This window comes from Anguilla rostrata, chromosome 18 (assembly GCF_018555375.3).
Source record: "Anguilla rostrata isolate EN2019 chromosome 18, ASM1855537v3, whole genome shotgun sequence".
Classification (NCBI taxonomy): Eukaryota; Metazoa; Chordata; class Actinopteri; order Anguilliformes; family Anguillidae; genus Anguilla; species Anguilla rostrata.
In genome coordinates, this window is record NC_057950.1 from 11,474,019 (window position 1) to 11,762,222 (window position 288,204).

Sequence of the window (288,204 nt, forward strand, 5' to 3'; positions counted from 1 at the left end):
AGAGTAACCCGCCTCGTCTCCCCCATTTCCTGACCACCAAATAACAGAAACATACTGTGGTGTACTGCACGCCCAGCTGCAGCTCCTCTGGATGAAATACAGTCACCAGGGCCGAATGCAATATTTGCCAAGCACCATATGAATGGCAGCGGGGCCAACAATTTGCCAACACCGTGGCAGCATTGATCTCTGGTGTGAGGGATGACCAGAGGGTAGGGCCAGCTTGTCGGTGCTGGAGAAGTGCAGGCCTATCTGATGTTGTTTCATGTGAAGGGAGATTGTGAGCGGATCCGACTTTTAGTTGTGATATACTGAGCCTGCTGGCTTTGTGGACGGCCTGGATCTGGTTCGCAGCTCTTTTGAAGTATGCTGTACTCATCTGTTTTGCTTCCACAACAATGACCAAAACCATAAAATCACTGTTTCTAAAAACAATGCTCATCATTGTGTCCCAGAGTAGGCCAAATCAATTTTGCACAAGCACAGAACATTGCATTCAAGAAAGAGTGCATTCATTAAATATCAAGAGCCAGGAAGGACAGCATTGAGATGACAGAAAAAATGTTTGTGTTCATAAACTATATGAATTCCACTTGTACAATGCTTTGTGAATGATTTTAATTTTATCATTCTAAAAGGGAACACCAAAATCCTCCAGTAACCATGGTTACATGTTGTCCAACAATAAAGAAAGTTTCACTTTATGGCCAGTGACCCCGTTTTGTTGGGAGTTTGATTGGATTGATTGCCAAATGGGGGTGAACCGCATTACTATGCTGACACCTGAAGAGTAGCCAATCTTGATAATTTAAGATTACTTAACAGGTTTCCAATAAATAAATAAAAAACCTTGCCTTGAAATGACTTCTCCAGTCATATTTTGTGTGGCATCATGCCCTGAAAAGCTGTTGTTTTGTATTTAGTAGTTGGATGACACGCAGGTATTTATGTTCCAGGTGCGCGTCACTTCATGCCAAACTTTAGTCCATTTCTCACTCTTTACAATTTCTTAGAATCTCCAGAACAGAACAAAGCCAAACGTATTTTATCATCAGTTAAAAATGCAACATTTATTTATGTATTTTTATCTTGCAGCATTGCGATCGGTTATTGTCGAAAAGTAAAAGACGTGATTAAATATTTAATACCCATGGACGAAAGACAATCAGAAAAACCAGGTCTTTCAAAAAACTAATGAACACAAAGTGCAAGATCCAGTTAGACTTCAAAACATTCTTCTCACCACAGGCAAGCTAACAGGGGATAGTAACCAAAGGAAACTGTCTGAATCAATTATTCACTTCTCTGCTAATCAAGATCATATGTCACGAAAGCTGAACTAGCTCAAATTGATTTCAGGATCAGTAGAGAGTGCTTAATGATAACACCTACTTTGCGCTCTTGTTCTATTGGGCCAAGACGCTGCAGTTCTCAGTGCTTTGAAAATAACTTATTCAAACAGAGAGGGGATTTACTTTAAATAAACATGTACATGTAAACACATTTCGGAAATGACCAGCCTGGTTTCGATCAAAATTTGTCCTTAACATTTGCAAACTTGCAAACAAACGCAAATTACTGTTTTTTTCCGCAGAGTTTAGCGAGTTCAGCGACCGCTAAGATGAACGTGCCAAGTGATGTTTGTAAGGAAATATAGTAGGCCCCATAACACTCGCTATCCTTTATGAGTGTAAGTTAAAGAAACATCTGAATGTGCAAGCTGAATGCAAGCCAATGTTTCGAAAAAAGCCACAAAATATCTATAAATAGGTCAAACAAATGCATGTTTTTAGTCATGCCAGAGCTCTTTCAAGTGCAAGGAACAGGTTCCCAGTGGAGCCTCTTCTCTGTTCACTCTCAGCTGTGAAACCCACAACCTCTAGTTTGTTTTAGCCCACAGGTTGTTTGTAACACTGGACTCGCTTCCCTTGCACTTCACTAATCCGTGAGTCATCTCAGCTCAGCAGCTGGTGACACAAACAGATATTTCCGAAGGACTTTTTTTTTAATCGCCGTTGTCTGCTTGATTACCATTATCTGCGCTGACACGTCGACTAGCAACACCTCAGGAAGCTTCTCAGATCTCACATCAGATGAATTAGGACACCTTGAAGTGCATGTTTCCTTTAACCAGTACAGAAACATTGGACGGGAAAGCTGCATACTTTTTCATTTACCCTCAATAATTGTTATTTTTTTGTTTGTTTGTATAAGTTGACCCATCATACACAATTATGTCACAATTTGTCCTGAGGTTCAGTTAATTGCTGGTCACTATTTTTGGCTGGACCGCAACAGCGGGGCCAGCCCTACAAACGTGAATGTCTGTGACTGAGTGACTGAGTGAGTGATGAAGTTACACCATTGGTCGGCCGGATCACGTGTGTTAGGTCCAACCATATACTAGGTTTTAACCTGGTCTTGTTACTCCAAAATGTTGCTGGGTTCTGTCACGCTTTTAGTATCCTTTGAAACAGGGGTGGGTAATCCTGGTCCTGGAGGGCTGGTGTGTACGCAGGTTTTTGTTTTCACTGACTACATTGTGTAGTTTAGATTACAGTAAATGTTTCATACAGGGACAGAAGAACAGTCTTCGGCTGTTATTCATGCTCATCATGCGTAGCTAAAATGTCAGATGTCGTTAATGTAGTGCTAATTAAAAAATTAAGACCAGAAGTTGGTACAAAATGGATGCAGCCCTCGTTGCTCACTTATGCCTAAAACTGTGGAACCAAATCTGTTTTCACTGTCATGGTGACAGTCACAGCTGCAAACAGTTGAATCTTGGGCTTTGGTTGGCGTTGATAGGTTTGGCATATGACAGTATTCCGAGATTCACTTAGGCCTCTTCACAATGAATTTGTTTGATGGTTGAAATGCTTTTAAATGTCTTAAGGGACCATGCCTTCTGCTTAACCATTCTGTTATACTTCCAGTTTTAACAATTCCGTTGTAATTCCTGCCTTAAACTGCTAATAATCTCTGGAGCTGTGAATGAGTAAGGTCAGTTGCACACCTGCTGGTGATTGCAATTAATATGTAAAGAGCTGATTTGTTTTTTTATGTGAAAAAACGGCTGTTTCCCTTTGTGGTTTTGAAAATTACTTTTTTGTAATGCTCCTAACAGCTTTGTCCATGATATATCACTATATATATTGGAAAACTTGCTTTTTTGATAAACGGTCTTTTTTCTGTATGTACCAATCCATTTATTTGTTTTTGCCATATTTATGGTTCCAGTTAGCAGTTTTAATATTCAACAAAAGTGCCTTCGGACAACTTTTATCTACTGCTCGATACGCTTAAAGTTCTGCAAAAGCTCTCTGACTATCTCCCAGCCTAAAAACGCGCATGAGGCACCATATGACTGTATCTGGCAGCAGGAGACGGCCGCAGATATTTTTCCATTGGTGGGGGCTGGGGCAAAAAACCCGAAACAAATGGGTAGTTTTATTTCAAACGACAGAGCCACTTTTTTTTTTTTTGCAAACTGGCTACACGCTGCCTTCACTGTTGCCTTTTATGAGGTTCTTGCTGTCTGCTGGGCGAAGGTCTCCCTCATTAGCCTCTCCTGCTGACACCACGATCTGCACAGAAGACAAAGCCGTCATTAAAGGATTCTGGGAACTTAAGAGTGAGAACTCTGTCCACGAGGGGCCAGTTAGTTTCTTTGAGCCTCTCCTTTTTTTCGGGTGGATTTTGGCACTTGTTGAAAAAACAAAATAAAAAATCGAACAGGGGTAATTCTTTTTGGAGCAGAGATTGCTTTTTGACCTTGTTTATTCTTGTTTATTTATGCTGAGTGTTATGAAAGTCCCCGTGGTTACGGAGTTTACATTCCCTGGTACTGACTCCATAGTATTGGATAGTTTATGCTTATTTCTCAATATTACACGCCCTTAATATGACTATGTTTTTACATATTTTTTGCCTTCTAGAAGACTTGGAAGTTTGCCATAGTGCAGTTGCTAAGAGCTCTAAAACTTCCTTTCTTTTGTTGTTTACTGTTCCTATTTGATCCAGGCTGTTCCAAAAGCAGTGAGACACAGTTTGTTTAATGTTTAAGGAATTTTCGGCGTGTTTGTCTTCTGAGACACGATCAACTGAGACCCCGATCTTCTGAGACCCCGTTCTGCCCCCACATCCTTCTGGTCTGCCCACAGGAGCTAAAGAAAGACCTCTGTGTTAAGCAGGGATACCCCCCCATAGGGGTGAGGGGGGGGTAAACAGAAGGAATTGTGAGACATGCACAGGGGGTGCTCGGGGCTTGGGACGAGGAGGAGGAGGGGTTGGTAGTGACTGGATGGGGTTAGGGTAGGTTAGCAGCACAGGCTGTCATTTCTCAGACTTTTCTCTGGAGCTGAGTTGATGGAATGCTGGCTTTGAGGGCGATGGGAAAGGAGCAGGGGAAGATGAAGAAGTGCCGTGTTTATATATATATTAAATAATGATGGGGGGGAGGGGTAGTGGCGGTGGTGTTCTCAGAGCTGGGGGTAGAGGGCAGGTATTTCACACCACCCTGACTTCAGGGCACATCACACGGCTTCTTTTCCGAGCTGAGCTGGTGTTTGGATGGGAGTGTCTCCGCTTGACAGATGGGGGCTGGAGTTCCGTCTGGCTCTCCACTGCGTCTGAAGCCAGGGTCGGTTTCTGCTCCAGCAACTTCAGACTTCTCAAACACACAGAGTTTATTCTGTCCTCCCACTCCATTCGGATAGCATTAAAGTGATAAACTCATGACCAACGTTTATGGGTACTTGAGCTTTTCTCTCCGTTTTTTTTCACAGGGGGCCAGTGTGGAAGGGGACGCGTTTGTATTGTCAGCAGTGATAGTTGAGTAAATTGTTGCATATCTTAAATTTTTCCTCCAGTGAGGAAAACCAGGGAAGCTTTGAGGCAGTTTGTGTACAAACCATTCTAAATTGGGCCCAGACTTTTCTAAAAAGTAAGGATAAAAAAAACCTGCACACTTGCTTTTTAAGTTCTAACTTCAGGTAAGGTCTTTTTAAAAGTGAAAACACATGTGGGGTTTTTTAAAGAGCCCTCATGTTTTGCTGGCTCACCCGTGCAAGTGGAAAACCAGCGGGTGGAATCCCTAGGTCATGTGACCCATCTCCCAGCAGGTCCACATGCACCAGCAGGCTTATGGCCTAGGCCTGGGCCCGGGGCCAGGACCTCGCGGCGGCCCTGGATTCCCTGCCTGTGGCGTCCGCCACGTGGGCAGTCCGGCCGCAGAAACCGCTCGCCATTCCTGTTTCCCATGACCAAGCCCCTCAAGCACTTTATCCCACTGACTTACTTCCCATGTATCCCGGCCTGTCCTCTTCTCTCGTCAAATGTCAACAGGTCTCGCATTCCACAACAAAGACTTCAGGCAACCTTGGTTCACCCCAACCCCTTCTCCACAACCCACCAACACTGTGTTTCACCCCTTGACTCAGCCCACCCCAACACACCCTCTAGTCTGCTATCCCACTTATTGCCCTTCTTTAATCTCCCCCTCCCCCCCCAGCAGATAAATCCCCATTCCATTTGTGTGCACAATTCCTTGACGTCCACTCTACTCCTCCTACTCACACTTCCTGGTAAGTCCAGTACACTAGTACCCAGCCTCACCCTAAACATACTAAACTCTTTCAAAGAAATTCAGGCAACCATAAATCATAAATGAAACCATAAATCCACTTTCTTTCGAAGGGGCCAGAGGATCAGCATTCATTTTTTAAAGGTGCTCAATCACCCACGTCCTCTTGAAATGTGGAATGGGAATTTCCCAGAGGTGCTGAAAACTGGATCACGTTATGGCTATATATCATTCCATTAGAGCGTTGGTTTCTTTCAGAAGGAGATGATATTGATAAAAGCACACTCAACAGGACATGTTGTTGCGTCCAGTTACTCCATTTTTTATTAAAAAGCACTCATGGCACAGTTTGGATAGAATGCAGTCAATTTATCTTTCATTTCAGTGCATTCCATGTGCCGTCGTTGCTCCAGATGCATCACATACTGTAGGGTGAAAAAAAACCCTCTTTGGGTTTTTTTTTTTAGCTGACATCAAAGTAAACTACACATCTGCCCTATAAATAAGACCAGTGGTCAGTACTCTGACCAAAACAAGAAAATGTATTTGGCAATGCTGGAATGGTTGGAGTTGCAGCCTTGATTGCCATGTAGGGAGCATTGATATTGTACCTTTGCGACATTGGTACAGTAACTAAGCTACATGCACCTGCAAATAGTTATATAAATGGCTACATGAAATGTTGGGTTAGCACGTCATGCTCAATGAATTCACCCTTAAATGGCAAATGAGGTTCATAATCTACTTTTCTTTAGCATATTTGCATAAAGCCAGGAGAGATTTTTTTTGCGTTCTCTTATTCAGGCCATACCAGGCTATGGGCAGGGTGTCACAGAGATATTGGAAACTTCTGGAATGAGAGGATGTTGCCTCACTCCTGACGTATGGTCACCACGCTGTTGATGCTATGGCACGGACATTGGATGCCCTTTCGCAATACATGACATCACCCACTGGACATCCCTATGCTTTCCAGAATACGTCTTTAATTTGTGTCCTTTCTCGTCCAAATGGCACTGGAGATGGTTTTGATCACTGGTACGACTTCCAAAGATAAGTAAAATGATTCCAGCTGTCTCGTGATTCAATAAGAATATTTTTTTATTTGTGTGTGTGTGTGTGTGTGTGTGTGTGTGTGTGTGTTTGCCTCAAACTGATGCTGGAGAAAACATAAAACTTAAAGAATGCCCTAAACATTCCTTTGGTTTATTTCTACCTTGCAACTTGAGTTTAAAGAGTTGAGTATATTCCTCTGAAATGATATGTAATTTCAGTTCACAGAAATGGTACAGCTAGAAACAATTGACGGCTGAATCTACCCTGGGAAGGACAGCTTTTGCTGATATTTATCAAGCTTGGCTGTTCATTTGAATAATTCCCATTTCCGAGGGCACAAAATATTTTGGGAAATGTCATTCGTTGTTGTTTGCTTCATTTTTGTTTGGTTACTTTGTTTTCAATGTTTTCCTTTGAGGGTATGAATTTAACTGCGATACAGGTATCAGTATTCCAAGCAGTTTAGATCAGCAGAAATAGCTCTATATTGGTATCATAAAAACACTATTCTGAGGCAAAAGAAAGAGAATTAACCACAAGAACAACATCAATAATAATAATTGTTACTTGGACTTCTAATAACAATAATAATAATCATTAGAATGACATAAAATATTTATTTATGAAACAAGATAATCTCTCTTAACACTTGCACGTTTGTTTTAAAAATGTATGTCAAACAAGGATATCAGAAAGAATTTACATTTGTGCATAAAAAAATATCATACAAAACACAAAACATAATATGCTAGCTATTAAATATAAAAACAATAATGCTATACATAACAAAACAAAACAAAAAAAATCTAGTAGCTATACATTGCAAATGTCTTGATCCATATGATTCAGCCTATTCAGGTGAGAGAGTAACCTCTGAGATTACATTTCCTTTAATTACCGCACAGGGTTTAATTTCTGGCAAAGTAAAAACACAAAATAACATCTGTCTGCTCCATCAACATGGGCCCCTGACACCAGTACATGATTTACTTGCTTTTAAGTGTTGTGACTGCATCCCATCTGACAATTTATGTCCCACAATGCTCTCCTTCAATGATATATAAGCACTGGCTGATGAAATCAACACCGTTTTTAAACCTGTATCTTCTTTAGCATAGCATTCTTAAAGTCACAGTATTGATTTCGCACTAGCTCTTGACCTGATTCTTTAGAGCAGTCACAGTCTGCTTCCAGCCAGACAAAACAAAAACCATAAAAAATGATATTGTTTTTGTCTTGTAAATTCTAAGAATTATAGAGTGCACAGTTGTAATGTAATACTTTTCAGGCAAATATATCGATCAAGCATGTGCAATGTAGCATTCCCAACGAAAATGTCTTTAAATTGTATTCTGGCTTGACGTTTGGAAAAAATTTAGTTGTTTGCACTTCAATTGTGAAATCTTGTCAGTGTGAACAAATAAATAATTATTTACAATCTGACAACAACAACAAGAACAACAAAAAGGAAAAAAAGACCTATTAAAAAAAACCAACAAATCACTTTTAATGTTGGAAGAGAAACATAAATAATTTACAGAAGAAATTATAATACACTCTTAATATAAACATCTTCATCCCCCTGGCAATAATAATCTTTTAAAAAACACTTGCTTGAAATTAACCCTTCTTTGGATATAGAAACTAACAAAAACACACACCAAACTAACCTTTAAAAAGGCACATATTCAAGATGGCAGGAAACAATGTGGTAACGATAAAAAGCTATTTGTGCAATTAAGATCATTGATGCTGTGTGGTGAGAAAAGGGAAAAGCAAAGTCACTCAGACTGAATTCTGTGAACTAATATTTGTCAACTATTGTACCTGGTCACAAGATGTTCTTATATTGAGAGTGAATGAAGGTCATGCTGATAAAAAAAAATAATAAAACAACGAAGAACAAAATTAACAGTACAAAAAACGAAAAAAGTGGTTGTACAACTTCCAATTATCCCTTTAAAACACTGACAATGTATGTGTTTTGCATGTTCCCCCAAAATTTGTTACATATCTAGAAAAAGGGTGTGTCATATACAAAATGGTTCTTCCCTCTGGTTGGTAGAGCAGAGAGCAAGGATTGAGCCCTGAGGTGCTTGGAATTGTGACGGTCCATTTGATTGGGTGAGCCAGCAAGGGGACGGGCTCGATGACCAGGAAGTGACTGAGGTGAGCCTATGCAGCGCTGCATCAGTTCCAATATCAAATGCAGCTCAGTTATCTACAGAGAAAAAACATGACTTATTACAAACATAGAAATATTTCTTTTTTTTAAAATTCATAATTCTGAAGGAAACATGAAGCAATCCGTGCAAGACAATGCGTGTGACAAGCAGCATTCCCATACTTGAATAATTGTGAACTTATGAATTATTAAAAGCTTTTTATAAGCACAAGACTGAGACAGTGAGGCAGGTGATGAGCAGAAATGACACGTGTTGCAACTGCCAACACAGAACAGACACTCTCTGCCACCATTACCTTTTGAACATAGAGGGAAAATCCGGATTATCTGAGAGTTGAAACAAAGTTTAAATGTCTTAAAACATGGTTTCTTTGCATTTCTGGATCTGCATTTCAAGGCTAAAATAACGACTGTCCACAAAAGTGCAGGTAAATTATTTTCATTGCACAAATGTATAAAATGACTTTAATATGACTTTAATTGTTGGAATACTGTAATATATAATGAACTGAAAGTTTTCTAGCCTCTGTAGTCTTTCCCTTTACGAAAGATCATCAGTTTTTATACATTCAAATATTGGCACAGGAGGTACAGGGGTCATATCACTGACACAAAATGAACAGACTGAGCTAAAGTGTTACTTAATTCACCTGTACTTGTCCATTCCATTGCCCTAAATGGATATGTATGCAGAGAATAGCTACCTGGCAGTCCACAGCAAGTTTTATTATAAATAAGGAATGTATTTGAATATGTTTAAAATCCAGAAGGTTTATATTAGTGTTCCAACATGGCTACCTAGCTTTCTTGTGCAAATTAATTGGTTGTGTCTAATGACCAGAAGTATTCAGGTAACTGTTTTTACATGTGTTAATGAAAGTATGGAAACAGGGCATCCACAACTCACCTCTGCATTCATATTTGAGGTCAGAGAAGAAGACAAGCTCTTGGGAAAAGACAAACAGCCCTAGCCGACCTCCAGCAAAGGTTGTGTCGTAGATAGGCCCTGAGTCAGCCATGATCTGCTTCCCTTCGTAAACCACCACCCTGGGAACAGATTAAAGCATGGTCAAATCTTCCATTTCTCCCATGATGCATTCTGTTTGCCACATGACCAGCCCAGTGCATGATGGGAGATTACTCACCTAATGAAACCGGTCTTTGGTCTGTGGATCAGGTGCCACCTGTAGGCTGTGTAATCCTTCCAGCCGATGTTCTTGGGGTCATGCCATAAGGTGCGGACCTGAAGGGCGTTCAAACAGGACACCCATTCAGGGGCCAAAGTAGGGAGCAACTCTTTTCTTGGACCACATTGTGGAAGAAACCATTGGTGGATCATTTGGGGTGGGACCATTTACTCGAATAAACAACTACTCACCAGAATATTCTTAAGCGCTGAGAAAAAATGTAATCGAAAAATCGGAAACTTTTTTTTTTTTGCATCTTTCAAAAATAATTGCAATATTAACAAGTGAAAGCATGTATAGACTACATGTTTACTCCCCCCCACCCTCATCAGCAATCGCTCCTACCATCCTATCCTATTATCATTAGAGGAAGAGAAGTGAATTATGGGCCATGGCTTTTCGCCGGGCGCTCACCTGTCCCGCGGTGTTGCCCGTGTGCCACAGCGCATTGCGCAGGTGCTCTCCGGTGCCGGTCGTGGAGTTGACCACTTTGAGGGAGACGCCGGAGATGCCGAAGGCCTTGGAGGGCTTGTCCTCCCAGTATGTCTGAGTGATCTGCTTCCACATCACCACGTAGAACCGGCTGCTCGACTGGTACCCGAACACAAAGCCCGCGTAGTCGTCGTCCCGGTCCGTGTTCACATAGAACGTGCCGCTGAAATCCACCGCGTTGAACTCATCAAAACCTACGACAGTGAAACACAGTAACATCAGCTACTCATATTCAACACCAAATTATTATATGAGTGCCTGTTTTCAGTCACACAACCTGTCCTATGAGCCACCACATCAGAAGTATAACCTTCAGGGAAACACTGTGTAGACATATGTTTATATGGCACTGTGTCACTTACCCACTGCAATGCCAGGATCTGAGTTGGCGGTCTGCACCAGCTCCTTGCCCTGGTGCCTCACCACCCAATTGGGATCGATCTGCGTCGTGCCCTTGGGATCCAAGTGCACCATCTGGAACTTCCTGAAGTCAGTCACGCTGATCTCGTTGTTTTCGGGGCAGACGTCGAAGATATCGGGAATGTTGTCGTTGTCGAAGTCGTCCTTGCAGGCGTCTCCCCTGCCATCTCCTTTTGAAGGGAACAGAGCGGGAAACAACATCAGATGAAAATACTGGCTGGCCCTGTGTGTGAGTGTGTGTGTGTAACTGAAGACATCAGGCTTAAAATCAGCAAGCAGCAAACCCCAGTTAGCCAGACTTTGGCAGGGGTCAAAGTTGATGAATCTAGGTACAGCTCACAAAAGCAAAACTTACCCTCCAAAAAATCCAAGTAATTACCACTATACCCAATGGTATGTTTGTTTGCTTGATTCATTGGAAGTCTTACTGAGACTGCATACTTTAAAGCTTTGGTAATCTTACTTGAAGCGCTCCTTTTTTAAAAAGCAATGGAAGAGGCTGCAACTGTCTAGTTCTGGCTCACGTTGAATTTTCATTAAAATGAATGGGGAAAAAAACGATCCCAAGTAGCAAACCTAGCTTGACTTCAGTAACCTCTGCCAAGTCAAATAAGAAACATCAGCCATCTTCTCATGTGATACATGTAACTCTCTTACAATGTGAAGTCTATTAAAAACAGGCGTGGCACAGTGAAGCTGAAAACCCAAAGGTTGGCTCATCGCACAAACACTAGCCCTCGATAAAAGCAGACTCGCTACAGGAAGCCCACAATAAAAGCAGACCCACTACAGGAAGTGGATTCTGCCTTGCACTTTGTTATCATACAGTGGCCCTATCAAGTTAATACCATGTGAATACGTCTGAAAAGGGAGAAAGGACCTGGCAGAGGTGCTTCCTTCCAAGAAATAATTTCCTGTTATGGTCACAAACCAAATCTACTTCACTTCAGGCAACACTTGTGATGGCAAAGTTAATCAAACAAGTTCATGTCTCATCAGAATGATGGCTTCATTGGCAGGAGAGAAATTTATTCAGTACGACACTGATATCATGTGGTACTCACAATGGCCCCAGGCCCAGTTCCCTTCCTTACTTTTAAGTCTCTGCTTAACTTCAAACAAAATAAATATTGTGCCATGGGTCTGAGATGGGAGACTGCCAATCACAAATCATCACTGCTGTCCCTCCAGGCGCCAGGACAGGCTACTACAGTAACAGCATTCCTTTCTGATTGGGCGAGAAGGAAATGAGGCAAATCACATGGAATGCACAGTGATGACTGTGTTTGTGCATGTGTGTACACATATGTGTGTGTGTACACATGTGTATGTATGTATATATGTGTGTGTATGTACATTCGCATGTGAGTGAGTTATAGCATGTGCGAGTGTGAGTGTGTATTTATGTGCGCGTATATCCGCGTGCTTCTGTGTGTATGCAGTCCTGAGCATTTCTATGCACATGCGCGCGCATGTGTGAGAGCCTCTCAGGGAGGACATCCCGCAGAGCAGACGGGCAGGGCCCGGAATGTTCCTCTGTTTACTGGAAAACCCCTGACTTACGGCCTGGCCTGCTCTCCAGCTCCTGGTTGGCCTGACCCTGGCTACTCCGACGGTGATTTCTTTCACCGCTGCTATGGCTTTGGCATGAGGAAAAGAACAAAGCTCTTCCAAAATAAATAGATCTTCAGTTGGGTCAAAGTGTGATGGAAGATTGGGCTCCATATGATTGTGGTGGCATATTTTCTTTTTCACGCAAGAGGTTATGTGAACAATATATTCCACATAGCCCTCTTCTGGGTTTCAGTGTTTCAGACGTTTATGGCCAGCGTCCCGTTGTGTCCCCATTCTCTGCCCATAAAAAAGTGATTTGTCTGCCTTCTGGCTCTGTAAACAGACCAACAGATGCTGTCCAGGAATTAGCATGCTCTTCCAGTAATGTAGGGTTCAGTTGTGGATTCTGGTGCGTTGTGGAACGTCGTTTCCAGAGTGAGACATTTGACCTTGCTATGCTGACCATGGTACCGCTTCTCTTTTGTTCCAGTTAAATTCCCAAAGGCTAAATTGCTTACATAATGACTGAATGTGTCACATGTCAGGGTTAACCAGTATTTTGAAAGCTTATAATTTGAGGTTTCTACCTAAACCTTTTTATAGATTTGAGATATTTGGATTTAGAATTTTGAAGTCCCATATCAGAATTTTTTTTCTTGCATGCAAACTTGACCATGACCAGAAATTTCTGAGGATTTGCCTATTGTTCAAAACAGTAAACAGTGCCGCCCTGGATAAAGGGCAACCTCTATGCAAACAAACACAGGAAGAGGAAGACATGAAAGGTACTCATGGCTATATATTTAAGGTGATCAAAATGGTATACTGGTATTGTTTCTACTCCATTATTTATTATCCAAACAGATGTCTGCGTTCCTGACCTTGAATTATTCTCGCTATAAATTTGCGCAGCTGCATATTTTGTTGAATGATTCAGGTTAACTGCCTCATCCCAAAGGTGCAACAGCAATATCCTTTTCTGGGAATTAAACCTGCAACCTCTCAATCACAGGGTCCAGATTCCCATCCCACACAGCCAACTCTCTGTTCTGCAGCACCCAGCAGTCCCCCGCCACCCCCCCGCCCCCCGCCCGATCCCTTACCGTCAGAATCCAGTTGGTCTTTGTTGGGAACCAGTCGGCAGTTGTCTTTATCGTCTGGTATCCCATCGTTGTCGTCGTCGTAGTCGCAGGCGTCGCCTTTGCCGTCCTTATCGTGGTCAGCCTGATTGGCATTGGGGATGTAGGGGCAGTTGTCCTGGTTGTTCTGGTGGCCGTCTTCGTCAATGTCCTGGTTGTTGTCGCACTGGTCTCCCACCAGGTCATTATCAGTGTCGGTCTGAGCAGAGAATGGGAGAATACGTTAACGTTACTTACCAGTACTGAGAGACATCTCGAAGAGGAAAGAAGTGGTCTGTTCTCCAAAAACAGAAATGATTCTTTATATTTAATACTCATTTTCCATGCATGAAATGTTCTGGAATACTCTGACTCTGCAAGCCTGCAGTCCCTCACCTGGTCAGGGTTGTGCATCAGAGGGCAGTTGTCACACTGGTCACCCATTCCATCCAGGTCGGTGTCCTTCTGGTCAGTGTTGTACACATAGGGACAGTTATCGTCCTCATTGAGAATTCCTGGAGGAAATGAAGCATGGTGGTCAGGAGTTGTTATAGGTAACACACCTACGGGCATGTGCGCCCGTTTACCGCCATCAGGGAAAAGAATGAACAGTCTGTTACTGTGAAGTCATCGGAAGAATGTGAGTCTGCTAGCAAAATCCAGTGTCGGGAACACGGCCTGCTGGCTGTAATATATTTCTTCACTGCTGGCATTAGTGCCATTCATTTACCATGATATATTGCACATACGTAAAGCACAATAATTTATTTGCATCTCTTAACCTGCGGCCAAACATTTATTACTGTTTCTCCATCATTAAGTAGCGTAGTTATCATAAGAGATAATGTCCGTCACGTCTTTCAAAATGAGCTTGCCTCAGGTCAATTTAACTTCTGTGCCGTGCAATCCAGTTTCAGTGTATTTTGAAGTAAAATGGATGACACATGCAAACTCAGTCCCAGTTACATATATGTAGCTCCTCCCCCAGATACAAGGACCAATCGGATTGGTCTGGTATCAATTATACTGAAATTAAGTGGTATTAACTGAGCTGAAAGGTGCCACCATTACATAAGAGATAAAACTAAATGACAGACTTGTTCATTAAACCATACGTAATCAACAATGGCGCAGGGTCTTCATGGCAAACAGAGTATGCGGTGCTCGTTAAGTCAAGTGGCTCACGCACCATCACCGTCGATATCGACCGCACAGGCGTCGCCCTCGCCGTTGTGGTCGGTGTCGATCTGAGCAGGGTTGTGTTCGTACGGGCAGTTGTCGCAGCGATCGCCCACGTCGTCTTTGTCGTAGTCAAACTGACGGGGGTTGTACAGCAGGGCACAGTTGTCCTGAAAAAAAAAACAGAGAAAAGAAGAACATCTTTACAGACTTCCCTCTTGTAAATAATTATTTATTATAAACAGCTTTCTCTTGTTTTCCAGAAAATCTGGAATGAACCTCCCATTCTTTTGGCCAAATATCAAAAACAATCCCATTCTCTGGCCCAAATATCAAAAACAATAATAACAACACAATGTGAAAGTCATAACAGGTACAGATCTGAGTTTGATTGGGGTGATATTGGCTGTGTCTCAGATCACCCATTGGTGCCCTCCATAGTGGACTCTAGCCATGGATTCAGCCATTTTCTAGAAGGTGGCTCACACCCTAGTTAGTACATTAAAAAGGGAACTAGTGGCCCACCTGAGACATTATAAATCTGTAGTCACTGTATTCCACAGCTGTTATTGAGCCATTCTGGCTTTAACATGAAGAAGAATTAAATGGCGGGCCGGCCAATGGTGGCAGCAGAGATAATGTGTTCACAGGAGATGTCTCACCCTTTCATCCACAATCCCGTCATTGTCATCGTCCTTGTCACAGGCATCCCCTTGTCCGTCCTTGTCAAAGTCTTCCTGGCCAGAGTTTGGAAGGTCGGGACAGTTGTCCTACAATGTTGAAAAAAAGAGAAAAATTAAGAAAGTTAAATTTAATGAACGTTTTTTTGACAGATGTTTCCCTGTTTTTTTCCCTGCTTATCATATTCTGCCTTTGTTCTCTGTATCTGTTTTATTTCTCAATAAAGTTGCACACACACACACATTGCACATACATGTGGTATATATTGTGTGCGCAGTGTAACAACAGTGTAATTATAGATCTTTACCAATTACATTCCAACATTATAGCCCTCCTGTGCAGTAGACATATGTATTTAAATCTTTTCTAATGTGTCCAAATAGTTTCTGCTAGTTCTTCCGACAGGTTTCTATTTTGCTAATGTGAGCCTGTTCATGTCGAGTCTTTGAAGAGACATTTAATCTTAGTAACATGAAAATAATGAATCACAGCAGAATGAATTTTGGGGAAAAAAGACTTTCGACCAACAAAAAATCAATTTAATTTAAATAATGTGTGCATGGCTGGTCATAGCATATACGTATGTAGGGTGGATACCTTCTTGCAGTGAAAGGTTCCGTTGGAGTTGCAGGGCAGATTCTGATTGGGCCAGCCGTCCAGGTCTGAGTCCTCCCCGCAGATGAGTCCATCCCCGGCATAGCCAATCTTGCACTCACACTTGTACATGGGGTCGCTGAAGTGGCTGAGGTAGATGCACTCGGCATGTTTGTTGCAGCTGTGGGTTTTGTCTTTACAGGGGTTCTCTGGCTCACAAACCTGTTGGAAAAAGAGAGCGAGAGAGAGAGAGACAGAGAGGGGGGAGAGTTCATTTATTGGCTCAATTCTACAGTCTTACAGACAGATATACGAGCATTTCAATCTGGGAATCCACTGCTCAAAGGAGAATTAGTTCAGTTTCCATTACGTGAGGGCGCTCTCCTCATGTGAAATGGAAGCAGCATAATGCCAGATATTACATCAATCCCTCTTTTTATTCTGCACAGTTTTGGCCCCCAATTTGCAAAGCAGTAAGTTACAAACAAAATGATCGAACAATTTGCAGTGGGCGTGATGTAGTACCGGTGGAATCACAAGGTCGAACCTTCTAGTAAATCTGCTCAATCAACTGCCTCCAATTATCAAGCTACTCCGAGCCAGATCTACGCTGATTTCGGCCCAGCAGTGCTAACTTCAGGCCAAAACTGGCACAGATCCAGCCCAGAGTTGCTTGCTATCTGGGAAGATGACAGGTGCAGAGAGATTGAATCACCTTCTTAAAAATCACACTCTAGCTGCAGGTTGCACAGATTTTTTTGCTCACTGATGGGTATGGAAGATTCACAAATAGATGGCCTTTCAGTGTAGACACACAGGCGCAAGTTATGGCTTGCTCAGCAAGTTATGGAAAAGCTTCGACCCTTTCTCTCCTTCAAACCGGCATTTCGAAATAAGACTGCTTTTTTCTTCTGCGCATTGTTTGAGGAAGAATGCATTTTGGAAGCCCATGAAACAGAACCCTCGGTTTTTCAAAGGCTATTTGTAAGCTAAAACAGAGCCCGTCGGTTTGACCTCTTTTCAACATCAAACGGCGAGCCGAATGCTTTGGAGGTTAGCGCCCCCCCCCCACCCTCCCTGGCGGCGGTTTGTCAGGGTGCTGGAAGCCCCATAAGGCCCGAAAAGAAGCATATTTGGGCAAGCTGGATGCCAGAAGGACACAGATGTTAATCAGGCTCGAGCCCGGCTCGCCGACCACTTGTCCGCGAACGACCAGGAACGTTTGCGGTATAGTTTCCGTGGGAACGTGGGATCCTGGCTCACAGAGAAAATCTCAATGATACTTGGCACGTTCATCGACTGTAGACGGGGTTATGATTGAGATTTCCTGCCAGCGTGGAGTAACTACTTCATCCATTAAGCTGTTGTTTCTGTTTTTTTTCCTTCTTCTTTGCCCAGCGAGGCGATCGCTGCACTGTCTGACTATTAAGTAATGCTTTAAGATATTGAGATAAGATATTCTTTATTGAACCCCGTGGGATTATTTTGTCCTCTGCATTTGACCCATCCTAGTTAGTGCCTATGAACCAACTCAAACCAGCAATGGAGGCTCAACAGAGATTAAGAATTATTTGCAGTTGTTTTAAGCGGAAGGGCTAGAGTGTGTATGTCTTTTTCTATTTATTAAGGATGCGCCAGATGAAATAGACCTGATTCTGATTTTAATTTGGCAGTTGTGAATAGTAATGGGAGCAGTGTAAGAAGAATTGTAAGGAGAGTTGCGTAGGCAGTTGTGAATTGTGAGAGTTGTGTAGGCAGTTGTGAATTGTAAGGGGAGTTGTGTAGGCAGTTGTGAATTGTGAGAGTTGTGTAGGCAGTTGTGAACTGTAAAGGAAGTGGTATTGGGAGTTGTGAATTGTGAGAATTGTGAGTGGTGGAGGCTTGCCTGTTTGTTCTTTTTGGCGGCCTGCACGCCCATACCAAAGGGCTGGTTGCCTTTGTAGCGGGGTGGGCAGGGAAGGCAGTGGAAACCTGGGTTGGTGTTGATGCACCGCTGAACCCCGTTCACCTTGAAGCACACATCTGAGACCATGTCACACTGCGGAAAGAAAGAGAGAGAGAGAGACAGAGAGAGAGAGAAAGAGAAAGAGAGAGTTCAGTTATTGGCTCAATTCCCAGTGCTTTTAATCAGTCAAAGTTATGGCCAAAAGTTCTTTGAATCCCAGACATAAGAGTCATGGCTTTGCAGCCAACCATGCTTGTGTAAATATGTATCATTTCTTTATTTTTTATTTTTTAATTAATTTGGCACACAACCCAGGGCGGGGCATATCACATTCCCATCCTAATTTGGAATGGGCAATTGTCTACAACCGTAGCCATGTACAGACTACAGCTAAGCTTCCATGGAGTAGAGTTGGTGGAAGACATTTCAAACGCCTCTTTGACTGCAATCGAGGGGCATCCGATTGCCCAGCGGGGGTCACTAGATAGCAGTGCATCCGACTGAACCCACCCATTCTCTGGGCAACACAATCGCCAGCTGCGCATTGTCCTATTGGAGCTACTGGCCACAGTCTGCACTGGCACGGTCCAGATTCGATCCGAAGCCACAAAGCTCATTCATGCACCATGGTGTGGAGCCTTAGCCGTATGAACCATCCAGCAGCCCTTATATATCATTTTTCCCCCATATCTGACCACAGCCCTATGCATTCTGACCCACTCTCCTGCATTCACCCTCTGACATTTCTGCTTTCGCACCTCATTCATGTCTTCGCAGAAAGTGCCGTTGCCGCGGAAACCAACAGGGCAGGGTCCGCACTCCCACGAGCCATCGGGAGCACTGGTGCAGACCACGCCCCCGAAGCAGGGGTTCGAGAGGCAGCCGTCTGTGGAGGGTACATCAAATAAGATAAGTGCACAGAACTCCACCAGCTGGGAGTTAAATGATGAACTGTAAGATGACGTCTGGAGCAGGACTCACCCACGGGACAGTCCTGCTTGTTGCACACGTCGGTAGATTTTGTTTCCCCGCTGCACTTCTTTCCTCCGTACTGGGGACGGGGGCTGTTGCAAACTCGGGTGCGGCCCCTGATGCCACCGCCGCAGGTTACAGAGCAGGTTGCCCATGGCGACCAGGGACCCCAGCCTCCATCGACTACACATGGGCAAAGATGATCAGATGGGGTTGAAAGATATACATTAAGAGCAATGCATTCCCTGCAATACAGTGCATGCAGTACCTGAACAACATAACGCTGGATTATTAGTCTATGTTTTAAAAAAACCTGAAAGTGTTCAACTACATGTGTGGCCAACCAGTTTGGGAATGAATTGCAGCTGTGTGAGTGAAGTTGTGTAGTTGTGCTCACTGGGGCAGGGCTTGGCTTCGCAGCGCTGGGTCTCCCGCCCGTTGCCCTCGCAGTCCTTGCCACCCAGCTGTGGGACAGGCGCGTTGCAGTGTCGAATTCGGGTGATCTGGCCCTCCCCGCACGTCACCGAGCACGACGACCACGGCGACCACAAGCTCCATCCCCCGTCCTGGCGAACTGGAGCAGACAATCAGCCAAAAAAATTATGAAATAACGACGACATAAAAACATGAGCGTGATTATTATTCCCATAATTAAGAAAAAACCAAGCCTGTGAAGGACTCACCCCCCTTTCATTTAGCGATAGATAAACCTGTGACTGAAAGTGGGGGGGGGGGAGGGGGCTAAAACACATTAGCTCCCCTCCTTCATATTATTTATCGCTCCACCTCTCCTCTGTGATCTGGTCTACCCTTTCTAAATTGACGTGAGTTTGAGCCAAGCCGTTCCTCCCAGCAGGTCACTGGCCTCCCTCCCTGGCCTCCATTCTTCCTAGAGGGGGGAGGGGACTTTCCAGCATTTGTAATGCAGTGGGAATAAGCAGCACTTAAATCATTGTGCCATTAAGCAGTCTCAGTGGGATGTACAGTATGGTGAAACACACACACACACACACACAGCCAAGTTGGCTGACGTGTTATTCCAAGGGATTAAAACTTGCCTTGGTCGACAATAATAGAAATTCTTCTGAAAGGTTCAGTGGGTTTCTTTTCACCAAATCACACACAGTAGAGGGGTGTCAATGATCAGTAGTATCAGGTTTCTTTTACCAAATAGCTCCAACTCCACCCCCCCACTGCTGGGCCCCACAGAAGGCTAGCATTCAAAAAGGACCCATCCTGTGAGGCCAAAGTCTACAGAGAGCCAGGGTTCAACCGTGCCCCATTCTTCTGTACCTCAGAGAACCAGGGTTCAGTAGGCCCCACCCCACTGCACTGCATTGTGCAGTCAATGGCTTGGTCCTCCTGACCTCATTCTCTAACGTCTCCATTAAGGCACAAGTAATTCTCCCACCGCCTTTCCAGCTTCTCCCTCTATCCTTTCCTCTCTTCCTTTTTCTCTCCTGTCCTCCCTTCCAGATCCAACAGCTGGGTTATTACCATCACCCTCTCACACAGCCTCTGTCACACATACATACTGTAAGGACATGTGTACACATTTGCGCATGCCTATATAAATAATGACACAGTTTAAAGCATTTCCATGACTGGAGATGTGATAATTATAACTACCTGTCACCCCTGATCTCTCATGTTGTACTAGAGTCTATAAGGTGACCGGGACTGATGCAGCTTTTAAATGGAGAGTGAGCTCCTCTATGTTAGTACTGAGTACTACTTAAACAGGATCTATACAGACTATGTATGTCCTCTGTGTGACCATGCATACATGGCCCATGCTACTTGATGTAGTATACCCCTTAGCAGTGTAGTATAGACAAGAAGCTGTAGTCCTATCATATTAGCTGATTAACTGATGTTTGTATGTAGATTTGATGATGTCATAACTCACCGCGGCTGTCACATTTTCCCAGACTGCACTTGCGTGTCTGAATGGAGGGTCCGGCACAGGGGTTGCTGGTGGCGTCACACGACCTGCCTCTCTGCTGCGTTCCTGTTCCACAGGTGACCGTGCATTCTGTCCACTCAGACCAGGGGGACCAGCCATCCTCGCTGTCCATGGCTGTTTGCCAGCACACACACACACACACACACATACACGCACACGTCAGCAGGCATGGAAAAATGTCACGAGATTAATCTTTAAAATATGCCTTCTATCCCTAATAAGCAATTAATGTACTTTTATGTTTCCATACAAATATAGACTATATAAATAAACATCTCCTTCTCGCTCTCTCTCTCTCAATTCTGAATATCGGCTGGAATGTTTATGTTTAGCTGCAGTGAGAAAATTGCTGGTAAAAAGTTTCTGCAGCGAGGCTTTCACATTACATCATCCTCCTCTGTCCAAAGTGGCCAGTTCAGAGCGTGGGCGCACCAGTATTTGCAGTTAAGGACGGGAGGTTTGAAGCAGCAATAAACCATGTGGTTTTCCTTTATAGACACACACTTTTCGTTACAATAACTGCTGTCTGTTATTAAGACTTAATAAACAGGGAGAGTTACTTATTTTGTTTTTTTTATGGTTCGTTAAGGCTCCTTTGTAAAGCGAAGCCTGACATTAAATAGCTCGTTGATAAAAAACATGAAGGGTGTGCGTGCATGTGCACGGGTGGTGTATGTGTGTGTGTGTGTGTGTGTGAGTCAGTGTGTGACTGTGCTTGTGCGGGTGCATGTGGGTGGATTTCACTTAAGGATACAAACAAATCCACTTCTCCCTCCAAAGGCACCGCGCCCAGCTATTTTGTTCTCAAATTAAGCCTTTATAAGAGCGAACTCAAACGTCGTAAATGTAGAAGCGCGTTTTAGCGCGTGAGAAGGCCCTCCGTTGCTGAAGGGCCGCAGTGGCTGAGCGGAGAATAACTCACGGAAACAGGCGGGACAGCACTCGCCCTCGATGAAAGAGGGGCTGGCACACGACACAGCGGGACACGTGATCTGGTGACACACGATCTTGGACTCCTGCGGAGGGAGCAGCAGGCGCTGTTACCAATTACACCCCAGCAAACTGACTCCGGTCTTTGTGTTAGCTGGCTGCAGGCTAAGCTGGCATCCAGGAGGCTGTGCGGTTATTCATGTGCCAGAAAGGGCTGACTCTTTCAGGGATAAAAAGGTGCTGTACATGTCATTTTAAAAGTGTGTTACAAGGGAGAAACTTGTCACACCCATAACAGTGTTTTAGTCCTCTTACCACGCCCTGTCTGCAAGCCGACATTTTGACCCTGCATACCCCCTGCCACACCCTCTCCACCCCTCGGCCACGCCTGCCCCACTCCTGGTCTCACCTGGCAGGTGCACTTGGTACAGCTGTCCACGGTCCAGTCCTCTTTGTCCTCGAACAGCCTGCCGTCCTGCCAGCACATGTGCTTCTCCTTGGAGTTCTTCATTTTTCCAAGAGCGTCCCGCATCACCGTGTTCTCCTCAGTCTGAAGAGAGGGGACAGACACACACACAAACACACACACACGCACACACACAAACATGCACACACACATACAGACATGCACATCACTCAACTTGCCAACAGCTTTCCAAACTGTGTTGCAGAAACACAGTTCCTAGCATGCAGTGCTAACTGTTGACCTCAGTGAAGATTTTGAGTGAGCTCATCGGTGATTGGTGGAGCTGTCGGCTCTGTATTTACAGTGAATGAGAGAGTCTGGGCCGTGTCCTCTGTGACTCCAGCACAGTGATGGCAAAATTTGCGCACTGTAACCTTTGACCTGATTGGAGAGGAATCCTGGCTGCTGTGCTTAACCCCAGGGAACAGTCAGTGAGTGTGTGCCAGATTCCTCTTTTATGAGGATGTGTGTGTGTTTGTGTGTGTGTGTGTGTGTGAACAGTGCCTGGCTGAGGCACACCAGTCAGTCTGGAAGAGCCTGGTGGACCGGGGCTATTCAGCGGTTTTCCCAGGATCTCGCCCAGACAGCCTCTCTCTCTGCCGCGCGCGTCTCCCAGAGGAAGAGCAGAGCTCCTTAAGCAGAGCCAAGCCCGCCAGCGCTCCCCCTCGCAGCCCGGGGAAAACGTCCTATCTACCCAGGAAATGAGCTGCGAATCAGCCAGGGGACGGCTGCACTTCCACCTCGTCCAGCCCACCGCTGACCTGGCAGGCAGAAGCAGGGCTAAACGCTTTCTGCTGTGCTCGCAGCTTTCCGTCTTTCACTCGGCTCAACTCTGTGTTACGTTGTTTAAGTAACCGGAGCCCTGAACACGGTTACTACGTGTAAGATTGGAGGCACTGGGTGTGAAACTAAAAACTGTGATTCCCAAAAGACCTCCGTCTCCACTTTAAAATCTGTCACATAGATAGTATCCTGTACTGAAACTTGGGGAGTGGTAGAAGTGGAGCCGTTTACCCTTACTTGAAATTGATATTTCATAGCCTTGTAACATCTTCATTTGTTTCAAAGTAACCGCCCGAAGTAACTAGACAAATTGCATTAATTTCCCATTACCACTTCAGACGCTCCCTGAAGTGAACAGCTGGCTCAGCAGATTGCCTGGCTCTGAGTTCTGACATCCACTTTCCCACCATCGCTCGCTGACTGTCTTTTTCTGACATTAAAAAAAAAACATATTTCTACTTCTATCTCTAAATCTGTTTGAATAAAAAAAGTGAGAGGGGTAAGCACAGCAGGGGTTGCCATCTCCATTCTCAGAGAACAGGGTGTTTGTGCAGGTTTATATTTGCACCAATGATACCGGCTCAATTTGCTGGCTAACTCTATTATGGTTCAGATGGTTAGACCACCATGTCTGGGTGAAATTAGACCATAGACCGTATGAACTGCACTAACAAAACAGCAGAAGTTGGACAGGTAGTGCTCCTTGCTCTCTGTCAAAGTGGACCAGCAGAGACTCACCACTTTCTGCAGGCCGTCGATGAGGTTGCCGACGACGACGCGGAGGCCCTTGAGCTCCTGGAACAGGCTGCCCAGCTCCTCACAGGAGCGCTCGCACACGTCCGGGCTGGCCTTCGCCGTCTTCTGCCCGATGAAGTTGGTGGTGATGGCGGCGCTGGCGTCCACTATCTCCGTGGTCTCGTGCATGGCGTTCACTTGCTCTGGGGACGGCGAGAGGAGAGCGGAGGGAAGGTCAGGCTCAATGAGGAAGAGGAAGGGGGAAGAGGAGACGGATGAGGTGGCCAGGCACAGCAAAGAAAAAAACACCTGGGTGCTTCTGATGAGATTGGAAAACCATGCCACTGCAAGTAAGTCTTCAGCACCCTGGGGATGAGAATGCACTCAAGGGCCTTTAAGGAAAGTTAAGATTAGCATTTTATCGGTCCATGCGATTTGACACGCATTTTACAAGCCGACATAAAAATGGAGTGAGCTAGAAACTGCCACACAAACCACACATTTACAAGGGCAGGAGAAGCACTGTTAGCCTTCGTCCTCTCATTTTCAGCTTATTTTAAGAACCGCTGGTAAGCCTTCGATTTTAAAGCAGAACCCCATTTGAGGATTCTATCAGGATCAGGATGTCTGGACAGAGTTCACTGGAGTTGAAGGCCAATATTGGGTGAGTCATGGAGCTGCAGGTACCAAGATTAATCGACAGAACCTGGTAACATCCGCCATTTTATCTTTTTACACGGCATTTAAAAAGGAAGTGTCCCTATCCTGCTTTTCAGGTGGGACGTACACCGTCTTCTCCTCAAGCCGGATTCAGTGACTTTAAAAAGAAGCGAAGGTGGCCTCGCAGTCAGGGGCTCCACGTGTGTGTCTGGGCCCTAATCAGAACCAGTACTTTCGGTTTACCACAGCTTCCCATCTGTTCAGACACACCGATGTAGGTCACCACACGAGACGTGCTGCCCGTCCCGCTCTCAGTCCATCCAGCAGCAGCGTAAACGCCGCGCAACAACCTTTCCCACCAGATGAGCCTTTCTATCGTTTGGGCCAAGTATCCAATACCCTCCCTGCTCCATGTCACATGACCTCTCATGGGAGAAAGCAGAAGTCATTCAATAATGTGTGTTAAGGATGCTTGGTTTAAAAATTGAACGGAAGAAAAGTCATTGGGTCCTATCAAGCATTTTGTATCTTCCTTTAAGAAGCATTCGCAAATATGCTTTGCCTTATTCCAGAAAACTTCAAAAAAGTACTAAAACAAAAAAAAATTCCAATTAATTAGATCAAAACAGATAGATAAATACATATTAAACCACTGCAGCTAAATCTACTGATGCATCTTTCAGACAGCAGCCTTGCATTTCCTTTAAGATTAACTGGGTCCCACTGAGCGACCTTCGAGGGGCACAGACCGATTCGAACCATGGGCTAAGAGACCAGGCATGAATTAGTGACCATTTCACCCGTCAGCCATGTAGATCCAGCGAGATGGATGGAGGAGAGGGGACTCTAAATCACCAGGTCATGTTGGCCTAGTTTGCCTTAGAAACTCCCCCTGGAATCACAGCTTTATTTTCATTTTCTTTTTTTTTGCTGTATCTGGCGAACTCATTTACAGTATATCCCAAGTGTGTGTCGAGCTCACTCTCTCTGCATCTGTGTGTGTGTGTGTGTGTAAGTAAGTGAGTATGACAGAGAGGAGAGAGCAAGAAAGGGGGGAGAAAGAGGCATAACTGCAAACCACACAACTGCTTCCCATTAAAAAGCTGGATAAACTATTTCCTACGTGGCACTTTTTAAAAATTATAACAGTGACTTTCTGTGCTGGCATTAAAAAATCTGGATGCCAGGGAAAAGCTTTGTGTGTCTAGACATTTTTCCACTCTTTTCCCAGCTCTGCAGATGGGAGATGCTGTGAAGCATTCAGAGTGTACACATCCAACACAGAGAGAGATAGAGAGGGACAGAGAGAGAGTGGTTTGCCTAAGCAGGATTTAAAATGCACTCCCGTGTCGATAGGGATGCTAACTGCGTAAAATGGAACCTGTAGCTGTCAGCCCTTGGCTGGGCCGAGGGGGATGCTGGCCCAAAGGAAACTTCATTTCCCAGGGCATCTGGTCTGTCTCAGCGGCCCTCCCCCCGTCAGCACGGGGCCAGGGGCCTGTAGGGCACCCTGCCCGGCGTGAGCACAGCTTCACCAGAGAGGGGCCACACCGGCCAACATATGACCTCACTGTGTGTGTGTGTGTGTGTGTGTGTGTGTGTGTGAGAGAGAGAGAGAGGGAGAGAGAGAGTGTGTGAGAGTGAGAGAGGGAGAAAGAGAAAGTGAGAGAAAGTGAGAAAAAGTAGGAGTGAGGAACACAGAAAGGAGTCTGTGGGTTTGCCACCAAGTGAGCTACCACACTCCCTACTCATTCTTTTCCCCACCGAGGCGAAAGGGTGCGCAAATAAAGGCCAGCAACCGCTCCTCCTTTTGTTCTGAGCGCAAAATGGCTGATCTCGCGCCAGCAGGCCGCCCCCCCCCCATGTTTCTGGTAAGCATGATGTAGTACAGTAAGATATTTCCACGTATCCGATTTCCTGACCCACTTAAATCTGGAGCTGAAGAAATCAAAAACCCAATCTGGTGGGGAGGGGGATTGGAGGCGGGGCAGGGGATAATAAAAGGTTGGCTTTCAGAGTAATGTGTGATCGCTACACCAGGACAGGGAAACCCAAAGGAGCTAAAACCATTCACCTGAGACAGTGAGACTCTACACGAACTATCTTCTTGGAAATTCACTTTAATATTTCTTTAAAAGACATCTTATTTGAAAATTCTCTCCCTAATTTGGAATTGCCACTTTTGCCTCTCAAATCACTGCTATGCCACCTGTACAAAACCTAACCCTAACTATTTTCAGCAGTAGCTGGAGTGTGTGAGCTCCTCCTGCTTGCTGTGATTAAGTGACTGTTTTTCACACTACAGGTCACACGGTGCAACAGGATGGTTATTGCCAATTAGAAAAGAGGTAAATCTGTTTCTAATATTAACCAGTAGCCTGTAGGTCTCTGGCATGACATTAGCAAGAGCTAATGTAGTGGTAACCTGAGAAATTTCAGTTGACTTAAATCCACCGTAAACGAACAGTACCTTTTGACATCTTTAGGGTGATGGAAAGTCTATTTTATTGGTGTTGTGTAAAAAAACCCTTACCTGGCTTGCTGACCTCACAGCCTTTGTTTCTCAGGATGTCGTCCACCGTCGTGTCAAAGATGAAGCGGATGTTCTGTAGCAGACCCTGAGAGTGTGAGAGCAGAAAAATTAGTCTAGTCTTATTCTTGCAAAATTCCATTAATAAAAAAAAACTGCTAGTGTGAACAAAAATGAGTTCAGTTTCCGTCAACAGACACTTGAGAAACAGAACGGTTCTTTGGCTTGTACCCATTGGTGAACCCTGTTTAGTTCTTTATGGAACCCACTATGGTAGATGTGAAAACCATGAAAGCTCCCAGATTTAACCATTTAGCCCACCAAAGAACCATTGAACTAGACAGCGTTCCTCTGTGGGACAGCCTTTTGGAACCCTTTCTTCTGAGAATGTAGTTTGGAGGTGGTGGTGTTGGTGGAAGGGGAGGGTGTTTCTTTAAACAGCAGCTGAGTCTGTCATTCACTCCCATGTTCTGTGGTTTGTTCAGTGGTAGACAATGTGTCAGAGATTACAGGCTAGGCCAGTGGGTTATTTGCGAGATGCTTATATAAAACTGCTCAACAATGACACAGTTCAGCTCTGTTGCAAAAACCTTAATTGCAACTCAAAGCATTAAAAGCAAAGGGCTCGTTTTTATGCAGTTCTTAATTTCAACAAAACGTTGCGCTCGTCTGACCACACCCACATAAGTGCAAAATTGAGACAGTTACGATCTCGATCTAGTGTCACTGTGAACAAAGTTTCTTGCTGAATAGTGGCAATAGTATTGTTTCTATTGACCTGTTTGCGTTGTCCTACTGAATGCCTTTACCGTGATAAAAGCATCTGCCAAAAATGTATGAATGTATGTACAACATACCAACAAGTGAGAGAAATGTAAGTCAAGCTTTTAGCTGCCTACCATTGACTCCAGTCACCTATATGTGACTGGAGTCAATATGCATATCTGAGTTCTGTTGGGGGCTGTTTATTAACTCAGAATGGGTGGAGCTACAACAGGGTGTCAGTCACTGACTTGTTAAAACCAATCACAGGGTTTTCCTCTCTAAAGCAAACCACAGCAATTGGATGAAATCACTGATGAAGCACTAATAGGATATGGCAGCTCCACCCGACCTTATTCTCTCGACACCAGGCAATTTGTTTTAGTGGCCCCTGCTGGCCTGGAAGTGTGAATGCGGGCCCCCTCACCCTGAAGTGGTTCTCGCGGATGGACCCCTTGGCGACGAACATCCGGCTCCCATCGGCTCGGAGGTGCTCGTAGAAGGGCTCGTCCAGGATGAAGCTGTCGATAAGGCTGCAGCCCACGTAAAGGTTGGCGTTCTCGCCGTGCACGTGCAGCGTGATGTTCTTCCACTGCGAGTCGGACAGGTCCACGTCCTCGAAGGACACCACGTTCTGCGAGCCGCCGGTCCAGTACACCAGGTCCAGGGTGTTGGCGCGGCCGTTGGACAGGATCTCAAACTGGCGTTTCGTGCCGGGGCCCTCCAGGGCCACCAGGGTGCCCCGAGAGCCGCGGTCCTGGCGCATGGTCGCCGCGAACACGAAGCCCTCGTTGTTCTGGATCTGCCGCAGGATCTGCTTCAGCACCGGCGCCCTGACCGAGGGCAGGTGGTCGAAGCGGATGAAACGGTACGCGGGCGTGTCAGGGTCCTGGCCCCGGAAGAGTTTTGCGCCCAGAGTCTTGCGTGTGACGTGGCTGACTTCAAACAGGTCGAACATGGTCTCATCCTCCACCTCTCCATCTGAAGGCGTAAGTGTGGGCACGTGGGGAAGGGGAAGAGCAATGAGGTTCAGAGCAATAGCAATGAGGGAAGAGCCACCTGACTAAAACAAATCACTGTGAAACACCACAGGCACAAATTCCTGGAGACCAAAGCTGACAGTTGCAGCCCCTAACAAGTTATTCTATCCTTTTGGGGCATTTATTCAACAAATGTGGGTGAGATTCTGTTCTGGGGGGCTTGCCTTGTGATTAATTATATTGATAAGTATAAGCATATGTTTTTAGAAAATGTGAAAAATAGAACATTTTCCTTGCAACAGCTTTAATTGAATTATATACTTCAACAGACTTCATAGAGAAATTAAAATTCAATTAATTCTGCAGGGCTTAAGCCCACCTGCAAATACTCCCACGAACGCTAAAAAAATCAAGTTTCTCAGCATCACATCGGCAGTTAAATCCTATTTACTCATTCAGTAGGCTCCTCTTTATAAATTGACAAATTCCACCGTTAAAGTCTTTTTTTTTTTACTTTTTAAAAGACCGGCTGAACTAGCATAGAATTGCCTGATGTTTTACGTGTATTTAAACCACCGGCAAAGTTGAGCTACTGTGGACAGACACACAGAAAAACCTATTACCTTGAGCCGCCGCCGAAACGTACAGAAACAACACGGGCAGCCAGTGGACACTTCTGAGAATCATAGCTCCTTCAAACACAAATGACAAAATCAAATCAAAATCACATTTGACATGCATTCACAACCGATTCACCAGGATCGACTGTTCCCCCAATTTGGTTAAACAAGATGTTACCTACGAGGTGTCTTCTGTTTCCAGCTGTTTTCTTCTGATACATTTTATTTGCTTCAGGTGCTTCATTTGCTTTAAATTGTTATTTTTTAAATCGCGTTTACTGTCGAGGCAGAATATTATCGTACTAGTCAGATGACAAATTGACCGCACTATATAGCGTTTATTCCCATTGAAGAGTGACAGTAGCCACTTTACAAAAAGAGTCAATAATATATATATATTTTAAAATGAATCTAAACACAACATTAATCGTATTGTAGTGCCTTATACACGTGAACACACTTTAATTGCATTTTAAAAAGTTAACAAAAACACCGTATGTGTGTTATCTTGTCTTTTTTTCTTTTTTTTTAAAGAGAATTATTGTGAATCAGCGCTATTTCACAAATCTGATAGAGCATACACTTGTCATCATCGGAAGAATCAAATACGAACATAAAATAAATGCAAAAATAAAGAGAAAATGAAGATCACCCATGGTGATGGAATATTTCAAATTACCTGGTACAAAAGTACAATCCTGGAAAATAGCTCCACAATGCCCAACGAGGAGACAAAATTGCCTTATAAATATGAGACAATAAAAAAGTAAAATAAAAAGGTGCGCAAAATTCCAAGTCCACTGACCCCACTAGATCCACACACGACAGGACTTAAGTGTTAGTGACTTTGGAGCTACTGCGTCTCCCTCTTATATACGGATTACTATGATGCTGTCAATCACGGTGTTTGGATTTGGTGTTGAGGCGGAATTACATAATTCCGCTCTGATCGCATAATTTGCTCATATACCTGTTTGCGAGCGGCAGTGCCGTCCCCCGTGACCCCCGCCTTCCTCTAACTCCCACCCCCGAATCAAGCCCACTTCATTTTTAAAGAGCCCAATCGCAAACTGGTGTCAGGGAGGAGTCTTGATGGGGGAGAGTAGTGGAAGAAGAACGCACTCACTCTGGCTGCAGGCGCGCTACTTCCCACAGAGGCAGAAGCTGCTCTGCGCGCAACGTGTTTTCAAGACCCTGAATGTGATTTATTTGAGAATATGTATACTCAAATGAATGCTATAAAATAAATGCGACGTACATTTTATCTCCTAAAATTTCTCTGCACACAGTACGTGATATTATGTGTCCGTTAATTGGGATGAACTATTGTTAACCCTTTATGGTGTAAGATTAAAAACAATGTGTGATTAAAATGTTATTCATGGAACGTTCTAATGGTGATGAAACAGTCACTACAGTTAATTGAATGTAATTGAGTTCTGGAACACTTTAAATTTTGAAGAAAAGTTTTATTTCCCAAAAATTACCTACTCTTCAAAGGTTTTTTTAACGATATAAAATTGTATTGCCTCCCATTGCAAATTAAGTTAACGTTACTGAGATTATAATTATGGAGGAATTACGGGAAGTGACTGGGAAGAAGTGCCAATGATTCACTTAACCTTTCCGGACCTCTTAACACGGGGTTCCAGGATGTCCCAAAGTAATATTTAAAAAATGCTCATAACTTTCAACAAAAACATCCAATGGAGGCAACGCAGGAAGTACCAAATCATTCAAACTACTGACGCGTAGCATTGTGACACATTGTGGTTGCTTGATTTAGTGCACTTGACAGCGGCTGCGCATTTTACACCTCAGTGGTGAGGGATCAAGACAACCAAACAACGTACTAGAACAGGTCGTTTAGTCAGTAGTTTCATTAACACAATGGTTTCCACTGGCCACAATGATATTGGGGAAATAGCGCATGCTGAACCAACGACTGGACTTTCTGTCGCGTATTTTTGAGTTCGAACAGCTGTATTGGAAAGTCGGCAGTCTGTGTCTAGAAATACATTTTTTTTTGTTGTTCGGAGGTTCTGAACTGTGCGGTTTCAGAAAAGAATGACTTGTCTATTTCTCGCGAAGAATCACACATTCCTGGGTATCTGGGGAACTATAATATTAAAGAACAGCGAGCTCTGTGCGTTAATAAGCGCGCTTTCAAGACAGTTGTCTGTCCGCGCTTTTACGCACGGTGTGAAAAGAACGTACGGTGTCAGATACTATTCAAGGACGTGACGTTTTCATCAAGACAGTACTGTACCGAAAGATAAAACACAAAGTCTTACAGTTCAGTTCAGTTTTGTTAGAAAAGTATGTGTATTTTCCTCCTCAAAAATATGTATTAAATCTTGGAATATCTATCAACGCACGAGGCATATTTAAAACAGACAATGAAAGTGCTTCCTCGCGTTGCATCCAAGATGAATCCTGACAAAAGAAGCCAGAAGAGACAGCCAGCATCCTGTTGTAATGTTTCTGTTGGAATTAAACTCAGTGAGGGATTCACATATTAACTCAGTGTGTAATGGAAAGTAAGTTCAAACTGAACAATGCTAAGACGTTTAAATAGCAATATGTATTACACATATTAATAATAAAATGAGGACATTACAACTAAAAAATGAACAGCGCCATACGATGCTGGGCTTATCCGTCTGTCTGCGTGCCGATTTTAGGCTGTATTAATGCTTTGCAAACCAACCCTTTGAACTGCAAAAGCAGATTCGCCAAAATTGTTTTTGGCTGGACCGCAACAGCGGGGCCAGCCCTACAAACGCGAATGTCTGTGACTGAGTGACTGGGTGATCTGACTGAGTGATGATGTTACACCATTGGTCGGCCGAGTTATGAAGTTACACTATTGGTCGGCGGGATCACGTGTGTTAGGTCCAGCCATATACTAGGTTTTGACCTGGTCTTGTTAAAGTGGGTGCAGTGGACCACACGTTAAGCTGCACCGTGTGGTCTCCTCTGTTTCATGTAAGCAGACGTAACAGAGATGGATGCCACTTCACTAACCAACCATTCTCCATGAGTCTGCAGCATCGAGACCGTGACGTCCTGCTACGGGTATACGGGATTTAAAAAAAATAAATTAATAAATAAGTTAATAACACATGATGGAATATTGGAAAAAGGAAAGCCATATTTAGCGGATGATCTATTTGAATCACTCGCTGTCCCTGGCCTGTTTCCATTGGTTGGTACTTTTGCTAATTCTTATGTTGTTATTATGAGAACAAATTATTACACACATAATAAAATCAATGTGAAAAATAACAACAGTTGTTGTCCCAATGCCTTGGAGGACTCAATTTCTCAAATTACCCTATTACGATAGAGTCTTTACATGTCAGGTGAAGAGCTGTCCTGTAACCCTTATTCACATGATGGGGGAATAGATGGAATAAGATGTATAGGGCTCTGTGTTCCTCCACAGCCCCCCCCCCACCCCGCCCCCACATGATATACTCCTGACAGGGAGTTTGCCGTATGAAATTTATTAAATTCATCTGAAGTCTGTTCTCTCATGAAGTGTATTTCCCTCTCTCTGAGTAAATTGACTCAAGAGCATTTGTTCCTCCCAATACCAAGATTTATCCTATGGGCAATGAGTCACGGTGGACTTTGGATACAACTATAGACATAGTTTTTTCTTGTAACTTGTAAGGAGGTCTGTAAATTGCCTACATGAATCTGAATCTGCAAGTGTTGGCCAGTTTCTGCAGTTAAAACACATCCATTTGGGACTGCCTTTTAAAAAACACTGGCTGAGTTAAAATATGGTATTTATGAATTAATGACGACATGTTCTTTTTGCATAAGCAATGCGACCAGTATTTGAAGGGCACTCCTTTGAGAGATTCAATCCAACCTTCACAAGAAGAGCTGTTTATAAACAGGACATATTTCTGTGCTGAAATGATCTCCTCGATTCATATTTCAGGCAACTTGAATGCTTCAATTCAAATCATGAAATATTTATGGGCTCCAGGAGGTCTGACTGTGATAAATGCTGAACCTATGTAGCTGCTTCATAAACAGAGAACAAAGAAAACATAAAACAGACTTCTGGCCTTGGTCCTATCAGATGTATCTTGCTGCAACATTCTTCTTAACTGGATTCGCAGAAACAGGGGGCTGTGTAATCAGAATTCTATAAACATTTTCCCCACACTTGCTACCATTCCATTCTGATCATTAAAGAAAGTGATTAAAGGAATGAAGTCACTTTAGAGCCTTGAGGAAATTGGGTTTCAGTTAATTGGGTGAGTGATGTGATTCCTATGAGCCCCTCCCCTTTGCAGCTGTGTGACTGAGTGAAACGCCATGGATCACAGAGTTTTCGGAGCCATAATGGGGGACCAGTATTCCATAGCAACTCCCTAATTCATTACAGCAAAACAGGATTAAGAGAAACTGCAACATGCCCACTTACTGGTGCACTGTAAGTAAACAAGTCATGTAAACAAATGTTATAATAGAAATGATTTGGAACCAATGCAATGATGTGTCACAGTCTGTATTATAGTTTGCTGTATTTTAACAACACTGCTTCATGGTAAATGGACTGCATTTATATATAGGGTGCTTCATAGGGAGATAGGCCTCTGGGGGGTTGGTTCCTGTACGTGTGAAACTGTGATATCAAACTCATTCTGTCAACTTTCACCATTTATTCCAGAGATAAGAGTTTGAAGACTTATCTTACCAGTCTGGCTTTCAGTTCTAAATAGCAACATGAGCCCTCTTCCAAATGTTTTGCTTAGTTGGCAGGACAGTCTAGTGGATCTGGATTGAGAAGTACTTGTTAAACGGTAGAAAAGTTGTGCTCTAACTCTAACTAATGTATTTTTGTTGTGTCTGTGACAATAAATGGATGGTCTGAAAGTGTGATACAGAATTATTTTGAGTGAATATGGGTATACATGTATATTTCTGCATGTTTGTATCCATACATGATTGTATATAATTGCTCGTATGAATTAGTAATAAAGTGTGTGTGTGTTTATGTACAGTGGCTCATGTGCATAAAGTGTGTGCAAGGAGGCAGATCTGTGGAGTGCATGGTTCTGCATTAATACGGTGACATGGGCTGGTCAGAGTCACTGGCGGAATTTCCATCTGTGTAAAAACCTGAAGAGGGGAGGGGCTGGTATTTGGCTGTCTTTAGACAGACTGGTTACAAGAGCCCAGGTATGACAGATGCAATGTGGAAATACCAGGCGGATTTAACTGATCAGTTCAAAGAGAAGCTAAATCATATGAATTCTCTACTCTATACAATGTATCTCTCTTCTTTCTGCGTTGCGTCTCCTGCTACATTAAAGGAAGACACAATGAGTGTCAATAACCTTAATGCTGAATGTGTTTTGAAACTGACATTAGAATGTGCTGGAATTCTGAAATATAACTCTCCTTCTGCATTCTACCATCCATCCTCACCTGACCCTCATCTTCCTTTAGAGCTGGATCTATCTGGCAGCCAAAGAGTACAAGATTGGAATTCATGCCAGTCCATCCCAGGGGGAACACATGCATGCACACATGCACACACGTACATGCATGCACGCAGGCACACACATACATGCATGCACACATGCACACACATACATGCACACACAGGCGGGGGACACCAGGAGAACACACAAACCTCACACAAGAAAAAAGGAGAAATCACCAACAAGGAAATGTGAATTACTCTACAGGCATTGCCAGCCTGTCATAACCCTGTGGGTTTAAAAAAAAGGGTGACTTTCCCAATTCCCAACTTTTCTCGAAGGCGTTGCTTCCAGTTCAAATTGACATAGCAATATTAGATTCCCAAGGAAATGTGCATTTAATCAGAGGTGGCACAGCCCTCCGTGGGTTTGTAAAAAAAGAGCACCAGCCCTCTTGGGAAGTGGACTGAACATTAAGTATTTTTTCCCAGATGGCAGTTTTGATTCTTCATCAGGAGAATGGCAGGACCCTGAACACAACCCAAACTAAATCAGGTGCAGATGGGCTTTTGACTGACCTGCACGCAGGTTTACATTATGTGTAAATATCAGCCTCTTTTCCGTGACCCAAAAGTTTGAATCTGGGATGCTTATAAAAGGGCCTCATGGTCATCTGGGCCAACATGCAGGACCTTTTGCTTGTGACAGATGGTCCTCATTCCTCCAAAATGCTTCCCCCTGCAGTTAGACGTTCGTTTTCTGATAGAATGTCACAATGCTGATGGAATGTTCTATGCGTATGTTAGTTTATTCCATAGGTGAAATACTAGGGCAGCATTGAGAATGATAGCAAGTGGGCCTTGCTGGTTCTAATCCCATTACATTGCAGTAAAAGTCTCCACATCCCGTAAATGTGCAAGATAGCTTAGAAAATGAGGTGGATCTGATCACAGCTGTGTGAGTGGAAAAGGCTTGCAGACATTTGTTTTCCCTTTCTCTCTGATTAAATAGCTGTTGATGTGCATTCAATTCTGCCTTCAAAGAGTACTTTGTTTCTCAAGTGACAAATCAGCATGTTAGAAAAGCGGTACTTGGCCAGAGAATGTTGAACAGGAGTCCGTCACGCCTGCTATGTTGTCCAACAGCTTTGTTCTTCTGCATGTATTAGTGTGCACTGTAGGGTTAAATACATGGGCAATGCTCACATCTGCGCACATGTGTTGCCTTAAGCAGCTGGACTGATCAATTTGTCAGTTCTTAAGTGCAATTTAATCATGGCAATCCAGTGGCTTGCTTTGCAGTCTACACCCTAGTTATGCACCCTTTCGACAGCTAGATGAAGCACATCAACCGTAGAAGAAACAACCAGATGAAACAATTATAGTCCTTCTTTGGACTCATATGTACTGCCTGGTGAAATGTTAAAACATTAAAGATTTAGCCCCTGCAGTCTGCCCAAACAAAACAACCCCCTCCCATCCCTGCAGACACAATCACTTTGTTTTTTAAATGTAGTTTCTCTACTGGCCCCAGGCTGCATTGGCACATCACAGAGGTATACAGGGGGAATAGAGCAGAGAGAGGTTGAGTAGCACAAGGAGGATCAGCCAAGCTATACATTTATACATTAAGTCCTTAATATGATGACGAGTTTGTTCGGCGAGGTCCATTTTGCCTCCTAAATGTGGGAGAAGGCCTCACGCCGTGTAGTCCTGAGAAAACATGTGGTGTGTTTCATGTTGCTGGCCCACGCAAGGACCTCCAGTCAAGCAAACAAGCATTGGGCAGGTGTTCAGAATGTCAGAGATTGACAGCCAATGACAGCTTCACCCTTTAAGTCACTCATGGTGTCTCCTGGATCATCACCAGATCCTAGGTCCATAAAAATAAGCAGCAATCTAGCAAATATTGTGCACATTTGCAGGGAGTCACTGCTCCTGTTCACCACTCCAGCATGCCAACTGACTGGCTGAACCAGGGTTGCTGCCAGAAATGTCTCTGGCCTTCTAAACAAAGAGGCTGTAGAGAAATAAATACCAGAATGTCCCTCAGTCCTCAAGGTAAATGAAGGTTTCTGATAAAATGAAAAGAATCCAGTGCAAGGAAAGTGAAATAGCTCTGAACTGGCAACCTTGAGTCTGTATTGGTATGACTAACAACAATTTAGTGGAGTATAACAGCCCATCCTCCATTTTGTCAAGTGGTGCAGAAGCACCAGTAGCGCCAGCAGTTTCGACCTCCTGTCATTTCGATGGTTCACATCTGTATTCCACACTTACCACAGAATGCAGTTGCAAGCTACTTTTCACTTAGTAGTTCCATTATCTACCAATCATGTTTGAAAGGCACTTTCTGTCAGCCATTTTCTATCATCTGTATGTGTGTGTGTGCGTGTGTGTGGCCATGCTCAAATACATCTGTCTTATTACCTGTCATCTAAACAATAATTCATGACTTATCAACAATGAAGACCACCATGCCTCTGACAGGCGGTAGGTGACATCATAACTCTTTGCTCAGTGTGAGGGACGGGTGCAACTGCCGCATGCTTGACCTCAGCAACAGCCTACAACCATGACTCTTATCTTGCAACCACGTAAAGTTGATTAGAAAGCTTCACGTGCGGAAGCTTTCCACCTGCCTTTTCAGCGTTTGGTCCTGGCTTCCCACACAAAGTCCACCACAGGAATTCATAAAGGAGATCACAGCCATAACCCTTTCTTTCTCAGAATGCAAATATCTCTTTCCAAGTTATAAATATACACCATCTAGTCATAGAGCAGCAGGAAAATGTGCAGCCTGCCAGTAAAAAGAATTTAGATTTTCTTTTTGAATTCCCGTCTGTCTGAGGCAAACAGTGTACCCGTGAGAGCTTCCATCCACCACAGAGTGACTCACCAACAATTGTGGAATTGTGGCTGCAAGTTTCTTGCTGTAGATTCTGTGTCTTTTGTTTTTCGTTAATCAGACTTTTGTTTGTTGTTTCAAGTGTTTGAGATAGAGGGATAAAAAATGTGAAAAAATGAACTTTAAGAGACAGTATTGACAAATGAAAGGAAATCAGAGAATGTAAACAGAAGAGACTGAGCTAAAGAAAGGACCAAAAATAAAACAGAACACATAGACTGCATATACAGAAAGAATATGATTACAAAAGAAAAAAGAGCTGGAGAACAGTAGAGTAGTATATTAGTGTGCTGGAGTTAAACAAGGAAGAGAGAGAGAGAGGCAATGCATACGGACAAAGAGAGAGAAATGTGCTCTGGAGAAGCGGAGAGTGCACTCTGCAGAGCTGTCCAGATCACCTCAGTGGAGGAGGAGCTCATGCCTGGGGTCCCTGGGCACAGGAGGTGCAGCAGCACTGCACAGCTCTGCAGCTACACTGCTCAAATCAAATACAACACTGCACAGCTCTGCAGCTACACTGCTCAAATCAAATACAACACTGCACAGCTCTGCAGCTACACTGCTCAAATCAACTGCAGCATTACTTAAATCAACTGCAGCAGAAATCATATACAGTACAACACTGCACAGTTGTACAGGTGCACTGCTTTAAAAAGAATGCAGCAGCAATCATCTCTACAGCTACACTGCTCAGATCAACTGCAGCACTACACACTCATACGGCTACACTGCCATACTGCAGCACTGCATACATTACCAGCAGCCCCGCCTGCCTGATTTTCTTATAGAGTATCACATGACTGCATGGTGTATTTCTAAAAAATGTTGCCACACTGACTTTCCACTGTGCAGTGTGTGTTATTGCATGCTGTGATATAATGTCACTCTGGATGGTGTTTAACTGCATATTGCAACACTGCCTTGCAGAATTATTTGCATCTGCACACACACAGCAGTATTTTCCTTGTCTCTCACAGATTCATGCTTTTATACAGCTAAATTGCAACAATATCCTCCCACCCACTTTCAATCATGCACAAACAAGACCACACAAACACACTAGCAAACTTAATATACCGCTGGACTGGTCCAATTGAGAGAGAATGAGTATACAGCCTGGAATTGACTAAGGAATTGTTTAGAATACATTCAGCAGATTTGCTGATGACACATATGTGTGTTTTTTACAAGCAAACCTTTAAAATTAGAAGATGACTTGTTTTGTACAAACTATTTCTTTCCTTGTTTCTTTGTGGTTTCTCAGTCTGGTTCAGAACAATATTCTTCTGATCAGTCTTTGCCTTAACTCAGAAACACCATCAGCACTTTGGTGTGCTCCGACTCACGCATATTGGCCATCTTCTTTTGACATATTGCACTTATTTTCTCGGATTGCATCCCAACATGCAGTTCAGCCCCTGGCCTAAGCCAGACATGCCGATATTAACTCGTTTTTAAACACAAATTAAAGCAATAGTTTTTAAAGTTTGCCAACTGGTTGACCTATTTGTTCAAACAAATTATGTGTTGTTTGTCCATTTGGAGATATCTGTAAAGTACTGCAAATCCCCAGTGATTTCTATCTGACTGATACTAGCAGGAATGTCTTGTTTAGGCTCGGTTACCATATGCTTGCTTTATGCATACCTTTCTTTAATGAATACACATCCTTCATCATACTTATCAGAGTGCAGAGCTTTGGGGTTTTGATGTCAGTCATTAATTAGGAACATTTTAATTTTATCTGTCATCAGCTTAAAGTGAGCCTCTGAATATTTTTGTGGCAAATGATGTATAGTTTAAAACATCTAGTGTTATGTTTCAAAACACAACAGGGGTTTAGTTTTTCTTTTGGAAATTGATACAGCACTTTTTTTGTGTGTGTGCATACATCATGGAATCATGGAACAAAGCATGCATAATATAAAACTATTATATATGCAGAAAATAAACAAAAATAAATGAATTTATTCAAAACCAAAAAGGAACATATAGCCACAAGAATCCTGGCACAGTTCTGTCAGGCAGTGGATCTGCTGATGCCTGCCCAGTTTTGATCCACTGTAAACACATCGCCCTGTTACCTCCCAGTCTAGTTTGACTTGGCACAAAAACACCGCATCACGATACATGCCCAGAACAAAGAGGATGTGAAAAAAGGCAATACTGTCTTTGAATACTCTAAAAACAGACATTATTACATTGTCTTGTGTGGCCTGACACTTGGCATAACGTGCATTACACTGACATCATTTATATCCCAATCACTCTGTGGAAGTTATTTTGGAATCTGGTCTGTAAAAGTTTTATCATAAGCTGTAATATGCTACTGTGGCTGGTAAGGATGAGTGTTATAGATTGATTATGGCTGTGTTATATAGGCATTATGGCGTATAGTTCCGATATAAATGCAATGCCACTAGCGACAAGCGCCTGTCTTTTGGTTCGTGACAGTGAACTGCTGAAGAACATTGTTTTGGCCCTGGGATTATGGCACAGTAATGGGTCTGTAGGTCTATTCACTGATGAAGTAATGTGAGCCTGCCCCTCTCAATACAATTTGGCAAAAAGTATTTTGGCATTATATACACCTGTCGACAGCCATTCAAAACCCTTTACATCTGTAAGCCTGTTCCAGGTAAAAGTTTGGTGATCTTTTAAAACACAATTCAGGATTATAAACTTAATCAGTAACCTGTATTTTACATTTTTAGTAAATAGTTTTATTCAGTTTTTTTTTTTCCAGTTTTTCCATATATCAGTGGAACTGTACAAGCTGCATGATTCCGGATGCACTAACCCGAGGAGGGGGAGTGACTCTTCAAACTGTTCTATTTGTTTTGCAGTTAACCATCTCGAGAAGTATATTAACATTTCCTCACTTTCTGGAGCAGCTGAGGTAAAGTACCATGTTCAGGTGTCATGCAGAAGACGTACAGTCAAACTTACACCCCTCTGTACCTAAATCACTACCTCATCCAGCAGCACCTTGGATTCCAGCTCCAGTAGGAGTCCAGGGGTATGGCCAGCCCCCCTCCCAGCGCCGAGGGGATCAGTTGACCCCTCGGTCGAACGCTTAAACTTTCACGCCTTGTTCTCCTCCTGACACATCTGCTCTTAATCTCGACATCCATCATCGACTGTGAGACAAAAAACAGCAGGTGGGGCAAATGCACACAACTCAGGGCCTTGACAGCTCGGGTTCGCTGCGCCTCTGGCCATGAACGCCACGCTCCCTCTGGCTTTTCGGGCCCCGCACGGATAAATCACGACCGCTGCTCTCAGCTCGCTTGAGTCCCACATGCACGAAATTGACGTGGTCAGCCGGAGCGAGGTGTTCCTGCCTCTCACTTCCTGTGACTCAGCCGAATTCTCAATGGCAATGTGTCTCGTGGCCAGACGTCTTCCACGCGGGTCCACTGGAACCTGGCGTTCCCTTCAATCATTCCACCTGAGGGTTATGCGCTATTTCACTAATATGTGAAAGCACGTTTTGGAAACATCTGTGTGATGACTGGACCCTTCTGCTACTGGGTTACTCAGTTTCACAAAATGTACGATAAGGACTAGGACACAAACAAGAAAATTACGCAAGAGAATTTGGTGACAGAGAGTTCATTTAGACCAAGGTAGAATAATCTGAGGAAATGTCACCCAATTTTGTGATGTAAAGACAAATATTGCTAACAAAATTTAATTGGGGATAGTGTGCTACTGGTACTGATTTTGTAACTGAGTAATCTTTTGCCAAGCAGAAAAACTGTTTGTAAATATTTATCTTTCCTAAGCTGCGCACTTGATTTAGTTTATTTCAGTAATAGCACCCTATGGAAGTTGTCTGACAATGTTGCTTTGTGGTGTACATCTGAATGGTAGATCAAATAAACCAATGCATGCTTGAAGAAGTGCAGAATGAAGGAGCACAGAGATACTGCCATATAGTGACATCTATTATTCAAGCCACTGGGTGACAAAAAGAAGATAGTCATAAAGACAAAATTAATAATTTGGTATGAGCACAAGTTCATGTGTCACAGTGACATATAATGCAGTGAATATGTTGGCAACATACAGTATTGCTAGCAAGCTGTAGACTTGTCCACTGCTAAAAGGCCATGAAACACACGTTCAAGATTCTGGGGCCAGCTGACATCAATGGAAATGCTCTGGGCTAACTCTTTCCCACCCCTATAAAAATATAGGTTATAATTTCAACAATGAAAGAAATCAAAGCCAGAGCTCAAATAAATGTTTTAATAGTACAGTATTTTTATTAGGAAAATGTGTTCTATATGAACTTGACTTCTCAGGACAGCTGTTCGCTGACTTTAAAACACAGTAGAGAGGATGGTTCAGATTTACCCCAAGTATGTGTGCGTTTGAATGGAAAGAGTATTTCTCCCAACACATTTTCATTACAGGGAAGACATGATTCTGTAGGCCAAGATGTTGAACACAACTAACTATTTCAACATATAAAACTTCATTTAAAAAGCCACAGCCAAATTTCACCCAGAGAACCTAATTTCACCACCATAACAACCCCCCGCCTCCTCCATGCCCTCAGGGTTTGGCACTCCAGGAGTAATCCACAGAAACATGAGGCACTGGAAGATGAGGTAAGAACCCCCTCCCCCCACCCCCAAATGTAAAAATGCGTGACCCTGCATGGTTGTTCAGTGTAAAGGTCTGCCTTCACCCCTCACTGAGAATACGCACTAGAAGAATTCGCAATTTTCCCTAATTTCCCATAAAAGTTAATCAAAACAGAAATTCTGGCAAGACGGTAAATTCTCACAAAGACCTGGGATATGGGGTCGGTTGGGGTCCTCACTTACCCCATGGCCTCAAATTGCTGGGGTGGGGGTTAGCCGAGGTGAAAGAGATTGAGGGCCACATTTAATTTTTTTACACAGTCCCAGGTATAGCAGGAAGTACAAAGGACAAGGGGTGAACCCTCTAAAGAACATCTACTGGACAGTAACACAAATGAAGGGGGTGAACCCTGTAAAGAATATCTCCTGGACAGTGCCAGGTAAAGCCTTCTCAGGAATATCTACAGGAGAGGGTCACAGATGAAGGGGATGAACTCTCTCAGGAATATATACTGGAGAGCATCAAGGATGAAGGGGGTGAGTGCTGGAAGGGCTTTAGTAGACTGGCAGGAAGCCAGTCGCATGGGTCTCATCCCAAGGGCAAGGGAGAGGGAGAGAGAAAGAGAAATCTGTTAAAACCATAGCCTTGAAATGAATCTGCAGTTTGTGTGTGTGTCTGCTTGTGTGTGCAATTATGTGTTGGGGGGGGGACATTCCTGGGAAAAGCCAGTAATACTCCTAACAAATATTTAGGTTCCATGAAGTTGGTGTGGTTGGGGTTGTGGCGGATAATTGTACAAGGTGGTAAGAAAGCCATAGCTGCCCTACCGCAGAGGACGAGAAAATGTCTTTGATGGAGGAGCAGGGAAAATATCTTCCCTTTTAGTTCATCACCACCAAACACACATACTGTCAGCTCAACCATGGTCACTTATTTTGACAAGAAAATGTGAAGACATGGGAAAACTGGAGCTCGGACACAGCCAGTAATCCCTGACTGTATATGTATATACAGAATTTACGCCAACAATATTAATGGCAATGGAATGTGTTACTACAATTTTATTTCTTTTACTTTCAATGGTCTGTTGCGGAGCGTAAGTCAAAAATAAAAATGTAAAATCAGCTTTAATACAGAAGCTCTGCCTGTGTGTGGATATGTGGCACTGGAGGGCCATATATTGTCTAATGGTTTAGGTATTAGCCTTAATATTAGAAGCCTGCAAATGCTGGGTCCTAGAAACCAGGTGTGAAAAGTTCATTGGGTAACCGACTGCTTTAAATTGATCAGAAGTGCCGGTTAACAGTGAGGTTTAACAGATCCTCTATGGCTCTCCAGGACCAGAGTTGTGGACCCCCCTTTGGCAACCGAGGCAGTTTACCTCAGCTGCTTCACTGCAGACGTTGTAAATTGCTAGTGTTGGGAACCCCTGCTAATCCGATAAGATGTAAGTTATACATATCTGTAACAGCAGGGCAGACAGCTCACGCAGGGCCTGACACATATCGTACGCACGCTCTTCATGGAGACACGGGCGAGAGGGAGGAGACATCACTCAGTAACAGGAGCCATCCTCCTTCCTGTTCATATCACACCAGCAGACAAAGGAAGCAGGGTCACGTCGGGTCCACCCGAGCTCTCCCTGTCTGCAGCATGCTTCTGCCCTCTCCGACTGATGAACTGTCACAAAGAGTTGAGGCGGTTCAGAGAGCCTGTCTCAGCACCATCTGAGCCAGAGCTGTGTGTGTGTGTGTGTATTTGTGCGTGTGCATGTATGTATGTGTGCATTTGCATGTGTGTGTGTGTGTGTGTGTGTGTGTAATGTATGTGTGTGCATATGCATGCATGTGTGTGTGCATATGTGTGTGTGCATGCATGCATATGTGTTTATGTGTGTTTATGTGTGTATTTGTGCTTGTGTGTGTGTGTATTTATGTATTTCAGTGCATGTGTGCGTATGTGTGTGTGTAATGTATATGTGTGCATAAGCATGTATGTGTGTGTGCACATGTGTGTGCATGCATGCATGTGTGTTTGTGTGTATTTGTGCATTTGTGTGCATGTGTGCATGCGTGTATTTATGTGCATGTGTGTGCGCATGTGTGTGCGTGTGTGTGTGCATGTGGTGTTTGTAATGTATGTGTGTGCATATGCATGTATGTGTGTGTGCATGTGTATTTGTGCATTTGTGTGCATGTGTGTATTTATGTGCGTGAGTGTGTGCATGTGTACGTGTGTGTGTGTGTGTGTGTGTGTGTGTGTGAGTGTGTGAGCGTGCTCCTGGGAGGCCCAGATCTCACTGGCTCAAGCGGGAGTCTGAGGGATGGAGCAACACTGGCGCAGCAAGCCGGCCAACATTCCTTGTGTGAGTGGATGTGGCCATTCCCGGAATCCAGGGATTCACCAGTGTATATTCATATCTCCGCATGTTTGATTAGATCAGTCTGGAAAGTGATGCGCTATCTGACTTTAAAATATCTAAAAGCCAAACAGGCCACCGGAGGAAATTAAAATGCAGCTGGGAACGTGCTTTCAAATGCTAATCTCCAGTTGACTCGTTCAAACTTTATGGTGGGTGAGACCATTCTCTTCCTGATTACCTTGATTCTATTGTGCTAACATCAATTTAGAGAGCTGAGTTTCACTTTTATTGGTGTAAGTCATTAAGGACCATGCTAAAAATACAACAGGTGTGACCGCCACCATTCAAACCCTCATTGGCCCCTTGGTTGTGGGTGTAATTGTGAGGTAATCCCACACTGAAAGCATAAAATGATCCTTAATTCAAGAGAATAACGGTGAATGTGGGAGGATTAGGATCTAAACAATGAGAATGAGTCAGATGGAAACAGAAACAGTAACTAGTGAGAGGATTAACTGCATTTCAAAACTTCTGATCTCAGAAAATGTTTCTGTGTATTACGCAATGTCACGTAAACAAGGGAGAATTCAGTAATTGGAGTACTTTTAAATGAAACGATATTCTGAGATAAGCAACTTGCCTTTTTAAACTTGGATCTTTTTTCCATAATACAAATGTAACAAAGTGGGATGATAAATATCTATGAAAATATAATAACAGTGCAAATATGCAGGATATGGCATCAGGTTTCAATAAAAGTAAGTGATACTGTTTGAGATTGGGGAAATGTAGTGAGTAGTGCAACAATACAATACGATAAGTACTTTTCCATTGCATTAGTGAGTAGCAGTATAACACAAGTCCTCTTGATCACTGTCACTGATGCCCTTTAGAATGTGGTGACATATAGAGGATTCACCATATTTGTAGTGTTATCTATACATTTTCAAGCTATAATTGACTCAGCATGCAAAAGCAGCCTTTTTCTTGAATGGGGTGCAACTTTCTTTTAAATTTTAAATACATTACTTTTCACAAATTCCGCGGATACGAGACAGGAGACAAATATAAAAATAACCCAGATTTATTCATAACGCTTTGTTCTTTGCTAAGTCTGCTAAACCTCCCACTGTCCCTGGAACACTAAAACCTGCTGAGATGACTTAGATTTATTACATCCAATGCTCCCCTGTCCTTTAGACTAAACTGAACTGTGAGTTGGGGACAATTTTACATAGACAGTCCAAGACAGTACTAAATTTAAGAGACCTTTGTATAATTATGCCAGATCACTTCAATCCTATTTCTGGGATTCTGTGTGTTTTTCATTCTGATAAGAACAAAATGGAGTCGGTTTCCTGTCCATTCAGACTGAATCACTGCTGGAATTCTGAACACTCATTGTGAATGTTTCATCCTGGAGAAAATGTTCATTTGTCACAAAGGGGTAGAAGCAAGTCTGCCAAGTTTATGAACGGTGATGATGGTGATGACATGATAAAAAGGCACAAAGAACGTAGCCTCCAGTAACTGCCCTGCTTGTTCTCAGGATGAAGGAATACGAGCAGTAAGTTCATAGTGATACACAGCTGTGTACTCTCTTACTCAAACAGCATATGGGCCCAGGACAGTACGGCTTGGCTACAGACCGGCTCGTTTGATGGTTCAGAGAATCAAACCATAATCTCCCGGTGTCTGGCAAGGGACTCACAAGACAAAGTACCTCTCCAACAATAATGATAATGAGGAAAGAAATCACCATTCTGAAAGCTTATGACCTTGTAATCGTAACTTCACAACCTTTGAATTTCTAGCCACAGATTTCTTTAAATCATGCTATTAAAATAAGTAATACAAGTTATGTGCTATATTTTAAATCTCAGACATTTTGGGAATATTACACTTAATAATATTACACTCTTTTAGTTTTAGTTGTTATAAGTTTTAATTGTCTGCTCAGCCGAGTGGTATCCTTTTTAATAGGGTTTTTAATTGGGTGTCCCAGTGAAAGGAATGTTTAGTATATAGGCAACAGTACTTTTGAGTACTTAAAAAAAAAAATTATGTTATGGACCACTTCAGTAACTTTTTAACTTTTTATATATTTCGAGCACATAGTCTGTATATTTAGTTTATTATTTATTTGTTTGTAACCACCTACTGACTTGAGAAGGTCAGCATTGCTTTGTCTTGTTTTCTTCTGAGAGTTATTTGCTTGTAAGACAGGAGGACTGGTTAAGGCCAGGCTTGACACAGTACTGGACACCACGTTTAAGCTGTAGGTCAAACGAGACGCCAAATTGGCCTGTTCTTACTACCAAATATGTTCGTGTTCTTTAAAAAGTTCAGCTGGTGTACACGACTGAGGTTTGAGCCTAGGCCCTTGTTCCTGAATCTGAATTGAATGTGCTGATCCAAACTTCAAAATGCTTGCAGTTCCAATGCTGCTAAGCATGTTTTTTTAAAATGCTTACAAGAATTACAATGCGATAGAGAGAAACCAAATCAAGTGCTCTCTTTGTTAAATCCTGCCCAGTTCACTAAATATCATCCAACTCTCCTAACCCCAGCCCAGAGTCTGGAACATCTCAATGTGATCTCTTCATTTTCCTCGTCATCTCACTCCACTGTCCATCCAGCACAACAATTACACCCACACAGTGCTCGCAGACTAGTCCCCTTATTATCATTATTTCTTGGTTGCACTTGAATGTTCTGTCTTAAAGATGATGAAGAGCCAGCGAGTGGCTTAGCTCATATCTAACCCAGCAGGGCCAGCTGTTTTAATAAGAACACTCAGATGTCCTGACGAATGGGTGAAACTGGTGAACAGTGGCGCACGGAGACCCGGGAGCTCAGAACATGTTGTTCACAGAAAAAATTACGCAAGTTATGATTGCCCCAAATTATTTGCCCCCCTTTTCGGATAAATCAAACATGCGATTTACAAAGAAAGACGTAAGACACATAATTGTGGAAAATATCTTCAGTCTCAGACCTATACTTTCAAATGTCACTAAATTCAGGGTGAAATACATTAACAGAATGAATGGACATATGTGGGAATTAACGAAACATAAATTTCACACAGACTACAGATTCTGGAAACTCCTCACATAGTGACAACACATGGAGACACTGGGACTTGTAGTCAAAGCAAAGAACTCTGAGTATTAAAGAGCAGGTTTTACCAGTGTTATATACAGTAATAACTTTAGGTAGACATGTTGAAAGGCCTACTCTTTAGCTTTGTGAAGGTATTAAACAACTGAAATAACATTTAAAATATAGCTGCATGCGGCAATCAACAGGGTCCAGCATTGGGCAAATAGACAGTCTTATCTTATCATTTGTTAGGATATAATGAATGACACAAAACACCCGACCTGAATCTTGGAATAGAAGGATTTTGAATGTAGGCCAAGTAGTCAAGAAGCCAGGGTCAACAATATGAAAATACTTGCCTCGTGATTTGTACTCAATGACCGTTTGTGGACTACAGACAGTCATGGGAATGTAAGGTTCATCCAGAATCCATGCGTTATTCAGAAGCTTGGCTTCACATCCTTTTTACCCATATTTGCCACAAAGAGCATTTGGGCCAACCGTTTTGGATTACAAAAAATGATTTTGATTTTAACTCTTCATCAACATATTCCAAAGGATCAGAATCCTGCGTTTCGTTGATATTGGCTTGTCGGTCTCGGAGGAGTTCAATCTGACTGTGGAATGCAATATTATAGGCCTTACATTTTGTGAGATACGGGTCAAACATAGAAAAATAATGGAGAATAATAATAAGCTGAACAATCCCCAAAGGATGATGATGATGATGATGATGATAATAATAATAATAATAATAATAATAATAATGGTGTTCCTGCAGCTTCACTTCTTGGACCCCTAAAAATGAAAATTTGAGTGGGACAATTGAGACTCAAGACACAATCATCAATTACAGATTGGGAAGAAAAATAAAACAGAATAAAATTAGGACATAATCTTCTAAGCGACATTCCTTTTCCAAATTAAGTTAAAATATTTTAGGGATATTAAGAAAAACCACTTTCCAGAGTGTTATGTACTCTCCATAACAGCACTTAACTTGGCCAGGTAAAAATAATTTTGGACACGATTAGAATTTCACAATTGCTTGTACTGACCACGATCCAACTCATTGCAATCTGGTTTATTTCTTTCATAAAGGAGAGAAATAAAAGCTTCCCTTTCTCTCTGGAAAATAAACTGCAGATGTTCTCTTGCTTTGCTGTTTTACGGTTTCATTTGTGTGTAATAAAGAACAGCAAAGAAAATGAGCTTTTAAATTCAAAGGGGCTTTCCATTACATCTGATCATTTCGAGTGATTACCAACTGCAATTAAAAAAAAGAATAATAAAAACACCACATTATAATGCATTGTCTGTGCTGACTAGGCTGTACAGCTAGAGCAATACTATAACTAGCACTCCATCATGAGCAGATGGGGCTCTCTCTCACTTTTATGATGTCATTGCACAAAATAATATGTACATACTTTAGGCTAATGGCCTGAGACACACTCTTCTAAACCTAGAGCTGAGGTGGCCTTTTTGTTGGCTACAAGGCTTTCAGAGTTGTTACATTCACATGCTCTGTGAATCTGCGTGCATGTCTCAATCCTGTAGGTGGAGCTGATTCAGGCTTGATTGCCTGACGATGAGCACCTGTGTCCACTTAACAGTCAACTAGATAAAGCCTGAAGACGCCTCAGCTGAGGGGACTTTTTAGAAATTCCTTTGAGAAAAGAGATTCCTTTTTGACACAGTCCCCCTTTTAAGACTCCCTTTGCTTTAGTGTGTTACAATTTGCTGCTACCATGTTTTGTTTTATGTTTATATTTTGGTCCTTTTCAGTTTTAGGTTGCAGGTAGTCAGGCAGTTTTCTTGTTTTAACAAATTTTTAGATGGTTAGGCCAGAGCAGGAAGAAGTCTGCGGAAGACTCACCTTTTACTTCTATTTTCATTGCTGAATCACTGCCATAATAGTACTTTCAGGATATCACTTAAGTCACTTTTCAATAATAATAATAATAATGTCTCATACCTGTGTGCATGTACAGGAAATAATACAATGCAATGTTCCACTTTACATTTTAAAACTATCCAGGGAAAACTGAGCCCCTGATAGGAACTAGCAGTGAATTCCACAACCTAGGTGCCACATAGCAGAATGTTTCCTCCCATAGATTTAAGCCAGGGGGATGTACTAGGGAGACGGAATAATAAATATATAATTAGCCAGAGTGATGCACTGAAAGTGTTCTTCCCTGTGTCTTTTCAGCATTTGCTGTGACCTCTGAGAGAGTATTTCGGGCCAGAAGTAAAGGCATGTCACAATGCTGATGAACTCACAGACAGTCATACACACACTGACACTAAAGGAGAACCATAGTAGCAGAATATTCAGCTTCAATAAAAACAGGCTAACCAGCCATGCTGAGACAGCACACTCAGGATAAAGTGCAGCTGTTTGCAAAAGCGGAAAATACACGTCAAAACATCAAAACAGTTTTTAAACTTTGCTTTATTGAGAAAACTTCCCGCTCCGAAACCTTCTCTCGAACTTTAAACTGTTTTGGGGAGAGCTATCTCAGAAATGAGACCGGTGGAGTAGGCCAAGATCTGTGGGTCCTACTTCTTAATATAAAACAGAGATGCTTCAAAAATAGATACTTTGTGAGGAGACAAATTAATCTCTTTGTTGATTGTAATTTGCAGCTGAGACCCCGAACCCTGGACCCGAGACCATCCCCCTGTTAAATCCCCACATCCTGTGGTGCTCTCTTCCCATCAACCCTTCCCTTCTCTCTAATCTATTTCTTACTCATCACCCACTCTTTCCCTCCCGTCAGCAACTTTCACTATGATGCTGATTAAAGAACAACTGAGAACACCCAGTCCTTGAAACGCGTCGAACCTGGAAGAGACTTAAACGTTGAGACACTCCACAGCTGCCCAGGGCACGGACAGGGCGATGGGATTACAGCACAGATGGGCAGAGGTGGACTGCTGGACAGGAGACGCCGCGCATGCGAAGGACATCGGCACGTGCGTGAAGCACACTGGGGCCTTTATTAAAAACACAAGGGCTGTTTTTCGAGCTGTGTTCGGCTTGGCTACGGTCACGCGCTCTCCCCATCAACCACTCAACCCCCGCTGTGTGAGTTCCCTGGGGCGGGACGGAGGAGAATAAAGCTATTTTTGTTCTGAACCTGCCGTATTATTTAATGCTATATGATACGTGAGGCTGTAGGCATGCAGAAAAGGCCGGGGGGCGGCCAAGTGTGATCATATGGCTGCGGACTCTTCCAGAAACACTCGGCCGTTCCTCTAAACAACGGGGCTGTTTTTACCGTGGCCTCAGATGAGCCATCAGATGGGGGGGCTCGCCAGGCCCTCTGCACACCAGCAGTGTCCCGCCATCTTGCCGTTTGCAGAACTGCCTCTCAACAATGGCGTGAGCTCTGTCAGCGCTACCATTTCCTCAAACCTTGGATAAAAACTGACATACTTCGAATGTTACCAGCAGCACAACACCAGCTGCCCCATCGGGCACTCCTGCTTCCCGCCAACCCACCCGCACTGCTCCACCACCATTTCCTATATGCGCTAATGCATATTATTGTTTCAGAATTTAACACATGGAAAAACTAAATAATCAGTATTCACTGCACAATCTTCTGTCGTGTTTAAAGCTATATTTCAATGAAACTAGAAAACCATACACAGCAGTGTAGACTCCTCTACTTAACACACCAGGCATGCTGGATAAAACTGTGCTTGTACAGTATATGCACAAATGCATATCTGAATAATGTGCCTGCATGTGTGTGTGTGTGCTACAGGTTTATAATATTATGACATTATGATATTATTAAGACATTGAAATATTGGGCTGAAATAATCAAGTGTAAGTACAGTGATCCAAGATCAAAGGATTTTTTAATGTGTAATACTGGAAGCCTCTTTAGCTGTGAAGAAGGTCAAGTGAGTTTATTGATCAGCTGCGAGCCGATTCAGGATCCAGCATCAGCCAAACACAGTTCCAGGGTCAGGTAAGATCAGATTCAGGGTCAGGTAAGATCAGATTCAGGGTCAGGTGAGATCAGATTCAGGGTCAGGTGAGATCAGATCCAGGGTCAGGTGAGATCAGATTCAGGGTCAGGTGAGATCACATCCAGGGTCAGAGGACAGCAGCTCCATCGCTGGGCCGGAAAAGCTGCAGCTTTCCATCCAGGGTCCCCATCACCAGCTGGAGAGACAGGAAAGACACATGAATGACCTGAGCCTTCACTTATTCGGGTCCCAGTGACAGAGGGAGAGCACCTGGAGGAACTCCCACTCAGTTCTTCTGTCACCAGATAGGGAACCTAATTCAGTAAATGCTGGAAATGAGTGTCTAATGATTTTAATGCCATTTTAATGAGATGTGTGACGCATCCTTGGTGTTGGCATAAGATCAGTACATTGAAGTACACCAGGGCAACATACGGTTTTTCCCTCATTAATCAGAAGAAAAAAAAATAGCGGCCGACATTGAGGCTGGCATAGGTCACTGTCAAATTATCCCCAGAATCCATTTGTGAACTGTAATCGTAAATGGTTTTTGGACGCCTGCTTTTCATTACAAGGGTTCAACAGGCCAAATGATTGAAAAGTTCCTGTAGCTGTTTTTCTTTTCTCACATGTGGAGGGCAGAGCCACTTCACCCCAATGGCTGGCCTGTGGCTTACTGTGTAGTTCTGTTTAATCAGCAGCTTTGTATACACAATCTTCCAGACCCGGGCACTGCTGAAGCATATCTGTTTACAGGCACATTACAGCGTCTCACACAATCACACAGGCATGCACCCGCACATGCACACACACACACGTACACACACACACACACACACACACACATGCACACAGGAAACAACATGAGCACACACGCCCCTGCTAGGCTGGAAAGCATCCCATCCTCTCCCAACAGCCAATCAGCCAGCCTGAGGAGCATTACCTCATCGCCCCGAATAGCCAATCAGCCAAGCCGGGCCGCATTACCTCATTGCCTGTGATGACCTTTCAGCTGGGTTGAAGGTAAATACAGTACATAGCAATACACCCTTTTATTTTACCCTGAGATTGAAGCTGGACATTTCTAACAGATTCTAAGGATGATGAAAAGAGAGACACAGGGCTGAGGGCCAGCACTTCCATATGAGCTCAGTTACATGAAAACAAAAAGAGAACAAAAAACTGACCCTGCCTCAAACAGGCCCCCTTACTTCCACCTTTCAGCTATAATCAATTACTGTGTACTATCAATTACAGTGAAACCTTCTTTTCTTTGCTAGTACATGCTTGGGATGTATTTCTGAAATAAACAAAGTTTAAAAGATAACTTCATTTATCATGCACACAGCGGACTTGACAGGATTTTGGCAGTAGCATCACAAGAATCTGGGCGCTACCCTCCCTACCTGGGGGAGAGTAAACATATACATCTAAGGGGGTGGATTAGCCATGACGTTTTGGAGCAAATAATGACTCAAACACAAGTATGAGGAATTAATGTCTGAGTCTTATTTCATCCAGCCGTCTGTGATAGTATCCAGTTGCTGCATCTCAGCTCTACTTCAAATACGGAAACCTGAAGTTACATTACATTTATTTTTATGAAGTGGAGGGCAATCTGTGTATAAATGTACATGAATATGTAAATTAAATAATGAACACTCAAGAATAATATAAAAATCATAAATCATAAAAATAAATTATGATTTAAGTGACATTATTGAAGAATTGAGCATGTGCTTCAAACATGTTATATACTGAACAAGCTATTAGTGTAAAAGCAATTGAGTTGTGTTTCTGTGTGTGTGTGTGCGTGTGTGTGTGTGTGTGTGCATCCGGAGCAGGGGTGTTGCACGTCATTAACAGTTAGTCAGTCCTTCGTGTCAGAAAAAAATATTTGAGCTGTCTATCTCAGGTTTGAATACCGATCGCTTAAGTAGGTCACTGTTTTTCTAGGTCCACTGCTCTCCCTACCCGCGACCCCCCTTCACCACAGGGACTTGCCAAGGGCTCCTGAAATAGCTTTACGAACGTTTTTAGTGGTTCAAGCTGCAGGCGGGTCAATCCGCGCCTGGTGAACTGAGAAATCCCCAAATACTCCCCTTCTCTATGTGTCCCTGAGGGTCTAAGGGATACTGTTCTGTTAATGTGGAAGGGAGGAGAAATAGAAAGAGAAAGAGAGAGATGGAAATAAATAAGGCAAGGGAGAGGGCAAAGACCAGAGAAGAGAAGCAAAGAACATGTCAAAGGAGTGAAACACAGAGATTATTCTCCTTACTGCCTGTTACTCTCCCACACCATTGAAGGTCCTTATCCTGGAAATCTCCTGTTAATCTCTCACTGTTTTCATAATAAATATGAAATATGAATCCTGTATTAGGATATCGCATTCCTTAACTGGAATACTTTCATTTTACTCAGTGGTTTAATAAATAAATAAAAATATAGCCCTTGATGAGGGTGAGCTTGCTGACTGAATACTCGACCAAATTTACCTCAAAGTTAGTTCCAATTGTAACCATGCCTCTAGACTGAGGGGTATCATCTGGGACTGAACTACTGTCACCGAACAATCCCGGACATGACTAACCCATCTCAACAAACTATGGAAGTATCTCATGGGACGATACTTAAACCCTAGTATTATGTAATACTCAATAATCCTGAACTGTACCATACAAATATCACAAAAAAAAACTATAATAATAATAATCATCATTATCATCATCATCATCATCATCATAATAATAATAATAATAATAACGTTGACTAATCGAATACCCAGAGAGAACATCAATTCCCAAGTCAAAATAATATGTTGACTGCATAAATGCCTGAATGTGTTGGCAACTATGTAGTTTTTTCCCTTCAAACGCACACTAACAAACAGGCACACACATACACACTTATGTAACAGTATCATTAAACAACAGTAACAGTATTGATAACTGTTTATGTGGCTGGTCCAGATGACTCTTTATTTTTAATATCTTCTTTCGTAAAAGGATTCCTGTACTTCACTACACAAATATTTTTACGATCGACAGAGCAATAAATCAGAATTAGAAATAAACCCCCAACCTGGTGTGGGTTATGTAACTTGAGTTATTGCCGCACGCAATGCTTGGACCCAACGGAAGAAGAAACACAAATCAAATATACAGCATAAAAAATAAAGAATGGAGACGCTGAAGATATTTTTCACATCCACCTCATTAAAGTTCCTACCTGCCATGTTTGTGAGGTCTTAAATAAAGTCAAATTTGCCAATAAAGTAAATAAAATCAAAAGGATTGCATAAAAATGAGACAATGGAAAGTATGAGTGGCCTTTTTCCCATGCCCCATGAAATCGTGCATATGAATTACCTGGGGTGCCCATTAACATGGATATGTTTTTCATTGTACTGTTTGATCAAACTTTACTGTATTAGCACTATTCACTCAAGCTTTTTCCTCGGGAATTACAAGCAACTGATGTGGTGAAGGTTTGGGGTGGAGCTGTGGGCCAGTGTGCATTCAGTTTAATCCCTCATCCCGTCAGATTCGGGAAGCCCGTCCCCAGTCCCACACCTCCGCCTGCACCCATAAGGAGGACTAAATCTAAATGTTTACAGCTGAGTAACCTGCCTGTTGCTATGGTTACTGATGTGACTTTAGAACGAGAGCGCTGAGATTTGGTCCGCATGCTGCGGTTCTCAGCCGTGAGTTCAGGACCGTGATGCAGTCACTCTTCTCGTGCGCATGCGTTCGGATATCTCTTCATCCGGTGAAATGGGGGTTCACAGGTGTTCACATTTCTCCCCCTTGGAGACTGACAATTTTTCAGCTGGTTAGGTCAAGTTATTTTAGGGAGCACGAGGCAATCATAGCCCCTTTTAAAAGCACAAAAGAGATTTTTATATGCTGGTATGAAAACAGCTACAGCTTTATATACCCAACTGAGGTAAAATACGTGCCTTCTGCGTTCCATTTTCAAAGGTTGAAAGTTTCTGTTTGTCCCCATTTTTTATGTTATGTCCGCCTATCTGTCAGTGAGTATGTTCAAATTGAGTCTGCCAGTGTGTGCGCATGTAAATGTGTGTGTATGTTCATCAGTTCAAGTGTTTCTGTTTATTGGTCAGAGTGTGTTTGTGTCTGTCCGTGTGTTTCCCAGCCAGCGTATCTCTCCATCCGCGTTTGGGTCAGAGCGCGTCTGAAACTGTGTGTCAGTCAGTCTGTCAGTGCGTGCTTGAGCCAGAGTGCGTCTGTAACTGTGTGTCAGTCAGTCCGTCTGCGCGTGTTTGAGCCAGTGTGTGTCTGTAACTGTGTGTCAGTCAGTCCGTCTGCGCGTGTTTGAGCCAGTGTGTGTCTGTAACTGTGTGTCAGTCAGTCCGTCTGCGCGTGTTTGAGCCAGTGTGTGTCTGTAACTGTGTGTCAGTCAGTCCGTCTGCGCGTGTTTGAGCCAGTGTGTGTCTGTAACTGTGTGTCAGTCAGTCCGTCTGCGCGTGCTTGAGCCAGAGCATGCCTGTCGGTAGCGGCGTGTTTGTGGGTCTGTCAGTGCGCGGAGAGACGGAGAGCGAGTGTGTGCTCAGTCTGCTGGAGAAACCATTTCTGCAAACCGCTGGGGAAACCGAACGCAAGGCCCTGGAATGTGGCTCCCACCGGGACGATGGAACTCTACCCGTCTGCTCCGGGACGGGACCATGCTCAGAATACTAAAATCCCCACTCTGGCTGCGAGGCATGGAGCGCTGAGGTTGGAAAGGAAAACCACCCCAGCACCCAGTCAAATTACCGCTCCTAAGAATGCAGCCTTAGAAGACCGAAATAAGACAACATGCCATTTTATATTACCTGCTGCATTTATCTTGCATGACTGCCATGCAACGTTATACTGTACATTCTATACATGCACATTTTGGACATGACATTATTTAACCCTCTGTTCTGTTCATTTTAGGTACAGCAAAAATGTTCCGGGTCATCCCCATACAGGGGTTTGCAAATACATGAAATGAACCATTTTCATTTAAAATGTTGATTACACTAATTAAGGCCAGTAGAAGAAGTTTCATACTGAAAAAATAATTTTAAGTATTTTTCCTAGATTTTCAAACTTTAAAAAGGGTCAATTTGACCCGCAACATAACAGGAGGGTTAATTCCAGCTTGATACATGAATAAAGCAACAGTGCTTGCTTACAGAATATTTACGCAGACCACTGCAATCCAAACTTCAGCCCGGACTCTAATTACAAACGACAAATCTGAGTCTGGAACGTAGTCTAAAGATTAGCCTATCCTGACCCCCAGGAAAACCACAACTCAGACTTTAAAGCTATCTGCTTTACCTGTCCTGAATTAGTTTAGGAATCAATTATGGAAAAACAAATCAATTATGAAAAGCTTGGAATCAGAAGTGAACTGCACTGTGATGCAGTTTCCCCTTACACTCTGCTAATCTGACTTCAGCCAGCGAGATGAGAGAGCTGATTAAATCTTGGCAGCCTTCCCACATATAAAAGTTCCGCTCATGCTGTGCGTCAGACTGGTGCGAAATTCCGATGGAATTCATTCCCGAAGCCAGAGGCGGGCAGAGAAATCCCCGGCCCCATCTCCTCCTGTGCTACAGAAGCTGGGGGGGGGGGGGGGGGTTAGATTTAGATTGGACAGCAGGACGGGCAGCCTGTCAGAAGATGAAGGCCGGGTTCTGCCGACCAGGCGGGCTGGAAGAGACACTGACTGCAGCGCGAGTCTGGAGAGGTTCAGGTGGGATGCGGAGGAAGATAAAGAGGGTTTAGTGAGAGCGGCCAGCAGAGACAGAGGGATGATTCATCCCTCATCCATTTGCTGCGTCTGGAGCGCGCTGAACTCCGGAATGGGGGGGGACTTTTTCCCTCCGCGCAGAGGGCTGGAGAAAGGGAATAGTCGCATCGCCGCATTAACTTTCGCAGATCAGTCACAAGCGCACCTGAAAGACGTGAGCTGGGCGCGCCCATCACTCTCATGCTGATCAGATGCTGCTCGGCTTGTGCTCAACTGACAACTGAACTATAATACTCCGGATGACTCCTAACAGGCAGTTGGTCCAGCACTGAAGAAGGACACTCCCTCTCCCTCCATTCATCCCATTCATCCGATTCATCTTGAAGAATCATAGGAACAATAACAGGGAGCCCCTTGGCCTGTACCACAATTTTTTGCTCCAAAAATCTTTGCTTTGAAATTTAAATCACGGAGTCGACAAATCTGTTTTTAATGTGTTCATTGAGTTCCAAAGACACAGCTCTCCATCAGGAACTTGCACGGGACATGATTCCATTTTTCGGCAGTCGTCCCTTATGTCATCGCTTCACCCGCTGAGCGCCTGTCCCGCTTGGGCCGCTATCGAGGGGCCTCGCACATCTGCCGTCTGCAAGAAAAATAACCCCCCCGAAAAAAGCGAGGACGTGCTCACCCCATCCCTTTCCCGTCAAGAGGGACTGTTTAAATTGAGCTAATTAGGACAACCCCCTAGCCAGGGTCGCTAGCTCTGAAAGGCATTAAAACAGGTCTCCATCTCGCGAGCGGGCGATGACCTCATGCTTGGCACGGCTTCCCCGTGTCTCTTCGCCGGCCCGCTCTGGATATGGGGCCCGGAGCGAGGAAGCCGACGCCGTGCGATGACTCACCGACACGCGAAAACTCAAACAGCGTGTAGCCTCCGGGGGTATTTCTCAAGCCTGACCTACTAAGCTGCTCCACTGAACTGCGATCGCCCCGGGCCGCTTCTCTTTCCGCGCCGGGCCAGGGCTGCCGGTCGGGTCCCACGGCTCTCAGCCAGGGCCTCTCGGCGGAGAGAGGGAAGGGAGGCGCCGGATCCTGGACATCCCGCGTACTACCATTTATTTTAAGGAAGGAATCAGCTGCAACCACCACCGGTCCAAGGGCAAATCTCTGCGGTCTGATTTCAGGGGAGCAAGGTCAAAAGTTTTTCTGGAGCCTTACTGTTTGAACCAAAACCATTGGCGGCGGTTACAGCGAGAGGACCACGCGCTTCCCAGTTCCTGGGAAAGTCATTCCACCAGACACATCCATGACTGTGAAACAGCAATGAAGCTCAAACAAATACGGCCTATACGGGGACAGGAGCCCGTAGCAGCGGTGCATGAGTGTGACTGAGCCAAATGCCTGCTGAGGTTTTAATAGGCGGGACTGCATACGACTCACTGGGGCATTCTGTCTTTTCATGGCAGCAGAGTTAGCACTCACACAAGGGAGCTTGTAAAAGTTTACAGGGGTACGCTGCAATAAAACTGCAAGTGGGTTTACAAGCAGAGCGGAGGGACGGTAAAGTTTGGAGAGGAGTTCACGATGACATGGACCATGAAAATGACTGAAACTCATTTCAGTAACCAGGAAACCTCACAGACTTAACTAAAAGTTGTAAATTTCACAATGTAGTCTCCTTACAGTACAAGACATAATGATACCACAACAGAGTTTGGCGTTACTGTAAAATTGCATACATTCTTAAGGAGGAGTCCCCAAGGCAAAGTATGCATTTACAAGGCTCAACATATTGACTCATACAGATTGAATCAAACATTATGCTAATTTTGCCTATGAAGACACAAAAGCGCATGCACACACACCCGCATGCACTCAGTTGTCACAAAAACAAATTCATATGCTTTCAACAGGGCTATATTTGCTTTGGTTTCCAGGATAATCCCATAATATCTTCCCTATTTACACTTATAGCTGCTGGCTCTGCACAAGAGCGAATAAAAAGGAAATATATCCACTCGAGCCAAACATTAGATCAACAGCAATTAAACGTAATCAGAAGCAGCACTTTCCCATCAGGCCAAGTACTGGCCGGATCATTTCATACCAGGGATGAAAATTCGCACCCGCACAAAAATGTCTGAATGACGTCTCTGAAGCAGAAACATTTGTGCCTTTGGTCCCGGCTCCACGGGAGGTGTGTTTTCATGGCTCAGGGTCAAAGCAGACTTTAACACGATGACTTCCTGAGATTCCTTTGTCAACAAATAAAATGGCAAGAACATCTCGACCCTGTAAGTATTAGTTACAGAAGAAGAAACAGGGGTACTTATTTCTAATGGAGACACATTGACACAAATTGCCCACGCTTGTTAGGTGGGAATGTAATTACATTGGGTAGCAAAGCAACGGAAGGTGCCCATGACATTGGTCAATAGCTGAAAGGGCCGAGGTAAAACGAGCCTTTGAAAGCACAAAGACACAGGGATGTGCCGCTGTGCTGGGAAGACAGGGAGCTGTAAGCCCTCCGCCCCGCCCCCCCCACCCGCATCACTGCTGGAGTCTTACTGACATGCTGATCCAGGGCCAGCTATGATCAAAGTGCAATAACACCCCCCCTGACCTCAGCACCACATAAAAAAGGCAGTGTTTCACCAGCGTAAGTCTATTAAAGTTTGTGGCGGGGGGGCTAATGGATACGATGGTAAAATCTGTGGAACGCATGTGAAATTCATGAGGGCGTTTGTATGGGACGTGTTACCGGATGTCAGGCTCCCTCCCTCCCCTCGTGCCCAGGGCTGTTTGAGACCCAGGTTTGCCCGCCTGGTGTAGGCCTTTCCTAGGTTTGGGTCTACACGCATGCACTGTCCTGTGCTCACAGTGCTGTGTGAGCGCTTCCGAACCATTAGCGCTTTTAAGAAGAGTGAACCAGGGCCGGAGTCCTGTTCTGATTGGTTCAGCCAGCAGGCGACCAGGCACAATAACTGAGCCTGCACATCCGTCATGTTTAACCATGGTGAGCGCAGCTTCTGTTGTGCTCGGAGATTAATACTGTTTGTTCTTGTGCTGATGTCCGCCACCATGCTGTCATTTCCCTCTCCGTAGACTTTCAGTTGAGATTTGGAGCACATGTGTGTGAATTTACCTTTGCCCCCCTCCCCCCCATAGTCATTTCATGGGCTGAGATCTGAGGCTTGCCGTGACCCAGTAATGTCAGGTGTAATTTGTTAGCGGGCAAACGGCGGGATGAGCTAGGAGCGTGTCGGCCCCCATCTCAGCCCCTCCCAGGCTGCAGACACCCCCCCCCCCCCCCAAAGAGACACACGTATCTCTCACATCTGTTTTCTATGCATCTAATTCTTGCTCTCATTTCATGTACACTTGTGTACCAATGATCCCCACCCCCCCCCACCCCATCTGTACGTAAGGTCTGCCCCCAGAGTCTGTACATACTATAAAGTAGAGAGTAGAAAACTGGACCGTTCTTTCCTGCATCCTCTTATTCAAAGCCATTGATTTATTTACAGGTGGAAACCCTTCCCAGCCCTGCCCTACTGAGGGGACCATAAATCACGGGTGACGGCTGTCTGGTGGTGGGAATCCCCGTTTTACGGGAAGAAGACAGAACACTTTCTCGTACGGTATTTGGGTCAACACATAAGTTCATACCACAGTCAGACCAGATCCTTGACTGTATAGATCATTATTACGACCCAATTACTCATCTTTATCCTGAGAAATTTACAGTGCAGACTCATATATCTCCATCAGGTCCCAGAGCTAAGGTCTCTGTGCTTCACGGGTAGCTTTGATCCAGTCTGAGGCAGTGCTATATCCCCCACCCTGCACCCTGCCAGACCCCTAAAAAACATGAGAACTGCAGAGAGAGAAGGAGGTAAACAGGGGAAGAGGGAGAGACAAAGGGAAGGAGGGAGGAAGAGAAAGAAAAGAAAGGAAGGGGAGAGAGAGAAAGAGGGAGGGAAGGTAAGAGACAGACCGGGAGAGGGTAAACCAACTTCTCAAATTTAAGAGAAAGAGGGAGTTCTTGGACTTTTTTTTTTCTAGAGCAGGTGAGTCTCGTCTCTGATCTGGGTGGTCGGATATTTACGGGAAAGACAGTATGATGCAGAGGGGGAGACGAGTGAGGAGGCCCAGCTTTCTACGACCGGCATCCATATCCGTCCCGCCATTGGAGGAACCCGCTTATGCAGTCAGCTTCCCCACCCAATCAGCAGTACAGGCAGTGGTGACTAAGCGCACAGGAACCTAGCTACTCATTCTGTTTGAAATTTCTTCTTTTTTTAAATTTTGTTTATAACGTCTGACATTTGGACCTGATAGCCCTCTCAATTCCAATATTTAAAAAACACAACTGTTGCAAAATCCTTACAGTGTGGAAAATATGAAGGCATTTTATTTTTCCCTCCAATCACTCACAAGGCTCTAGTTACAAACTTGATTAGCTGACCATTTTTACCCCTTGGCAACACATTTAAATGGCCCACGGGTTCATGGGTGTACACAGAAGTTGGTGGTCGTGACTTTTCAAAGGCAATTGGCAAGAAATTCCTTTGATTGGAGCTTTTTTATTAACAATTCAGCACTCTCTACTCTGTAATTTCATTTATGTGAACTATTTAAAGGTCCATAAAGGATATAATCCACCCGATGCATCAACAGGCCCATTTTATAAAAAGAACAAAATTGAAACAGAAACTTTTCCCAGATGTTGAACTTCAAGCTAACATCTGTGTAGGCTCATTCTGAAACTGCTGAGATTGAACACATATCACCTTTCAAAATGTTTTCAAAAATTATAGATTATAGATAATGTAAGATGCTCATTTAACAGAAAGACCCCTAAACTGGATATGACACTGTAAACAAGGCTTATCTCATACAGTTGGATGTTAAATCACAGGCTTACATCTATCAACCTTTTAAAGAGTAACTGCATTCACTGTTTCAGCCTAGCTCCGCCTACTACACAATTCTGAAAAATGCATCCTTGGACGGGTGGAGAAGCTGCATAAAGTATTCTATATGAAAATTATTTGTACAGCGTAGGCTCATGAAACACGGATAAAACTGTGAAACAAGGCCTTGAAGATCAAATATGAACCAAGACTCAGCAATTACATGCCCTATTGCTCACCTTAAATGTTTTCAGAAAAGTATTTTAGTGAAATCATTCATGGTTGATTCTATCATTATTTTGTCACAAATGTGACATATTAGCAGTTACTTTTTTTAAAGCATATTTTCTGTCTTGGAAATAAGCCTTTCTTGGAAAGGTCCCCACAAACCTACATTTCACAATATTTTCAGCAGATGTGCAGTAGATCTATAAGACAAGTGAAGGGAGTTATTTTTTTTATTTATTTTGCTCTCGCCTATTGCCCTTGCTCATCATTATACAGAAAGCTGGCCTGAACACACAGCGTGCAAAGAGATGAGAAAGAGGGTATCCCAGGACAGACAGAATGAAGCCATGCAAGATTCTTGATGTAAGAGAAGCCATCAAACTCAGCCAATCCCACTTGTGCTCGAATTTAAAGTGGAAACTCTGCTGTGAGAGAGCTGTGCGTGCGTGTACACGTATGCACATATGTATGTCTTGTATGTGAGTGTACATGCATGTGTGTGTATGTGTGAACTATGTGTTAGTATGTGTGCGTGAGTACGTGTGTATATGTGAGTATCCGTGTGCATGTGAGCGTATATGTGAGTATGTGTATGTGTGTTTGTGTGTATGTGTGTATGTGAGAATATATGTGAGTATGTGTATGTGTGTTTGTGTATATGTGTGTATGCGAGTGTATATGTGGGTATGTGTATGTGTGTTTGTGTGCATGTGTGTAGGTTTGTGCATATGAGTGTATGTGCACACTGGGGAGTAGTGCCCTCTGTTCCTCATGCAGAGTGGTGAGAAGTGGTGAGACTGTGTTCCTGCGTTAAGTGAATCAGCCACTCTCTCCTGCCCCAGCTCTGGCATGGAGGGAGCTCAGCTCAAAGACTGATGCCTCCCAGGGAAGACTCTGCCCTTGAAACATCAGAATAATGAACTGCTGGTCCAATGACCAGCTTTCATAAAGCTCTCCTGCGATGTCGAGCATTTTCCATCCCCCTCAAATGGCATACATTCAAAAACCTTTTTCTATAACAAAGGTTTTTAACTGCACAGATCTCTTGGTAAATCTATTTATTAAGCCGGTATCAGAATGATATGTGATGTGTATAAATAATGAAGGCTCTGGAATGCATTCTGCTCAAGGAACCGTCAGCGGTGTCCTTGTAGATGAAGGGAAGGACTAACGTTTCTGCAACGTATCACTGTTTGCCTTTGGTTTCCGTCCAATAAGCCAAGTCAACGCAGGAGCCAAAAGATACATCTACAGATGTTTGCGCAATACAACTTCACTCTCTGAGAAATAACTCAGCCTCACTTCGTCCTGTAAAACTGCACGTGTCCATATGGTAATGCATAAAGAAAAGGATTTGATTTAATAAATACAAAAAAATGCTGAGAACTTTGGAGTCAGAAAAAAAAATCTAATAAAATACATGGCTCCTTTTCAGAAGGAAGGATTCTTTGTTCCTGCCATGTTAAGTCACGTACGCTCTCCTAACTTGATGCTGCAGACTCCTCTAACTTATGAAATATTACAGGCATATTTCTGTTAGGCATCTCATTTTCCTCTACCTCTTCCAAATCCATAAGCATTCATACTCGAAAACAAGCAAACGGCTATGAAAACAAAGTCATCCTTCTTTCTGGCTTTGCATGATACACAACCACACGTACGCTGATGTTTCATCTGTCCTGAGAAGTAGAACGTCTCATATTCCTTAGGTTGACACTAAGGTTAACATTTTTTTTGTAGAAGATATCTTTAAATAAGACATCCCCCTAACATCCCACAGAAAATAGAAAGGAAAGAAAAAAGCCATATTTACACTCCTCCACTTACATTTACTGGCTCTTAAAGGTACCCATAAAATACATGTATATGCCAGTGAATGTATGATAAAGGTCCCTGGCACCACTAAACGCTCCACTGATTCATACCACTGTGAGCTCCCCCTGCTACTCTGGTGAATGTGAAGAGAAGTGAAGCATTTTGCATGTTAAAGTAATACAGCACATTCAGACTGAAAGCTAGGCTTAGAGGCCACACCACAACATGGAGACAAAAGCAAAAAAGTGACCTTTCAGAAGCAATATTTCCTGCCACTTGGAATCTGAGCAAATCAGAGTGAAGGGCCAGAAAAGAAAAACAGAGGAGAACAGGACAGGAGAGGACAAGAAAAAGAAAGGACAGGACAAGACAAGAAAGGACAGGACAATACTGGACAAGACAAGAAAGTGCAGGACAGGACAGGACAAAACAAAAAAAACACAGGACAAGACAAGACAGGACAGAACAGGACAAGAAAAGAAAGAACAAAACACAATTTCCAAACGTGTCCAAATCAAACTCTTTGTCATGATGAAAAAAAAAAAAAATGGTTTAATGTCTTCCCAGGAAACAAAGAGGTTTTATTAGCATTGTTGAAACAAGGGCAAGGGCTTCCTCAGGCCAACGGGACAGTGTTTTTGGATGATGGAGTATTTTGCTTTGGACATGCTTCATGGAAGGGGAGACATCAGGCATTCCCACCGTTGGGGCTCTGACAGCCGCTACTGCTGCTCAGCTCCTCTTTCCCATGATGGCTTTTCAAGGCAGGGAAGGCATGCTTTTCCCTTTTTTACCTTCAGTAATTTTTCCTCCTACAGTCGCCATTAACCAACATCTGCTAGATATTACTGTTAAAATACGGCAACTGCCAATGTTCTGTATGGCCATGAGCAGAGAGAGAGGGCATTCTTCAAACAGAGAACTATTCATCAATGCACTTCAAGAACACGCATCACTGACAGCACATCTTCAAGACAATCGACTATTTGAAATTGCTCTATGTGAAATTATTATAGCACAAAGAGCATAACTGGCGGTGTATTTGCATGATAGCTAGCATTGCCTCTTCAGGGATCTTAGCTGGGCTATGGGCAGTAAAGCGATTCCCTGAACTCTGCTGGCATCATGCTGCCTCGGTAGTTCTTGTGCAGACTTTCCATTCCAAACCACTTATCTGTTCCTGCCAGAAGAACCTGGTTATCTGGCCTCAACTTGGCACTCTTGACAAATTTACCCATACACCCACGTCCACGCACAAGTGCACCCAGACATTCGTGCACAGAAATGTAGCACCCTGGGGAACTTCACAGGTAATGCTTCATGCTGCGTAAATAGTAAAAAAACAAACAAAACCCACCAAGATACCTATTTGTCATGTGGAGAAATGAGCTTTAATTTAAAATGAGGTCTCAAAAAGAACATGAAGCACAGCCAGAGGAGAGAGAATGACTCACAGTGCACATGCTCATATTTGTTACAGCCCAGACTGTTAAGTCTTCAGGAAGAAAATAAACAGGATAAAAAATTTTGGAAAATAATTTTCATTAAGTCTTCAGTAAGTTACTCACAGTGAGCGGGTTTATATATTACATCTCTAAAAAAATCAGAAAAAAAGACAATGGCTATTTGAGCATAGGATGACCAAGAATATGGCTAGACGTCCAAGGCCATCTTGAAGGCAAATGGCTGATTGGCATATGTTTTTCACATTTTAACAACGTCGTTTGTCTGGATATATTCTATATTTTTCCACAGGATAATCCAAGCCGAGAAACAAGGGATCCCTTCACTCTCCCTCCTTCTGAAAGTCTCCCCCGGGGTCCTGAATTATGTGTGGAGGTTGCGGTTTCACTGTACATAAACTCCCATGAAGCTCCACATGAATCAGCACGCGGCGCGTGAGGCTGTCTGGCCTGGCGGAATGCGCCGGAGTCAGAGTGGAGCCGGCGGGTGACCTTACCCAGCGTGGCTTCGCTTCGCTTACGTCTTACACCTCGCGTCAAGACGCCCGCCGAGCGGGGATTTACTGAGCCGCCTCAGGGTTACGACCGCTCCTCAAGGAGGAACTGGTTAAACCCCTGACAGCCAATCGCAGACTGCTTACTGTAGGCCATGGCACGGGTCACTGCACAACACGCCAGCAAGGACCGCTGCACACACTGAGACATGCGGAATGGCACAGTCACACAGGGACACGGAGAACTGCACTCAGACGCAAAGAGCTGAACGCACCGCAGCCTCTCACATAGACACTGAACCCAATGGCAGTCTCGCACGTTGAAACGCACAACTGCACTTGACACATACACTGGAGTTACTGTGAACTTAGCATGCACTAAAACATTGAGAACTGCGCATGACTTCTAACACACAAACACGAAGTGTCCGACCCCAGGCCTTGCTACTCCTGATCACAGACACTCAATCCATCTGGCAAGCCCGTCATGTTGGGGTTAAACTGAGGGGCAAACAATGGAACCGCTTTTCAGTTGGACTGAAATAAATAGTCTTCGGTTCAAAACAGGTCGTTGTGTGTATGCAGCCAGTCACAACAGAACGGGTCACAGGCTGGCCGTTAACAAGGGAGTCAGAGACGTGCTTGGACAGAGTGCAAGAAATCTAAGCCTACACATATGTGTGGACGGATGTTCAGCACCACCTCCATTAGCTATGAACAGCTCTACAAAGGCACCAGAGTAGTACTTCCATAAAATGTGTGCTTCAGTTATTACCTATTGCTTTTAAACTGTAAAATGAATTGGTCAAATGTCACTCATTCAATTTTACAAAAGCGTAGTTTCACATTAAACAAAGCTAAGCTACGCTACGCTCTGCTAAACGCTAAACTAAATCAGCTTAAAGAGGAACTGCAAAGATTTACTGAAATGCACGTTTGAACGAGGCGCCCTCAGCGTTCACAGAGCGTTCCCGAGGATGGCGCTGCTGGGATGGTGTCGCCAAGGTGCTCTCGAGTTCGCCCACCTCCCCGCGACTCGCGGAATGTGTCCTGGAGGGAATTCACGGAACTCAGGGCATGCGAGAATCTAAATGTGAAGGTTATAATGATCCGCCTGTGTCTGTCTGAACAGCACATATCGCAGCACCAAAGCTGCCGTCTACATTAACAACAATAACAACAACAACAAAAAGGTGGAGAAAGGATGGGCTGTGGAAACAGGAAGGGAGAAGTCGGATGATCTAATATATCACCATCTCCCTGTTGCTCTTTTGCCTACACGCTGTTGTATCAATACACATTAAACCATGGAGGGAGCAATCCCATTGGTTTATTACAGGGTCTTATTAAAAGAAAATCAAATCAACTTTATTTCTCATTCCTCTTCTGTTTAGTCTTCATATTTGTCTCGCATACACCCTCTCTTTCTTACTCCCTTTTCATTCTGGCATTTCTTTCCTTTTCACTCTCACTTCATTCTCTTGATGAAAGCCCTTTCCTTTTTCATTTTGTTTAAAAAACTGTTTTTCATTCCTTACATAAAGAGTAATGGACCTGTTATTTAGTTATGTAACCGCAACAAACACCGTGCATAATCCAAACTTCCACAGAGGACATTCAGTTCAAAAAAAGCCGGGTACAAATATCTGTCTGTTTTTCCAAGTTTGTTTGGAGTCATCTTCTCTGATAACACAACACTTAGTCCGTTTGATGCCTTTCACAGGCAGGGACACCTGCAATTATTCTCTACAGAACTCCCACAGAAACCTTCATAATTTACATCTGTAATGTCTGCCTTTTAACCTTCTAGAAAAAATAAGATGAACAATTCAGAGAACGCAGATTAATCAATTGTGGTGACCTTCTCAACATGGCCACATGACAAAAGCAGTCATGTTGTTCAAATTAAGTAAGAAAAAATACTAGAGAATGGTTTTGTATGCAATAGTTATACTTAGTTGTGAAGGTTCGAAAGCTTTTGAAAAGTCGCCTTTTTTTGTGTGGATCTCAAGGGGATCCATACGGGCCTGAATGCCTGTAGTAAGACGCTGACTTTAATGAACGAAGGTCCGACCTTGGAGTAACGTAATATGCTCAGCTGGCCACATATCACTCTCCAGTTGTGAATGTCAAACACAAAGAAGAAACTTGGAATAATAAAAAAAGAAAAAAAAAAGTTAAATTCTTTCAGACTTATGCCATACAGGCTTGTATTAAATTGATTTCAGCTTTGTACATGAAAAAAATTGGGCTGAAATGAGAGTTCATATTACAAACCAGTTTACTGGGACAGTGTGGAAATTGGGGCAAGTCAAAATATGCTTTTTTCTTCTTGTGTGTGCTTCATACACTTAATTCCAGGAAGTCCAACCTTTCTATAGCGTCCATTTATGCATCCAACTTGGTTCCTCTCCAGATGTCCTTCAGTACCCTTGATTCAAATGATTAAAAAGAAACTTGCTCTCCTTTCATGCACAAAAACACATTTTAACCTATTTTTCTCTGCAGTACCTGCTAGGCTAACTTGTATTTCACTTCCCTCAGGAAGTCACATTTATTGTCACATTCCTATTAAATGACTACTGAACCCATGGCTCTGACCCCCGATAAGACTGAAGGCCACAACACTGTCTTTGTTTCAGGTTTTCATCTCTGAATGCTCTCTGCTGCTGCTGCTGCTGCTGCTTGGGGGGATGTGCGGTTTATGCTTAGCTAAGTTTTTTCCTTCTGTAAAGAATGCGGCTCCGGCAATCTCTTCTGCAGATAGACGGATCCCGGAGTAAAAGGTCTTGGCACCCCGACGCGCTGCCGAGTCCAGGGGTTCCTGCTGAAGGGGCCTGTCTTTTAGGAGCGAGTCATTGCTTCTGCAGCTGGCTCTCAGGGCCTGAGAGCGACGACGCTGCATGAAGTCATCGCTGCCCCGCGCTACGGCGCTATTTTAAAGCTGATGATGGAGGCCAAGCGGTGATGGGCAGGATATGGAGACTACAACATGGAGGGTCAGAATGGACCTTTTCCATTTCCAAAAACGTTTAGCCCAGCTCTCCACCAATCCAAAGGCACGTCTAGCCAGAGCTTGCCGGAAACAAGGATGTAGAATAGCGTGAACTTTACCTTTTACAGAATCGTCTAGAATGTGACCGCATGCCGTAGCATTAACATTTGCCTACACTGAAACTAAGGGGTTGAGCCCAAACCATTAAAAACAGCCCCAGACCAAGGGGTGTCCAGATACTTTTGGTCATATAGTGTACATGCTGACGAGGTTGATACGGCGCAACAGGGCCACATGTATACACTTCACGGAAGTGGTGTGTGGTCAGAGGTCAGCTGTGTTCCTCCTGAGCCAGCTTTGTGGCACGTGCATTTTACAATTTGTCACCCACGCGACCGCCGGATTTGGTTTGGGGGGTACTTACACCCTTCGTTGGCACACAAATAACATTCCTGGCAGAGTGGAGAAAAAGCAGTCTGCTTGTACTTGTGAGGCCTGACATCTGACTGGAGCTCTGTAAGCCCTGAGAGGGCCTGTGCAGGGTTTGGAGGGGTGCGGAGACGAAACACTGCTGACTTTAGACGCGGGTAGCGTGGAGAGCTAACAGGGCTGTGACGGGCGGAGCAGAGGCTCACTCTGGTGCGTGTCTGGCGGCTGCGGCGCATGCTGAATGGCGGGCGGGGAGGCTCGTGCCGCAGCCCCCGGCCCCCTCCTTGCTCTGTCAGCACGCTCTTTTAAAGCCCCAGCGGAGAGCGCCGGGGGCTTCCTGGCTGGGCCACCCCAGGCGCGGGGGCTATCACAGGGATATTGGGTTGCATGAAATCCCCCCCCCCCCCACCCCTCCTGACAGGGGCCCTGAAGCAGGGATTCCCTCCCTAGGAGGGTTTCAGGCTACTCACTTCTCGTTCAACTGGAAGCAGGAAGCAGGGTATGTTGTCTTATTCTTCCATATCAGGTTGAATTCTGGTCTGCTAAAACATTCTACTTTGTTCTGAACAACACATTCCAATGATTCTCCACCATTACTATATATAATACATATTTTTTGTTTAAAGACACCCCTGGTCATGTAAAACTGAAGAAGAGCATGGGAGAGTGAAGGAAAGGATGATGGAGAGAAAGAGGAAGCCAGCGGTGGCCTGTGAGAGGAGCTCATACCTCAGGTTTGGCGGGGTTGAAGGCCACGGTCAGGACGGTGTCCGAGTGCCTCTGGAGCTTGTGCAGGTAAGTGCAGCTCCGGACATCATAAATGTAGGCCTATGGAAAGAGACCACAATCCTTATCAATCAACATGCATTCACACTTTTTAAACCTTCAATTAATCATTAAATTAACAACACTTAATTAACACAATTAAACATTGCTATTAATATAAATCCTTGAAATCCAGTGCTAGCTGTAGGACAGCTCGACCATGTTAAGTGGCTGGCCATTTGATGCAATCCAGACTGCAGCTGAGCTGGATAGGTGCTTTTCTTTTCAATGCACTTAATGCTGTTGACTAAAAACATAGTGGTTTTATTAATTTAACATGCCACCAGTCAAGGTGAGTCAAATGGGTCATTGGAAATTTGGCCATTACCATTTTTGTTTCGCTGGCAAATAAAGGCAGCTATGTAAGGATGTTCTGCTCCCCGGTGATACTTTAAACTACTCACTCGACCTTTACACAAAAAACTTTGTAGTGCCGAGAGTACACTTTGTTTTTACGCTCAGGATTCCCTCTGCATCTCACTTGCAGTATAACCAAAACTTGAGGGGTTTGTATCTCCAGCAGATTTAATGACCAGGATGTTGATCATTTGTCACAGAAAACTGAACTGCCATGGAATAATCTGGACATCGTTTGAGCATAATGAGTTTGTTTGTGGCTTAGCCCACATATCAGTAACATATTTTGTTGCTGCAATAAAACATTAAACCATCTGTCTCTGTCCTCACTCCCCCAAGTATCAGCTCAAAGTGTGTATACACACACATGCATGCAGGCACACACGCACAAACACACGCACGCACACACACCCATAAGTGCACTACAATACAAATGTCTTGGCTTGGCGAATATGGCTATTTTTGCTGTCCCTGAAGTATTCAAATACATCACTTTCAGCAGTGAAAAGCCCATAATGCATCTTCAATGCAAGAAAAAAACTAAGCTTTCCATTATACTAAAAAGGATGTGAGAGAGAGCGAGAGAGAGAGAGAGAGAGAGCGAGAGAGTGTGTGTGTGAGAGAGAGAGAGAGAGAAAAAGAGAGAGAGAGACCCTTGTCAAAGACACACAGACAGCAATTCTGCCATCTGCCGCAAGCACAGATACATCCAGATGCGAGGTGTACCCAAGACACAGAACTTGAATCCTTCCAGATTGTCACATTACTTTCCTGATGCAGAGTGTTGGCGGATGACGAGTCTCATGGAAAGATGCCATCAGCGCCGCTCAGCGCCAGGACGAGGAATCGAGAGGTATACTGCTGAAAGGACCGCCCGCTCTTCAAGCCTCCTTCGTATATCTGACAGAGCCCGCCGCCCAGTCCTGCCACGCCCCACAAATCTCTTAATTCCCTCATCAAACAACCCTCTGGCGCAGACTCGTTTTTTTTTTTCTGACGAGATGAAAACGTGGATGTCCAAATCTCTGCGATCTACGTGTTTATTAGGCCAAGAAGCGAGGGTGTCAGCACTGAGGCCTCTCATGGCAGCAGATCAATCTTTGTAACTACGCACACAATCTGGCACGATAAGCAGACAACATGATTCAACGCTGTCCTTTTGCATCACTCGCAGCTCATGAAAAGCAGATCAGAAAGCTATGTCCCATCAGGCTTTGGCCCATTCAGTAATTCTGACAGAGGTCGTTCTTCCTTGACAATCGGATGCATACTAAATTACAGGTAGACGTATGCTCGATTAGCTCTACGCTGCACATGCTGTGCATTGCTAGCTGAGGTGGGCAACAGGTGGACAGATGGTGAGTGCTCCCATTGGCGTACATGAACAGCGCACAACACCAGCAGCTAATCGAACAAAAGCAACCTAAGCCTTTGCTAGGGCAGCACAACTAAAACGCACATCGTACTAGGTCCCCCCCTAACAAAACCAAAAAAAAAAAAACTTCTCATATAAGTACCCATAACCAAACTTCACCCCAATCACACTCCTGGGACACATGAGATACAAATCCTTATGTAGGCCTATAATTTAAAACCTATGGCTGATACATTTGCCATTTGCCAACATGCAGTTTTCTCTATCCCTTGGGAGGGGCAAGAAAAAACACTTTGGCCACTGCTATTATGCAAAGGCAAACTACTAAAGTACACTGGTTGCAATATGCACATGCTGAAATGTAAATGATAAAACTTTAGAGCATGAGCTCGGAAAATAAGCAGTAGTAATAACAAGGAGGTTCCAATAAATATTTAAAATAAACAAATACTGTAGAACCTCAGAAATAAGAACCTTCTGGTTCCTGTGAAACTATCCAATGTCTGTAACTCTGAAAGTTAAGTTAAAATACATGCATCTTATTCATTTTCCGGAATGGTTATTTGCGGTACGTGAGCTATAAATTGTTTCGCAAGTTAAAAACCAATAACCATAAATCTGAAAGTAGGGAGCATGGTGTTCCCAACAGAAAAAGTGAACAGAGAAGCTTTCATTTAATCAACTTAGTCAAACTCACAATTTGTGCCCCTCTTTAACTTCATCTCGAGTCCATAAATAACCTTACAGAAAAGCAATATACGACATGTTATATATTATCACATATTATATATTGCCTATAGATAGAAGAGAGTAATGCACTATATATATTTTACATAACAGATCACTTTCTTGGGAGTCCATGTACCAAAATAGAGTTACACTTCACCCCCGTTTTAGATTTTCCCTGTTTGGGGTGGAAATTCAGTAATATGAACCTGCTCTTTTCTCCCTGAGATTGTCTTGAAATATTAAGACAAATACAAATGCTCCTGGCTTCTGCAGGTCTCAGAGCGGCCACAAATAACGGTGAAGCAGCTCACTACCGTGCACATTCCCACTTCCAAAAAATCCTGGAATCCTTCAACCCTTCCACAGCGCGAAGGCCAGTCCCACAATTAATAACAGCTATCAACATGCATATATTATAGCACCACTTTTATAACACACGGCACCTAAGAGGAGAGCCGGATCCAGGAAGAGGAGAAGTCTTCCAAAAACCTGGCTCTGTCAAGCGAAGCGTGTTTCAGGTTCACCCTGGAAAAGTTGTTAAGGCCATTTTCCCTCTTGTCTCACTCTCTTTCTCTCAAAAAGAGATTAAAAAAGGTAGCATTTTCTTTAAACTGAATTGTGTAAACATATTTTGTTCCTTCTTGAAAATTTGAAAGAACAAAAAAAGCCTTGTAGGGAGCCAATTTGGGTACAATTAAAACAGATTTCGTATCAGGCAAACAGGGCTGGCCTTTTTACTGGAAAAGCCTGACTACAGCTTCTTAATGTAAATCTCAAAACATACCGACAATATACAAGGAATACTTTTCATGGTCGAATTCAGGCCTCAAGCCATACGATCCTTCATGTCCGATCAGCAGGATGTTCGAAAGCAAGGTTTTCTTACATGCCATCTGCACGTTTTGAAATCCAACTGTAGATACTGTACATACAGTAGATACTGAACAATGCACAGCACAGCACAGGGCTACGGATGAGGAAACAGGACCAAGACATACTGAATTGATTCAAGAGGCATCTGGCACAAAGATTTGGCAGGGGAAGCTTGCTTCCATTGAATGGGGTTAAATTTCAGACATACATCACAGCTGAGGGTATAGAGAGAGAGAGAGAGAGAGAGAGAGAGGAGAGAGGAGAGAGAGAGAGAGAGAGAGAGAGAGAGAGAGAGAGAGGAGAGAGGAGAGAGAGAGAGAGAGAGAGAGAGAGAGAGAGAGATGCTGGGGATTTGGGGTCAGTGGGTCTGCAGGTACGGTGGCCTGCCAAGGCCAGGGAGATTTACGCTTGCAGAGAGTTGGGTTGAGCGACGGCATCCAGGTCTGCATTTCTAATTACGAGCGCTCTCCAGAAACGCCGCTCTCGGAGAAAGTACACTAACAACACACGCAAAGTTTCACGTTGTCAAAAAAGATTTTTAAAGTGGCAGCCACTTCATCACGCTCCAGAGCTCCTTGCTTACTGTATTTATCTGTGACTAGGTCTATGGTTCCAAAACTCTAGGTCAGGCCCTCTTTTGGGAATAGGAAATTCTTCTAAGCCCACCTTACACACCCACACACCCACTAACCCACATCCGCATCCTACACAGTACTTTTTTTCTTCAACTCTCACCGTGCCTGTCTGTTGTCCCTCTTCACTACCCCTCCAACCCTGACCCCACCCCACCCCCCCACCAACTTTGGGAGCCATTGTGGTTTTTGGTGTGGTGTTTTGTGGTTTAATTATACCAGCAATGTGTGTCCTATTCATTTTATAGTGAATATAATATAAATTATCAATTTTTTCACATGGCTATTTCGCAATTATTCATACGATGGTGCCATGGCAACGCAAATATTTCTTTATCATCCAATGTAGCCACTTGAAGTGAAAATGAACTGAACAGAGAGAGAGACTCAATGTCGCCATGAGAAAGAAAACAGTGAGGGATAAAGAGAGACAGAATGGGAAAGGCTGTTGGATGAAAAGTAGAACAAAAGGGAGGACAAGCAGGAAGAAAGGAGCAAAAAAAAATAAAAAGTATCTTGACAGACACTGAACGTGTGTGCTAGTGCCCTGGTACAGTCCTGAACAATCCTCCACAGTACATGTGGGAGCAATCTGAGGAGTTTCAATTCTTTTTCTCTTCCTGTCTCTGAGACTCACAATCCTTTACTGGCTGGCTTTAATAACCTACCTCAGTGCATCAATACCAAACAGGAATCTATTCAGGCATGTATGTAAAAAAAAAAAAAAAAAAGAACATATATTTTTATAAGAACATACACGTCTAAAGTAAAGTGCCTCAATGTATAGTTTATAGTATATCTCCTTTTTCATTCTGGCTGAAGAATTGCTTTGTGTGTTTGACAAGGGTTCTCTCTCTCTCTCTGTCAGCAATTCCCTTGTCCAAAGAAAATTGCAACATGCCTGAATGTCAAACACCACTCTCCTGGGCAAATTATTCCTCATTGATGGAGGAGGGCAATGGGTTATACTGCTTATATGAATGAAGGGATAAGTTGGCTTAAATTCGAGAGAGGCAGACAATACCAGTGCTGCAATATAAAAAAGAAGTACTTGTGTTTCTTCCAATTACACTCTGATATGGCAGCACCATGAATCTAGAAAATAATACCTACCAAATTTTCCAAAGTAAAGCAGCAGGACACAGGGGGAATGACCTGTTGGCAGTGTGAATAAGGCAGAATCTGGTGTACGCCCCTGTTGACTAGACTCCTGAATGGAGAATTGTGTTTTTTTTTTTTTAAAGCTCAACTGGGATCCCAGCTCAAAAAAACAGTAACACGTCCAACAGGAGCTATGGTATGGGGCCCAGGAAAGGGCTTTCAGCCAAGCCAGAAATGGCATAACGCATATGTCATGTCACATCACTGTCCATGTATGCCCTACAAACTCGACAGAAAGGCTCGTCATAAATCACTGCTGTCCGCCAGTGCTCCTCATGTACTTACCTTGCGGAGCGGTTAGGATCACATAGTAGGTGTGTGTGAGGGTGGTTTTGAGACAAATGCGCTAAAGTTAGCTCTTTGCACCAAGCTGTGAGAAGAACAGAAGTGGTCTTTTAAAAGCACCTAGCAAAAAAAATCTGCCTTCCTTCTATTTCAGAATTTTAGTACATGAGAAATAAGGTCCGTGAAGATCGAGGGAGTATTTAGATTTGTCCAAACTGGGCTATTCACTCACCGTAGATTAAATTAATTTTAATTCATACATATTTATAGTTTATTATATACGCTAGTCGGCACAGAGGGTTGTCTGCCTAACTGACCTGTTATATAAAATGACAGTGGTGCGACCTCAGACCTCTACTCAATGTGTTCAGTCTGATGTTACTTCCCCTCTCCACATTCAGTTCCTGTTCCTGCCTTCAGTTCACACAAGCAAAGTTGTGAGGTAAGACACCTGCTGTCCTATCAGAGCTGAAGGTGTGCAGCCCGTCTGGCCATTCAGACCACAGTACGGCACTCGCTCTCTTTCACAGGCAGCAGCAGACACTGACATTTGAAATACGCAGACAAGAGTAAACTTGGAATGGAAGACAAACCGTACCGTGAGGAGAGAGCGTAAGGCCTGCATCCTGTCTAAAAGGTTTCCCGCAGCACTGAGGCAAGGGACGATGCAGAAGACAGTGAAAAAAGCAGGAGGAGGAGGAGGAGGAGGGTGAGTGACAGCTGGGAAAGGTGAGTAAGGAGGTTATGAGAGGAACAGAAACAGCAGCAGCAGTAAGGCACAGGGAAAGCGCTGTGGGACTCACGCAGTTGTCCTCCGAGCCGGTGGCGATGTAGCGTCCGCAGGGCGAGAAGGTGGAGCTGCACGGATGACAGCGATTTGTATGGCCCTCGTATCGACGCACACACCTGGGGAGAAAGCGACAGAGAGAGAAAGAGAGGGAGGGAGAGACAGAGAAAGAGAAAACAAGAGAAAGATAGAGAGAAAAATATTCACAGATAAGAAAAACATATTTTAATACGATGTATAAATTGCAAAACAAATTTCTCTCCCTTACAAATGAACAAAAGCTGTGAGTCCTATTACGAAAAGGTAAATACTCTATGTTTTTGCCTGTCACAGCCTGAGGGAGAGTGAGTAAAACATCTCACCAAAAAATTTTTTTTTATTGAGAACATAAAAAAATTTAATTAATACAGCATAATAAAATATAGTAATTGCACAATATAGTATAGTAATAGTATTTAGTAGTTAATTTAATAGTTAATAAATGTTATGTGGCTGTCATTCAGATGTTATTATTATTGGTTATTTTTAAATATATTCTTACTATGGTTGATTTTTGTTATCACTATGCTTTGGCAATATGTATTTTTAAATATGTAATGCCAATAAAGCATTTAAATATAAATTTGAGAGAAAGATAAAGGGAGAGAGATTCAGAGAGAGAGAGAAAGAAACATCACCACAAGAACACCTGTAGAAGTCTCCTCGGATCCAAGGGTTTAGATTCTGGTGACGAGCTGTACAATATATGTGAATCATCTGTTCCAGCAGATACCGTTTCATTTGATTTGTGTCACATCACTAAAAGCCTCCAAGGCAGTCCAAATGAACAGAATGCTACCGTACCTGAGGGATATGGTCTGTGAATTCAATAACAGCAGATAACACAGCGCACTTAGGGGGCCGCTCATCTCTGGCAATTCTACTGATCGGAGTAATGCTACATTAAACAAAATCCTGACCAGAGAGAATGTGGCTTTATTATCTGGGGCGCTAAATTGGTCCCACTTGGACACTTGGTCCTGGTCAAATGGTCCTGGTTGCCCAGGACAACATATCTGCACCTCATCTGCTATAAAAACAGAATGAAAAATGAGTTTTGATCACAGACTCAGTTAGCATGAAAAACCACCAGGGATTTGACTTGCGACCAGCCGTGAGAGGAGGAATTCCTTCTGCTGACTCAGATTAAATGCAGGAAACAGACAAGGGTATTGCCTCCGACCCAACTGTTACGCTCATCAATTTAGGTATTAGGCATGGAACTGCCTTACCATGAAACAAACAAAATTCTATCTAAGTAATTTCTCTATTTGTCGAGATTACATTAACAGTACAGCAAATTATACAACATGTATCTTGATACAAATATTTAATCTGTTGCACAATAGTTAATATAATTGCATATTTGACCATTTGTCTTGCAGTATTTTAATAAGCGGTGGGTCAATGCAAATGAAGGTAAATTTCATAGAAGTTTTGTAAATGAAAAAATGCAACATGTTGAAGCATTGCGCTTCCTTTGTGATCATAATGCACACAAAACCACGGTATTCAAAAAACATTTACAAAGGTACACGTTTGCAATTAGTGGCCGTTCTCAACTTATTTTAGTAAATTCATACCATAAATGTTTCACAGAGAGCAATCAGATTTGACACTTAAAAGGAAAGAGGAAATTTGCCACCAAAAGTCACAGTTAGTGAATTTACCCCAGAATGTGTTGGGGGAAAAAAGTGATGACACACAAGGTCTTAAATTCTCCATAGCAAACAAGAACAGCATGTGCAAAAATGATCACGTCTTCAAGATGCACATTAACACAACCTGGAACTCATCGAAGCCTGGCAGGGACACCATCAAAGACAGTCACACTCACACAGGCCACAGAGATGCACCGCGGAGGTTCGCTGCTTCTTTTGTACTGTTTGTGATCCAGTTTTCTGGGTCAGTGCGTAGAGAACATGTTTTGGCCGTGCGCTGAGAGGGAGAGATACAAGCTCAGTCCAGGAATGCGTCTGTCGAGCAGGCTGCGCCTCATTACCAAAGGCGAGTTCTCCTGGGTCTACAAGGTTTCCAAAAACCAACTCCATTGATCAAAGGCACTCATCAAACTAATTAGCAGACTTCATACTTTCTTCTACAGGTCTAGAAAAAATTCTGTATCAAAAAGCAAAAAAAAAAAGCGATAACCTTCCTTTGGTCCTGATATTGATATATCGCCAGAGATCCTTTCAATAAAAATTTAAATTCAGACTCAGTTTTTTTGGGGACTCGCTTTTCCCTGTTTTTTGGTCCAAACCTACAGAAACAGTGATATCATTCATATTATATTTATTTAAAAATAATTAGCTTCTAACTAAACTGCTAACTTATACTTTACATTTTTGCATATATATATATATATATATATAGAGAGAGAGAGAGAGAGAGAAATGTACATTCTTTTTAAAATTTTGACTTGGTCTGTAATGTTCTTATTGAGAGTCAACTAGGGAAACAGATATGAGCTTGTGTATGCCAGCTAAACTCTTTCTTCAGTATTGCAGCATTTCCGTAAATCAGGCACCAGCTCTACAAACACAAATTACCCTAATCTGCAAATGATCAGATTAGCATTTGGCAGGGGGACCTGCCCTTTCAAACTCTGAAGCAGAACCATCGCTCTCATAACCTAATATACCCAATATACGGGATGTATCTGAATGGCTTTAATAATACACTTGTGTTCAAGATGCTGAAAGTGTGCTGGAGTATATTTAGGGTTGAACATATGCGTACGGCTATACATTCTACAGCTGTTTTCAGTTTTGCCGGATTTTGCTCAGAACACACACAGGAGAGGTGTGCTTGACCATTGCTTTATATTCAAAGCAGACAGTGAGTAACGCTGTATTTCACTGGGAAGATGCTGCTTTCTGCTTGTGCAATGTGTTTTCGTGGAGACTAAGGAGGCTAGCCTCACACTTAGCAGCGAGAAACCAGCAGACAAGTATGACAATTTAATGGGCTTTAGCTCACTGTCCTCCCCCCTGGAAGGGGTCCGAGGCTACATCATCTCACGGAAATGCGGTGAAGCCACAAAATACATGTGCCACGTTGTGGACTGTCATTAAGGAGTGTGGAGCAGGGTAAACGGTGGTCATTCCAGCGGTCATCATAGCCTGCAGCGGCCAACATTCAGCTGTAAAGAAATAACAAATTTGAGAACCCACAGGATATTACTCCATTCTTTGGCAGTCAAGGGCCATTGGTCATTAAGTGATAATGAAACCATGAACCAGGAGTTTCCACTGAACAAGGTATCCCTCTCAATTGTGGTTTTTGCTGTAGGTCCGCAGTTTAATTGCTGAAGTTTAGAAGGCACACAGGGAATATTACCTCTTGCGCGAGGCCCATCTTTAACCGGTCATAAACCAGAGATTTGCTTCTAATGAGAGGAGAACTCCATTAAGAGTTTTGTATGAGGCACGTGGCCATATAAAGGGATTTAATACAATTTGTTTGCATTTTACAAGTCAGTCATTCATCATCAATGTTTATGGAGCAGCACAATAACACTATAAATTAACTCCCTTAATAACACTATCCAGACTGCCAAACAATCATTTAATTCCTTCCTTCCACCCATGAGAAAACATGCTATTGACCCAGCCAGACAAAGCTAGAATATAAATCTAAACGTCAAAATAAATGGGTCAATTAATTCCACTGGTGTTGTCCTATGTGAACGCCACAGATGAACCTCGCGCACGCGCTCCTATACCCCGGTCTGATCTATCAGGCCTGTCAGTGATTTAGATACGCCCTTTATTACAAGCCAAGCCTGCCTGCTTCTCATTACAATACAAGATTATAGCGGATAAACAAAATTACTTTAATACCCCTATATTTCCTAGGTATTTATTCAACCGTTCAAGCAAAACAAACAACGATCATGCACATTGGCTGCCGCGCTGAACCGCCAATCTCATGTCTCTGTTTCCACAGTTACACAAATGCTTGCTGATGTTTTACTTTTTTTTGCCAACCGTCATAACGTCACAACCGCGCATGGAGGGACACAAGCAAATGAGCAAAAGAAAAAGAACAAACTTCCAGTTCACAAACCTGTCAGCATAATTAAATATGACAGTGAAAACATGGGGAAGACCGGGAGTCAAAGCAAATCACCACTGACCCATAATTTAAGGGAATGCCAAAAAATACTAACAGGTATGCTACCCATTGTCAATACATGCATGTGGGCAAGGGTTTCTGTCATGGGCTTAGAGCTTGAAGACTGAACACCAGCAAAGGCATCCCTGGTCTTGGACTGCCAGTGATGTTTCAGTTTGCGTTACATCCAAGCCTGATTGCACAGTCTGAATGGTAAAACACTGAATACCCCTAACACACGGTAATCTATTAGGGAGTTCAGACGTAACAAAAAACAGGAAAGTGCGTGGCACGCCACAACCACTGCTTCCCCCTGCCTTAACCAACTTCCTGAGCTTCAAATAATTTTCAGGCAGTGATTTCACATCTGAAGGCAGGCTGTGCACCATTGGGCTGGTCTCACGAACAGCGATTAAACTGGATCAGGGAAGCCTACGCTCGGATACAGCCACGAGAACCCGAGTCCAAACTAACTCCAGCGGAGCCCAGAACTCCTTGGTGTACGGCCAGTAGAAAATGGGGCAATGACCGAGGAACCAGTGCTGAAAACACACCCCCCCCCCAGCCTCACAATGCTCCACAGAACAGGGCCTGGTCCAAGGCTCATTCTCATTTTTAACTCAACAGGGAGCCTTTGGCTTCCCACTGCAACACACTCAATCCAATGTATATATAACAAATCCTCCGATAATCTTTTGCAAAGTGAACAGCTGTGGCCAAACATTTCCTATTTTTCTGTTTGACCTTTTCTTTATGCTGAGATGATGTCACTGAAGCATTTTAACGAGGCCCGTGGAAAAATAAAACCTTGCCTGCTCTTTGGTACGCAGTCTATTCAGGTGCTGGACATTAGCGTGCAGCTACAGTCCTGAGAAAACGGAAAATATGAACTGAGCAGTCACCATTAAAGGCAGACCATGCAGGATTTTGTACTTGAAAATATTATAAAATAACCATGCTAAGGCATATCTATGATGCACTGGCAATCTATATTTTTACTTAGTTTTGCCAAATTTCTGCACCTTCTACCTGTATTTGTTATTCTAAAATGTGTTTGAGACATTTCTGGGCCTGGCACTCTTTTCTGTGTGGGGAGGGGTGGGTGTGGCTACAGAGCCTGTGGTTTGAGATCAGATTCCAGAGAAGCGTTTGTTGCTAGTTAGCTGCTGCAATGGCAGATGCTAAGAAGATAACTAGATACAGCAAAGCAAAAAGACAAGCAGACAGGGCTCATTCAAAAACTAGAGTCAACCTTGGAATTGCTTTTGCCAAGGGGATGAAAAGTGACACAGAGTTGGCCTGTTTTCTGTTGGACCTGTAAGTAACATTACTTTTAGCTAGCTAGTTATGTTAGGCAGCCAGATGGCCATGGTTGGGTAGCTTTTGTATTGATTTCTGTTCTCCCCCCAAGATGTCTTCCCCGCTATGAGAACTGCTGTTACTGTTTATAGTTGCAACTTAGCTAGCTTTAATTCACCAGCAATTATTTCAATCGGGAACTGAATTGATACAGTATGCATGCTGTTCTGCAACGTGTAGCCAACTTCACTAACAAAGCTAACAAAGTTGCAAACAAAGACTTTTGTCCTCATCAGGGTTCACCGATAACAAAACACAGCATAACTGCCCATTGTATTTAAAATGCATACTGTTCAGATTTAGGGAATTTCCAAGGCAAATACGAGATGGAATTTCACACAGATCCATTCAAATGAAGCATCGCGCGCGAGTCCAGCTGAAAACTGGCGCGTTGCAAGTCCTCGCTTTCCTCTCCTTTCTCCGGAGCCGATGACTGACAAGCGGAAAGTGAATTTGAGGAGGGAGGCCCTCGGCGCAGATAAACTGCACCGACTGTAGCTCCTTCCCATGGAACAACGGCGTCAGGGTGAAGGAGGGACAGGGGAAGAAAGGAATCTTTCACACGTATTTCTGCGGCGCGCTCTGCGCGGTTTCCATCAGCGCAGGTGGTGAGAGCGGGTCGCTCGATGACAGACCGCAGGACCCAAACCTGACCGAAATACGACCTGGAAATAAGGTGCAAATATTTATACGGGACAGAAGGAGGATTTGACAGTATCTGGGGCCTGGAGACAAGTACGGAAAGAGACTCAGACTGAAAGAATGAAAGCCAAAAAAAAGACATTTTTTTACTTTGCCAAGAACCCAAGTAAAACTATTTTAAACACTGGTGGCTGCATATTCTGTGCAATATCCTTCATTAAACCTTATATGGTTATTTATGCACCGAATGGGAGTCATCTCATTTTCTTTCAAATTATCTGGCAATGACAAGGAGCATTTTTAATGGCGTATTACATATTACTTACTGAACATAATTACATGATTTTTAGGTCAGCTCAGATCAGCCGTGGTCTATATGTTAATTTACATTAGACTTTGCTGTATTTATCAGTTATACAGCTGGAGACAGTGTGAGGTGGTCGAAATTAATTGCTTAGTAGGTATCCAAAACTAAAAAAAAAAATGGCACCATTACTTTCTGAATCCAATGCCCTGTCCTCCACTTCACGATAATCAGACTAATAAAGTTTTGATTCTGATTCCATGAACAATGAAAAAGCATTCCACACTCCACAGAAGGGCCCACAGTCGAGTGAAACCGAATGCTGTTCCAACAGTGGGTTAAGCTGCACTCTCTTTTGCAACCGGCCAGCCAAACAGCCCTGCTAGGATGTGAACTGTCTGGCCCTAGGCAAATACTCCTGCCCTATAACATTTGGCCTTTACCCTTGCAAGTGCAGCAGGTCCAACCAGAGACTGCTTAACAAAAACTGAGACCCCCGTTCAGGTGATGGCCACCCTCTTAAAACATTCATAGGCAGACCGAACATATTACAGCTGCAACTGATTTGAATTTTTGGCCATATACAATTTACAAGCAATGATGTCGGTCTTAATAAACGTCCAGGAGCTCCTGACTTAATCACAGCTCTACATATAAAATATGACATAAAATATATAGAGTACAAAACCTCTTTTCTAGTACTATATTATGATTGCTTCACCGCTTCTAACCAGACAAGACAGAGAGCTGTCTCATGTGATGTGGGTCACACAGAACAGCTCAGGGTCCCATAGCTCTTGATATATATCTGTGGGTGTGATGCCGCTGACAGATTGATGTGGTTGACCCTAAATGAAAAATCATTATAAATACCTCTGCGATAGGCTCGTCAGTAAGTTCACCTTGTGAGAAGGCTTTAAATTGCAAATACCTAAGTTGAGACGTCCTACTTCCTTTTTGCACGCACGATACGAGTCCCTCTTCGCACACCGGCCGCCCAGAAGGCCGACACGTTGCTAAGGTACGCAGACTCTCGGAGCAGTCTCTGTATTTTATGCGACGGCGTTAATGAGAGGAAGCAGTGGTCGAGGTGCTCCCGCTCCCACCTGACACATGAGGGAAGTGCAGGTCTTGCAGGGTCAGGGGTGAGTGGTGAGTGATGTGCTGGAGGGTGTTGTTTCTGTAGGAAGAGCTCCCTGGGATGCTGTAACTGGGTAGCGGGAACCTGCCCGACTCCCTCCCCGGACACCGCCCCCCTTCCCCCGATGAAAGACGTCCCTTATGATATAGCAGACTGAACGTATGTGTGTAGGTATGTTGGTTGTGGAGTTTTGGGATAGTACCTTGGAGTAGAGGAATCTCATACATATGTAGTTCAGTACATTGCATAAATATTCTTGGTATCAAGACATCACATTTTTATATGCCAGCTTGCTAACAAGTGGTTCTAAATATTTGCATGGCTTTCCTATTGACGGGGAGAGATCAACAAGACAAACCCAGTATATTAGCAACAATTCCCAGTTAGCAATGATGCAGTGCACACCACTTTATTTATCTTATTTGTCTTTCAGGTAATGCTGTCTTTAAAGAAAACTTATTTGAAAATGTACAGCCAGTAACCTGTGAACTTTAAGATATTAACAGATTTTGTCTTAACAACATGGCTCCCATTGGAATGGAATACATTTATGCTTCATTCTAATTAAATCAGGAAGAGAGGTTTGAATTTCTATCTCAGTATATTTTTTATTTTTGCATCGCTGTACAAAGGCAATAGGGCTTCATCTGTATGCCCCAGTGTCTGTGTGGCCCTGATTTTGAGGTAGCGATATAGACAGAGAAACAAACCTCAGTCCGTCCTTCAGCAGCAGGCCAGTGTCGGACCCAGGCCGAGCCGCCAATCCGCTATTTACCTAGCGAGAGACGAAGAGCTAACACCGCCAAAACCATTCAGAAAATGTGTGTGGTCACACACACGCTTCGTGAAGACCGCCACTTTCAGCTCCTCTTATACAGGAGAGGATCACTTGATGGCTGTGTTTAAACCACCAGAGGGTTTTAATGTAGACATGTAATGGTTCAAATTTACATGCCTTTGCAGAAATACCTACGTAATTCTATCTACGTCAAAAGCTAAACTATTCCCGTCTAAAGTGAATACACAGATACGACTAAATTATTCTGCAACATCCAAAAATGATCAGTAATGGCAGGGTGATTCTCAATGTTTGACCATAGGAAAGGGAAAGGAAAAGGAAAGATAAATAACCGTCATTAGTGGTAATAAAATAAATAAAGTACCACTACCATATTTCCAAGAGCATCACATGTATAAAGGGGGATATGTGATGCTAAAACATCAATACTGCTGGGCAAGTGGAGGTGGATGGCAGAGGCTAATTGTGAGCAGTGTGGTCAGCCATAGACCAAACGATGCAGTGTAACTACGTTAGGGCTGTTGAATGGACATTCCAATCCGCTCCAGTGTGTCTACAGCATTTTTTCAGTGTAGCGCCTTATCAATCCACACAATAGTATATTGCCATCAATGCGAAAGTCATAGCTTGCCCTACTGTTGCTTTACACTTTGTGTTGTATGGATGGTGGATGGAAGCAAGAGTATGGCGATCATTAAAAAGTAAGGGGCAACCCTCTATCCTCTCTATTCACATTCATAGTGGCTGAGCGTGAAAGGATCGTGGTCTGCATGGCTCTCCTGCGCTTTGGCCTGCACCCTGGGCCCATTCACGGGCCTGAGCGAGGCTGGATGACCCACCTGAGAGTGCGCAGGTCCCACAGCTTCAGTCCGTCGGTCGCGGCGCTGGTCAGGAAGAGGCTGTACAAGTCGTGCGCCTGCGAGCTGAACATGGAGCCCTGCGAGAGAAACCCAACACCTTTCAGTTCTGAACACAGCGACCCCGCGAAGCCAGCAGTTCTCAACTCTCGCGCTGAACAATGTCTGCTGTCGGTTAAGCTTCAGTGCTACAAAAGCCGCAAGGGAACCAGGAAAAAATTTATCCAGAACATCTTTTTCCTTATCAGCAGCAGAATACAGTAAAATTTGACAGGAAGAATGTATTCCACTGCCCCCGAGCCCCCCCCGGGGTATCTGAGAGCGGTGGGCAGGGTCCCTGGGGGATCGGGGAGATTGGAAGCAGGTCTAAGGTAACCCCCATAATGTGCAGTTTCCATCATTACGCTGAGCACTGGGGCCGACAGACAGGGCCAGAGTGGAAACATATTTGTCATTCTTTTCCTTCTCCCTGCAACCCTGCACGCAGAGAGGGGCAGGCAAGATGGTTCTTTTCACTCGCTAAGACAAATAAAGACTTTTATTTACCCTCCGCAGACACTCTCGGGGTCAATTTATGACGTCCACAAAGTGATGATACAGTGAGGTGGTGGTGTGCGTGGGAGGGGGGGTTAGGGGGAGACAGAGAGGGTTTTTATACACTTGCACGCATTTTTGCAGTATGCCTGTGAGAAACAACCTGGAAACAACCTTGATTTCCAAAATTTGATTTTCAAGCAGCCAGCAGCCTGAAAAATTCCAGGTGAGTAAAGGCGAGGGTAAACTGTAAAAGGGGGAAAGCTGATTGAGACTAGGCTGGGTGCTTAGGCGGGGGGGGGGGGGGGTCCGCACACAGGAATTCCCTGTGTTCATCGTACGCTTACCCTCCAGGCCCCACGCTAGAGCGAGGAGGACCCCCAAAAGGGACAGACTCCATCGGCCTCAGCTGAGTCAACACCGCCACGATGACCCAGCATGCCGTGCACACAAAGGGTGGCGTGACAGGGAGCGGGGCGTCCCCGGTGTGGGAGAGTACACTGCTTCTGAATCCGCGCAGCCGTGCCAAAGCGCTTAATCCAGGCCACTGGGGGCAGTTTACTCTGCTAATCCACGCTGCCCCCCCCCCCATGACGTCAGCAGCACAGGCTAAGCGAACATCTGAACAATCACAGGCTCCGCCCCCATGTGCCAAGTAGCAGCTCCCATATTTGGGGTCAGTGAGTGCACCCCCCTTAGGGCAGGATGGGTGAGACCTTTGGGGGGGGAAAAAGCCTATCAAAAGCCTTCTGAAGGCCTGCAAGCTCTTGTCTTACATAACCTTCTTACATTTCAAAGATATAAATGTGTTATAAAATCTGCCAGGAACACTGAATCCCTTTGACAGTTATATAGATGCTGGAATAATAACTGTACACATAACATCTTGTGGTATAATACTGAAGAACACCCCTTGGGTAGGATGCCAACCTCTTGTATGGCTTTCAGGACCCAACACTTCATTTGAAAGTATGGGTCAATTCGGCTAGCTACATATTTAAAAATCATTTAAGAGCCTTTCATTTCTTTTTTAATGGCATTTATAGCCATAGCCTTTATAGATTTTTATAATAGCTTATAATATTCTTTTTGCAATACCCATTTATTTAAAGGACTATTGCTTTAACTGAGTGTGCCCCTTTTATGAACACAAAATCACAAAACTACAACTGCCTGGCATAAACAAGTAACAGACCAAAGACAAGCCATGGTATTCCAATGGTCTGTACCAAGCTCCCCCATCATCAAACAATTCATTGCTCAGTTTTGTATTTGGAAAGAATGGCTAAAGGATTCACTCATACAGGCCACTTGACATCTGATTAATAAAATGTTATGCAATTTCAAATATTAAAATAAAAATAATCATTGCCATTACTTAATGTTGTAAAATGTTGATGAAAAATGTCATTTAATCCTGATGATTGATATTATCCCAGAAATAAAGCATTAATACAGGCTTTTGGAATAGCTTTTTCATAGCTATTCCAATTCCAGATCTCTTAAAAAAGCTATGGACTGTATAAAAACTACCATGTGCTTGTCTTGTCTTCTTTGTTTCAAAGAACACCATTTCCCATGGTCCCAATGCCACAATGTATGCCAAATATAACCCTCTTAATTTATTTTAATATCCTCCTAAAACCCAGGATTCATTTTTGTCCCCTGTTTGGGACAAGAATTTCTGGTCTTAATCTCAAGAACCATATATTCTAATATGCTGAAACCTACATTTAGAGAGACATTCAATAAAAATAAAATTAATTATATTTTTGGAAATATTTTCCCTGTCTGCAACATGTTTTTGTCATCCAAAATACTTCCATGTCAAAAAAATTTAAATATGGAAACTTTTTTTTCCCTGCTGGGCCTCAGGAGGATATGGGATTCATTTTTGCTCAAGAACTCATAAAACTCAATTTAAATGTCTTGACAGTTGAAAGAAAAATGATAATCACAGTCATTGTTCTGTGTGCAGTTATGACTTTAGAACAGGAATAAAAACATAGTAAATAAAAAAACTGAGTGTCTCACTGAATCCTTCCCAAGTAACGCTATTTTCCAGCTCTCGTGTTAAAATTAATCAGCACTAGCATTGTTGATAAAGATTTGTTTCTTTTTTTAATAATATGAAGCAGTAAAACACACAAAATAGAGTTGTTTGGTGCAGATACAGCAGGAACTACAAAACAAGGAAAGCCTCAACCTCCACTCCTCTTGTTTTCTAACACCTTATCGATTCACCTGTGGCCAGGGAACTGGGCTTGTCACTCCTGTAGGTTCAGTTTCCACATGAGGCACTCTCATTGTACCCATCAACAAGTTACCTATCCTGAATTAATTCAGTAAAAATGGACTGTACGTAAAGAATATAAAAAGTGTAAGCTGTTCTGGCAGAGCACCGGCTCAATTTAAATGTACAGCTGCACAGAGGAAGCCTATAGGGTCTATAAGCCTGCAGAGGAGCTCTGGCCAGAGAGAGGCAGACTGGCTCTTCTCTCTTACCTGATTCTGGCTGATGTGGTGGACGGCTCTGGTATGCGCATCAGGGATGTCTGCGCAAATGTGTCCCACGTTCATGTCGAACACTTCGACAGACCGGTCCACGCCCGCAGCCAGTACGATGTCTCAGCACAACGGTCAAGGAGAGATTCAGACCAGATCTACTAACTCAGCAGATGAACCAAAGCTAAATTATAAGGATTTAATAACAATTAAAGGTTGATTGTCCTTGTTGGAGTACAACAGATGCGTCTTTAGAATTATAACCAAAGATTCTCTGGTCCCGGGGCTACTGGATGGCTCATCCTGTAAAGGCCCTTTTCTATGGCAGGAAAGGGTTCAACAGCCTGGCACCACATCCAGACCACACCACTACCAACAGTGGCCAGCAGCCCCGCAGGGCAACACACAACTGGTTCTAACCATATATAGTGACCCCCACTGGTCGATCAGGCACTGCATGTGTGCCTGTTGAGTTGCACGTGAAGTGTCCTCCTCCAGCTCATGTCTGTACAAGCCTGACTTGAGCATCATGGCGCAGTAAGATGCAGTTGTGGGAACTCTGCGTGCTTTGGAGGAGAGCGCATGCTTATCTGTGCTCTCCCAAATCGAAAGCAAAGGTTGCAGCAATGAGTGTGGTGCTAGCCTAAGCCTTAAACACTATTCCACACAATGTAGGTATTAATTTACGCTCCATTTCTATGCTCCATTCAAAGTTTTTTTTTCCAAAATTGTGCATCATTATCATATTAATAAACCTCTAGTTCAAAATGAATACAGTGTGTGGAATAGTGTTTAAGGCCAAGAAAGATAAATTATATGGTTTCACGAAACTAGCCTGGATAACGTGGCCATGGGTGAAAGCACTGAATCTTCAGTTTGTGGCAAAATGTGACATGTAGATGCAAATTTTGTATGAAAATAAATTCTGTAAGAAGTTAATGGTGAGGTTTAGGTGTCTGGGGTTTCACACTAACTGCTTAATGAGTGGAAGCTGTCTCTGATTTCCTGACTGGAACAATACGAACACTTCTTCAGATGAAAGCCAAGGAGTTCATTTGTAAATATAATTCAATTACTGATAGCACATGACAGCTCAACCCATTAATTGGTGTATGATGACTCACTCACAAATGAATCCACATTAGAAATGTGAAAGACTTCGAGAAGGCTTTGTTAATCAAAATGTGGCTAATATTGTTCCCGATTGGCTGGCCCTGATTCCGATTCCCATTCACTGAGGCTCTTTTCTTTACACAAACCAATTCTTGCTGGGCGACTCAAATGAATCTATCATTAATGACACTACAAACCCAGATGGTTAAGTGAAGCTTAGCGGTTATTTGAGTCTTGTTAGCAGCAGTAGCAGTCTCCTGGGGGCCTTCTTTGGCCTGAGCTTTGACTTTCAGTCACGGTCCAAGATCTCCCCTCCTCAGGTATCACTAAGCAGGGATCAAAAAGTCTGTCCCTTTTTTTCCCCTCAGAATTTTCCATAAATCTAAGCTAGACACCAATGGGAAAACAGGAAGACGAGGATAAGAATTGTTCCTCAAGTGTGAAACCCAACATAAACAGTGAAAAATCTTGTTTTAAATAAATTTAATATTCTGATAAATATTTTCCACAATATCCACAGCCAAAAGTCCAGCACCTCGCATGACCTCAGAAGGAAACACACTCCTATGAGTAAGGCTAAACAAGGACCTGGGAGCAAAGCAGATTTATTGCTAAATGTGCGTTGTATGCCTTTAACAACAAGTAAGAAGACATTCCTGAGAACTGAAGCGATGTATATGATTTACAGAGAAGGTTAGAATAGCCTCCTCCCCACCTGGAGGTCTACATCAGCCTCTTATTTTAGCAGACGTTCTGGAGGTGTTTGGAAAATGATAGCGGACTACGTTACGAAATACGGCAGACATATGAAATAAAAATAAACCTTATGGTTCTCTTCTTTTCTGTCTCTCTCGCCGGTTGAAAGGATTACAGTGCATTATCTCTACGATCGTTAAAATTCCAGCATTAGCTGCATGAGAGTGCGGTGGGTTCCATTTCACAAAGCATTCCACAGATTAAATAAACAGCCCTGTGCGCAGATGAACTCGCTGATAAATAACAGTCTGGATTTCACCGTTAAAGAGTCCCTGCTGCAGAGAAATTAAGCACATAAACGGATAAATCTCGGCCTTAATTGACAGTAAAACAGGAATAAGATGGAAAAGCCCTAAGAGCAAAAATGATCACATTGTTCCATTACGAGCTTTAAAATAGACAGGTGTCACTGGTTTTGTTTGTCATAGAATGGATGGGTTTATGGGCCATGGTTTTTTGCAGCTGCTCTGAACTTAGTGATCAAAATTTTACGTATGTAATTAAAAAACATATTTCACCCATTTTTCAGTTGGAATTGTGAAGCTTTGGTGAAAGTGCTCAACAAAAAAAAAAAACAGACAAGCATTTCTTAAGGCAAAGGGCCAAAGTGAGGGTGGGGATGGGAGTTAAAGTTCTTAATGTCATAAAGCCAATATAAACACAAGCGTCTGGAGATCTGAGAGGAAAGAAGAGTCATTAGCATTGTGTAGGATACAGGAATATAACTGGTTGATGGCAGACGTGCAGGTGATGTCTGTCCCTGAACTCATCTTAAACTTCCCTACCAGCTTGCATAGGCTCTTCTGGTGGTATCTGAGAGACAAGATGAAGATTAAGGCATGTTTAGAATCATTAACAGTGTGATATCACAGTTAACAGTGTGTGATTTGAAGATGCTCTGAAGTCTTAATTCAACTGTGAGACATGCATTTATAATAAATGTAGACAGCACAGAGCACGTGATCACAGGCTGACTGAAAACAGACAGCCACAGAAGAACCGTGCGAACGGCTAATGTTCGCATTGGCTGAATAAACAAGTCTGTTTTAACAGAGTTATACATTGGGGTTTTTTTTTATTTTTTAAAACAACAGGCAAAAAATGGCGGGAGCCCCAATGAGAATCGCACTTTCCCAAATCCTTCCGCCTGCCTCACTGGTGCTAGTTCCACCAAAATATTTTCATTTATTTAGCGCATCTGAACCTGGTCTGGGAACAGCTGGAGCACGCTCAGCCGCCGCTCTCCGAGAGAGAAGGCAGCGAAAGGCCGCCGCGGTCCGGCGGCCGCCTGCAGACGGAGCGCGAGGATACGTCACGCCTGAGAGGAGGCCGCAATAACACGGCGGACGGAAGGAAAGCCGGAGCAACGGGCACAGAGTCGCTGAGAGGACCTGGAATCCAAGCCGAAGCTGAATAAATGGGGATCCACACAAAGGGCCGCGGGGATGCCTTTCTGCACTGCTGGAGTGGTACGCATCTGGCTCACGCGTACACTTTCCAGAACCACCCTGTGGGCTTCACTAGACTGGTTTCAGAAGGCAGCGGGCCAGCCATAGACTTATTTTTGGCCACTGATGGTGCCCCCACGGAGGAACTGAACCCTCTGAACTGACTACTCCGGGAGAAAATAGCAAAAATGGGTAGAAGACACGATGCCTGACTATCAGTCAGAGCTTGTTAAGCCATTCTGGGGCCTGGTGTGGGGGCAGCACTCCTGGCAGAGGCAGACCGATGGAATCCGTGACACAAAATGGAAGCTGAACTTGTATTTTCATAAACAGAAAGACAGGTTGTCTTGTTCGACCTGTCAGTTGAAACTTACAACTGTATTTCACCGGGCAAAACTTCACATGAAGTCCTGTTTGAGACAAATATAATGACAAACAGCTGACAGAGACATTCTGTAACTGGAGTAGTGCTTCTGCTGACTTGTCTCCATCACTTTGCTTTATGTGTGCATGTCTGATAGACAAACACATTAGTTCACACACGCACACACACACACACACACACACACAAACACAAAACACACTAAACACATATGAATGTGCAGGCACTTGTACATGTCTTTGAAGTAACTTTAAACCCTGTACTGTTGAACTTATCACGAAACAAGAAGGCCAGGATATAAATCAAATATGAAACTTAAATATATATTTCAAAAGAGAGAGAGGTCAAAGTTCAGATCAGACAGCACATGAAAATTCAGTCCAACATGCATCCACAAGACAGCGAGAAATTACTGCTGTTCGGTACTGACTACTGGGTAGCTGAAATTGGTCAATACCTCTTAATGTCATCACGGGCCATATCAAGGTGATAAAGGTACAGGTGTAGGGCATTCCCTGATGACAGCAACAGGAACTTGTCCAGGTAGTAAAACTGTGCAGACTTGACAGGTTTTGAGAATTTTTCACCACCCTGAGGAACCATTGGAAAAGGAAAAAAAAACAATCACCAATAAATCACACAAAAACAGTGCAGTAAACAATAATATTTTGCAGCAATCCTTAGCAGGGCCATTTTCAATGTATACAGGGTAATTCACACATTGCAGTACATTAACATTTCAGATAGCAAGTCAGATAAAGAGGTGATATTTTACTAGATTGGCAAGGGTAAAGTACAATGCTAAGGGACACAACAGGTTTGTCTCACTTTCCATGACTTAGCCATGAGTCAGATGATTTGACCACTTCAAAAACTCAGCAGACAAAGCTATTTATTCTTAAGCCCTTAGGCTTACAGACAACAAAAAAATTACATTAGATTTGTTTCATTTGCTCACAGATTAAATCTGTGCATCAACTGATCACAACATCATGGGGTTAAAAATCAGGAATCTTGAAAACATTTTTTTTTCAGTGTTACTCTCTCCATCTAGAAAAAAAAGGTTCCATTTTTGAGAATTAACGCTGGGCTCAGAGACGCAGGAATTTTCTCATTTCCATGTGGAAAGTGAAACACAGTGAAAGATGATACCGCAGCCCAGCGGGAGAAGTGCTGCCATCACAAGAGCAGTTGGCCCGGTAACGCTGATGTGGCCCCTGCAGAGGCGGCGGCGGGCTTCTGTTCTGCGCTGGCTGACTGCGGAGCGGGCGATTGCGTTCAGTCATGCTCGGCTACATGGTTCCTCTCAACGGGCTCACGAAAACGCAACATTACATATCAGATGCGTGTGAAAGGCAGTTAATCTAGCACCGGGTCAGTCGCGGTGGATTTTTTAAAAGGCCAGCACGCGCTGGCTTTCGTACGGGGTCAACACTGGCTAACCGTGTCGGCTTCTCCGCAAATCTGCGTGAGAGCATTCCATTTCGAAGGACAAAGTCCACGTGTTGTCTTTTTTCCTTTTAACTCTCTCCTTTTAATACAGCCCATATTTCACATTGCCAAAAAGTTTAAATCACGCTAATTGAAAATGAGCTCTCTGACACACAAGAGCTTTTCCAAGGCTGGGATCGCCTGGATTCAAAGCCCTTTCTTGCTCTGGCATGATAAGACATGGTGGTTAGCAGCAGCCGAAAATATGAAATCCACTTTGGCTGACAACAGGCAGGATGTAAAGGAATAAATGAATAGCAGAGGGACTTCTGGGAAGACACAGCATCCCAGTGGGGAAGTGGGAAAGGTCAGCACGTGTGGCTCTCTCCAAACTGCAAACTGGACCACGTACAGCAGACACACTGAGCCTGAGGCAGCTGCTGTCTGCGAGACCTAGCATCCCTCCAAGAAATACACTTCCCCTAAGTTTCTCCTGATTGGCCGGGGTTACCAATGTATCGAGGTGGACCTCTTTTACCCTGAAAGCTGGAGCAGCGTGAACTGGCAGCAACGACTTATGATCTCTCATACACAATATTCCAAAAATACATTAATATCATTGGATAAATACTTTATCCAAAATGGAAGCCGTCCACTCATTCACAAAGCGTTCTCATTGCATAAATGTGCACATGAGAGAGAAAACAAAGAAGGAAAAACAAAACCTGGCACTTTAAGGCTAAAATGTCTGATATGCTACAGCAGAGGTTTTCAATTACTTCATCTTGTGGGCCAACTTCTTTGCGCGTACGAGGATAACATTTTCTATACCCTATTTATAAACCAATGTATAAGATGTACTATACTGTACATGTGTGTAAACTAAAAAAATATGTACAAAGTTGTTACTTTACGATGATGTCACTGGTGAGATGTATGGAGTCACGGTACAGATGCAGAACTGGACGTGGCCATTTATCTGAATAACAGCTTCCTCAACGATCACCCGAAACCATGATTGACTATCATCGCAGAAGAACTTGTGCGACCTGGACTTGAAAAACACCACACAGAGCCAAGAACAAATTCTTTTGTCTGCGAGAACATCTGAAGTAATGATGTAACAGGGAAATAACTCCTCTTTTATTATTTAAGCGAATGAAGGCGTATTTTGGACTGGAGAGTTCTCTGTAATGGCGTCAAATATTTTGCCGTTTTTTCTCAGAAGTCACAATCACAATATTAAAGACATAGCTCAAGTTTTGAAGGCTTGTTTTAGATCAATCGGAGCTGCAGCGTGCACCACGTTTTCGAGAGGGGGTGTTATATTCGAGTGACTTCACTCCTTGCGGTATGGTTTTTTCCATTCTTATAGCAAGTGACACTTTGAAAATAGATAAATTATTCAGAAGGTGGGGACCAAATTATGATTTTGGCCAGAGTTTCCCTTTAAATCTAGATGCTAATAAAGATGGGATCCTCTCTGTTCTCTGTGTTAAGTCAGATAGAGGGTGCAGTATGAGGAAACTTTTTCTTTCTTTCAGGATTCATTTATAATGTTGAAATGAATGAAAAATGTGTCATAGAAAATCATTTGCAATAAGTGAAATATTGTAAACCATAGCAGTGACAATACTGTAGTTATTATAGTTATTAGTGATCAACTTTTACCTACAAAAAAGGTTAACAGAGGGCGCAAGGGTACCATGATCAGAGTGGGTTCTGCGTTCCCTATGGGCCACACCCGGGCTGTCCGGTCCTCTGACGATGTTACGACCCACTGCCTGTTAAAACTCCAGTCCACACTGTTGATGGGCCCGTCATGACCTGCAGGCAGGCAGAAGATGGCTCCTTCATTCAACACCTTAAGGAGATTCTATTCTTTCATCAATAAACGGTGATTTCGGAAACCGTCCACAGTCTACCTCACGCTTCTGCTGCCCCCTAGTGAAAGCCTATCTACACTGCAGCCATCATATGGTGCCAAGCTCCATTTCCCTTATCTGTGGAGTAGCTTCAGGACTTTCAGTGTGACAGATACATTTTGGTATGCAGCTTTATCAAAGCCGGGAAAATATTTATATATCTATTCTGGGTTTCATTCAACTAACGCATGCCTTTGAAACCCACCTGGCAGACTGTTCCTCTTTGAAAAACGGTGTTTGGGGGAATCATAAAGCCAGAGAATTAAGATCCTGTGTTCTGACTTCAGACAGCACTTTAAATCAGCGCGCTTCCCCTCCAAACAGAGCGTGCCCAGCAGGGCTCAGGTGAATGTAATACCGCTCATCAAAGAGGACGGAGGGAGCGGTAGGGAGGTTAATTCGGGATGAAGCGCATGAGGCGGTCGGGGGAAAACGTGCCGTTCCACCCGGACACAAATGTTTGGCTGTCTGAGGCCATGGCGGCGCGGTGAAGGTCCAACAAACCGTCTCCTCGGGCTGCCTCAGCCGCACCAGAGACAGAGCGTACCGTCACATCCCTCCGCTCAGGAAAAACAAAAACTGCTGGCTGAACACCGCCGCATGTTTTTCAAATAAGTACACAAAATCCTGATCTGAAGGCAGGACAACACAGATTAGCTAAGTGAACTTCTGGATCCTCCTACCATTCATTACTCTCTGGTATGGAGCCTGTTTTAAATCATGGCATCGTGAGCGAACGTGATTGAATCTGCTCAAGTTTCACAACATAAAAACAAAGCTCAACCTACTCGGAGCATCTAATGGAAAAAGGAAAGATTAAACTGTGTACTGAACAGGCCGTACCGCATGAATTCCTCCTGACTTCGTTTTCAGTCAAAATACAATACAGTGACCGAATATCTATCCGGATAAAGATTATGCCCTTATTTAGAAGCTTCCAGAAGCTCAGGTTGGAGATTTTTTGAAAGTAGACCATTTAGAATTAATGGCAGGTGGAGAATGTGCTCCCAGGGGGTGGAGATAAGCTGTTTCACAGCCATGAACGCTTGGTTTCTATTCACTACTCAGCCACAGAGGCCCTACTTTTCCTGCCACTGTGAAGAGCTTTCATCGGAGCTCTGGGTGACCTGGTGAGGAGGAGCTCTGGAAGAGCAGGAGACACATCCACTCTGTCCCCCTCAGTTAGAAACTCACTGCCCCAGGGTTCCCCCTGTGAGCTAACATTACATTCTGAGGGATGACTGGCAGGGGAGTGCCAATGGTCAAAGAACTGGACGGGGCTGGGTTGAGCTTTTTCGCGGAAACTCATTTCAGGCTCGCAGGCAAGGAAATGAGAGGAGGACAGAAAAAGCCCCAGCCTGGTGAAAACACTTCGCTTAGCTAAAGTAAACAGCAGCCTAAGGATGTTAATCAGGGCGCCTTCACACGGCTACCTGTGTAGACAGCTGGGGTGCCAGTGAGAGTAGACTTGTACAGCAATGCCGACGCGTTCCCCAGACCACACAGGATCTGCTTTCCATCTCCTGGAGGCATGAATAAAGAGAGAAAAACAAATTACCCCCGACACAGACCTCAACCACTTCCAGGTCAATAAAACACAATACTTATCGAGCGTGAGGAATAAGCCAAAAAAATAAAACTAATACATGCATAAAACATGCATCCAAAAAAGGCCTGTAGAATTTTATCCCTCTGGAACCCTGCTCCGTGTCTGTGTTCACTCAGTGTTCTTCTCTCCCTGGAGTCATAGTCTCTAATCAAGGATCTGCATTGTTTTCACACGGCTCTGGCATTGATTGTGATAACTAGTTTGCCACGGGTAGACTGATAAAGGCTGAATGCTCCGGTTTGACTCCAAGGCCTATTCTCTGGCCCCAAAGTTTCAGTATTAGCTGTGGTGATGTAGGGATCAACTGAAAACGTGCCCAACATTAAGCTTGGCTATCACATCATCCATCATTAGACTGGATGACAGTAAGTGAATTTGTGTGTGTGTGTGTGTGTTTATGCATGTGTCTCACCTGAATACTGTAGGCAACAGACAGGTATTGGTCTTTCAGCTGTGCTTGCTTGATTGCATAAAACAATGGGCACTCCACTGTCTTCAGCATACTCAGGAAAGATACCCCGTCTGTAGGGTGAGTGGTGGTGAGGGGAGAGGGTTATTGAAAACAGCATTAATGGCAATAGAAATAAATGTAGTGACAAACTAAACTGCCTGCTGCACAGAGCCCATCAGGGTCTGCTTACATTTTCTTCCTGGTTTTTATAAGCGCTGTGTTCTTCTTTTGTGAGCTGGCCTTGCTGGTGCAGTTCCTGAAATAGAAAAAAAAAACAAAAAACTGACCACATATCAACCTGCTGGTCAAATCCCAGAGCTCGCACCACTTAAACTGAGCTATTGACTTTCCCCGTTCACCTCATTATGTCCAAAGTTTAAACCAGCCTGTCTTCTGCAGTGGTGTCCCGACACAATCAGAGCCGCAGATTAAACACAGCTGTTCGTTACCACTGAAATTAAGTCAAGGTGTTCATCTGGGGAGCGCTCCAGGTTTTCATCTGACCAATCATTAGCGCCCAACCTGGCTTTGATACCCTCGAACAAGCACATCTAACAGGATCGTGAAATTGCTCTCCAGCGTTTCAAGTGTTGTGGAAAAGGACCAGAAGTGATTGCGAACGTGAGCCAGGACACATGCTCGTATGCGCGCCGTGGGCAAGCGGCCCAAGCCGGCCTGATTGATGGGGGCCCGGGCCGCTCCTGCTAGGAGAGGCTCCTTCAGCCACGCTGGAACTGGGTTACATAAGGTTTGCGTTTCAGCGAAGCTTGCGTTAGGGCTCGGACCACCTGGACGCCCCAGTCACAGTCTGTTTGTCCGGGGCCTGGGGGGTTTCCTTTACGAACCATAGGTGGTTCCTGGGGAGGGCGCATAATGTCGCGTTCTCACGCACATGCGAAGCCGAGCACGCTCGTTGGGGAAATATGCAACCTCTTGCGGGAACGACTTTGCTCAGTCATTTACTTTCTAACTCAAGGAAGATGTAGAAGAGTCTAAAGTTAGAGAAGAATTAAAAACAGTTTACATGTTATGACTATGGGGGAAAAAAAAACATATAATCCACGCTCTTCAAGGGCTTTCATTTTTCATTTAATTGTTCCAAATGTCGGCTGTATCAAAAGCACATCTTATGCTCTGTGATTTCTTCAAAAAAAAAACGTAGCTGTGGACTCTGTGTATCTGTGAGGAGATTAAGTTAACACCTGCCAGTTTGGACCATCATGTGATCCAGCTGAAACTGAATTGGCCTCAGATGAGCGGCACATGAAAGCTGAAGGATGCAGAAATGCATTTCTGTTAGAACCGACCGGTTTCCTGTCTTTCAGCAGTCAGATCAGACAGAGGCTTTCCAGCCAGACCAGTACCAAGCCCAAGCTCGTTATGTGGACAAAACGAGTACCATGTCCTGGGCTAGCACACACTAGATTAAAAACAGGACTAAAACCAGGATCAGGAACTAAACGAACATTTATCACAGCGTTTATTTTCTTGGGGAGGTACTTCCTTGCTTTGCTAATTGCTCTACTCTCTGTGTGGATGAGATTAGAAATTGTACTTTTCTCAATCAACAACTGTCCAATGAGCTCCTAAACCACCCCACCCCACCCCTATTCCAAACCCACCAGGGGCGTGTTGTGTATCCTGATGACTTCACGCGTTGGTGAAAGGTAACAGGCCGGTCCTTCAGAGCAACTTTCACATCTGGGCCTAAGTGACAGAGAGACATACAGACTGTGAACATATCTGAATAATTTTCTAGATTTGACACAGCAGCAACATCATTATACTCATATTTAGGCTACATAAGAATAACGTTCCAATTAAATCAAAGGTATAGAGCCTAAATATGAGTATAATGATGCTGCTGCAGTTACTGCTTCTTTTTAAAGGCTCATATTTTACAGTATCTTATTTTACTCTACAAAATCACATCACATGGGAAAATGCTTTAGCAACGTATCATCGGACAACAGCCAGGCCAACATGGATTTCTGAAATAAAAACTACAGAAACTGAATTATGGAACATCAAATTCAGGATTATCTGCCAAAAAGAATGCCAATGACACATACCGAAAAGTCCAGTGTTCATTTATCATTTAAACCCAATCCACCTTCAATTGGACAGTTACAGGCTAGGGCTGACAAATTACAAGCATCATTTAAAGTTTGTTTCCAAATGGAGTTTCCAATGAAAAAGGTTTTCTGGGAAAAAATCAAGAAACAATTTCTAGATGAATCCCACATCATCCAAATGAGTTTAGGTGGAGGTAAAAAAATACACACCAAGTCCCTAACTGCAATAAAGCAAAGAAATAGTATGGCCAAAAGCAAAGAAAACGTTTACGTTTCCATAGCGGCGTGTCTTTCAAACACCTGCATGAGGTGATGAGGTAAGAAAGTCAGTGGCAAGGGCACCCTGTTGGACCTGTGTAGGGGGGGGGGGGGGGCTACGCAGAGCTCTGCTGTCTAAGAGAAGCAGCCCGACCCTTTTCCACACTGGAATGAGATCATTTTTTCCCCATCCATTAAAACGTGTTTGTGCGGTTTTCCAAAAACACTACCTCTGCTCTCACTTGATAGTTAGCACGTTAGCCTTACATTTTCATGTCAGAGACATTTTACTTCAAATGTTCAAATACTGTAATCAGAATAGTTATGTTAATTAACTACTGTGGACTAGAAATTAAATAAAATGGATTGGTGGGACATAAACTGCAGGGACTGGGGAGAGGTAAATGGTGAGGTGGGGCAAGGAGGGTAGCAGGAGTCATAGCGGATTGCGGGGGGCCCTAAGTGCTCAATTCAGAGTTTTAACAATGGAAAAAAAAACACTTTTGGGGGATATAATAATGCAGGCACAATGAAAAAATATAATCTCGTACTTACCTGATAGTCTAATTAATTATGTTAAAAATTAGACTAGGAGCTTAAAAGAAGGAATGCACGTTCATTGGCATTCCCTCTCTCTCTGTCTCTCCCTAGTCCCTGAGGCCCTGTGGAACTGAGCGCTATTTCCCTGGCCTGAGATGGCATGTGAGAGAGTACGTGAGCCACGTAATGCACTGAGCGCACTCAGTCACGCTTTCAACTATGACCCCAGCTGCTTCTATAGGGGCTGTGGACCATTTTGGCACAGTCATTTAGTTTGTATTTTTTGTTTGTATGTGATACTTATTATCCAATTCCTACTAGAAAAGTACACTTTCTTACTAAACTGTAGATGGGTGGTGGTGGTGGGGGGGGAAGGGGGGGGGAGGGGGGTGAAGGCTACACATCCATTCTCCAGCATTCTCAAGCACTTGTATCTACAGCTTTTTTTATCTTGGACAATATAAATACACCCTGGTTGCATGAGAAAAGTGCATGACAGCAAGACTTAAGGGTCCCTCATTAATAACCATCAGTAAAGTACATAGAACAGTGGCCATCAATCAAGGCGTGGGTCGGAAACCGATATGGAAACCATTAAGGTGCAAGGCAGGCCACAGTCAAGTGTTTCTGGAACATTACAAACGTGGGCCCCAAAGACGGTTATAATTCATACCATCTCTTTTCCACTATGAGTCACGATGCCTGTCTGTACGGGCCCCACAGTGGTGGAACAAACTTCCCAAAATGGTCAGGATAGCAGAATTATGGGATATCTTCTGATGCAAAGTGAAATCTTGGTTCCCCTCTTATCTCCTCTGAGTGACACCTTTTCTACAAATTCCGGTTATGGTATCTTAATGGTTTTAGGTTATATTTGTATGGTTTTATGTTTCTCTTCTTACATTGTGTTACAGGTGTAGTTTGTATGTATTTACAATTTGTACCGTTGTTCTTTGTTAGCATAGTTAACTTTCAGTCGTGCTTTTGTGGTGCCACATGTTTACTCGTTTGTGCAGGACTGCCATTAGCTAGGTCTGACCCTATTGCTCATTTTAATCAGGTAAATGCACATTTAAATGCACATGTTTCTCCTTTGTAGTAAGTCACACTGGATAAGTCTGTTTGCTGACTTAATGTAATACTACATAATCCACACAAAAATGCCAGGGGGGATATGGCATGGAACGTGGAGGGGGAAGGTAGTGATGGGTGGGGGGTACAAATATTTGTGGGTTTGGGCATCACGTGAAAGTCACGCACGTGGTTGCTCCGGCCCGTTAAATCCCCCGTGCCCCCCACTCGTTCTCGTCTGGGGCGCTTGTATCTTAAGCAACACGTTCCTCAGCCCCACCTGCCTGCAATATTGGCGTGCAAACAACCAGCTGAGCTCCTGTCTCCAGCAGAACTCTGTGGAGCTGCTAGTACCTAATGACAAACCAATGGGCCTGCAAATAGTCCACGCACAAGGCCTGTGTTTATACAGTGATCTCTTCAATGTCATCGGCACAGCTAGCACAGGTATTATAAGGGCTGTGATTACCCAGGCTTTAATGACACTGGCACAGCCAGCACAGGTATTATTAGGGCTGTGTTTATCCAGCGATCTCTTCAATGACACTGGAACAGCCAGCACAGGTATTATAAGACCTGTGTTTATCCAGTGATTTCTAATGACACTTAGACAGCCAGCACAGGTATTATAAGCATTGCGTGTACCCAGTGATCCCTCCAAAGGTTCAGCACTCATCTGAAAGTTGCATGGGTGTAAAGAGGGGAGTAGGGCACAGGGCATCTTACCAGGCTTCTGGATTGGCTTAGAAACCTTTGAGACCTTAGAAACTTCCTTCTTCACCAGCACTGCATTCAAAGGAGACTCAGGCAACAGCGGACCACTGCAAACAGAAAATTAGGAAAACCACTTACTGGGGTAAAAATAAGTTTCATTACTGCCCAGTGCCACCTCACTCAGCAGTGCTGTCTTGTTTACATTTAAATTGAGAAGAGAAACAGAAGCTTTATTTCATTTCATTTTTAATTAAAATCAGTGGTGAGGATTTGGGGGCGCTTGGCTCCAGTCCGGCCCTCCTGCTGTTTGGCCGGAAAGTGCTCTGGTGCTCAGGCCAGCACCCACCCATGCCTGTCTGGGAATTTGCTGTGTTTGTTGGGATCAGCCTTGGAAAAATTATTAGAAAAACCCGGCAGGAATTACTGTGCTCCTGAAAATGCAAATCATGGATCCAGCATACCATAAGCCAATAAGAAGCTGTTTCTACGCCCGAGGAATCTTCAGTGAAGGCTGACACTGGTATTCCACTGAGAAAGGGTGTTGTGCTTGGGCGCTGTACTTGGTACTTTGCTTGCCTGTTTCTCTGCTGAACATTAATATAGAAGAGTACTTGCGTTATGATTCACATTGGCCTATTTGCTGAGCTTAACCTTCTTACCAAATGGACTTCCCATCTTGGACATTCTCTTCAGTCAGTCGTTGAGGTGCACACTCAACCTTGGGTCCCCCAGGGGACAGCTGCTGTGCATTGTTTGGTTCCTCAGACATCAGGTTTCTATTAAACTCTCACTGCACCTTCCAGTTCCTTACACAGAGGTCAGATTATCCAAAATCTACTCATCGCAAATCACAGCGGTGCCGGTCTCTGTCTTTATAAGGAAACCATTTTTTTTCGTATTTCTCCCACAAATTCCATCTGATTTGCGTACTGCTTTAGTGGTTCCAAGATGGATGAGAGATGAGACATACAGATAAGAGTGAACACGTGCCCAGGCAAATGAGCGGAGTGTGGCCAATGACGTCATGGCAGGACACAAAGATGCTGCCATCATCTACGGCCAACAGCTTCACACTTCTGTCTGAGACGTGAAAATTCACCAAATAATTCACTGTAACTAGACTGTTACTCAGCGAATGTAGACTAGCAGAATCTTTAGAGTATTGACTTCATGCGATACACACACATGTAGTCAGGAACCCTGTTTCTTAAGGTTATGACCAAAATGCTTATGTCAGGTCCCAAACATTGTGGTGCAGGGTGACAGGCATTGCGAAGACGTGTTTGTGCCGTACCTGGGAATCACAGACAGGATCTCCTCCCAAGGGCAGGGGGAGAAGGAATACTCGGGAACTTGAACCTCAAATAGGGCAATAGCAGACTCAAATGGAGATGACATCAAGCACAGGGTCTACAGAGAGCGAGAGAACACCCAATCAGAGAGAGAAATGAGGTCCCTTTAGTGTGCTGTAATACATAACTGCTTCTCAGCTGGAACAGAGTAGCCTACTTTCCTTCAGGTTGTAAATTGCAGTCAAACATTGCAAAGCTTTAGCTTTTCAAATAGCCCTGGCTTAACCAAACCATAAACTGCTAATTGCAGCGTCGTAAAAATACCAGAGGCCCTATACATGTGAACGCTGAGACGACAGCTGTCAAAAACAACTTAAAGGACAAACAAAAAATATCTGTCTGCATAAATTATCTTCATGTTTATTATTCATATGACAAGCACAGAAAGGAATTTCAGCTGTATAAATACTGCATAGAAATGTGGCAAAAAGCATGTATAACTAGCATTATGGGAAATCACAGTCAATTGAACAAATGTTTTCACAGAACGATTGACATGCGAAAAGTAAAGGGATTACTAGCCGTGCAACACAGGTTATGAAAACTTCTTCATCCATGTCATGTGATCATTTATGTAAGTATGAAAAGAATAAACAGAGGAGTAATACATACCTTTCCCTTGTCTCCTTCATGTATGGCCCATGATCCAGCCATGGAAATTGTCAAATTTGGGTAGTCTATAACAGAGAAGAATGTCAAACTTACAATGTGAAAAGTAGTATGTGCGCCTGTTCCACTCAGGTCCAGTGTTAAAAGGCCACACTAAACATAACTCTAGGGCTCTTCTTAAAAATATTATAATAATAAATTTGATTTGTCAAGTGGTTTTAAGCACCTGGCTAAAAAAAAAGGCAAAACATGGACAAATAACTTATTTTACTCTACAAAAGAATGTATCTGTCCTAACCACTCCTTTGGGGGGGATATGTTATATCCCCCCAAAACACACACACACACCCTTGAATCACAGTGTTCCATGCTCAGTATGAGCTGCTCAAAATAAATGTGCTATCTGATCTAATCTAATGTATCTAATCTTCAGTGTCCATCTTCCCCTAAACCTCCACAACAGACCCATCTGTCATACTCCATTCAGAATCAGTGTGAGGGGACTACTGAGCCTGAGTTACAGTTACAAGTGATAGTAAACAGTGAGAGCTTTGTATCTCTAGTTCTGCTGCCATTGCTGATAAATTACAGAGACTTTAGAGACTTTCTGATCGAGGCTACGATTATGGAGGGTCATTCACCAGCACAACCTTAAAAAAACACACACACACACACACACACACACACACACACTCAACCACACAAACAAACACGCAAGCGCAAACACGCTCACATACACACACGGACTGTGTAGAAAAGAAGAAGGTCTAATGGTTACCTTTGAGATACAGTGTTGTGCGGAGCTCGGCGGCGTCTAGGTCCAGCACGTACAGGCTGTCTGAACTGCCAATCCAGTAGAAGTTCCCGCCCCTGCAGGACAGTCCAAGGGGAGACATGGCTTTAACCCTGAGACCGCTGGGAAGGACACAGTAACCCCGCGTTTGAGAAAAACACTGCATAAGGAGAAGGGGGAGTGTTGGGATTATCCAAAGCTGGGTCTCTCTTCACACTGTGTGAATCATACCCCGGAGGCCTGGAGCCAAAGGCCCTTCATCCTGCAGTACGAATGGGGAGAGGATGGCAGAGAGGGAGAGGTCTGGCTGACCCTCACGAGTGAAGTCAAGGGGTTTGCTGCCTCCAACACTCAACCACAAACTCCACGCAGAAGCACAAGAAAAACACAAATCTGTAAACCATGTGTGAGGCGCCAAAGATGCAGTGTCCAGATGCTACCGATTGAATGCTGGCGATTCGTGGCTTGTGGTCAGCTATGATGTACGGCATTCACGCTTTTATTTTCTTAAGTGCTTAATTTTCCCTCTTTTCGCTTGTGCAAAGTGGTTGTTCTTCCTTTCAATAAAAGGGTGAAAGAACACCAGTATCCTTTGTTCAAAGAGTTCAATCCTTCCAAGAACGAAGCTTCACAAAGTCACCTAACAAGGAACAGAACCACTTCAGATCTAGGTGAGACCTGGGACACTTCTGTCCAGTTTGTTCCATTATATCCCATTCACTCAAGTCCCCCCAGTGACCTACATTAAGCCCAAGCAGCTGCCCGCCAGCTTTCTGAGTACCTGTTTACCATGGCAACTGCTGCTGTTTTTACAACCTGGGACCTTTAATGCCACTTTAACTACTCTTTAATACACAGCTTCCTGCTGTCACCATGGAAACTCCTATACCCCATTAGTCCTTGCTAATAAAGACATATGCCCTACATATGGAAACATTTCCTGACCTATGAGCCACGTTGACACCTCTGAAACTTTAAAGGCAAGAGGTGCAATAAACGTCCTTTTTATTACGTACAGGTTTATGATATTACATTTTCCTGGAGGTTCTTCAACTTTCTGCCAATGTAAATCAAAATGGTTCGAAGTGAGGGGAGGGGGCCCTCACTGACCTAATACACTGAAGGCACTGAAACAATAAATAAACTCATTCCGGGGGCAAAGTCATCTAGGAATGAGTCCCGCTAAATAATTAGGACAGAATCATCTATGAATTAGCCCTGCTAAATGTTTATTAGAGCGTGCTGTTATACTGCCATGTCCCAGCTTGCTTCATGCCTCAGGTTCGTTTTGCTTGGCCCGCGTGTTCAGCTCACTTCTTAGATTAATGTCATTGCCGTAGCTTTAAGAAGACAGGCCCATGGAAACAAAATAAACAGAGGCAAAGCTGGGCCTCTCGTACCTCTCCTGGTCATGGACAGAGCTGGGTAGCACACTGCAAGGAGAGATTCTCAGAATTGGCCGTGAGATCTCCACTGTGTCTGCCTGCTCCCCGTGGACCGATCCTGGAAAAAGACACTGGAGTTGTCTCTCTGAGAGGGAGAGAAAGAGGGAGTGAGAGAGAGATGGAGGGCAAGAGAGAAGGGGGGGAGATGAGAATCACAGAAGAGGTTATAAACCTCCATGTAACAAGCCAGCAGACAAATGTACAGAGGCTAGTCTAAAGCAATTAACAATGATGGGCGTGAGTTTCAAACCTCAGTACTGTTGTACATTTTATAAATAAATTGGCTGAATAAACATTGCTCTGGATAATGGTTCCCAAATGAAAGAATAAAGAATATGCAATGGAATATTAATCAACATAAACATGTTATATTTCATTTCATCAGTGGATTTATTACTTTCACGTTTCTTGCATCTTAATTTAAGGCTTGTCTCACTCAGTTAGACACCTAATCATAAACACCTGTATAAACACAGGACACATTATCATGAAATAATGATCCATCATATATTTGAAAATCAAAACAAACAAAATAATAAATAAGTCAGGCAAACATTAATGTGAAATGCACTAGCAAATTAAATGGGAAGTGATATTTTCAGCAGAATGAAATCGTACTCTTGGGGAGCAGGAGGCAGATGAAACCCAAGGTCAGGGTTTGGAAAGCGAACCAAGGAAAATGTCTATTCCTTCAACAGGAAGGCGGCTCACCAGGCTCACCGGGTAGTATTGGCATTACTTGGCATGGGACCCACCTGGCTCATTAACTGGGCTGCCCTCCACATGCTTCAGCCGCCTCTGCTCCACCTTCTGGAGGTCGACACGGGTCACCATGCGACACCTGAAGTCATCGGGGAGGCTGAAGGCCCACACCTGAGACCATAGGAAGACGTGATGCAGACACTGTATGTTTGTGTGTTTGTGTGTTTGTGTGCGTGTGTGTGTGTCACGAACCTGTCCATTAGCAGACCCAGTAACCAGCTGTCTTTTCTCCGCACTGATGAACAAACTAAGCAATGGAGATGCTGCCGGAGAGAAATTGGACATGCTTTAAAGCTTCCCAATGCTGCACACTATACAGTTTCAAAAGTGCGCTGATGTGTTTGCTGCGATTTGAGTTCCCATACCTGACAGTACAGCTGACTGATACAGAGTCTCTTCCGTTCTCAAATCCCACACCTTATCCAAACAGGCAATTAACCAGTCATGTAGAAAAAACACAGCAAAATTCACAGTAAATTTAGGATTATGTGTCCTCATATACAGTTTGCAAATGTATGGAATGTTTGCTAATTTAGAATTAAATGAAGAGTATAGGCCAACTGCAGTGTTCTTTGTTGGCGTTTAAACCTCAAGTTTAAATCTCTCGGCCACAGAACTGCATTACAACTGGAACAGCTAATCCTTATATCAGATCTGGATAGCTGTTTCAGTTGTAATGCAGTTATGTGGCCCACAAGTTTAAACCAGAGGTTTAAACTCCAGCTAAGCACACAGCAATTGAGCCTATATGCCTAGCCCAAAGTCCAAAACCACAGCAGCAGAACAAAATAAACATGATGTGAGCTGGAAACTGGATATCAAGCCCAGTTTTTTGCATATATTTGCTTAGAAGGTGCCCTGATTTACTAAGCATTCGCTTATTCATATTTTCCTTTTGTACATCTGAATATTATACTGAAGCAATTCTGCTTTAATGCCGTGCAATGCATCTAAATCTCCCAGAATCTCCACCTCCTGAACCACTGCTCCATCACCTTGAATGTCCGGTCCTCTGACGTGGTCACGAGGATGTGCCCAGTCCACGGGCAGAACTCAGCCGCTGTCACAGCTCCCAGGTGGCCCGACAAAGAAATAATGAGCTCCTTCTTCTAAAAGGCAGTACAGTGTGGCTCTGCATGTTTAGTGCACCCAAAACAACTCAAATACAACCGTTCATTCTCTCAGAATTAACCTCCATTACCCAGTACAAATAACAAACCGTTATTATTACAGGACACATCAAGAACAGCACAGGAGCACCAGAAACCCCATTTTTGATACAGAGGCACAGGGGATGAAACGGATGAGGCCACAAGGTCAGCCTTCTTGGGTCTTGTCCAGTGTGTGCACTCCAGAACACATAGGGAATGTAGATGTGAGTGTCTGAAGTGTACCAGTTTTTACTTTAATTGAATCATTCAGGGTGTGAATGGGAGTGAATGAGAGCAGACAAAATAACCGTGAAGAGGCGAAGCAAACCTACCTGCATGTGTAATATGTATGTTTTTACACCTGAGCAAACTGCCACCTTCTCATTCTCAGAACACAGGGACAGGTGCTGCACCCTTCCCAGACATGTTCCAATGACCACCCCTGATGCAGTCAGACCTAGAATACACTATTTCACTTCAGTATCACTGTATTCAGTATTGCAAACTTGTAAAAATAGAAAAGCTCCAAAAAGTGTGGTTTTCAATCTGTGAATTCTACACTGCAAAGATTATGCATAATGCAGAGACAAAGTCCTTCCAGTAGAAATGATTTATCTGTATTTTATTGCCATGAAGCCCTATACCCATCAAACTAGCTTCATAACAATCAACATCATATTACACCGTTCTTTTGCTGAGCAGAATTCATTACTCGGAGTGACATTTTTAATAAATGAGACATTTGTAAAGGTGGAGATTTACTGAAACCATTTTATCAACAGTATAATAGCAGTGTCCCAAATTCAATTTCCTGTTTTCAATATCAGAATAAAGACATTGATTTTTAGGGGACATTGCATTTTGCTCAGGTTAATGATACTGTGATTTACCACCGTATACTTACCCTCAATGTCTCTTCTGTAGCAACGTTCAATGTCCCACACAATGACGTAATCGTTAGAGGCAGAGCAGAGGAGGAATGGGTCTTGCCTTGTACCAAAAGCCAGGGCAGATATGTTTTCATGGTGACCAATAAGTTTCAGGGGCTACACGGAGCACAAGATTAATCAACGTTGGGAAGAACTATATTGATAGGTTAGCATAGTGATCAGTTTCGGAAAACGTGAGCAGGCGTACAGCTGTTTTAAGATTACCTTTGCCCCAAAGTCATTGTTGATGTAAACCCGCAATTCATTGCCCTGCCATGGGAAAGCGCAGTGGGAGCTGCAGCAGGCAAGCTGGACATGAGATACCGGGGTAGGAGAGGTCATAATCAGGGCCAACTTCTCTGTGACAATCGCGACTTGTTCGTCCTCCAAACAGGAGTCCCCATCATCAGCCATATCTCTTCAGCACAACTTGGCTTGGTTGCACTAAACTAGCTACAACAATTAAAACAGTCACTTACAGTACAGTGACAGTGGTTCATTGGTCAAAGTTTGTATGGCAAACAGTTTCCCTATAGTTGTCTAATGAAATTGCAATTCAGTCAGGCCCTACACAGGGTGGGTGGCAAGTCTAAATGCAATGTTTCACTACTACTGCTGTTACGTTAGTCACCCACTTGTCAAGCAACAGTCTACAGCAGTAACTTCTGGTGATTTTCTTCTGCTAGTTTTGACTTGCAACTGCGACAGACAAATTAGACTATAGTCTAGGATATTATCTGCAGTTCATGCAAATTTGTAAGATACCATGCTTGATACGTTATAAAAATAGCAATACTTACATACGATCTATTTTTAAAAGGAAAAGTTGCGCTGTTTTCTCATTAGTTTTATAACGTTAGATGAATCGCTTGCCAGCTATTTTTAGCGCAAGTTAGCTAGACTAACTATAGTTAGATCTAGCTCGATTGTTAATGACCAGCTCTTCGAGCTATTATAATTAAAAATGTAGGAACTGGTACAAAATAAAGTCACCAAATCACGTAAAGCAACATATTCTTTCAAAAGTCTAATTTTTGCATTTTGAAAAATAGTCATCAATATATCTAACTACCGTTAACTGAGTAGCTCTTATTCGTCTGTTAGCAAGCTAGCTAACGATAACAGCTTGCGGTTGCCTAGATACAAAATGCAACGAAAGGTCATTTGCGTCTTTTTCTAGTGTAATGACATGACTTTCCCCACTGACAATACGGAGAGATATACAAAACGTAATTTCTACGATGCAATTCGATATGCTTGGTTTTTCACTCATTCTGAATCATGCATACTTTAATTTAATGTAATGAAACATGAGTTTATTGTACGCCTACTATTGTTCGGTTTTGCAGAATGATATTTCAATTCAAAGCCGTGTCCACTAGGGGGAGGCAACGTCGTGGTTATTCAGGGAACTGTAGCAATGAGGGGACACGGGTATACCGAGGCCCGTAGGTCAACAAGGTTTATCCATGGCGTAACCTCATCTACCCCCGCGAATTAAGCAGTAGGCTAACAATATCCACCGTGTGATTGCGAAAAGCAATCTGGAGGTGTAATGAAACTTTCCATTCCAGCCTTGTGTGATTGAAAGCCAGGAACATAACATGCTCATATTTGCCCCTTGGTAAAATGTCAGATGGATGGAGTTTTCTTCCAAACCCAGTGCCGTGCAGGGGCTAGGCTTCTCTTTTTGCCCTGAGTACCAAAGTGCCCTTGTTTTTTTTTTAATTTTTTTTAAACCTTTATTTAACCAGGGTAGGTCAATGCCCTAAAGGGACACTTCTATGCTTCATTTCCGCCATAATGTCACACCAGAGGGGTACTTTGCAATACGTTTTATGTATATTAAACATTATGCATGTTTGGTTTAGTTGCTGGTTGACAGATGGGAATGACAGAGGACCATCCAAAATAAATAAATTAAAATACTGAGAGGGAGAAATGTACAGTGTCAACTGTTGAATCGTGTGAATTGTACATGAATATACCATACTGAAGAGATGTGTCAGCATTCATGTACTGTGCACTTTTGTGTCACTAAGGTCAATTATCCAGGTGTTACCACTTTCAACATAAATACATCATTAAATGAACAACGTGGCATTAGAGATTCATTCAGATACGAAGCCCGACACTTCCGGCTGTCCAACATGTTTGTATTTGCCTTGTGACCATGTGACCAGACATGCGCTTGTTTGTTTTATTGTATTTTTATTTTTAATTATTAAGGATGCAATGATCTTTGTTAAAACCCACGGAAACGTGTGAAATGGCTAATCTATCAACATCGACAAGAAAATCTTTCTTTATTGCAAGAAGATTATGTACAAATCAGTTCAAGAGACCATAAAGTTATATCCAACACAATACAAAGAGAGATTAGATAAACAAATCACAGAAAGACTTTAAAGGGAGTACATACATTTATAGTTTTTACAGCTTTTGAATTGGAGGAAAACTCAATGGACTTTAAATTCTGTTCCGATTCCTCAATAAAACATAAAAAGAGGTCACTTGTTTGAACATTTACATTTGCATTACATTTGTATGTGGTACTTCGCTAAAATAATAATGGGATTTATTCATATGACTGTATCTCGAATCTCTTATCAAAGAAATCAAACATCGACAAACAAGTCATTCTCCTGATATATACCCCGGAAGAAGTTTTGTTTCACCTGGGATAGTTTGAGTCATGGCGGATATGACGAATGCTCTGTGAGGGGGCGGGGTTTAAATGTGTGCCAGTGTCTCTGTATGGAGATTGGGAATGTGTGAGTAACAGGGAGATTGAGTATGAGTGAATGTACGTATATGACAGTGGAGGTCAGAAGAAATTGGGATCCCAAGTGTCGACGTTCTTTCTAGCATCTACGGATTGACGTTAATGAAATGTCACTGTGTTCCGCCAGTTAAGCCAAATAAGATTTAGCTTGGTAGCTAATAATATAACTTTGTACGAGTTGAACACAGAGCAAGAATACCTAGAGAGATAACAAAGGAAAAAAATAACGGGTTGGAAACTGTAATATGAAAAAAGACGAGGCTGAGGTATTAGGTTTTGTCCCTCAAAAAGACATCGTCTACAATAAACTACTTCCATACGCGGACAAATTAGACGAGGAATCCAATGACATTTTGGGCCAAATCAAAGGTAATTTGGGCCGGGCAGTCCAGCTCAGGGAGCTATGGCCTGGAGTCCTGTTTTGGACAAGGAAACTTTCTACGTAAGTAAGGGTGTTTTTTCTTTCTTTCTATGCTCGTATGTTCAGTGGGGTTTTTGAAACAAAGTGCACACCGAGTGAAAATAACATAGCACTAGGCCTGGTTGGTTTGGGATAGACCAGGCCCCGAAATAAACCCCAGGCAGCTGTCAAGAATAATGCTTGTTCTTTAGTCTATGCAGCTAACGTTAAATAGCTTGTGAATTCTCAAGAAATCAACTCTTAGAACATTATCTCGTTATATCGACGGTTATTTGCCAATGTTGGCTAACTGCTGGGTAGTTGGCTAGTCTTGGTTTAAATCTAACTGATCAAAGTTGATTTAAGACTGAAGCCGGGAACGTTATGAAGGCTTTTTCTACCAATTTTGTTTGGCTATCTTGTTGGCTTTCTAGCTGCAGTGTTAGAAGTTAAATTCTAGCTAGCTAGCTAACTAGAAAGCTATCCGTTGCTACTTTGCATTTATATTTAACGTGTCAGTTTCGTTATCTTTATTTTTCACCCAGACTTGATGCCGTTAAACTGTAGCCAGTCATTCCAAAGCGGTTAACGTTATAGAATCTTCTGAGTGAACATTTTGAATATCATAATTGTCGATGCTACTGTAGCGAACTCCCAAATAGCGAAGTGGTCCACGAAGACCGGTTGCCAGCGTTAGCTGGAAAAAAAAAAAAAAAAAAAAACTAGCAGGCTAGCCAGCCAGCTAGACATGTGTGTTGTTTGCTAACGGTAAAACTAGCCTGGTGGCTATGTTTTTGCATACAGCTGGCAAGCTAAATATCTTTCTGGTAGTTACGATGACATTTGAACACTAAAAGCTTCATGTTTGTCGGACCAGTTCCATCAAATTCGTAGTTGTTATAGATCTACTCGCCGCGTTACCTAACTCCATTAGAACAGGTTATATAGCCGGCTAAATTGCAAGGTCAAATGCAGATGATTAGAATGTGATTGTAATAGCTATATAGTTTCTGGAACTCCTTGCTAAATTAGCTGGTCTGTCTAATACGTTTCCAAAGCTTAGGCGACCAGCTCGGCAGCTAACCTTACCGGCATGACCTATGCAGTTTTTCATTGTAGCTAGACTGATAACTATCGAAAACGTTTCATTTCAGTTTGAAAGCAACAGTTATAATTTCCACAGTTTTTGTTAATGTTAACTTAGTTGCGAAAATCCATACCATCAAAAAGTTACCAAAAGCCTCAACTAGTTTGGTAACGTTAGTTAACTTAGTTTTGCAAGTTATTTGTGTTTCACAATTGTTGCCTTAGTTTGACTAGGCTGCATACTGACAATCTTTGACCAGATACAATTTAGCTAACTGAGCTAGCTATTTTTTTGGTTTGTTTTTCTATATTCGTTGGATTCATGAAGTTTACATTAATTTCACGAATTCATATCCCATCCAGCTAATGTTAATTGGTTTCTGATTATTTTAAAATGGATGTTGCTAGTGGCAGACGAGACGCTGTTGCAGTGTCATCAGAAAAGACAATTCGAGCTTTTTCTCTCCTGAACAATATCATTTTATGAAGCTACTGCTAGCTAATTAAAACAGCAACAGTGAATGATGCACGACACACGCCGTGGTCTTTTCTATTTGTACTGATGGTTGTGTAAGCTCATTTTTGTTGATTGATTGTGAATCACGATTTAACGGTACGTGCCAGTGTCCATTGTACATCAATTGACTGGTCAGATGATTGCTCCAATAATATGTGAGTTTAGCCCAACTTTTGTGCTGTGAAGTGAAACGCCAGCTAAAGACAAGTTGTGGAATGACTAAAGCATATGGTGGATGACAACTTATTTATTAAGGGATGCTCAGATTGTTTCTGAAAAGCAGCATGTTCTCATAAATGAACCAATTATTGGTAAAAGTTCTGTGAAAATATGCTTGGGCTTAGTTAGCTGTGTATAGAAGGCTAGTCTGATACATTGGTGCAGTGTCAGTGTGTGGTTGCTGAGTCACACGTGTCTTGCGAAAGAGAGTTCTAATTTCCCTGTGGTTTCAAACTAAATTCAGTCTCTTCTCTCCTTTTTTTGACCTCCTAACATGTCTGACCAGACTCTTTATACCAGACCTAGATCATTACATGCTTCATCCATGTTTATTGGATCAGAGGTTCAGAACTTCCACTGTAACTAGAATAGTTGGGCTACTTTTACAAACTGCGTGATACTGTAAAGTACTGCACATTTCTTTATTGATTATCATGCAAATGTTTCATGCTGCAGTTATACAGAAGTTTCTTAATAGTGCAGCACAGTGCTTTGATGAAATGTGAGGTCTATATATTGCACATGATATTTAAGATTCTGGATGGTCTGTCTGTTTTGATAAACAGATGGATAGATCTAAAGCTTAGATTACATGCCGGTGTCGAACACAAGCTGCTGAGGGTGTTCATTACCCTTCATACTCAAGCCAGAGCAAGTGATGTTGTGGGTGAAAACAACATTCTGAGATGTTGCACAACTGGCACCGTTAGTTATTTGACTGTCTGGGTTTGCATTAGTCAGCCAGCAAGGTGCTTGAAGCCCTCTCATGAATATTTTAATTCATAACATTAATTGTATTGTTGCACAACCCCCCCCCCCCCCCATTAGAATAAGCTTCTAGATTTGATAACTGTCGAAGAATCAATGCGTTTAGTTAAGCCCATGAAGAAGCTTCATTAGGGTGGTCTGGCATTAGTGCTGTATTGCAGATCAGCAGCGTGGTGCTGCATTCCTCTATGTTGTGGCTAGATCGTTCCATCTTACACAGAAACAAGGAGGTCATATCTCTGTACTTTCACCACTCTTCAGAGCTAACGTTGGAGGAGGAAGTGTTTCTCTGATCCAGCCACTCTTTTTACTGTTGGACAGTGATTTATGAGCGTGGCCTTTCTAAGAGTGCTGCTTTCCTGCGTAACCCATGTAGCCCATATGACCTGCGTGACGCACACCTGTCCCAACCAGGACTGCAGTAACCTGATGTGGGGTGTGCTTTTTAATGGTGTGACATGAAATTCGTGCTTGTTTGGATATCTTTTGACATAGTCCTGTTGTGGCTCTGTTTATGTGGTGGCATCTTCTATTGGTCTTCCGAATAGGCTACATTTCTTTTTCTGACTACACCAGCGCCTCTGATTTTGAAATAAATTTTCATTTCACAAATTCAATTCATTTGACTGCAGTCTTTTTTTAATATAGCTTGTTGATTGAAAGCAGAAATTGTCTGCGAGTGAACCTGTACTTCAAGTGAGTTGAACTACTGGCAATGTGTGTGTCTGTGTGTTACTCTACGTGTCAGTTAAAAACACGCAAAAAAAATAAAAAATTGGCTTATCCAAAAGTACGTGTTTAATTAAAAGGTTGCTTCTGAATGGTATTTGCATGCTTCTCTTGCTTTTTTCTCTTCCCAAGAAATGAACAGAATAGCTCCAACGTTTACAGAATCTGTTCAAAGTGAAAATGTCATGTAGCTGATGTACCTGCTTGTTCTAGTTGTCCCTTATCCTGTATACACGCATATTATTGCTTTTCATACTAGTGCTGTCACCAGGCTGTTCTGTTGAGTTCACACTTTGGTTCCCATGACAATTTGCTCACCACTGGCTTAGATTGCACTCGGAGATGTACAAAGAACAAAGCCGTTCATTAACGTTCTTTGGCTTTTGTCGTCCTCGAGGAAAAAAGGACCGATATGGAGTTGTAGCATGTCATTTAATTACAGAGCAAGGCTTCAAGAGAAGCAGGGGATTCTGCTTGAAATATGGGTCAGGAAGAGACTGAAAAATGGTGGTGTTCTTCATCAATCACTTGACATGATTTTTTGCATAATGGCATGAACTGATACTTGTAGTTCTAGTTAGAAGCCAGTCCTAGGCACACAACAGTTTTCCAAATCATTATGACCCCTATCCATATGGAGACTGAAATTACTTGTGTAGTTTTGAGTACAGGAGAGGCGTATTTGCACATAGGGACCTTGGAATGTAGGGAATTCAGCTTGTGCTGTATTCAGCCTAACACTGGGATATTTGGACCTGTGCAGATTCGTTTGCTTTGTGTAGATGAAAATCACCTGATAGTTTTAATACTTTTTTTTATGTGTGTGGGTGTGTGCACATCTTTCACATTGATGTGTTAATTATACCAGGAAAATGCAAAGTGCTCTCAAATGCATAATCAAAAAAAGTGACACTATTTGAATAACTGTATTGTTGTTCGTGTGACTGACTCATTATTGAAACAGTAGCAGTAGATCCTGGATCCATATTACCAATTGTGAACCAAACATAAATTGACTTTACCTCAGATCATCCACTGTGGAAGGGAGTGCTCCCACTACACATTCAGTAATGTTAAATTGGAGAATGTAGTTAAATGAACTTGATTGGGACTAGTACTTCACCTGACCCCCCCCACCCTGTCCATTTCCTTTTCTGCCGGGGATTCTCCCTGTTTGGAGCGGGACTTTTGGGACGCGGTGGCGGAGGACATAATGCCTGTTTGGCGCCAGTCCCTGGGCCTCAATCCCTGCTGGCTCAGCAAGATGGAAACTCTGAACTCAGGAGCTGACCTAGATACTCCTCACGAACTGAGCGATCCATCCTCCTGAAGCTTCTGCTTTCCAAGATGCTTTCAAGGAGCTTAAAACCCCCTAGATGTAATATACAATGAGAAATGCCAGAGGGCGGGTAAAGGGGAGTCTATACGATGCGCACGTCTCTGTTCCAGTCCTTTTTTTCTCCTATCCTATTTATTTTTCCTTGGTGCTGAAAAATGTACACTGTTGTCATTTTTTAGGTAGCCAGTGTTTCAGTCTTTATATGTTCATGGGTGCTTTAATGTAGTGATTTTACTCAGTTAGTCTCGGGTTGCCCTTGTACAGGGGCGACATAGCTGAGGAGGTAAGAGCGATTGTCTGGCAGTCGGAAGGTTGCCGGTTCAAACCCCGCCCTGGGCGTGTCGAAGTGTCCTTGAGCAAGACACCTAACCCCTAACTGCTCTGGCGAATGAGAGGCATCAATTGTAAAGCGCTTTGGATAAAAGCGCTATATAAATGCAGTCCATTTACCATTTACAATAGGAGCCATTTTGTGGTTTCCCCTGGCTGACTGTTTGAGTGTCACTGAATGTTTTGGGCACAGGATCAATGAGTCCCTGTTTCCATCTGCCTTTGGTGAGGCCTTTGGTTGAGTTGACTCAACAGGCAGTTAACCATCAACAAAACTGCACTCGCTTAAAGGTGACACCGTCCAGCTAACCAGGAGCCTGTGTCTTACAGCTGAAACCTGTTCTTCTTGTGTGCAAATATGCAGTGACAGCTTAGTGTAGTGTCAGAATAGTCACATTCTGATTATAGCTACTGCAGGACTCATTGTTTTATCTCTGAATATCATAAGTATGGTCCAGCAAAATTTCAGTATATTGATATGAAACTTATATTAATATTGATTGTGACAATTTAAGTAATATTGAATAAGTCTGTATTGCATTTAGCATAAATATCAATTCTAGGGATGGGTGTGAGTTTTTTTTTTTTGTACATATTGTGTTTGTGCATGTGTGTGTGTGTGTGTCTGTGTGCTGGCCCATATTCTGCTTGGTAGACATCATTTTTCATTATTCTGAGTTCAGATTATTTCCTGCTTTGTCTTGCGAGAGAGAGGTTTAAGCACGAATGACTTCAAATCTTATGATGTAGAATAGTTTTTTTCCTTTCACAAACTTGTGAAACTTAAAGGGTGTTATATAGCCTATGTGGGTTGCTCAATCCTTCCCTTCTAATCTCTTCTGCGAGTTGTTCTCAAATGGACGCCAGCCAGCCGTTTGTGTGTGGGTGGCGGGATGGTGAGGCGGGACTGCAGGGTTCCACACTCACCTCACCGGTTGGTCATTTTACCAGCGAGCAAGGCGGCTAACCCGAATTGCCTTACAAATGAATAATATATGAAAAAGAACAGTTTGCTCCGGTTAAGGATGTCTGGGCCTCAAATGAGCCAGAATGCAGGGCAGATGGGACTGAATGAATGGTGGAAGACACGGCGCTGGAAGCGGGGGCTGCCTCTCCCTGCTGCCCGTTTGTTGAATTTGGTGGCAGTGTTCCATAGGCCGTGTAGCTGCGTAGGTGTTGTGTAGTTACAAAGGCTGGTCTTGTTGTCGGGAGACTGGCTTTATGTTTGTCTAGGTTCGTGGCCGTCGACCTCAGCTAGTGCTTTGTCAACAAATTTAGGAGAAGCTTGACTTTTTAACACTTTTACATCTTTAAGTGCAAAACAGATGTTAGAGATAAAATGTAACGGGCATGAAAGTTTAGTATGAAGTGCCGTCCGATTGAATCTTCTGTCCTCATGTCTGCTCTGGCGCTCACAAACATGATCAGGAGTTGAGTTTTCTGGGTAGCTATCCCAGGAGCTCACAGGCTGATGTTAATGATGAACAGTCATCATTTCTTCTGTGAGTTCTAATCAAATGTGTTAGTCAGGCTGTATTTGCTTATGCATTTCTCGTGTGAAATGCGTAGCTGTTTGCTGGCGCTACAGAGTGGGCGGAAGCGCACTGTGAGGCCGCGGGGTGAATTTGCAGTTCAAAGGTGGCGCACAGCCATAGATACACAAACACACACGATCTCAGGTGTGCCTCCAGGAATCTCCAGAGATCCTTTAATGGCTCATCCTCTGACGACACGGTCTCTGGAGACTCTGACGTCTCTGGTGCCTCCGCCCTGTGAAACGGGGGGGAAATCTCTGTGACACGGCTGTCTGTCGCGATTGGCCACGACAGCCTTCTGTGTCCGTGGCAGCTGGATTCTGTTTGTCCTACAATTTTATTAGCCTACATTATGGCTAAACCAATTATGGTGTGATAATTTGAATATAGAGAAAGCGTAATCTTTTCTGTTTGCTCTTTGTTGTACAGTATATTTTTAGTTCTGGTTAGTATGGTTTGGTGATGTGACTGAGGTTGCCCTGGCTACATGCGCTGAATGATTTATTATTAATTCTGTCAGTTTTCAGGAAGGTTGGTTTTCCTCTGCAGAGTGTTTAGCAGGATTCTACCCCCAGAATGTGTTCAGTTAGCCTACTTGTGGTAGTTAGCAGCACTGTTGGCATTTATGAATCAGCCATGTATGTTCCCCTCAGGCTGATCGTGCCTTTTCACATTCTCCTAGTTCACTTGCTTTCTGTGTCTCACCAGCCTGTGACTTTTTTGTTCATTTTAAAAATCAAACTTCATATTATTGGACTCCTGTAATTTTCTCCTCAATTGACAACGGAATTCAGAGGCTGGTCAGTTCTGTCAGATGTAGCCTGTATCAGGGATGAAAGCAGGCTGGGGAGGTGGTAGGAGAGCGATAGATGGATAGCATTCCTCCTGATGGATAGCGCCCTTGGTGAATGCCCTTGTTGCCTGTGCCTCGAACCAGCCCTGCAAGAGCTGAATGCGCGCAGTGGACAGGGAAGATATGAATACTACTCACGACTCCCCTGCTTGTGATTTGCAGAACGATCTTAGTGGTGTGCTGTCCCTCACTCTGCTTATATTCCCTCTCTCCTGCAGGTACATGCGGCTGTACGGAAGAAAGTTCAGTAAGGAAGACCATGTTCTCTTCATCAAGCTGCTGTACGAGCTGGTCACCATCCCCAAGCTGGAGATCAGCATGATGCAGGGGTTCGCCCGACTCCTCATCAATCTCCTCAAGTAAGACTTCCTCTCAGGACTACCTCTTCATGCCAGTCTAGTGCAGCATTCACCCCATTCTGGTCCAGTGCACACACTGATCCAAACTTGCTACTTGCCATGGATCTGGTACAGTGCACACTGGTACGGTGCTGCCCCATGTACTCCCTGGCCTGGTCCACTGCAGTCAGGTCAAAAAATTAGTTATTACATCATGATGCATTTTAGAGAAATTTCAGACAGGGCATACTATTTAGTCAAATTACACGGTGTTTTGTGATAATACACACCACACTTATGAAATCTGGATAGCTTGCAGTGTTTGAGGATATACTGTGACAGACTTCAAGTGCTTACAAAACGGAAAAGGTTAAATTTTGTTCATAGGGTTCAAAGAAAAGTGGGATTGGAAATGTAAAAGGCAAGAGAGGTTTCCAGGAACGAAAGAGTGCCCAATCTGAATGTCACCAAAGAGACTGACTGGAACAATATTTTTCAAAGTAGAACCATGGACATTCCAGCCTTGACCATGCATGAACTCCCTGTTTGGCTGAGAGAGAGGTTGACCTCACAGACACTCCCTCCCTCCTGTCCCCTCCAGGAAGAAGGAGTTGCTGTCCAGAGAAGACCTGGAGCTGCCTTGGAGGCCTCTGTACGAGCTGCAGGAGAGGATCCTCTACTCCAAGACTGAGCACCTGGGCCTCAACTGGTTCCCTAAGTAAGTCCCTCCCCTGCCCCTGTCACTCTCACAGGGTGGCCTATGAGCTCCTGTTGTGTGTGTGTGAGGGGGTCATCTCCAGGGTCAGCTCCAGGCTGGCTGAATGTCCCAACCCCATGGAGGAGACTCTCTTTCTTCATGCTCCCAGAGGGACATCTCTGGGGGCCTCTGTAAAACACTTGTGCAGCAGTGTCCCAATGACTGTGTTTATATAGTGTGCTTTCCTATCTGATGTAGGATTCAATGCTAGGTTATCATTTCTTTTACACACAACCCCATTGCTCTATACCCCCCCCCCCCTTTGTTATTTAATTTAATGTCATTTTTTATTTCACTATTTTTGCTGAAATAATTAGTTTGGTTGTCTGTGTTTCTCTCCTGATTGTGTTGTCAGTCCTTACACCACCTACACCCACCCTCCAGCACAGGTAGATGAGCCCTCCTACACCCCCAACCCCACCCCATCCCCGCTTCCCCAGCCTCATCACGCTGCCCTCAGAAATGTCTAAACAAATCCACATTTAACCGCATTCCTGCTTGTAGGCACAGAGACGTGACCAGCTTCAGCTTTATTTCATGTGTTTTTCTTCGTATCTTCCTTTAAGAACCAACTAGAACCTTCCTTAAAGAAATAATTTAATGAGAATCATCTTCTTGTCGGAGGTTTGCCTTATTGATCCCACAGTGACTGTATCTGAATCAGCTGTGGGTTTGAAAAGTTGACTCTTCGTCTGATTCTGGCTGATCCCAGGCCAGCAGAGTGTGCTGAATGTGTGTTCTTTGTGCCTTTTTCCCCTCTCACGTGTAGTTCTCTACGGGCATGCCATTCACCTAAACATTTAATGATTAAAACGTTGAGGAGGTGGTAAGGAAAAGGCTTTTTTTTCCCTCTTTTTTGGTTGGCGTTTCTTCTCGAGGCACTTAGAGATTTTTAATGCATGTGTCTCTGAACAGAGGCTAGAAAGCCTGCTGGATAGCCCACCTCACCCCCAAACGCAGCTTGTGTGGCTCAAACTCTTTCTCAAAAGCCCAATGTTAACATCCTGCTCATACTGTAGATGTTGCACTGCAGCTTACGGTATCCACGGTTACCCCAGTGTCCCCTGCCACGCCTGGCTGGAACCCCTGTCTGGCTTCCTTGCCCTGCTTGAGGTTTGGTCACATGATACTCAAGCCAATCAAACTCTTGGCCCTCCCCTCACACACTTCTTATTTTATGCGCCCTTTCCCCAGCGCGCCTGAGCAGTATACTAAAATGGCGGCTGCTGTCCCGCTCTCTTAGTGACGGAGAGAGAGGGTAGTGTAGCTGATGGACGATGGCGTAAGTGTGGGGTCCCGGCCGGCTCAGGCTGTGAAGGTCCGTGCATTTTCAGGTCTCAGCGCCTCTATTTTGGTTGCTGAACCCCAGTCAGCGTTCTGGCCTGCACATGCAGATTCACAGTGCGGGGGGCCCCGATGGGGGGAGAAAGAGGAGAAATGAGAGCAGCAAAAAGGTCTCCCCACCCACCCGATATCCCCAGTGCACCGGTCCCTGGAAGATTCCGGCATGTCCTCCTGGTGTGACCACTCGCACACTGCGTACTCCCTGGTGCTGTGCAGTGTTCCTCTGGATGTAGCGCTGAGCCTCTTGTAATTGTGCACATTGTGAGCAGAAAAAGGAGATGAGGTCATTGCAGAACTTCCCCGTTCATCTGATGCTAGGGAGTTAGGCATCCTGGGATTTCACTCTTCCAGTTTGTATGCGGTTTGCTGCAGTCACACATTTGGAAATGTGAATCCATGTCTTAAAATAATTATTTACCTATGAGTCACTGTAAATCTATTCATTTTCATTGCCAGAGCTAATTCCTATATGCTGGGTAGCGTAAGAACGACTGCCTACTCCAATGTCCTCCAGAGATTGTAGGGCAATCAAACCTTAAGAGCGTAGGGTTTGGTAGAATCATAGTCTAGGCCACAGATGAAACGCAGTCACTGTGCAGATCCTGTTCCTCCGTGATGAAATACTTGAGTGTGTTGAATGAGTGCGGTGAAGGTTTTTATTGAATCCAGTATAACATCTTGGATGGAATTCACCTGAAGAGGTAGAGGTGGCAGGTGTGCAGAACATGTGTAGTATAAATGTGTGTGTGTGTGTGAGAGAGAGAGAGAGAGAGAGAGAGAGAGTCTAAAATGTTTTACATGTATGAGAGACAAAAAGACAATCACAGTAATTCCATGCTAAGGCAATCTTGTTATGGCCGCTCGTCTTGGAGCAAAACTTCCCCTGAATGAGCACCAGTGAGAAACATGGTTACCATGTGGATGTTGGACTTGAATGCAACCCCACTTTGATTTTGTGCTGACACCATGAGAAACAGTGAATTGGGAGATAACTGGCAAATATAAGAGTGAATGATTTGTAAATGAAGCTTCTACAGGCATCATTTGTCCTCTCTCACATCTAAATGGAACACGTATCCTGAAATTCAGTTAGGACAGCAGATGATCCCTTTTTATGTGGTCATAGCTGGCCTGATTGAGAGAGCCGATAAGTCTAGTCAACCAATAAAAATAGCTGTAATCAGTTGGTTGGTTGAGTAAATGTATCTACCTGGGCAGAGTGTTAGAGAGGTTTTGGCTGTGCACGTGGTCAGGCTGTCTAATTGCATTGGTGTGGTCAGCGCACTCATTGACTGATTAACAATCACCTGTGTTACTTCACTGTTACAATGGTGTCTGTATCCTCTTCTCTCTCCCCTCCATCTCTCTCTCTCTCTTCCTCTTTCTCTCTCTGTATCTATATCTCTCTCTCTCTCTCCCTCTTTCTCACCCCCTCTCTCTCCTCTGTCTCCTCTGTCTGGCTGTACAGCTCGGTTGAGAACGTGCTGAAGACGCTGGTGAAAAGCTGCAGGCCGTAAGTACTCTTGAAGTGCTGATGTACATGTTTCAGTATGTCTGATTCCTTAGCTCATACATGCATGTGAAACAACGGTAAGCAGGATTCCCAAGGTCAGACTGAATAGGTGCAAGAGATTGTGTGAGCTTGACCATCTTCGTTTATGATGCATATTTCAACAGAGAATATGACTAAATGTGCACCACCGATAAATGCTGATCTTGATACTGTTTTGTTACTGAATTTGAGACCGTTTGAAAATAAAATCCACCCCAATCTCGTAATAGAGAAGCAAGTCAGGAAAACACTTCACACTCAATCCAATAATAAAGGTCTTTATTTCTGTAATAAGAGTGCGCTGGCTGACAGAGTCAACACCGTACTGAAAAAGCCCTTTATGCCCTCTGGAGAGGCTGTGCAAGCACCTGTGTGTGTGTCAGTACCAGGGACAACCGCCTCGTTAGGTGAAAAAGTGAAGCTGGTTTCCCAGCGTCCTGCTGTATCTGCTATCTCTCGTACTCCCTCTCTGCTTTCTGCTCAAGGCCTATAGGAGTTGACAGTAGACCCTGGCCTTGTGGCACCTGACTCACATGGATACTTAGCCAGCCCTTATCTGCTGGAAAATACACGCAGTGTTGAATAGGGCAGAATACATTACTTTGTATTGCCTGTAAAATACAATGTAGTAATAATAGTGTGGGTAAAAACATGTTGACCCTTCAGAGATATCTACTATCCCGTGGGTTTTCACTCCAACCCTAACAAAGCATACCTCATTCAAAAGCTAGAGATCTCACTGATGTTAATTAGTCTGGTGTGCCAAATTAGGGTTGAAAACCTACAGGAAGGTAGATCTTCAGGAGCTGGTGTGGCAGCCCGGGTCTACGGCATCTTCCTGAAATGATTCAGGATTCATTTATTTTCAAAATAAATTACACATGATTCAGCATGGAAATTCCCCTATACAGAAGTAGACTGGTTACTGTCCCAGGAACCATGATGCAGAGCCTGCATGTGACTGTGAGGGCAACAGCTTTCAACTCCATCTATTTACTGCATTTTCTCAGCAAGTGAAAATGAGCTGTTGCTGCATCTTGACTGCTGCGCTGTGCCAACCCGAGGGCATTGGATGGCTGTGAATAGTGCTGTAGTGACCTCCAGCCTCCTCTAGGGGCACTGCAGTGCGGCTCCTGAGTGATCGCAGTCAACTCTAAGAGCTGAAGCAGACAGACATGTTGCCTGACACATAAAGCGCAGTCTCTGCCTGTGGCCTGTAATCCTATTAAACTCCCTTCTAAATCTGGCCCGTGTGAGAGTTTCCTGTTACTGAGAGAGATATATTTGGGTGTCCGTGCTGAGCAGAATGCTTGTCAGGAAGTCTTAATGAGCAGTCATGTGGAGAGACTGTGGGGGACTGGGGGGGTTGCCTGGTCTGTGTAGCTCAGACCTCGTGACTACATTCAAGGGAAAACCTAAAAAGCAACTGAGCATGCTCAGTGGAGGATTCCTTTAAAACACACATACACATTAATGACCAAATGAGGTGACTCCAACAAGCCCACTTCCCAGTGTAGAAAGCTCTCCATGATGACAATGAACAGTTCTATAAAAAAATCTTTTTGGTTGATCTGGGATTACAGTGGAGAGAAACTGCCTGGTATCCATTATCCCTTTTCCCGGTTCCTGTCAAAGACGGTGGCCCCCAATTGGCCAGGGGATATGACAGTCAGGCCTTGGACAGTGCCTCTGCCGACTGTAGCATGAGGCTAAAGTACACTGCCCTGGAAAATCCCCTGCAGTCTGCACAGGGCTCTCATGAAACAAGATAGCTGTAAAGGGATGGGTCATTTCCTGGAGTTTATAAATATTATTTCAGCTTGTGTGTGTATATATAAAAACTCCAGGAAGTGAATTATCCCTTCATTGATAATATAAAAGAATGCTTAGTCATCCCTTTCAGTTCAACTAGAACTTTCAACTGGCACCAGTTAAACACAGCTATCTACAAATAGCTGAAGTCATGTGTTGTAGTGGTTTGTAGGGGGAAAAAAAGTATTGAGCAACTGGTTTATGAGTACACTTATGTAATGCCAGTCGAAATGGCTCTCCTTTGCCTAACCTTGGGTGATGGAACGTGTGTGTTTCCCATTAGGTAATGTGTGTTTGCTCCCTGTGCTGTCGCAGGTATTTCCCAGAATCCTGCACACAGGAGATGCTGGATGAATGGCGGCCGCTTCTCTGCCCGTTTGATGTCACCATGCAGAGAGCCATCAGCTACTTTGAGCTCTTTCTGCCCACCACCCTACCACCGGAGCTGCACCACAAGGGCTTTAAGTGAGTACAACTCTTCCCCTACACCCTAACCCTACCCCTGAGTTCTACACTACATGCTAACCTTACCCCCTGAGCTACTCCCCACACTGCCCATTGTGTGTGTACTGTAGCTTAATTAACTTTTCAATCTGTGCATTTTAGGCTGTGGTTCACCGAGCTTATAGAATTGTGGGCGTCAGTCCAAAACCTGCCTGGGTGGGAAGTGGTGAGTTTGTCTTCGTGTCTTGTGTCTCAGAATGTCAAAATCAGTTGTCAAAAACATACAGTGCATTAATGCTACTCAAGTCGCTATGTACCCTCATTACATTCTGAAGTTAAGATCTGATTCTGACCTTCTTCATTGCTTCAGAATCTTGTGAACCTGTTTGCTCGCCTAGCCAATGACAACATTGGCTACATCGACTGGGACCCCTATATTCCCAAGGTGAGTTGGACGCTGTCCTTTGACCTTTTTATGCCCCTCCCCCCTGTCTGACCCCAGAGCTAGAGCCGCAATTGAAGCTTCACAATCCACCTCTTGTGTGTGTGTGCGTGTGTGTGTGTGTGTGTGTGTGTATTTGTATTTGTATGTGTGTGTATGTTTTTCACGTCTGCCTACATATTGGAATTCCGACTTCTGACCTTTGCCCTCTATGACCTGTCCTGGCAGTGTGACTGTCTGGCCTGGCCTTCAAAGGGCCACCTGCCAACTTTGACCCACTGCCCCATTGCCATGGTCACATGGCAAACCTTGCCACGTCTGTCAGTTCTTCGTGCAGATTAAAGCAGCGATGAGCTGTCTGGCCCTGAGGTTTCCCTGTATAATGATGTCACTGAGAGGGGCTCAGTACTTTAGTATCTTTCCTGGTGCCAGTTAACTACACCTGGCTGTGCACCTCTCTCACTTGCCTCTAGATGGTAAAAAGTGCTGACAGGTGTTCCAAAGTAGCCTTAGCCCCCATACATTGCTTGTCCTTGCTCATGTTTAAAAAATTTTTTTTTTTAAATTATTTATTTTTCTGTTGCACAAAGTGAAGTATATACTGTGATGGTGAGATGTAACTGCTTAAACGAGGAATAAAAAATTTCAAATTGTTTTAAATTTCAGATATTTACCAGAATGCTGCGGAGTTTGAATCTCCCAGTTGGAACCAGCCAAATGCTGGTCCCCAGGTACCTGACAAACACATACGACATCGGGCACATGGTCATCTGGGTGTCGTCCATGCTGGTGAGTAGCAAGCAGCAATATGACCTAGTGCTATTGTATGTGCAGGTCAGTGTGACCGAGCACTGTCATACTGTATATGCAGGTCAATATGACCCAGCACCACTGTACATGTAGGTCTGTATGACCCAATATCGCCTGGTGCTGTTATATGGATGTGTAATATATTGATATTTGCTGATTTAGACCAGTTTTTTTATTTATTAGTTTAGGTTAATCCTGAAACACTGATGAGTTTCCATATAAACTAATCTGAGGCACTTTTGTATTTGGACAGTGGTTTTTCCTTAGATGCTATGCTATGTATGTTGCTACGATGCTTCACTTTCATGGCATGTTACCAAGCGCCTACCATGGTCTTGACCCTGGTTTATGAACGCTGAGCTGATTCAACCAATTGGTTCTGTTGATGAACAAGGCCATGTTTCACAATCAGGGATATGAACCTTTGTGTGTATTTGTGTCAGGGGGGACCCAGCAAACAAACACAGAAACAGCTGACTGGACTTTTCAACAGCATCGCCTCTTTCTTCCACCCCTCCAACCATGGACGGTGGCTGGTGAGTCACTTCCTGCCTTCTGTCACCTGTTTCCTGAGGTCTGTACAGGTAGACAAGGTTCAAATCACTGCAGCGGAACCAGATCAGTTCTCCTACAAAGGTGTGAGAGGGCATTGTCATGTCTCAGCCTAGCGGAAACCACCAGTAATAACGGAAAGTTTCATGTCCACATTGTATATGTACATTTTCTTCCGTTTGACACACAGTAACAGTACAGATATTCAGTGAAAATTCAATTTGTATTTTGAGAATTTTTTCACAATTGGCAGTAAGAAAGGAGGTGCAGTGTTTATTCAGTGCAACAGAGAAACCTTTTTTAAGAAACAAAGAGACAAGATTGTATTTTTCTTATAACTAATAAGACTGCTATTCACACTTCACTACCGACATCAGAGAACACAGGATGGCACAGGGATGAAGGGTGAAAGGTGTGAGAGTGTGAGAGAGGCTTGGCCGCAGATGAGGAGAAGTCTTTAAGGACCATTAAAGATCGGGTGCTGTCAGACTAAAATTCGTTATCTACACAAGTAAGGTTTTTGTTGATGCATTATTTACACACTGGCTTACTTTCCAGTGTTAAAGATGCATGGTGGACCTCAGGATACCTCAGGACTTGCACTGTTGGAAGTGTTCAGGGCTTCTGCCTAACGCTTGCCAGAGCATTCCTGAAGGTGTCCGTGCTGCGGGCGTCAGGAATACCGCTGAGGCGCGTGCTGGATCTGCTGAGGCTCTATAAAAGGTCGCGCGACTGCGTGATTACGCTTGGCCCGCGCCGCTGTTTTTCCCTTCTCCTCCGCCGGCGGGCCGAACCCTCCCTCGGACAGACGCCTACCGCCTTTTATAGTTTTCCTTTTTCTTTCCGGTGTCTTGTCAAATGAAGCTTCACCCAGCGGCTGGACCCAGTAACGTGTTTGTAAAGCGGCTTTGCAGGAGAGTAGGCTGCTCTCGCTTGGCTATCGTCTAGCTGTGCGTTTGTCACGCAGGGAGACTGCATTGACGATCAGTCAGCTCGTTATTCAGCCTCAAACAGTTGGAAGAAACAATGCTGCCGGGTAAAGTTCCAATGAAAAATCGATTTATGAAAGTGCTCTCTGAAATATGAGTGTGTAAGTGAAATGCGTTTGAGCCACTAAGCGACACTCTGAGAGAGGGCCCTTCTGCCTGTAATTACAGAGCACCGCTGACCCCCCCGTAGCGCCGAGGCTATTGTTCTGTCCTGTGACTCAGCTGGGTCCAGCTGTAGCGGATCTTCACTGTGTGGGCGCTGTAGCGCAATGCATTCCATTCCACCGCTGCAAGGTCTCCAAACCCCGCCCCCCTCATCGAGCCGTAACGAACCCTCCTGTGTTGGAGGTCTGGGGCTGTTGGCAGCCAGATTGCGTCCTTGCCAGCTTGTCACCGGCTAGGTCAACATGATGGCGCCACCGTGCTGGTTGCCGTGCCAACTGTCCATTCGGAAGGAAGCGGCTGTTGGGTGGAGCCTGCATCTCTCTAGCTTCTCTCTAGCCTCTCTAGCTGATTTTGCTGTTCGCAGTGCAACCCCCCCAGTGTTTCCATACGCATGTCCGTGTGTCCAGATGAAGCTGATGTTGCTGTTCGCAGTGCTAACTGGCCCCTCCTCCGTGTCTCTTCATACGCATGTCCGTGTGTCCAGATGAAGCTGATGAAGCTCCTGCAGCGGCTGCCGGCCGCCGTGGTGCGCCGGCTGCACCGGGAGCGCTACCGGAAGCCCACCTGGTTCACGCCGGTCCCGGAGAGCCACAAGCTGACGGAGCAGGACATCACGGACTTCGTGGAGGGCATTAAGCAGCCGGTGCTCCTGGCCATGTTCAGCAAGACGGGCAGCCTGGACGCGGCGCAGGCCCTGCAGAACCTGGCCCTGATGCGGCCCGAGCTGGTCATCCCCCCGGTGCTGGAGAAGTGAGTCGGCCCGGCCCCGAGCCCCCCAAACACCTCCTCCTCCTCCACACTGGAGGTCCTCTGCTCTTCAGTCCCCCACACGTCCTAATGGGCTGTCAGACTCCTGGTTCAAAGTGAACCAATAGGCAAGGGGTACTGTGTATAGGATTATGATTATGCACTCAAAGTTCTCTTGGTAAGATGTGTATAGGAGTGAAGTGATCAATGCCTGCACAGTACATTTTTAAGTACATTATTCTTCATAACTTCATCTATAAAAGAAGTATTGCTTCCCAAACTTTCCTCGCCCACAACTGGCTCATTGATTTGACTTGCCCCTTAAAAATAGCCAGCATTACATTTTCTGTATAAACTTGAAAGACAGTGTAACTAGTGCACTGCATGTTGTGGGTGCTGTGTTTAAGTGGTGTGGATGTCTATGCAAAGTGTGTAATGTATACGTTATTTTATTCACCCCACATAGACCGTATCTCACAGCCTGTGTTACAGAGGCCTGTGACCTCGTGTAATCCCTGCTCTCTTTCTGCCGGCGCCCCCTGCAGGACGTACCCCGCCATGGAGACCCTGACGGAGCCGCACCAGCTGACGGCCACGCTCAGCTGCATGATCGGCGTGGCGCGCAGCCTGGTCACCGGGGGGCGCCGCCTCCCCGAGGGCCCCACGCACATGCTGCCCCTCCTCATGAGGGCGCTGCCGGGCGTCGACCCCAACGACTTCAGCAAGTGCATGGTGGGTAGCTCCCGGCCTGTCCCGCCTTTCCCCCAGCAGTGTCTCTGTTTCTTTTAATTGTACACTTAATCCCCCCCAAGTGTTAATGCAAGTTTCAGTGCAATAAAAAGTGTCACATCTGTGGTACAAGTGTTCTCTAATGGGGCTATCCCTTCTTCCAAAAATTGAGTTCAAACGAATTCATTCATAATTGTTCAAATTTTCTACTGTCACAATCTCTATGAAATGTTTTTAAATGTTTAATTATTATGACCCGTGACCCATGCATTAACTTTATTTAGGCTACCTAACAGTACGCCCTCCAGACAAAACAATAACACGCTTGGTGCTTATCGGTCTCTCACTAACATGAGCACAACGCAGATGACCGCAGAATGTTACTGGGCTCCTTATTTTGCCTGGACAATGGGATTACTAGTTAATTATGTATTCAAAATGTGTACATTTTCCTGAGATTCAAACAAGTTTGCTTATCGAATAAAAAATTGACAGCCCCATACCTGATCTGATGAGTGCTAATATACCCGATGTACTTTGTTACATCCGATATATTATTGTTGACTTCGTTGTTGCCTTACGGTTTTGCTGCTTTTGCTTGTCCTCGCTGCAGATCACATTCCAGTTCATCGCTACATTTTCTACTCTGGTGCCTTTGGTCGACTGTTCGTCCGCCGTTCACGAAAGAGACGACCTGACGGAAGTGAGCGACCCGCCAGGCTCCGCCGATAACCTGTCAATCAATGTCTCTCTCTTAATCTTCTGTCCGTATGGGTTACACATTTCATCAATTGTCACTCTTCATTCTTCTCCCTCTCTCTGGCACTCTCTTCCTCTCTGTCCTTCTCAAAGGTGGAGCGGGAACTGTGTTCTGCCTCTGCTGAGTTTGAAGATTTTGTTCTGCAGTTCATGGACAGGTACGGAGATCTCTGCAGGAAACAGTTTGTGTGTATGTGTGCGAGTGTGTGTGCCTGTGTGTGTGCGTGCGAGTGTGTGTGCTTGTGTGTGTGTGTGTGCGTGCGTGCGCACGTGTGTGTGGGTGTGTGTGGAAGGTGAATAACCCCTCGCGTTTCTGTGCAGGTGCTTTGCGCTCATTGACAGCAGCACGCTGGAGCAGACCCGTGAGGAGATGGAGACTGAGAAGATGACTCACCTGGAGAGCCTTGTGGAGCTGGGGCTGTCCTCCACCTTCAGCACCATCCTCACGCAGTGCTCCATGGATATCTTCAAGGTCTCACACTCACACCAACACGCAGACCATATTCAGACATTACTACGTGGACACTACTCAAGATTCACACACACTCACCTAGGCACACAAGACTCCCACAATGCTCCTCTGCTTCAGCTATACAGCTGCTTCACACATACTCTAGACTCAGCCAGTCTATAAGCGTCTCTTCATTCAGTACTGAACACATTCTTGGCTGTGTTGTGTCACTGGTCCTGCAGTCTAACGGCTGGCCTTGTGTGTTTCTGCTCTCCTCTCAGGTGGCTCTGGAGAAGGTCTTCAACTTCGCCACCACCAACATTTTTGAGACTCGTGTGGCTGGCAGGATGGTGGCGGACATGTGCCGGGCCGCTGCCAAGGTGCGTGTGCCTTTCTAGCGCTCTGTAGACCCGCCCACCCGCAGAGGTCAGGGAGAGGTCAGCTGCGTGTCTCTCTCTGCGTTTCTCTTGGTTTATCACTTAGCGGAGTCTCTCTGTTTCTCTCCCCAGTGTCACCCAGCAGAATCTCTGAAGCTCTTTGTGCCGCACTGCTGCAATGCCATAACCCAGATCGCAGTCCGTAAGTGTTCTTACAGCCCCTCAGAGGTGTGAGCGTGCGTTAGAGCGCTTGTGTGTGTGTGTGCGCATGAGTGCGTAGGTAGGCGTGTGGTTCCACTGGAGATAATGTTCTGATGTTCTGAGTTTCTGTCTGCTTGCTCCCACAGATGAGGAGGTATTGAATGAAGAGGAGTTAGACAAGGAGCTGCTGTGGAACCTTCAGCTGCTGTCCGAGGTGAGGTCAAAGGTCATGAGGAAGCTGAGGCAGGTAGCAGTCATGCGCTGAGAGCCTGCCTGTCACCACTGGAGACTGAAATGCTGAAGCACTTTCTGGGAAAATATGTGACACCAGGGTCAAAACCAATTTCTTTGTGACACCTGGGTCAAAACAGAATTAGTTCTTTATGTAGACAAACTGCAGACAGTCAACAAAATGGTCATCTGATTCAAATATCGAAAACAGAAGACTGGTCTTGTGTATGTCATGTGCAAGTGAAGTGTGTATGTGTGGTGATCATCTACTGTACGTTCCGCTCTGAACCCTCGTGAGAATGACCTGTCTGGCTTGTTCCTCTGTGTCAGGTGACCCGTGTGGACGGGGACAAGCTCCTGCCGTACCGCTCGCAGCTGGTGCACATCCTGCAGCTCACCCTGCACCTGAAGTGCAAGCAGGGCTACAGCCTGGCGTGCAACCTCCTGCATCACATCCTGCGCTCCACCGCCCTCCTCTACCCCACCGAGTACTGCAGCGTCCCGGGAGGCTTCCAGCACCCCCTGCAGGACTACCTGCCCATTAAGGTACTGAAACGCCAGATCCAGACTGCTGCTGCGTGCTGATTGGGTGTTTTTACAGGAAGAGCTCTGTGCTTTGCAGTTAATGGTCTGTCCCAGTTGTGTGGTCTAATTGTACTGACTGTGTTTAAGCAAATGTTTCAAAACAGGTTGTTGCATCAAAAGTTAAGCGGAGGACTTTCCTTTAGAGAACTTGTTGATCGAGCTGACATTTACATTTCAGGCATTTAGCAGATGCTCTTATCCAGAGTGTCTTACATTGCTTACATTCTTTACATACAAACCAATTTTTGCAAACGGAAGTGTACTGATTATGTTGTTGAAGAGTGCAACAACAGTGCCCAAATTGGGGATATCCATAAATAATGAGCTGGTCTGCCATGGCAGAGAGTAGAATGCATCGGGTGCATCAAAAGTCACGGCAAAACAGGAAGTGTGTCAGGATGCAATTGCAAGAACTGCCTGGCCCAGCTGAGTTCTGAGTTACACTATAATACATCTCCCCGCCTCTCCCTTCCAATGTAATCTCCTCCTTTTTCCTGCCCCGCCCACCACTGGATACGGGCTCACACCCCCAGGATGGCATCGTTTGCAAATGGCCGCTTGCCCACTGACATTTGCACTTGTGTGCTGCTGTCTTTGGCGCTCCCCTGCGTCGGGATCGTGTTTGCGCTCACGTAGTGCTCTGCCTTGGCGTAAACACCGCGGTCAGCCAGGGCAAACGTGACCGCTGACTTTTCGCAGAGCCCATGTGAGAAGCGTTCGCACCTGCCAGACTGACGCGGTATTACTTCAGCGCGGTCATATTTAGTGCGGTGAGCGCGCTGACATTCGGAGTTTGCCGTGACTGGTTCGGTTGTGCGAAGCTGCCCCGCGCGTCTCCTGACCCTGGCAGCGCACGCGGTGTTCTTTCCCGCTCCTCAGTCATCGACACGGCGCGCATCGGTCACGCGCCGTGCCGGGGAGAGGAAGTGCGCGTCCTTTACTGGAATTTGGCGCGGCTGAGTGCCATCTGCGGAACCAAAACCTTCAGGTGTCCAGGGCAGGCAGGCACTCCAACCGCAAGGCCCTCCTGCAGAACTTACTGCCTGTGCCTACAGGCCCTCAGTTGTTGAGGTTTCTCTCGCCTTTTGTTTTACTACGCTTTGAAGGCAAAACCGACACAACGGTTATTCTTGGCACGCTCTTGTCACTTTTAAGATCCATTCATGTGACAATGTTGTCTTATCATATTCTACCACTGATCAGGTTTTCAGGTTTTTTCAGTTTACTTCTTTTTGCTTCCTCCAGGGTCTGCCGGTCAAAGTTATTCTCACATACCTTTGTTTCATACCTTCATTAGTTTCACCACAGGCCCAATCGTTGTGATCTGGTTCTGTTCTGTTCTCTTACTTCTCTCTCTCTTTGGGTTTCCATGCTCAGTGTGTTCTGACCCGGCCTGATGTCACTGCTCTCTGTCTTCTGATTGGTTATGCAGGACTGGGGTCGTCCTGGAGACCTGTGGAACCTTGAGATCCAGTGGCACGTGCCCAGTGCGGATGAGTCGGCCTTTGTGTTCTACGTGCTGGACCTGCTGCTTCAGCCCGAGCTCCTGCGTCTGCAGAGATATGCTCAGGGAGAGCAGGGCATGAGCAGGTCAGGGGTCAAGGGTCAGGGGACAGGGGAGGGGTTATTGTGAGAGAATAGAAGAGTGGCTGTGGTGAGATGATTTGGCTGGTACCTGTAGCTGAGACCTGGTGGAGCAGTGAATGATTCCTGGCTACTGGGAGAGTGTGGGACTGCTGGATTGGCTGCTCTGTATGGGGGGTGTTGTGTGCTGTATGATGAGCACTATGAGCTAATAGGCTGCTCTGTGTGAGTACTCTATATGCTAACTCTCACTTTCCCCTGTAGGGATGATGTCCTGCAGAGTCTGGCCATTGTGCAGCACTGCCTTCTGGGAGCTGGGAGCATGTTCCCACCCCTGCAAGGAGAGACTGTTCCAGACCTGTGAGTATCTCTCTCTCACACACACACACACACACGTCTGCTCTTTCACTGGTATTGATGACTGTTTGCGAGTGGTGATGGAGAGGGCGCACATGCGTACGCATGTCTGTCAGAGACTGCGTGTTCGTGTTGTGGTGACCCTGCTGTTGTGCCTTCTCCAGGGTGAGCAGCATGGTGAACCTGAGCGAGACCACGCTGTACACTGGAGTGGATTACGGTGAGTGGGCCCCGCGCGGTCACATGGCTCGCGCTTCCCCGTCCAGCGGCGGGACGTTCCGTCCCCGGGCCTGCGTCGTCGTGCCGACAGCATGTCCGCAGGCTCTGCCGCGCTCCTGTCGGTCCCGCCAGGCAAACGAACGCTCAGACTGATGAGTCACTCAGGGTCTTGGAGGACGTTTGTGAGCGTCATTAAGAGGTGCTAATGTGACTGAAACCTCGCCTTGTTTTCCTTAACGTTTCTGTACAGTACGGATGGTTTTTATTACTGAGAAACGTAATTGAGGGCATAAATAACGGTGGAAGAGTGACTTGAAGACGGTTGTGGAGGTTGGGAGGCCTTTTCAGTGTTTGGAGGGAAATTAAAAGGCACAGTGAAAGTAAAAAGCAGCAGATTTTGGAGAGTGATGACTCAATCTGTGACTGTGTTGTGTGAGTGTAACGCCCGCTCAGACCCCTCTCTGCTGCCCCCTGCAGACTACTCCAGGGAGAACTACAGGGAGGCCATCTGCAGAGTGATGAGACAGCTACTGCGTGAGTCTGCTCCCAGCCCTAACCACCCCACCCCCCAAAACCAGCTGTAACATCTAAACCTCAGGCTACCAACTACCCCACCCCTGAACTTTTCCCTCCTCTTTCCTGTACAACTGTACTACTGGTACCCCACCCAAATACCCCAACACTACCCAGTGAGAACCTTGTACATGCTTAGCACACCCCAACAAGTCATATCCCATTCAGCCTAGTTGTCCAGCCTTCAAAACTGACCACCCCCTTTACTCTGTGTCCTTAGACTATATTCTGGAACATTCTGAAGATGACACAAAGTCCCTCTTCTCTATCATCAAGGTAGGTCCACAGCCTGGAAACTTGTCATGTCACTGAACACTCACACCCAGACATGCACGTACACGCGCATACACACCAACACTTCCTGCTCACACCGAATATCCCATTTTACACATAGAATTTTGCAAGGTCCATAGTAACTAATAGGTTTGTAATACAGTTTATTGTGAGTGCAGTTGTAGACATCCATTTGATTAAAAGTATTAGCCTAAATGTAGTGTTGCCCACTTCCATAAATGTACAGATTTAATGTGCAATGAAAGACAGTGGGAACGTTAAAGATAATTAGAATCACAGTGGCAGATGTTAGTAATGTGGATCATAACTGTATTTGTGAATCTGTTGGTGTCCTTCTCTCCCACAGATCATCAGTGACTTGCTGCAGTTTAAGGGCTCTCACAAATATGAGTTTGACTCCCGCTGGAAGAGCTTCAACTTGGTGAAGAAGTCCATGGAGAACAGGGTGAGCACTCTGGGATGGTTAGTGGTTACAGCCGCAGGCTGAGTGTTTGGGGTGGGGTTAGAGGTCACGGTCGCTGGCTGAGGGTGTGGGGGGTTAGGGTTATATTGTGGCTGAGGTTTGGGGGTTAGTAGGTATTGCTGGCTGAGGGTTTAGGGGGGTTAGGGTCCAGTTGCTGGCTGAGGGTTTAGGGGGGTTAGGGGTTATGGTATTGCTGGCTGAGGGTTTAGGGGGGTTAGGGGTTATGGTATTGCTGGCTGAGGGTTTAGGGGGGTTAGGGGTTATGGTATTGCTGGCTGAGGGTTTAGGGGGGTTAGGGGTTGTGGTATTGCTAGCTGAGGGTTTGGGGGTTAGGGTTAGGTATTCCTGGCTGAGGGTGTTAGGGGTTATGGTATTGCTGGCTGAGGGTTTGGGGTGGTCTCCCTGGCTGAGGGTTTGGGGTGGTCTCCCTGGCTGAAGGTTATGTATTGCGCAGTGGTGTGTTCTGCGCTGGCTGAGTGCCTTCACAAGCATCATGGAATGACACAGTCACTGATCTTTGCCTGTCTGGCCTTCCCACAGCTCCATGGGAAGAAACAGCACATCAGAGCCCTGCTGATCGACAGAGTCATGCTGCAGCACGAGGTAGGAGCAGCTCTGTGTCTGCCTGTCCTGTCTGTGTCCGTCTGTCCCAGTCTACCTGTCTCTGTCCTCCTGTCCTATTCACGGACTTAAGGAAGTTCTTGTGAAATAACACGTTTTTGACAGAGGTACTTTAAAGTTCAATAATGCTTCGTTGAAAGGTCTTGGCATCAGAATCCTCATTCTATGCGAAATTCTTGGGCTTTGGGTCAGGTTTGAGCCAGAATATTGAGGGCATTTTTTAATGATATAGACCACATTACACAGTGTGTATGGGCCCTTCAATTTGTGGTTGAGGTACCTAGAGAGAACCCAGTCCTAGAATTTGTGCTACAGGTAAGTGTGGAACCCTGGTAATAGTGTTTGTGTTTTCACCAGCTGCGGAAACTCACAGTGGAGGGGTGTGAGTACAGGAAAGTTCACCAGGACCTTCTGAGTGACCTGCTGCGTCTGTCCACCAGCACCTACAGCCAGGTCAGCCCCGCCCCGTCCCTCTCACCCAGAGGCCTGGTTCACCCCGCCCACATGTATTCTAGAATAGGACTTCCCTTTGGATGGTTTTCGGAGAGGCAGGCTATGTATTTACTCCAGTAAACAGGCCAAAGGGAAGTGCTTTACTACACCTCCATTGCTGTTTTCATTCATGAATGCTGTCAGGGTTTCTGTGTATCTCCTTGAGCTACTTGATATGAAAGCTCCACTGCAAATTAAAGTAACTTATTCACGCTGTTACTATCACACATCTGGAGTGTGACCTTGTGAGACTGTATGATCCTATGTGCTTGCGTGTGACTCTGTGCAACTGTGTGGTTCTGTGTGACTCTGAGACTCTAGGAGACTGTGTGTCTGCGACTGTTTGTGACGATGCGACTGATCAGTTATTCTAGCGGTCCTTTAAAGATGAATACCTTGATCAGGGAAAGGACTCTTCCAAGCTGCCGTGTTTTTAGCTAAATGTGAGATGTAAATGAAGTATGAGGTTTTTTTTTTGAAAAACTAAGCAGCTCTGGATTCAGGTGTGTTTCCTGTGTGTCTGCACAGTTTCGATCTCAAATTCAGGATATCCTGTATAAAACAATCAAACAAGTGCTCATGTTTTTTACCAAAGCTCGTATAACCGTATCATTGTATAATCAGAAACAGCCATGATTGCTGTATTTCAGAAGTGAAGCAAAAAATGTAGTCAGTGCTCTCAAAATTTTATCTGAATGACCCCTTAAATCCAGCTGAAGATTCCCACCTCAACAGAAAACTGTACAGCCCCTCTGATCCCTGAGCCCCGGTCGGGTGGCTGACTGAGGGGGTGTGTGTGACCGTTGCGCACTGTCCTCTGTGTGTCTCAGGTTCGGAGCAAAGCCCAGAGCGTGCTCTTCACTGCCCTGGGAACCTACAACTTCTGCTGCAGAGACATCATCCCTCACGTGCTGGGGGTGCTGGAGCCCACCCGCACTGACATCACACAGCAGCAGTTCAAAGTACGGAGCAGCTAACTCTCGCTCGCTTGCTGTCTCTCTCACTTTCTTTCTCTTCCTCTCGCTCGCTCTCGCTCTTTTTCTCTCTTGCTCTCATTCTCTGTCTCTTTCCATCCCTTTCTCTCTGTCTCTCCATCTCTTTCTCTCTATCTCTTTCTCTCTCTGTCTCTCTCTCCATCCCTTTAAGTGTTGACCTTTATATCCGGAAAGCCTCTGTTGTCCTCCCTCCTCCTCTCTCTTCTGTAACAGCCACATTCTTGCTCAGAACGCCCCTCTCTCAGAATGACTCGGCCTTCTCTCACTCCCTCAAAGCACCACAGCCCTGTATTTACCTGCCCCGCCCCCTTCCCCCAGGGTGCCTTGTACTGTCTCCTGGGAAACCACAGCGGCGTGTGCCTGGCGAACCTGCACGACTGGGACTGCATCGTGCAGTCGTGGCCCGCCATCGTGCGCTCGGGCCTCAGCTCCGCCATGTCGCTGGAGAAGCCCTCCATCGTGCGCCTCTTCGACGACCTCGCCGACAAGGTCCACCGCCAGTACGAGACCATCGGCCTGGACTTCACCGTAAGAGCCCCGCCCCTTTCGTTTACCGGGGTCCGCGTTGGGGGTTATGCGGCAGTTCCCCTCAGGCACGATCCCAGTCCGCTGCGGTCCATTGCTAATGCCTGGTTTCGAGCGGAGATGAAGTGACTACCGTTTTAATGTGGGGGGTTGGGGATTGAACCCATCACCTTGAGCTGAGGGCTGAGGCTCTGTCATGTGACCCCTGCAGATCCCGGAGAGCAGTCTCGTCATCGCAGCCCTGCTGACCAAGTCTGGAGGCCCCTCCCACAATCTGCCTTTTCCCTCAGACAAGGAGCTGGAGGAAGGTGCCCAGAGGCTGCAGGAGAGGAACCAGGAGTCCATACAGTGAGTACACTCAGGAAGAGCAATGCTGTACCTCCATTCAAAACTACACACAGTGCTTTTACATTTGCGTTCATTACAGTACTGTCATGCTTAATGTGGGCTGGCTGGGCCGGACCCAATATAACCTCATTGTCTCGCTGTACTGCCCCCAGACTAACAGGATTACTCAAAGTCAGTTTCCCAGCATGAATCGCTGCCTTCACGTCCCTGTGTTTCTCTTTTCAGGAAGTACGAGAAGCTGGTCACTGAACTGCTGGGTCGCCTCCACGACAGAAACTTGTAAGTTATACTGTGCGTATTTGCGTGAGGGTGTATGTGTGCGTGTGCTTGTGCACACGCTACCTTGTGTTTATACTGTATATATGTGTATGGGAATGTGATCTGTGCTCTGCTGCAGGCCCTGGAAGTTTGAGCACATCGCTATCGGCTTCCTTTCCTTGCTGCTTCGAGACGACCACCCCCTGCCCTCTGCTGCAGTACACTTCTTCGTAAAGAGCCTCAACCATGATTCGCTCATCGTCCGCAAAGTGAGTCACAGGCATGCTCGTACGCACACAGACATACATGCGCTCAAAAAATTATACACACAATCTCATAATTCTATCTGGCATAATCTGGCTCTTTCTTGGTTTCTCCACCAGGTGGCAATCTCTTCTGTAGCTGGCATATTGAAACAACTGAAGAGGCCTCACAAGAAAATACCCATCAGTCCCTCTGACATAAGTGAGTACAGACATAATTTTGCTGAAATAAAACCAATTTGAAATAATGTTAATGCTGTACGAGGAAGGCCACCCATGCAGTATTGCAGATAACACCGATATACAGCAGTGGCGGTCATACCGTATTCAGCAGTGACTTTGACTCCTGATTTCCTCTCCTGCTCCCCTCCTCTGTCCCAGCTGGGGTGAGCGAGCCGGACGGCCTGGTGGCCGGAGACAGGCCGGATAACCGCTGGCTGCAGTACGACAGCGGCTCCCTGCCCCACTCACAGCAGGCCTGGGAGTCCTGCCGCTTCGTGGACAAGACTCACTGGGGCTACTACAGCTGGCCACGGTACCTCTCACCTCTGACCTCTCACCTCTCACCCTGACCCCTCACCCTGACCCCGACCGTGCCTGTGTGTCTGAGCAGCGCTCCGCTCTCTCCCTGTGCCCCACTCCTGATTACCTCCCACTTCCTGTCTCCACAGGAAGCTGATGCTCTACGCGCCCCCTGAGGAGCAGCCCAAGCTGGGCATGAGCAGAGAAGAGATGACGGAGGTACGTGCACACGTATGCGTACGCGCTGGCGTGCTTCTAGACACGCGTGTGCACACATGCGTACGACACGCGCGGTCACACATTCTCTCACGCACACGTTAAACATGCACGTGTGTGCAGGACCTCACAAGAAAAGGAATGATGGAGGTATACACAGAACATGAAAAGAGTATACCTGCATGCGCATGCGTACAGAGAGGAGGCCAAATTGAGAAATAGATAAATATCTAAATGTGTTTCGTATTGAATATCGTGTGATTAAACGATCATGCTGTAATGGGCAGTGTGACAGCATAACGTTAGTGGTAATTGAGCTGTGTCACTACACACACCCGTTCACACGCAGCAGCGCTCACACGTCTGTCTCCTTACCCCAGAGAGAGCAGATCGTCTACGACCATTTCTCCGACCCCGTGTTCGTCAAGCAGCTCGTGGAGTTCCTGTCCCTGGAGGACCGCAAGGGCAAGGACAAGTTCAGCCCCCGCCGCTTCTGTCTCTTCAAGGTGAGCGAGGGATGAGGGAGAGATGGAGGGAGAGGAGAAAGAGCAGCAGTGGCAGCGTCTCCTCACCGTTTCGTGTGTCCCCTGCCCTCCAGGGACTGTTCCGGAACTTTGACGACGCCTTCCTGCCGGTGCTGCGGCCGCACATGGAGCGGCTGGTGGGGGACTCCCACGAGAGCACGCAGCGCTGCATCGCCGAGATCATCGCTGGCCTCATCCGCGGCTCCAAGCACTGGAGCTACGGCAAGGTGAGAGAGCGCACCGCATGTACGCACATGTACACACACACATATACACACTCACACACACACACTCACTCACACACATACACACACACATACACATACACACACACTCACACAACACACACACACACACACATGGGCACACACATACATATACACACACATATGCTCACACATACACACGCACACACACACACTCACACATATACAATACACACACACACACACACTCACACATTACACACACACACCACACATATACATACACACACACACACACACGCACACGCACACGCACACACTCACACATAACATCCACCTCCAAACACACCGCACAGTAGAATATACACTGCTCCTTCCTCACACGCACACACCACACTCACCGTAACCACGCCGACGGGGCACCCACTCACACATATACACACACACACACGCACACACTCACACATATACTCACACGCACACGCACACACTCACACATATACACATACACACACACACACACACACACTCACACATATACACACACACTCACACATATACACACGCACACACACTCACACATATACTCACACACACACTCACTCACACACACACACACACACTCACACATATACTCACACACACACACACACACACACACTCACACACATTAACTCCTGACCTTCCTGTGTAACCCCACACAGGTGGAGAATCTCTGGAAGCTGCTCTGTCCTCTGATCCGCACGGCGCTGTCCAACATCACCGTGGAAACCTACGCCGACTGGGGCACCTGCATCGCCACGGCATGCGTATGTGCCTGTCCTCAGCCTCTGTCCGTCTGTCCCTCTGTCTCTGCGTCTGTGTCTCTGTCCATCTGTCCCTGTAATGTGTCTCTCTGTCCATCTGTCCCTCTGTCTGTCTCTGTTCCCTTCTGAAGCAGCAGCCCCCCCTGTGTGTGTGTGTTAGTGAGAGTGTGTGTGTTGTGGTTGTGTCTGATTGTCGTGTATGTGTTTTGTGCTTGTCTTGTTGTGTTGTTTTGGTAGTGTGTGTGTGTGTGTGTTAGTGAGAGTGTGTGTGTGTGTGTGTGTGTGTCACCGGTGCTGTCTGTGTCAGTCTGACCCTGTTCCTCTCCCTTGCTCTGGTCTCCCAGGAGAGCAGAGACCCTCGGAAGCTGCACTGGCTCTTTGAGATGCTCATGGAGTCCCCGGTCAATGGAGAGGGCGGCTCGTTTGTGGACGCCTGGTGAGCCCATTCACACGGTTACCCCTAAACCTGCAGTCCTGCCCTCTTAGAGTACTGAGACTATCCTTTCTGCATGAAGAGAGGCCTTAGTGTGTAAACTCAGGGCCAGTGTGCTGTTAGGGTTAGGAGCTGGAGATTCAGACGTGTCTCTCTCTCTCTCTCTCCTAGTCGTCTGTACGTTCTGCAGGGAGGGCTGGCCCAGCAGGAGTGGAGGGTTCCGGAGCTCCTCCACAGGCTGCTGCAGTACCTGGAGCCCAAGCTCACGCAGGTGTACAAGAACGTGCGTGAGCGCATCGGCAGGTGAGGCTAACGCGCCGCTGTACCGCTGGAGCCCCCGCCGAAACGCCCCCTATTCAACGTCACGGGCCAGGCTGACTGTCTCCTCCCCTCCCTCTGTCTCCACCCCCCTGCCCCGCCCCGCCCCTCAGCGTGCTGACCTACATCTTCATGATCGACGTCAGCCTGCCCTACACGCGGCCAACCACGTCTCCGCGCATCTCCGACTTCACCAAGCGGGTCGTGACCCAGCTCAAGCCCCTGACGGAGGGGGACGAGGAGATCCAGAACCACGTGGTGGAGGACAACGGCGTGGGCGAGCAGGACGAGAGGACGCAGGCCATCAAACTGCTCAAGACCGGTGAGGGAGGGGGGAATATGGGTGTTTTCAGTCTGAGTAACCCGTTTGTTTTTTGCAGTTCTGAAGTGGCTGACGGCCAGTGTGTAATGTGTGTGTAATGTTTGTGTAACTCCTGTGTGTAACTCCTATGTTTCAGTGCTGAAGTGGCTGATGGCCAGTGTGTAATGTGTCTGTAATATTTGTGTAACTCCTGTGTGTAACTCCTATGTTTCAGTGCTGAAGTGGCTGATGGCCAGTGTGTAATGTGTTTGTAACGTGTGTGTGTGTGTGTTTAATGTTTGTGTGTAACTCCTGTGTGTCTAATGTTTGTGTGTAACTCCTGTGTTTCAGTGCTGAAGTGGCTGATGGCCAGTGCGGGGCGCTCTTTCTCCACCGCAGTCCCGGAGCAGCTGCAGCTTCTGCCTCTGCTCTTCAAGGTCAGTCTCTGTGCCACGCCCGTCTGTCCGTCACACCCAGGTCACAGTGACAGGGGGAGCGGTCCATCTCCCGTCTCCCCTGGCCTCTGACTCCCTCCTTAACCCCTCCCCGACTGCAGATCGCCCCGGTGGAGAACGACGACAGCTACGACGAGCTGAAGAGAGACGCTAAGACCTGCCTGTCGCTCATGTCCCAGGGCCTGCTGTACCCTGAGCAGATCCCTCAGGTCCTCAGCACCCTGCAGGAGGTGAGTCTGAGGGGCCCGGGGGACAGAAACACGCAGGCAAGGCCCAGGCGCACACGTGCAAGCAAGCCAACGTGCATGGTGTTGAGGGAAAAGAGCTGACCAATCACAGCCCGACTGAAATGGGGAGGGGGTGGCGGGGGACAGAAGTGAAGCAGTGTTTGATTGGTGGATTTAAAGGCTCGGCCAGTCAGAAGAATGGAGCTCGGGCTGGTGTGTAGATGGGTTGAGTGACTGAGCCCGGCTGTGCCCCCTGCAGATCGCGGGCAGCAGCTCCTGGCACGCGCGCTACACGGTGCTCACCTACCTGCAGATCATGGTCTTCTACAACCTCTTCACCTTCCTGAGCAGCGAGCAGGCCGTCGGCCAGGTCCGAGCGCTCGTCATCAGACTGCTGGAGGACGAGCAGCTAGAGGTACACGCCTGCAGTACACATAACCACACACACACACACTCACACACACATACACACACGCGCACAGTACACACAACCACATATGCACACGCAACCACGCACATGCGCAGACACAGTACACAAAACCACCGTACACACGCATACATACTCGCACACAGTACACGTGCGCATGCACACGCACAAGCATACATTACAGTGCATGCACACAGTACACATGCACACACACATACACATTTGCAAACAGTATGCATGCACACATGTACACACTCGCAGACAGTACACAGTGTACATATTTCTTACAGGTTGTGCGTGCGAGCGTGTGTGAGTATGTGTGGGACGCAGACATTTATATGGTAAAAGCTGAAGGTGTGTGAGAGACGTGGAAGTGTGTGTGTAATAAGAACTGCAGGTGTGTGTGCTAAAGAGGAGAGAGTGTCTACCCTTAAAGCAAAAATGTGTCGCAGAGCTGATGGAGAATGGTCTGAAAGAGGGATCCATGTCTGTAAATGCATGTGTGAGGACTATGCGGTTATGTGTATACCTGTAACAGGAGAACTTGGGAGGAAACTGTAGCTGTCTGCAAGCATGTCTATGGTTGTGTGTTTGTGTGCATGAACACGGCCTCTGTGTTCTATGGTTCTCTTCTTGGTGATTCAGCACCACCACCCCCCTCTCTTCCTCGCTATCCTCTTGCTGATGGCTCTGTTTCCATGGAAACCCCAGGCTGCAAGAGTATTCTGTTGCCTTGGTAACGGGGAGACCAATGTTGAAGTTGGCGGGGGGAGTGGGGAAGAGGACAGGTGGGGGATTGAGGCAGTCTTTAGGCTATTTACTTACTGTAGGACAGAGATGCTGCAGATTTCCTCAGCTGCTACAGTGCACCCCCACGGGCACAGATCAACTGCAGCCGGTCAGTCAATACATCAGCCAGTGACATTTAATCTGTACACCCCCAACTGCTACCACCTCACTGTCCTACCACTTTTACGGAGGTCATTTTGTGCCTGTTTGTTTGTGTGTGTGTTAATATGTTTATGCGTGTGTGTGTGTGTGTGTGTGTGCTTGTTTCTATTCTTATGTTTGTGTGTGTGTGTGTGTGTGTCTGATAGGGAAGAAGAGGAAGGAAACTTTTTTTTGGAGGTGACTGGTGCCAATACTCCATTTTGGTTTTGGGCTTTCATATTTTTTGCAGTTATCATTTGAGCGTCTGACTGTGAATCAACCTCTGTCTACATTAGAGAGCGTCTGACCGTGTGAATTCAACTTTGTCTACATTAGAGAGCGTCTGACCGTGTCTGAATCCGCCTATTGGGGACTGTCTGACCACGTATGAATCCAACTCTGTATTAGAGAGCGTCTGACCATGTGAATCAACCTCTGTCTACATTAGAGAGCGTCTGACCGTGTGAATCCAACTTTGTCTACATTAGAGAGCGTCTGACCGTGTGAATCAACCTCTGTCTACATTAGAGCGCTCGACGTGTGAATCAACCTCTGTTCTAGAGCGCGTCTGACCGTGTGAATCAACCTCTGTCTACATTAGAGAGCGTCTGACCGTGTGAATCAACCTCTGTCTACATTAGAGCGCGTCTGACCGTGTGAATCAACCTCTGTCTACATTAGAGCGCGTCTGACCGTGTGAATCAACCTCTGTCTACATTAGAGAGCGTCTGACCGTGTGAATCCACCTCTCTACATTAGAGAACGTATGACCGCATATGAATCCACCTATTAGGGACTGTCTGACCACGTATGAATCCACCTCTGTATTAGAGAGCGTCTGATCGTGTATGAATCCAGCGTGGTTCATGGTTTTATTTGAATCACTCCCCCAGTGCAGAGAGAGGATAATCTGCCCTTAGCAGCCCTGTTTCAAAGAGCTGGCGGGTCACATCTCATCAATGATGCATGCGCACACAGGTCTGCTGATACAGGGCGAGGCAGGTGAGGGGGTGGGGGCAGCCTGGTTTTCAGCAGAGGATCCCATCTTATTAGAGGATGCTGCCATTTTACCACTTATATTAGACTAGGGTTGCTCAAATCTGGCCCTGCAGGCCAGTCATGCTGCTGGTTTTCATTCTTTCCCTCTAATCAGAACTGAGCTAAACCTGGGACAGCACATGAGTTAAACCTCTGGCCAATCAGTGGCAGAATCAATCACCTATCAGGTAGAAAAGAAAACCAGAAGTACTAGTGGCCTTGAGGGCCAGATTTGAGTATCCCTGTATTAGACCTCCTTTTTGTCATTCTCCCCATCTCTCTTCTCTTCTTTCTCCCTCTGTTGCTATCTCCACCATATCTGTCTCTCTTTCTCTCCCTCTCTCCAGCTCAGTTAGATTCACAAAGCTTTGCACGCATGATGTCTAGTCTGTACACGTACATATTGCCAGAGACATCAGTCACGTATAGCCTAAAACAACAGAGACTGCAGTATATTATTGAAATGGGTATATTATTACCACCTCCACTGCTGCCATCCTCTCCATCATAAAGATCGTTGCCACTATCAGATAAAGTCATGAACGGGCTTGCTTCTTCTTCAGGTGCGGGAGATGGCCGCCACCACGCTCAGCGGCTTCCTGCAGTGTAACTTCCTGTCCATGGACAGCCCCATGCAGGCGCACTTTGAGACGCTGTGTAAGACGCGGCTCCCCAAGAGGAGGAAGAGAGAGCTGGGCTCTGTGGTGGACACTATCCCGTCAGCAGGTACGATGCACTGCATGGTTAAAAAACGGGGGTTGCAGGTTCAAATCAATTTTGGGGCACTGTTTTAGTAGCCTTGCTTCTGTAGGAGATGCAGTTGTATGTAAAGCTGTGCGTGAAAGGCTGTGTGGTGTGGGTGTGTAACCCCCGTGCCCCTGTGTGTGCAGACCTGGTTCGCCGTCATGCGGGAGTTCTGGGCCTCAGCGCCTGCATCCTCTCCAGCCCCTACGACGTGCCCACCTGGATGCCTCAGCTGCTTATGGACCTGAGCGCCCACCTCAACGACACCCAGCCCATAGAGGTACCCAACACCACATACACTGCCCATAGATGTACCCAACACCACATACTGCACACTGCCCATAGAGGTATCCACCACCACATACACTGTCCATAGAGGTACCCAACACCACACACGTCCCATAGAGGTACTGAACACTAAACACCCAGCTTGTTGTGGTACTCAACACCGCATACACTGCCTGTAGAAGTACTCAACTCTGCAGATATACAGCCTTTAGGATATCTTTTTTGTGGCTCAATATCCTTGTGCTCATAAGCAGTTAGTGGGTTTAATGAATGTATCTACCTGGACAGATTAGAAGAGAGGGTTTGGCAGTGCATGTGGTTATCACCTGCATTACTACTTCTTCATTACAATGGTGCCTGAATCTTCTCCACCTCTCCTCTCTCTCTCTCCTTCCTTCCTTCCTCTCTCAGATGACGGTGAAGAAGACCCTGTCCAACTTCCGGCGGACCCACCATGATAACTGGCAAGAGCACAAGCAGCAGTTCACTGACGACCAGCTGCTGGTGCTGACGGACCTGCTGGTCTCTCCCTGCTACTACGCGTAGAGCAGGTAGCACCTCCCACACCCTCTCCCATTCTCACTTCTGTCAGTCGCACTGCTCGACTGTCAGCTGCACCTGCTCAGACAGCCCACGTCGTTGAGCTAGCAACAAAGGCTAACTGTGACACCTCCCACTTCCTGAGGTGCACACCCCCTAACTGAGTTTTTTTTTTTTTTTTTTTTCTTTGGGTCACAGCTGAGGCAGGACGATTCCTCGGCTCTCTGCCCTCCTGCACTCGGGGTCCTGTCAGATCGAGCAAACTCAAGATGGACGCATGCACCTGCATGTGCGACGTGCGTGACCCGTCCGTCCGAGACCTGCCCCCGCCGGAAGGAAAAGGACAAGGGGGGGGGAGGGAATGGGGGGGGACATAACTATCTCGGAATGAAAAGAAAAACTTGTGTATTTATGTATTTAGCATTCATTTACATTTTTAATATACTTAATATTTAAGGCATATCAAAGCAGGTGGAAGTGGCCTGCAGTCTGTAATATTACTGTACAGTTTTTGCTTGTGTGAGTGTGTGCTGAGTGCTTGGGGATGATGCCTGCGGATTCCACCCCCCCCAACACCCACCCCCATGATAATCTATTTTAACTTTGACCCCTAGGCCCAATACAGGAAGTGCAGCCGATGTCACTGCTCCCTGTCACTGGGATAAGAAGTGTTTTACGGGGTGAAACTGATTGTAACGGGTGTTTTTTTTTGTTGTTGTATTTTTTTTTTTTTGTTTTTTTTGTTTTTTTAAAACCTCGAGCACACACAGACTGGAACACGCAGCGCACATGCACACGTTTTCAAGTTTATGCGTGCATGTACGCCATAAACTCACACATGTATTTATTTTCTTGAAGTGCTTTTAATCCCCGAGAGGTGTCGCGGGTTCAGATTTTGCAGGTGGTCGGGTGACGCACCCGTTAGTGACCGGAAGTTGGCGTGCGCGCTTGTGCTGGCCTGGGTGAGTGCGTGTGCTGGGGAGCGGGCGCACACTTGTGTTTTTGATCTCGACGCAGAAGAGCAAATGGGTCCGCAGTGTTCCCATGGGGACCTGGATATGACTGAGGACCCCCATCCCTCATGCCCATCGTCCCCCATCTAAGACCCTCCCACATTTTCAGAGTTTAACTGCGGTCTTATTACGATTACTCGTTATTATCAATCTATTTTTTTATCTAGTGAGAGAGGGACTGGCATCTCTTTTAGTGACTCCTTACGTTTTTTTTGAAGAATTTGAAAGTGGTCTGAATGAGAGCTGTTCAGTTTAGTACCTCACTGAGTGTAATACTCTACAAAACCACTGTATAGTGTAGTGCCAAAACAGCAGTGATTTTTTAGATGTACCGTTTGCTTATATTTAAAAGGCCAATAAATGGGTTGTTTGTAACGAAGCTTTTGATTCATATTTGTGAATGTGCGTGCATTTGTGAGTGCGTGCGAGTGTCTGATGAAAGTTGAGTCTGTCGGGTGGAAAAGGTTGGTGGTCAGTGGAAAATTCACAGGGTTCCGTGTCCTTTTTTATGAAGAGAAAGAGGATTATAGCTCCTTTTTAAAAAAATAACAATAATTGGGGTAGGAATTTCAGGGTCGTATGAATTGTCACCAGGTCCAGTTCAGTGGGCAGTGTGGTGACATTTGGATTCACGAGGGGCGGTTTAGTCTGTTATGCTGCAGCACAGCCGGGGGGAGGGAATTGGAGAGAGTTAGAGACGCACAGTCCCCTGCTCTCCCGTTCCTATGGTAACCTGCTGTTCAGCCACACTGGCTGGGCTCTGAACTCCTGACCTGAATCCCAATCTCTCCAGGCCAATCGGGAGTCCCAACATCTCCCAGCCACTTCCCTGCACCTGCACCCATTCACTTCCCCAGTCACCCCACATTAATGGACTACTGCCACACTATTAGCCTCATTGGAATACTAATCTCCTGATGGCTGTACTTTTGACAGGGCTGTTCTACTTTGGTTCAGTATCGTCATGTATGTTGCAGGTGGTGAGCTTGTTAGCATTAGCAGTGTATTGTGGATGGCGATAGCCTATGTTTAGAATTAGTTCTGACCATTTTTATTTAGGTATGTCTTCTACAAGTTGCAGTGTGCCATATACGTCTATGTTAACCGTGTAACCTGTATCAGTTTACCACATAAACCTATATCACAGTCCTACAATTAATATCATTGCTATTCCTTCACTTGAGGGTGCAATAGTCATGAATGTTACTCTTTTGGTTTAATCCAGCAACGTTTGGACGATTAAACATGCATATATGTCCATCTCCACACCAAGACATGAGTCTTGCTCCGTTTAATCCGCGCGCGCACACAAGGAGCTAGATGATCCCCACTCGCTCGATTGTTCCTGTGTTTCCATGGCAACGGGGAGTGCGTTCTTTCTGCATTATACTGCCTAGACTGTTGGCTGAGATGAGTTGACCAATGGCAGGAAGGACTTGAATTGACAATCTCGAGCCCTGCTAATTTCAGAGATAAAGAGGGAGGGGAGATCGAGAAGGAAAATCTGATTTAAAAGTTGTGATAGATGTAAATAGATAAGGAAAAGCTATGTAGCGGTGTCAAGATCTTTCCGTTTGTTTCCATCTAATGAAAATAAGATCGAAGATCGGTATAGGTAGGAAGATGGGGTTATGTGCTTGCTTGTGCAGCCACAACAATGCTTTTGTATCAATTATTGATTGCATCTGTCAGTGTTATTGCTGCCTTTTTGACTCGGGCACAATATTACCCAGTGTTTTAAACCGTTTTCTTGAGTATTATGGCTCTTGGCCTACGTCCACCCCACCCCCACTTCTGATTTCTCCGTCTCTCCATCTTTTCACAAACGCGCGCTCACGCTTCTCCACAAGCAGCTGTCAGATTCCGGACTCGGAGGTGGACGGTGCGCGCAGACGTAGACTGTGTGACTTCACTCGATGCTCCGCATAGGTTACCGTGTACCGCAGGAAAGACGAGGGACTTGAAAAACAGAAAATATCATCGACGCTGAGAAATGAAAGAAATGATCTCCGACGTTTTTTAATGGACTACTTAAACGTTCCAACGGGGATGTTGACGGCAAGTATATTCTGACATGTCATATTGCTCGTAATTATTTATCTTAATTTTGTTACATAACAGGGCTTAGCTTTTTCAAATATGTTTATATGGATGTATTTTACATTATATTTTTTTGCATGAAATTGGCCTGGGTATCATCGCTCAAAATTTAGAAACCATATTTTATGCTTTTATTAAATGATTAACGTCAGTCACTGTTAAGCATTTTCGCAGCGATGTATTTACATATTTGTTGCAATTTCATATTTGTGTTGTAACAAAATCTATTTGGTTTTTTAATCCTTTGGCATTAAGAAGCGGGGTGGGGGTTATTTTTTGGCCAAAAATATTCCAACTGAATAAACCGCCATCACCCGCTGATAAAAATGGCTTTGCTCTTTCCCAGTAGTAGAATATAAAAATGTGTACCCGTCATCTCAAATCAATTGTGTTTGTGTGTGTATTCTTGTTCATATTCATTCATATTTAGGCTGTTGTAAGCCCTACAACCGTTGCCATTCCCAAATGTGCTGAGGGAAAAGATTACATTGTGTATTTCACAGACCGAATCTAAAGACAGCTCAGGTCAGCCCAGATGTTTCTGACTCCCCGGCCCTGTCATCTCTGTGTACTTCACCACAGACCTTCCCAAATTGACACTTCGTCCATGGAAATGAGTCCATTTAATTTCTTCAACTCTTATCAAACCAAAAACATGGTGTAAAAATGTTGATTAATACATAAATGTGTTGCCTAGCAGAATACTTTTTAAGGGCTTATCATGACTTGACTATGTACTTTGGTGGGGAAATTATATCAGTTTACAGTTAACTTGTATGTCTGATGTTATGCAGACCGGATTCCAGCATGGAATTAACTAAATGAGTACCCCCTGTAATGGGGCACCTTGTAAATTCTTACGGTGTATTTGTCTGTGAGCGTACTTATCAAGAAGTAAAATATACTCCTTAATTTAATTCTTTTCTCTATATTCCAGGAAATTTTGTTTCAACCCAACTATGGCATGCTAAAAAGGGAGCACCATACCTGTCCGATTATGGGTAATTCAAGCAAAAGGGAATCATGGGAAATGGAGTGATGTTGTAAAGCGCACAGAGACCCATTGTGTACAATGAATACAACCGCATCACCTGCAGAGCTGCTGGACGTTGTGCGGCAGAATTCCTACAATGGCACCTTGGGGTCTCAGTCGCCCCCACGCTGGGCCCTCGTCCACACCGCCACCCTGGCCTCCTGCTCGCTCCTCCTCATCCTCATCTTCTGCCTGGGCTCCTACGGCAACCTCGTGGTGTTCCTCTCTTTCTTTGACCCGGCGTTCCGCAAGTTCCGCACCAATTTCGACTTCATGATCCTCAACCTGTCCTTCTGCGACCTGTTCATCTGCTGCGTGACCACACCCATGTTTACAATGGTGCTGTTCCTGGACGCCGGGGGCACGGGTGGGGTCGGGGGCGGGGGCATGGGCGTGTCCAAGGCCTTCTGCTTCACCTTCCACCTGACCAGTTCGGGGTTCATACTCATGTCCCTGAAGACGGTGGCGGTCATCGCCCTGCACCGGCTCCGCATGGTCCTGGGACGGCAGCCCGACCGCACCGCCTCCTTCCCCTGCACCCTGGCTCTGACTGCACTCCTCTGGACCACCAGCTTCACCCTGGCCGCCCTCTTCACCCTGCGCACCTACCCCTGGAGGTCCCGGCCCTGCCTGCCGCACGCCGGCCTGGTGGCGGTGGAGGGCAAGGCCGTGCTCTACCTGTACCTGGCGGACTTTGCCCTGTGCGTCGCCGTGGTGTCCGTCTCCTACGTGATGATCGCTCAGGCGCTCAGGAAGAACGCCCAGGTGAGGAGGTGCCCGGTCATCACCGTGGACGCCACCCGCCCGCCGCCCCTCATCACCGCCGGCTTCGAGGGCGTGCAGCGCACCGTCCCCGTCCCCGCCCTCTACCGCAACCAGACCTACAACAAGCTCCAGCACGTGCAGACGCACACCTACACCAAGAGGGGGAGCCAGGCTGGGGCCGGGGCTGGCGGGAGTGGCCAGGGGGGTGGAGCCGCCTGCTGTCAGATCATCTCCTCTGTCAACCTGTCCACAGCCAAGGACTCCAAGGCGGTGGTGACGTGCGTGGTGATCGTGTTCTCGGTACTGCTCTGCTGCCTGCCCATGGCCGTCTCTCTAGCCCAGGACGTCCTGTCTCCGGACAGCGGGTTCCTCCTCTACCAGTTCGAGCTGTGCGGCTTCACCCTCATCTTCCTCAAATCGGGCATCAACCCGTTCGTGTACTCGCGGAACAGCGCGGGGCTGCGGCGTCGCATGCTCTGGTGCCTGCAGTGCGCCACGCTGGGGTCGCCCTGCTGCAAGCGCAAGACCCGCCTGCGCGTGGTGGGCAAGGGCAGCCTGGAGGTCAACCGCAACAAGTCCTCCCACCACGAGACCAACTCGGCCTGCGTGCTCTCGCCCCGCCCCCAGAGGAGGCTGGTGGACCAGGCGTGTGGGCCCAGCCACTCCCGCGACAGCGTCCTCAGCCCCCCGCCCACTGCCAACCGCCGGCCCCGCCCCCCGAGCAGCTCCACGCCCATCAACACCCGCATCGAGCCCTACTACAGCATTTACAACAGCAGTCCCTCCGAGGGGCCCAGCTCGCCCAACAGCCTGCTGCCCACCAACTCCACCTTCGGCTTCGCCAAGTCCTATGTGGCAATGCACTACCACACCCACCAAGAGGCTCTGGAGGACTTTGAGAGTGTCGCCACCCACCAAATCCCCATGCCCTCCGTCTGACTGCCCTGCCAGGGCGGGCATGCAGTGGGCCCATGGGAAGGGTGCTGTTGGATTGGGATGGGATTTTTGTGGATTGGTACAAGCCAGTGTTTCCTTTTTGTTAAGCTAACCTTTAGGCACAGAAAGATTAGAAAGAGGAAGAGGTTTTTTTAAGTAGGTGAAAGTATTCTATGAAGAGATTTTTTATTTTATTTTATTTTTTGCTTGTTGTGTTAAAAAAGGAAAGCTATACATGGAAGGAGATTTCCTGAGAGCTGGATCAATTTCACAAAAAAAAAAAGAAAATATGTCTCAAAGCGTCATTCAACACATTACATTACAGAAGGCCAGAATTATATTTTTACATTGATATAACATTTTTCATATTGTAATTTTGCAATTCTGTCTTTTTCATCCTCAAGATATTGTACTTGTGAAAGTCACACATTTTCTATTAACATATTAAATGTATTGTAAATGCACCTCCTCAATATCTTTCTTGTGTCCATTAAACAATCAAAATATTTAATTTTAGAATGAATGGGAAGTAATTAGGACTAATCACCACAGAAATATAAGACTAATAATGCAACCAGTCAGTTAGTAGAGAGAGGTCTGTAAGACCTCACCAAACAACAAGGGAGGAAATGTGTTATTGTTATTATTATTGTTATTATTATTATTATTATTATTATTAACAATAATAATAATAATATTGATGAGCATTTCTCATTAAATTGTAATTATAATTTTATTTACACGTTTCAGGAAAATATGGCAAACATTTCAAATGTAAACTGACAAACCATATAATAGTTTGGCTCGACTCTGATATTATGCAGGCTGGTATTTTTTTTTTAATAAACTGATGTTCACATGATGAAAACCAATACAGCTATTGAGATTAATAGCAATAAATAGATTACTACATAGCTAGTAGGCTGTATTATCTTATTTCCAATTTCGGTCAAACATTTTACACAAATTATGTACTGTCCTGGGAAGTACTAATCTCCATTTTATCTGATAGAGCTGTGGGAGATTTAATACTTTTTGCTTCATCAAGCACACCTGGTTCACATTTACTGCATCTCTATATTGTCTTACTGGTGATAAACAGTTGTGCAGCCAGTTAATCCACAGACATGTTGGAAAACATTCAGTGTAGCCTATTTAATGGCAAGCACCGCCCCCTAGTGAGCCAGAGTGGGACTCCATTAGACAGAGTAGACCAAAGCATAGTGATTCACTACCAAGGTGAGCAAAATATAATAGACAATAGACTGGTTAACTACAGTGAGCTTATCTGACCACTGTTAAGACTTGAGGATTGTCAGGTGGAAGATCATACTGTGGTGAGGATTCATAAATGAAATTGGAGCTTGACTACTGAATGCAGGCCAGCAATCATTGCATTGCAATCATTGCAGATAATGTGGTCTGCTTGTCACAAAATTCCCAGTTTAAACCACAGTGTATGGTTAAATCTCACAGGTACCACACACGCAGTCAACTTGACATGCAGTCTATATGGCATATTTCGACATTTCAGCATATGGCCTGCCGCTTATTAAAACGTAGTAAGTAAGGTAATATGTTGCCAGACATTAAGTGATCTCTTCAGGTTTAAGTGGTTCCTGGGTTCTGAAAGTTTTTGAAATTTTGGAAAACGATATTTTAATACCCATGGTGTCTTTTGGGATCATGGGTATTCCAAACACTATGATCTATCGGCATCTCTCTTTAATATCCAAAGATTTTAATTTGCTGTGCAGATCGGGTGACGTGTCACATGATCAAAGCTTCAGTCATTTTAATTATAGTTTATTTATTGCGATAACTTTACATCCGCTTCCTCAAACTGTCCAAATGGCGAAAGTCCAAATGCCCAGGACCAGCTAAGTGTGTACCCAGATCACAGAAAATCAACCAATGGAAATTTAAATAAAAAGTACAAAAATGACCCAATAAGCGATGAACACGGATCTGTCTGTCTAGACGAGTCTCTTCAGTCACATGACTTCAGTTCAGAGTTACAGAGCCGCAGATGCCGGAAACGCCTTTGCGGGACTTTGCAGAGCGATGCCTCCTCCAGGGTTAGGCAAATCAACAGGTCGTCCAATCAGACGCTTTTTCCTATTTGTCTACTGTCAACATTAAAAGCAGTTTTTTTTTTGCCAGTGAACTCTGAGTTTAATATTTACAGCGTTTGCAGACGGAGGAGGGGCAGGGCTGGAGAGAGATCTCGGGTCGAGGTTCAGACCTGAGAAGGAAGTACAGGTTCGTTCTCTCCTCTTCTTTCCCTCTGTGAGGCTGCGCTATAGAAAGGCCGCGTTCCCTTTCCCCACCAATCCGCTCTTCTCTTCTCCTTCCTCTTCCTGCTCCTCCTCTCCCTCGTCTCCGGTTAGCTGGGGATGGAGAGGAACCCGTTCTCGTCTGCGGTGTCCAGGATCTTGCAGATAACCGGTGACTCCACCTGATTAGCAAACACACAGGTATGTGAAGCCCCAGAATCTGGAGGTGTGGCCAAAGCAAGGTCAGTACAAAGCCTTCCCACTGCGAGCGTCTGCAGGGGTCCTGGGCCTCAGCTCTGTCAACATTTGTCCACAGCTTAATGAAAGTTACTCTGGTTCTCCCCCTCTCAATTTGTGAGCTCAACGTTCACCCAAATCAACTCCTCAAACTGCAGAACAAACCACTTGCATTTATTTGAAAGTGCAAGTTAAAAGACAAAGTTGACAATCTGGTCTTGTGTGTGTGCGTGCGTGCGTGCGTGTGTCTGTGTGCGCCTGTCGGTCTGTCCCTCACCCCCAGAATGTACTGGCAGGTCTGAGGCTCCAGCATGTACACGGTCACTGCGTGAGGAGACTCTGATTCCTTGCACCTGAGAAACAGAAAGAGATAGAGGTGAGAATCTGATTGGCTATCGCAGTGGTTCTCAAGTCCAGTCCTGGGGCCCCCCTGTGTGTGCTGCTTTTTGCTCCAACCACAATTGCGATCCCAGAATTTTAACAAGCTGTTGGATTCGCGTCACTCACTTCAGCTTCACAATGACTTGTCGAGGCTTCCCCGTCAGGTCACATGTGTCCCCATGGCCATAGAAGTGGGAAACCACCCTGGGGGAAAATTGATAAGGGTCAGTGGTCAGACAGCTGGATGCTTTAGGTCCCTTTAATACAATATGAATTTAACTGAAATGATATATATTTTTAAAACTCCAAAGTGAACCATCCCTGTAAACCTGGATTTGGTCATGTCTTTATCACAGATGATATTGCTCTGACTGCATTCTCCCATGTGACCTGAGATGCCCGGTAAATAAGGCGCAGGAGAACCGGAAAGGATGAAAGGGTGGAAAGATGGAGGGAAAATGAGAAATGGGAGATAGAGAGATGACATACTTGACCTTCTGTGCTCCATCTTCTCTCAGCTGATAGGAGCGAGCCACATTCTTCTGAGCCCACTCCAGATGTTCCTCTTCATTCCAGTTGCCGACCACTACAATACTCTTCCCGTGCTCCTTATCCTGAGAGAACACAAACAAGTCAAGGATCCTGTGCAATGCACATGTCCACAGCAGCTAGGTTAGCTGGATACATATTTTAAGACTCCAAAAAATACTGCACTCTGAAGAATACTGTACCTCTGCAGATATTCTACAGATAATACATAAAGTGAAGAAGTGACTGGTTGTGAGAAAAGAGTCCATACCTCATGATACTGATAGACATGTTTTCCGTAACAGAACTCATACTTCCACCATCCGACTCCCTAGAAAAGGACATGTCGAGGTTAGCTTACTCAGCCAAGCAGTCATAATTGGACTTTCAACAGCAATGGTGAACGGTCACCACCCCCCAACAAGCTACCCCCACCAATGCTTCACAGAAAAATTCATTTTAAATCGAACAAGATGAGATAGACGGTTAATGCACATGTGGACTGCTTCACAACGTCTGAGCAAGGCACAAACAGGCAGTGAAATCGGCCATCGTTTAGCTGGACTGACCCCGTGCAGACAGTATGAGCCACTGAGGAACTCCTTGATCAGCTGCTCATCGGTCAGGCGGGAGATGTGGGTAGTTCCCACGGCGATCTGAGCCTGACCACCCACTGCAAGAGGCTTGTGGGTGGAGGAGAAGAGCTCCTCTTTTGCTGGGGATGTCTCCTCCTGAGGTTAGATGAGAAAAGTCAAAGGTCAGGGGTGATTCCCAGTGCACAAATTTTCAGCTGTCTGTGCAGCTACTGAACTTCCCTTTTCTCCTGTTATTTTAACCCTTTGTGCCCTTCCTCACTCCCCGTTTGACTTGGCGTGCTTTGCTGAAAAAATATTAGTACTATCAATCAAATATCAATGATACTGCCAAAGGATTATATATCAGTGAATATAAATTAACAGTGATAAGGAACAGTATATTTACACACACACACAATGTAAATGCTTCCAATTCAGATTACAATAAAATATAAATTCATAAAACTATGAAATTGAAAAAAATTACCTGCAAATAACAGAACATTGGTTGTTGCTTGCAGTTTTTGTAACACTATTCTGTTATTCTGCTGGGTTTTGTAGGATATTATGAATTCTAAGTCACGCTTCGTAAGGGAACCTCCTTCTCTCACCTCCTTGTCTGGAGCAGCGCTGAAGGGAGGTTTGAGGAGCTCCTCCTGCTCCTTATCCAGTTGGGAAAGGCGCTGTGGCCGCAGGGGAGAGCCAGCCATGGCCTGGCAAAAAATGGCATTCACTGGGGATGACTTGAACCTGCAGAGAGAGCATAAATCACTGTTACACCTGTATGTAAAGAGGTATACCTGTATGTGGTTACATTATCACACCTGCATGTAAAGAGGTATACCTGTACATGGGCACACAATCACACCTGTATGTAACGAGGTGCACCTGTACTTAGGCACATGATCACAACTGTATGCAAAGAGGTATACCTCTATTATGGCTCTTAATCACACATTTATCAAAAGAACTTACTTTTATTTTGGCACACAATCACACCTGTGTGTAAAGAGGTTTACCTGTATTTGGGGTGTCCGCAGAGCAGAGGGGTCAGCACCACCACCTCGTACTCGCAGGTGGTGACCTCGGCGATGGACAGGATCTCGTGCTTGGCTTCGGGGTGACAGACGTACAGGACCGAGGTGGACCGAGGCTGGTTCTGTTTCAGCACACACGGCGTCCCGTTCCCCATATCCACAGGGTAGTACGGCGTCAGCTGCCCCTCCACGTTTTTCGTGAGCACCTGCAGGCAAGCAGGTAACCAGAGAGAGGGGGAGAGAGTGTGAAAGAGTGACAAAGGGGAATGAGGACGTCTTAAAATGACCGCAAGCAGTCTTTTTCGCTTTGTGTATTAATGAAATCCGGTTCCGTCTGTTTACCAACCTCCTTCTCACTCTCCATTTTATCAGTGTCAGCTCCTTCCGTTTTTTCAGAGTTTTCAGAGTTAGCTCCTGTGTGACAGAAGCACAGGCATGAAGTAAAATGTCATCAGCATCCACAACGATGCATTTTCAATACAAATGTCAGTGTTTCCCCTTGGTCATCTGTGGCGACATGATGTATTTAACATAGCTTAGAGAAGCAGCTGAGGTAACATTAGCATAAAACTCTGTTGACGAGACAATGTGAATTGCGTTTGTGGAAAAGCGGGTGGGATAAACTTTTTCTTTATCATTGGAGATGGAGAAAATGTTACCTTTCCTTGCCTTGTTGATTTCACAGATTTCGTTCATCTGTGATGAATCTGCATCTCCGAATGTCTCGCATAAATAAATCCCATTACTGACCGACTTTCTATTTTGTGGTGGTTGTCCTGATATTGTGGTGGTGTGCTACAGATAAGTCTGTGTAGGGGAGATACTGAACGTGCACAAAAACTAAAGGTGTGCATTACGGACAGCATGGCACACTACGCGTAGAAACGTTACAGTATCCATGAGCTGATGCACTTCACAAATGGGGCATGGTCAAAATAGACCTAGAAGCTGTACAGACAAATCTTTTTATAGCTGAGCTGCTCACCTCCCACGGAGTTCTCACTCTTCTTCATCATATTTCCAAGGTAGTACTCCTGGACATTGATTTTCTGCAGCGAACAGAAGCAGGTTAATTACAGAAAGGCAAAACAAACAAACAAACAAACAAGCATTAAAAGTAAAGCCATTCATTCACCCATAAAGGAGCACTCCACTTCAAATGTCCCCTTTTTCCTGAAACAAAATGCTCTGAAATGCCCAGGGGAGATCTATTTGTGGCAGGGAATATTTAGCAATCAAATCCTACATTTTTTACTTTATTAACCCTTTAGAGGATATCAACACAAAAATTACAAAAATAAATTAGTAATAAAATACCTTAGATACCTATACCTATGACAAGAGGACAGTGTGACTAAACAGCTGTCTACTAGGTGCTTTGGCATTTCACCATATTGCTTTTGAATTAAGATGGAAAAAGTGTGACCCTCATATTGTTTTTGCTTACTGTAAATAGGAAAGCTTTGAGAAGCTCCAGACACTACAGTGCATAACTATCATACACAGCAATTTTGACCGCAAAGTGGACCTTCACTATATTTGCCAATGACGATTACTCAACAGCATGGATTCTCAAATCCGTTAACTGAACAATTAGTGGGTCTGACTCTCATCAGACCTGATTCCCAAGTAATGGGAGGGTGCAAAACCAGTAGTTCTCGGTCCTCATGGACCGTGATTTCAGTATCTGGGCCCTACAGGACTCCCACTCACCTGTCCTGTCTCCTTCTCCTCGTGGTACTGTCTTACGTGCTTGCCGTGGCACACCTCGTATGTCCAGTACGACTCAATCTGAAACACAAGAATGCAGAGGGGTTCACTAGCCTGGCCACTGGAGTGCCTTTTCTTACCCTAGACGGTTGCAGATCCAGAGATACCAACAACAACACAGAAAAGGATTGGCTAGCAAGTCTCTTAAATTTGGGTATGACATCCGAAACCCCTCCCTCCCACAAAGGTTTCTTAGGTAGTCATGTGATGCCCTCACAGCTGTCTGCTTAGTCCCTTTGTTCTCCCTCAGCTTGGATTTGGATTCTTTCACACTTCCTTCCTTCGTAGACCATTTCAGGTTTACTGAAGCAGTCCTCAGATGAAGATATTATCAATCTGTTTATGCCTACCCCCAACCCCCAAGACGGAAGCAAAAAACAGCTGAATGCCCTGCAAGTGAAACAGCAATTCATTGTGAAACTTTTCCTCACCCGATATGAGCAGCTGCTCTGTTTGAACAGAGGCTCCAGTAGAGATGCCGGACTCGGCCCTGCGTATTCCCTCTCTTCATCCTGAGAAAGGGGAGGTTAGGGAGGTGCACATATGACCGTAACAGCTGTAAGCTAGGGAGTGGTGACAGGGGTTCTGCATTTAGGCGGTACAACTGGAATCAGCAACCTTATATGTCTGATAAGGGTTAATATCAGCAATCACTTTTGCTACAAATCGGACTTGTTTCTCTAACGTTTTGTGCGGTCCCCATTCTCACAGATACTTATGAAGTTCCATGCATCCAGCAGAAGAGGCCAGTGTGATCCCGATCACATAGCTTCACATATTTCCTACAATAACAGACACACACTCACCTCATCTCCGTTTGACAGTGAAGGCAGCAAACACTTGTACTTCTCCTTGTCTGTGGTTGTCATTATGACAAAGTCGTCCTCTTTGTACAGGGCTCCTGTTGGCTAGGGAAATTCAATTGGAAACGTGTCTATAAGCTCTCACGTAAAGCTATACTCTTCAGGGAAGGAGGAAGTAGGAGCGCGCTGTCTCACAGCTAATGGATATACCCATAGTAATATACATAACAAAGTATACCCATCAACATATGCTACGTGAGTACAAACATAAAACTGACCCGCACGGACATGCATTCGCGCATAACGTTACATGTCCACACACACACACACACACACACACACGGAGAGAGAGATAGAGAGAGAGAGCGAACTACATACCAGTGTAAACTCGGCTCCGGGCCAATTGATCTTGAAGGGGATTTCATCGGTAAAATGAGAGGAGCCCCCTCTTGCTGCTGCGATGTTGCCATACAGCTCCAGGACTCCCCAAAACAACATTAATGTCCTCTCTATGTACATCGTCCAGCTACTGCAAGCTCGCTACCTTCTCCTACGTCCCGACGGGCTACTATCCCCGCTGATGACTGCGACCAGGGGAGAGCTAGCTCGGTTTCGGAGCCGATTCAAATAAGTGACTTGCTGGCTACTGATCATTCGACAACACAAGCAAACAGGAAGAGATGTAACGCTAGTGACTGCCACGTCTTCTTCCGGTACATGGAGCTGTCAAACCACATTTAACATCCGGTTCAGCCATCGGGCGTACTAGCAAAAATATTCGAATCTCTTTGGTACTAGTAGGAATTTAACATAATATTTCGGGGATTGTTTACTAGCATTTCACAAATAAGCGCCGGACAGTTGTATTTATATCTACATTCATTGAGGGGATCAACAATACATTTAGTAAATAACTTATTCCATAAATATGACCTAGCTAACTGCATTGTAACTTCGACCATTAGCATGTGCCAGCTATGCTCAGTACCTCTACCGCAAGTTATGATTGTTACCGTAACCAATGATTTTTGGAATAGCTTTGATAGCTGCTAGCTATAATTATCTTTTTTTAGCAATCTTATGTGGGTTGCTGTCTTACTAGTTTATGAAGATACCGCCTAATAACTATTCGAAATCGGGATAACAGAACAGCACAGTGAAGGTTAGTGCTCCACCTAGGGGAAATTAACTGTTTTGAAGGGTGATATGATCAGTGTTACACCATTAAAATAATATCGTCTTATTTTAATCCAAGATGCCCTTACAACCAAAACGTGAAAAATAATGAGAGAGAGACCTAGGCAGCAGAATCACCAGCGATGAGTAGTGTGGTGGAATGTCCTCACTTCAGTTTTAAAAACTAAAACTAAACCTCACTAAACTTGTCAGTCATCACCTCTCAATCTGCACACTTACAACAATAGGAGCATTGTTGGAGGTGCAACAGACTTACACACACTATGTGTGTTTGTGTAAACTCTCATGTCCTTTGCCAGTATGTGTGTGGCAAACATATTCCCTCCCTGAGTTCTAATGTGGGTAGATGGGTGGTAGAAAGTTAATCATAAACAATAGGGGTTATGATTAACTTTCCACAATATGCATTTATATGACTACACCCACTGGTTTATGCAGTTCCTGTATCACAATGTTTTGTTTTTCCTGGTTTTTTTTTTTTTTTCTTACACCTTTTTTTGGTTTATTCCATCTCCTTTATTCTCCACTGTCCTATAGCTCAATTCTGGCAGTAACCCGAATCACCACAAGGTGATACTGTCGTGCACATAAGTACAGGTTATTTATAAAGTAAATTATTTCCCTAATGACCAATGTCTGATCACCATGTTTATGATGGTTGCATGCTCATGATATGCATACCATCCACACTCTTGATAATACTTAATACTCTTTGTCTGTTCAATGGTTCAATGTAAGAATACTGTATTCACTGAAGAAACAAGATGTTAGGGTCTGTATGCTGTGCTATTTGTAAATAATAATTAAAAAAAATTAATTCCTCAGCCAGACTCTTTAACTCTGCAATACCTTAACAGGAGACTAAATAAACTGACAAATAAGCCACATAGTGAGCTGAGCTGCAGCAGTATCAGGACAGAACATGAGTGTCTCATTTATACTTTTAGGTTTCTTACCTTCATATACAAGAACAATAAACATGCAACGTTAATAATATATGGCACATTATTATCTATCCAATAAGTAATTTCATGAACTTTTCTTTACCTAGCTACTGTCAGCAGGGTTTGATAAAATCACACCAATGAGCAGAACTATGGCACTAACGGCTATTTACAGATCATCATTAGCGTTTATTGTCATGACCATTATTCATTTCACCAGCAGCTGCATCTGGAAATAATAAAAATACTGCACTGCTGGGGAAAAATGCTTAGGCCTAATTCTTTCTTATTTTTAGTATAATCCTATGACCTCAGCAATCTATTAGAATTACTATGTTTATCCTTGAAAAACTTTGTATCTAATTGGCCTGACTTGTAAATTTCCACCACTGTTCATTCATAACTTTGACACTTTTAAAGCTGACATGTCTTGGTAAAAATGAAATATATATAGACAATGTGTATGCAAATAACCCTCCTTCCACCACAGTTTAAAATGAACAGATGTTGTGTCTTTGAGTGTGTGGCGTGGTGAATGCATGATATGTTTATATTGTCTCTGGTGAAACAAAAAAGACCTCTATTTTTAGAAAATCTGTGAGAAAAAAAAACATTAGAATATTTGAAGGATGGAGCTGTTTATGTTATGCTTATGCAAATTTCATTTTCTTGTAAGTACTTAGCGGGAGATTTATTCAATTACTGCAACAAAAGCATGCAAGCATTATTCAAGTCACAGTAGTTTCCCTCCGTGATCAAAGTTTTGAAGTAAATTTGTCTAAAATCTGGAGTTCTTGCATGGTATTCAGAGAACAAGGGAAAGGGAGAATGGCGTCAAAGAGATAAAGATGAAAGGCTTGTAAGTCCTACAATTGAAGACCTTTGTTTGATTGACAAGTTTAAAGGAATGCTATTTATTTATCCATTTTTTAAATTGTATTTGGCCATGTTTAACAGCAATATTAGGGATATGACGTGCTTATATCACAGGTCTGTTCATTATGTTTTCACTTGGTCAACATTGCGAAAAACAGAAATTATCCAAAAGGTGGACAGTTTATTATTCTTTGTTTTCATGATATGCTGCCCATAGTTTTCCCAGAGACATGTTGGCTGAGTTGGTCCATTATTTATGAGTAAGACTCTGCTTTTTCTGCAGTTTGATCTAGTAGCCGAGAATTCAGTTGAAATACAGTATGTCTCTGTAGCTCTTCTTTCTGAATACATAACAAGTTAATTGGTTGTGATTACTTAAGTGAAATATTGGCCAATATAAGGATGTTGTGGTAAGTGAATGCACTAAACTAGATAAGCTATTCTGCATTTTTTCACCTCATAATCCCTGGATTTAATCAATATTTTCCTTAACTGTTACAAATAAATGCAAGTGTTTTCTTATTTCTTCACAAATATGGTTTTGCCATATAAAGAAAGAAAAACACAGTAACATCTCCATTTAAGTCAAATTGAATAAATAAATAAAAAAAGAACATTGACTGAATCCAAGCCTCTGTCATTTCCGAACAGCAAGTGGGTTAAACAACTGATAATGTTTAAGTTAACTGCTCACATACTGTTACACTGTTTAATGCAGGTGTGAGAAAATCCATCCCTGGAGGGCTGGTGTGCACGCAGGGCTTTGCTTCCAAGCCTTTACCCAGGCTCTGTCCGCTAATTAGCAATATACTGTATACCAAGGCCAGGTCAATCAAGTTAGACCGCAGTAAAACATTTTGTATTTTGACACACAGGCAGTATTAAGCTGTGATTGATAGGAATATCAATACATTTAGCTAAACTGACAGGTCAAATAGATGCCAGGGCTAATTATTAAGGGCACGTTCTGACTTGAAATTCGGATATGGATACTGCCCTCCTTGCCCACCCCTGGCGTTCAATGGCAGATGTCTAGTTGATTGCCACTTTGCACCTCCCCCTGGTGGAATTTAGAGGGAAGAACATTCCAGCAATGTTTTCACAGCAAAGCAACTGTAATTATCCAATACTACTAGGTAGTGCATAGGCAGAGACCTTCAGCATTTCTACCGGGTGAAGGATACCCTGCCTCATTAATTTCTGCTTATGAAACTTCCAGTAAAATCTACAAATTAATTATACAGACAAACAGTTAAGCATACATTATTACAATACACTGCTTGTTATTTGCATCAGGATTGTTAATACAAAATGCTGTATCATAATGAAGTCTTTTTTTTTTTTGAGTTTATAAGCTATGACTTTAGTTGTATAATTAGGCATAGCTGCTATTGACTTTGGCAAGGCTGTCCAATGCCATGTCAATAAAGCTGCTGAATCCCTGGACAGAGTCAGGGAGAGAGAGAAATGTGAAAGCAGATATACAGGTATGGATGTACGCATGCATGTACTGTATGTGTATACATGCGCATTTCCTGAAGTTAAGAACATATGTGTTAATTGGGATCTGCGTTTCTACTTGATCCCACAGGGAGCTCAGATTTCTGAGTCGCAAACCAAGAGTGGTCTGTCAGGGGAACACAGGATGAGAGGAAGATAAAAATGGCTCTGACACCTACGTAGCTCAGGGTGAGCGAGGAAGGCATGCTGGGACAAGCTCTCCAATGGAGGCGGAGCGACAGTGGAGAGAGGAAGAAGGGTGGTCTAAAGCTCCAACCATTCTGTACTGTGAGTGAATGTAAAAAAAAGAGGGTGGTGGGGGTGGTAGTGGGGGGGGGGGATTAGTGGAATAGCCGGGTAACCTCACTGTGACAGAGCTGAGGAAATGACGGACAAGCAGCACAGCATAGGGGATGTATTTTTGGCCCAATTAAATCCGGCCGAGCGAGAGAGGCGAGGTGAGAGAGTCAAGGCAGGAGCCAGCCAGAAGTGAGAACACACACTCGTGCGCCCCACTGACCCACGTCTTCTGCAGCAGGAGGCACAAAAACATAATTATTGTACATTGAGCTCTGCCACTCCAGACTCGCAAGCCCATGATCCCCGTAGAATTTGAAATGATCGAGAATGCATGCAAACTTCGGTGCAGTGTTTCCCATAAATTACAGTGTATAGTGTGGCGTTCCATATCCATTTGTTCTTGACATTTGAAATTGTATTTCAAGTGTTGGAATTTGTTGGTATGGAACTCAGTTTCCACGGACTCGTCAGATAAGGAATTTGTTATTGAAAATGAAATCAAGGACATGAAGGCTAACCTTACACAAGGTGGAAGTTGAAAGTTTGAGATTTGAGGTTTGAGAGGTTTTTTTGTTTGTTTGGAGAAGGTTCAGAGTGAAGTTGTTCAGATGTGGTTCATAAAGCAATTTGGTGGTAAATGAAGCCAAATCCAGCAGTACAGTACATCATACACCCAATTGTTCTGTTTGCACAGAATCTTATAAAAGCAGTCAAACTTAACTTATACTGAGAAATAAAGTAATTGCAATTTGCCAGGCCTCATTTCTTTGGCTGCCAGCTGGCCTGAAAAGAAACCGGCAGTAGATGCTATTCGCTCTGAGGGACCTGTCCTTATTTAAAACTCAGCCATACGAAGCTCTCTTCTCTTTCTCTCAGTATCTGACTGACGCTCACATTGTGATCCAACCATTTCTGGGGCCAGCAGCTCATGTTGGCCACATGTAATACTCCTGATTATATGGCAATACCTGGTGTTACAATATTATCAATGCATCATATGCAAACAATTCATGTTATTATTAGTAATTACAAAACCTTAGCATCATTCTTATCAACCAACGGCCTATCCCGATGACAGATAAGATAAAACAAATATGAAGCAAATAAAGTTTAAGACGCACACAGATGTAGATGTAGACAAAGCCACTGTTGGATCTGGTTCATCCAGTATTACAGAAAAAATAAAGGAACCCTAATGTTTTGTTGCATTTATTATCATGGCCCACTAAAACCTCCAAGACTTATTCGGCTCTTCCACCCCATTCCTCAAGACCCCCATGAACCAGACACAGAAGCTTCTTCATCTGAGGCTATAGGAAGGTTGGATATTTGCTGGGACAATAATTCTGTGAAGAAAAGGGAAAACGCTTCAGTGGCCTCTTGGTGGAGCTGGTGACAAAGCTGAGAGGCAAAGGTACAGTTTGCATGTATGAGAGCGAGAGAGAGAGAGAGAGAGAGAGAGGGAGGGAGAGCGATGAAACAGAGAAGACTGATAAGAGCACACTTTGGCAGAGAGAGGGAGAGAGCGGGCCGAGGTAGAGAGTGATTTCGGAAAAGACATTTGGAGACCGGCAGTGACGGGCAGAAGAAAGTGGAAGTACGTGAAGATAGGAAGGCGAGACAGACGGAGGGAAGCACACGTACTCACACATGGACATTCCTGACCCTGCTTGGGAGCAGTCTCTCACTCTCTGTCTCTCATTCTTCTCCTGTGCAATGTAGCATTCATTAAGAGGCTTTGGCTGTGCCCTGCATCAGCCGTTGTTATTAACACGCTCCCACCCCACCCCTGCTAATGGCCTTGTTACAGTAATTGCTACATTTGTACTCAGCTGATAGCATTATGTTTCTCGGTCCCCATGATACAACTCTCCTTTCTCAGCCGTACTGCATTTGCATGCATAGCTTTTAAAATGGAGTTCTCGGTCTCAAACGGCTGTGCACTGTGGCTGCCGGAGAGCCGGAGATATCGGCACTTGAGATGAATTCCTCCGTCGAGCACGGCAACGTAATATATTTGGGTTTGATGATTCTCCAGAGAGGAAAGACATTGCTTTTGAAAGCTTGGCTATGAGGAGATTTGTCCTTTTGGCTTCCACTTTAGCTGCTGGAACTAAATCAAAGCTCCGACCTTTGACCTTTAACCTGGCTGGTAATCTGACGAGGACAGTTATGTTAGTAATATGGTTGCTGGATCAACAACGATATCCAATATATATTTTTGTGATATTTAGATCATAGAAATATGTTGATCCTGGGCAGCTAAGATTAATTTGTGGAATATAATATTTTGTGGAATATGCCATTTTTCAAATTACCAGTCCAACACTTGGTTCATTTTCTTTCTAACACTTTTTGCCTCTTTGTTATTATTATTTTTATTTGTCCCTTTTCAACTCAATGTTATTTTTATTCAGCCATCTCATGATGCAAAAGTATGCTAATTACATGAACCTTCACTCTGTGTTTCTATGGCAACTGTGCTGCTGTCTATCACTAAATGATGAGGTGCCATATGGTATATTTTCCTTGATTTAATTGTGATGCCTTAATTCATTCAATGTACCGAATGTATAAAATATGCAGCCTGCTTCAGTATATGAACATATTCTTCGTTGTCTAGTCCTCTCTCGCACCACAAAAGTTCAGAAAGATGGACAGACAGACCCTATTTTCAGTTTCATTGCATGATTTAATAAATAAAAATTCAGAGCAGAATAAATTGAAAATGAGTATGTTAAATATGTTGTTGTCAGAATATATTCTTTTACAGCAGCACGACAACAACAAAACCAACACCAAAAATATATATATATATTAAATATACCTGACAAAATAAAGTTGAGTGCTTCTTTTAACGAGAGGCTTTGCAATTCGACCGTGCAGCTTTATGTATCCCGGTAGAGTATGCAGTTTAAAAGCTTTTTAAAATTGCTCTGGCAGCAGTCCAAAGGCAGACTCTGTGCACTGCCTTTTGATCAGCTCCGGAGTCTTGAGGCGGACGTCACCTAAATGCCCCCCGTTCTCCAGGCTTTCTGCCCCTGAGCAGATGTGAGGCAGGGGCTCTTCTCAGAGGTGGGGTGAGTAGCTTGACTGCTGCTAAAGAGGTGCAGGTCCTGAGTGCTGTTGGACAGATGGGAATTTTTTTTTAATTCAAAATGATAATGAATGAACACACTCAGACCCACTGAGTCTTTATTTCATGTAGAGACTGAAAGTGATACGACTCCCAACCAGTTTGTAAACTCGGCCAGTATTGCCGTAGTGCGTTCATTCAAACAATTCTTGAAAGCTGTGGCAGAACTCTCTCTAACCCTCTCGAACAAGGAATACATTGCATTCAAAAGATTCACTTGTCCAAATGCACCCTTTTTAGCAGCTTTCCAGTTCCACTTTCGCATAATACACGCCAGGAGTAAGGGGTCTTTATTTTGAAATGGAGAGAGAGAGAGGGAAAGATCAGTTGTCCTGCAGAGAGTCATGAGCAAGAGACAGTACAAAGCCCTGTAGTTCTCATAGATTCCCTGTGAAAGGAGGAGTCGGGTACCCTGGTAAAAGTAAATGCTCCATAACCGTAGGCCAGGGCTGCACAACACGGGCCAATCCATTTCAGGATTTTGCGCCAACTTCTGCCCTTAATTATTTAATTAGCTCAATCATATCCTGATCTGACATTTGTATGAGCACAAGCTACAGCCGCAGACTGCAAATGTATCCTCAAGATTTTACTGCGCTCAAGTACAGGAGTGAACCCGTGTAGTACATAGAGCTGTCAGAAAACTAAAACTAAGATAATTGGCTGGAATGAAAATCAGCATGCAGACTGGCTCTCCAGGGCCAGAGTTGTACAGCCCTGCTGGAGGGGTATCATAACAGTGATGATGATCTAAATTACTGTGTATGAGTGCATGGATTCTGACCCCAGATATATTTCATTTTATTATATTTGAATTTTAATCTTTATTTTTAGTTAAGATCATTAAGAGGCTCATTAATAGTCTGCCTGAAAACAGAGGCTCTGATTGGTAGTTCCTCTCTAATTAGGCTGTACACCTGTGGTGACACTAGAGTTGGGTATAATGTGAGACTGCCATCAGATTCCAACTCCATTTCACTGATCAAGGCAATATGCTGAAACATTTGAATATTTTAGCCCCATCTTAACATAAAAGCATTAAGTGTGGATCTTTCCTGGAAGTAGGTACCGAATCCTTTAAATCTATCACCTCTGTTTTAAACTGAAGCTCTGAAATAAGTGTGATCAATTTGTACTTGAAATGTAGATTCGTTTTTGATTTGCTGCCAAGAGCTAAGTATGTGTTAATAGTCTAGCTGAAAACAGAGGCTCTGATTGGTAGTTCCTCCCTAATCACTGAAGCTTGTACACCTGTGGTGACACTGCAGAGTAAGGCATATAAGACTGGCACTAGCATACAATGCAATTTCTCTGATGAGTGCAATATGCAGAGATGGTTGACTGGTTAGCCTTAACTTAACAGCAGACTGTCTTTCCTGAATGCAGTTACTGATTTTTTTTTAGATATAGCACCTCTGTTTTTTAAACCGAAGTACTGAAGAGCATAATCTGTTTCTGCTTACTCTTTCTTCCATGAGTTTGTTTATAGTCCGCTTGAAAATGCAGGCTTTGTTTGGTAGTTCCTCTTTAATTCGCTTGTGTACCCATGGTGACACTGTAGAGTTTGATACCTATATTAGACTGCCATCAGCATGCACCTACCATGATTAAGGCAATATGTCAAAATATTTGAATTTTTTGGCATAATTTTGACCAAAAAAAACACTGAGTGTGAATTTAGTTCCTGAATTCTTTAGATCTATGCACCTCTTTTTTTGAACCAAAAGGCTGAGAGATGAGTACAATCAATTTCTATTTAACATGCATATTGCTTTCTGATTGCCTGCCGTGAGTCGAGTGCTGGTTAATAATCTACCTGAAAACAGAGGCTCTGATTGGTAGTTCTACCCTAATTAGCTTGCACACCTGTGGTGACACTGGGGAGTTAGGCATACAAGACTGCTATCAGCATTTGGCACCATTTCACTGATGAAGGCAATATCCTGAAATGTTTAAATAACCAAAACATTGACTGCAGGGCCCTGTTTCAAGAAGCAGGATTACGGAGTTAGCCGGATACCTGCACCGAGTATAACCCGGAACACTCCCAAATCAGGAACATGGACTGACGAAAAACCGGCTGTTTTCGGTTTTACTCAGTGCAGTTATGCAGCTACCTTGGTAACCTTGCTTCATGAAATAGCCCCCAGATCTTTCCTGAATGCAGGAACAGCATTTTAAGCCAACTTTATGCCGTTATCAACAGGCAGAGAAAATGAGCTTTCAGTTGGGTGGTTAAATTCTCATGCCGTGCGGCTACGCCCAAGTGCAGTGGTTCCCAGCCTGAGGACACCCTGTGTATGCTGATACACATTCCAACCACAGTTGCAATCCCTGAATTTTAGCAAGCTGTTAATTTTTTCTGAATTAGGTGCTTTTCATGTTTAGAGGAATTATTTACATGATCCTAACTAGGTTGTACAACACGTGTTTAAGTTCTTTCATAATTTTTTCCTTAAACTTATTAATGCAATGCGGGCTTGGCTTGTCATTTTCATTGTCTTTTAATTCTTCATTATCTCCCAAATGGTTAGTTTTAATGGCCGTGTGTTCACATTTTCACCAACTGAAAAAGCTATATTGTTTGCAGTATGACATGATAATCGCAATGTGAATATGAGACTTCTATTCTTCATGGCATGCATAGCTAATTCTCACATATGTGTGTTAAGAGGGTAAATAATCCTTAGCATGAAAAGCGCCTGATTAAGGAAAAATTAACAGCTTGTTAAAAGTCTGGAACTGAAAATGTGGTTGGAACGAAAACCAGCATACACAGGGGGTCCCTAGGACCGAGGTTGGGAACCACTGCCCAGTGTGTGCACATTAGTTTTGATACGCACACAGCTAACGCTGTTTTGTTGACCACGCCAGACTGATAGAATACCATCCGTTACTATGTAGCTTGTGCGGTGTGGTGTAGTTTTGGATACGCAGGTGCTGCGTGTGGTGTGTAGTTTTGGATACGCAGATGCTGCGTGTGGTGTGTAGTTTTGGATACGCAGATGCTGCGTGTGGTGTGTAGTTTTGGATACGCAGATGCTGCGTGTGGTGTGTAGTTTTGGATACGCAGATGCTGCGTGTGGTGTGTAGTTTTGGATACGCAGATGCTGCGTGTGAGCGCGGAGCCCTGCGCAGCGTGATTCCAGCGTATCTCTCTCCGCTCAGACGAGAATGCGAGGTGTCACGCATCTGTCGCTCATCTCCGGGGAAGCGCCCAGCCGTAGACGAGCGAGGGATCGGTCGCTGTCAGCGTGCTCGCATGCCGTCTGGATTCATTCCAATAATACACGCCGCCTATGTATTCCCTTCTGGTTATTCTTCTCCGTAGTGTCATTTTCGCCCGTAAATAAATACTTAAAATTGAAGTTTCGCCTCTGAAAGCTTTACCATGCAGCATCCCGTCTCCGTGTTATTTGTGTCTTCCGCTAACCGTGGTACGTAGACCTCTGAGCCAGTTTCACGTTTCTTTTTGCATTGTAGGACATAGCAGGGGGGCACTTGTTCCTGTACATTTCTGTTTTACTGTGCGGATTAGATTTCAGGATTTTATTGTTAATTTGACAGAAGGCTTTACGATGGCAGCATCCCCATGGAGGCACGAGGATTTCCCTGGTGTGTGGGAGAGGAAAAAAAAAACAGTTTTGACAGAATACTGGAAGTTGGGATTGAAGTCCTCATTTCGTTCCCATCTGAGTGCCGTAAATATTCCCCCTGTGATGCTGCGACGGCTTCATTCTGCAGGTCAGATTTGGCCCTTCATAATTTATTTGTCCGGTGGGATAGAAAAAGCCGATAATCTTGATCATGGTTACTGCTGTCACAATCAGATCTAACAATAAGAGTCTCGCATGATTAATTCCTCCGTGATTTCCCGGATTCTGGTGTTTAGTTCCGGGTGTTTTTCATGTAAGTGCCAGGTTCAAGCCCACTCTGTCATCGCAGTGTTACAAAGATCTGATATTCTCTAAGGCTGAGCTGCTTTGCACCGCATTGAAAGAAAGTCCCAAAAACTTCATCGGGAAGAAAATCTAAAGTATTCCATTGAGTAACTTTCTGGAACTTTTGTCATGGAAAGTTCAAGAGCAAAGTGCATTTCTGTCTTCATCCCCTGCGATTGCTCTCTGATCTAATTGCACAGCCCCATTGTATAAGATGAGCATGTCTCTTCTGTTTTGGAACTGAAGTATAGAATGGCTTCTTAGCCTGACAAGCCAAAGTGAAAGCACATCCTGACAAGCCAAGCCTTATCATTTAGGAATTATGCATTTAAAGGAGATATTATAACCGGTTTAAGCTCATATTGTAATGTTATTATTGATCCACGTCGTATATCAATAATGTTACGTCAATTAAATTAATGGGGATGATGACATGTTTCAGTTTCACCAAAAACAATAGTTTGATCCATATGGTCAATACCTTTTAATGGATACTGCTAGAAAGTGCAGCTCTTTACAACAGACAACTTTTCCATCTCTGTTGGCATAGTTGCCGCACAGACACCATTTCTAGTCTTATGCCCTACTCTTGTCTCCTCCGGTTTTCATTGTTTTGATTTATCTGATGAGGGCTGTCCTGGCTGCTTTCCTCCTGAGTAATGTCCCGCTCTGGCTCAAATCGAAAAGGCTGAACAGAAGACATTTTCAATGCCGCTCAATGGACAAGAGCAATGGACCGAGACCTGTGCAGAGCCGTTTGACGTCACTACCCAGGGTGCATTACGATTCTAATAACAATGGCGACCTACGTGTTGAAGGATTTAAAAAAAAAAAAATTAAATAACTAAAATCTTTCATGTGGTTTTTATATCATTTATATAATTGAGGGCATTCACACCATAGTAAGGCCTACAAGTGTTAATAGGCGGGTTTCCCTTTAAGAACACTTGTAGACACTTAGTGTTTTGCTATATCAGAGTCCATCCTCAGGACTAACGCCCTCTGTTGGCTTGAACAGACACTGACACTGTGACATGGAATGGGTAGTGTGCTGCAGCATCTTGAAATATGGAGAACAGGACACTCATGTAAATACACTCGGGAACAGACACTTTCACGTACGTCACCTCCCTAGAATATTTTCATTTTAACAAAGGTAGATCTACTTTACTTTAGCATCTAGCCAAGGTTCCATTCCACCAGTAATTTTACATGAATGAAATAAAATCCACTGAGAAATTAAGACAAAAGCATGCGATTGGTGTGATAATTGGGCTAATTAATTAAGCATTGATTCTATTGAGGAACAGGGCAGCCTTGTAAATGGCATGACCAGTGCCACTCGAATGAGAAATCATTGAAACCCCAGAAGTGCACTTAGTCTATAGGCTGTATTGAAAGTAGGTTAAATGCTTGAAAAGGCTGCCAAAGCAGGCCACTAAAGCTGAGAGAGCATGCACAGTACAGTGGATTTCAGTGTGAAAAGCAATGTGGGGTGTTTTACTGCAAAGATAGTGTAAAACCACCATATGATGGCACAGTATTAACCAGTCACTCCAAACTGCCATGTTTGTTCAATATAAACTACAAAGTGGGGGTAAGGGAAAGAAAATCATTGACGTTATCAAATTGTGAAACAGAAGCCATCTTAATCTCAATTAGAAAATATAAGGAGAATAATAATCAAAATAATGATTTGTCTCTAACAGCCGATTATTACTTGCCTGTCTGTCACTTTGACAAGTGATAATCAAGCATTTTCCCAATGATTCTTCTGCATAAATTACCAAGTATCAGTTTTGTGTAACATTGCTGGTAATCTACCAGCCGGTGACAGTACTGTGCAACATTACCGGTCCTCCACCAGTAAGTGTAAGTAGTGTGCAGTGTTATTGGTCCTCTACCAGCAGGAGTCAGTAGAGTGCAGAATACTGATCTGCTAGAGTTGGGGTGAAGTGTTTAAATTTGTTTACCTCTATCAAATGTTGGGAGAGTGAAGCTTCATGAGCACCAAAATGGGTGAAGATACCATGTTCTGTAAAACACTGACTGATGTAAACCAATCAAATATGCCTACTGCAAACCACTAACATTTTATAACTGTGTAATACCGCTTGACATGCATATTTCAAAGCCATTAACACACATTAATTTAAAGACGTGAGTTTTAATTGGAATAGGTAAATATATGTGGTAAAGCTGCTTCTTTATGAGAGATCAGATCTGATGTTCATCATCTGTGACTGACTTCAGTATCTACATGTTTATTTCTTTTACCTCAATGCATCTACAGAGCTGAGTTTTCAACCCTGGTCCCAGAGATGCACAGGGTCTGCTGGTTTCTGTTGTACTTAGCACTTCATTCATCAATTACTGAAGTTGATTGAACAGCTCGCTCACCATACCTGGATTCCTCAGTCTGAACTGTTTGCTGATTTTAGGGGGGGGAACAGAAACCAGCGATCCCTGACATTCTCCAGGACCAGGGTTTCAGATCAGCGCTACAGGAGTTCACAGAACATGCTTTTTCTCCGCTTTCTGTGCTGGAGAAGGATGAAACGGGTTTGTTTTCTCTCTGAAACTGAAGAGCCTCACTAATTAAAATTGGTGGTTGGCGTGAACCATGGGAACTTGATGCCGGCTAATTATGAACTGAAAAGACAGGAGGTTCTGCAAACATGTGAGATTATGTGAGCAGCCCTTGGGGCTGTAAGGGCTTCGTAGAGAGGCCTTTTAATGCAAACACATCTATGTAACTGTGTGCATTACAGCCTGACGAAAAATGTTTAGGCAAAAGAAAAATATGGAATACATTATTGTGTCAGTCTATGGAAAAGTTTGTGTTCATGAATAACGTCTGTCAGTTGTATGCTAGGTGTAATGCAAAGTGTTATAAATAGCCATCTGGTTGAGTACGCAAACAGTATGAAGTGTTCATGACAGATTCAACAGTTTATGGAGAATAAACTATGGAGGGAACATTGCTATTTCACCTGAAATGACTGTCCAGGTGCTTCACTTGTCTTTTCTTCACCTGGCTCCCCTTCTCAACAAATTCTATATTTGAATATGTACATACTGCGGACACTCAGAAAAGTCAGCTAAAGTACAGTAAGAGGGAAGGACTGGCCATGACTCGCAAAGAGAGAGGTGTCAGTATCCTGGCTTAGTGTGCAGGCCCCAATGCAGCCTTCCTTCAATCCAAAAAATGCCACTTCCTGTCACTGCAGGCCCTAGTTTGGAGGGTGCGGTGAGACGGGCCCTGTGGTTTGTGGGGCCGGACTGTAATAATAACATGCATTAGACAGCAGAGACCTGCTGCTGTCTTCATACCGAGGACATCAATCAATCCCATTCGTTGACGTGTCAGTCTCCGTGCTCTGAGAGATCCCATTGTGACATCACTAGCACTGCTAAGGGTGGGTGGGGGGTTTGACCGACACCAGGGATGGGGCTTCTGGTGACTGCTAAGTTACACTGTCAACACACATACGCACAGAGGCTGATGATAAATGACGTGACCTTAACGCTGCAGATGTACACGCACGATCAAGAATCATATTAAACTGCTGGAATTTACTCAGAAACGAGGAGCTGGGACCAGCCAGGTCTGACTCCCCTCGCGACTGACACGTCCTTGCTCTCTGTCCACGTCAGTAGACAGTAAAACCCAAGGCCCTGTGTTTTTTTTAAAAGCCTTTAAGAGAGTACCAACAGATGTCTTCGACACACCGCCCTCTCTCTGCCCTCCACAGCACTTACGCCCTGCCGTAAAGGCTGCAGGGATTGATAACCCAGTTCCTCTCGCTTTTTTATTTGCCTTTATTTTCTTCGACTTGCCAGCTCCCTCCTCGTCCATTCTCAGCCTATCTCATGGTGCCACCAGATAACCCTGGCCGTTATTTAAATAGTCCTGCTCGCCTTTAGAGTTTCTTTTTTTTTTTTTTTTTGAAGCCAGCAATTTTCATGCGCGAAAGCTACGAAAAGAATTTAAAGTAGAAGGAGGCAGGCGACTCTGCTCAAACACGTCCTGCCTTCCTGTCTTCCTTATCAGCTCCCGGACGTTCCTCTAATGCAAAGTTTACATGCAATGTAAAGGAACGATTGAAAAGATGAGAAAATTCTGGCTATAGTTGCTCCCAGATTTCCTTTTAAAAGCCTTCCGTTTTGAACTTAGTAAGGTATATAAATGTCACTCACTAAATATAAATATAAACGAGTGAAAAGAAATGTAATTTTTATTATTGCTGTATTATAACACCAGTCAGCAGTCTTAACAGACACCCTAGGTATGTTGTAGTTTAAACCTTTAACAGAAAAAAATCTTATCACTTCCTCAAATGACGTCTCGGCAGGCTTTTGCATTTGCTATTCACTCATTCATTTATTTATTTATTTATTTAGCTGAAATGCCATTGGGAGTTTGCCCTTTCAGTGTTTGGAACACTGTCAGGCGGTACCCTTCTGCAGCAGGATTGATGGAATGATGGTTCATTTTCAGGCGATGTGAGAAAGGCACGCAGCTCACCTGTGGCTGAGGAATGAGAATCATGCCCCTCCGGTTTTGTCGGAAAAGTTACTGTGTCACTAATGGGGCTGTTAATCCTTCTCCCAAAATGCTCTGCAGTTCTTCATCTTTTGTCAGAAAGAGTTTTTTTTTTTTCAAATAAGAAAAAAATGTATTCAAATGTTCAGGCAAATGAATACAGCCAATGACTGTAAAACTAAATAATTTAAACTCAGATTGCGCATCTAATCCCTTTACTAATAGCTGCTTGAGATTATTAAGGAGTTGATTCATTTAGCGATAAGCAACCTGGAACACATTATTAGTGACTCTAAAATCCATCCATTTGGAAAGGTGATGGAACTAAATACTAATTTAAAATGGAAATGAAAGCCTTTCTTCAACATTTAAGAGTGACCTGAATGGCTGCTTTGGAAGAAAATATATAAAAAAAGCTTTGATATAGTGGAAAAAGAGAGCTGAAAGAAGACTGATAAAGAAAAAGAGAAGGAACAGATCTGTACTATTTCATCTGATGCCCCTGTCATACATTCATCTGAGTGGCATTGTACTTGACAAAAATGAAAATCCTCACAAGATTTAGTCTATCTGGGAGGGGGCTCTGGCAGATGCAAGCAAATGCTCCAGAAAGCAGTGGTGAAAGTGCATTGGATTAGAAAATACATTAAGTGGGGGGTGAGCTAACAATGTGCGCTGCAGCAGGGGTAAAGGAGCGTGATCCCTGTGTGTAACTTTCCCTGGTTTATCACAGGAATCAGGATGCATCAAGCAACATTTTCTTAAAAAAAACACAATTCAGGATTTGATATATATATATACATATATATATATATATATGTATATGTATATATACACATATAGTAAATATACATTCAAATAGTTTCTAAATAATAGTAATATTGCGTTATGTATCTTATGATGTAATGCTATTTCGGCTTGAGGCTTTCTTACCTGGTAGCTGGCAAAACTTTATTTAATAAGTCACTCACGCTTCAGAAACTCAGGTGGAGGCGTCGTTTCTTTAGAGGCCAGGTGAGCCCGCTAGCCCTACGGTCTGTTCTCCTGAAGATTTCACCTGGTCATTATGGCGAAGAAGCCATCTGTCCACCATTCCTGTGGCCCCCGCCGCTCTGTCCCCGCCCCCCCCCCCCCGGGCCCGGCTTGAGTGACAGAGTCAGAGCGCTGAGATCTCTCACTCCCCTGCTCTCGCTCGCCTGCTCTGGGCCAACGCTTCATCTGGCCGCCGTGTACTGGGGAACTTTCTGGAAGAGACTGTCAAATCAGTTTGCCACCCTTGCCGCAGCCAAAAACAGGGTATTAATGATGCATCTGCAATTAAAAATTTTATATTATTTTTTTTAGCCGATGGGCTGTTTGACCTTGCGCCTGTGGGCTGCTGGGATCGAGAGTGTCTCTTCCAGCAGCCTGACCTTTGGCACCCCCCGCCCCCCCTTGACATAAGGCCCTAGTACCAGTAGAATGTGTGCAGGCATGTGTGTGTATTTATGTGTGTGTGTGTGTGTGTGTGTGTACATCTGCCTCTCAAAAAACACCTCACTCTGTATGCCGCTACAGTTGGGATTTAGTTGGAAATGGAAAGGTTGAAGGTGAACCATTCTATTTTTTTCTTTTTACTGAGAGTGTTTTTGGATAGAGGTTTAATAATTATGATAGCAATGGTAAAAAATGCAAGAAATAAATGAAAAAAGAATTCAGATGATCTTTCACCCTTTTGTTTTCACATTCAGTATACTTATTATTCACAAAGTATTTGTACTTTATACTGCTACCTATTTTCTTTTGTTTTAAAAAGGAAACTAGATCATCAGATGCATGAGAACCTGATTGGTTCTTTTAGAAATAAGCATTCTGACAGAATTTCTCTAACTGGCTTGAGAAACAGGTGATAACCTCACCGAGTTACAAATCATTTCTTTTTCAACAGATTGCATTTACCTCAACAGATAATAATGTACTTCTATTTCACAGGAGACAGAGAGTTCCCCATGGGTTCACCACGGCTCTGACATCATCAGCAGGGTGAGGGAGAGAAGAGCACACAGCAGTGTTCTGCCCTAATATGCTCTACTAAATTCATTTTTCAAACTCCATCTTTTACGCCAATCTGCTCGTGTTCCATCTGCATGAACGGCCGGATCCGGACGACCGCAAACTCCAATACATTGAAATTGCCCCTTGCCCAAAAAAAAACCTGCAGCACATGTTCCCCCACCCCCCTCATGGGACTGTTGAGATGAGAGCGTTAATTTAGCAGAGGAAGGCAGGTCAGTGCCGGGCGGGAGGAACAGCACCTGGGAATTAGAGATGATGGAAAAAGAAATCTCACTGCATGTGAAGTTCATACAGAGGTAGCAAGCAAGCAAGTGTCCACGATGAGGATCACACAGCTATTCAACCTCACCATGAAATCTTAATTAATGTTAATTTTAAACAAAATTATTAAAAACTGCAGCACCGAAGGGCAAGACAGCTGAAGCTGTCAATGTCATAGTTACCCAACGTGGCAGTATATTGTCCCTACAAAGCGAAGCAATTCTTATCATTTCTCACAAAAGCTTCTTCTCTCCAATGAGGGAATCGAAGGATGAGGCAGGTGGTGCTAACTGATTCTGGTATGGTCTGTTTATTAATTTAATAGCGTCTGTGTATTTTGTCTAAGAGGTGTTGAATGCAGGGAAGCTGGTCTGGGTCCTCAGTTCAGGAAGCAGAAGGAGGCAGGGGCCACTTCAATTTAAAACATGTTCCATTGTCCTATAGGATTCCTGATGATTCTTTATGGTATCAGTTTTTGCTTCCTAAAATGTTCCCATGCATAACTTTCTTTATCTGAATAGATTCCATTTGGTTGTGAGACAATGTTATGATGATAACTTTTTACATATCATAACATAATGATGAGAACAGGCCATTGCTCGCCATTTTCCTGACTAAATTAGTGCTCTGATTATCTACAGACTAGATAGTATCTAACAATGTATTTTGAGTCAGCTGGGATTATAGTAGCACCCTGTGTTATATGTAAGTTTTGTGAAGGCTGCAGGTGAATTACATTTGGCCAGAGTGATTACTGTACACTTTTAAAGTAAGCCAAGTGAATGTTAAACTCTGAAAGGCCTCTGCTGCTCTGCATTCAGACCTAGAACGTCTGGAGGGGGCAGTATGCTAAACCTTGGCATGCTTTAATTATAGCCTCTCTACAGAGATGGCATTCTGGAGTGACGTGGGGCTCCAGGGTGAAGATCCTGACTGGAGCTGACAGGAAGTTAATGACACCTGAGATGTGACGGCTCATTAGGATCAAGGCTAATTTCTCAGGTGAGCAGAGCAGCCCTGTACAGTCATCACCCGACTGCTGCAGAGCTCAAAAACACATGCACTCGCGGGGACGCACAGTCGGTGAGATCATTGGGAACACACACACACACACACACACACACACACAAACACACACGCACAGTTTTTTGAGCTCCGTGACAGGAAAGGCCTCTTGTATTTTTGATGCACAGTTTTATACACCAGTGCCAATGATATGCATGTCATGGCCATTCACCACCTACATTCAAGGTGTGCTAATTGCAATTATACCACCTCCAAAGTGGTATGGACAGTTTCTCCATAAAGAAAACTAAGCGATGCTATTTAATGCATGGGTACTTTTCATGCTGAGCAGAAGCTGTCTTTACCTGGGGTGTGAATAAGGATTCTCTCTTTCAGTCAGATTAAGAAAAGGTGTGATGGTTGGACCTGGTGTGATCTGAGAATAGGAGCGTCTGTCCTTATCACAGTGTAACGATCTCCAGGCTGGGATATCTTTATTGCACATGGGAATCTGAAGCACCTAATATGAAAACATATGCAGGCAGCAGCAGTACTGCTGTTGTGTGTTCCAACATCAATGTATTGACAACCGTGAATGTTAGTTTACAGGATTAACAATGAAACACTCCAGATAAACATCTAATCTTGATATTTAGCTGAGATACGTGGCTGAGGCCTTTGCTTTCCGTATAGAAGCTTCTTCTGTGTGGGTGAGATGACACCATATCAACCAGACGATGTAGGATTGTAAACATTTCCACATTTTAATTTTTGTCAGTTTCTGAGAGCTTCAAAACTACTTTGACCGTAAATACTTTTTTAAAGTAGTACTACCGGTAATACCCCTGATATTTGAGATCTGCAAAAACTGCAAATGCAGGAGAAAACGTTCTGCTTGCATCGTTCTCAGTGCCCTGCTTGCTCCCCTCCAACAATGTTGACCCCGTTTGGGTTCTCTGGCAGCAGTCGAAGAGGAGGCCTGCAGATCGGACCGGCTGATTGGCCGGCGAGCAGCTCCTCCCCTCCGCCTGTCCAAAGTACTGGTACTGCCTGGACCGGGCTGCACTCTTGGCTGGGCTCCCCACCCTTAGGGTTAGCTGACCCTGGTGCTGAGAAAGAGGGACCCTGCTCGAGGTGGGTCAGAATCGGGCCAGCTGGCTCTGTCCTGCTGATGAGACATTTTCATCCAAATCCCCCCCAAAACCCACATTCTGGCTGTGCCCCCTCGCCCTCGCCCCCGCCCCCGCCCCCACCCCGCCCAGCCACAGGAGAGGCAAGGTGTTAAAAGATTTAAATAGCAATTTAAGGAGAACGTTCAGAACTCAGATTAAAAAGTGGAAAATGGCAAGAGATGGAAAGCAATAAAAAATAAGTAATTTGACCCTGTTGATAATGTGTTCCTTATATTGACCCTTTCTGTTCGATTTCAGATGTCCGGCAGAGCGTAAATCTTTAACACAGTAATTTCTGCTTTTTTAAAGTGTCAGGAGACATCACACCTTTAACACGGACCTTGCTGTATAATTGCTGAGTGATTACATAATGATCTGTATTGAAGTCTTTAATCTTTTAACAACAGTAGATAGCCAGCTTCTGCTGCAGATCACGAAGAAACAACCTTATCAGACAACCTTATTAGAAGCTATTTTCTGAATCCCAGCTATTTTAATTTTTAAATAAATGTGTGTGTGTTTGTTTATTATTAACAAAATACACTACATGGCCAAAAGTATGTGGACACCTGACATTCAACATCTCATCCAAAATGATGGGCAATAATATAGAGTTGGTCCACCCTTTGCTGCTATAACAACCTCCGCTCTTCTGGGAAGGCTTTATACTAGATGTTGGAGCAATGCTGCAGGGATTTGCTTCCATTCATCCAGAAGAGCATTAGTGAGGTCAGGCACTGATTGGGTGATTATGCCTGGCTTGCAGTTGGCTTTCCAATTGATCCCAAAGGTGTTGGATGAGGTTGAGGTTAGGGCTCTGTGTAGGCCAGTCAGTTCTTCCACACCATTCTCTAAAAAAAACATTTCTATATGGACCTTGCTGTGTGCCTTGGGGCATTGTCATGCTGAAACAGGAAAGGGCCTTTCCCAAACTGTTGGGGAAGCACAGAATCATCTAGAATGTGATTGTATACTGTAGCATTAAGATTTGCCTTCACTAGAACTAAGGGGCCTAGCCTAAAGCATAAAAAACAGTCCTAGACCAAGGGGTGTCCAGATACTTTTGCTCTGTTGAATGATGAATGTATTACTGCAAACTAATGTCTTATTTTATTAAACTGAGCTTATACTGTGTATAAGTTTTAGGTTCAATGTATATCCCTGGGTCATGGGACCCACTCTCTAAATCAGTTCTTTAATGCCTTGGATTCAACTGCATTCTTATTAATAACAATGGTCTGTGAATTAATGTACATGTAGTACTTTTGCTTCTTCACCTCCATCATTGCAGTAGCTAGCTAGCTACAAACGCTCTGCTGAAACCTGATCCCAGCCCACAGGCTCTGTAGCTTACAGGTTTAGGGCTGGATGTCCTCTTCTGGTTCGCCAACACAAGTCCACACTAGTTTGCCAACATGGGCTGAACCCATTCATAACTCACACGCAATACTGTGAAACTGAGTTTGAATGGAGGGAACACTTTGGGGTGATTCTTCATTCATTATTAAGTTAATCTTCGCACCAGCCAGTCTCATAACAAGTTCGCATTCATCTTGCCATATCTCAAAGCGTACTGGGGACATTGTGGAACTGCCAGTATATAAAAAAAAAGAAAAAGAGATGGCAGACATGGGCATTTTGTGATAATCCATTGAGTTTATAGGCAGATAGAGTATGAAATGACATAAAATGGAAACAAAGAAAGGAAAAACAGAGAAAGACAAGAAGACGGGGGAAAGTGAAAGGGAAAAATGGGATGAAACAAATGCCCTGATTCTGTGGAGGGATTGTGGGGTGAGGTACTGCCTCCTTTTTTGTATTGGGATTGTAAAAAATGAAACAGGAGCAGCGAATGAGTATGGCTGCGAGTCAGCTTGTGATGAATAAGACCCGGTTCGAAAAGGACTTTCTGATTCATTGCTGATGTTTGCCTCAGTGTACCTACGCAAAATGTAAAGCAATTGAAGCACAGCCATTTGTAATTGTTTAAAATGAGCCTCTCCTTAGCTGCCCCCCCGCCATTTCCCCCAAATCTCCTGTTCCCTCCTTCCAAGATGCACAGTCATGAATGCTGAGGATGCATCTTCCTGGTATTTCTCATTTGTCATTGGAGTGTGATGCTATTGCACAGTCCTGGCCTTGCAGAGTGATGTCATTTCTTTAATTTTATGCCCTAGGCCCCAGCAGTATGTTTAACATTGCAGTTATAGTAATACATTGATTTTTGATTTTTTTTTTTTTGAACGTTTTAGTATCAGGATACTTTTTTTAAAAAGATACAGAATATTTTCAATACAGTGACATTTATCTTTTCTTTTTGAGACACCAAACTAGTGAAGCGTCCCCTTAGACAGTTGCACTGAGGAATATATATTTTCTTTCTTGCACTGAGGGAAACCTGGGACACTGACAATGATGACAGGTATTTCATTATTTTAAAGGTCCAGGAAACTGAAATGAATTTTCGGAAACTGTGAATTCTTTTGCTGATGGCCCAGAACTATCTAAAAATGATTCTTGAAAATAAATAAATAAATATAAAGAAAATCTTGTGCCAAGATTGGCTTGATAACATGATTTACCCAAGTAGGACATATTCCTGGCTCATATCCCTTGTTGTTCCTGGAACAGCATTAATATTAACCAATCATTGCCCTCTGATGTTATCAGTGTGTGCTGAACAACCTTAGGCTCCTGAGCCTTTCCAAAATTCCCTCCGAACTGCCTCAGTTTCCAGAGACATACGCTATTATGTGCACTATAACTAAATTTCTGTTTTGCAGAATTGAACAGAATCGTATATTTAGTAAAAAATGTATATACGCAGCTCGATAGCTAGCTTGTGAAACATAATAGTTATTTAGTTTGAAAGCTTTCTCGGAGCACACCCCCACGGGTTAACAGTGCTTTACGTTTACTGGTTTACCGTGATCCTTCAGGTTTAGGTATACCCAGTGTCCATGCTCTGGTGCCAAGACCCATATATAGCCAAACATTTGTTCACCGCAGAGCCTTTCCAAGCTAAATCCATACCATCTCTGATGCCTACTGCTGTGTGTGTCTACAGATGAAGGAAAGATGCCCCAGCAGTGACTATACATGAAGCTACATTCTGTCAACATCAGTCTCTTTAATTAGCTTTGTTTTGCTTTCATCATGTTGAATCGGATAAGAAATGTGAGCTCCTTATTTTAAAAATGTCCGTCCAAAATATTCTGTCTGTTTTTAATGCAACCTCAGTTGTTCATTTGAAAACCAAAACCATTTCCAACAAGATGAAAAATGTTTTATAAAAGACTTGAGAACACAGTGTTGACAGCTCTCTTTCAAAGACAATTTAGAGAGATAAAAATACATAAAAATAAGAGTGAAGAGCAACAATGTGCATTGAAGTAACTGTCAGAAACAAAGGATTTCACAGAAGCCAACCAGCAGCCCCTAGACAACACTATCGAGACACATACAATTTCAGTTAACCAAATTATATGAAAACATAAGGGATACATATATTCTTGGAATAAACAAAAAAAAAAATAAACTTGATTATTATCCACAGTCCCTAAAATACAATACCCTATAAATGAAAAATATGAAAGTGGGTTTAGCCACAGAGAAAATAGCAGCTGGCAGAGCCAGACTCGGCTCCCTAAAGAGAAAAGGCAATGCTCACAGCTGCAACCGAGAGGCCAGGGAAAAACAACAGTGAAAATATAAACGGAAACCTGAAATGTTATCTACAAAATTTCACTGGTTTTCATCAGATCTTGAAACTTTTTAAGCTACTCTACATAATGGTTATATCATACACTTATTTTGCACAGTTCTTTTTTTGTTATTTGTATTGTTCTTATTGCATTTTTACTATTGTATTAATACAATAGAGTCACAGTGGAAGCTATGAAGGTTATAAATATTTTCTCCGCAGTCTCACACCTTGATTAATAGTATTATACATTAACTTTTCTCATTTGTATTTCTTCCTTATATCGTTGTTTATTCTTTGGTTAAATGCACCTGTTGTATGTGATACCATTAAAGGTTCATATTTAATTGAGAGAAAGAAGCTAAGATGGAAGGAGATAGAACTCCTCCTACACATGCACACACACACACACACACAGAAACTGAGAGAGCTTACACTATAACCTTTCTTTGAGAGACGGTTTCTGGGAGTTTGTTTTACTGTCTGACTAGAAATAAATACTCCCCGTTATCTCAATGTCAACAAAAGAAAACAAAACCCAAAACAAAACAAAAATAGGTCACTTTTTCAGACTTCACTGAGCAGTGTCTCAGTGACATGAATTTTATTGTGGTTTTTTTCTTTCTCCTTTAATTCATTTCCTGTGAGAAAGTTCTGGAAAGCACTCTGATAAACACAGAAAGGAATGCCTTTAGAAAGGAATGATAGCTGGTAGGTGCCTGCTTACACTACTGACCTCAAAGAATTATTCTGTGGGAAAAGGATAATTCATATTCACTGTAAAAAATAGGAACTGCTATGCCAGATTCTGTCCATTCGCACCAGTCATGTCTTATGTTGAATACATAGTGGGTCTTTAATTAATGAAATATTTTTTCTTAAATGACTGGGTCTTCACCTGGAGCATATTCTGTACACATTTCATTAACAATAATGTAGACAGTAACATCATCATTCCTCTTTTTGCTTATTGGTTTCAACCAAAGGTTACCATTTGTGCCCCATTTTTCTCCTGTAGCATCCAGACGTGCGTCAATGGTAGCAGGAGCATTACAATTAGCACTGATCTGGCATTGTCCCATGTGCCAGGTGGGTTATGGCTCTGGGGTGCATTGAACCTTTACAGGATAAAGCCTTTCCCATAAATGGATGGGTGAATTATACGGTAGTCAGCAAACAAATACTGTTCAGGTCACAACATTTGTGGGCTAAAACACACTGCTACAAAATCACAGGAGGAGGAGTAAAATAATTTGTTTTATAAATAAACTACACACAGAACAAGGCTTCCATATGTCACAAATCTGCTCTATACTTCGCTGCATAATGGCCAGAATCTCTTTATAATAGGTTTTGCTTCCACTCAAATACAGTGTAAAGAAATCCGTGTGAAGGGAATTGTTTTTGTTCGTTTATTAAAAAGCCGTTTTTAGGCACGCCTTGTGAATTTTTATCTGCCTCCAAAACTTAACTTTTCTTAGAGGTGACCAACAAAAGAAAACATGATCCACCCAAAAGCAACCACAACAAAAAAGATGAAGACAAGGCAATTTATTAAAGCTGGGTGAAGGTGACCTTCTGATGGATGTTGCTGTCAGAAAAGGATCTCTGCATATCGCAGTTACTGAATGGGCCTTGGAGTGCTTTTCTCCTATCCCATTTGAAAGCACTGATAAAGGTTAGATTATTCTATAGACTTCCCACTCTGTGCCCCTGTTCATACAGAGTCGTTAGAGGAAAGTGAGAGAAAAAGAACGGCAAGCTATGTTTACATCCACAAGGCCCTTGGTGTTTTCTGCCTGTTGTGATGATGCTGTCGCTGCTGCTGCTGCTGCTGATGATGACGAGGAGGATGAAGATGTTAAATTAAACCTTTTCCCAAATGGCGAGTTGCTGTTATATTTTAGTGAGGTATGCTTTTTAACTGTTTTTTTTAGACTGATTGAAAAAAAGCCTCGCTGACAAAGGCCCAAAAAAAAAGATTTTTCAGTGTTCGCATGTTATACTCTCAATATTCACAGCTGCCATTCAATTCAAATTCAGTCATTGTGATATGTGAGGCAATTTCCTTGTACAACAGCAAAGCTAAGTATTACAACAGGTTCTTTCGTGCATTATTAGTCACCAGCACAAATAATTACATGCTCCCAGTGCTTGGTTAAGCCGGAGTTATTTTTTTGGGCACTAAGATGTTTTGAATCGTATTGTGTAGAAATGAATTTATATTAGGGAAAAAAAGTTCCCACACATAGTATAATACTCCCATTTTTGCTTTAATTTCCCATGTTGTGTAGACACTTGAATGTGAGTTTCATTGATAATCTTCTTAAAACTGATCACGGATAGGAGAGAATAGTCACTGCATTGGCACAAATTCAGGGGGACTGATTGACAGCAACAGTGGCCTGTTGTGTTTGTGGTGCCCCCCCACCTCAAATCGAGTCTTTCATTGAATCAGCATCACTCATTCCTGCACTGAACACCTGGAGTTAATTCTTTTTATTGAATTCCAGTCAACACTGTACTTCTTGAATGTCTGTGGACAGCATACAATATTCTGTAGCAGAAAAAGCACAAAAACCATTCAAATTGCAAAAACAAAAACATGTAACTGAAATAGTGATTATTATCAAGCTAATTCTAACCAAACGCATTCGTGGGGATGCTGTACAGTAGGAGGTTACTATATGGTACCAGCAGCATAGACACCAAAAAAGAAAAAGTTAAGGGAAGCAAACAGAGGAAAGTAATTCAAATGCAGCTCTGTTTGATTTCCCGGTGAAGCAGTGCCATTTCATTTAGCCCAGTGTTATTGCTCCCGGCAGGAGAGGTAATATTGACTGACTTGGAGGTTTATTAAAATGTTAAAGTGATAGACAACCTAAAACACGCACACATGCACCTGGAATGGCGGAGAGCGAGTGCAAATAAGCCACTGCCGGAGATTCGCATCCGACACGCAGACAGCATCACTTTCAGAGAATATTTCTCCCCCATTTGATGGATGATGTCATTTGTAAAACTTGTAGTCAATAATAAAGGACCTTACAGGCCTGCTGGTTGGCTCACCCTGTTAAGGTGCTGTTACAGTGTGAGGAGGGACCCTACAGTCTGGTTTTGAATCTTGATTGTGCCAGTGCTGACTCTGGTTGACAGTCTCACAGGGCAGCGGGGGGGGGCATGTCAGTCAATAGCATGTACACGTCTTATTGCAGATCAGCAACCCTTTGAAATATGCACCCAGTATGTGTGGTGTTTCTGTGCGTGTACAAAATTATGAAAGATGAAGTAGAAATTACTCTTGGAGCAGAACAACTACTGTCAGGGATAGCTGGTTAGCACATGTGGATGCCTGAAATGAATGTTGGTTTACAAGCACGAAGTCACTTCATACCATACGGGATATAGTATATAACAGGATCACAACAGGATGTCCAAGTCTGTTGCCAGCTTGTGCTAGTGAACCAAATCATTTGATGAAATGCCGTTGTTTGAACAGTCATGCTCGAAAGACAGCTTCACATGTTAATTTTGCACTCTGATGAAATGAACAAGATGTTAATAGCGCTAGTAGCAATATTAATACTTGATAGTTACTGACTGTAGCATATTTGGCCAACCGCTGTGCTAACTACATATAGATATTATGTATTTTCAGACAGATGCTGCAGGAATAATATGAACTGATGCCATCCTAGCTTTGACGGAGAACAAGAGAAGCTAGGAGATAGCAAGGAAACATAATTGTATTACTTAAGGACTGCATTTCCACTAAACCCATGCTACGCATAATAAAAGGATATTAGATGGAAGAATTACATCTACAGAGTTCCACAGAGACAAGACATCCTAGATATCCACAGTTATAATTTAAAAGTAGTTTCTGTATTTTGCACAGTTTCTGTTTTAGAATGATAATTAATAAATTATAAGCAAACAGCCATTCGGTCCTTTTGGGAAGAACTGTAAAATTTTCATCCTGCTGTGAATTCTGATTCATTTGTACATTTATGTAACATGGTAAACAGCAGTCTGAACAGTCGTTAGTACAAATATCTGATTTGTTAAAAGGAGAGCAAAAGGAGAGCTCTAACAACATTGCTGTCCTAGCATCGTAATATCTGGCAGTAAGAAAATCTGAAAACAGCACATGTTGCAGTGTGTGTTTCTAAATTCATAATTATGTGGATAGTTTTCTTTTGCTCCTGATTTCCATTTGCATCATCACAATACTGGGTTTTACTTACAGTATGCAGTGCCTTTCAAGAATCCCAGACTGTTTTAGAGTGTAGGGAGGGACAAACATGTGTACAGAAGATGGCTTCATAAATAAGGGATTGCAAAGTAGTTGAAAAAGAGGCCTGTAGTTACACTGGTGAAAATTGCCCCCTTCTCAATATTGAGCAGCGCTCTGACATTGAAGATTTATGAATAATAAATGCGCTTTTTGCTGTTATCTAAATTGCACTGATATGGTCTCTCTCTCTCTCCCTCTCTCTCTCTCTTTCTCTCCCTCCCTCCCTCCTACCCATCTAAGCTCTTAGGAATTCTCATTTCTCATTTAAACTTTGGACTGTGTGTCCTTGGTGCACCCGTGGAGTTTCCTCCTCTGTTCTCGTCCACCCGATTTCAGTGCCCTTCCCTGCAGAGCAGCCAGCTAATCTATTATATAAATTAATACAAAAAATAACACATCATGCTCCTCTGGTGTTGTGGCGCGGGGGAAAAATGGATGAAAATGATAAAAACATTGGCTATCGAGTTGCTTGGAAGAGGAAGACAGTAGGACAATCCAAAGCATGAGGGAGACACCAGCACCCTGGCATAGGGTGTGCATGAGTCGACAGATTTAGACTGATGATGTGCCAGGCCTCTTATCTATTCATAAAACATGAATATTATCTTGTTTGTTGTTGTTTTTGTTGTTGTTGTTGTTGTTGTTGTTGTTGTTATTATTATTATTATTATCCATCCATCCATCATCTATACCCGCTTATCCTGAGCAGGGTCGCATGGGGTGCTGGAGCCTTGCCCCAGACTGGGGAAAGTATGATTTTATTTTCTGAAATGCTGTTAAAAACAATAGAAATAACTGAGTTATTGGTCTTAGGTGATTATAACCATAATTAGTCCAGCGTCCCTAAATCTGGGCAGGAGTGAGTTTTTGGAAGCTGCAAACCCGGCTTCCACATCTCCTGCTGTACCTGCCACCACAGACACTGCCAACATCTGCTGATGTCCTCAGGCATCCAGAGTGATCATCTCCGTCTGACAAACGGCACCATTAGTATGCAGCATTTAATACTTCCGAATGCGAGGAGGGGGCGACTCTCTGCTAAATGGTGCCCCAAGGTGCCGTTCCCTTTTGTGTTCAGCTGTGCTGTCAGTGTGCCTGGGAAGAGAGGGTTCCCTCCTTCTTTTAATCTCCTTCAGAAGAAAAGATTCTTTTTTTTCTTTCCTTGCTTTCCTTACTTTTACTTTTGCCCCAAAACATCTACGTGACCAGTGTTTAAGGATCACATGCTCCTGTCTGCTGGAAGCATAATGATTTCTTCTCCCACACACACACACACACACACACGCATGCACACAAACAAACACAAACCCATGAACACCCAACATCCTTATAATATCATTCATATTGATTGGTAGCTGATGTTACAGTGTTATGGGGACCTTTCAGGGTGACACAGGCTGGAGTGAGCAGGGCCCTGCAGAGGAACAATTAAAGTCAAAGCGTGTGATTCCCTGGTCGCTTTAAGGGGGGACTGAAATGCCAGCACGCTTTTGGGTAACAGCCTGGCTACTAAAGCCCATAAAAGAAGGAGGACAATTCAAATCTGTGGTAAAACACATGGAAAAATCTAATCTTCACCGAGCAAGTCAGTCACCCATCCTGAATCCAACTGAATGTGTGTTTCACTTGCTGAAGACAAGCCAGAACACCCCAGAAACAAACAGGAACAGAACATTTACAGACACCGTAAATGCATAAGGTGTCTGCCAATATTGATAAAAAACTATTTTTACAAAACTTAAAAGAGGAACAGATGAAGGGCATTTTCACCATCCGATTGAAAGGAACCTGTTGAGCATGGTGGATGTACAGTAAATATGGAAATTAGACAGGCAGACAGGCACTGTTGATAGGCCCCCTGGCTCCCCAGTGGGGCAGGCTAGAAAGTGGCGAATGATGATTGGTGACTCTTTCGCAGCATTTGCATAATTCCAGACATGAAGTAAATCTCCTTCCTTAATTTCTTCATGGCTTGAATTTGTGCAAATTTACAATCGGCAGTAAAACATTCATCATATGTAGATAGAACCGCTTTTCATCTGAATTAATAATGCCCTGAAAACCAATAAAACCGGGCTTGCTTTGGGAATCACACAGTCTCAAGGAGCAGTCCTTAAATTAAGTTTGCCTTGACCTCAGATGCACCCTATATGAGAAGACGGATTGTGTGATGAAAATGTATGTGCAATTATTTCATTGAAGCTGTTTGTGTGGAGGTACTAGTCCGCGTGCTTTAAAAAGCTAAATAATTCACGATTTTGAGAGAAGTGGCCATTGAGGCTGTTGACTTGCATATTAAAGCAGTGTTCACACCATGGACCAAGCCAAATCTTTGTTCAAAAGAACCTAGACTCCTCTCCACCCCCCTGGGGTGTTCCGGTGTGTTAAAATGTGGCAACAGCTCTAAAAGGGTGAGAGTTCTACGCATCGCAGCCAACTAGACATGTAATCAGTGACTCCTGAAGAATGAGCAGGAATCAAGGGCTCACTAGAGGTCACGCACAAGGTTGTGTATTTTCATACACTTATAAATTCATAAGAAATGCTGTCCCAGCTCTCATGCCTTATTAACTGACATACTAATTATATGGATTTTTTAAAACTGAGGGTATTACATCCAAAACTGCCATTTAATAAATGTGTTTGCCATTTTAAGGCACAACCTTATCTTGCATTATATAACAAGATAGTGGCTTGCCTGTAGACCTCCTATGTGCTGGGTACATGACATTCAAGAAAAAAACTGACATCCCAAAGGTAACTCTCACTGTAACATAATGACTTTCTGTCATGTACAATCTAATTCCTGCAAAAAAAAAGTTGTATTCCTTGTGTCCGTACCATGTAATCTGTAAACAGCCTAAGAATATTTGGTCAGTAAACACACTTCAAAGCCCAATATCTTATTCATCCCCATTCTCACCTTATTCATCTTATTCATCCCCATGTTCACCTTTTCTGAACTGGTATTTTAGATATTTCATCACCTTGCAAAATACTTTATTATACCACAATCAGTGGTATAAAGTATCTCCTGCTGAAAAACCAGGATCTAATGGTTTATTCATATAGCCATTGACAGAAGTCATTATTTACAAGTGCTTATCTTTGGGTCTGTATGGTCTTTTTGTAGGTTATTCATGCACACCCTGCTTTGGCAAGTGAACAAGTGAGCAAATTAATCATTTTTCATGTTAAAAAATAAAAATGAGGAGAAACATGAGGAAACTGTAATCGGAAACCAAAGGAAACTCAGTATGCCTTTGGACGACAAAAAAAGAAACTGCATTATATAATAGTAGCAAAAAAAAAAAAAATCAATTCCTTTTTCACTTTAGTCGTTTGCTGACACTCTAAATATTTTATGACTAAGGAGTCAGAGGAGCCAGGACCACAGCCATCAAGAGGGACACCAAAAACATGCAAAGGCACACACACACACACACACACACACCACTCGCACACACTGGCCCACGCACACACACAAACACACCACTTGCACACGCACACACACACACACACAGTATCTTCTCAGTCTGATATCTGTTGGCAAACACTGTCCTCCTCATGTATAGGGTTTTTGGACAGATAATCTTAACTCAATTCCATACACACAACTGTAAACGCTTTTGTGCCATTAATAATGCATGGGACTTGGGGGGAGGGTGAGGGGGTGGGGGTAGGAGTTGTCAGGCTGTGTCTGGCCTCCTATCTAACTTCTTTTAATATTGCAGTCAGAACAAAAGCGGTTAAATCCTCCATGTGCGTGGTTGGCCTGGCGCTCTCTCTCCAGGTTACTGCTGTACCCTTTTCCATCACCCCAAGGTCTTCATTAATAAACATGACCACAGCGGTTGGCTGGATGGCGCGGGAGAACCAGTCTGCTGTTTTTATCAGAGCCAATCCTGCTCTTACCAACCTCATAAAGGTAATGCTTATTTGGCAATTCCTATGAAGGTCCCTCACAGTTGTGTTTTTAATAAATGAGAGAGAGAGAAAGAGAGAGAGAGAGGCTCTGGTTGAATGTAGACACATTTAGAATTTTTAATAGATGCTTTTTTCTTTCTTCTTAAATATTCATGCCTGAACTCTGCGATTTCAATCGTAGTGCAAGTCTTGTACGGTAGGGAGGACTGTGGAGTGCATCTGCTGAAGTAGCAAGGCCCTGACCCCTGCCTGTTCCAGCTTCGGTTCCCTCTGCAGTGCACCGCTTGTAGGCCTGAGTACTCCCCTGCCTCTCTGGCTTCTGCCCCCTGCGACTCACAGAACATCTGAGGAGGATCGGCGTGACTCCTGGCACTGGAGCTCACAAGACAAGTGACTGTCTCCCTCAGGCTCCCATCCAAGATCCAAGCTGTGAAATCTTAAATCCGGAAACAGGAGCAGGAATTGTTTTATTGACATCATAGCATTCGATTGACACAGTGGAATAAAATTTAGCAATCTTTTGCAATAAGTAATTCATCCCACGGCTACTGTGGCTACTATTAACCACAAACTACAGAACAACCTGCGTAGAGGAACTAAATCTCGCTCTTCTATTTTCGATGGATACATCAGCACATCTCAGGTGCAATGATTCAGATCCTTAATACATACACTTGCAGACACATGAACATTGATTAGCTATTCTAGGAATTAGGACAACAGATACAGAGGGTGCTCTGTCTATGGAGGGGAGAAAAGTGGGGGTGCAAAAAGCACACCCCAGGGAGATTCCGATATTCAAGTGTTGCCACAGCCGCAAGACAATATATGCAGGGTTTAATTTAAGCATGTGTTTTATACGATGTAAAGGTCGCTATCTGTTATTTGGTGTCTGCCCTTTTCTGCAGTAGTCACAGAGGGTCAATGCAAGCCGAACGTATCTGAAGTGATGTAACCATGTTATATATCACCCAGGTCCTCTGGTCTCGTCCGCACCGATCAGGTTACCATGACAAACTGTCTGCATCACTGACTCCATTAGGCCAGGCTCCACCAAGGGAAACTCATTCTCGGTCGCACTCCATGGAAACAAATCGAGATTTTGACCTGACGTTCCAGCGCCAGTGTAGGAAACGAAAGGAGCGCATAACCATAAGGTTTCAGGTTCAAATCCCAGGCAGGGCAATGCTGTTTGAGTGTTGGGCAAGGTATTGAACCTGAATTTCTTCAGTGAACATCCAACTTTGCAGAAACCATAGTATGTACAAAGAAAAAAAGTAGAATGCCTTGCAAGTTGCTCTGGATAATGGCGTTTGCTACACAACTGATAAATGTGATGTTCTCAAGTGACAGCCAACCAGTGGGAGAGGTCAAGGGAGAAGAGGAAACTTTCTGAATTTTCAGCTGGAAATAAAAGCGACTTCGTACAACAGTGTTCCCAACCAGATGAATCTGAATCCATCTGTGTTTGCCGATGTCATTTCAAAATACAGACATAAAAATAAATACAAAAAACACAGCACTCAAGTTCAATTTCACAAGTTTGCAGTGCACTCAGCAGTGTGTTTTGGGCCCTGTAAGAATTTTTTATGTTTTGGGTGAAGACAGCCGGCCCACATCTCATCCAATAATAAATAACGTACCTACAGCTTATTTTATGCTGTGTTATAATGTGATTGATTTATCAAAGTCTGGTTGAGATCAATAACCACCACCCTGTCACCAAATCCATACGAAAGCATTTCAAACACAGCCTCTTTGTGACTTATTAATGTGTGTTTATATCCCAAAATACTGCTCTCACTGAAGGTCAGGGTGAGATATTTTTTAAACTCACTAGGTCCAGTCAGCATACACAATGACTCAGAACCTGGGCATGTACTCTAAGCGCTCGACACATACACACAAACAGATACATACATTAACACATAAACGTTCACACACACTCACACACCCAATCAACTCTAATCTAAATCAAGGTATACACTCTTAGAAATATGAGAAAGTCTTTATTGTGATATTATCTGAAAATGCCATGGTATAGATAATAACATATAGAGGTAAAACTGATGAAGTTTAGCAAAAGAAGGCTTAACCCAAGTCCCACTGTAACAAGATACAGAGTGAAAGAGAGAAAAAGAATTGTAAGAAAGCTTAAACTCCATCTGTTTCCCCTAAACAGTCCAAAATTTAGCTTGGTGATATTTGCTAAAAAGAAGCGTCACATAAAAAAGAGGTAGCAAGCAGAAAGTGAAAATATTCAAGCAGAAAATATGGAAATATGGACTGAATAAAATTTTTTGAAACGACCAGTATGCAACTTTTCAAACTTTACTATAAACCTCTGTCATTCAGTATAATTATCAGTATAATCTGAGTGTGTGTCTAGTCTTTTCCACCTCGCTTTCTGTCTTCTCCCCCGCCCCCACTCCCCCGCTCTCTCTCTCTTTCTCTCTGCTGGCTGATTTATCATGACCTTACTGGAGTTTTTCCCTAGTGTCAGATGCCCTGAGGCACACAGAGGGTGGTCAGTAGAAGAAAAAAATGCAGTTACACTTGCCCCGGGGATTCAGTGGAATTACAGGTATGACCTCAGATATCAATAAGCATTGGTAACGGTTTTTTTTCTTCATTTTATTTAATTTTCGTGTTTATACATTTATTTTAAGCAGGTGATGGAAAAGATATGTTGTGACCACACTCCAAGATTGACACTATGACGAGACTTCTCCAATCTGGGCTTAAAGAGGCGAAATCCCTTGTTGTTGTAATGGAAAGACGAGTGTGGAAAGACCATGCAACACTGTAAATATCTGTTTTCTCAGAAGGATTGATTTTAGTCTAACCGGGGGCAGACTCAGGTAGATAGCATGTTATGTTTATCAATAATAGACAACTTGCACTCCAGTAGAAACCAGGGACTGACTTTCAGGTTTAAACTGGGAGGTTGTCTATTATTGATAAATATAACATGATTTATACCTGAGTCCATCCCTGCTCCAAGTAAAATCGAATGCGTTCATCCATCACAGGGCAGTCCATCACACACAATCACTGCATTTATTTCCGTGTGCTCAGAAGTGAAAGTGACTGTCAAGTTATCTGAAATATGCGCAATACAAATTGAAGACAATAATGATAATTGATTACTGATTTGTTGGGAAATTTTGTATGTTTAACTGTAGATGACACCTGGGCTAACTGTGCACTGAAATAGTTTTAAATGCTTTAATGTTAGCTCTTCTTGACAGAGTGGTGTGGTAAAATTGGTTTAATTACCAAAGTACAAACTGGCCCTGTCCAAGCATCATAATGTACCATGTATAATCACTTTTTATTATTATTATTATTATTATTGTAACAAATTGATCATTATAATTATTATTATTGAACAAATTGATCGATTATTTACACAACAGTCCAAAATATACTCCGCAATTCCTTTAAAAATGCAGTGACCAAAACACATTCAGTGATATGATATGTTTAGATTTTAGCATCTTTGTTTGTTCTGCTGCCCACTATTTTCCATGAGAAACTTTCCAAACTTTCCAAGGCCAGTACTTTAGATAACAGCTGTGATGTGTCCCATCAGCAGGGATACAGGGAGTTGACCATGAAAAAGAAGCACAGCTGTATATCTGATTGAGACTTTGACTTTCTTGGACTGAGATCAATTCATTATAAATTCTGCACAGGGCAACTTATCTCATCCCTTTGTCTTTTCAGTCTCATCTCTTCCATCAATTCCACCCGAAAGGCAGCGATATTGTAAATCACCTTGTGTTTGGCAAACAAATAAATTTCCTTCTTCTCTATCTGATTTGGCTCAGCTATAGTGACTGAATAAGTACAACTATGAATGTGAAATGGAGGCAAATGTTTGTTGCTGGGGGAAAAAAATGGTTTGATAGCTCCGTATCATATCCCCGATAAAACGTCTCTATCCTGTTACCTCTCCCTAAAATGTATTGTCATTTAGCTTTTGATAAGACGCCTCCTTTCCTGATGCATGAGGTGCCACTCCACACCGACTCCTGTCAGCACCCCATCCCTCTCATCCCAGCCCTATCAGGAAAAGTTTCAGAAGTCCCTCGCCTATCAGTGACCAAAGAGAACACACTGTCCCCCAGACATGAACCGTTTATGAAGAAAACATACACAATTCTCTCAGGGTGTGTCTGTAACCTGTGGAACATGTGGAACGATGGAGGAAAGGAAAAAGTGACAGTTTTGTGTGAATCTGAGTAGCAGAGTTGTCAGGTCACATGATCCTCAAACAGCAGAATAGAAAGTGAGCTTTTAACACAATGCCAGCCTCTTTTTAAATGAGAGAAACAAAATGGCGACAAGCCACGAGAGTAAAGTTGCATCCGGTGAGTGGGAGGAGTGGGCGGTGTTGACTTGACAAGGTGGTGGCAGGCATCCCAAAAGCTGCTGGGGAAAAATATTGAAATGAAATGAATTCATAAATAAAACAGTGTTACAAGGAGTTAAAAAGAGGAGCGAGAATGAAGATGTCTCAGTGAGAGGGATAGAGAGAAAGAGAGAGGGAAATGACTGGGAAGAGAGAAATGGAAAGGGGGTTTAAATAAATCATTGGCCCGGGGTACAAGTTCAGACAGACTGCCGAATGGGGAGAGGAGTGAGAAGAACGAGAAGGGGAGATAGAGGAAAGAAAAAAAGAATGGATGGAGGCAGTGTACAGGAGAGAGCCAAAGGGGAGAGAGAGGTGAGAGGGAAGAAAAGGAAAAAAACAATGAGAGCAGGGGAGAAAATGATAGAGGGAAGAGAGAGAAATCAGAGCTATTCTTGAATACCTTGAAGTTCAGGTGCTGGTTGTAGGAGCACTGCTCGAGCACTGTCAGTACTGATGGAGACAGACCCTAGGAATGCAGGGTTATGAAACATTAAGGGCCTTAACCTGAGTAAAACACAGGGGAGAAGAACAGCCAGTAAGCAAATAATGTCCTCCCGTCTTTCCAATAACACCGTTACATTTCAGACACTGGGGATGGCGCTCACCCCACAACCAAACGTTCTCCAAAAAGGGACGTCTCAGACTTCGCTTAAGTGAGCAAACACAACTGAGACTAATACGTTTTGTTCCTGAGCTGGAGAGAACAGAAATAAAAACAAAACAAACAGAACAGAATAGAACAGCACAAAATAATTATACTGCTGTTATTGTTTGAAAATATCAAAATGTGACTGAGGGCATCCACTTGGAGTACAGAGCAATGTTCATAGAACAAGCGTACCTCAGAATCCGTGATTTATTTCAAATGATTATATCACTAGCTTTTTTTTCCCCCTTAGTCTCCCACAGTTCATGTCAATTGAAGAGACGAATTTAGATTTTCAGCCCATGCATATTAATGATATTTGAAAGGCTTCTTAGAAGAATGATCACGATGGCAGGGAACAATATCTTAGGGCTGTTGCAGTTTTTTCACCACACTGTATGCAAATGAGAAGGCCGAAACTCTCCATAGATGATGTCCCCGATCTGATAGGACGCTGTGTGCTCTCAGCTGAAATTGACTGTCTGAAAACTCAAGCTCCACCGTTTCACATCCCACTGGGCCTTTTGTTCAAGCATTCTCCTATGATCCTTGACACACAGCCTTAAACAATGCAAGTACAGAAGCACTAAAAATATGCTTTATGAGAAGTGATGCCTATGTGAAAATATCTTTCCTGATAAGAGCGAATTAATGGAGTGAACAAATGTAAGAAAAACACACACATACACACACACAGTTTTTATCTCATTGTGAGGACGCATGTATACACACACACACACACATACAGTGTTAGAGCTGGGTTTAGAGGCTGAGCTCTCTTAGTGGGGCAGAACCATGGCAGACGCATATGTTGCAGGGCATCCTGAGGCCAGCTTTTGGGTGACGGATGTGGAGGCAGATAAAGATGTACTCAGCAGCACCACGTGGGCGTGCCATGGGTCCCTCTTGCCCAATATGTGCGAGGCAGGAGGGCCGGGGCACCTGCTGTGTCTCTCCTCTGCCACCCATCCGTGTGGAAGGGGGTAATGTTGCATCCTTTCCCAGGCTGTTTTTTCCCTCTGACAGCCTGGGTTCCCGAAAAACCCTCGGCTCTCCATGCACAGATTTATTTTAAAAAAACACCCTTCCACACAAGAAAAATAATAAACGGAAATATGACCGGGAAAAAAAGTGACTCAAGTCCCACGGAAAGCAAAAAAGTTCATGATTATTTAAATTGAATCAGCGTCGGCTCTCACCGCTGTCGTCCGCAGGGGCGAGGGGCGGGGTGAGGCGACGCTTCGGCGAGCCGAAATGAGACGCGGGCCGACGGGCCGGTTTCCTCCTTTCCCTTTTTCCGTTCCCGCCCCCGCTCGACGCGGCGGACCGGCTCGGGGGCGGAGGGCCACGCAGCCGGCGGAACGGCGGACGCCGCGGTGTCGGTGGCGGGCTGACTCATTAGCACGTCCCCCGGGGACTTTCGCTCTACGCTGAGTGCGTCACGCGGGCTCCGGGGCCCGTCACGCGCTGGGTTTCAGGTCGCAGCTTGTTTTGAAGGGAACTCGAGGCCGATGCTAAACTTGGGCTCCGTCGGAGATTCGATCCGCTCGCCGTCCTCAGATTACGACTGCAGGGCTGACGGCGAGTTGTCCAGCCGTCTAGCTGGAGCATCAGGCAACACAGCCAGAGGGCGCTGTTGAGGAGTTTAATGAGACCTATGGCATCGATTGCCATTGCAGCAGTGACTGTTGCAGCGGGAAAATTATACCAATCGACTTAATCCTGGCCGGGTAACAGTCACACAAATGTACGGTATAAGTGATGATTCAAAAATGGGCACTGAACAGGTCAAATACCCCTTTCTGAGAAAGGCAGTCAGCCTACACGGAAAAAAGCCTTGATTTACCGACACTTTTTACAATATGTGTAATTTGCTATCAATAATGGTTTTTCAGGATAGCAACTGTATTTTCTTATATGCAATATGTATTACTGTGATGAACGTGACAAAATGGATATGGAATTTCATTAATGAGGTCAATTAAGTATTTAACAGATTTTACAAAGGCCTGTATTAAGTGAACTCCTCATATTTGCATGGCAATTGCTTGCAAGGCCTCTTGAAAGCAAATGCTAACACTTGCTTTTTGAGTACAATGCACGGGTATTGCACAAACAAAGAAGCTAATGAATCTTCAGTTGTCAAATGATTGTGTACTACGGCAGTTGAGAATTTACTGAGACAGCTGCGAATTATGCGAGCGTGGAGAAAATGAGCACATGCACCGTTTGTCGATTTAGTGGGTGTCTACTAAAAATAATTATGCAAATTAACACAGCCTCAACATGTTTGCTTAAATATTGCTACTGTTTTGTAAGCCCGTTTTGTGTGTGTGTGTTGACAACATCAGCTGACACAAGAAGTGGCTCTGCATGGAGAGCGGGGGGGGGATGTGCTGGAACTGCAGAGAGGAGCTCGGAGAATCACGCCACAGAGAAGTCTCTTTTCTACAGTGAGAGGAGAATGTGCGGCTCTGCATTTTCCCGGTCATATTTATCCCAATTATATCTCTTTGCTCCTGCGTTGTCACCAACAGCAGATTCCATCAGGACCTCACCCCTGGGCTCTGAGAGTCGATTGGCTCCCCTGCGGTTTAACTTTGGGTTGAGGGTCATTATCCCAAGACAACCGGACCCCTTTCTCAGATCATATATTTGAAAAAAACTTTCTCCAATTTGACATGGTTTTAGCTAAGATCTGAGCACCCTAATAGACTTTGCAAGCCTGTCCAACTCAATAATGTTCCCTTTTCTCTGTCAGCAGAGGAGAAGCTGTGTGGGTGGGTGTACTCCAGGGTGCACCCAATCAGCCCCCAGTCCTCTGTTCCGTTTACCGGCTGAACTGGGCTGGACTACACTTCATGAGCAGCTGGTGCAGGCAGACGGCAGGAAGGTCATAGATGATCTACAAGAGTCACTTGACAAGGTGGGAAATACCCCTGATGACCCTCTCCCCCTGGTGGAGACTACAGCAAATTATTTATCTTCCCACAGGGACTGTCAGCAATAGCTGGTGTGGACATGTTCAGGATTTTATTCTGAACTGTGGGGGGAAAATGCTATTTTTGTACCCATGCACCCATGAAGGCACTGCACAGAAATCCTAGCTAGCTGTGCCAAAAAAAAAAAAAAGAAAAGAAAGAAAAAAAACTGAAAGGAGTGTAAATCTAACAGTAGGGTAGCGGCGGGTGACTGTTCTCCAGATCGATCAGAACACTCAGTCATTTTTTTTTGCCATCCTGTGCACTGCGGCGAGGATGTTCCGAGACCCCCCGTCGGACTGTTTTAATGGACTAGATGGTCACTGGCTGCGTCCGGGCAGGAAGAGCGGGGCAGTGCGTCATCGTTCCAGGACTGCACTGCTGCCCGGCCACGGGCTGTCTGCACTTCCCCTGCAGGGGACGGCACCGTGTTTGTCAGCAGATATAAACCATCTATCACTCCGCGGCTTTGTCTGTCGGAGCAGCGTGAGCCGTTTCAGACGCTGCCCGCTGCTGAGCGTGGCTGTTTTTATTTTATATACTGCCACTCACACCGTCCACCCGCCGACTAATACACAGGAAGAGGGCTATTGGGGTCTGAACCCTGCCCCTTAAATGTACTGCATTCACCACCAGCCCAGGCCCTACATCCACCCACTGCTATGGACCGGGGAGGAACTATTGATTGACACAAATCACGTCACAGCGCCTCACTCAAAAGCGGACGGTACATAACTTAACCGGACATCCACCCAATATGGAGGACACAAGAGCAATCTCCCTGCCAGGTCCTAAACACTAAACATGGTCTTAAACAAAGGCCATTTAACGGCCCATAAGCCCCGGAGAGCTGTTAGCACGCCCCTCGATGCGCATATCTCTACACCGATGGTCTACAGGCATCAGTAGCTTTGAATGGCTGGGCCAGCTCTCATGGTCAAGCCTTAAAACATTCAGGATAATTAGGTTTAATGGCTGTGCCAATAATGGACACATGCTTCAATTACAGCTGGATACAAAGGACTGACAGCTTAACAGTTGCACCAAGGTTAGTTTCTGGGCTAAGGTTTAAAGGCTGCAGTCACCAATGAGGTGTGAACTCTTTACATCCTGGGTTTTTAATAGAAGGCATGCAGACCACTGGGGATGCTTGAAGGTACTGTAGAAGGTCACTGGCCAGACTTGATATGCAATAACTATACAATTTAGCAAAATATGAAACCTTTTTTTTCTAGTGTTAATCAGTTTAACCTTCAGGGTCCAAGTTGAACTATGCGGTTGTTCCCTGCACTTGGACCCGGTACTTCTCTCTAGGGTTTTCGTCATACTTGTTCCTGGTTATGGTTATACACTTTGTTGTACGTCGCTCTGGATAAGAGCGTCTGCCAAATGCCTATAATGTAATGTAATGTAAAAATGAACCTCTTTTAATTGGGGTTCCCCTGGGTGCATCTGGATCAGAAAAGGTTGAAAAACCTTCTTTAGATGTTACAGCCATGCAATCCCATTACACAAGCTTTGACTTTAAATGACAACAAGCCCAAAAACTTATTAACAATATGCACTCATTTCGTATACTTATACAAGTAAAATACGTAGGAAAGGATAGAGTAAATTTGCAAGCACCAAATGGACAGTGTTGTCTCATAGCTCCTGTGAGACGTAACAGATATCCAGCCAGCTGTCGATACAGGCAGAACCAAGCCCCTTTTGTTACCATACAGTCCATAAATAGTCTGGCACTATCCTGTCAAAAGCCTTTTCAGCATCTCGCAAAAGAGATGTAGTGTGTCAGCTGAATATGTCAGGAGAAGCGAGGAATGTATATTACCCAATGACAGGCTGGGTTTTCATAATCACTGTCTGAGAGCGGTGAATTAGAAAGTTTTCAGACATCGAACTAAGCTTTTAGCATGTGCATTGAAATCAGTATTATTTGAAAACATGTACTGTATGTATACGCTTTAATGTGTAAAAAAGAGTCAGGGTGTAAAATGAATTGTCTAAAAGCATCAAGATGCATTTAAATGAAATACGGGTTTAATAACAATTGATAATTAAAAACAAATACTAGACAAAACGAGACTATACAATATCGTTATGAGAGAAAACGTTTTATCTGTAAGTTATTTCCCAGAGAAAAGCCACATTTCTGGTAGCATACTGCCCAATCCTGAAGAGTGATATTTATTCACTGAGCACAGCACCCCCCACCCCAACAGGCAGCAGGGGAGTCCCTGAAACTGGGGCGTAATGAGGAAGTTAGTTGAGCTAGATCTACCTGTAATTTGCTTTGAGAATCCTCAAAACAATAATGCTTACACTCGCTTCAGTAGTGAACAGTAAGTTTTAAAAACCTTATTTACTGGCACTGCCTGACTCATCACCCTTCATTTACAAACCTCTGCTGTGTCAATAGAAGCAAATTGCCCTGCTTGTTTTCAGTGAAGCGCTAACAATCTACCATATGCCGTTTCACCACGCTCAAGATCAGCCCAGGCTTGAATAACGAGGGCTCTGCATTGTTTTCAGATTGCAAGATGTTCAAGGCTTTTCCGGTGGATAGCTTATGTCATCCTCAGACTTGGCAGTCAATTGTGATAACAGTTTTAAAAGACCGTATTCTATGAAAACAGAAACAGCTGAACTTTAGACTGAACATGATGGACCGTACAGCCTACCCGGAGCAAACTTTTGAAGCAGTATGTACATTGGTATCTGTCAATGGTCAAGGTTGATGTATACATGTGTATAGGGAAGTGTGAGCATGTGTGTGGGCATGTATGTGTGTATGTATGTATGATATGTCTGTGTGTGAATGCATGTGTTCATGTGTGTGAGCACATTTATGTGGTTGCATGGGAATGTGTGTGTGTGTTGTGTGGACATGTATTACTATCTTTGTGAGAACCAAATATCCCCACAAGGATAGAAAGATGAGGAAAATTATGCAAGGTGGGGACCTTTTGCTGGTCCCTACAAGTTCTGTTTTAGGGTTAGGGTTACAATTAGGTTAAGGTTAGGCATGTAGTGGTTGGGGTAAGGGTTAGGGTTAGGGTTGGGGTTAGAGGTTACAGAATGAATGGTAGTCAATGGGAAGTCCTCACAAGTATAGCAAAAAATTATTATGTGTGTGTGTGCATGTGTGTTCATTGGTAGGAAGATAGTTGAATGCTAACATAAAGGACCTTGTGCCTCATAGACTGTACTCCGCACATTGACCAAATGAGACACACGTGAAGCAAAGCGGTGCATGCTGCATAATATCTAATTAAGAGCGAATGGCCAAAACATTAACACCTGTTACACACCATGGTACTATAGCACCACACTGATCTGGAATCAGCATGTGTTCCTTTTCAGGAGACCTTCAAAAGTCAGGCCAGTGGGCATAATGAGAATAGCGAAATGGCACGGGCTGCTCAGCGAACACTCAACCTCTCTGTCATTCACAAATTGCTCCATAATCTCTACCATAACCTTTATGTCCGCAATTAGCGAGTCTCTCAATAACAACCCCCCGCCAATCACGTCAAGCCCACACCCTCGCTTTACGAGCGCTAATCAAGAACATATGGGAAATGACCAGTGCATAAAAAGGAGTGCTTGGCAGAGAGAGTGTGAGAGAGAGAGAGAGAGAGGAAGAGAGAGAGGAGAGAGAGAGAGGGAGGGAGAGAGAAGGAGGGAGAGGGAGCATATTGAATTGAGAATACAAGAGTGTGAGGGGAAAAAGGGAAACACAATGATCCAAACTCACTCACCCAAAAAAGCCACGAGCTAAACCCAGATAAGAGTCCCCTCAGCCTGAGCAGAGCAGGCTCACCAGTGAGGACGTCAGTGCAGCAACACTTCCAGTTAAGATGAAACAAATTATCAAACACCTCAGACATTCATCTGGACCACTGATACACAAACACTGAAGCACAAGATAAAAATGGGAAAACTGCTGGACCATAAAAAAAGAATATGCTCCTTCCGGAAACCTCCGCACTCTCGGGATGTAAAGCAGAGGCACATCCTGACCAGATACCATCCCAGCGATCGCGGCCCAGCAGAGCTGGCACAGGACACACTGGCTAGCCAGGGGATGACTCTTTGATTGCTTTGGAAATATAGGTGGAGACAGCGATTCACTTTCCAAATGCTGTCATAAGCACACCAAAGCAATAGGCACATTATTTAAAAGAACAGCTCCTATCACACCCCCCCCTCCTATTTGTCAAATATTACTAATAAAGTCAGTTATTCCAGGAGAACAGCCTGCTGCACCATTAGTATTTGATCTTACAATAGGCTACCTTTATTATATTTTCAGCTCTGATTTAATCCATATTTAATATTTATATATTTCTATTTCTCTTGATTTGTTGTTGTTGACATAAAGACAATCTCAAATAAGTCTAATTTAATTGCTATGATCTGCTCATATTGTATAATTAAGGACAATGCTCTAGGAACAAGAAAAATAATATGGCTAGGCTGCATCCATTGCGTTTTGTTTAGAGAAATACCCCATATGTTAATATATTTTTACCGGACATCCTGATTTTTATTTTTACCAAATGACAGGAAGAACTATGCTCTCATAGTTTAAAAAGTTCAAGTTGTCATCAAGGTTGTCGTTAATGTCATTATAAACATCCCTGTGACTTCCCCTATTTTTCACAAATCTAAATAGTGCTTTCACTGAACGTATAACATTTCCTGTTTCTGCTTGTCTTGCTTCTGCTCGCACAAGGCATTAGCAGGCCTCTACACTCGGCGAGTCGTTCAGTAGACCACTGCAAAGTTTCTCATTGCAATATGAAGACTTTTGCGTAGCTAGCTCATCCCTTCACGTATTCGTTCTTCAACGTTGCTGCTGCTTTCAGTTTAGGGACTGTTGCTTTTGATCACACCAACAGGAGGGGCTTGGAGAGCATGCCCTGCTCAAACGGATCAATGATGTCCTTGGCTAATTGCTAGTACACAGTCCAATGGTGAAAATAGTTAAATAGGAGTCATTTTAGCTTCAGCAAATGGTAAGTTTACAACCTACTGAGAGCTGAGCCAAATGAACGAATCTTTACACAGAGGTGAGTCTGTACGTTTTGTTCACCAAAAATTGTTCACGAACGACACACCACTACAGTGTACGTAAGAGTCACAAAAATCATTCCATTTGGCATTTGCAATCAGGCATGGGAGGAGTGGACACCAGAGGGGCAAATGTCTGAGCTTTGAGGAGAGAGCAAAAGGAACGATTCTTTGATGGAGAAGACTCAGGTCAGTTCATTCATTTGAAAGATTAGTTTGACAAAAATGTGTTTGCGAATTGCCCAATTTTTTCTGTTGTATAAGCTGTACATACCTTTTGTTACTACGAGTGGTGGTAATCTCTCTTTTTTTACATCATATTTTCTAGTTGTTGTTATTTTAATACTCTGGCAAATGTGTTCTTATTTAGCTCCAAAATGTGTGATTGTCTTTGTTGGTATTCATTCAGCAGAATGGTGCTGAATTAAACATCAATGAACTCATTACAATTATGTGCACAATGTGGATGTGTTAATGATGACAATTGTTTTCTCATTACCGATTTAATGAATGATATATCTTAATTACCCAATCTTGAGACAAACAGCAAACAGCTGAGGAACAAATTCCACTCCAACGTGGATGACACAGAAAAAGTGCGGGAAAAGAAAAAGCACGTCCTACACACTTTCTTTTCCCCGATAGGCACGAGGACATAAAAAAGAAAGAAATAGATGACTGTGGCACACGGGTAAAATATGTAATTCATCAACCGGATAACGCTGTTCTGCAAAATCTGTGTGTTTGTGTTTATCTGCCCGTGGCAGAGAGTACAACATGTATAATAGATGTGAGCTTGTGTTGTGACGTGATTCCCCCCTCAAACTTTAATCAGACCGAACCAGTTCATTGCTTTCTGTTCCTCTCAGGCATTACCATGGTAAAGAGGACGCTGCTGAGAGACCCGGCGTTCGGTCATTACGTGTATTAGCCACGGGCGTAGATTACGGGAGGCTGTAGATGAAAGTTGGGGGAATTACCCCCATCACCCTGCCCCCCCATCCATGGTCCCCATGGTTACAAGTCAATCTCTGCCTACAGTATTACCATGATGCCATGAGGCCATCTCAGAAGAAATGTGGCTGACCCCTTCCCTGCCAACATGCTTTGGCCCCTGGATACATGTATAAATCTCCATCCATACAGATCTGCAAAGGGGCCCTGGCAGGGATATAAGTGAGCGCTATTCTGGCGTGTGGTTCCCTGTGGACCAGCTTGGAAATGGATTCACTCACCTGAATGTATACAGAGCGGTGTTCTCATGCGTGCAACAGATGTCCCGTGCAACATAGCTGTATGTGCATGTGTGAAAGAAGGTGTATGTGTGTGAGAGAGAGAAAATGTGTCTGTGTGTGTGAAAGACAGAGTGTTTGTGTGAGTGTGTTCTTTTTGTGGTGGGGGGTGGGGGATAACTGTTCCTTCGCCATCTGCTTCTAGCGTCAGTAGCCGCTCGGTTTGAAAAGTTTATCGCAGCACTTTAATTGATAGAGAACTTCCAGATTCAATGAGGCTAGGAGAGAAGGACAACCTCCTTCATTCGCGAGGCGGGAATCCATCACACCGTGGATGATGGGAGCGCTGGGAGCCGGGGATTCTGGGTAACAGCGTGTGACAGACGCCAGCCTCAGTGCCACACTGCATAAACTCGGGCGCGGGTTTCGCTCCCACCGTCTCATCCAGACGCAGCACCCCAGGCACCGGATGGGAAAAGAAGCAAAGTTGAGATTTCCCATGGTGCCTCTGGGTCATGCATGATCCTCACCAGATTATGATAAAGAAACATTGTGAAAATTACTTGAGAGAACAGAAAGATAGAATAATGTAAGAATTAAATGCCATTGCAAGAATTAACTGAAGAGATGTCTGAGGATGCATTTCTGCCATTGATTTCATAAATTACATATGCAGGATAACTATCCATTTTTAAAATATTCTGTGCAGTGTCTGAATCAATTAAAGTGTCAGGCATTATTGTGAAGGTATATGGCACTTTTATTACTGTAGAGCGAACCAGTTCAGCAGGGTGAAATAATAGCGTAAAAAGAAATGTGTGAACACCTCTCTCACATTCTCAATTTTAATAATGTTATTTTAAAATTTAAATTACAGTTACATCTCCATATTTCTCAACCAAACTTGGTCTTCAAGGGGAATTTCACTTTACTTCTGGGGTTATTTTCACACCTACCCAGGCTTTTGTGTGCACCCCAGACAGTTTTTAGGTTGCTTGCTTCAATATTTAGATATTTAGACATACCTGTGTAAGCAAAACCTTCCCATCCAATAGAAGCCCATTCAACATCAAACTCCACGTTAGACACATTGTAAACACACGTCCCTGCTTCTCATGACTGATATTGTCCTGCTAATGAATGTGTCGCCCATCATTTTTCGATTAGTTATTTCATTATGTTAATATTTTACGCTGTTTTGTTGCTTTCCTTTACAAATGCTGGAAGTAGAACCAGGCAGTTTAGTGTCGAACTCGAGGATGCATATCATTGCACGACTGATGTGGGCGTACCTGCAGACAATAACATTAGGTTGGTCGTAGAAATAGTATTGTATTACTACTAGCTAGCAAAACCGAAAATATCTGAGGACGAAATAAATGGATGGTGGCAACCCTATAACAACAGCCAGAAAGCTGTCTAACTGTTACCATCCTATGTATCACATACAGACGCAATAGCGTTAGCCAGGCCGCTTAGTACCTACCTCGAGCGGTTCGACAAACGATGGGAAAACAGTGGGTACAGCTCCAGGCTTCAGACGGTCGCTTTGGTAGTCGGTGGCTTCAAAGTGGTCACTGCATATCCTTAGTCCTCATTTGCGAACTTCTTTGGCTGTTATGTTGGGGTGTCTGATTACATCCAGCCATGTCTGGCACAAAGTTGCATCGTGTAGAAAACTATGAAAATGTGCTTTCAAGGCAAGTTTAAAGGGGGCATTATAACAACCGGGTACAATGCACCTCATTATCACACCGATATCGCATCAAAAAAAAGCTAGCGGGCGTTAGTTTGTTCGATTTCAACGCTAAGTTAACAGAATGTTTTGCTTCCCTTATTCTTGATTTTGCCGCGAAACGAAATCGTAGAAGAAGAAAAAACCGGAAACCGTACTACTATGTGGACTTGTGCTAAAAAAAATAGGTCTTTGTTTCTAACGTTTAAAATTTAAAATTAAATGACTAATCGAAAAATGAAGGGCGACACATTCATTAGCAGGACAATATCAGTCATGAGAAGCAGGGACGTGTGTTTACAATGAGTCTAACGTAGAGTTTGATGTTGAATGGGCTTCTATTGGATGGGGGGGGGTGGGGGGTTGCTTACACGGATATATCTAAATATCTAAATATTGAAGCAAGCAACATAAAAACTGTCTGGGGTGCACACAAAAGGTGTGAAAATGACCCCAGAAGTGTTATAAAGTGAAATTCCCCTTTAAGCCTTTGTGGAACGGCATTGTTTCTGAGCGAGATCCAGCCGACCTGAGATGGAACAGTGAGAATCAGGACGTCCGGGAAATAAAAGGAGACTAAATGCAGAGCTCTGCGCTAGCGAAAGAAAACATACTTTTAAATGACTTATGCAACTATTCCATTTGCAAATGCCAAAAGTACGTTTGCGACTTAATTGAGCATGCGGCAACCGGCCTGATTGATACAAATGGCTTTGCGGGCTGAAAGGACGCCTTCTGCAGCGGACAATCGCGTCCTGATGGCCGCGCGCATTGAGTGTGGAAAGCTCCACGACCGCAATCACATGAAGAGAGGCCTCCCGGGGTTCGGGGTGCGGTTCCGAACCGGCGGCGGACTGGACAATGGGCCCACTGCTCGGGGGATTGGACGCGGAGGCTTTGATTAGCAATCATCATTCATTGTCCACCTCACCATGCAGTCCCTACTGGCTTTGAGCCTTGGCCTGACTCGTAATAATAATCAAAAAGAAGCAAGAAGGGGCTCGGTGCTTCTTAATTTTCTTCTTTTTTTTTTTAGAAATGAATGGAACTTTCTGTCTCTTTCCTTTTCTTTGAGTCTGGCTGTCTCCTTCCCTCCCAGGTCATCTCATATGACGTGGCTTTTTCAGTCAGTCGAGTGCAGTAAACATTTGTATGCATCCACGTGCAAAACTTTAAAAAGTCGAAAAGTCCAAATAGATGGATAAAGTATTGTAAAAGGTTTGTAACGGTGCAAACACAAATCAGATGATTTAATGTCTTGGCAAGCCACTCTAAAATTGATTATAACTTAGGTCTCAGTCGGAGAACGTGTGAGGATATTGCCTTCCTAGATACTCTAGATGAGAAAATAGTGAAACATGGACCAATCCAGCTCTCGGGAGTGCTATCAGTCGGGAAGCCATTATTCTGCATGTCAGCGATGCTCATTCTGTCAGAGAGGGAAGGCAGGGTGCGTAGAATCTTTGTGCTGTATTTTAGTTTCTAAGAACTGGAGGTAGACTCAGACTCAGTAATGTATCCTAAACTTAGCGCTGATGTTGCCAAGCGCAGTAAAATTGGAGGTGCAGTATTATGTGTGACAGTCTATGGAAACTTGTCCAAAGTCGCTAGGATGGCAGGATAAATGAACTGAGAACTTTTCATAAAAGAAGGCTGGGTATTATTAAGAAGGCTGTGTTTCTTTGTAGTGTCAAGGAAATGATAAGTCAAGAATATTTCTGATTTGGTTACCATTTCAAGAATGTTTTAAAAATTTTTGGCTCTTGATAAGTGCAGAGGCCTATGTTTATAAAGATATTCAAGCTCTCTTCCACCAAAGTTGTCAATTTTAAATCTCATGGACTGTTCTCTGCATCCAGGGGCATGATTTTAAATGTTGGTGATTTGCATTCATCTGTTTCCATTCAACTGAATGTCTATGTTAAAAACAATTCAATAACTATTAAACCCCTGAAAGCCAAAAACAATGGAAACCTAATATTTTCTTCTTTTTTTACCCATTGGAGCTTCCCTTGAAATAAATGAACAGCCCAAAAAAGAAAAATGAATAAATGAAATAACAAAGGAGCATGCAATGCTCACCAATTAAAAAAAGATATAACAGAGAAAAGCAGGACTGAAGACAAGTTGTCATTTAAAAAAAAATTTCACCATGTAAATGTGCAATGCTGGCAAGAGTGGGAGGGGCAGAGAGGGCCTCTCTGATGGACTGATTTAAATGTATTCACTTCCTGAAGCCTTTGGACAGCAGCAGTATGTGTGCATTTAATCTTTAGCATCGGGTTTTTGGGATGTTTACTATTTGGTTTACTGTATGGTTTCATTGTGGAAATAAATTTGTGTAAAGCTGTTAGATCTGACATGTTTGTTTTTCCTTGCTTGCTGAAGAAATGGTGGTTGCGCTTGATATGTGTGATAAGGATTCCTCCAGACTGTCATATGAACAAGAGATTGGATGGCTTGTGGTGTGTATGACATGTATATAGATTAGACTGGTGGTATAAATCATGCATCTCCAAAACACTCAAAAATGTATCCAGCCTCATCTTGCTTCCATTCTTGTGATCCACTGAGTGAGCTGCACAGTCTTTGCATTGAAGGAGTCCCTGGCTTGTCAAAGGACATTCCATTAAGCACCAAGGCAGAGAATATTCTGGAAATAGACAGAACCCCATCCTTCTTACTCATGAAAATCGGCCCTGTCAGACAACCTGGACGGGACTAAGGACTTTACCAAGCTCTTCCCCCCAGTTGGTGTGGTTGCCATATTCTGTCAAGGCATTCTAGGGATTCCACCCTTGAACAAGGAAAGGTAATGTCTGGAAGAAGGCAAAAACTCAAATTCACCAGCACCCCTGGAATAAGGAAGACCACTTTGGACCTTCACATTTTGCATATTCTTAATGTCTGTGTTTATGCTGAACTTAAAATAATTAGCTCCATTGTTAAAGAAAATCCCCAATAAACAATGAAAACATATTAAATTAGGGAATAAAAAACACTTGTGAAGGGTTAATGTGCTAGTATGGGGTAATAATATACAGAAAAACATATGTTTAACTTGGTTCTCAAGGGCAGATTTTTGTTCTGTAAACTGCACACTCTTAATTTCTTTTAAAACAGTGTGGGAGAAAGAATCTGATTAAGAGTGATTCATTAGAAAGCCAATCTCATTTTCACTCTCAAACTTACAAAAAAGTAGGAGCCAAAGTCCAATTACTGACACTTTCTTTTTTCGATTGTTTTCTAATTAATGCAAAGTCATCTGCCTCCGAAGGCAGCGGTGTCTCAGTTTGAGGGTGTTTGTCATAATTGGAACAGTAGTTTTATTGTATTACTTCGGTGTCAAATCAAGAACACAATTAAACTGGTGGTCTGGGAATGCACTGAGTTCCGAGACAAGTAGAGGAATCACAGACGTACGCAAGAGCAGACACGCGCTGGGATTCGCCCTCGTCCCTGGGAAAAAAAACAAAAGAACAAAAACGAGACTGGGAGGACACGTCAAAACATCTGGGAGTTTACTGTTTGTTGAATGAAATAATCAGAGAAGAGCATTAGCTAACCCATCACGTACTCCCCATTGTCATCGTGCAAGTTGGAGCTTGCGTTCATAATAAATTAAATAAATTAGTCTCGCTGCAGCGAATTCAAACTGAAGCAGATCTTATTTGTCCTCTGAGCACATACACTCTGGTTTTTTAAATAATTGTTTAGTCAGTTAACTGAAGAACGGTTACGTATCTTGCATCTCTATATATGTTCATACTATACATCAATCCAGCAATGTTTAGATCTAGATGTTTTTATTGGAGCAATTCAAGTCCCACGCTCAAGGTTAGGATGTACCTGTCAATCAATCCTGTAAATTTTAGGATGTATTCACAGGAATGGAGCTGTGTAATGCTGAACTGCGTTGGAGTAGTGAGGTCTTCCAAAGGGGGGTATTCTATGATTACACCCACAAAAATGGCTCCATTCAGGTCCCCCTCCGTGCAGTCCAGTGGCCTGTGCATAGCTGCGGTGGAATCTGGAGACAGATACAGGCGGGTCCCTGGTGGGCACAGACATAGCGGGAACAAAAACAGTGACAGCAGCTCCGCTCTGAGAAGCTGGATCTGTGGGGAGTGAGGTTTAGGGAGCAGACAGAGTTGGCACTGGCCTTTGAGATAACGAGACAGCAGGGAGCCTGCTCGTCTCTTTTCTCTCGCATTCACATGTGCACACACACACACACACACACACACACAAAGTACATATCATATACACACACACGTAAAATACATACACATACACGCACAAAGACACGTGTACAGACATGTGCACGCATACACGCACACAAATATGCTAAACAAGGTGAAATGCTAAGAGGGAAGACACTCTGGCTTCACACCAAATGTAATAAACCAATGACCCTCAAGGCATCGTCCCTCAAGCAAGGAATCCATCAACCTGGAACTGTCAGGAAGCTCACCACTAACTGGAGGTAGTCGGATGAACTACCATATTTTTTTTTTATAAACACCGTTGAACTGTGGAGGGACCAAAAGAACTGCGAAGAGATCTGGAAAGGTGAAGCGATTTGGTCCTCTTCATTAAACTCAGCATCTGAAATCCAGTTGCATTGGGCCATGCACACACACACACACACACACACACACACACACACGTATTGCTATACTTGTGAGGACTTCCCATTGACTACATTCATTCCATAACCTCAAACCCTAACCCTAACCCTTACCCCACCCACTACATACCTAACCTTAACCTTAACCTAATTGTAACCCTAACCCTAAAACAGCCTCTTGAGCGTAATTTTCCTCATCTTTCTATCCTTGTGGGGACATTTGGTTCTCACAAAGATAGTAATACGTGTCCACACACACACACATATGCAAATGCAGAAATGCCTTTTTAAAGATAGTTTATCAAGAAAGTTTATCTTCGCTAATGAAAGACTTGAAAAAACAACCCACAGCCATTACAAACATTAAATCCGAGAATTTGACAATTAGCATAGTCTCACGGTGTGTGTGTACATTAGTGCATGTGTGTGTGTGTGTGTGTGTCTGTGTGTGTCTGTGTGTGTAAGACTGTTAAAAGCCTCAGTCTGGTCCTATGTTTGGTTATTTATGTCCTGAATTCCCTTGTGTGTGCTCGGGAGACTTTTCGAGAGCAGTAACCACTTTTCATGGCTTTAGATCAGCAGGGCTCTGACGCGGGAGACAATGAAAATTGCAAAACGACAAGCCAGGGAGGCAATTTAAAGACCTGAGCTACCGAGAAGGAAACCGGGAGAAAAGGACGAGTGAAAAATTGAAACCTTCAATTTAAAAAAATCTAGACATGCACTTTTTAAGCATTTCAGGCTGAATGACTATTTTCTGCATTGATTTCCCAGAAAAGTATGCATTGTACAAATTTGAACAATACTGCTGCTGATGCTACTACTACTACAGCTTATAATAGTTATAATAATGATAATACTAATACTACTACTAATAATAATAGCAACTACTAAAATTATGTAAATAGTCTCATGATTTTTTACATTGCAAGTAATAACATGTACTAGAAAGAATGCACTCAGAACAGTGCTCTGCTGAGCCACAACAATCTCCCCATAACAAATGTCTTGGCAAACCGCCCACTACCTTTTCGAGGTATGTTAATCGCAAATTGAAAGTTTGGCCTGATGGTGGCTCTAGAAAAAAGGCCAAGGGGTCACCAAAATCAATGGGCTCTTTCCTCTTGGGAACATGAAAGTGCACCACTAATTTTGTGGTAATCTGGCTATTACTTGGCTATATCCAGATATGTCTGTCACGAATGGATGGACAAACGGACGAATGGACATCATTACATAACCTCCTTGGCGAAGGTAACAGATTATACTAAATAAATCAGGCTAGCGTATGCAGTATAGCACATAATGCTGCTTCAAATTTTCCCAAGGGTATATACGAGGTTGCCAAAACAAATAAACAGGCAACACGTGCTGGAGTGCTTTCCTGCCAGCTGACTTTGGGGTCTTGTTTAAATCAATAAAATTAAATCACATTGTATACGATTTAAAACGATAAATTTCAGACTGCAATTTAAAGGTTTCTACTGAATTCAATTATTTTTGCATAAGTAAAAAATATGAAAATCGAGAACAAGCAAGTTTCTCGTATGCCACTACTATTTTGTTGCTTGATATAAATGAACCACAAAATGAAAACATGCACAGTCCATTTCTCACCACCTTCATTAGCTGCAGTGGAGGGCATAGCCTACTGTGTTGTAATGTTTTATTGATGGGTACGGCAAAAATAGCACCTTTTGAGAGGTTGTAGATTCAACACACACTCTTGTTGGTGATTCCCGCGGGAATATTCTATTCACAGATGTCTTCTCTCTTTTCAGAAGGCTTAAATACGCCACAGGCTAAAAGTGGGGAAATGTTTCACCTCTCTAATCATCCAACAGAAAGAAAGGGCTTTGCAGAGAAGAAAAAATTACTGGGTATTTGGCTCCCCTGTTGTTCTAAAGATTCTGCTTCTGAGTATGTGTTCCATTACAGTGGGTAAACACCAGGGGGAGTGACAACAACAGTCTAACACTTTGGGGAGTCTGACTGCATCAGAGCCAGTGATTCGGAGCATATGTAAAACCCCTGGCAGTGTAGTGATAGTAGAAGAGGGACAACAGCCCTCTGGCATCAGCCTTTTTAATGTACTCACAGCGTTTATGGTCAGTGGTCTCAGGTTTATTAAGTTTCGGTTAACAGTCACCGAGACCACTTTGCAAGCAGTTTTTTTCTACATGTTACTTTTATTCTGTGACATTTGACATCAGGCCTGTTCTCAGTTGCTGAATATCCTCACATGAAAATGTATTTATTCATTTGTAAAATAAAAAAATAAAAAAATACTGCAGGTTATTAGTGCAGCCTCAATGTTTTATTTAATTTCTTCATCAGTCATTGTTCGGATCAGCATTCAGCATTCATCTGGTGCTATCACACAGCATCTAGTTTGGTTACTGGATTGGAATAATCAATTTTTTCAACATAATGGAAAAAACATATTTATCTTGATATGAGTGATTGCTTCATGTTTTGAGAAGACAATGGTCTGTAGATGGCAAATGAGCACTGCTTTCCACAGGGCATAAAAGAACCTAGATGAGCTGTGGGCCGCTGGTGGTCATCGGGAATAATGTTCGCTAGCCGTGCCGCTGAGGTACTGCACTTAGGCGGGCCCTCATGTGCTAGCTAAATGCCTTCTATTTTTCAAAGAGCAGACAAATAATAATAAAATAAGAGGCAAAAATGAGCTCGCTCTGAACACTCACACAGGAAATGACCCGGGCATCTCCATCGAGGGATTAACGAGATGTTAGCGGCGCCACTTCTTCGGCGGAAAACGCTCCCCGCAGCCACTTTAAGGCTCCTTTAGAGTGGCTGGGGTATTTTTGGCTTTCCCAGAATGCTTTGCACCTTAACCGTAAACTACAGCTTTTAAGCCCTGAGAATTGTATCCATCCCAAATAACGTCTCTCTATCGCTTTCTATTGCATGGTATATGCTGTATATACCAAAGGAAGGACCAAAGATAAAGCACAAAATATTAATCATAACCTTTATTTAAAATTGAAGATTGGCCTTTTATTAACTGTTTAAAGTCTGTCCGTCATGCACAAATGCCTCTGTTTGTGTAGGCTGCGCCGTGCACTGCTAACCTTTATTTGTTTGAGCGTGGTGACATGCAGAGATAAAGCCACTGGCTTTCTGGAGACTGGGGTATTTCAACCCGTAGGGTTTGAACCCTGTCTGAGCACCAGGGCTCCTTGCGCCATGTTGTAGAACAATCACTGAACTTTACTCGTCAACATCACCCCCTGAGTGTGCTTATCGACGCCGTTTCGTGCTAATCGATGCCATTTCGTGCTAATCGATGCAGTTTCGTGCTAATCGGCTACTCAGTATCCCTGTTGAGGAAACTGAGTGCTGTTTCAGGTAACTAAGTGTGGTAATCTTCAGGACCGCCTGAGGGCGCACCGTGATTGCTTTTGATTACGACCGATTGTTTGCACCTGATTGAGAGAGCTTATATACGCTCACGTGAGATCAGTTCTTTGCTTTAGTGTCTACTTACGTACACGAAAGCCGGTACAGAGAAAAGCTCTCTTAGAGAAACTGTGGTAAAAAAAAAAAAGGTATAGGATTTTTGAATTTAGCTTTTGTTTTGACTAGTAGTAAGACACCTGTCCTACTAGTCACCTAGGTTTAATTCTTTGTTTTCCTTAAACACCTTCATTTACGAGGCACCCTTTTCTTTTGCTTTTCTTCAGACTGCACCGCAGTCTTCCTAAAGTTCACTCGCTCCTTACGCCTTAGTTTTGTTCTCCTGCCGAGACATTTGCTTTGTGTAGGGATATTCTCTTTTAGGAGTTGAGGAAGGGGTAATGAAAAGTCTCTTACTGAGAGCTAGTGGCTTCCACTTCGGTGGTAACTTAAAGAAACCCTCTTCTGAATTCACTGTAGTTACGTGTGGTCGTTAACACTTCCCCCACCCTCACACTTAAACGCAACAGGCTAACACGATGCAGGCAGGATCGTACATCCTCGCTGAAGCCGAGGGAGGCGAGTGGGGGCTTTGGGTTGATGGTCCACACTTGTGGCACAACAATAAAAAAAAAATTTTTTTTTTAAATGACCACATTATGTTGAATAATTGGTGCGTCATTAATTTGAAGACCTGGTTTTGTATGATATCTATATGAGGGCAACGCTAATTTTATAGCAGTTTTGACTTCAGAATTTACATCCCAGTCATTTAGCAGGTGCTCCTATCCAGAACAACCTGCACAGCTTGCATTCTTTACATGCAATCCGTTTATACAACCAGATACTTACTGAAGAAATTCAAGCACTCATCTCAAGGGTACAACAACAGTCTTCTATCTGGGAATCAGAACTACAACCTCACATGGCTAGTATTTTTCTGCCAACCTACTTAACGCTGCATAGTTTAGAAAAATGCCAGTGGTTCAAGGTAATGTGCTGTCTTTTGACTGTTGCATGTCAGTTTGAACAGTGTCCACTCACACAAACACACACCTAAATGCAGAGAAGTCCAGCTGTTCAATTCGACTATATAATATGGTGCTTACTAGTTAGTTTCTTTCAGTGTGTATTTCTTTTTACTGAGTCTGTTTCTTCTCGATTTTTGTATTTCGAGATTGAGATTCCTTTGAATCAGCAGTTGATTGTAGAGCTATGTGGATCAGCTGTTGACCATTGTCTTGGAGACTGTCTGTTAATTAGTCATTGAGAACAGTTGTTGTGCATTCTTCTCTTGTCCAATCAGAGTGTGACACACCCTTTCTGTTGGGATTAAAAGAGGCGGGAAAGTTCACCTTCCTTTCAGATTCTGCTGTGCTCATCTTGGTGGTAGGAGCTAGTCTTTTAAGGCCTTCAGCTGCCATTCTTTTGCTTTATTCTGAGCAATGGAAGAGTCGTACAAATATTCAGGAGCCTAGCTATTTTTGAGGTGTAAAAAAACATGAATTTTCTGGATGACCTGTGTAAAAGTGGGTATTAGTGCTAGCCATGGCTACCCATAGTGAGACCATGCAGCTTGCCTAAATGACTATCTTGCCCTGCAAGCTTTGTTTTGTTTATTTTTTTCTTTGCTCCAAAACCATCCTCCTATTTGCACAATTCCTTTTGTTATTTTTGTTGAATAGAGAAAGGAATTTGTGAATTATAAAGAGAAAAAGCAAAAATTTTATTATCCTTCTAAACCAAAAAGGCATCTGTTCATTATTGCATATTGAAGCGGCATTTGTTTTATTAACATATCAAAGAGACATTTGTTTGGTAATACAAAAACCCGAAGCTTCTCCTCCCCTGAATAAAGATTTATTCCTCCTTTATTTTATTTTGGAACTGGTATTCGGACTCCTTCCAGATCAGCTGGGTTTCGGGAAAATGGTACCAATGCAGGGTTTTCAAAAAACCTTCTCTGTGGAAGTTGCTGTAACTAAACCCATGCATGCTGTTAAACCATCTGCAGAGAATAAAAGTTGTTCATTGCGAATACAGCTATAGCACTCGTACGCATAAAAAAAAAAAAAGACTAATCAGTAGCCTGTCTGAAAGGAATTAAATGGAAATCTGAACACAGAAAAGTGTCAATATTCTAGGCAACTAGGTGTGTACTTTAATCTGTTTTATTTGTAAAATACAAGCACTCAACCACACAGAAACACATGGTGCAAACATTATGCATTCCATGTGTTATGTGACCCATTCTTACATGAAATGCATTCACAATGTTCATGACTACCGTTTAGCTGTTGCATTAGCTATTTACTCATGAGTGACAGCACTACCACAAATTTACAAAAGCATTTTAGTTGACTCTTTCGCCCATGTCACGAAGACAACTTTGCAGCATATATGACTACTATTTTTTAAATGTCATGGGTCATCTTATTGGCTTCATGACAGTATCCTTCAGCACACAGATGTTTAATGAGCAACTTCTGTTGCTCTGTCCTTGGGGTTGGGACAATAGGATGCCGTTGTGACCCTCCTGCCCCCAGCTCTTGATGTTCAATGGGTGTGTGTTCAGTCCTTAATCAGTGCCCCCCCCACCCTTCAGGTTGAATTTTTTTCCACTACATTGATACATGTGGTGACAAGTCCCACATACTGTTAAACCAACAGTGTCCATTTTTAAATACCATAGCATCTGAATTTTTACAAAAAAGGCTGTTATTGTAAAGCATCTGTAATCCTTTGAATGCCATCTGATATTAAATAGACCACGAAGAAAGCTTTCTTTTGGTGCAACCTTTGAGATCTTTGAATCTATAATATATAGAATTTCTTCCACACAGAAGGTTATCTTCAGAATTGTTGCTTTGGAAAAACATGAACTTAGAACTCTCACAACTGAAGGGATTATGGTCTGTTTGACATGTTATATCTTCTCGAAGGCCACTGATTCACCTGCATGATTATGTAGGTAGACAATTTTTTATGTTTACAATGCAACTACATTAGAATTCTATGCTTTGCTATACAGGCAAATCTCACTGGAAATGATCACTTTCAGAATAAATGATCATGAAAGTGTACTTACAGTAAAGTGCACTTAAATGTGGCGATGCCCACCCAAAGAAAGTAATCAGATAATTGTTGTTTCTTGCTTGCATGTGGGAAGTTCCCATACACTGGAAGGGAGTTGAAAATGAAAACTATACACTGACATTTCCATGAATAGGTTCTGTGAGTGATTTTGCATAGTAACATCATAATAGTGTGTAATTTCTTTCATAAACATGAAAATGATGCAAAAAAGCAACTCTCATTATGCACAGTTGTGTGTGCTGCAGCATGTGGCTAATGGTTCCATATAACTGCAAATGACTGGCAAAAGCATTGCCAGGGAAGGAGGGTTTTATTTGGTGGAGCCATACTCGTCTCATTGTGTGAGAGCAACTCCTCCGTTCGATCCTGCGCTGTAGTTTGCAACCAATGTGCTCTTCCAGTCACCATCACTACACAGTTCAGTTGGTGCTCTTCAAAGTCTGCTCAATCCCAGTTATAATAATTATTATACTCTTACGGCTACTGATAACATCCCTTCCTGAAAGTTTCCAGAAGAGCTCTAGGTCTGCTGTGTACTGCCACATTGATAACAAATAAAGCTTTACTGCTGTTCTCAGGGACCAGAATCAATACTGTTATAACACACACACATTTGTGCAGGTATTGTATGGATAGCTCAGGAGGCCCATGATTTATTTATTTTTCACAGCATGTCTCAGAATCACAGCTTTGAAACGGTCAGCCACCTGAAACACGCTTGCTTTTTTGGTCCAGCCAACCAGGAAATGTGGCAAACGTGGGCAGCGGAGGGCCGAGAAAAGAGAGAGAGGCGGCGGCGGTGGAGGAGAAGGATAAACGACAATCTGATCCGAGTCCTTCGCTCCGACGCGGAGGCAGCCTTTGTGAGAGGGTGCCGTGGAAAATTGCAGCTCCAAACTGCATCGATCGCCTCCGTTTGCGCGACACATGCTCGCAGCCTCATTCTCAGGTTCAGAGACATCCTTATTGGGGTCTTATCTCTCCCTAACACACACACACACACACACACACTCGCTCACTCGTTCTGGTAAATCTGCAGCATTAGACCCAAGGAAAAAAGGGTGTGCAAATTCCCCCCCCCCCAGAGGTGTCAACAGCATCAGCCGCAATAATATAGACATCAATCCGGCCTGCATTATTTATGCCGTTCGGGAAGCTGGGAAAATTGAGAGGGTAAAGAGGGGTGTGGTGTGGTGGTTAACATCGGTCTGCAAGGTAACCAAAATGAATATTTAGGTTTTTCATTCATATACCTGTAGAACATTTAGGCGATAAGGCTCACGATGCAAAATGATGCAGTGTTGGCTTGTTTTTCGTTGGATCTGGCTAGGGTTGACAGAAGGCTGTTTTTAAAAAAAAATTGTCAAATTATTTGTGTGGTTTGTGATCTCGACCGGACAATGTAATGTTGCTCCCAGCAATTGATGGGAGAAATATTTACCGGTATTGACTTCTGAATTTGCATGTAAGTGATTTGGTCGCATACTCAGGGTTGAATTGGAGGGGTTTAAGATGGAGGAGGGGACTTCTTTGATGGTAAACACAGGCTAAATAATCCTGCATAGTAAACTTTGACATGTGCCCAATCACCCCCTGGCCCGATAGCCTGTTATTTGTGTGGAGACTGAAAACAGCGGGAATATGAATAATATTAACTAATGCTGTATATTAGCTAGCTAAAATACCTGCTTGCTCACTACTATTGTAAGTCAATTAGCGTAAGTGCTAAGCAAATTAATAATTTGATAAAAAGAAAAAAGTAAAGCAAATGAAGCTTTGGAGGACGTAGGTATGCTCATAATTAGTCGTCTGGAGCTGGCTGGTAGTCTCCAGTAGTGGTGCCTCATGCATTTCAGTTTCCAGATCTTTAGGCAAATGGAGTAGGATGTCTCAATGTGTGTGTGTGCACGGGGAGGGTGGCGGGGGACGTGGGGGATTTCAGTGGCAGAGCTAAGTGTAGGAAGGATGAATGAAATCGTGTTAGCAGCATGAAAGCTCTGCTCAAATCAAATTTCCAGCAGCTTACCAACAATCAAATAGACAGAGAGACAGGTTATTACCAGTTTTGGCATTCCAATTCATAGCATTACATAAAGTACTGAATATATGTCCATTAGCATACGGGTGCAGACTGGGTTATGTAAACAGAATTCACATGTAACAAAATGTAGCGTACAGATAAGACCTCTCAAAGGTGTCCTTCTGACTTGTAATTGGAAAGGGTGATATATCAGATTAAAGTCTACTGGTTTGTTGGCTTTTTCTAGGAACTGTTGCCACACAAAATGTTTTCAAAGGTTTTTTTTTTTTTCTTTTGATTGAAATTCGGGAGGAACATGATGAAAGCAGAGGCAATGTTGAAAGGTGTAGCTGTACCCATTGGAGTGAAAAAGAATTAATAAAAACAGAAATTGAAATACTTTTATGCATCCTTTGGCTTGTTCATGTCTACTGTAGGGAGATTATAAAATCCTCTATTTTCCTGTAATGTGATACTTTCTGACTTTTCTGTGTTCAGTATGTGTTCTGTGTGTATAATATAGTTTCTATAAAGTTGTGCGTTGTAATGTATGTGTGCACGCATCGGTGGTGCACGGTGTGCAAGATTGAATGTGTCTGGGTGTGAATGAGCATGTACATGAGTGTAGGTATACGTGTGTGTGCGTGTGAGTGCATGCGAGTGCGTGACCCATGTCCAGCTCTGAGTACAAAGGGCCTATTGTGAGAGGGCAGGTGATTCTGATCTGCAAGCAGACAGAGCAGCATCATTGACATTCCTCGCCCGTCAGGCAGGGCGCGCGGAATGGGGTGATGGGGAATGCGGTCTTCAGAGTCCATTCCCGCTGTCTGTCCTGACCCGTGGGCGATGAGACCTGAACTACACCTCCGTGGCTCTGGCTGCTTTGATCAGGCCGGCCTCGACGGTGGGTCCGATGGTGAAGTGGTGTGGCAGAACGGGCCGTTTGAAGCATTCAGTCATCTGGAACTGATAAGGTTGTTATGGTATTGCACTTTCCCTTAAAGCTGTAATTTAATGTGACATGGCAAAACACATTGACACTTCTGATTGGGGGGAGGGATAACGGATGGTTAAACGTGTGTGTGTGTGTGTGTGGAGGGAAAGAGGGTGAATTTACAAAGCTTAAAAAAAAAAGTGAAGACAAAATAATGAATTGCATGCTCTGAAGGTCCTAATGGAAAGCCTTAACCCCGTACAGAGGATTGAACGTAAACATTAATACGATGCTCACAGCAGCCCTAACTGATGTGACTGTTTCAGCCACACATTTGTACAAATTAAGCATCACTTCTCAGCTGCCATTGTTGGAGGAGCACTGCCCTCCAGCTATTGGTTGGCAGTCCTGAATTCTAATTGGCACATCCCAAGAAGCATGGCTGCCACTGGCTATTAATGCATTAATTGGCCTACAACAAAGGGAGTCTTCTCTCTCTTCACCGAGGGAATAATAGAACAGGGCCATTCCGCTGAATTCTTTTTTTAGAGATTAAGGGAAAAAAGTATGAAATTGTGTCACAGGTTGCCTGTGTATATGGAATACTGATCAGGCACTGGCAGGCTTAGTTTCCTGGGCTGCCCTATATAAAGTCATTAGCGAATGCCACGTACACTGGTATGAAAAACAGTGCCTGACGTGGTTCGATATCACACTGTACTCTGTCTGACTTAGTAATTTGCCACATGTATGTTTAAAATGTGACATCCTCGCAGCCGGTGGTAGGTATGGGGGGTGGGGGGCGGTGTCGGTAAGCCCAGGCCTCTGAAATGGGTGTATGAAAGCTCTTTGAGGCACAAAGCATTTCAGCTTTGAGGTGCAGTCATCACACAGGCCTAAGCCCCTGACACTGGCATCCAGATGAATCTTTTTTTTTTTTTTTTTTTTTCTCTTCCTTTCTTTTTAAATCACAGTAAATGGAGCCATTTCAATACGGGCTTCTCCATATGGGATTGTCTGATTTACACAGGCGAGAACATTTGCAGAGTTACCTGGTTCTGCTTGTGCGTTTGAAGTGTTCCTGCTACTGACAAATGGCTCACATGGTGATTGCATTTCCACTGTAATGTCAGACAAATTTCTCACTCTTTAAACCCCTCCTCATTTTTACCACTCCAGAACAGTGCTTAAAATTTTTTTAAAACAATGTTTCAAATCAAATTTTTCTTTCATTTTTTCGAAAATATAATGTCAATGGAATTCCCCCCCCCCCCCCCCTTTGCCAATGTTTCCCATGATCCACCCCTCAGGCCAGGACATCACCCCCCTCCCCAGGGTGAAAGAGTAATTCACTGTACTCAAGAATAATCACCCAGGCTTTCATACCATTAATATCTGACCAGGGCACTTTGAGATGGTGGTTTGTTACCAGGGCTGCGGTCCTGAGTAGACCCCACCCCCCACCCCCCGTTCCTTGATTAAAGTGGGGAGTTTCTGCTGACTCTACGGTAGTTTCCGGGAGGCTGGGACAGGAATACTGAATGTTGAAAAACGGGTACTCCCCTTGTTCTGCTAACCTCCTCTTTCAAGGCCCAAAATCTAATGGGTCAGGCCTAGCTTTTACCCCAGTCCAGCAGAAAGATGGAGATTGTCCAGGCAGAATTCTTTTTTTTTTATTGTTGAAATTTTGCGTAACAATATATAACAAACAGTGGTTAACTTCTTGCCCCTCCCCCGGATTTATTAAAAAAAATTTGTAACAATTCGTAAAACAATATAAGAAAAATATATTAATTTCTTTTTGTTTTCAGTTGCAAGCTTGCTATAAAGAGAGGTCAATTATCCAATTAATTACCTTGCTTAATAGGTAGAATTCATTTATAACCAGTACACATTAACATGGTTGAATTCCATTTCCACAAAATATTTGTGAAAAGATGTTCACATCTACAAAAATATATTCTTTTATTGAAAAAAAAAAAAACTTTAATTGTAAATTGAAGAGCGAAGAAACAATGTGAGCAAAGTCTGTTTCAGCAGCTATCAAGCACACCAGCCCTGCTAGAACTGCATTTGCTACTCTTGAGTATGATCAGTCTGTAGCTGGGTACAGAAGAGAAGATGAATACAGTTTTTAAATTCTTGCTAGATGCTCCATGCTGCATCTTTTTACCCGCAGTTCATTCTCTGACCCTTGGACAAGGGGAAAAAATATATATTTCTTAATCTTTTACATGAGGCAGATGGATGCAAAAAAAGTGTAGAACTCCTATATGCACCCTACACTGCTTTAGAAACCCTGGCCAGCACCAGAGGTTTATCGATTCCTGCATGGCCCCTAATTCTGTGTTTTTCTCAGTGCTTATGTTATTAGACAATTGCATATGTGCATGTTTTAGCACCGGATTTGGCTGATTTTATGTATAGTGCAAGCTTTCTTTTGCACCAGTGCATGAAAGCATGCTTGCGTACAGTAGTCATGTGCCTGTGCATAGCTGAGACATAGACACACACACACACACACACACACTCGCACACACTTGCTCTGTGGATGTCGAGCTGTAATGCAATTTGAAAGACAGCGGTTGGCTCAGAATGCATTTTTCAAAACCCCTGAAAATTGACTCGCATGGCAAGACGATCACAAAATGTCGAGCCCGGCGCACAGAAAGAACACACAAGCCATTTACAAGCAAATGCAATCATGTTCACTGCATTAAAGAAGGGTCCAATCCCCGCTCAGAAATACAGGGCAGTCACCAGTGCTCCACTGCATGGAATAGAATTCTGTCAGACTCTGTGCAAAAACAGAGGGAGGGCGAGTGCCTGGGCGAGAGACCGAAAAACATAGAGAGAGAGGGGGAGAGAAAGAGAGAGAGAGGTAGAGGGAGAGAAGATGGAAAAATGGGGGAAGACCGAAAGAGGTGGAAAAGACTAGACTGCTTAAAGGGCAGTGGAACAGATACATAGACACACACACACGGCTCTGACACCCAATGAGCAGTGCTGTGTATTTAGAACTACCACGGGAAGGCCTCTTCATATCCCTTCAGAGTGGAATGCATTTGTTCTGTGCTAGAAAGAGCAGTCTTAAGAAAAAACACACACAGGCAATTGAGTTGTGCACTCTTTGGAATTAATATACAAAACCACGTAGACCCTGGAGTGGCCCAGAGCTGGTGAGGGTAATCTAATTGCATTGGTCTAAGGGTAAACCAGCGCCCTGAGTGCTGGGTTTTCAGTTTGCATTTACAGCCCTGGACAGAGAGGCAGGGGCCCTCCATTTTCCTTCATGGGGGCAGGGTGAAGACCTCACTTTGGAGTCCAACCATGCCACCCCAATCTGTCCCCAGGCCGATGGAGCTTTTGATCCAGGTAACCAAGATCTGCTGGGGGAGTCAGTTTCCATCCAACACTTGAGCACATTTTTCACAACAGTGCTAATACTTCACAGTTTAAAAAGTCATTACTCTCCTAATGGAAGAGACACTAGGCTAACAGAAAGCCTTTCCCTTTGAGCTTAACCACACCCAGTGCCATCACGGCTGCCAGCAATGCCTCCAATCCCATGCCAGTCTGATAACATCTAACTTGCACATAACATAACTTAAACATGTTACATAGAATGTGTGAGAACAGCAGTGTTTTTTTTAATTAGCATTTTAATTGGCCCTGTTCAGGCTGAGTCATTGCTTATGAGCAAAAGAACATCAGTGCAACTAACAAATTTAGGAGCCAGCCCAAAGCCTCTAAAATCTTCCTGCCGCTAATGTTCATACAATAACAATGGCAGACTGAAGAAAACAAATTTGTCAAGAGAATGCCAAAGTGATGAAAGGCAATTTAGACAGAGCACGCTCGAAGGCAAAAGTCAACATCAATGTGGCTTTCCCAAGATGGCAAGAACTTATAGACGGGAATGAATCAGCAATCATTTCACAAAGATGTTCTGGCCTTTGTGGCAATATACAATCTGAAAGACCTGCGCTGCAAAACATACAAAATGGCAGCGTGCCTGTCTGTCGTTTCTACTGTAGCTTTTGACTCGTGCGTACTTGCGCAGTACAGTCCGATTGAAATAATTCCATACCCTCCCTTTCTCCTCCTCTTGATCAATGAGTGTGTGCTTTGGTGTTGAATCACATTCTCTTGAGTGAACTGCACAGAATAAAGTTTGAGAGCAGAGCATTTAGTGGGGTGGAGTGTTGCTCGAGTCTGATTTGAATCCTAACTGAATTCTCTGGCAAACACATTCTGGCCTGGTGATAGTGGTGGTGATGCTGGTGGTTCCTATGAGCGCAGGAAACAAAGGTGTTTGCAACCCCTTCATCTGAAGGTCATCAATCCATCATCCCCTTGTTAAATAATCAAAATGAAAATCAAAGCACAATAAAACAGGGAATCGATAGCAACTGAGTCTGGAGGATCAGGCTCAAAGCTTTCAGAGGGATTACCAGCCAAGCTCATTGGCTTTTAAATGGCAAGCCTGTTCGCTTCTGTCAGGGCTGGAAACGATCTGCCGTTCTTTATACACTCCCCCCCCCCCCCCCTCTTTTTCTCCTTCCCTCCATTTTCTGAAGCAGTGACCTTTGCAGCAATTTTCCTTCAGGCCTGCGAATAATGAAATGGGGGCAGAAAGGTTTTTTTACTTTATGGTTTAGATGTGACTGTTTCAAATTTGGCTGTGCTGGTACATTGCCATTGTGGACAGACTGTCGAGGGTTTAGTGGAAGCAGCCACCTCTGATATAAATGTTTTATAACCACCAACCCCCCCCCCGCCACGCAACATACCCTCAAATACCTGAAAAAAATGTTCAATTGGGAAGGAGATTTGTGAACAGGAATGTAGACACTGAATGTGTCCTAGCAATATAATATGGGCAACCATGAGTAATACGAATAAAATATCAGCTTCAAGTGCACTTTACTGTATGCATCTTGCATGTATTGTTCATACTCTGTCAGAATAAATGACTGCATTTTCAACCTAAAAAGCGAACATAAAATCTCAGTTTTAAATGTTATGTACAAAGTTTCTTGCCAGCTTGAAATGTCTCTCTCCATTACTTTGTGTATGTTTGAACTTTTGTAGTTTCAGAATTATTCTGCTTTGCAGAAAAATAACACTTAGGGAATGATTACAATATGTGGGTACAATAAATGCATTAATCATCCTTGCAATCTAATTATTGCAATTTATACTATGATATTTAGAAGCTTTAATTTCAAGAAATACTATTCACAAGCTATAGTGAATGGGCATACATTTACTTTTAATTCATTAGAAGTTTTAATGCAAACTGTTCACAGAAATAATGGTTAATCAATATGTGGTAATGATCACAAATAGTTCACATTTTCTGATAATATTAAATTCTCATGGTTGAATGAATCGCATAAATGGGTAGAGCAGGGATATTAAAGTCTTGCAACAGGAAAAGACGGTAAATGCAAAAATAGTAATTATTTTTCCTCTTCAGAAATATCTACAAATGCAACCACAGTATTCATTTTACAAGGACGTCCTAATACAGCCTTTAAAGTGAGCTGGAAATGTGTTTCTGAAAGGAACCATATGATGCGCATGTCATGAACAAGAAAACAGCTAAGTTAGTTGGTTGTCAAAGTCCCATGGGGCAGCTGGATAAAACACTAGCCCACACACACTAGCCTACAAGTGTATTCCAGACATGTTCTTTATAAACACGGAACCAAGAAGCTGATTATGTTGCATGTGTGTTTTCCACCTCTGGGAGAAATGATTGCACAGTTTGGGATAACAGTGGGGATATCATGCAAAAGTAAGGATTAAAAGAAACCGCACTGTAGATGAGGATAAAGCGAAGCTAAGACAAATAGCCAGGACAGGATTAATAATCATCAGACAGTCATGGAAAACGGTAGCTGAAAAACTGCATTTACCCTGGCTCGTTAACAATATACAGTACCACATTACATGTGTTTACAAAAAGTGAACTGGATAATATCAATTTTGTTTCATTTTTATGAGCCAGACACCACTTAAGGAGTAATGGGATCTTCAATAACACAATGTAGTCTAGCAAACTGAAATAAAGCTGCCAAGAATGGCACTAAAAGGTTATGTGATGAAAGGTGTCCATTGCATTGTCCTATAATCACAGAGATACCGTTTCAGTATTTTTACTTGATTCTATACTGTTTTTAAGCAAGACTTGACATAATTAAATATTTTTTTTTTGTGAAAGAATTTGCACTTTAAATATGAGAGGACAGCCCTGAGAGAGCACAAATTTTTCCTTTACGTGTATTTTTTCCCCATTCATATTCTTTTATGAATGAAGATGAATTGTTGAGTGTTATAATTACCATAGGCATATCTTTCTGCTCTCAGACTGTAAGGAATAATTCAACAATGGGCTCAAACAGAAGTGTCCAGTCAACAAGCACTCCACATTCAAGTGAGAAAGACGCACTTTCAGCTTGCTCTCAGCTTGATTACTGAAAACACCACAACTTAATTGCGCTCATTGTTATGCCTCGTCACTTGGCTGTCCGGCGCTCTGCTGAATACCAATGAGCACTTGATGAATCGCACTCGTTTCAAATACTTGCAGAAAACGAAAAGCAATTGGCTGGTGTAACCCCGGGACACACAAACCTAAATTACAGCATCTGACCCATTGTTTTTGCAGGATTAAAAAATGGGAACAAGGCTGCAAGTAAATGCAGCTTCTGAAATGAGAGGGAGAGGGAGGGAGGGAGGGAGAGGGATGTTTTCAGGGCTGGTTCAGTACATTATCAATGGCTGAGAGGAGAAGCTTGTGGAAATCACATTACAACTGTTACAATAACGTAACTAAAAAATCTCAGATACATAAAAATCTTACAGACAGAATCAAATTAGCACAGAGGAGTAGCAAATAACAGTAAATGATCAAGAATATCAATTACAGTTGATGGGGGGAAAAGAATGGTTCGGTACAGATTAAGGTACATAACTTAACTGTTGGTTTTTTAAAGGTGTCAAATTGCTACAGTTGATTACTTAAAATGGGACTGCAGAGTCAGCACTGCCAGACCACAGCCCTGTGTTTAATAGTCATTTGTAAATGTAAAATGAAGTCTTGACTTAATGTAGGATTACAGTACGGATTCAAACATGCAGGGTCACAATACATATTTGACAGTCTACATCAAGGAAAACCGATAAATAATAAAATTTATACTATAAAACCACAGTTTAAAGAAACAACCTGAAAGGTTTTTATTTATTTATTTAATTTAACCAGGTTAGTCTCATTGAGATTAGAAATCTCTTTTTCAAGACAGACCTGGCCAAGAAAGCAGCAGTCGATTACAGACACAACAAAATTTCAACATTTTAACACACTATAAAAGCAGACAAACAGCAATGTTCAAAGTTTCACAATCTGGTTAACATGAGTAATCTGTAGTGCAACTAAGGGTCAAAACAATTACAAGTTTCACTTTCCTTCATAATCTTAAGCCTTTTTAAAAAATCATTTAATGATAAAAGCTCCTGTAAATTAAGTTCTTTCTGGAGCTCATTCCACGCAGAAGGAGCTGAGAACTGGAATGCCAGCCTCAGTACAAACCTTTGGCACAGACAATAAAACACTGTTTTGTGAGAAAAGTTGGTATTTTCCATTAGTCTGCTGGACAATGTACATGCAAAGGTAAGATGGAAGAAATTTCAATATGGCCTTGTAAATTAAAATATACCAGTGACACAGCCTACGTAATGCCAAGGAGGGCCAGCCCACTCTTCTATAAAGAATACAATGATGTGTCAAAAATTTATAATTTGTGACAAACCTCAGTGCCCCATGATACACCATGTCCAACCGACGCAAAGGTGCATGCATATCAGAAAATCCTATATTGACTAATCTTTGTAGCAGGTAAGCACACTGCATGCTCCTTTTAGTGTAAAGGGCCATTTCAGATACAGTAGCTATACAATTCCAATTTGGATCAGGCAAGTCTGTTATTGAACCAACCCCATTATACAGCGGTGATGTGCACACTTTGCTTACTCAAGATTTTTCTAAATTGGACAAATGCATTGTGCCCTGCACCCTGAATTCTGTAAAACTACCTTCCTGCAACAAAACAACAAACAATGCATGTGGAGCAGAATTAGGCCAAAATTCATAACTAATTAGCATCCAGACTCATTAAATTCAGGAAGCAAAATGGAGCTCTTGTCTAGTGAAAACAAGGCCATGATATATAGTTGAGAACAATGGCCCATTAATCAAGTAGCCATGAGACTCACAAAACTGGTTTTTAACAAGGAAATTATGAACTGATGAGATTTTTCCATAAAGATGAGTGAAAACAGTGCAAAATATTCTGAATACTATAAAACATTTTCGAGGAACTGTATATGAACATAACCTGAGCAAAATCTAAATCGTGGGCGAAGTCATTTATTATTAAAATTGTTTTTAATGAAAAACATATGAAAATTGTAGTTATGCAAAACAAAACTAACCCATGCACTAATCCTTTTGCTAGCTTCTGAACCCAAATATTGCCTCAACATTGACATTAACTGTATTCCTGACCCTAACCCTAATCTAAGATACAACAGCGCATAAAAGCATAATATTTACCACCAAAAGGTGAAAATACTCCTCTTACGACTGATCCACAGCCAAGGTGTGAGAGGCAGGGCAAAATGGGGGCTGCTCACAACAAGGTTCACAAAGTGGACGAAAATGGAAAAAATATTCTTCCCACTTTTATGAAAAAAGTTCAGTTTTTTGGCTAGAACTGAATAAATATGTATCTTATAAGATTGTAAGATTAGTGTTGTTTAAATGGCATTACGTAAAATAACTGAAATCGCTGTAACAGTGATCACATTGCATTGCAGTCCATACCATAATACTTACACCCCCGACCCCTTCCGTTTACATTGTACAATTTCCATCTAAAATACATTCTTCTACCGTCATAACAGAACTAATCAATTCTCGACTTAAATTACGGCTGAGCACAATGCGACATCAATCTGTGTTTGGTGGCTACTTGTCGGATCATTTTCTGTTGGGTCACGTGACGTGTGTACGGTGCGCTCTGATGAGTTAATCCCTGAACTGCCATGCTGATGTATGGGAGCTGACCTCATTGGCATGCAGGTGTCTGCACTGGGTTGAGAGGCATGACTGTGTGGATCATGGGCTGGCTCAGTTGGATATATAGATCTTGCATGGCTGAACCGGTCTCTGTCACTGACAGGCTGATCCCATAGCATTGACACTCCTGCCCTAAAAATCCAGCAGCCCTGCCTCCTGATGCTCCTGTGGCAGCGGAGTTATTGTTGTTAAGCCTTCATTCATTATGCAATGGATTGCTGGGAAGGTATGAGAATCAAATTTGTTTGTGGACATAAACTTATGGGAAAGCCAGAAAATACTTGAGCCAAATGAATTTGATGCACAAAGCCATTTCTGTATGCAGAAAAGAAAGCATTTCACCTCAGGCATGCAGGCATGTCTTTGAACCTTTTCTTAATCCATCGCTATCTCTGACTATTTTGTCCACGTTTGAATTCATTTTTAAAAAATTTAATTATCTTTGTAATCTGCCTTAAATTTACTTGTCTGGGGTATGCATACCTTGTGCTGTCTTACACAAAGACTTTCCTTGAGATTCATTAAAACACACTTTGCCTGTGAAACAGGCTGACTAGTGCAGGTAGCATAATAAATTCAAACCAGACTTTTTTTTCATTCAATCAAACTAACTTTAATGGTGATTGAAAGTGAAAATTCAAAACACATGAAAAAATGTGGCCTGAAAATTGTGGGGCAAGGCTTGGCCATTGCAGTGTTTCAAAATCGTCACTATTAAATAAGATATAAACGACTAAAATCAAACATTCAAAGAAAGAAGCTTTTATTTTTATGTTTTTATATTATTTGGATTATCTTTTTAAGCATATGGAGTCAGAGTAATTGATGGAATAAATCTGAAAACACAACTGCTGCTGAGGAACAGAGCTGTCCGTCATGTGCTACAGATCGAACTATTCTTTTCTCCCCGAAAACCGGGACAGGTATCCTATAAGTGAGTCCATAAAAGAAATAAAACACATTTTACCACCCACAGTTATCACCAGCTTCACCAGGTTCACACAGCGGCGGCAGCAGCAGGAAATGACATCCCCTTCTATTGCAGTCCTGCGGTTCGCCCGTTTCCCCTGGCTGAATGGACCCTCTCAGAAGCGCTCTGATCAAGGAAATGAAGAATATGATAAACCCATTTACTTGAAGACACCCGTCCCCATTGGCGGGGAGTCTCGAGGAATCCTGTAAAAGGCCGAGGCAATTCCTTTCCTTTCCCTGCAAACCCTCTCGAATTTGATTTGGCAAAAGAACAGGTGATGTATGCATGCAAAGGCCTGGGGCCGGATGAAAAGCTGTTTGAGGAGGAGCTGATTACAGTGAGTGTGGCAAAAGGAAACCGGTTGAAAATGGAAAATGAAATTGTGCCAAAAAAGCCTTGTGACAGATCTACAGAGAGACATCACATCTCTCTTTGAAAGCACAGATTCAGTTAAATATAAAAAAGAGATGCTTATTGTCCCAGGCTAATGTAGGTTTTCCCCCTAAAGGGTCAGGCGAGTAGGACCTGGTCACAGGGTAGCTTCTGGCAGCTCTGAATCAAACCCAGTCTTTTGAACAAGTGACAGAAGTCTCCTAAATGGAGTACTTGCATTAAAATGTTGAGCTTGAATGGGTGAGTTGAAGCACTAAATGGAGGCTGGGTTAATTGATGGCAAAGACTAGCTTATCTAACAACTGACAACTTTACTATTAGTATATGTTAATAAACTCCAAGGAGTCAATAGCAGAGGTGAGCCCGATAATATTATTATCAAAAGTTGTAGTTTTAGTCTCTCTAGAGTTTTTACTGATTTAGTCCAGCTGTTAACAATAAAGTTGATGTAAATAAATTGTAAATTATTTTAAATAATAAATTGTAAGTTCGCACTTAAATCCCTCATTCTCAGGCGAAGAATATCACTGCCATGTGACATGGCTGGTCCTACAATGCCATCTCAAGAATGTACATTTCAAACTGGCAGACCATTACCTTCATGGAAGATAAGACTTTAATTTTTTTAATATATTTTAAAGAATTTTGTTTGAATGTCACATATTTGGGTGTTAAATTCTGTGGTATGCTGTAACCTCACTGGACCCTGACACACTGAATAGCTTTGAGTTCTGGTGATTCTTCAGAGAGGCAATAAAACCTTTCAGGAGAGGAGTCACCAGAACATTGGCAGATTTGTGAGCTTAGATAAGTCCCTCAGCGTAAGGAATTCCACAGCATGTTTAGGGAGGGGGAGAGAGTGATACGGGCATCAACCTTATAAACAGGTGCATGCCGCTTTGTAACAATATGACATTGTATAGACTATGAATAATTAACCATGTCCTACAAACTATGGGCCAAGCTTGCTAAAGGCTTTCTTTTTCTTTTTGTATGCTTCCTAACCACATGCTATCTTTTCTATACATCATCTGCTCCATGTGATTATGCCTAAAAAGTTCATTTTGTATGAGATGTCACTCCAAATTTTGATCTTGTCCGTTGGTGTTGTATGCTATAGTACGGCACTGTGAAGGTATATGTTGATGACCATTACCTATATTTCCTGATCTATGAATTTAGATTTTTCTTTTTCTTGTGGTTCCCTTGCTAGTCGTGCCTGGTCGCTCTGTATTCATTTCTTAGCATCTTGTAATCTAGACGTGCAAGCATCCCTTATTATTTCTGACCCTTCACAGGTGCCTCCTGCTGCAACATTGCGAATGAGGGCATTGAATTTATTTGATTGCGCATCTGACTTCTGACAGCATACTGAATGTTGGCTGTCCTTGCCTGGAATACCAAGAGAGTAACGGAGTAATGCAAAAGAACCACAGTGTACCGAGGGGGGGCGGAAAAAACTGATTTCCATATAAAATACAAGAGAGAATACAAAGGGACGATATAATTGTGGAGCGCAACACAAATGAGAAACAACCCGTCTTTGAAATTCATTTCTGACATGTGTTGTATGCTTGCAAGAAAGGGCAGGGAGGTGTTTGAGCTCTGAGGCATGGTATTCTTTCTGAGGTCTTCCTGACGCGAGCATCTGCTTGATCAATCAGAATTGATTTGGCTGTTGCTTAGTACTCCACAGCACACTTTGGTCTGGAATGAAGCTTTTAACAAAAAGAGGTCTCTGCCATGTGTTTACACGGCTTAGCTTAGCGCCAGGCCAGGGCTCTCGGATGGGTGGGGGGAAAAAACGGGAACAGTCTCACAATAGCCAATCACGCGTGTCCGTTAAAGCTAATCTGATGTGAAAGACAACAACTTGCTTCTCATCAGGCGGAATTAAAAAAAGGACCCGGCGATTGTGATCGCTGTATAAATTACAAAGTGTAGCAGCACCATTCATCATTAGCACAACGTTGCTCGGCAAAATTTCTGCTGAGGTTACATCAGCTTTATTAATCAAAGCGGTGCTATGCAAATGCAAAGCAGCAAGGTGTGAGGGAGAATTTTGATGTAATAAAGTCTCTTTGATTCAAAAGAGGTGGTAACTATCTTTAGAGCATTTCTTCAAGCTCCAAGTCACCTTGCAGACAATCATTATCACAGAAACACATACTCATTTACAAGAATTTAATTTTAGCGTTTTTTTGTGTCTTAAACGTCTCACTTAAATGTCTGAGAGTCATCGCATGATATATTCTAGACTGAACCAGATACATTTCCTGTGGTCTTAAATGCTTTTCAGATGAAATCACTGGAGAAAGCCATGAATTTAGAGTTCCAGGGTTTGGATAGTGAGCCCTAGAAAACCAAAGCGTCTCCTGGCTTTTTCCTTTTACCTTAAATCGAGCAGTAAAGTTAGATCCAAGGAACCACGTGAAGCAAATACCAATTATGTTCTGAGTGACAATGAAAACCCATATATGCTGTTACTATCCCAGAGCAAGGTTGTGCTTTCATCAATCTCTTATACATTATCTCTGCCTTTTTTCCCAGCATTAATGGGCTAAACCTGCTGTCTTTTGGTTTACTTTTTTCTGTCAGTATTCTTCCAGATGAAAGGGTGAACCAGATGAGCGATGCTTTTATGTAGTGATCAAGACCTGCTGATTGCTTCACACTCCCAGTCTAAAACCACAGGCAGGTACAGTGCAGTACCAATCCTACTCGCATCCATAAAAACACCAGTAGGACTGGTGATCTAGGATCAGCTTTCCCTGGCCCAGAGCCTAATGTTATCCATTGTGAGCTAAAAGGCTAAATGCCTTATGACTGTGTGACCAGAGTTACAGGAGAAAGCTGCCAGACAGGACAGGACGAAACGCCTCCGCAGGCCTGAGCCGCCTCCGTGCTGGGCCTCCAGGTTGGGCCCCATTTCTGCCCCAGAAACAAAAAAGAGCGCACGTCGATAAACTGCAATTACCAGCCACAGAGAAAAAAACTCGGTGCGGTGAAGTAATCTATACTCCCACCACTTAGTGCCGCTCAAACGCAGTCATCCAGGGTCTGGAGAAGGCAACGCATGGAGGGGAATGATAGTTCCTTAACATACCGGACCTTGGTAGCCCTCTGTCACTTAGCACCCAGTTCGTTTCATAATTATTTGCCAGTTCTTTCTTTTCCTACATGTAATCTTATTTTATATTAAATAAGAATAAATAATTCTTATTTATTGGTGCAATCCTGTTTCTGAATTGCCTGTATTTATTTATATGGTTCTAGTTATGATTATAGATGGCTAGTTATAAGGTTGTCTGGTATCTTTTGCATTCCAGACCCTTACGATCTTGGTGCTTTCACTAGATTTAACTCAAAAAGGTGCGGGGACTCCCAGAAAAAGAAAATATAATGTCGTTGAATGCAATGATTTTAGACTGGAAATCATTGCTCATGTTACATCGAAATGGCTATCATTTATTTATTTATTTATTTGGCAGGGTCATCTCCCAGGAAAACATCAAGAACATTGCTGGATAAAATTACAGACTGCAGCAAAACATACAAAATACAATTTAAATGCAAATCATTGCCAGCCCATCACAAGTCAGTTAGTGGAAATCGCTGATCCAGATGTGAAGTTTCTGTGCCCCGGCCCGACCCTGAAGTTTCAGGAACGATCTCCAGCACTGCCTGCGTCAGAGATAACCTGGATCTATATTACAGTAGGTGTACTAGCAGAATCCACTGCCAGTACACTGTAACCAGGGAGAAAACTATAAATATAAGAGACATTCAGTTAACACCTCAGTAGACAGACCCCATGGTGACCTGTGGACTTGACATACTTTACCTTATATTAGTTGCATTACTCTTTGATCTTATTTATTTATTTTTGGTAATCAACATGCCTGTCAAATAGGTACCACGCAAGTAGATGATTCATTGCATTAGAGAAGCTTTGTATGCTAAATAATTATAAATATCGCTGTGCTTTTAAATCGCTGTGGTCTCTTTACCTGCAGCGCACAAAACACGCTATCACAGATGCAATTATGATGCATGTAATGGGTGAGCCTTATTCAAATTGTGCGCAAAACAATTGATAGAGGTTGAGGGTAAGTATCATATAAACAGGCAAGCTGACTACCCTATTTGTAGCTCACTGTCCACCTCTGCTGCTCCTACACTTGTACACATTTCATTCTCGTTGCCAAAATGGGATCTGTAACAAGTTCTCATTTGGTGCACCATATGTGACCAGAATGTACAATGAAAGCACTGGGGGGGGGGGGGATAAAAAAAGACCAGAGCAAGACATGATAAAACATGGACAGAACATACACTTCTTCTTGGGGCTTTAACTAATCTGGAGCTGATCTTTAACAGAACTGGAGATGCCAGTCAGTCAGTGAATCGGTCGGTCAGTGAATCAGTCGGTCAGTGAGTCAGTCTGTCGGTGACTCGGGGATGACATCGTTTCCAGGGTTACTTCCTCCAGCCTAAAAATAAATAAATTCAAAATAAATAAAGTCTCCTTCAAGGACTCCCAGGCGAGTATTGGAGAGAAGTGTACCAGTCTGGGCCCTCTTGGCAGTTGGAAGCAAGATTGATGTCCTCGTTTTAAGTGGCGAACTGTTTCCAGGCAGTCCTGGGCTGCATATGTACATAATATTAGACAAGGGCTGGTGTTTGTCCTCACATGCGGTTATCTAGCGTGTGGTGGTAATAAAACTGGCTCCTCGGTGTCGATGCTCATAGATCAAGCTGTTGGGCTCCAGCGTCTCCGGCTTCATTGATACCCCGGGCGCGTAGAGGCATCTCCCAGCCGAGAGAGTCGCGGTCAAGAGGGGAGCATTATATTTATATATTCATATGCTTTACAAGGCTGATGTTTTATATTAAAAAGAGCCGAGCCAGACTGGCAGAAGTTCTGTGTGTGTGTGTGTGTGTGTGTGTGTATATATGTATATATGGTTGGATCATTGGCATCCGTTTCAAAATTTTATTTGCCTCAGTTTGCCAAAGCCTCCTTCTGTGAAAATGCCTCACAACAGCAATGTTCATACGTGGCCCGGAATGTAAGACTGGTGCAAATGACTTGTCAAATCCAAAGTGATTTTGTTTTTCCCTCTTGTATAAAACAAAAGCAAAAATTCTCCAGTTTTATGTTTTTGTGGCTCTTATCCCATTTTATTCTTTATTTCGGGATTTTATTCTTTCTCCCAAGGGTTTCTCCCCGCATTATTGTTCCCCACGCCGGTTAAGCCCAGCTGCTTCAAACCGGCACTGAGCGAGAGGCTTGAGAGTCCATCGGAAAGGAGGAGGGAAGAGGGGTGGCACAAAGATGTTCTTCATTCTGAGGTGAAGGGAGGCCAGGGTGCAATTTCTGAATCCAAGCACGGTTCACAGAACTCTGCACGCGTCACGACCATCTTTTTTTTTCTCAGGTCCTTGGGACTGTTTCCAAACAAACTAAAGAAATTCCCAACTTTTAGTCTGCAGGTGTTTGTCTCTCTGCTCGTGGGACGTAGTGTCTCAGCGCGGTGAAATCTGTTTTATATCCTTTCTTCATTGTTTTGTTATTTTGCTCAGAACATGTCAGTTATGGATTTCCCCATAGCAAGAAACAAAGAGCTCTTGTTAGATAAGGCTCCTTTGTTGCAATCTCGCATTGACTGTGTGTGTGTGTGTGTGTGTGCGCGCGCGCTGGTGTGGTTATCGATCACAAGCTACCGTATGTACTGCATGCACAAAATTCAGCTTGTCGCTAAAGCACAAAGATGTCGAGGGGATATGATTGGCTGAGATTATTCAGGGTTTGTGTTCAGGTTACTGTTGCACTAATCACTTGGATCCAGATGGTCTTCATGGATAAACAGCCTCAGATGAAGAGTGTCATCCCCCAGGAAATCAGCCCAAAGTAACCAAATGATCTTTTCACTCAAGCAACTGGTTGGCAGAAATGCAAGCGAATAAACAAAAAAATAAAATATAATGTGATCACACACTTACTGCCAAGATATCATTTAATACTACTCACGATGAGACATCCACCTGCACAGACACAACACACACGCACATGCATGTGTGCACAAGCTCGTACAGACTCATCTCACACACACACACACATACACACACACGCGCATGCATATGTGCACAAGATCATACACAGACATCACACACTCACATGCATCAGTACACGCACGCACACATTGACACACTATTGCACACACTACGTGCATGCATGCGGGAGCACACAAACACACACAGACACAAGCACACACAGACACACACACACACGCACACATTTACATACACAAACACACGCAAGCATGCATGCAAGCATTACGCAGAGACTGGACAGAAAAGTCTGTGTCAGGACACTGCCGTTTGCCTTCTTGAGATGCCAGTTCAAAGAAAAATTGAAAAAAGTAAGAAAAGGCAAAGAGCGCCAGGGTTAGCAAGAGTGGCTTCAGGAACGTCACTTCCAATGAGCCAGTAATCTATCATGCCTCCTCTCGCCGGAACTCATTCGACTGAGCTAACAGACCAGCAGCTGACCGTCAGGGAGAAGCAGCTTTGATTGGCTCTCGGACATGAGCCTGCAGGGTTGCCGTGCTCGGATCGCACGTCGCCAGGCAGGGATGCAACTCTCCGCAGGCCGAGCCGCTATTCTGAAGCACGAGGCTTGTGCAATGTATGGACGAGGTTCCATTTTGGGTTACTGGTTAACTGAATGTGCCATGGCAAGGGCAAACATGGCCTCTGAAATAAAGGAGTCCTGGACGATTGAGATGGGGAACCCCCCCCCCCCCCACCCACACCACCCACCACACACTCACCACCACTCACACACTCACATCCACACTCACACACTCACACACTCACACACACACTGTTGTTCCATTATCATCCTTCAGATGTCACTCTAGAGGCAGAAGAAATAAGTTGTTCATTCACTTTCTGTCACACAAGGGGTCCAATCACTAGCACAATGTCCTCAGTTTCCCTAGCTTTAATGCACAGAAATTCATCAAGTCAAATCATCCCCAAAAGTATAACTGTTTTATCATACACATACTGTAGGCACAAATGTGCATGCTCACACTCACAAATGTGTACATAGACATTTCAGCAGTTTTCTGTAATTAAATTTTTATATATATATTGCATGTTTACTGATACCTGAACCGGCGAATACAAATGAGCTTTTTGCACTATTCGATATAGTAGAAAGCCACAACATTGCTTCAAATCGCAACCCATTGCTTTTGCACTTGGCTAACCACCATAAGCATGAAAAGAAATCATACTTATTCTCCTAAAAATCCAGAGAGTCCAAACTTGAGGTCTGTGGCACAGTTATTAAATCAGTTATTGTGTTTCTCCACTGTCCAAAGCTAAAGTGGCATGGCGAAGCATCACGCATGTCTCACAGAGAAAAGGAACCGAGAACTTGAGCTAACTTTGCATTCTCCCTTTCTCAGTCATCTTCCGTCCCGGATTGTTCCTGGAATACTCGGTACCCTCAGCGAACCCTGGGGAAATAAATACTAAAGTGTTTCGTTTGACAGCGATTTCCCTGTGTATGCAATAAGGGGCAAGATTAATGCCTGCGGGCCGTGATGCGATTTTCATCTCTCTCCCTCCACCCGCACGCCCGCTCACATCTTTTCCTCTCACGGCACGTTTCAAACGGATTGACGGAGAAGGAAGGGGAGGGATGTGGATGATGACCACAGAGGAGACTTAGGGACAAGCTGATCCGGTGCTGGCTGTTTTTTAAATTTGAGGCCAACACTCACCGAAGGATATGTTTTTTTTTTTATTTTTTCCTTTTCTCGGCAGTAGTTTCTGCTGCAAGGATCTCCACTGAATGAAAACCTTGACTATTACAATGACTGCCTGTTACATCACCTTTTTCCTATTTTTCTGACAGGAAACTGTAATGTGGATTGAATGTGGACAGGGTGAAGCTATTAATATATTATCTTTATGAATGTATTTTAAATTCATGATTGAGAAATGTCATTCCTGATTGAGAACAGTACAGGTGTGTGTGTGTGTGTGGATAGGTGGATACATCCCTTCAGATGCAAGTGTTGGGAACAGATGCTTGTAAAAACCTGCATATATAAAAATATCTTTTATGGAACTGTGTGATAACATTTTCCCCTCACACATTTTACCCCCTGGCCTCTCTTAATCAAGCTTTTGACACAGGAAAATAATGCAATTTTCCACTGGCCAGGCAAGTTTACATGGATTACAATATGTCTGTTGCCATTTAATACATAATGGCATCAGCAGCAATAGTGTTGCTACTTCAAATTACATATTAATTTAATGTAAAAGCCAGTTTGTATGTTCATCAGCCATTATGCATGGAATTTGATTAAAGGGAGGGAGAAGGGGTGGGGGAGGGGCTATAATACAGATACAAGCATGTATAGACACCCTTATAGTCCTGAGAATACTATGATTGTATTCTTGTATGTATATTCTTATATGCAATCCTTTAGGGAACTGTGCATCTCTGTCTTGTCCTTCTGAGTAAGGATACTGATTGTCTTGGAGATTGATTTTGCCTGCAGTATCCAAGAATGACTTCAAAATATTTATTCATACGTCATTGTACCTATTCCTCTGGTACTCCCTCCGAACCATTTCCTGTTTCCTGTTCCACCGGGAATCCACCTGGCTGGAGAGTCTCAGATGAACACTGGTGGTAAAACTAGGCTGAGTCAACAGTTAAAACGATACGGCTCAACAGGAGGACGGCGTGTAGCTCCATCAGCACGTTGCCCCAATGTGCCTGAAAGCTCCTGAGAACGTCACCTGCTGGCTCAGTTCCCCTGGCTTGGTGATGGTGCACGTGAGAGCAACCATTTGTCAGTCCCACCTGTGCCAATGTGCAAAGGAGCCTGGGAAGTTACGGGGTCATCAGTCTGTCAGCTACTCCTTTGTGAGCTTATTTTATTTTTTTTATGTATTTTTTTTTTGTCGGCAAACAGATTTTGGGGCCAAGGTACATGTCCTATTCATCCGTCCTTGATTTGGAAATGAAAATTGAGAAATTTATAAAAAGAGGAAAAGCTCTTGTATTGATAGTTTGTTCTGATGGGAGATTGTGGAAAATGGAGAAGTTGGTTGGGGGGGTATGCACTCTAATGTTGTCATGGCAACAGCAGTTCCTCCAGCCTGTCTGGGGGCTCCTCTAGCCATCTCTTTGAGGTGGAACATTCCCTCTCACTTCCAGCATCTAGGCTCTCTCTCTCTCCCTCTCTTTCTCTTAATCTGTCACGCTCTTTCTTTCCCTACTTCACCTCTCCCCATGCCACACCCCTCCCTCTGTCGTTCTTTATCTTTTCTCTGTCTTTTCTTTAATCTCCCTGCTCCCCCCCCCCCCCCCTCCATTCTCCAATCTCTATCTTCTCCCTCCCCTTTTTCTCTCTGTTTGTGGAAATTCCCTGCAGATAGCAGGTGTCAGGTCTGGTTGTTGGAAAGAACGAGAAAGCTGATCTCTTAGTCTCCATATGCAATGCAGCGTTTCGAACGCCCCCCCCCCCCAACAGACTCCGACTTGGGAGCGGCAGCTTATAAACCCCCCTACTCCCGCTGATCCCTCCCTCTCCCCTCACCATTTCTGACTCTCTTCCTCCTTGTGCCTTGTGCGTACAGATGAGTTGCTCAGTAATCCAGTGCTCGCTCGCGCGTTCTCTCCGTCAGCAGGGTGTGTTTTTTCTCTGCGGCTCTTCGGTGCCATCAATGCGCCCCCCCCCTGTAGCGCCCCTCAAATGGCCTCCTCTGGTCAGGAGTAAAGCGGCACTATCATTTTTGTGTCTTTAAAAAAATCTTTTTTCACAGCTCCGACTGCTGCCAGTCGCCAAGCTTGAGCGCGAGTCAGTCCGCACCTTCCGCACAAGTGCCGCTCCTCTCCTCCGCGCCGCTGCTGGGGGGGGGGGAGGAATATGCATAATGACTCCGTCGTTCATCACCGCCGGGCTGCCTCTCCCCTTCATTCACCCAGAGGGAGACCTGGGTGCCAAGGCCTGAACAAAGAAACCGCAGTGTTTATGGGCATCAATAAAAAATAAACATTTCAGTGCCAGGACGCCCTGCCAAAAAACCCTCTGAGATTAGCATTCCTCTTCCTCCTGCAATTTGTGCAGGGGTAATGGGGGCAGGGATCTGGGGGAGGGGGGGGGGGGGGGCGTGAAAACAATCGCTCCATCACAGCACACTGCACCGTTTCCACCCACAGTAGCTCAATCACTCTGGGCACATTAAGACGGGGGGGGACTTGTTTTTGGGTTTTCATTACTGTGCTTGACCGTGCCGGTGCGATGCCGTCATTGTGTTGCGGGGGGTGGGGGGGAGACACACCTCTTTGTTTTGTGTGCGCGTGCACACATGCACACTGCATGTGTATGCTTGTGGGTTTGCTTGTCTGTGCATGTTCTGCATTCGACCACGATGTGCACTTTTGTACGTCGCTTTGGATAAAAGCGTCTGCTCAATAAATGTAAATAGATGTAATATGTTTGGATGACACGTGCCCTTGTGCAATGTCCCCTGCCCCCCAAAAGCAAGACCCAACCCCTGACTCATACAAAGCTCCCTTTTGATTCACAGCTATTTGGGGTCTCCTGTGCTGTGATGACCATGGGTGGTGAATGCTGAAGTAATGAATTTTGTGCACTGGACACCTTGCCCCTCCAGACCCTCCCTCTATCTTCATGGCGCTGTGCCCAGAATTCTCGGTGCCCAATCACAGGGACGGGTGTGGAGAGCGTCCTGCCCCTCCCTCGTGGTGGCGTCCAGCAGCCACGGTCCGCAGAATGGCAATTTCCCACTTGAAAGAGTGCGCTACATGGCATCCCATCACCCTCGGGCCATGGGGGCCCGTCTGGGACGGTCTGAGCTTCCATCGCTCAAGACACAAACAAAGGGCCACGCAGCTAATGCTCCTCTCGGCTTTTTAAATCTGTGCAGATGTATGCAAATAAATAAAATACAAAACGCGAAGTCACAAATACAAGAAAAGCTCACGCAGGGGATGAAAAAAAGCATGTATATAATATAATTATGGGGATGGGACACTGCCCAATGTTTCATTTGCTTTTTAATCTTTTTCAGCTTTCTTTTATACATTATTATTACTTACAGGGACAGGATCATAACTAATCAACTCCTTGAATTACCTTCTACCAGGCTAGGGCGTATTAACATAAATCATTCTTAAAGGGGTGTACCAATTTACGCTACAAAAAATGTAACCGAGGCTTTGAAGATTTGAATGTGGTAGTCTCCGCTCACAAGCCAACACATTACCATCTAGTGAGACGAACATTAAAAATCATGAGAATGGAGCAGCCATTTATCCGAGTTTCATTTAATCCCATAATTCAATTCAATTCAGTTCAATTTTACTTGTGTAGTGCTTTTTATAGAGACACTGTCACAAAGATGCTTTACAGAGGACACAGTAAAACTGGGCAAAAACCTGGCCTGAACCCACAAAAAGGAAAAAAAAACCCTCAGTGGAAAGAAAAACACTCAAACAGTGGCAAGAAAAAACTCCCCAATGGGAAGAAATCTCAGGAGGAACCCGGCTATAAAGGGAGAGCCAATCTTCCACTGGTCGGCCCAGTGTAATAATTAAGATCGAATGAATGGTAACAGAAATTAGATGAGGGATTTATCAGAACAAATAATCAAATGGGTTAAGTAGGCTACCTGAGGTATGAAACTACTTGGAAAAATAGATGTGTATATAAGAAATGTATGTCCATATGCAGTTCAGTGGGATGGGTGATGCATCTAGAATTCCAGGTTGCATCATGGTGTGGGCTTAAATTATTGCTAGCAGTTGAGTGACTTAGACACTCTTGTCACTCTGACGACGGAGGACTGCTCACCATTACAGAACATCCACAGAGAACAAGCCAATCAAGATTCAATGGAAATCCCTCACGTTTTACGATAACGAACAAACAAGTGTTCAATGTTGATCCATCAGATATTGCAAGCACTTCCGTATTTCCCTTGGCTGTCGAAGCATATGCTTACATGTAATTAACACGGTATTAACATTCCTCAGCACAACTTGGGGGAGGGGGGTTGGGGGTGGGGGAGGTGTACAGAATTTCCCCACTGAGTGGCTAAACCATGAGATTTGAAGTCTCAGGCCTTTGGATTATGAATTGCTGTGCAAATTCAATTTATTGTCGTTGCACAAATGCCACGGCATTTAAGCTGTGCATTGTGACATCATGAGTGGACCGGCAAGAGACTTTATTATTTCATTCATTTTCCTTCATGTCATAGCTGGGAACTGTTCAGTTGCATGGTATACCTCCAGGGCATCTTGAAATAGAATTTAAAAAAATGAATATTATAATATTGCAGCGGGTCAGCAGCTTTGTGGCTACGGTGTTAGCCTTCACGCTGGGATTTTAACCTGTTTCATGTGAATAGAATGCGAAGGACAGGAAAATGAACAGCAGTGCAATGTTGACACGAGTAACAGGGTTCAGGAAGTTCTTTGAAGTAGCACTGAATCAGATATACCCCCCCCCCTTCCAAATTGCAGTCAACGCATTAAATGCCTACAATAAATGATTCTTTCCATTCATCCTAACCCTTCTTTGCATTTGTTTCAATGGTTCCTTGCACTACAGCCCACATACAGTTTTTCAAGGCTGAACAGGATAAAAGAGAAGCTGCACGCAATAATGGTGGACATGATCAATGGATCGTGCTTGGATGTGCAGTGTGTGAGAGAGTGAAGGAATGAGGACCATCCATGGATGTTTCTCCCAACCTGCCGTGTGTTCCATCCTTATTTTTTCACCTCCTTGCTTCTATCCTTGCCTCCTAGTATGGAAGGCCAAACAGGTAAAAAAAAATGTGAAACTGACATCTGGAATCATGTGTTGTCAGCATGGGCTCATTCCATTTTCTTATTTTAGCTCTTTGTTTCCTTCCCTTGCCGCTTTCTCCACTTATTGGAGGACACAAGGAAAGGATGCTGGGATGAAAGAATTGAGGAAATCTGTACGAGGCAATAGGAAAGTCCTTGCTCTTTCAAGCGTCAGTCTGAAGCCACATCAGTTACAGATGTGGCAGGTGGGGAGAGGTGGATCCACATGTCAATCATTATACGTCACATTCCGAAAAAATACTTCAGCAAAGGATGCACTTGTGTTTTCTGGCTCCTGAATTCTTCAGGATTCTCCTAACTCCTAGCACCGTGGAGCATTGAATGGATTGCAATGTTGTTAAAGATGGCGGACTTCGATTGAATTCTGGGTTAGTCAAGGACCTCGGAGACAAAGGACAAATAAAATAAGCGATTGGAATGCGCCCACATTGACAACGCATGATTCCAGGAGTAAATGTCATGTATTTTTGACCCGTTTTTCCTTCTGTACAAGGAAAGGAGCCAAGGAAGTGAGAAAATAAGTGATTGGGACACACCCCTGGTCTTGTGCTGATTTCACAGATGCTATATGTCATCTCTGAGACAAACATAGAACAAGCCGGTCTGACTGGGGTGAAGTTGAATTGATACCTGCTTTAATGAAAAAGAATGCAATTAAAGCAATGAAGCTCTCCTCATTCCCTGTCAACTTTGGGGCTGGGGGAGGGGGGGGGGCACAGCAGATAGGGGCTTGTCTCTTCAGTACAGGCAGGGAAGCTATGTGGCCCTGAGAGTGGGCGGGGTGAGGGAGGCCACATCTGTGTCTTTCTTTCTTTATGCAGAGTTGCACATAATCACTGAGGCAGAGTTAAGTGCTCTCTTGCAGTCTTTGAGAAAATAATTATCTCTATCTCTAACCTGGCCCTCACACTCCCCTCACACTCTGCCCACCACCCCCAAAAAACAGTAACAAAAAATAAAAATACATTTGTAACAGCAAGGGAGTTCTGAAACATGTTTGCTCACTGAGGCAACTAAACATACGTTCTATTTTTATAAAAAGCAAATTGAACTGAATCCACAGCAGAAGCAACTAAACAGATTTCTTCAAATGGACATTACAAAGAAGTAAATGTTAATAATTATCCTGCTGTAATGGTACAGTGTCACATTTTTTGCAGATGTGTTTTCATTGTATAGACATGCATACATAGACTACACACATTTGGCTATCTTACAAATTACAGCTCTTTGACTTTGATGCGATGAGTGGTAAAGAACTTGGATAGGTCTTGCATTTATATTTTCATTTCAAATAAACATTTTTTAAATGTAGCTGTAAAACAGTGTGGTTTTATTGCAAAAAAACAATGAAAAGATGTAAAAAAATAAATAAAAATAAACTGAACTGAAAATCTGCAAGTGCCTAAACTGGGAATATATTAACATCCTGTTTTTTTCACGGCTGAGTGTTTCATTGAGGTTGTGAAGGTATGGGAGCAGCCAGTCACAGGAGAAGCTAACCTGTACAGATTGTGGATTGTAGCTTGAGGGAGTTCTCTGGCCTACCCCATGATTCTAACATCAACATGCAGTGATCTAATTTCAACTGACCTTGTTTTTTGCTTAATACAGTACAATTCTCAACAGGGGACTTGAATGGCTTTAAGATGCCACATGGCGAAACTCATTATTTTGTTATTTTGGTCATCGTGTGCTAAATCTTGACTCAAGGTCGAGTTGAGCATTCTGAGGGCTTAGCTTTGTACAGCCATCGAGCTGTCAAGGCGTCCTGTCTCAACTGTGATGTCATTTCCTGTTGGGTAGAGAGCAGGAAGCTTGTGAAAATGTGAAAGAACAGCAAAGAAAGAAAAGGCTATATGATGGCTGAAGCAAAAAAAATGAAAGAGAAAAATCTGTAGAAGCATTTATACGTATAATTATTAATTTTCCTTCCATCACAAACCTTTACTCCCTGCCTTTGTGATAAAAACAAAATATCTTCAGAAGGACAGCCTTTGGGACCTGACATCCTGTAAGCTCTATATGGAATGAAGAGTAATGACGAGGCTCATATAAAGAATTATCCCCTAGGGAACATTCTGGCTTTTTTCCCTCTTTTCTCTGCATGCCATTCCTATAATTATTACTCTGCCTATCATTTTCTGTACATGCTCCACCAAATGTTATAAAAATGGTCACCATCCTATTAATTACAGTATTTTTAACTTTGTGAAATACTTAGCCCCCCTTTACAAAAAGGGAATGGTCAAAAAAACCTTTGTGAAACATCATAGCAGCATTATAATTCCTGTGAAAATGCAATTCTTCATGAAAAATAATTTTTAAAATTCTGTTCTCATATTTGACTTGCATATATTGAAGTCAATCCTCTGAACATAATTCTGGTATAAACATTCAGAAATGATTTTGATGTGACAAAATCGACAAATGTAGATTACAAAATTTCGTTTTTTCAACAGTATTATGTTTTTGTTGATCACATGATATTGAAGAGGCTTTTTATGCCTTGTATCACCAAAGCTGTCAATATTTTATGTTAATGTTTTAATGACTATTTGCATCTCCCTTACCACTTCTTCATTAACTTTAAAAAAAAAAACTTTTGCACAGACTGTTAAAATTCAAATAGAAACTGTCATGCAATTTTTCATTCCTGTTAGAAAATGTTCATAAACAAGCTTTGGGGCATTCTTTCAAGATTCTATTCTCTTGTTGCCCAGTCACATTCACAGTCCAACACTTTCCATGAAAATGCATGTTCTGTATATATTTATGATCAAATTTGAGAATAAAAACTAAATTTTTATTGGAGATAATGTTATGAATGTTGACAGCGATGAGACCGCAGAACCAAGAGGATGCACACCAGCCAACATCCTGTGTCAGTTCCTCAGGTCCCTACTGAAGTGCTGGGGAGGAATGGAGAAATGTTTGCCCACAGGGGGTGATACTCACGTCTGCGGTGGGCTTGCATATTAAACTGAGATCCTCTACAGAACAGCTCTTCTATGGCAATGCACCCACACTGCTCCTGGGTAGTCAGCCTACCTCGCTTCTGCTGAAAAGCAGCAATCCACGGACTTACGCCCCCACATCAGTTCTGGGAAGTAACTAATCTGTTTCTTTGCAAATAGAAAGTTTTGTTTTTTGTTTAGTGTGACAATGAACATTTAATTTTTAACAGTTAATATAATTTATGGTGGTACTGAAATGACAATCTGTTTTTTTCAATGCTGTTTCAAATGCATTTGAGCTGCATTGGCACAAGATCACTTGGCCCATCGTTTCAGCCATCAAAGGCTATAAAGATCAATGCACCTACACTGTATGTGCTCACCATTGATCAAAAAAAGATGTGACCTTGTGGCCAACCAGAGGTTTTAACGAATTAACTTTTGGTTATTGACTTTGATGCAACGAGAGATCTGAAGATGTGAACATCAGAATGAGGTGAACATCTGAAGAACATCAGAATAAGGTCAGGTCTTCTGAGCTAGTCCAGGTAATCCTTTCACCACGTTTGTTTTCAGCCACTATTATAAAATTATTTCTTTTTTTAAATGGCAGATTTATTGAAAACAAAAGGGTAGGACAGATTGTTACTGCAAGAGTACCGGCTCAGATTGGCTACTGCTTTTCTACTGCTAAGCAAAGTGCTTAAAACCACTTCAGCTTCGGCTCTGGATATGAGTATTTACAGGACATGCACTTTGGTTCACTGCATACAGTTATAGTATTTCCTGCATTTAACGGCTTCTGACAATTAACTGCTTCAGTAAATATTTATCAGTGTATTGGTAAAGTATGTGCTATATCAGAACTGACAAAACTATTAATTTTCTATTCTGAAACTTAGCCTGAAAAACCCAAATACAGACTGTCCTTGAAAAGCTTTGAAGATGACAATTTATGTCTCTTCACGGATGGCAGAAATGCTCGCTTGGCTCATCTAATCCTGGGTGGTTTCCTCCGTTCATATAAAATGTTTTTCCTCTATTTTTTTTCGCCATCTTAGTTCATAAAAATCCAGAAAAGCCTCTGCTCCCACTTCCTCATCATCATGCAGAAAATTATGAAAACAATTAAAAAATTTAGATTTAGTGCCATTGAGACAGATGTTTCCCATGTCACAAAGCAAACGTTCCCTTCTCAGGGTCTGGAACTCCCTCACCTACAGTAAAACGTGCTTCCAAGTGTACCCATCAAAGTCATGTGGTTCATTCTTCACTAGACAGAAGGCACTGGGATTTCCCACACAACACCCAATTTTCAATACAAGAGAGGTGATTAAGAAGGTTGATCATCAACAAGTTAGTGAGAGTTTTATTAGTTCTACACATAACTGGGGTCACAAAACAGTTCATTTAAAGTACATACAGTACCCTTGGACCATTTTCTCAGCTTCTGAGTGGAGACCCTGGGGGGCACTTAACCCCTATAATCCTGCTTTCACCAGGTGTCACAATTTTAACAGCCAGCCATCCCCAGGCCACACCCCTCCCCCAGACAAAAATTGTCCATGGTGGGTGAGTCAGAAATGACATTATTAAGTGCCGTTAGAGATAAAGGTCTCTCTGCCTCTCCTCCGCATTCTCTTACTCACTCTCTGTCACTCTCTCGCCCTCTTTTTTTAACCGTGGGGTTCCTTAAATGGTGGCTTGACCATGCTGCTGGGGTGCTGCCTTTTTTGGGGGTTAATTGCGAGTGTTCACTTTGCTCTGCTTTTAATGGAATTAAACAGCAGTGGATGTTTGGCATGCTGAGGTGTGGACCCTGTGTGTAGTCAGTGACAGCATCCATGCAGGTGTTCATATTGAGAAACAAGGCCTTAATGGAAGTCTCAGATCTTGGATGAGAAGTAAAAAAAAAAAAAAATTTAACCATTTAATTAAAATAAGAGAACACTGAAAAAGAAGGCCTGGTCTGCCACAACTCTGAGTGGTTAAAATAGAGTGTGAGTGTGAGTGTGAGTGTGAGTGTGAGTGTGAGTGTGAGTGTGAGTGTGAGTGTGAGTGTGAGTGTGAGTGTGAGTGTGAGTGTGAGTGTGAGTGTGAGTGTGAGTGTGAGTGTGAGTGTGAGTGTGAGTGTGAGTGTGAGTGTGAGTGTGAGTGTGAGTGTGAGTGTGAGTGTGAGTGTGAGTGTGAGTGTATAAAGAGGGCACCATTTGCTGATTTCGCCCTCTTTTGTGCTGTTGCTAAGGCAGGGTTTCACAGATAAGGCCAATGCCCTCGACTGAAGTTTTATGCAGAGGTTGCGTCACGTTTTCAAAACCTGACCGCGTCACTGTCACTTTCATTCTTCCCCGCTGTGACCCATGCTCGCTGTGACCCCCACGAGCGCCTGCCTGTGGATAAAGACTCTTTCAATTGGATGAAATGCAGAAAATCTTTATGGAGATGCAGCTCCAAGGTTATTTTATTGACAAAGAAAGAAAAATACAACAACTTTGTTCGGTCCATTGAGTTTTGGCACATCTGTCTTTTCAAGGTTTGACAACAAAAACACAAGATCATACTCAACCTGACCCTTTCATTTAAATGAGGCAGAGTCTCTCTTCTTCCTGACTGGAGTTCCCAATTGGTTCAGAGGCATGCTGATGAAGTCCCACCCTGCTTCCTGGACTGTGAACTTCAGTCTTGTGTCGCTGCAGGCTTACCTGTACATTTGCTTCAACCGATGCACTGAATATACGATAGAATATTTATTTGTTGAATTGAATTTGTAAAGTAAATATGAAGGGTAAGCGGTCATAGAAAATAGTAATTATTATCTTTCTCATCATTGTCATCTTCTTAGTGGTGAGGCATGCATCTACACATGCACCAGAGGGAAGGGTTGTCAAGAGTTTGTGAGGAGAGGTGTACACACACACACACACACATACTGTATACAACATGTCGCACATAAATTACATTGGGCGGACGGAGGTTGTCAGAGACAGGTCAGGATGGAAAGCCACTCTATTCAGTAATCATCATTCATTAGAGTCCTCCTTTGACTCTCACAGTTTATCCCCACCTGTCAGATGTAATAACTGTCCTCCCACATGAAGTCACTGCGCCCCACCGTGCCGCAGCGTCCGGGGTCTACACGGCGGCCACGGACTGGTCATCCCATGTTCATTATGCATATTTCAGCCGGATCTGACAATTCATCATCGTGGACTTGTCAGCGCTCTAATGGCCATTGTGATTGTACGCTGCCATTTCTATGCCATTAGATGGAGAAATTGAATGTGACGGATGGGATGGTGTGACTCACAGTGGGGACTGAATGGAGACTGAACTGGAGGTCTGTGCTGCTGTCAGTGGATCCAAATAGTTGATGTGCTTGATTGTTCATTTATTCATTTTTGGTGAAACTTTTTTTTTTTTGGGTGATAATAAGACTGGAATAAGATTAAAGGCAGTTGCTCAACGCTGTACAAATTAAAGTCATGATGACCCAACAACCAAACCAACAATGGCCCATGTGCAATCTTGTTATTCTCCTTTCCAAAAAATGCAATGGGACAAAGATAACCAAACCATTTAAAATTATTTTTTCAATGTATTTTCAAGGTTGTGTGTGCTGTGTTGAACTATTTACAATTATGGAATATATACCTGCAAATAGGCATTACAAAACTGGGAGAAGTTGCTCATGAAAAGTTGTTAAATGTTAGCTGCTTCATATGCATTTTCATAGAAAGGCCATAACATTTTATGTGCACTATATTGTTTGTTTTAGTGTACTTTGAAACAACACAGTCATTGTTGTGTAGGTTGTTAGAAGTTGCAACAGTGCTTTAAATCTGTTATTGGAACTAAAGGTCAGATGGCTTTGTGGGAGGATTAAATCATATCTCTGGAACATGAAAGATATCTCCCTCAAGTACTATCTGTAATATTTGCATGGAGAATCAGGCCACCACCATGGAAGAAACTTGTAGATCAGATACCCATGAAATCTTGATCTCGATCCCTGGTTTGTGGGCATTTTTCTTTATTTTGATGTGGGAGAAGCTAAGTTATATTAATAACTGACTTTTACTCAAATGGGTGTAAATTATTTAATCTCCATAACAGGTAAGCAACTTGTGCTTGCATTTAGACTTGACTCCTGATGTTGGTTGAGTTCATATGTCCAAACACATGTATTAATCAATGTAACATAAAGATTATAGCATGCCACATGTATATACAGTATATATTTTTAAAAAGCCTGATATATACCAGTAGCACATTTTCGAGAGGATACCCGTTGCACTGAAAGCACAAAGCGGAGTCGACCTACATTTGGAGAGTGAATTGGACAGAAAATTCACATAACATTCATTTTATTTTCATTCTCATTTAACACAAAGTGAATTATTTACACGTATAGCACACATGCATATGCTACTTTACATGTTACATTTCCAACATTTACTCTCAAGGAAGTAATCCTGAGAGTTAATTGGAAAGTACATTCTATTATAGTTTAGGTATATTACAAGAAATCAGCGCAATTTATTAAGGCCATGGAAGATACACGACCATGACAGGATTTTTATGTTCCGACTGTAATTGGAGGTCAAGATGACCATGCTCATGGGATCCTTTCACATTGTGCCAAATAGCATGTTGATAATTTGTATTACCTTAGATTTAATCTTCCAGCAGAGAAGCAAATTAACATGCTATTTTCTATTCTTTTTTCATATTGGTTGCCACGCAGTGTTGCTTTTTTAAACAACATCTGACTACACTACTAATCGAAGAATTAAAGTTGGTGTATGTTATTGATTTTCTAGATTAATTAGCCATTTTTCCTTTGTTCTCTCTCTTTCTCTCTCTCTGATAGGGTGTAGAATGAAACATTTGAACATTTGACTGTTAAAAGAGAAAAGAGTCTCTTTTTTCCATCCCTTTGGAGCTCACAGATTTATCTGTTGCAGCATGCTGATCCGTAATTAACTGATTTGTATAATCCACACGTAGTTGCACCAACTCTTAAACTGAGGGAGTTAGAGAAGACTCCTTGCTGCTTTCCAACAAACTGCTTATTAGTGATGAGAGGGACTGATGAAAAGATCATGTCTGTCTGAAAAAAAATTCAAAGAATGTGGGTTGTGAAGCAAAGGAATGATGCATAGACTAAAGAAAAATTAAGGCCTACTACACAGTGAGCTGCATAATGTTTGGGAAAATACATATTTTTTCTTGATTTGGCTCTGTACTTCACTATTTTAGATTTGTAGTTAAACAATTTGGTCTCATCTGTCGACAAGACCTGTCTCCAGAACTCTCTAATGGCTTACATCTGGTGAATGCCTCTGTAGTTCTGTCTATAAAGACTTCTGTGGAGTAGTCTTCAATGACACATCCACGCCTACCTCCTGAAGAGTGTTACAGAATCAGAATCTGTTTATAGGCCAAACATGCTTTTTACACGTAAAGAATTTGACTCCGGTTCACAGTAACTTACACTGTACTTACATTCCACAATGTCAACAACAACAATGACAAACAACAACAAGAGTAGGTTTTACCTACAGTAAACAGTAGTGCTATCATGCACAGCAGTAAATTGCATTGTGCATATGCATTGAATAAATATGTAATAAATAGGAGGAGTGTATGAATAAATTATTGCACAATGAACATGGCTGTGGGTGTGTACGACTATTTTTGATTGGCAGGCATTATACTGAGGACATGCAGTGGCAGGTCACATGGCTGGGTTAATTGTTCATGAGAGTGATGGCGTGTGGGAAGAAGCTGTTCCTGTGTCTGTTGGTTCTCGTGTGCAGTGCTCTGAAGCTCCTTCTGGAGGGGAGGAGTTCAAAGATGTGGTGGACAGGATGCTAGGGGTCGGCAATGATCTTCCCCGCCCACTTCCTGGCTGTGGTGGTGTATGTAGAGATCTTGGAGTGAGGGCAGGTTTAGTCCAATAATCCTTTCTGCAGACCTGATGGTGCACTGCAGCCAGTGTGTGTCCTGTTTTGTGGCAGCTGTGGGTAGTCAGGAATATTGATTATAGCCAGACTAATGCATTATAAATGCAATCACAGCAAGGTGACATTATTAGAGTTGTGGTAAGGGGTTCATTGTAACCACAAGAACTGATCAGGTTGCTTTGGGGATGTGATAACGCTGCTGCTTTACCACTGTACACTGTCAGGCAGAACCTTTTTCCCATTGTATAATCAAGATGTTTCACTTTGAGAGAAAATATATGTAAATGAATTAGCATTATGATGGGATTCATTGATCTTCGGTGCACTGATCAGATGCACATTTCTAAAAGACCGAACAAGGCAAAGCACACCTAAGAATTTTTCCATATTTAAAATTTTTTTTTATAAGCATCACCAATCTTTTATGTCTTGGTCTCTTTTGTAGCTTCTCATTCAGTGAGTGAGAACATCAATCTGAATCAGAAGATGCACGTGAGTTTTCCTAATGTGAAAAGTGGGCTTATTAAATAACATTTTTTAAACATGGGGATTAGAGAAGTCTATCTGATGCACTGAAATGTGCTGAAATAAAAAAAAATATGTCTACTGAAGTTTTCTCCATTAATGTTGAAAGCACAAGCTTCTAATTAATCACATGAGAACAGGAAACAATAGCTTGAGAATAAGTGGTTAGCTGAGCTACTGTACCATGTTTACCTTGAATAGCTTAAATTCTACTGCCAATCCACTGTGTGCCATAGAGTGTCACTGGTGGGCGTAAGGTTTCAATTAATCCTTAAGAAATGTTTTCACAGAGGTTACTGCTTTCTCCCACGGTCATTGTCTTCTGTAAGAATTAATGCTGTTTTTTGTCTGCCTGCTGCCACACACTAGGAGCTTAATTGGTGGGGTGATGTCTCATCTGAGATTAATTCGTTGATGAATTGTTCTTGTATTCACATGTAGAGATGGCTCCTCCCTCTCTCTGTTGGGCCAATCAATCAATTACCCATCCATTATTAATGTTTGCTTAGAAAATTACTTCCCTTTTATTTTCCTTTAAAGTACTACAATTGATGGACTAGTGCACAACTGTTTTATTTGTGTCGGTTAATCAGCAATGTGAATTCAAGTTAACTTCTCATGATATGTCTTGGTGAAATTTAAGATTCAATTTTATTTCATTTTTTATCTAAATTCAGCTTTTTTGTTTTAGGTCAGAACAAATCTATTATGTTTAGTTTGTTAGTAAATTTAAAGTTTATTTGATAAATCAAATGCTGCTCCATGCAGAGAAACCATAATTGTTGGTTTCATACCTCAAGTTTGTTTACCATTCACCAGTAATGGAACATCCTAGAAAATGGACATGGAGTAGGTAGAGCACAGATGCTGTTCTACATGCTATCCTCTCTTCTGCTTGGTGTTATCAGTGTCTTTTCCAATTAACTTAAAAAATGGAACATACTGAAATCCTGCAGCCATCTGTGGAATGCATGTCTTCTTGGAAGCCGTTCACAAACAACATCTGGAGAACAGAACGTGGCAGACGTGCGACTTCAGGAGATGTCAAGTCCATAATTTGGTGCTCTTTTCAGTTTGAACATTGAACATTCTTAGCTTTGTACTGAACAAAATGCTTGGTGTGCCAACTAAGTTCTGTGATAAATTGTCAGATCCACACCACTTCAACTCAAATGCGATTGCATCACTGTCATTTACTTTGTGTACTGTAAGTACAAATAAAATGAATGGCAATTCTATTTGCATCCAACAGTCAAATTAAATTTAAGTGTGAAAGAACTCTTCCACTCATGTAACAAACTCAAAGAGGTCTGTGCAGACTTTAGCTGTATACCATCACTTAATGAATAAACACTGAACCCATGGTGGCACTAAGCAATTAAGGGCCAGAAACTAATATAACGGTATTGCCCAGCAATTGAGCTTGGCACCACTGCTTTTTATGTATTTTTTTTATGTCCTGTCAAATAATTGATAATGATCAGAAATAACTCCATCCAAAAAGTACACTCTTACTGAAAGCAAAATAGAAAGAGAATGAAAGATTCACTGTTGATGTGGATGGACTCTAGAGTGCTTTAAACCAGAATTAAATCAAAATGTGAAAATTTGTTCTTAAATGTGAATCCCCGGAACTCATGGTGGATGCTGGTTTTGATTCCTGTAGTACTAAGTTAATTATGTTTGATTGGGCTGTTAATGGAGTGCTGAATTGGATATCTCTTAAGTGCAATACTGTGAGTCCCTTTTGCTAGAAATACATTGTTGATGGTGTGCTTGACAAAGTAAGAAGATGAAATGGATTACTTCCTACAGGGATCAGACAAAATTAATTGAATTATTATTAATGTTAATCTGTTGAGGCAGCTGCCCCACATTTGATGTGAAGATGATGGAAATAAAGTGGAAAAAGTATTTATATTCATAAGATATTCCACAATGAATCTTCTACAAATGCTTTACAGTAATAAATAGATGAGAAATTCACAGCTCATTTAACATTAATGAAGAACTGTAAAACAAGAGAAACTTTGCATAAACCAATCAGCTTGCATTCACTTTATGATGTCAGCTAAATGCCACCAGAGTAATATTATCTTGATCCCATGTTTTTTGGCTGGACCGCAACAGCGGGGCCAGCCCTACAAATGCGAATGTCAGTGACTGAGTGAGTGATGAAGTTACACTATTGGCCGGATCACATGTGTTAGGTCCAGCCATATACTAGGTTTTGACCTGGTCTTGTTTTTTCATTCATTGCTTTCAGACAAAGGTCATTATATGCATGGTGAAACAATACTCTTATCATAAATTAATATTTCAATATTTTTTTAAACTAATGACTCAGTGGTCTTAAACATGCTCTCTCATTCTCTGGTCACTTGAATTTGTATTGATGCTTGTAGCTGCAGTTTATTCTGTCCTATATTCAGTGTGCACACATTTGTGCCTGTCTGTGTGTGTGTACGCACACGCACTTACAATGATGTGTAATTATTAGCGTTCTGTGTATTGCCGGAAACTTGTTCACTTTGTTCTTCAGTAAAGTAAATTGTGAAGTGAAGATTAGGCATTGTTTAATCCCTTCAGTACTAGCTCCTCTCTTTGAATATAAAAAGCTCCCAATAAAATAAAATGAATAAATAAATAAAGAAAGAAACACTGGAACACTTTGCCCACCATAAATCACTCAGACGGATTTCTGAGAAACCATTCTGGAGAGAGATACAGCTTAATCAAGGAGCAGCTTATGGCTTTCTTTAATTTGTTTTTGGGACTCCACACCTTCCACGCAATCGCTTAAAAGTTTTTAGCAATCTTGGGTGTCAGAGGTTACCGTGCCCCAGTGTAGCAGGTGGGCGGTAATGCTTTTTTTTTTGTTTATTTTTTTTATTCCTCCTCATTTGATAACGTTGTAATTAATCGGTCGGCCCCGCGGCGGCTCCTCTGCTTGTGAGCGACGGGCATTTGACAGGTTTTTTTTTTCTTTTCTTCAGAGGGTGTGCGGGGAACAGAACAGAACTGGGATAATGGCAGGCCGCAGCGTCAGCTCTTCATACACTAAAGGATTAAAATACGGGGCTTTTAGAGCCAGAGACCTCGCCTCCTCCCGAGTTTGTTAGCAAGTATTTACAGTATACATAACTGAGAATGTATCACGGTAGTTTTTGTTTAGACACCGTTTCCTCCAAATTGCCAGTGCTTCCAATAATTGCTGAGAGAGAGCAGTGTCTTGTGAGCTGTTTGGACCAAACATTGCCTTTTCATTTGCCCAGGAGAAAAGCCAAACTACCAATCATTTAAATTAACAATTGGCATTCATGTGCACTTGGACAAGCAAATTTACTCCAAACTAATGAAACAAACTGTCTATTTGAATTACGTACAGCATTTCTTAATTCACAAAGACAGTGTCCAATGTATTTAAAAGTGCCTCATTAAATACATAAACTTTGTTACAATGAAAAATAGATGACCAAATGTATTTACTTGAATATCGAATACATTTTCATTTCAAACAAATCTGTGCAATTTCACAGAACCAGATCAGGAAAACAGCCATACAGAGAAATATACAATTCTTTATATGAGTTACAGACATTAAAACTGTTTGCAACACTTCCATGGATCTTCCACAGTGAAGCTTTGAGCATTGCTCAAAGTCATTCTTAGCAGTAGTGCCAAGCTGGGTTTTTTGGGGGCATCTATAAGTGTACCTTAACTGTGAAAAAAAATCTCTCAGGAGTCTAGGCATAGAATAGGAAACTTAGTTATTCGAAAATTCCATGCCAGCAAGTTTACTGTAAAACTGTTAAGCTTGGAAATGTCATCGTGGACTCACTAAAGCTTGCACAGTCCTCTTTAACTTGATAAATTGGCAGATGTGTCTTTAAATAATGGTTTTTGTAGAACTGATTAGTTTGGGTGCTTTTTATTTAGGTGAAAATATCCATTAGAACAGTGACTCCCAAACTGATGTTTCGGACCTATTTGCAGGTCTCAGGTGTGGCTGACCTGAGTTCTGTGATGCACATGACAAAAAATAACTTATGCATGTAATGTACTTTCCACTGGCACTGAACCCAGTCAAACCCTGAACCAGTTGATTGCACTGCCACTGGTTAACAATGTGTAGTTTTGGTGAAATCGTGCATGACATGTCAAGCTTTTTTTTAAGGGATGGACCACAGAAAATTAATTCACTCAAAGTACTGTAGGTTATGGGCTCTACAGCTTACTCACAACTTGTTTCTCCTTCTGCTTACTTGTTTCAGAAATTGCCAATTTATGGCAATTGCCTGTGAATATCATGTTAACCAATACACAGGTAAAATAATTTGGCAGTGAAAGGATCCTTTCCCTCATTATTCAGCACACAAGGCCTTCCCTTCAGTGCTTTGTGAGTTTATTCCATAGCTGCTAGACTGAAGTTGTGAACTGCTTTGACAGCAATCTGACAACATAATGCTCTGGTGAGAGAAAAGTAATAAAAATTGTCTCTGAAAAAATAATGGTTTATTAAGGCAAGGCCTTCAGCTGTCAATGGCTAAATCCATTTAAAGGCCTGACAGACTTTGCGTTATGGAAACCAAGAGATTTTTGAGAGATCCTAGATGAACCTGAGAAAAACAGTCAAGACATTTAAAACGTTTCTTCCTGAACCTTGGCTGAAGACCACACAATCAAGCGTTCTGCAGTCTGATGACTGAATATCAAAGATGAAAGTAAGTCACTACGGTCTGGAGCTTTGCTGAATGCTAGATTTTCTCCACAGCCGCAGCAGTGGTGTAGTGCGACTTAAAGATCTTGAATGGGTGGAGCGTTCTTATGCTACAAATTAATTGATGATGAAACCATGGCAGTACTATTGTGAGCTTAGACTTTTCAGTAGGAATGCCACTGGGGTGCCCGTGTAGGTGCCATAATAAAAGCCCCAGGTGAAGCCAGTGGTTATAGGTCACTGAAAAATCAATGATAGAAATCAATCATACTAAAGTCTTTAAGAAACTGCACAAAGAGTCCTACTATCAGTTAAATAAAAAAAGTTGTGTCATTCCCACACCTGTCTGCATAAGAAATCAGGGCCATGAAAATAGCCTCAGCGTAAAGACATTTGTTATATTGTGGCTTTGTTGTGGCAGCACATGCTGACACGTGCCTACACATACGGGCCATTTGAGGAAACTGATCCGAGCTGCAGTCAAAAAAAAACAAAACGCCATCATTCACTATTTTGTATTAGGAGACACTGGAGAGTTGAGAATCATTATAACTGAATATGAAGCAATCAGTAACATAGATTTACAGATCAGGAAATATACAAGAGAACGCGTCAAAATGTTATATTGCAACATAGAGAAACTCAACACAAACAGAGTGAAGATATTATTGGAGAGAAATCACAAATAAAATGAATTCATTAGGCATAAAACGGATGGTAGATGTGCTATTGTTGTATTGCTGTAACCCCGATACAACAACAGATGGAGCGTGCAATTCCAGGAAAATGAGCAAATTATGTTGGTGAAAAGGACAGATATGACTGAGCTTGTGACAGAAGGCTGCCATGCATACTGTATGAAGACAAAGCTGTATTCATGATTTATTCTATACCTTACTGAATACATACTGTATGGACAACAATGCAATACCCAGATTCACATTCAAATACTATTATATTTGATGATAAATGTGAAGTGATGAGTTTTTTTTCTTCTTTTTTTTAAAAGATCAATTTAAGGGACAGATCATCCAATACCTCGAACAGCATAGTACAAAACATAGATGTGTGAATGTGAAATTCCATATAAGGAAATGTAAAGTTTTAAAATCTTGACTTCACCCTTGCTGTCAAGGAATTTGATATTTGGTTGTAAACCTGACCCTGGATGTATTGTGCCGTCATTTGCTATTCAGTTAACTGAAAGGGGATAATTATTGAATTAAAGGCCGCCCCCGGTCTTACTCTGTTTTTTATTTGTCCTCTCTGTCTTCTGGCTCCAGTGACTGCTGCCATTTTTAGGAGACTGTACTCCTCATTAACAACTTTTTAGAGCTAGGCTATATCGGCACCTGGCAAATTACCACCTGCTTTCAGGTGTTCTTAAAATATACATGCAAAGGTGAGAGCTGCACAATTAAGGCATACTTAAGTAAATTATGAAACCTAATTAACCTCATTTCCGAAATCTCTGCGCTGTTTTAGCATGTTGACCCTAGGTGTCCACATTCAAGTATAGATTTAACAATCAAATGTATCAAACGTCACAGTCGGAAAGTTGCAAAGTGACTTTATACCTGCAAATCACACCTTAAAAACAAACCACTTTGAAACACTGCACTTTTAGTCAGACTGTTTCAAATGCAGTTACTGTGGTAAATCTGGCCCTTAGTGTTTTAGGAGCAGGTTATTCACTTACGACCCACTGGTACTCATGTTTTAATCTTATGCTGGAGGGTTGGAGAAGGCTGTCATATATGAGTCATTAATCAGTGAGTGCAACAACATAAGTAGAACATGTAAACAGGTTTTACAACAGCAGTACAAAACAAGGGAGGTCTTGGGAGCCAAGTGTTTTTTTATGGATGTGAAATTGAGGGCAGACAGAGGGCTGGCTTTGAGTCTGGTGGTTGTGTGATTGCACAAGCTCCTGAGGGTGAAACAACACCTTTTCAAATTTATCACAGCAATAGAAAGATCATATAGCTAACTTGCAGAATTTATTATCGATGCCTGTGTCATATCCCTCTATCCCCAACCCTTCAGATCCCCATCCCACCAACAGGCGTTCCAAAATGATTGATACACCTCCCTAATATGGCAAACGGAAATCATCTAGTTGAACCCTCCAGATGATTTATTCCGATTAATTCCCAAATTGAATAAGTGACACAGGCTTCTGACTTATTGACTGAGACTGTAAGAATTTGGTGATAGAAGTTGCCATTTTTTATGAAAAAAAGCTTTGCCACGATATTTTCCCTTAAATCAGGTAAGAGCTGAGCAGAATATTGGAGGCAGTATTATGAAACTGAACATAGAGACGACATGATTACCTCAGCATCAGTCCAGGTGGGTATTCTGGCCAGTCAGAATGCATACAGTGCCATGAAAGTATTTTTCACCTTCCTGATTTCCTCTATTATTGCATATTTGTTAAACTGAATGGTCTCAGATTTTTAGACAAAATGAAATATTAGACAAAGGTAACCTCAGTAAACTCAAAACACTTTTAAAAATTATTTCAATTATCTGAAAAAAGTTATCAAACACCCATATCACACGTGAGAAAGTAATTGCCCCCTTAAACTAAATAACTGCTTGCACCACCTTTTAGCAGCAACAACTGCAACCGATACTAATGTGTTATTAGTCTGTCATGCTGTGGCAGGGATTTTAGCCCACTATTCATTGCATAACTGCTTTAATTCAGACTAATTGGTATCAGGACTCAGGAAGGGGGCAAATACAGCACTATATTTTGGAAGGAAAATACCATAAATAAAACTATAGGCCCTTAAAAAGTATTTCACAGGAATGCCATTTTTGAAGTTAGTTAAAAAAAATACATAGTGAAAATTTCAGTTTGGCAGTTCTATTGTGAATCTACAGTACTGTATCTCTGAAGCATATTTCTGTTACTCCTCAGCATTAATATTTCAAGTTATTTGCTCCCTGGTGAGTTTTCACAGCCTACACAAGTCAATAAGAGTATGGTACCAGCAGATGCCAGAAATGATTATTTTCAGTTCATTTTAGCTACTGAGCACAGCTCATTGCAAAATGAAATTTATTCATGTTTATTGTCAACGTTTGACAGGTCTTCTGTAGCAAGGATGGAGGTCAGAGTAACACCTTGAACGACAGAGATTCTCTTTACTGTTCATCTATTGAATAGCTTTTTTTAATTATTTGATGCTTGTCAGATTCCAACTAGATGCCCCCCTTGTTGATGCCCTGGCAGCCCAGCATTCATTAAGCTGGTGTAATTAGTCTGCTGTGTAATCCTTGCAACTCGGGGGAAATCAACTGCTTTTAAATGAGGAAGAAAAAAAAAACTCAGCAAAGCAAAATTAAGATGGATATGATTGAACGCTAATAACTGTTTTTATTTCTTGTTTTGTTTGTGTTTTGTTTGTGATGTTGTTGTTACTATTAGCTGGTTGACTTACCTTTTTATGCTTTTGCTGGCTGGATAGTTTTGGGAACTTTTTGTTACATGATCAGATGTCTCTCGTGGTGGATTCCATTATTCCCAAAAACAGATTTGGTCAGACATGGATCAGTGACGTTTTCTCACTCCGGAGGTACAGCTGAAATTTCTGTCCTTCCCAAAACCTCATTCCTTTGGCGTTACATGCATATTTACTCACGTCTCAAAAAATCTTTATTTTCTGTGGATGTAACATTTCACTAGATTCCCAAAGCAGCTTGCAAGAAAGAAAGAAATAAATAACTCAAAACTGCAGCTGTTTACATATTCAGCAGTTCATACTTTTTAAAGTCGCCTTGTCCGTGTAGCTGTTAGAACAGCAGTCAGCCATAAATGAATGAAGGGTTTTTTGCTCTGATAGGTAACAGCGGAGAGGAGAGAGGACCAGAGCGTCTCTTACAAGTGGGTTTAATTGGCGACACTCTCCTGGAGGGAATCTCGCTCACGAATGCGCATTACTCAGGAATACTAATGCACTGGAAGCGTGGGGAGTTGCGGGCTGAGACTGAATGGAACACACCGCCACGCTGGTCTGGACTCTGTAAACATCGGGGGCCTCCGCCACCACCCCTGAGGGACGACAACGGAGGCGTGCCCGAGAGAAGGGGTTTGAATTTGACGTGACATCATCAAGCAGGAAGCAGAATGCCAAGCAGAAACCTAGCACGGACTGCTATGGGAGCCTCTTCATTAAAAATTCCAGATGTGGCTCGTGTGGCTCCAGTTGTGCTTTTGTGGATGTTCGCTTCTTTTCTTATGAGTGTTCGGTCATGGAACAGGAGCTCTAATGAATGTGGCTTCCGTCGATCGAAACCGTTTCATAATGCACGATACAGCCACACTTTCCACAAAATACCTATCTCTAAAGTTTTCATAAAGCATGCAAGACGTCTTCATTAACATGACATTTATATAACTCATTTATCAGCAAGTGATTTATAAATGATGACATAAAGCATGCTACATGAATGCAAGGTGATGTTCTCAAATGTGACCACCACATTATGTCACTTGACTTAAAGTTGCTTGTTTAGCAAAATTATTTCATGTATGTTAATGATTTTTTAATATACATATACTTATTTCTATCAGTGCAAATCTTTTCAAAATTGCTCGTTCATCTTTGTTAACTAGGTTCACCATTAATTAACACATCGAATGCAGTTCTTTTAGACATTCCTCAAAGGTTAGTTTGTTAACTTTATTTGTTATAAGTTGTCATACATGTATGGTACTGAAAAAATGACTCCTACGTGAAACTGCAGTACAAAATCACCACAACACACACTCTCACACACACATTTATCAGATGACCATTACCCATTACCAGTGTGTTCTCCAGCGTTCTAACGTTCTGTAACAGACCACTGTCTAAAGGAGGACCATCACAAACGTGTGCAACAAAGAATTCACTGTGACCTACTGAAGGCAGTGCTAGCACTGCTATTTGTGTTACCTACAGAATAATTTTAAAACAGTATAACAGTAAATAATAAGAGACTCTTGAATGAATGAGTGATTCCTTTCTCGGGCAGTCCCTTTTGTAATTTATAAAATAAACAGCAGGGAGTCATGCGCATATCCAATTATTTCTAATCCTATGCATTTTTATTTTCCACCTGAAAAACCAATGTGATTCTAAATGCTCACAATTACTTCAACATCCTTGCGAGGGGTTTCATTTATTTATTTCGTCTCCCCGTTTGAAAGACTGCATTCATGCCTTATCTTGATGGAAGGTTCTATTTCTCTATAAGATGGAGAGCCCCAGGAGGACTACAACACATGCTAGACAGGGCTGGATTCAAATGAAAATGTGAATCATTTATTCAAGTCACCTCCCCCCCCTCCTCCCCCAGCCAGCCACCCGCTCACATTTCCCGCACACCCTGCCTCTCCCGTGCTGTGATGGAAGCAGTGTGCCCGCACACCCTGCCTCTCCCGTGCTGTGATGGAAGCAGTGTGCCCGCACACCCTGCCTCTCCCGTGCTGTGATGGAAGCAGTGTGCCCGCACACCCTGCCTCTCCCGTGCTGTGATGGAAGCAGTGTGAAATAGAGCACGAGGCTCAGGACCAGTGACCTGCAGATCGTGGGTCTGTGTCCCAGTCGGCACTCTGGTGTTTTGTATTCCTGAACAAGGTAATTGAATCCTGCTGTGCTCCCGTTGTACATTTACGCGTAATGTAAATTTATATATTCACTGTGAAACTACTTATTCACTACTTATTCAAACCATGTGTTGTTGACTAGCAGACAGTCGATTCAATCACACCATCTGTGTTCAAGGGGCAGCACTTGTGAAATAATGAATTTATTTTTAATCATATTTAGACCTGTAAAGTTGAGAAGGGCTTCAGGGGCTCTGAATTTGGCTTGGCTCCATCTGCATTTATCATTGTTTTTTAACAGAAGAAAGATCACAGGCTTCCTGGTACCTTGTATTTTACAGATGGTTCCCTCCTTGTCCTGCACCCCTCCATCGCCATAGGAACACTCTATACTCTTCACTCCAACATTTTTCTCCAGTAAGACAAAAATAAATCAATATAAAGGATCTATGTTTGATATATCAAGTGCAATGCATATTATTATAATGTGAATTCTGCACATCATTGTTGAGTATAATGTATGGTATATAATTAATCTAAAAAAGCTGTCACAGCATGTGGCATATATGCGTGAGTGTTCATATATGTAGGTGTTTTTCTATGGTGCGGCTGTACACTTTTGTGCATGTTAGGCAATGTGTGCATGTGTGTGCATACAGTAGAGTGTAAGTCTGTGTGTATAGCATAGAGAGCCAGAGAGAGAGAGAGAGAATGTTTCTCCTGAATTCAACACTCAGAAATGGGGTTTAAATTTTGTCCTTGAGTGTAATCTTACCTGCGTTAAAATGGTTCACTTTATCAACCAGCAGGCAGCTTGTCTCCCTCAGAATAGCTATGCATCCCCAATGCCTCCTTCGCCACGGAGCCAATAAGCCTGTATAGGATTGGCTTTTCCAGAACTGCCACTGTCTACACAAGCACAAACAATATTGAGAACAGAAATAACTATACAGTGATAATTAAAATTTCAATGACAGTTACCACTGCTTTCTGAAATTTTTTTTTTTTTCCCCACCAATATTGTGTCCAGTTCATGAATTACTATTTATAACAAAGTGGTGATATTATAGTGTACCAGTGGCCTTTACACGTAAAATAATCCTGACTGGTTTTCTTTGGTTTTGTTAATGGCTTTGGTACAGGAAACTGTGAGTAAGAAAGCTGACATTTCTCATTCAACATCAAATATAATATTTTTTCCCCTAAATAATGTATTTCATTTTTGACATTTATCGTAATATTTTATTCATATGTCGTTTAATAACTTCTCTGAAAATATGTAAATAGGAGACGCAGTGGCATAACCTATTAAATCAGAGTGTCACCACTGATCTTTCTAAAGCGGGACAGGCAGAAAGGAGTCATGTAATTCCTGACACACAGCAGGCTTAAGTCATGCTGCTGTCTTAATAACATGAGCTGCGCATGGTTCCATTTTTTCATAATGCAAATGGATCCATTGAATTTCGGTTTTTAAAAAGAAAATATGACCGTATTCTGTCATATATATTCATGTACATCAAAAGAATTATGGCTTAAAATTTTTTATTTTTTTTTAATTTTATTTTTTTTTACAATGTGCTTTGCTTTACAATACTTGCTGTACAATACCACAACCCTGAATGCAATTGCATGTGTGTTGTGTCTTTAAAATGTTCTTTTTTGCTGCTCTGTGGTACTCTGTAAAGTGTCTGTGACTGTTGTCTGTAAAAAAATAAAATAAAAAGTGCCATACAAATAAAATTTGATTTGATTTAAAGAAACATATAATGACATTAAATATCGATGAATCAATCCTCTGTTTGCTCTGATATAGCACTTTCCTGGAGTATTAGTTTTTTTATGTGTTCCTCAGTGGGTGTGGCCTGCCCTTTATTCCTCACTCTGTGTTGTCAGTGGGTTGGGTCTGTCTTTGCTTTTCTTGTTCTCAGTGGGATTCTCCCATTGGCCACTCCTCCTTGGTGACTGAACTGCTGTAGGCCTGATTGGTGCTCACCTTCCACTTGCTTCCTTGGCACACTGTTGCTCTGAAGTAGCATTAAGTTGATTGACTGTATCCTCCCACTCATCTGGTACAAGTGGCAACCCCTCCCTCAACCCCATCTTTGCTCCCGAATCCAGTCTAACGGCCCCAAATAAAATACTGCCACCTGTCTCAACATAGCTTTTTTAATACCTCCTAAAGCTATCTTTGTGGAGCTTAGGGCAACATAACTTACCAGAGCAGGTCGCCAAGATGGCCCAGGAATGTGTTTTATAGCTGTTGTCAAGTCGGTTTTGGCCATGTTGGAAGAGATATGAGGAACGAGAGAGAAAGAGAAAAAGAGAGAGTGAGAGAGAGAAAAAGAAAACAAGAAAGAAAACAGCCATCCCCATGAGCGCTTTTCATCCTGCAACCCCACCATCTCCCCACCTCCTCGCTGTGAGTGCAGCGTTTTGGGACCCTTATAATCCCATTGTGATTTATGTCTGGTTTTTGTTTTCTCCCTTGTACTGCTTGCATACACAAAACAAGCAACAAACAAGGGGATTTCTAATGAAGAAGGTAATGAAAGAGCACAGGGACATGGTTCAGACATAGGTATTCACTTTTCAGTGTGGTTCATACTGGTATAGGCGTTTTTTAAAATCAATTTAGCATTGTGTTACACATAACAAATAAGGCCTATTTATTCTGTTTAGAGTTTTGAGACCTCATTTAAATCAATTAGCAGATCAGTAAGTAAAAAAGAGCCTTTTGAATTGCTTAAAAATAATGTGCACACAGACAAAATTCTTGCTTTTTAAGCATATATTCCTGATAAGTGCATGCAAACAGTTTTATTGAACATAACTAGTAGGTATTGGCAATACATGCAGGTTTGTCCACACATGCTCATATAACAAACCCTGAGGCACTGAGAAGCTTTAAATTGCTCCATATTTAAATAAATGATTTTCTTTTCAACCAGTTACAGCTAAATCAAAAACCAAAACAGGTCACTTGAGGTAAAGCAGTCTTAACTGGGTATTTATTTTACTGTATGTACTATGTTATGCCATGACACATAATACATTATGTTTACATCTAATTATATTTTTCATGTACTCAAGTCACCATTGATTTTGAATTGTATATCATTCATTTTGTACTGTAGAGAAAGGTAGATTTTGTGATTTTTTTGTTTGTTGTGCTTTTTCCAAAATCTCAGTGTGGCTTCTCAGGCACCACCCATTACCCTTTACCCATAACTGGTCCTTTTCTATCACCATGTTTAACACAGAACAATACCCCAAGAAGGGAGTGCTACTGTCTGACACTCGCTCATTCACAGACTCAAGTGTACTGGGATTTTACTGAAGAAAGACTTTGTTGGCCGCTAATTTTGAGGGGCTTGTCTAAACTGAAATGGAGGAAACAGAAGTTAGCCAGCCCATGATTATAAATATTTGAGTATCTTTTGAATGTACCCATGATATATTCATTTCAGGTTATACATACAGTAATATGTTTTCTGAATTCACACTACTGTTGCTATGTGGGCGCTCTCCCACATTTCTATAGAGGAGCTGATATGAGGCTAAATGATTATTATGGGTTACTGTTTGTCGGAAGCTTGCTTTGCACTCAAACATTATCACAAATTTTGTCTCATTTGTACACTCATGCGAGATTACAGCACATAGATATTTGATGTAAAAACAGGTTATTTGTGTCATTAAACACAGTTAGTCTCTGTTTTCACCATTGCCAATATAATTGCACGCTGAGGCTATAATTACCCTATGATTGCCCATAATAACACCATTGACACAGTAATTCCACGCTGCCTCGTACAGTGCTTCATACTTCCGTCCCAGACTTGGAGAGGCCTCTATCACTGTGGATTGCAGTGAGATGAGTGTTGGTTAATATTTTAAAGCAGAGAGGGGGGATATAGTCATGTACTCTTCTGGTGTGCGTGTGGGGGATCTAGGGATGCAGGGACCTCACGGTGGAAGTGGAGGAAGCCAGGTGTCTGTCCTCGTTTTTGATGGAGACTGGTCACAGAGACTGATTGGCTTTCTCCACCTCAACCCTGTGCCATTTAGAACTAGTTACATGATTATCAGGTGTACAGCACTGTACAAACTTGAAGGCAACTAGTTTGGACACTGTAGATGGAGGCAGGGACCGAGGGATTGGAGTAATTGGTAGGTGGTGGGGCAGGTGTTTTTTTTTTTGTTTGTTTTGTGCAGTCACTAAGTCAATGCCTAACTGAGGCGGACATGTCAGATTTGATGAGCTGCACCTAGTTCATAGAGTTGATGAAATAGAGAGACGGAAAATGAGGCAGAGCATTAGTTTTCTTTTTTCCTTTACATGTTCACAGGGTGTGTGTCCTTATGTGTGTGTCCATGCATGCACTCGCGTGTGTTGTTGGATAATGCTACACCTTTTTGTATGCGTCGGCCGGACGTGCGACTGTGAATGCATTTGCCCTCTCGGGTTGATGTGGAGAGATTTGTTTCCGTGTTTGTGTGAATCTGCTCCACAAGCTCACTTGTTTTTTGTGCCACTTCCTGCCCGTAGGCGAAGTCAGGCTTAAGTCAGACATTAGTCTTGCTGCGGCAGGAACTCGGAGCTAGGGAGAGGGCTCTGCACACACACACACACACACACACACACACACACACACACACACACACACAGCCGGGTAGAGTAATGTCCGTCTGCCGCGGCGCTGCACGCCAGGATATGAGCTGCGGGCTGTCCTTCCGCAGTCAGACGCTGGCGCCTCTCTCCGCGCCGCGACCGGGCGTTCGCTGGCGCCTCGCTCCGACACCCCGGCTTCGGGGACACCTTGTGATCAAAAGTTCCCGTCCCCCTTACCCCTTCGCCACCCCTCCGCTGCGTCCCGGGCGGGACGCACGGGCCGCTGTTTGAAGTATGACCCCAATTACGGACCATCCAGGCGGAAACATTTGGGCCTGGCTGAAGGGGAGAGCGGTTGTGTTCGCTGTCTGAAGATGGCCGTTTCCCGTGTGCCGCTGTTAAACCCCAGAGCAAATGGCATACAGTGTACGACTTTGAAAAGCCACGTCGCGGCTGTGCTTCCTGTGAAAAATGCTGTATTCGCCTTGGCAGGGAACCATTTTGCACCTGGAAAGGTGTTATATTGTCACTTCCTTTAAGCCAGTTTGCCTCTTCACTGTGCATTGACAATTGCCATGTACATACGTACTTGTATATGAATCCATGAGTGTTAGACTAAAAAAACTACATACAGGAGAGAGTTTCCAAACAACAACAACAACACAACAAAAAAATGGTGAAATTAAAAAAAAATCTTCATTTGTTTAGTATTGGAAAAGACTTAAAATGCATTTATATTGTTAAATGTGTCTGTGTATATATGCATATTTAAGATTGTGTGTGGTAGAGAGAGAGTACGTGCGTGTGTGTGTTCACTTGCCCAAGCTAACTATGAATACTGAGAAATTCTAATTGTTTGCAGACTGTCTGGCAGAAGACAGCTTCCTGATTGATAGATTTAGCAGGCTGTGGAAGGTATGCACTGGCTTTCCGATCTGAGTGACACCATCATGCAAGTCTTCAGAAGACAGACACGTTCGACCCGACAAAGTGCCAATCAGTCAATATTCATTTTCGCCAGCAACACACCAGTGCACAGCATGTGCAAACAAGCAGCAAAACCAGAACATGAGTAAAATAACAGAGCGACTGCTGTTGCACAAAGAAGAAACACAAACGAATGGGCTGAACACAATGCGATGTGAAATGAACGGATGAAACTGGCGCTGGTTCCCTGTCCTGTGGAGAGTCTATTCACGGACTCGGGCCTACAGCACGTGTGCTTCGTGAGCTTTCAGGGGATTTAACTGACAATGTGCCAGGGGTCAGGAGTATATAATCCTAGGCATGGCACATTCGGAATATGGGTCAGTTAGATGAATGGCCCTTTAGCGATGCACTGCAATAATTCGGTTATGAGAAGAATTAAGCTTGATTTGAAGTGTCCATTCTCCAGCCGTCAGAAAAGCAGAGTGTAATGGAGCAAATGGTGAGAACCGATTCAGTCCTATAAATGAAAACGTATAACATCGCAATATCTGTGCATCAGAGCAAACTGATGACTCCAAAACAACACAGGGGATCCTGATGTGCTTGTATTCTTTTAAAAAATAAATAAATTAAACAAGACTCCCAATTAATTTTCTATTCCCAGCTGTCAATTAAATATGACTTGCTTGCTTATAACTATAAAGAACCAGATGGTTAGACCTTGCTTTGGGCTTAAATTAAAGAAATGAACAAACATGCAGTGGAATTTTTTTAACTAGTTGACGTTAATTGTTTGTGCAAATTGAATTAAACGCACACACATGTTTGCGTGCATATGTATGGGGAGAGATGTTTCCCTAACTATATGCTGTCTTTGAAAATTTAATTAAAATCAGGTTTTAATTAAATTACTGAATGCTCCCTTTACCCTACTTTTACAAATGCGTCTTCATCTTGGCAAAAAAAAAGACTAACTGTATGACACTGGATCTTTAAAAATGTCCTTGGAATGAAAGATGGCCCCTCCTTGAATTAGCAATTTTAGTAAACACAAGAGAGCTGGCAGTCTTAAGCATAATTATTTATTTGTGTGAAGATGTTTACATAGATACATTGTCAAGGAATAATGCAATTAAAAAGTACTCAATTAAATATGTCAAATCGTGGTATGAATAAGAGTAAAAACCAACATGAATCCAATGCAGGAGATGACAGATGGCAGAACACGAGTCATGCATATAGGACCTGTACAGATGATCTCTGAATGAGGTGTTTATATGAGGCCAAAATAAGAATTATAAACCCAGAACTAAGCTCAGTCCATTAGGAAATGATGTAATGGGTATATGAGGACCATCCGTAGAGAATGCTCTCACAAACCACCCCAGCCGCAGAGCTACAGTGGGCTAACTGGGAAGAGAAACAAAAGTGTGTCCTGCATGCTGTCATTTTTTCAGTGTCGTTAGATTACAGTAGTTTCCTCAGCACTGAAGCACTGGTAATTTCAGAACGAAGGGTATAGGGTAAATCCCCACAACTTCAAATTGAATGCATACCGTACTGTATAACATTGACATTAAAACAATGATTTCTCACAATATGCTGATGTACTATAATGTGTTGCATGCCGGTCCTTAGCCCTTGAAAAAAAATAATAGGCTTGTATCCAATACAACGGTTAGCATGAAGGTTATGCTGCATTTTTTCATCCTGGGACTGAGTCAGTTAGAGGTACTGCATTTTAAAAAAGGAAACTCAATGAGTCAGAATATGCTGCTCTCATTAATAACTGCCAATTTTGTCATTCGGTTTTCTGACAGGCTGCTTATTGGTTTTTTCTGCAGATTTTTCATTTTCTTTTCATATTTTTCCCATTTCTTTTTCAAGTAAAATTTATATTTTGGTATGCAAATGGTTAATTTTCATGTTTTCCTTCCTGGCATTTGCATTTCTTTCTCATTTTTTAAAACTCATTTTGTATGACTATAAGCCCATTGAGCCAGCTTTTTTTTAATGTCATGATTTCTACCAGTCTGTGATGATGAGCATCGGACTGTCTGGAAAATACGGCGGCCCTATCCGGGAGGCTGCCCTGTCCTCTGAACAAACCGATGGTATGGATATAACAGATATGGATCGGTACCACTTGTTCTGTTATGATTTTTTAAGATTTTATTTCTCCTTTATCTTCACTTTTGTCTCCGTGGCATGATGAACAAGAGCAGAGCAGGGCCACATGTTTGCCCGAGAGACCAGGACTAGAGAGCAGAATGACATTACATTACATTACATTACATTATAGGCATTTAGCAGACGCTCTTATCCAGAGCGACGTACAACAAGTGCATCATTAAACGGTGCTAGCCTGCTTGTTTGATTCTCCCTCAACTCAGACTGAATTTTTCCCTTCTCCAACTGCATCAACAATATTTACAATTAACTTTATTTGATTAGTCTCTTATATTATTGTATTTTCTTTCTTTTTATCTTCGCAGTGGGGTTGGTGGGGGGTTGAGGTAAAATCTGCAGCTTTGCCAACATGCTGGAAAATCTTATTTCTACAGCTCAGTGTTGACAGGTATGGCTCCAGAATATTTCTCCAGAATATTTCACATGATCTCTCTCTCGCTTTCATTATTTCTCATTCTCTCTCTCGTTCTCTCTGTCTCTCTCACTCACTGTTTCTGCCTGTCTGCCACTCTTCCCTTCTGTCTTCTTTTCCTCCCTTCCCTCTCTCTCTCTCTCTCTCTCCCTCCCTCCCCTCGACCAGGTATACATTGGAGTGAAGTGTTAAGAAAACATACCTGTCACTTGACGCAAATAAAATGTTTATGTATAATGTATGAGAGACCCTCTCCACTTCACTGAATATATCTGGGGTTTCTTCAACTACAGAGGAATGGGCCACATGTCACAGTATACTCAGCCAGGTAGCACAAAACATTACTGCAACATTATACAACATAGCGGTAGTGATCATTGATTGCAGCAATGCTATTATTCATCATGGCCTTACTGCAGCATTGTAAAAAAAGAAAAGATGCAATTTAGTTCTGTGCTAGCTGGGTACATAATGATTAAACTATGGAAAATGTTTAAGGTCTGTATGATGAGATGTGGATAACCGGGTCAGTTTGGTGGCTGTGGCAACGCTGGGATAGGTAGCTGTTTTAAGTATTTAGTTAGGGAAACACTGTAACATGAGTATGATAGATTAGACTTAATACACACAATTTTACACACTCATAATTGCAGGTGAATTGAAACCATAAGCATATTATCCTAAGCAATGCATCGCATATGTGATGTATGGGTATTTCAGTATATATGTATAATCCATCTCAATTTATATCAACAACAAAGTAATAAGCATAAGTTTGAAAGGTAAATTAGCCTCAGATTTGAAGTCACGTACTGTAAATTGAAATTCAATTACACTCCAGGGAAGTGCTAAGTCTGACGCAAAAGCAATTGCATTATGATTCCTGGGCTCTAATTTGTACAAGTGCAAGACAAGCTGTGTGAGAGGAATTCATAACTGATCAAACTGTTACTTTTTTTTCACCCACGATCTTGACAAAAAAGAAATAAAAAACCACCCAGGGAGTCAGTCAGGTTGGCTCTCATATGGTGTTTACTCAGTCATACATGTTTGTGGGTTTTTGAAAGAGCTCTGCTGAGCCGCCCGGGGATCCGGATGCAAGGAATGGCCAGGGGACTGCACTAGGCTCTTCAACAGCTGGCACGGCAAAACAAAGTCAAACAAACAAGATTAAAACTTCCCTAAAACTCTCCTCTCCCAGAGGTTTTCCTATTTGTTCACTTTACTGCGTGTGTGTCAGCACCCAAAGCTCATCCCACCCAAGACCAGAGAGCTTTGGGTGCTGAGGCCCAGAGCCAAGGTGGATCTCCCTGGGATCAAACCGCTTCCTTAACGGGAACGTTATCAGACTGGGATCAGCAGACCGAATACCTGCACTGAGCCGTGTCTGCTGTGGTTACTGCAGCTTGTCAGCAGACCTCAAAATATTCAGAATAATATTTACTGTACGCATCAAATGATTGCATCTTTAAAAAATGCTTTTATCTCGTAAGCACAATAATGTCACTGCCATCAGTCGTCTGACTGGCGTTAACAGTTTACACAAGCCAAATACCTCACTTTATTAAGCTTAGATGAATGTCCTTGTAAACTTTGCGTTGTGTTCTTGCTTTGAATAGCTGACGCACCTCTGCTTGCTTTGAATAACAAACACCCTTCTGCTTACTTGATCTGAATGACTAACGGACTCTTGTTCTCTTGCTTTGATAGTTCATGCCAACTTTGGTAGTATCACAGAAATCTGACACATTTTGTGGGGGGTGTTTCTGTAAGGAATCAATATGCATCAGTAATTAAAGAATAAGCTGACCACAGTCGTTTACCAATCCTTGCAACAACAGGGCACAGTTCAGATAAGTGAGCTTACAGGTTTGTAGCTACGCACTTCAATACTATTCAGTTTTTAGCGTATCTACTGTAGGATATATCTGCCAGTACGTCCAGTTCTAACCTATGAATGGGATATTACTGGGACAGCCAAAGGTCAATTTTATTTAGAAACACATATTTTAAAAAAATCGGATGTATGCTGCCAATGTAATAGAGGCAAATTCTTTGCTCAAAGCATCTATAGCCAGCATATTCTTCCCTATATATATATATATATTACAGTATATATAGCAATTACATTCTGCCCGTATACGCATATATGGCTAGTACATTCTCCACTTATAAATTCCTATAGCTGGTGCATTCTTACCTTATACGCACCTCTAACTAGTACACCACCCCTCCCTTATAAGCATCTGTTGTTAGTGCATTCTCCCCCTTACAAGCGCATATGGAAAATGCATTATACCCCTATGAGCATCTCTAATCGGTATTTTCTCCCTTTCTAAATACAACTAGCAACCTGTAAAGCACATGATATCCACCAGGGATATTCCAATTTGGCCCTTGGGGGCAGTGGTACAGCTGTTTTCCATTCCTCCCCTCTAATCAGGGACTGATTTAAACCTGACACACCAGGTGAATGTAATGTCTGGCTAATCGGTGACATCAGTGGACCATGGATTACCAGGAAGAAGAGAGAACCGGCAGTACTACTGACCTTGAGGGGTAGATTAGAGTATCCCAGGTATACACCCTTCTCTGGCTTGGCCCATCCCCATGGTAGACCCATGACACCTGAACAACCTTCCTTACATCAATAGCCAGTGGGCTCCGGGTCCACTGTTCCCAGGAGAAGACTTGTGCTGTTGACTGGGCCTTGTCAACTCTGATGAATCGATGCTTCACCATCATACCAACAAGGCACCGGCCTTCATCTCCCATTCCATCTTCCTGGATGGTTTCTGTTGCCTGGATGAAAACAACATAGAACAATAAAATGAAAGGATAGGTTCAGTTGGGGGGGGGGGGGGGGTAAATAAAATGGCACAGAGGCGATCACAGGTGTCTCCTGCTCTGCCTGCGGCACAGCCAGCTCACACATCCAACAGCCGGCCCACCGTGCACCGAGGCTCTGAGTCACCTGGCTCCTGTGCTGTGATTGGTCAGAGGCCGACCTTTGAAAGATCAGACCCTTCTCCCTCCTGCTCCTTCTCTCTGTCTCGCACATCTTTTTTTGTGTCCCTGTCGGGCTGTCAGAGAAGCTCAATCAGGAGCCGCGTAAGGGTTTGATCTGGCTTTAGAGGAAACAGCCTCCCAGTCAGAACTCCCCACTGCGGGATTCTTCCCACCTGCTCTTACTGACGATTGTCAGAGTTACTGTTTTACGTTTCTTACCCGGCATTTATTCATGTTCACACATGTGAAGACAACTGTTTTGGTTCTGGTCACATTTAAGCAATTGTGTTGTTACAAGAAGTGTAGCCAAAAAAATGTATGATTTGTAGAAAGAGACAGAGAGAGAGATCCCCCTAAGCCAGCCCCATAGTAAGAAAATCATTAGTGAAGTGGGGGAATGTGTACATGTGCGAGTATGCACATGTGCATGTATGTGTGTGTGCGTGTGTGCATGTGTTAGTTAAATGATCTCTTAGGCCAATTTGACAGTGTGGACCTACAGCATATCCCCTCTTCTGCAATAATAATCATCATTGACTGGCTCCAAATAAAAGAAAACCAAAGTAGAACTGAGGTCTGGCACTTCCCCAGACCTGGCAGATTAAAGGATTCAAATGACTTGCATGATAAAATCTGACTGTTGACTGCATTTTTTTTCACTGGGGAAGGAGGACCCATGTGGCAGACCATATAACTATTTAATCATAATAGTCTTGATTCAGAAAACATTTGTCCTAAACTTTACCACATCATTTTTCTTCAGAAGCACAGTTTGACCTGTTCAGGGATCAGCTAAATGAACCAGGAAAACTGTTTGTGAAGATAAAAAGGTTTAATTAGCATTTATTTGTAAGTCAATGTGATAGATGAATGCTATTTCAGTCTAGACCAATGTCATTGAAAAAAAACATGATATATTCACTACACATCTTGGTGTTTCTCATCGGTTTTCAGTTTTTTTTGTTTGAAGATTCTTTTTTTAAGTCAAGGAAAACATTGGACACTCTTCTGTTATTTATTCATTCAGCAAGATTGTTTGAGTCAAAGGTTTTGCCAAGTCTGGCCACATTTTTGAGACTTAGAAATCTCAACATATTCCTTCCATGTTAGAGGAGAATAAATCATGTTGAGAGAGGCTATGGTTATTTGTGCTTGGGGGCATAAATGCAGTGTTTTCTTTCACTTCAGGGAGTAGGCTGACTCATAACCCAGATCTGTATATATACTTTTTCGACAAAAAGACAGGTATCAGCCTAACATTTGTGATGTGAAAAGCAGTAGAAACAGACTATGAATTTGTATCGACCGTTTGTAACTACTCACCAGCAAACATTAAGTTTGTGCAATTCTTAGAAAACAACTTAAAGCGCACATGCCAAATATGTCATATTATCCGATAAGGTGGCGTAACACATCTGTTCTCTGAGGACAATAAAAAAGAGAATAATATTGTAGGTGTTTTTGAACAATAGAATACAGGTACAATTGATTTATTTCAACGCAAAGACAAGACACTCAGAGAAAACTGTGGTTTCAGCATAGAGAATTTTCTGTGAAACTGAAAGCGTGGGACCTGTCTTACTTGCATATGGCGAACCTGGCCCACAGTGGAGGCGTGTGCTGACCCACCATAACGACGTCTCTCTGACCCTGGACTGGGCCATATCAATATTTTTGTTGGAGCTACTTTCTTTCTTCACAACTATAGTTTTAAGGAGTTCAGTGATGACCCACAGTAGCCCTCCTTGGCTGGCTCATAACCTGCTGTACCATGACCCTGACCAGGTTTACACACTGAGGTGAAATAAGCCTGGTCGAATTTCAGAGGAAAGTGTCCCTCCAGCACTCAATACAAGGCAGCAGGCAATGCGTCTTGGATTTTAGGTTGTAGAGATCCCCCCCCACCCCATGAACACAGCAGAACTAATCTACCAATGACCCCCCCCCCCCCCAAACCAACTCCCACTCCATGATTTACTCCACATTGCCAACAGATACAGAACGAGGCAATACATTTTTAAAACATTTTTTAAAAAGAGCAATGAATGCATTTTTAAAAAGTGAAACTCCCCTTGAGTTGGAGAAGAACGATTTGTTAATGGGGAAAGGGAAGACGTTTCATGCATTTTAGATGCCGCAGGCAAAGAAACCGTCCATATATGGAAAAAAATAGACACGCTGTTTCAGTGGTAAATGATGCTAATGCAAATGTCAGCTTGTGTTTTATTTATTTTGCATCATGGGGACTAAAGCCATCATCTCTGATTTGGGGAGCAGATGTTTTTGCTGACTGCAAAGGGGGAAAGTCACTCAGAGTTTTCCGTCGTCCGCTCCGATCGTGGGTTAGACGCACAAATGCGGTCATCAGTGACCGTTATCCGTGGATCTCCCGAGTTAAAAGTATTGATCACAACAAAGATAAACATAGACCCAGGTTCAATTATCCAATCAATTTTTCATGCCTCTTAATGAGGTTTCTACGAAACCCAACACACTGCCAGTTCTTCCCTACAGTCACAGCTTGAGGACCTAGCATGCAAAAATTGCATCTCAACAGGATTTTTCCAGGCTGCTGACTGTCTGGAGGTCAGAGCTCAGCTGAATTATTGATGCCCTGAATGATGCCGAGATATCGGTTAATATTCCAGCGCAGTGATCCAATGCTGGCGCAGGGAAACACAAGGGGCGGCTCTGCAAACAAACAAAGATGTTTGACAGCCATGACGGTTCCCGGCATTCGTTTCGTTCGGACGAACCTCCAGCAAACGCTGGGCTCTCACCCGATTGCCCTCAACATTCTTCAGACCCGTACAATGGTGACGCAAACGAACTGAAAGATCTGAACAGAACTAAATAGCAAGGCATGTTTCAGTGGTGTTATTCTGAAAGGCGTTGGCTTCGTACGGGCAGTCTCTAATCAGGACAGCCGAGGGGCCGAGGGACCTGTCGACAGACGCAGGCGAAAGTGTGCGGCGTCTTCCACGAGGGGAGGGAAGAAGAGGGCAGCGGACGGCGACTGCGGTGGCGGAGGGTGACCGTGGAAACGCAGGCAGACAGCAGTCTGGGGACGACCTGCCGCGGCGGCACCAACGCTGGGGGCTCCGCCTCGGGCGCAGTGGAGATATCTGTGACGGGCTTGTGTTCCCGGCCCTTTCATCTGTCTGCTTGTTACAGCGGGCCTAGGCTGGGCACAGACATCTCTCTCCACCTCTATTTATTTTCTTGCTCGCTCTCTCTCTCTCTGACACTTTCTGTCAATCTCTCTCTCTCGTTCAAAAGAACCCATCTGCTCATGTAAATATCTGTTCTGCTGTCATGGATGCCAGGGACAATATCTCTAACAGCTTTATTAGTGGAGGGATATCCTGCTTTTTCTTTTTTTGTGAGACTCCCTCAGTTCTCTATCTTATTATTAAAGCATGCAAAATAGCTCAGATGTAATTTCCTTATGAACAAATCTGCATGTAGCGAGTTTGTCCTGTCCCTCAGTTGGAAATCTCAGGAAATAAGGGGGTACTTTTCTTTAAAAGATATTTCATGTTTGTTTGTTTTTAATGTTGCTTCTTGGCCTCAAATAGATGCGGATATAAACTACAGACTGTTCCACACGTGTATCAACTTCATTTTACTCCATAGCGTTTCCAATTTCCACCTGATTCAGTAAGTGATTGGATGGTTGGCATTGCTGGTTGTTTGTGCGTGGGGGTGAGAGACAGAATCAGGGGCTTTAACTAAATAACAGGAGCATGGTTGTGGTTGGAGAGCATTTAGCTGGCGATTAGATTGTGCCAGAGCGAATCAGCCAATCGCGCGCAGTAAATGCTTTACTCAGGCTCCTGTCACACTGATGTCATCGTGCCCCTGCCCATCTCACTAAGCTCTGAATTGCTCAGGATCCAGAGACAAAAACAGAATTTGCTTTCCAGTTTATTCTACCTTTGTCTGTCTCCTCGATTGGACTCTCTTTCTCATGCATGCGCCCTCTCTCTCTCTCTCTCTCTCTCTCTCTCTCTCTCTCTCATAGAAGGTCATTCTCAACACACTTGCACCATGTTCAAATTTCAGTGACATTTTAGTGGAAAGTGGTTCCAATGTAAGACATTCAAAATGCCTTTAAAAAAAAATTAAGTTGAGCAATACAATAATATCTTCCAGCAAAAATAATGTCCCATCAAACCTTCCCCATACAATGACACGCACTCATACTCAGAACTCTCTTTGTGACTGAATAATGTAATGGATGCTTAAACCGTGCAGTGAAGCACAACGACATGCCACTCAGAGTTTGCTCTTGCAGAGTTCCGGTATTAGACAGACAAGCTGAAATACTCCATGTATTTCCTCCTGTTCTTTTCCCTGTAGTTACACCCTCCATCTCCAGCTCACCTTGTCCATACCAGGGCCATATTTATGAAGCATCTTTAAGCATCTCTGAACAGTGTCGATCTAGGATTGGGATTCCCCTGTGCACATTCTAACTCAAAAAGGAAATGCTGATCCTAGATAGGCGCTCCTACTCTGAAACACACACACACACACACACACACACACAATAACTGTTATTTATTCTTATTATTTAGTTAGTTTACATGACAGGACTGTCTCTGCAGGCAAAAAATATCCCCCAAGCTTCAGCAGTAGGGTAATTATAAAATTCTGTCAGGATCTGTTTTGAAAAGACTACAAAAAAATACAACTAAAAAATGTGCTTATCAGTGAAGTCTGCATGACTCCATTTGCAGTAATGCTCACATAATTCTCTAAAAGGCTGAATGAAATCCAGACAAGACTTTGAGTTGCGTGCTGCCTCATATTGAGATTTTTCTTTTATGTTGGCATTTGTCAACAGAGACAGCAATATTAAATGACCATTTTATTTATGAAGGCCTTATAAAGCCACTATAAACAGTCAATAAACACTAAACGAGTCATAATTAACCTATTCAAATATCTGTTTCACATAAAATACATCTGTCATGCTTTAGGCTGTGCCAAGTCATGCCTAATATTATTACTGTGGAGATATTAATCACCTCCAGTCAACATTATTTGTTTGACAGCGATAATCTTATAAATCTGTTTTAGAAATATAATGCTTTGTAAATGTTTATTCATCATTGGCTAAATAAAATGGAACATTTTAGTTGCAGCCCTTCATAAACAGATAACAAAGAATCTGTTCAACTGGATTTGCCAAAAATTCCTGTGGCAGTGAGAGGAGATGGCAGATTGCATGTGTGTGTGTGTGTGTGTGTGCGCGCACGCACATGCCTGTGTGTGTGTGTACGTTTGTGTGCCTGACAGAATTACCCTAAGCCTTAGCCGCTCTAAGCACCATAGACGTTTCTCCACTCCTTCCAGGTGTCATGCCATTGAATTTTTATACAGTGAAATGAACAGACAGCCTGACCTTTCTGTCACTGTCTGTGAGGTTGTACGGAAGACAGAAGTGCATGATGAGAGCTTGCACTTCCCAGGGGAAGTCAGCACAACCACAGCAGGAGTAATTACATCTTTTGCATGGGATACATTATATGCGGCTGTTACATTGTGCGCTTAAATTATAATTTAACAGAAATACATGAGCAAATTATATTAATATAATGACCTTTTGCTTAAAAGGACGTTATGAATATTGAACATCTGCGGCGCAACTCCATTTAAGCCTTTCTTTAATCGTCATCTTTACAATACCTCCTGCTTCGTTTAATAGAGCCTGTTCTGCTGAAGTCAGGGGAAATAGTGATTGTTAGAAAATTAGCCATTTCAAAAGTTCAAAGGAAGTTGGTAATGATTTTAAGCGAATGCAGAGACACCCTGTTGTAAGAGCCCTTCTGCTTTACATTGAATAATGTTAATTCTAGTTCTTTTCAATGCATACTAAAGCCTCTGTTTATCTGTTAGACTGAGAGAAAAGCAACCAATTGGATCGGAATAATGCAACACGGGCAAATTAGAGGGTGAAATTTAATAAGAGGCTTGAAATACCAGGGGCCTGAAGAAGGAATAGAAAGAGTGGGTACAGTGCTTCCTTTTGAGTAGAGCGGTGGATGGAGAATAATATCTTGTCCTTGCTTAATGCAGGGGAGGAACCCTTTAATTGCATTAACAGATGCTTTCATTCATTAACAGCAAAAAGAAACCGAGTAAGTTGAACCGGGCTGTCAGAATCTGTCAGCTTATTGGCCGACCGCTGTTCTCCTTTTTAAATATAGTACTGCAGAGGTACAGGAGTCATTCCATTGCATACCATACCATACCATGCATGGCATTTAGAAGGAAAAAGAGTGGATGGTGATGTTTACATCCTCCAATGGTCTCCCTCTCTCTATGCCTACACAAGGACAAACTGAAGGAAAGCATTGGAAGGAGCGTGCGCTGTCCTTCCTGGGGAAATACATAATTCACCACCATAAATCAATGTGAAATGATTGATTCAGTGTGAGGTAAATAGTACACCTTTTATGTTCATGTATGATATGGTTGGTTGATGTGTATATGCGCGCGTGCACAGGCATGTGTGTGCTCATGTTCCCTTTGTGTTTGTCGGTACGGCATGCGCATTTCAATTGCGTGTGATTCTGCCTACAAACGTGTCTGCTTAATATGCCATATGTGAGCATATGCCTGTTTTTGTGTGAATGTGTGTGTGTGTATGTTTTTATGTGTGTGGACTTACATTTGTGCTTGTGTGTGAGTGTGTGTGTGTGTGTGCGAGAGAGAGAGTGTGTGTGTGGTGGTTCTGTCTTTGAAAAAGGTTTTTCAGATGTTTTTTAGACCGTGTACATCGCAGTGTGGTACATCGGCTGTTCTTGTGAGCCCAGTCGACGGATTGAGTGAAACAACATCTGCCAAAGGGGATTTGAGGCTCAGACACTGATTGTTACTTCAGCACTTTTCACCCAGGAATTTCTCAGAACTGGGCACACTCTGATCTCAGAGTCTACCTGAGGGGGAAAAAAAGATTCATTCAGGGTTTTTCACTTAAGGTATTTGGCCCAGATGTATGAAATTATTAAGGGGGTCATGTGCCTGCAAAACCACCGCAGAGAACATGATAGATTGAGAGAAAACGCATAAATAATAGTGCTCCATGTATGGTGGATCTTTTACTCACTGCAACCTTACTGCAACAGCTTTATGATTTGCTGTATTATTTTTTTTGTTCCACTTCAATTTTTTTTTTACACATGTGTATGAAGCTTGAGATGCAGCTTGATCGATTGTAACTAAATACAGTTACAATCAGTTGTTACTTAATGGGGCACAGTGGTCATTTCTCATTGCTTTCCTGTGGAAAAGCATGTCTCTCAAGATCCCAATGCCTCCATTGACAGAGCACATGTAGACATCCAGTGGTTTCAAGAGCATCACACTGAAGCTATCCATATGTCATGGTTTTTTCTGTGTCAGCAGATCTGAACCCAATCAAGCATTTTTGAGATGTTCTGGAAAGATGCCTGAGACAGCATTTTCCAGTTCCATCAAGGCAATGTGAGTGGATTGACTTTCCCATAGAGGAGTACTATATTCCTCCTGAAGAACTGAGGGCAGTGGTAGACTATGCCATGGCTACATATTGGCCCGATGTCCTATTAAGGGACTTCACATCGCTGTTTCTGTGTTTGGTTCTCGTTCTGTATATTTTAACCTTGAAAAAGAAAAAGAGAAATATACATAATTGAAAAGGGATTCCACATAGTGGGTATTGAAATCCTGATATTTACCAAAATGTGGAAAGCTTATACTGTCCATATGGCCTTGTCATCATGGTGTGTGGGGATATATTGTGACTTTTACGACACCCTGTTCTTGTGTATCTTCCATAACCAAGCAATACAAAAAAATATCAATTGGATACAGACTCAGTGCTCATTCAATACCATTCTTACACTCTTGATTTGTGTAGTGTGATGCAAGACTGTGGAATTTAGAAGGATCAGATTGTCAATTGTCTGGCTATGGTGAAAATATATAGCATGTTCTTTGTCCCTATGGACAAGTGGAGGTGTTGAGATGGTATATGTTTCTGTAAAAATCCTTATAGCTGATGCCCAAGTCTGAAAAATCCTATGCTCCAAATTGTATAAAAAGCATTTTGAGTAACTGTGGACTTTTAGTTTGGGGTTTTCTTCCAATGAAACACAGCTTTTGTAACGCAATAAAATCATATTATTTATGAGTTTTTCCCCTCACAGTGATTTGAGATGGTAAATATTATGAATAGCCTTTCCAAATGAATTCAAATTAAGTACCATTTTGTCTGTGGCTATAAAAAATAAAACATGCCATTTGAATGAGCAAAAAGCTCCATCACAGTCCTAGACTACACATAGGAGAAACACACGTACAATCAGGCCTTGCCCTTGGGATATCAGGAACAGCTTTATATCAGTCCAGTGCATCCTTGAACTCCAGGTACATGCTGAGCCCACAGTAAGCAGTAACAAACGCAAAGGGTTTGCTCAGCACC

At 43.2% G+C, this 288,204-nt stretch overlaps 5 protein-coding genes and 1 long non-coding RNA gene across 9 annotated transcripts; 3 read left to right on the forward strand and 3 right to left on the reverse strand.

Annotated features, from left to right (window-relative positions):
• Nucleotides 1–7,237: 7,237 nt before the first annotated feature.
• thbs2a (thrombospondin 2a) lies at nucleotides 7,238–30,342 on the reverse strand. 2 transcript variants are annotated; one of them, XM_064317112.1, is made up of 23 exons: nucleotides 30,079–30,341; nucleotides 29,403–29,471; nucleotides 28,227–28,780; nucleotides 27,041–27,125; nucleotides 23,851–24,050; nucleotides 22,273–22,413; nucleotides 21,856–21,949; nucleotides 20,877–21,047; nucleotides 19,365–19,541; nucleotides 18,977–19,150; nucleotides 18,754–18,881; nucleotides 17,936–18,088; nucleotides 16,054–16,272; nucleotides 15,438–15,545; nucleotides 14,786–14,945; nucleotides 13,993–14,111; nucleotides 13,582–13,816; nucleotides 10,867–11,094; nucleotides 10,427–10,698; nucleotides 9,971–10,068; nucleotides 9,733–9,872; nucleotides 9,122–9,152; nucleotides 7,238–8,861 (listed from the first exon to the last, which is right to left on the reverse strand). In XM_064317112.1, the coding sequence occupies exons 2-23, from the start codon at nucleotides 29,464–29,466 to the stop codon at nucleotides 8,858–8,860; spliced, it is 3,555 nt and encodes a 1,184-aa protein (XP_064173182.1). In that variant the 5' UTR covers nucleotides 29,467–29,471; nucleotides 30,079–30,341; the 3' UTR covers nucleotides 7,238–8,857. The 2 variants fall into 2 exon arrangements, with proteins under 2 accessions (XP_064173182.1, XP_064173183.1); XM_064317113.1 differs by lacking the exon at nucleotides 9,122–9,152 and having other exon boundaries at nucleotides 30,079–30,342.
• Nucleotides 30,343–50,149: 19,807 nt separating this feature from the next.
• Nucleotides 50,150–111,238, reverse strand: wdr27 (WD repeat domain 27). Its single transcript, XM_064317777.1, has 25 exons — nucleotides 110,832–111,238; nucleotides 110,257–110,484; nucleotides 110,007–110,148; nucleotides 109,435–109,559; nucleotides 108,947–109,060; nucleotides 108,317–108,368; nucleotides 108,144–108,214; nucleotides 107,945–108,062; nucleotides 107,145–107,274; nucleotides 105,730–105,821; nucleotides 104,955–105,019; nucleotides 104,285–104,400; nucleotides 103,003–103,097; nucleotides 99,955–100,039; nucleotides 98,523–98,588; nucleotides 98,294–98,403; nucleotides 97,706–97,795; nucleotides 96,053–96,174; nucleotides 93,374–93,507; nucleotides 91,802–91,899; nucleotides 89,218–89,339; nucleotides 86,161–86,258; nucleotides 76,938–77,040; nucleotides 70,627–70,725; nucleotides 50,150–52,005 (listed from the first exon to the last, which is right to left on the reverse strand). The coding sequence occupies exons 2-25, from the start codon at nucleotides 110,443–110,445 to the stop codon at nucleotides 51,937–51,939; spliced, it is 2,505 nt and encodes an 834-aa protein (XP_064173847.1). The 5' UTR covers nucleotides 110,446–110,484; nucleotides 110,832–111,238; the 3' UTR covers nucleotides 50,150–51,936.
• Nucleotides 111,239–112,762: 1,524 nt separating this feature from the next.
• psme4a (proteasome activator subunit 4a) lies at nucleotides 112,763–150,232 on the forward strand. Of its 3 annotated transcripts, XM_064317816.1 has the most exons (48): nucleotides 112,765–113,258; nucleotides 120,811–120,951; nucleotides 121,532–121,648; nucleotides 122,457–122,513; nucleotides 124,500–124,544; nucleotides 126,711–126,860; nucleotides 127,002–127,065; nucleotides 127,210–127,284; nucleotides 127,948–128,070; nucleotides 128,535–128,627; nucleotides 130,282–130,547; nucleotides 131,090–131,276; nucleotides 131,887–131,976; nucleotides 132,126–132,190; nucleotides 132,354–132,504; nucleotides 132,765–132,863; nucleotides 132,993–133,062; nucleotides 133,208–133,275; nucleotides 133,623–133,838; nucleotides 135,310–135,467; nucleotides 135,726–135,821; nucleotides 135,983–136,038; nucleotides 136,515–136,571; nucleotides 136,831–136,886; nucleotides 137,251–137,349; nucleotides 137,908–137,970; nucleotides 138,346–138,441; nucleotides 139,311–139,442; nucleotides 139,794–140,003; nucleotides 140,212–140,348; nucleotides 140,574–140,627; nucleotides 140,746–140,875; nucleotides 140,990–141,071; nucleotides 141,251–141,404; nucleotides 141,541–141,610; nucleotides 141,988–142,113; nucleotides 142,206–142,358; nucleotides 143,042–143,146; nucleotides 143,488–143,579; nucleotides 143,748–143,879; nucleotides 144,008–144,216; nucleotides 144,547–144,632; nucleotides 144,752–144,880; nucleotides 145,137–145,292; nucleotides 147,836–147,998; nucleotides 148,163–148,296; nucleotides 148,716–148,855; nucleotides 149,043–150,232. In XM_064317816.1, exons 1-47 carry the CDS (start codon nucleotides 113,062–113,064, stop codon nucleotides 148,848–148,850), a joined length of 5,544 nt encoding a protein of 1,847 aa, XP_064173886.1. In that variant the 5' UTR covers nucleotides 112,765–113,061; the 3' UTR covers nucleotides 148,851–148,855; nucleotides 149,043–150,232. The 3 variants fall into 3 exon arrangements, with proteins under 3 accessions (XP_064173888.1, XP_064173886.1, XP_064173887.1); XM_064317817.1 differs by lacking the exon at nucleotides 122,457–122,513; XM_064317818.1 differs by lacking the exons at nucleotides 144,547–144,632; nucleotides 144,752–144,880; nucleotides 145,137–145,292; ... (2 more) ...; nucleotides 148,716–148,855; nucleotides 149,043–150,232 and adding an exon at nucleotides 144,353–144,396 and having other exon boundaries at nucleotides 112,763–113,258.
• A 126-nt stretch (nucleotides 150,233–150,358) lies between these two features.
• On the forward strand, nucleotides 150,359–155,155 carry gpr75 (G protein-coupled receptor 75). Its single transcript, XM_064317819.1, has 2 exons — nucleotides 150,359–151,915; nucleotides 152,895–155,155. Exon 2 carries the CDS (start codon nucleotides 153,030–153,032, stop codon nucleotides 154,692–154,694), a length of 1,665 nt encoding a protein of 554 aa, XP_064173889.1. The 5' UTR covers nucleotides 150,359–151,915; nucleotides 152,895–153,029; the 3' UTR covers nucleotides 154,695–155,155.
• On the reverse strand, nucleotides 154,872–162,982 carry erlec1 (endoplasmic reticulum lectin 1). The gene is made up of 14 exons (XM_064317820.1): nucleotides 162,677–162,982; nucleotides 162,302–162,403; nucleotides 161,927–162,007; nucleotides 161,439–161,516; nucleotides 160,711–160,774; nucleotides 160,072–160,139; nucleotides 159,708–159,931; nucleotides 159,300–159,438; nucleotides 158,683–158,844; nucleotides 158,385–158,444; nucleotides 158,075–158,199; nucleotides 157,712–157,789; nucleotides 157,482–157,557; nucleotides 154,872–157,149 (listed from the first exon to the last, which is right to left on the reverse strand). Exons 1-14 carry the CDS (start codon nucleotides 162,815–162,817, stop codon nucleotides 157,078–157,080), a joined length of 1,470 nt encoding a protein of 489 aa, XP_064173890.1. The 5' UTR covers nucleotides 162,818–162,982; the 3' UTR covers nucleotides 154,872–157,077.
• A 57,598-nt stretch (nucleotides 162,983–220,580) lies between these two features.
• Nucleotides 220,581–224,817, forward strand: LOC135245165 (uncharacterized). The gene is made up of 2 exons (XR_010327171.1): nucleotides 220,581–220,830; nucleotides 223,133–224,817. It is a non-coding gene; the product is annotated as an uncharacterized LOC135245165 (long non-coding RNA).
• The last annotated feature ends 63,387 nt before the right edge of the window (nucleotides 224,818–288,204 follow it).

Coding starts and splice junctions, on each gene's coding strand:
- thbs2a (XM_064317112.1), bottom strand. CDS start 29,466: ATGATTCTCAGAAGTGTCCACTGGCTGCCCGTGTTGTTTCTGTACGTT. Junction 9,873..9,970: donor CCAAAGACCGGTTTCATTAG/GTGAGTAATCTC, acceptor ATCTGTTCCCAG/GGTGGTGGTTTACGAAGGGA. Junction 9,153..9,732: donor CCTCAAATATGAATGCAGAG/GTGAGTTGTGGA, acceptor TTCAACTCTCAG/ATAATCCGGATTTTCCCTCT.
- wdr27 (XM_064317777.1), bottom strand. CDS start 110,445: ATGGCTGATGATGGGGACTCCTGTTTGGAGGACGAACAAGTCGCGATT. Junction 100,040..103,002: donor TAAGCCAATCCAGAAGCCTG/GTAAGATGCCCT, acceptor TCTGTCACTTAG/GCCCAGATGTGAAAGTTGCT. Junction 89,340..91,801: donor CATCAACCAGTTATATTCCT/GTATCCTACACA, acceptor CGTTGTGCTGAG/ACATCGTACTGGCTGCGGGC.
- psme4a (XM_064317816.1), top strand. CDS start 113,062: ATGAAAAAAGACGAGGCTGAGGTATTAGGTTTTGTCCCTCAAAAAGAC. Junction 131,277..131,886: donor ACGACTTCAGCAAGTGCATG/GTGGGTAGCTCC, acceptor TCCTCGCTGCAG/ATCACATTCCAGTTCATCGC. Junction 136,572..136,830: donor AGTGATGAGACAGCTACTGC/GTGAGTCTGCTC, acceptor CTGTGTCCTTAG/ACTATATTCTGGAACATTCT.
- gpr75 (XM_064317819.1), top strand. CDS start 153,030: ATGAATACAACCGCATCACCTGCAGAGCTGCTGGACGTTGTGCGGCAG.
- erlec1 (XM_064317820.1), bottom strand. CDS start 162,817: ATGTACATAGAGAGGACATTAATGTTGTTTTGGGGAGTCCTGGAGCTG. Junction 162,008..162,301: donor CACTGTCAAACGGAGATGAG/GTGAGTGTGTGT, acceptor CCCCTTTCTCAG/GATGAAGAGAGGGAATACGC. Junction 161,517..161,926: donor AGAGCAGCTGCTCATATCGG/GTGAGGAAAAGT, acceptor CTTGTGTTTCAG/ATTGAGTCGTACTGGACATA.